At 35.7% G+C, this 288,358-nt stretch overlaps 13 protein-coding genes across 26 annotated transcripts in view; 4 read left to right on the top strand and 9 right to left on the bottom strand.

The window, feature by feature from the left end:
* The window catches only part of LOC123531471 (proteasome activator complex subunit 3-like), a 32,745-nt gene extending 5,869 nt beyond the window's left edge, over positions 1-26,876 (bottom strand). Inside the window, exons 1-10 of one of the 5 annotated variants that reach the window (XM_045312470.2) lie at positions 26,701-26,874; positions 16,505-16,543; positions 15,279-15,311; positions 14,104-14,166; positions 9,031-9,120; positions 6,270-6,309; positions 4,111-4,223; positions 3,082-3,150; positions 1,695-1,817; positions 950-1,036 (exon numbers count right to left, since the gene is read on the bottom strand). In XM_045312470.2, the coding sequence (XP_045168405.1) occupies positions 950-1,036; positions 1,695-1,817; positions 3,082-3,150; positions 4,111-4,223; positions 6,270-6,309; positions 9,031-9,120; positions 14,104-14,166; positions 15,279-15,311; positions 16,505-16,543; positions 26,701-26,754 (711 nt within the window). In that variant the 5' untranslated portion in view covers positions 26,755-26,874. Of the gene's footprint in view, positions 1-949; positions 1,037-1,694; positions 1,818-3,081; positions 3,151-4,110; positions 4,224-6,269; positions 6,310-9,030; positions 9,121-14,103; positions 14,167-15,278; positions 15,312-15,461; positions 15,534-16,504; positions 16,544-26,700 lie in introns of those variants that run through there. The other 4 variants (XM_045312472.2, XM_045312471.2, XM_053517815.1 and 1 more) reach the window with 4 other exon arrangements.
* A 5,449-nt stretch (positions 26,877-32,325) lies between these two features.
* LOC123532704 (unconventional myosin-Id-like) lies at positions 32,326-92,059 on the top strand. Its single transcript, XM_053518227.1, has 23 exons — positions 32,326-32,472; positions 46,703-46,911; positions 50,008-50,101; positions 54,958-55,123; positions 57,795-57,944; positions 59,348-59,467; positions 60,523-60,735; positions 61,508-61,653; positions 62,370-62,439; positions 63,481-63,636; positions 67,645-67,704; positions 68,760-68,905; positions 70,338-70,392; positions 71,350-71,427; positions 73,643-73,809; positions 74,582-74,786; positions 77,842-77,881; positions 78,772-78,843; positions 80,407-80,543; positions 80,954-81,052; positions 82,535-82,651; positions 83,001-83,149; positions 84,257-92,059. Exons 1-23 carry the CDS (start codon positions 32,372-32,374, stop codon positions 84,411-84,413), a joined length of 2,907 nt encoding a protein of 968 aa, XP_053374202.1. The 5' UTR covers positions 32,326-32,371; the 3' UTR covers positions 84,414-92,059.
* A 1,810-nt stretch (positions 92,060-93,869) lies between these two features.
* On the top strand, positions 93,870-114,518 carry LOC123531158 (chorion peroxidase-like). Its single transcript, XM_053517813.1, has 12 exons — positions 93,870-94,000; positions 97,502-97,650; positions 98,420-98,528; positions 99,021-99,235; positions 100,323-100,499; positions 101,184-101,229; positions 103,082-103,182; positions 104,514-104,617; positions 105,242-105,344; positions 106,351-106,586; positions 108,085-108,344; positions 114,415-114,518. Exons 2-12 carry the CDS (start codon positions 97,518-97,520, stop codon positions 114,500-114,502), a joined length of 1,572 nt encoding a protein of 523 aa, XP_053373788.1. The 5' UTR covers positions 93,870-94,000; positions 97,502-97,517; the 3' UTR covers positions 114,503-114,518.
* Positions 114,519-123,527: 9,009 nt separating this feature from the next.
* Positions 123,528-125,403, top strand: LOC128546675 (peroxidasin homolog pxn-2-like). The gene is made up of 4 exons (XM_053517814.1): positions 123,528-123,566; positions 124,268-124,446; positions 124,828-124,936; positions 125,267-125,403. The coding sequence occupies exons 2-4, from the start codon at positions 124,362-124,364 to the stop codon at positions 125,346-125,348; spliced, it is 276 nt and encodes a 91-aa protein (XP_053373789.1). The 5' UTR covers positions 123,528-123,566; positions 124,268-124,361; the 3' UTR covers positions 125,349-125,403.
* Positions 125,404-126,736: 1,333 nt separating this feature from the next.
* LOC123531157 (orexin receptor type 2-like) lies at positions 126,737-128,116 on the bottom strand. Its single transcript, XM_045311938.2, has one exon. The coding sequence runs from the start codon at positions 128,114-128,116 to the stop codon at positions 126,737-126,739; it is 1,380 nt and encodes a 459-aa protein (XP_045167873.2).
* A 2,414-nt stretch (positions 128,117-130,530) lies between these two features.
* On the bottom strand, positions 130,531-132,045 carry LOC123531600 (uncharacterized). Its single transcript, XM_053518226.1, has one exon. The coding sequence runs from the start codon at positions 132,043-132,045 to the stop codon at positions 130,531-130,533; it is 1,515 nt and encodes a 504-aa protein (XP_053374201.1).
* A 5,020-nt stretch (positions 132,046-137,065) lies between these two features.
* On the top strand, positions 137,066-173,483 carry LOC123532495 (peroxidase-like). Of its 2 annotated transcripts, XM_045313950.2 has the most exons (16): positions 137,066-137,230; positions 157,127-157,259; positions 157,790-157,844; positions 158,956-159,269; positions 160,569-160,745; positions 161,976-162,021; positions 162,492-162,592; positions 165,609-165,710; positions 166,457-166,561; positions 167,011-167,246; positions 168,132-168,394; positions 168,909-168,995; positions 170,258-170,398; positions 170,932-171,107; positions 171,325-171,430; positions 173,296-173,483. In XM_045313950.2, the coding sequence occupies exons 1-16, from the start codon at positions 137,204-137,206 to the stop codon at positions 173,357-173,359; spliced, it is 2,133 nt and encodes a 710-aa protein (XP_045169885.2). In that variant the 5' UTR covers positions 137,066-137,203; the 3' UTR covers positions 173,360-173,483. The 2 variants fall into 2 exon arrangements, with proteins under 2 accessions (XP_045169885.2, XP_045169886.2); XM_045313951.2 differs by lacking the exon at positions 170,258-170,398.
* A 5,380-nt stretch (positions 173,484-178,863) lies between these two features.
* LOC123530705 (uncharacterized) lies at positions 178,864-195,559 on the bottom strand. Of its 3 annotated transcripts, XM_045311458.2 has the most exons (8): positions 194,438-195,559; positions 191,199-191,235; positions 190,411-190,464; positions 188,019-188,255; positions 184,979-185,092; positions 182,982-183,988; positions 182,671-182,835; positions 178,864-182,451 (listed from the first exon to the last, which is right to left on the bottom strand). In XM_045311458.2, exons 1-8 carry the CDS (start codon positions 194,501-194,503, stop codon positions 181,723-181,725), a joined length of 2,409 nt encoding a protein of 802 aa, XP_045167393.2. In that variant the 5' UTR covers positions 194,504-195,559; the 3' UTR covers positions 178,864-181,722. The 3 variants fall into 3 exon arrangements, with proteins under 3 accessions (XP_045167393.2, XP_045167394.2, XP_045167395.2); XM_045311459.2 differs by lacking the exon at positions 190,411-190,464 and having other exon boundaries at positions 194,438-195,547; XM_045311460.2 differs by lacking the exons at positions 190,411-190,464; positions 191,199-191,235; positions 194,438-195,559 and adding an exon at positions 185,629-185,704 and having other exon boundaries at positions 182,982-183,984; positions 188,019-188,157.
* LOC123530706 (uncharacterized) lies at positions 195,106-205,510 on the bottom strand. The gene is made up of 8 exons (XM_053517812.1): positions 205,406-205,510; positions 203,399-203,435; positions 202,963-203,178; positions 201,791-202,081; positions 201,250-201,441; positions 199,633-200,618; positions 198,695-198,856; positions 195,106-197,081 (listed from the first exon to the last, which is right to left on the bottom strand). Exons 1-8 carry the CDS (start codon positions 205,469-205,471, stop codon positions 196,506-196,508), a joined length of 2,526 nt encoding a protein of 841 aa, XP_053373787.1. The 5' UTR covers positions 205,472-205,510; the 3' UTR covers positions 195,106-196,505.
* Positions 205,511-210,891: 5,381 nt separating this feature from the next.
* On the bottom strand, positions 210,892-230,869 carry LOC123531340 (uncharacterized). Of its 6 annotated transcripts, none has more exons than XM_045312194.2 (15): positions 230,831-230,869; positions 226,978-227,025; positions 221,831-221,951; positions 221,413-221,480; positions 220,935-221,025; positions 220,389-220,548; positions 219,903-220,093; positions 219,631-219,740; positions 218,463-218,583; positions 217,545-217,670; positions 216,091-216,939; positions 215,674-215,864; positions 213,019-213,207; positions 212,446-212,691; positions 210,892-212,091 (listed from the first exon to the last, which is right to left on the bottom strand). In XM_045312194.2, the coding sequence occupies exons 1-15, from the start codon at positions 230,864-230,866 to the stop codon at positions 211,795-211,797; spliced, it is 2,844 nt and encodes a 947-aa protein (XP_045168129.2). In that variant the 5' UTR covers positions 230,867-230,869; the 3' UTR covers positions 210,892-211,794. The 6 variants fall into 6 exon arrangements, with proteins under 6 accessions (XP_045168129.2, XP_045168132.2, XP_053373785.1 ...); XM_045312197.2 differs by having other exon boundaries at positions 220,935-221,072; positions 230,831-230,860; XM_053517810.1 differs by lacking the exon at positions 230,831-230,869 and adding an exon at positions 228,860-229,083.
* Positions 230,870-238,387: 7,518 nt separating this feature from the next.
* LOC128546674 (uncharacterized) lies at positions 238,388-246,890 on the bottom strand. Its single transcript, XM_053517808.1, has 6 exons — positions 246,826-246,890; positions 244,434-245,291; positions 243,755-243,939; positions 242,731-242,931; positions 241,838-242,080; positions 238,388-240,640 (listed from the first exon to the last, which is right to left on the bottom strand). Exons 1-6 carry the CDS (start codon positions 246,875-246,877, stop codon positions 240,359-240,361), a joined length of 1,821 nt encoding a protein of 606 aa, XP_053373783.1. The 5' UTR covers positions 246,878-246,890; the 3' UTR covers positions 238,388-240,358.
* A 337-nt stretch (positions 246,891-247,227) lies between these two features.
* Positions 247,228-254,939, bottom strand: LOC123531875 (uncharacterized). 2 transcript variants are annotated; one of them, XM_053517806.1, is made up of 8 exons: positions 254,810-254,939; positions 253,594-253,693; positions 253,220-253,311; positions 252,559-252,664; positions 251,451-251,613; positions 251,107-251,237; positions 248,151-248,260; positions 247,228-247,419 (listed from the first exon to the last, which is right to left on the bottom strand). In XM_053517806.1, the coding sequence occupies exons 1-8, from the start codon at positions 254,879-254,881 to the stop codon at positions 247,243-247,245; spliced, it is 951 nt and encodes a 316-aa protein (XP_053373781.1). In that variant the 5' UTR covers positions 254,882-254,939; the 3' UTR covers positions 247,228-247,242. The 2 variants fall into 2 exon arrangements, with proteins under 2 accessions (XP_053373781.1, XP_053373782.1); XM_053517807.1 differs by lacking the exon at positions 254,810-254,939 and adding an exon at positions 254,328-254,642.
* Positions 254,940-256,049: 1,110 nt separating this feature from the next.
* Positions 256,050-276,319, bottom strand: LOC123531472 (uncharacterized). The gene is made up of 16 exons (XM_053517805.1): positions 276,178-276,319; positions 275,845-275,905; positions 274,037-274,130; positions 272,776-272,873; positions 272,392-272,485; positions 270,587-270,746; positions 269,930-270,198; positions 266,753-266,859; positions 266,200-266,317; positions 265,433-265,570; positions 262,913-263,773; positions 262,354-262,541; positions 261,067-261,252; positions 260,460-260,696; positions 258,040-258,134; positions 256,050-256,938 (listed from the first exon to the last, which is right to left on the bottom strand). The coding sequence occupies exons 2-16, from the start codon at positions 275,902-275,904 to the stop codon at positions 256,296-256,298; spliced, it is 3,348 nt and encodes a 1,115-aa protein (XP_053373780.1). The 5' UTR covers position 275,905; positions 276,178-276,319; the 3' UTR covers positions 256,050-256,295.
* Between the last annotated feature and the right edge of the window lie 12,039 nt (positions 276,320-288,358).

Genomic DNA, 288,358 nt, shown 5'->3' with positions numbered 1-288,358 from the left:
AGTGACCCCTGGAACGGGGTCAATATTGACCCCAGGGGTCATGATTTGAACAAATTTTGTAAAGGTCCACTTGGCAATGCTACATGTCAAATATCTAAGCTCTAGGCCTTCTGGTTTATTTTTTTAAAAAAATTGAAGATTTTCCTATAAAAATCTATGTAAAATCAAGTGACCCCTGGGGCGGGGTCAATTTTGATCCAGGGGTCATGATTTGAATAATTTTAGTAGAGGTCTACTAGGCAATGCTACATGTCAAATATCTAAGCTCTAGGGCTTCTGGTTTTTGAGAAGAAGATTTTTTAAGATTTTCCTATGTAAAATCATATGACCCCTCGGGCGGGGTCAATTTTGACCCCGGGTCATGATTTGAACAAATTTGGTAGAGGTCCACTAGGCAATGCTTCACACCAAATATCTAAGCTCTAGGGCTTCTCAAGCCTTCTGGTTTTTGAGAAGAAGTTTTTCCTTTCGGTTGCCATGGCAACCAGAGTTCTGCATGGAATTCAATTCTTTGAATAATTTTTGTAGAGCTTCACCCAAGGAAAATTCCTGTGAAGTTTGGATGAAACTGGCTTAGCGGTTGATGAGGAGATGTCGTTTAAAGTAAAAGTTTAAGGACGGACAACGGACGGTGAGTGATCACTATAGCTCACCCTGAGCCTTTGGCTCATGTGAGCTAAAAAGTCCATCTTCCATTTAAGCTTTTATAATAGTGTACAAGAATGATTAGCACTGAAGAATTTACTCAGCAACTGCATAATTCCACACTAGAATGACTAACACTGAAGTTTCTACAAGTGTATCAGGAAATCTTCCCCGTATGGTAAATTTCCCAGAGGGGGTGGGCAGATTTCCTTGGAAATATCCCCCCATCCTGAAAATATTGCCCTGGGGGGATTTCCTTGTAAATCTGTAATTCTGCAAAAGAGAGTAAGAAAGTCTCACTTACATAGTGATTGCGTAATTCTGCACTTGTGAGTCTGAGGCTGAAATATTCCTTCTCATCCAACTCTCTCACAGATTGTCTGTAATCATCCTGTAATATAACAATACAAAACCTTTCTACTCTCTACCTCTCTATCTAAACATGAAACCAAACTAAATGAGCTGTGCAATGAGAAAACCAACATAGTGGGTTTGCAACCAGCATGGATCCAGACCAGCCTGCGCTACCGCGCAGTCTGGCCAGGTTCCATGCTGTTCGCTTTCAAAGCATATTGCAGTTAGAGAAACCGTTAGCGAACAGCATGGATCCTGACCAGACTGCGCGGATGTGCAGGCTGGTCTGGATCCATGCTGGTCGCAAACCCATTAAGTTGGTTTTCTCATGGCGCGGCTCAAATGATGGTTTTTCATTATGATGTAACTCTCTATATAATATTTAGATATAGGTAAGAAAAACTTAACCAAGATTTTAAGTTAAAAGGGGCCATAATTCAGCCAAAATCCTTGATAAAGTTATGTACATGGTGATGGTACACAAGTGTTGAAAGTTTCAAAGCTTTATCTCAAAAGCCTTTGTCAAAATGTGGACTGGTACGAAAAACTCAACCATGGTGTGATGTCAATGCCGATGCCGTGGTGAGTAGGATAGCTCTACTTACTGCCGTGTTGAGTAGGATAGCTCTACTTATATTTCGAATAGTCGAGCTAAAAATTATTACTGATGGGGGAAAAACTGAACTGGAACTTACTAAGTGTGGGTATTTTGCAACTTTTGAAACAAGTTTGCCGCGTGAGATAAAGTATCGTGAAATCTGGTCGAGGTATGTGGCTGCTTCACTCTCCACCTGTCGTGCTTCACCTAACGTCTCTTCCTACAATACAAAACTTACATGTAAGATGAAAAATATCAATTACTGAAGAGTAAAACATACCCTAATATTGAGGTAAACAGGACTAGCAACAGATCAAAATGACCTTGATTTTTTACCTAAGGCACGCCTAAAATGATATGGGTCATCCACTGACCACAGGCAATCATCCTATGAAGTTTGAAAACAGTAAATGAGCCATGCCATGAGAAAACCAACATAGTATCCATAGCATCCACGCAGTCTGGTCAGGATCCATGCTGTTCGCTTTCAAAGTCTATTGCTATTAGAGAAACTGTTAGCAAACAGCATGGATCCTGACCAGACTGCACGGATGCGCAGGCTGGTCTGGATCCATGCTGGTCACAAACCTACTATGTTGGTTTTCCGATGGCATGGCTCAAACCGAAGTGTTCTTAGTTATTGGCATAAAACTATTTTCAGTCTCTGAGGCCACTGTGATGTTTGATCTACAGGGGATTCTTTTCCTTCATAAACTAACTCCGAAAACAGTCATTCTCCTGCCCAAAATTATGGGTTTTTTTTTCTCAATTTTGACAAAAAAAAAAATCCCTTAAAAATACTTCTTTTTTCAAATTTCAGCCAATAATGCTAACCTAAACAGTAGAAACACAAGGCAGTATGTTAAATCCAGTCAATACTGAACCATTTTTTTTCTGAAGTGTAACATTTCTATAAAAAAATACCACTTCCATTATGGAGCAAATTTACCCCTTCAAAAGGTACTGACCCCTTTCATCTAAAACTGCCATTTCCCCCAACATTCTTAATTCCTAATTAACAGCACATTTCCCCCATTTCACTGGACAGGTACCATCCTCAAAATCTGAAAAAAATCCCCAGATATACTGAACCTTGAAAAGAATAAAGGTTACATTGCAAGAACTTCTGCAACAAAGGATATTTTCTCTAGATAGTTCCCGATTTTTGCAATATTTCTCTCCATTGAAAATACTGGCTGCAATTTTGAGTGTCAAAAGTCTAGATATCTAAATGACAGTTAAAAAAAAAACAGCAACAAACAATATGAAAGGTGTAAGGACACTTGTGAAAATCACCGACAGGTGTAAAGATTACATATGTAGCAACAATCAAAGTACAGATTTTTATCAGCAGCATTGAGAGAAATTTTTGTGTAATCTGTAGCAGATTTTGACAGAAATGACCCTCAAAATGGTGACCAGCCTGAGGGCAGATTACCTGTGCTATGCAAAAAGTATCTATAAATTTGCTATCCTGATCTTACCTGTATAGACACACCAAAATTGTTTCCATCTTCTATTTTTGGGATTAAAAATGATATCCACATCTTTATCTGAAATATCAAGAAACTAACTTCACTTAGCGATTAAGATGTAAGTACAGTTGAACTTCTGAATACCGGACCTTCAAAAAACCGGAAACTTCCGAAAATTGGTGGATTTTTCTTCTATTTTTATATAAACCGTAAAGTCTGACCACCAGAAGATATTTTCGAAAACTTTGACTTATTTCAATATAATTTTACTTCCAAAAACTGCAAGGCACAAGCAAGTAGATATCTGTTCGAATGCAAACCTGTGCCTCCTGGAAAATTTCATCTGTGATTCCATCGTTTAGCAATTAGTGGTGATTTTGACATGCATAATGATGTCAAAAATTGATATGTTTGTTGATAAGCAATAACAAGCCTTAGTACTACATAACAAACTTTAATCTGCGAGCATGCCGATATAGTTTTCACAGTTGACTACTAAAAGACGTAACTACTCATCACTATAATTTCATACATGTAGGTGTGTTGTTTTGATGTCAATTGATGATTATCTTTACTTGGTTGTTATTTGCTATTCATGAAAGAAACACTATTTTTGCAAGCGGCAAAATGTCGTCAGCGTTGAACTCTGAAGTTTTATATATATAAAACCAAACAACCCTAGAAAGTAATATTTAAACATGTTAAAATTGAATTAACTTACATCTTGATCTATGGTAAATTCCATACTAATACAACGATGAATAAATACACAATGGATGACGTGACATTTCTTCTGGATCAGCCCTCGTAAATACTATTTAGGTACACATGTAACAAATACACAGTTATCACCTATACATGTATAGAAACAATGACAGCTCTACCATCTATTCACTTTGACAGATTTCTAAAATTTGGCAACAGAATTTTTCAAACTGACAGTCAAAATATTTACGCTATAAAACGACAGTTTTAGCAAATATAGTTGCAAAGGTCTTTCAGGAACTCTATCCTTTCTCACAACAGTACTATACTTACAGTATTTGAATGATCTATAAGGTCCCGTATGTATGGTTTAAGCTGTTCAGAGATCTCACACAATTTTTTGTTTATAGGACATGGTCCATTTGGTAGTGCTAAAACTTCTGTTCCTACAAAATGAGATATCATCAGTTTTCACAACAAATACAGCTCTTATTTATATACTTCTAAAACTATCAAGCTAAACAGTAATGTAGGAGGAATCTAGATAATATTACCATGCTGAAAGTGAAATTCATTCAACTGATGGATTAAACTAAACAGTTCTTTTCTTAAAGTGGAATTATACGAATTTTTCAAGTAAAAATCCAGCTGAAATAGATGTCTGTGTAAAAAGGGTGGAGGAAATACAGCTTTTAACCCAATATACCAAACTCTTCCTGTTACCAGTACGAAAGAATTACTTTCCAAATTATGTCTTTTTTATTTTGACTGGAGCAGTCTTAAGAAAAGTCAAACTGCACGCAAGAGTTGCTTCCCTTCAACTTCAGAAATCTCTACCTATAGGTAAGGGAGATATTTGTGTAGAAGATTGAAGAAAAGAACTATTATTTTATTAGTCCAATTTCTTTATTTCTAAAGAATCAACTTCAAATACTTATGCAGCATTGTTGTTAATTTAACTTATTTAAATGCATAGCAACCGAGAATTGCTTTTATAAAACATTCACCAAAACACACTATGTGCAGTATGTGTGTGTGTTCGGGTTTAACGTCTTTCTCAACAATTTTTCAGTCATATGAACGACGGTGTCTACTTGTAGCAGTGAGCACAATGCTGGACTTTATAGTGCTGCCTCACTGGAATATCACACCGTAGACACATGACATGATACCCCACCCAGTCACATTATACTGACACCGGGCTGACCAGTCCTAGTACTATCCTCTAAATGCTGAGCGCCAAGCGAGGAAGCTACTAGTATAATTTTTTACGTCTTTGGTATGACGCGGCCAGGGATCGAACCCACGACCTCCCACACTCGAAGCGGACACTCTACCACTAGGCTACTGAGGCGGTGTTCTATGTGCAGTAAGATGTGCATAATGTCACTTTAAATGTGTAGTTTTTTGCATAATGGTGTAATTCTTTGCATAAATGTGGAGTTCTTTGTTTAAATGAGTAGTTTTTTGTTTAAATCTGTAGTTCATTGCATAAATATGTAGTTCTTTGTATTAATGTGTAGTTTTTTGTTTAAACGTGTAGTTCATTGCATAAATATGTATTTTTTTTTTTGCATACACGGGTAGTTCTTTTGCACAAATCAAGGGTTCAATGCAATAAGGACGTATTATATGTAGATACGCCCTTATTGCGTTGAACCCTCGAAATGTGTAGTTCTTTGCAGAAATGTATAGTTCTTAGCATATATGTATAATTCTTTGTATAGATGTGTAATTCAGACATTTTTTATTTATTAATTTAACTTCTTATATAATGTCTACATAGTGTTTTGTGTGGAGGCAAAATATTACAGAATTACTGTATGACCCTGCCACTCACCATTACTGTCAAGTTGCATGTGATTCAAAGTTGTTTATCTCAACCACAAAGTTAATGATACGCTGATATGGGTTTTATGGCACACCAACTCAGTACAAATTATACTGCACCAAACAAGACTGAAATTTTTTGTATCACATCTCATTTACATTGAAATGAAAATATGACGTACATGTATTAAATCGAAACTTTTATATCTGCTGGAATCACCAAGACACTCCAAAACCAAGTGTTCAAACCCTATTAATCGCCTCTTATGATTATGCAAGGGTAAGACAGCAATTCAAATTAAATTCATACGCAAGTTATCCCACATGAATCCCCATGGGATACAAAGTTAATGAGGACCCAAGCTGAAGCACTCAAAGAGAGCAAAGGTCTACTGATCTCGGGGTCGTGAGTTCGATCATCGGGCAGAGGTATGTTCTCTGTGACGATTTGATAGAAGACATTGTGTCTGAAATCATTCGTCCTCCACCTCTGATTCATGTGAGGAAGTTGGCAGTTACTAGCGGAGAACAGGTTTGTACTGGTACAGAATCCAGAAACACTGGTTAGGTTAACTGCCCACCATTACATAACTGAAATACTGTTGAAAGACGGCATAAAACCAAAAACAAACAAACAAAGACAAATCAATTTTTCAACCCACCTTGAACTGTGTGTTCATGTTTTCTTTTCTTTGTAGCTGGCTGAAATGAGAATAAAAGCAAAATGATTGAATCAACATATAATATCTTGTGATTTGTAAAGAAACAGATCTATGTCAGATCTGTACTTTCTTTACCCAGTTAATTTAAGGAAACAGAATTGTCATTATATTGAAAAAAAAATCTTGTAATAAAAACCATTATCTGATACTAACGAAGTTGGAAAAATATTATATACGACAATACGTCATATCAAAAACTTTTTCACATTAATTTACCATTGCGTACAGAATATTTTGTTGAAACACTTATAATTTTTGCATCAGAACTTTAAATAAAGTTTTGAATGTATACAAATACTTTTATTCATTTGCAGTAAATAAACTTGATAATCTACATAGACCAGGCTAAAAGGTAGACCAGCCTTTCTATGAAAATTGACATTAATTCATTGCACTGGACTGCTCGACACATAAAACATTCATGTTGTCATAATTTATTATTTTGTTGGGTTTAACGTTGCATCAAAATATGTACAGGTCGTATGGCCACTTCCTAGCTTTGATGGTGGAGGAAGACCCCAGTTGCCCCCCATTGCATTATTTCATCACAAGCGGGCACCTGTGTAGAACCAGTGATGTCATTAAACTTAATTGAAAGTTTTTTATTGATATATCTGATGATGGACCAGTCATTAATTAGCATAAGTCTACAAACATATACTAGCTTTTCTGCAGATTTCGAATTACAGACTGACCATTACTACACAGGATCAAGTATTAACTTCCGAAGTGAAAAATTCAAACTTTGACTTTAAAATACATCATTTACAGTACGTCTAAATTTAAGAAATAATATATCTCATTTAGTGATCTGTTGTTGAATAAAATCATTGTTTGGCGTTAAGATGCAAAAGAATCATATCATGAGGGCGCAGCCCAAGCGATATGATAATATGCATTTGAACAACAATGATTTTATGCAAGAGCAAATCACTATATGAGATATACCGGTATTATTTCGATTCTAACACGTTATCAAGGATTATTTTGTACATCTTTTACGTCATCCACCAAATATTTGCATGTTTTTAATTGGTTTCTTTTCCAGCACGCCGCTATGCCGTTTGACATAAGTGTGCATAATTAGTGTATAAACTAGAAAATGCTTTTGTAAAAAAGCGCATGTCTCCCCCAATGCAAAGTCCTATAGGCAAGAAGTCAATAGGGGTCAGGAGCGAAAGTCAAAGAGACACTGATGGTTGGCTGCAATAGGGATCATCTACTTGGCATGTCCAGTCATCCCGCTAAATTTCAACACTCTTGGCCTAGTGGTTCTCAAGTCACTGTTCAGGCTCCTGTGACCTTGACCTTTGATCAAGTGACCTCAAAATAAATAGGGGTCATCTACTCTCATGTCCAATCATCCTATTAAGTTTCAAGATAGTAGGTCAAGTGGTTCTCAAGTTATTTCCAAAAAAGGATTTTACATAAACAGGCCACTGTGACCTTGACCTTTCATAGACTGACCCCAAAATCAATAGGGGTCATCTACTCTGCATGTTCAATCATCCTATGAAGTTTCAACATTCTGGGTCAAGTGGTTCTCAAGTTATTGATCGGAACTGGTTATCAATGTTCAGGCCTCTGTGACCTTGACCTTTGATGGAGTGACCCCAAAAACAATAGGGGTCATTTACTCTGCATGAACAATCATCCTATGAAGTTTCAACATTCTGGGTCGAGAGGTTCTCAAATTATTGACTGGAAATGGTTTTCCATGTTCAGGCCCCTGTGGCCTTGACCTTTAACAGAGTGACCCTAAAATCGTTAGGGGTCATCTACTCTGCATGACCAATCATCCTATGAAGTTTCAACATTCTGGGTCAAGTGGTTCACAAGTTACTGACCGGAAATGGTTTTCAATGTTCAGGCCCCTGTGACCTTGACCTTTAATAGAGTGACCCCAAAATCAATAGGGGTCATCTACTTTGCATGTACAATCATCCTATCAAGTTTCAACATTCTGGGTCAAGTGGTTCTCTAGTTATTGATCGGAAATGGTTTTCCATGTCCAGGCCCCTGTGACCTTGACCTTTGATGGAGTGACCCCAAAATCAATAGGGGTCATCTACTCTTCATGATCAATCATCCTATTTAGTTTCAACATTCTGGGTCAAGTGGTTCTCTAGTTATTGATCGGAAATGGTTTTCAATGTTCAGGCCCCTGTGACCTTGACCTTTGACGAAGTGACCCCAAAATCAATAGGGGTCATCTACTCTTCATGACCAATCATCCTATGAAGTTTCAACATTCTGGGTCAAGTGGTTCTCTAGTTATTGATCGGAATTGTTTTTCAATGTTCAGGCCCCTGTGACCTTGACCTTTGACTGAGTGACCCCAAAATCAATAGGACTCATCTACTCTTCATGGCCAATCATCCTATGAAGTTTCAACATTCTGGGTCAAGTGGTTCTCTAGTTATTGATCGGAAATGGTTTTCAATGTTCAGGCCCCTGTGACCTTGACCTTTGACGAAGTGACCCCAAAAACAATAGAGGTCATCTACTCCAGCAGCCCTACAAACCTATGAAGTTTGAAGGTTCTAGGTCAAATGGTTCTCCAGTTATTGCTCGGAAATGAAGTGTGACGTACGGAAGGACGGACAGGGCAAAAACAATATGTCTCCTGGGGGAGACCTAATAAGAGATCATATATCCAATACAGTGAATAAAATCACTGTTTGGAGTTCTCATAACAAACCTCATCAGTTCCATTGTCTAGATGTACAGGGGCCGGTACAGGGATGTTCAAATCACTGTGAATCTCAGATAACTTTGACAGGCACAAACTCTGTAAACACAATAAAACAATATGGGATTCTTTTTTCTTTCTATAGCAGGGTCCCTTTCAAAGGAAGACACCTTCCTCTCATAATTTTCTTTTTGAAATCATCCTATAATATTACAACAGTATCATTATTAGGTAGGCGCCTTCCCCTCCTGAAATTTCTTTCAAATCATGCAGTTTTCCTATATTATACCATAATCATTTTTACAAAGGTGCCTTCCCCTCATGGAATTTCTTTCAAATCATGCGGTTTTCCTATAATATTATACCAGTATCATTCTTAGAAAGGTGCCTTCCCCTCATGAAATTTCTTTCAAATCATGCAGTTTTCCTATATTATACCATAATCATTCTTACAAAGGTGCCTTCCCCTCATGTAATTTCTTTCAAATCATGCAGTTTTCCTATAATATTATACCAGTATCATTCTTAGAGAGGTGCCTTCCTCTCATGAAATTTCTTTCAAATCATGCAGTTTTCCTATATTATACCATAATCATTCTTAGAAAGGTGCCTTCCCCTCCTGAAATTTCTTTCAAATCATGCAGTTTTCCTATAATATTATACCATAATCATTATCAGAAAGGCGCCTTCCCCTCATGAAATTTCTTTCAAATCATGCAGTTTTCCTATAATATTATACCATAATCATTATTAGAAAGGTGCCTTCCCCTCATGAAATTTCTTTCAAATCATGCAGTTTTCCTATAATATTATACCAGTATCATTCTTAGAAAGGTGCCTTCCCCTCATGAAATTTCTTTCAAATCATGCAGTTTTCCTATAAATATTATACGAGTATCATTCTTAGAAAGGTACCTTCCCCTCATGAAATTTCTTCAAATCATGCAGTTTTCCTATAATATTATACCAGTATCATTATTAGAAAGGTGCCTTCCCCTCATGAAATTTCTTTCAAATCATGCAGTTTTCCTATAATATTATACCAGTATCATTCTTAGAAAGGCGCCTTCCCCTCATGAAATTTCTTTCAAATCATGCAGTTTTCCTATAATATTATACCAGTATCATTCTTAGAAAGGCACCTTCCCCTCATGAAATTTCTTTCAAATCATGCAGTTATTCTGTAATTATAATATCATTACAGTATCATTCTTCATATATAATTATTACTTAGTCTAATATAGGTCTTAAAAAGATCACTATAAACTCAACATATGCTTGATAATGCCAAATATTTTCACACTGCACCTATTTAATATTAAGGTCATCAGATAATTTTGTAATAATTATCTTGACACATGTACTTTTCTCTAACACACAATTTGATTGATAATGTCAAAGTAGACTTCAAAATGTTAAATGGAAGAGAAACTCAAAAGCTATTTATATCAGGTTCCCTTATACCAACCTACAAGACAGCATTTCCCTTCACATGAAGTTTTACTACCCCACAATGGCCATAATATGAGCCGTGCCATGGGAAAACCAACATAGTGGCTTTGCGACCAGCATGGATCCAGACCAGCCTGCACATCCGCGCAGTCTGGTCAGGATCCATGCTGTTCGCTAATGGTTTCTCTAATAATAATAGTCTTTGAAAGCGAACAGCATGGATCCTGACCAGACTGCGCGGATGCGCAGGCTGGTCTGGATCCATGCTGGTCGTAAAGCCAATATATTGGTTTTCCCATGGCACGGCTCATATGTGTAAGAAATTGTTTGGTTTGGTTTTAACGCTCCTTTTTCAACACTATTTCAGTTATTTAATAGCAGACAGTTAAACCTAACCAGTGTTCTGGATTCTGTACCAGCACAATCCTGTTCTCCGCAAGTAACTTCCTCACATGAATCAGATGGGGAGGACGAATGATTTCAGACATAATGTCTTTTTTTTTTAAATCGTCACGGTGAATGTGTGCCTCACCCGAGGATCAAACTCATGATCCTATGATCCACAGATCTGCGCTCTCCCTATTGAGCTAAGAGGGTGGGCACCATATGTTTAAGAATATATATCTAAGAGTTATTGGTGTGAAGGTCAGTCTAAAATTATTTTCAGCATTTGTTATACACCTCTTTTGAACTTTGATTCTTTTTATGTAGATTAACACTTTTACTATAATTGAACTTCAAAGAGCAACAAATTAAAATTTTATAAAATTGTCTAGTATTCAAAACCTGGAAAGAAATAAAGAACAAGAGCTGTCTGATGACAGCGCGCTCGACTATTCGAAGAACTGATTGAAGAATGGGGTCAAAATATTTCCAAGGATATTCAGACAAAAGAAATAAATAGATTAGACAAACAATGTTCCTGTATTACTTTGATTTCGATAAGTCTTGCACTAAATGGCAATATATGAGCCAATTTCAAAGTCCAACAAGAGCACCGCCTTGCGGGTGCTGACACTCATCTGATTTTTTTTTTATAATAGAAATATTGTCCTACCCATGATTTTCTAAGTCTAAAAAGGGCCATCACTCTTGCAAAAAGCAGGATAGAGTTATGTTTCTTGATGTACAGTGTCCACTTATGATGGTGAAAAACTGTTGCAAGTTTTAAAGCAATAGCTTTGATAGTTTATGAGAAAAGTTGACTTAAACATAATATTCAACCAAGAAAATGATTTTTCTAAGTCTAAAAGGGGCAATAATTATTGCAAAAAGCAGGATGGAGTTATGTTGCTTGCTGTACAGGGTCAGCTTATGATGGTGAACAAGAGTTGCAAGTTTTAAAGCAATAGCTTTGATAGTTTAAGAGAAAAAGTTGACCTAAACATAAAACTTAACCAAGAAATCTGATATTTTCTAAGTCCAAAAGGGGCCATAAATCTTGCAAAAAGCAGGATGGAGTTATGTTTCTTGCTGTACAGGGTCAGCTTATGATGGTGAACAAGTGTTGCAAGTTTTAAAGGAATAGCTTTGATAGTTTAGGATAAAAGCTGACCTAAACATAAAACTTAACCAAGAAAACTGATTTTCTAAGTCCAAAAGGGGCAATAATTCTTGCAAAAAGCAAGATGGAGTTATGTTTCTTGATGTACAGGGTCTGCTTATGATGGTGAACAAGTATTCCAAGTTTCAAAGCAAAAGCTTTGATAGTTTAGGAGAAAAGTTGACCTAAACATAAAACTTAACCAAGAAATCTGATATTTTCTAAGTACAAAAGGGGCCATAAATCTTTCAAAAAGCAAGATGGAGTTATGCTTCTTGCTATACAGTGTCAGCTTATGATGGTGAACAAGTATTCCAAGTTTCAAAGCAATAGCTTTGATAGTTTAGGAGAAAAGCTGACCTAAACATAAAACTTAACCAGGCAACGCCGACGCAGACGCTGACGCCGACAACCGCTCAAGTGATGACAATAACTCATCATTTTTTTTCAAAAAATCAGATGAGCTAAAAAGGGCCATAATTCAGCCAAAACATTTATGTACTCCTGCCTACACATGGAAATTATAATGATAAACAAGTGTTCAAAGTTTAAAAGCCATATGTCAAATAGTTTTGACAAAGCATGGACTTGTATGAAAACAGAACCAATTTCAAAATCCAAAAAGGGCCATAATTCAGCCAAAATACATGACAGAGTTATGTTCTCTTTCCTACAGATAGAGACTATTATACTAAACAAGTGATAAAAGTTTAAAAGCCATATGTCAAACACTACAAAAAATATGAACTGGTACGAAAAACTTAACCAAGATTTCTAAGTCAAAAGGGGCCATAATTCAGCCAAAATCTTTAATGGAGTTATGTACTCTTGCCTATAACTGGACATGGTGATGGTAAACAGGTGTTGAAAGTTTCAAAGCTTTATCTCAAAAGACTTTGTCAAAATATAAACTGGTACGAAATATTAACCCAGATTTCTAAGTCAAAAGGGGCCATAATTCAGCCAAAAACCTTGATGGAGTTATGTGCTCTTGCCTATAACTGGACATGGTGATGGTAAACAAGTGTTGAAAGTTTCAAAGCTTTATCTCAAAAGACTTTGTCTAAATATGAACTGGTACGAAAAACTTAACCAAGATTTCTAAGTCGAAAGGGGCCATAATTCAGCCAGAATCCCTGATGGAGTTACGTACTCTTGCCTATAACTGGCCATGGTGATGGTAAACAAGTGTTGAAAGTTTCAAAGCTTTATCTTAAAAGACTTTGTCCAATATGAACTGGTACAAAAAACTTAACCATGATTTCTAAGTCAAAAGGGGCCATAATTCAGCCAAAATCCTTGATGGAGTTATGTGCTCTTGCCTATAACTGGCCATGATAATGGTAAACAAGTGTTGAAAGTTTCAAAGCTTTATCTCAAAAGACTTTGTCAAAATGTGGACTGGTACGAAAAACTTAACCAAGGTGTGACGCCGACGCCGTGGTGAGTAGGATAGCTCTACTTATTCTTCGAATAGTCGAGCTAAAAAATGATATAAAATGTGACATGATGGCATAAAAAGTGAGTCCGATTCAGCATGTTCCCCTTGTCATCAGTCAGGCCTATGAGGTTGATATAGGTTAGCCGGTAGTCTGGTGGTCTAGTGGTAACACGCTTGACTGTCAATCCAGAGGTCCGGGGTTCCAATCCAGGTCCAGGCACTGGAAATTTCTGAGATGCTCTTGAGTGTCTCCCACCTAACTAAGAGGAATGTACTGGTTCTACCCAGGAAAGACGGCTTTGCGTGTATCGGTGCTATACATCGGGCACGTTAAAGAACCAGACTGTATTCACAAAGAGCTAGGCTAAGTTAGCTTGACAGACCTGTATCTAAAAAGGATTTCTCTCTATCTGTTCTGGGGGCTTTATCTCACTCTGTCCCTCTGGTCAGATCGCTCTGTGTCTGTACTAATTGAGGATGAATTTCACGCCCCGTATGGCTGCATTTGCGTTATGTAAAGCACCTTTGAATGTGTTTATCATGGAAAGGGTGCTATATAAATCTGGTATAATAACAATAATAATATCATCAGCGGGAGATATATTCAACTAATCACAGCACTAATATAAACAAATATTCCACATACCTTGTGTATTTCTTCTAGCTCAATGATTTTCTGTGGAAATACTGTTTTAACTAAATGTTCTCCCTGAAATAGCATTAAAACACATAAGACTGAAAGCAGTTACTTGATATGTTATCAAATTATTTCAATCCAACTTATCACAAAGAGGATATTTTGTTTGTTTCAGTATAAGATTGAAATATCTTTCAGAAGTGAAAAGCAAATACAATATTTTCACAAGTGGCACAGCCACATGTGAAAATGAAAGATAAGATAAAATTTTGATCTTATATGTAAAACAAACAAATTTTCTTTTTAATTCATGTATTGACTATATTTACCCATTTTACATTTTCTTACCAGTGAGCAATATCCCTGAATTTCATTTCACTCTAATATTTCGATAATTCACTGAAAAACGTAATAAAATGGAATACCAATTTGATTTGTGTCAACATTTTGTTGTTATCAAGGCTTTTTCCCTATATAAATCTAGTTCTGGTAAAATTAAGCAGTCTCAAAGCAAAAAAGTATGATTTTTCCCCCAATTCTGAACTTCCTAAGTTTAGGAGTTTTGCTATAAATGTTCAACTTTACAATAGTTTTGCTACTTTATGTTTATTTTGGTTATGCGTAAACATGATACAGCTGAACAGCTATCAAATTGTCATCCAAAATGTTTTAAATATTTAAATACAAACAGCAACATCTTTATACACATTATTGTAACTTTCAATATTTCCGCTATTAAGACAATCTTTGGAACAGTTTCCAAATTTCACCAGTGTTGGTGGCATTCCCAAAATGATGAAAGGAAGGCCTGGTTATTCAGCCTAATAGCTTCATCACAAATTAATTAACTTTTACCCTAATAAATTTCTAAATTGGACTGGCCCATCATTTGATTTGGGCAGTACCACTTATTGTTCAAAGGGGTGTTTACTGAAAATTCACTGACTGAATAGCGAAAAGTGAAGGCAGATCATGGTCTGCACTGGTCGCAAAGGCAGAATCACTTGCCGACAGCAGGCTAAAGTTTAATTTTTCAAACAAAAGACCGAAACGGCTTGATTCATTAAAAAAAAAATCATTCTATTTAATACCCAATGTGCTGTCGCCTCATCTGCAGACTTCCATTGATTTTTTTTAATTAAACCAAATTGTCAGAAAATCTAGAATATAATTATAATACTCACCTCTGACTTGAATGTGTCTTTGAAGTCTTGAACCTGAAAAATCGTGAACACAAATTTTACCGAAATACGAATAAAATGACACTTAACTATAAACATCAAAGGAAAAACTGCTACAACAACAACAAAAAAGCAAAACATTCAAAGAAACCGTAAGATTGAATATATATATATATCCAAGTTCACCTTTTTGTTGCTGTAATTCTGAAAATGCCCAAAATGACGTTGACGATTCCAGTACATATTTATCCTTCAATTGTGTTATTACATGTATAATTTTATAACATGACAGATTGTACAGCCTATGATGTAACTGACTGCATTCTACTCATCATTCAATTACCATCAATTACATACAGACAGTAAAACAACTCATGCATGCAAAACACATCACAATTAACATAAAACAAAAACAATTAATGAACAATTCATGTCAAAAAAGTTATTGAAATTTGTTTACATTTCAGCTGCCAGGCTTTGACAATAATAATTCAGTGTTGAATTTTTATAGATAAACATGAGCTGTCCGCAGACAACAGAGCTTGCCTTCGAAGATGGAAAGTTAAAACAAGAGCATATTTCTTTGTTTTTGTTGGGTTGAGAGTCACACTCACATGATATAGGTCATACTGCGACTTTTCAAGCTTTTGATGATGGAGAGACCCTAGGTACACCTTTTTACATGGTTGAAGGCAAATGTGGCAAATGTGGCACCTGAGTAGAAGTAATGACCTTCCATAAGCCAGCTGGATGGTTTTGTCATATGATGAATTTTATGCCCTATTAAAGTGAGAGGGGAGGTGGGTAATCTGTGAGGCCAGGTGGGTGGTCTGGAGATTGATGGGGGGTGTAATGTGGGGTGTCGGGTGGGGAGTAATGTGGATTGTTGTACTTTAATAATAAAAGGTTTTTTGTGGGGTGCATTGTGTGTGTGTGTGTTTGTGAGAGAGGGGGTGGGGGGATAAGCATATGAGGTACAAATTTGACCTTTGAGCTCCTTTTATGACTTTGACCTACAGGCCTGGTTTATGTGCTCTGCACATGGCTTTACCACCTACCTACATGGCAAGTTAAAAGTCAATATATTAAATGTTTTTTGCGGTATACTCCGCACACAAAATAAGATAGACAGACACACGTCTGTTTTTCCAAAGCAGGTGAAGTGATAAGCATTAATAAATCTATAATTGTATATGAAACATAACACCAACAAATAAACTAAACTATACCACAATGTCATCATCTATATGTTCATCATGGGTCTTTCTCTACAAGAAATAAACATACATACTCATAAAAGTGGGGCAGTGTAATTTTACAGCAAAAATCAGAATGTACCATGATGAACATCCTTAAGACTTCATTATTCTTACCAAATTTTGGCAATGCAATTTTTTGTTAGATATCAATAAATTGTATCCCTGTAACATGTTAGTTAATAAAAATATTTCGCTCAGATCTGACAAATTAGAAACACTAGTAAGACTAAAATCCATATAACACAATGTAAATCCTTATCCATTAGTACATGACTGTATATTTTACACTAACTTATTTAGCTCGATTGTGATGAAAGTTTCAAGCTTACTAGAACCACTCTCAAATCTGCTTCCTTGAAAAAGAAGTACCGGTGTCATATGTGAAGATGTGGTTGTGACCCCAGTAGAGCTCAAACCCACAATCCCCCTGAGTTGAGCGGATGTCACATTTATCGCAAGACCACAGTATTAAATATATATAATATTTTTTTAGTAAGAAGGTTAGTTAATTCTGGCTACCATAATTTAACTGACACTTTTTTATTTTCTGATGGCTGCATCTATTTAGTTTTGGCTAAACCCCATTTGTTTACCTTACTGGTGTCCATTGCACAAAGTCTTGTGATAAACTGTTGATGTCAAGCAAAGTTCATAGCACATTGTAATTTTTCAATGTGAAGATTAACATCCTCCATTATATTATAAATTGAATTTAACTATAAATGTCAGCATTTTCAACAAAAGTTTGTGGTAGAAAGTATAGATTCAAAAAAAATTCTGTAACCGCACATTAAATTTTGCTCTATATGTCAACAGAGCCTTGTTACAAAATGTAGCATGACAACCGCAATGGTAGGCTAAATAATTCAGACAGCAATAACCATTCAAAACGTCTGTGTTTTAAGTGGTCTTCAAATTGTGTTCTTCGATCAATTTTATGTCAGCTTAGAAGGAAAATGGATTAAAAATATGAGTCCTTAGCATCTGAATTGATAAAATGATAGAGAAGGGCTCGACATGTCCAATTGTCCAAGACAAATAAAATCTGAGTCCAGACAAGTAATGTTTGAAAGGTGGTTGACCGATGGGACAAATTATTTCTAAAATGGTCATTATCAGTTTTCGTATCTATAGGACTAAATGAGCAAAATCAACTTCATTAAAAAACTAATTATTTGTGAAGCATACATTTTGTAAACAACCCAACTTCTGTCCTAGACACTGCAAACTGGCAAGCACAATTGCTTCTTGGCAATTATCTCCCTTTGCAACTGCAGTAATCAATTTTATGACATCAGATTGCATAAAGGGCTATAAAAAATAAACAGCTCCACAAGTTGAAAGGCATATAGAGCAAATCATGCCATCATCTCATGGGAACTGAACAAGATCTTGTTTTACCAGTGTATGAAACAGAAAGCAGAAAGATAACAATTTGTGTCATGAAAAACTTTCTATCAGATCGTTTGTTTATCATGTTTATAATGTTTTAAAATCGTGTTTTTTAATGTTGATAGTATTTTCCACACAGGGAAGAAATGAATTTATGATTGGAAGTCTGAGAAATCAACAGTAACTGTTGTCGTTTGAATATTGGACACGATTCGGCCGTAGCGCCACTGTAATACTTTAATAAGCGTCTTTTGAAGTCAGCAAATGCTTCAATAAGATATCATAAGTTAGCGCGGTGACACAAGTCTATGCGAGATTATCTCCTGTTGCGATTCTGTGTATTTTATACTTCTTTGGTTTACATCAGCAAGATGTCAGCAGGGCTTCCATTAGGATTCAATTTCATGGAGTCAGGACTGCCTAACATTAGGATTTTGGAGTCCCTCTTAAATTTTCTTGGAGTCCTACGTAGTATCACTTTGTAAAATGACCTTCAATATCATCATCATCATCATCATTACTATCATCATATCTAATTGGTTCAGAACAATGTGTAAAGTAACAGAATTTAGAGAAAAGAACCACTAGAATGATTAGAAAATATTTTATTTTACAAAAAAAAAAATATTTTATTGTTTCATTATACGTATAGCAACAGTCAGCATTTTTATTAAAATCAACAAACTTCCTGTTGTTCAGCTACATAATGAAAATCCAAGTACATTTTACTTGGAGTAGAATTATGTCAAATTATGTCATTCACCTGGCAATACCCAACCAGTTAACTTTCATCTCACATCAAAGAAAATCAATAAAGGAAAATTTTGCCCACGTTTAGCTGCCATGTTGTGTTTGTTTCAGGCTATTCATCAAAATGTGTCAGAGATATCAGGTCTTAATAGAAGACAAATTGAATGTTTTGTTGTTGTTGTTTTTTTTTTCTCTAAAAAATACTGTGAAAGTAGGATTTATCATTTACAAAAATTTACAAAAAGTAAGTAGCAAATTTATTACCAATCGGAAAAAAAAACGTTTTAATTTAAACTGGATGTGAAATGTCATTTGCTAGAGGAATATAGTTACTTGCTGAGGTTTTTTCAACTTTTTTTGTGCTGAAATTATTGATAAATTTTCCACAGTTAGTTACTTTGTCTTCCAACTTCGGAGCTTCTTTCATCAACTTAATCCGAGCCAAATGCATGTAATGTTTTATTGTCGGCAATTAGCGCATTCTAAACATGTCAACTGATCTGGATTTATAACGGCTTACATTTACAGACGGTCTCTATCAAACACGATGCTTTCACACTAGTCTCACACTTCAAACAATGCGGGCAGTTTTTTCGAGGCTGTCAATCAAGAGTTAAACCACTTTGATTAGTTACGGGGCGGAGCTAATCATGTCATTCGAGTGAAGTTACGTCATGGTGTATTGATTTTGTCGTCCTTCGAAAATATCGGAAGTCCTTTGTACGCCTCTGACATTGTGTATTGGCGTACGGATCATAATTTTTGGCGTATTTTACGCCGGGATGCCGCTTAATGGAAGCCCTGATGTCAGACTCATTTTGATATGGTTTTCAAGCTCTAGCACAATGCGAGAAAAATCAAGGGTAAAGCAAAAACGAAAGCAACGATTACTGCATATCTTACAGATGTGTTCAAAGAGGTTGAAGGACAATTTAATTGCTGGTCACGACAAGTATTTTCAAAGAGTACTTGTCCAACTAGACAGGTGAAAATAATAGAAGTTCATGATGAGCTCTGTGTGTTGGCAGACTTCTGATTAGATTCCAAGTTAGGTTTCAATACAAGGTTCATTTAAGCACAGCTATTTGTAATAGTATATTTTAGCATCTAACACTGAACAGATCAGAATATGGTCGGTCCACAGGGGTCCTGAACGAGTGGTTTGAGTTTAATGACTTATTTTTGAGTCCTAGTTATGTAAACACCCATACTAATATAACTACTCCCTAGACAAGGGTTTTAACCCCTCAGAGGCTATGTTTTCAACTACTTCCTTTATATGGCCAGGAAAAAAATATTATCAGCTATTTTCCCATTCAAACATTGCCTTTGACAGTTATTCAAATGAATCAACTTTTAAAATTACCTCAACACATTTTCATATATTTATGTTTTTCGACAATCCGACATTGAATCGAACAGTACACAAAGCGAATCCTAAGTCTGACAACATCGCATAACAATGAATCATGCTGTAAGCAGTCAGTAAAATCGACATTCTGGACCTTTCGCAGACAAAGCAACCATTCATTGCAATATGAATATTAACTAAAAACTACAAACTCACCGCCAAAGTTCTATTTGCACAGTGACAATATCGACCACAGAACAATAATGGAATACGCCTCCTCTGTATGGGATCCATATACACAGACTAACATCAACAAGGTCGAACAGGTGCAAAGAAGAGCAGCACGATATGTTACAGGGGATTATAGACGTACCAGCAGTGTTACAGCCATGCTTAAATGTTTATCCTGGCCAAGTCTCAAAGAACATCGCAAGACCAGTAAAATAATTATACTCTATAAAGTATCCCCACACAACCTATTTTCAACCACAACATGTTTTCGACCACCTAGGACTTTGTATGATAAAAATCTTTACAAGCCAAATTTATCAGTTGTGATTGTTTCACTGTTTACAGCAGAGACAGAACATGTTAGGAACCTATTCTCCTTCAGTTTTGGTACTTGGAAAATTATATAAATTCCATTTATGTAGCAGTACTATGTTTTCATGAGGTTTTTCTTATTACTAAAAAACCTGCATCTTTCCTTGTCTACTACCTATTCTTGCTTAAGCCAATATCTGTATTTATATATATTTTGCACTAAATGTTTATTGCTTAACACATGCTTACTGCCAGAATTGTGAAGCATACTATTATTAAATTATTTTGACAATGCAATCATGATGCCTGTCCTTGCAACAGTTTTCTTCATTTTCTAAGCAATTTGAAATATTAGGAGTGTCAAAAGCTTAGCAATAATACATTGTCATCTGTGACAGTTATCAATGTAGCAGATGTGACACCCTGGTTCTCTGGAATAATTGAGCACATGATATAGTTCTTTAGATAATGCACTAAATTTTGACTGCCATTTACTTTACCCTACCCCCTGTAATTTAGGTGCCAATTTAGGCAAGTGCACCTACAGTATTTTGATCTGTCATATTGCAGGGGTCGCACTGTCGGTCGCAAATGGCGCCAAATGCACCGATTTAAATTCTGGCGCTAGTCTGAATCAGTTGGCGAAAGTTTCTGGCGACAACAAAGCAAAGATCGGGCCGAGACATTTTTTTAATGACACCAAGGATCATCCTACCTAGTCGCTGTGAAGTTAATAATCGCCTGCGGGCGTATCCGAATCGCCGAGTTGTAATCTGTTTGTTTAATTAATTAAAGTTGTAAAACAAATGTCAATTATCGTTAAATCCCTGGTTAACTCCGCCTACTTGCCTGTCAAACTTCAACCAATCGTAGCGTTATTTATCAATATTGCAAGCCGCCAACATTTTAAAAGTTTTCAATCGGCGTGAAAAGCCGATAATTTTATCGAATGCAGACTAAAACCTTCTTCAGCATGATCTTAATGTATCAGTCTTACGTTATTTCTTGATTTTATTATAAATTGCATCCAAATTTATTTCAATCACGGCCAATTTCTATAAATAAATTGCCCGGGAACCAATTCCACGGACGTCTGAACTGCCGTAAAAATAATTTGTAAAAATATCGAGAAGTTCAGTTTTGTTTTAAAAAAATTAATAAATAAATCGAGTAAACTATAAATCTGAACAAGTTGATGCAAGAATCGGGCATTTTTAAAGCAAAAGAATCGAAACATGCACGAAAACTTCCACGGCGTTCGATCATAACACCTGATAAATTGATGAGCTTCGGACGCGGAAATTTCGGATAAAAATTTAAAGGGGACTTTTTTTATAGCGCAGTTTGTACTTTATTTAGAAATGATTAAAAGAACTTGTAAGACACTCATTTTACTAAAATGTTCTTTAAACTTTGCTTTTTATTCTATTCAGTCTTCGCCTTAATTTTTTTTCAGCACTTGTCCTTTCGGGCAAGTAAGTTAAGAAAACCACTTGCCCGAAAACATTTTTACTTGCCCGAAATAATTTTGTTTATAAATATGATGTATTTTGGTTTATGCTTAATTCAACATTCAGTTATTTAATGGTAGTCAACTAACCTACCCACACTATCCATGGGCAGGCTAAGCCAACGTAAGTGGATAACCATGTTGCAATATTCAAGTAACTAGCAGACAGAAATTATGGGAGAAAACTGTAGAAAAAAAGTAAGACCTATACCAGTATCTAGTTATATGCCAGGTGTGGGGTTCAAATTTGCACTACCCTTCTAAAACTTACTTTTTAGGGCCTTCAAAATATTGTGTAGTTGTTCAAAGTTAACTGCAATAATTGATCAGCCTGGTTTGGCACCCCCGCCCCCCCAAAAAAAAGGTGTTTCTGCTGGCATGGCCAAAAAAAGTAGGGTCGGTAGGTCAGTATTTTTGTTTTGTTTTTTTTATTTTGTTTTTGAAGCATTATTATCAAGTAAAATTTTAATGTAGCCTATTATCACAGCCCGGGGCGACGTGTCCAAAAAAAAATATGGACAAAATAAAAATCATCAACCCACCCGTGTTTAAAGCGAAAAAAAAACCTAACAATTATCGGTAATTATTCTGTTGATAAACAAGTAATTGGCCTTGTTTTCATCATCAATTAAAACCCCCTCAAGGAGCTAAAAGAAGTGTGTCGGTATCGGGCTTCTGAAGTGGAGATCAAAGCGGTATTGTTGCCCGAGATTGTCATGGCATTACGTCATGTTTTCGCGCCATGTGACACATCACTGTCTGATCGAACGGCCCCGGTTCTTTAAATTGCTGAGAAGAAATCAGTAAAAAAAGTATCTTCTTTAATTTTTTTAAAAGCGAATATACAATATCCCGTATAAACTGGTAAATGTGTCAAACGATAATAGTAGATATCCTACCTCTGTGACCTATTTGCCCTCAAGAAATTTACATTATTGTTTGAAAAGAATATCTGACATAGTGTCGAGTCAAAAAAGTACAAAGATTCATTTACTTATTAAACTTATTAAAAACCACAGCGACATCATACTGCTTTTAAACAATTTTTATTTACGTGCACGAGGTCACGTAACCTATTCTGCCGCACTTGCCAAAAATCGTTTTACTCGATGTATTTAAATTGCTGCCGCTTTTTCGTTATTTAAGATTTTTTAATTCTGTTTTTTGTACTTTCTTGTCAAAAGTCTGAAATTTATGACTATAGTATGTATTATTTATTTACTTTTAGAAATAAATAAATAATTAAGATCGCACTGTTTGAAATTTTACAAATAATTGTATGAAACTTCGATCGTTTTTATAGAATTTTGCCTACATTTCTGTCGATATCTTATTAAAATTGTTATAGAATTCAAACTGTATAACTTCTCAAGCGGTGTTGAAAATTTGAAGCGATTATATTAAAAAATGAATGCACTACACGCATTTTTGTGTACGTGTCGATAAACAAAAGTAACGGCGATACGATAGGTCGCACGTGCTCGTGGAATGGAAAATTACTGGCATGACGTTTTGATATCTTTACGATTCGCGGGTAAATTCCAGTCAATTCAGGTAATTTTAGGGATGTAATTTCAGACTTTTGTAAAGTTACTTTATATATTGCAAATGTGAAGTCATCAATTCATGCATAAATATACGAAAGCTAGTATTTAGGATGTTCATTTCAGATTCATGAAATTCTGTAATTATTGTGAAAATTAAGGGATTTAAATTTTGGAAAAGCACTTGTCCGTTCGGGCAACCACCTGAAAACTTTGGCTTGCCCAAAACAGGATCTACTTGTCCCGGACTTCGGGCAACCCAGTTACGACGAAGACTGCTATTTGTTTTGTTACTTTTGTATTTTTGAAATTGAACTGAAATAAATGAAGTTGAATTTTAGTATTTCGTTTTCATTCTTGTAGTTTATAATTCAGGTAAAATCTTTTGGCACCGGCACCAATGTTGGCTCCAGTGGCTCCTCTTTGGCCCCAACTTTTGCCAAATGGCGAGTGTCGGCAATAGATAAAAAATATCCAGAGCCACCCCTGTGTTGGTTTTGGTGTTTGTTGCCAGACTTGAATTTTGAGTGTTCTATGTTTGCCATGTTGTAATGAAAGTACAGTAAAAGTTTACAGGGTTTTTTTTCGGCCGTTTTATAGCCGTCATTCGGCTATATTCCCAATGCCAAAAAGTATGTATTTTTCCCAAAATGAGTGCAAAAATTCCCAATTTACATTCTGAAAAAAATTTCATCAAAATTGCACAAACATTGACCAAATTATGGACAATTTTGTAATGGCAGTATGTGTAAGAGGTTGTACAATGTGAAATAAGTGTACAAGAAAGTGCTTAAACACATCTTTACTATATCCTATTGGACTAAATATTTCCCAATTTGGAACATTTATGTGTCAAAATTCCCAATTTTAGAGGTATAGGCTATGTTCCCAAATTAGCTAGAAAAAACCCTGGTTTAGTGCTGTTTCATTTTGCTTGAAGGAAAATACCACCTGTGGTCGAATTTAGGTTGTAAATTTTCAGCACGACTTCCTACTGATGGCTTTCAAAATCATCATGCCAGGGATTCGATCGGTAAGAAACTTAAATGGTATGCTTTTATAGCACTTATGCTGATAGAAAGTGTTAGACAATAAACCAAAGATTTGGACTTGCATTTGTACAAAACTGCACAGAAAACTTGTTAAGCGGTTGAAAAATGGGTTGTGCCGGCCACTGCCGGGATAGTGTATCAACTTATTGCTATTCCATCAGTTCCATATTTAATTAGAACAAATATCAAGTCAACAAGAAGTCACAGCATGTGCTTCATCATCCCGCATTCAAGACTTCTACTTCACAAGGGCTCCTTCTTCCCAAGTGCAATATGGATATGGAACAGTCTTCCAGAGTCAGTAGTAGCAGCCAGTACCATCGAGGACTCTTATGTCTGGGCTGCTATTATCATCACTAAATTAATCTTAGAACAGTTTTTACTTTTAATTGTAAAAAGGCAACACATGCATGTACAGTCACAATTCCGAGAATACTCATCTTGAAGTTTGGAGTTCAACGGAAGAAGTGTAGCGATTACTGAATGCATAAAGGGAAGTAATTTCATTAATATGCAAATTTGTAAGGAAGTGTCTAGCCGTCCGGTAACCGGACGTCTAGCCTGCGTTCTAGTCGTCCGGTTACCGGACGACTAGCAAATCCTCAGGGGATTTTCTAGTCGTCCGGTAATTGATTTCTTATTGAATAGGTAATGATTTTATACAGTTTTAAATGTTATTTACTTAAAATACCAATATTTATCTGACTTTTCAGTCAATTAAACGCAAGAGATCGTGTTTGTTTACAAAGCCGTTGATATTCTATTTTTAGAAATGATTAAACATTGATCGCCGAACGTCCATATGCTATTTTTGTAAAAAGTGATGTTTTTCTAACGGCCTAAACTTTAATTATTAAAACACAAATCTCTATATATATTTTAACTACTGTTTTTCTTAAAGTTTTGAACATTTCAGTGCCGCTTTTGAAATTAGATGTCATTTAAAACAGTTGTTCATTAAAAAATATTTGAATACTAAAATATGAAATTGAAATTTCAAAACTGTTTTAATTTTGAAAATCCAGTGAAAAAGTTGTTAAAATTTAAAAATTCCGATCCCATAAAAGCCTCCAGATGAACAGACTTTGATAAGTGACGTCATGTCGATCTCACCATCATTGAGTTCGGCAAACTTCCATTTTATCGGCTGAATAATGCAGTGATTTATTGTAAATCTGTATAATATGTATTCACACAACATTTTGTTTGCAGATAAGTATCAATATCTTAAGTAAATAACATTAAAACTATATAAAATCATGTCTTATTCATTTGGAAATCAATTACCGGACGACTAGAAAATCCCCTGAGGATTTGCTAGCCGTCCGGTAACCGGACGACTAGAACGCAGGCTAGGCGTCCGGTTACCGGACGGCTAGACACTTCCAATTTGTAAACCTGTCAATTGTCATTGGAGTAAAATGACAGTATATATGCACATTAAATCACCTTTGGTGATGAGCTAGCATTTCACTGACGGGATTTGTGTGGCACTAAAACGTTACAAATGGTGGCAGCGGTGGGATGAAGTCAACTGCCGGACTGGAGTTGCCTTACCCAGGCATTTCCTAGGCCAAATCTCGGGACGAGATTTCTCGGAGGGGAAAGTAATGTAGCGATTACTGAATGCATAAAGGGAAGTAATTCCATTAATATGCAAATTTGTAAACCTGTCAATTGTGATTGGAGTAAAAAGACAGTATATATGCACATTAAATCACCTTTGGTGATGAGCTAGCTTTTCACTGACGGGATTTGTGTGGCACTAAAACGTTACAGAAGAAGAAAATGAACAGATGTCTTTGACCTGCTGAAGGTAAGTACAACTTAAAACAATATTTAAAATTCTATATAAACTGAAATCAAATACGTTTTTCAGGATTTGTAAAACGCAAATGCTTATATATTTTGAAATTTGAAGAAAAATTATAATATCACCACCCCACCCACACTTTGTTTGGGATGACTAGGAGAAATCTGCCAACTCGATTGCAATTTCTGTATTCAAATTACTTATTTAGTACCTTCTGTGACACGCCATCTTTGGCATGACCATGTTTTTTAGAATCTTTCGTCATTCTTGTCTCAAATGTATGAACTTGCGCCAATTTTTTCTTTAGGATTTTTCAACCGTGTGTCTTTTTTACTGCTGTTTACCGATGTTTTGTTTATTTTCTTGTTTAGCGCGTGGAACCAGTGAGGTTCTCCGCGTGCAAGAGTTCTAAACAAGGGAGATAACAATAAAATTTAGGTAAGACACTGCTATTGATTTTGTATTAGGCTAAAAACCACTAAATCTGGAAGTTCCTCATTTCACTTTTTAATTTATTTATAAATGATATTTTCTACTTTATAAACAACAGTACCCTGTATACATTATGCCGATGACAACACACCAAGTTATGATGAACTCCTTACAAATTTGCAAACAGAAAGTGATACTTTAATTGACTGGTTCAGATTTAACTGTATGCAGGCCAACCCGGATAAATTTCAGGCAATAGCTGTTGGTAAAAAAAAACACACACATGAAAAATTTCCTGTTTTTTAAATCGACAGTTCTATCTATCTATCTTTGTATACGGCTGGACTCCCCTCACGGGTATAATAGCTGGGTTGTGCATCACAACCAGATAAAAGTTGGTTTAAAAGCAGTGAAAGGAAGGCTTCAAAAATGAAAATAGTGAGAAAGAAGATAAAAGTGTGAAAGTGTTAGGTAAGATGGAATATTCACAAGTTAAAAGTGGTTAAAAACATCAAAGTTCCGCTATTGAATGCAAATGCGAAGATGTTGTGAAATTACTAGGTGTTGACATCGACTTAAGTTTAAATTTTGACACTTATATAAGAATATTTATAAAAAGGCTGCTCAATAAACAAATATCTTAAAACGAATAGGTAAAAACCTAAGTAAGCTTAGCAGATTAAAATATTTCTTGACTCTTTCACGCGTTTATACATAGAGGATATTACATGGGTGTCTTTTCATATTGAATTTATTAAACGAGTTGAATAACACAATAAAATGCGAGGCTCTGTCGAGCATTTTATCAATATTATTCAACGAGTTTAATAAATTCAATGTGGAAAATCACAAATGTAATATTCTTTTTTCATATGTAAGCTTTTCCAGTCGAAACATCAAAAGTTCTACTTTCTTTAACTATTATAAACAAGTCAATTTGGCCAACGTGTCTTATATTCATGACATTGTAAACGACGTCGACGTCAAATAATACATATTAACGAATCTGGATCAGTGGAAGAGACTAACAACATTTTATACCTTTGTGCTCTCAAATTTTAATTTTTGTCCATTGTCTTGGCATTTCTAAAAAATTGAAAAATTCCAAGAACGTGCTTTGAGATTTGCATATGATGATTATGATAGCTCGTATGAAAACCTACTACTTAAAGCCCCAACTTTTACTACCCTGGCAGTAAATTTTGTAGGAGGAGCCTATCAAATAACAATGCTACTCTAGGCTGTCTGTTAGCTAAAAATAGCTCACTTTAAATGATTCACAGGCAAATGTAAACAATGGTCAGTTGTAGAAGAAATTTGAACTAGTTTGCATGTTTTGATGGTTAAAAACTATTATTATCCATATTGTGCATCCATATCAGTATCAATCCTATGAAAAATTGAGTCAAGACTAGCATTCCTGATTTTTAATCTGTTTATGTAATTTTAACAATGAAACTCAAAATCAAACATTCATTTAACTAAAATTCTGTCATTGCTGGCTGGTCCATTAATTGAGATAACCTATCAATAAATCTAGGATGCAGAACAATACACACAAATTAGCAAGTGTTGCTGTGATATGGACTAATAAAAATGATAAGCTATTTGAAATAATATTTATCACTGTATGTCTGTAATTAGTAGTTCCCTATTTCTTTAAAACATTTTTTATGATATGACATATAAAAATATAACTGTAGAAATGATAAAGATATTCTATTTGGTTTAAAGGTCCATTACTAAGGGAAAGTGAGTTGGCAATTTTTTTCATAGCCAGTGCATAGACTTCTGCAAGACACTAAATAATGAAGATTGGCAGGTCAAAATTTACAGAAGGTCTTTGGAACTCAAAGAAATGTACGTGTATTATGTTGAAATTTCAATGAATCGACAGAATGACCCCCAGGTCTTTTTAACTTTCTTCATACTTCATAGAAAAATAATTGTACATATACTGCGATTTATTTCGAATTTCTACATACCAACTTTCATTTTCCAATAAAATGAAATAGTTTCTGTGCTTTTTAAAAGAAATTAAAATGTTCACTTTCCTTAGTATTGGACCTTTAAAAGTTCAAAATTACTTTCTGGAGAAGTTTTGCAATGCACTCTAGCTAGGTGTTAATTCCATTGATACATATGAAGCCTTCTGACGATCAGGTTTGTTGATAAAATTAACCACGTGGGAATTGTTTACATTCTCTGTTCCTCTAGGGTTCATGACCTCATTAGCTCCTCCCGGCAAATTCAAATTTTTGGCAGTTAGGTTTAAATAATTTTTTTGAAACTACTTCAACATTTTTTGTTTTAAAAAATAAAAACACCAATTGATAAAGAATATTTCAATGTGTATTTATGCAATTTTTCATAACTTTTTATTCAGTGGACTGGTTTATTAAAAATTTTGAAAAAGGGCTCTCTGATGTGAAACATGCATAGTTTATATAAAAACCTGCCCCGTCACCATCTTGTGGCTTTTATATGGCAGTTGGGGGTTTAAGGCCAAATTACTATCCTTACACTTAAGGAAAACTAGAATAATAGCCACAGAAACTTAAAAAAAAAATTGAATGAAATGGCCCCTACAGTGCTGTCAGATTTAGTGGTGAAAAAAGATTCCAAGTGATAACTTTAGATACTAGTTTTCTAATATTCTACATGTCCCTCAAGATAAGACAACAACATATGGTAAGAATTCATTCCGTTATATATGCAGCACCGGTTTTGTGGAAATCACTACCAGAAAGCTTCAAGACAGCTAACAGATTTTAACAAGTTCAAAAACCAACTTGGGTTCTGTGACGATAAATATGTAGCGTGTAAATAGCGGGCTCCGGTGTGTTCTGTTGGTGGGTCCCGCAGACCAGCTCATCCTAATGTGTTTTTTTTATTTGCTTTGTACGTTTTATTGATTGTATATACGTTCGGATATGACCCCCTGTTGTATTCTTAAGCATTCACAGTTTGGAGAATATCAGAATTTTTGTTTACTACTATATCTTTTATCCAATATCTAATATATGCCATCATTATGGTCGTAATTGATAGATTCAACCTTTTATATGGCCCCCACCCCCATCCCTTTGAGAAGGATGTGGAATATTTTTGTTCATTATCTGTCGGTCAGTGGACCATTTAGTTTTAGGTCAAAAAAAGTAAATCCTTGATCTCACAATGGTCAAACTTCATATGATAATTGCCTGAAGTCTGTATATAACCCTATTACTTTTAGGTCAAAGATCACAGTGAACTCGAGAATAAAAGTGGTTTCTGCATTATACGTAAAAGTCGCTGGTCAAACTTCAAAACTTCCAAAGGATCTTTTCACAGATTTTATTCATATGATTATAACCAGTGTCAGTGTGTGATATTCACATTGTTTTGGGTGTCAGTACATTAAAGGTGAAGGTCAGAGGGACCTCGAGACTGAAAACGTTTTTGCTCAATAAGAAAAGAAGGTTTTGACTTAAGATAAGTTTAACACTAGCTAATATAAGCTGTTTACCGACAAAACAAGACTCTCCTTTAACATACAAACAAACAGTCTATATCGGGTAAGAATGCAAATTAATAAACAAATCACGTTCGAATGTCACGGGGCATTGTAAATAAGAGTAATCCCCGCCAGGCGAATCTCTAACACACGCAATGGAAACAAAAGGCATGGCATGTAAAATAAAAAAAGCTCTTGTATAATTATATAAAAAGCAAAACTTAAGAACCAAAAACGCATGTACTCAATTCCTTTGTAGAAGACAGAGCATCAAGAATAATACGCTTAAGGAATAGACCAAAATACAGAAATCTAAACAGTTCAGTCCTTGTGGGATTTAAAAGCTGCTTATCACAGAGTCCTCCCCCTCTTCCGTCAGACACAATCAAAGAGAAAAGCGTAGCATCCAACTGTAAACTGGTTGGACACTAAACATGCGGTGTGTCTCAAAACATTTGGGTCATAACATCTTTTAATAAAACGTTTTATAATTTTACAAAATACATTTGGCAAGTTACCATGACCCAAAATCTGACGAATGTTGTAAACCACATCCTATAAAAGGGGTTTTGCGTTAGGGTAGGGGTAAGAGTGAGGTTGGGTGCGCACCATAAACCGGTTTAAGCTCCCCAGTGGTGTTTTTGCCACTGACCATTCCAAGGCGGTGCTCCACTGTGTTCCTTTGTTTGGTCGTTTTGTCCTGATGTGTTGGCTTTGTGTGTGTGTGTGTGTTCCTTTGTTTGTTCGTTTTGTCCTAATGTGTTGGCTGTGTGTGTGTGGTGCACGCGTCTGCGTGCTGTGGGTTTCGTTTTGAGGAGGCTGCATTTTTGGTGCGTGGCATTCCCTGTTTGATATTTGTCTTGGTTTTTTTTGAAATACCTTCTCGCAGAAGTGTCTTTTAATTACAACTGAGTTATAAAACCAAATCAGAATAACGGTAGTAAAAGTTAGCCACATTGACGCAATTTGTAATAACGGTAACCTTGCTGAAGAAGTTTATTTGTAATATATTGATTCAGTTCATTGAAATCAACATGACTACATGCTCTGGCAAACCGAATTAACTGAGAGATATAGACCCTATATGATGTAGCATATAGCATGAGGTACATCCCCATCCAAATGTGTGTGTGTGTGTGTGGGGGGGGGGGGGGGGGGGAATTTACAGTACTAAAATTAAAACCATCCTTCTAGTCATAATTTTCTGTATATATAATATCGTCATAAATAGGGAGATGTAAATCTCAGAATGAAACAGCAGTATCCGAATTGTTACTTTTATTAAACTGGAGCTCCCAGGGATAAATAGTATCCACCAATTAACAAAAGAACGTATTATCCATGTTAAAAATATCAACCAGATAGCGTGATGTATTATTAAATGCAATAATAATGTCTGCATGCATATCTGGAGAAAGGCTCAACATAAGTCTCTTTCATAACAATATAAAAACAAATCTGCGACACGGGGTGCACAGTTTGTTCCCATAGGAATACCAATTATTTCTCTGAAAACTGCATTCTCAAACCTGACATAAGTGTTGTTTAATCAAAAGGAAAGCTTTGTGGACAGAACGCGTGTGATTCTCACGGTACAAAACCTCTTAAAGGGAAAGGTAGCGTTGTTCTGAGGTTACTTTTATCTTGATATCTCTTCTTACATCATTTAAGGTAGTGAAATCGGCTAAGAAACTATAATGATCAGTCTACTTAGGAGGGCTTTTGCTGAACATATAAGTGAGCAATGTGTAAATGACGTCATAAACATACTAGAATGGCAGTTTTCATTGTCAGTTGTTTTCTCTTATGTATCAAACTGTCATATTCCCGAAAATCTGACGAAAAATGTTGATATGAATGTACCGGTACGGTACGGGGATTAGGCATTCATAGGTGGAAGTAATTGGGCACTTGCTTCCGGTTTAATGGTTGATTAGAAATGAACTAAATTGTGATGGCGGGTTCTGTGCACGAAGGCCCCGAATTCGGGGTAGGAGACTTTGTTCTCCTTCACGATGTTACACTTGATGCTTTTATGGATAATCTAAAATTACGGTACGTTTCATTTTGTGTCTTCTTCAGCTTTCCTTACTTTTAAGTTGTACTACCGGTCTTAGGGGTCGTCTCAAAATGTTTGTATTTAACCTGCCAATGAGTCAACAGGTGGGACTCGCATTTTTTTCCGTTTTACTCTATTTTCATGCACAGACATGGACGATTTGCCAACATAAACATTATTCAAAGCATTCATAAAACGAGAAGCAAAACAGAATATAAGGGATAGATCTGTCTGAAAAAGTTAAAGTCAAAAGTCTTAGTCCAATTAGCAGTGATTAGTTGGTCTCAGATGGGTTTGGCACAAATGGGTTTGGCACATGGATGGATTCTGTTCAGATGTGGGTTGATTGCGTTTAATGACCTTTTGTAGTATCATGAGCTAAATGAGGGCTTTTGTTTTATATAGAAGAGTGAAGAATAAGAAATAACTTCTTTAAGATTTATATATTATACTCAGGGACCACGCTGTCGTTCGCCAATCGAGCCATTTGGCGAATCTGCGATGAAAGTGGCAAAGAAAAATCGCGAGTGGCGAAAATGAAAAAATGTTCGTAATTTGGACCGCCATTTTGTTTCAGACGTTCTAAATCTTAACCTCCGAGAAATTATGTTAAAAACCGTTGACTGGTTCCGATAATTTTACCTTATAAAATTAACTTATTTCGGATAGTACTACCCAGTCTGCGTTTACTTTACATATAACAATGTGTAATAAACATCTTGACACGCGAGAAGATGCAATTTGCAATCAATTAGCAACCGATTATCGGGTTAATATAATCTTTTTGTTTTGTTGTCATTACGGCAGATTAAATGATTGATGCCTTTAATTTCCATGATGAAATAATTAATAAATAAATCGGCAAAATAATGAATGGTTTGATGAATTTTTTAACGATGTCGCCACCGTCAGACAGTATCTTAAGTCACAGGCACGGGTCCAGTGTATTTTTTGTTTAATATAAAAATCCTTTTTTTCACACAAATATACTTTTTATATGTTAGTCAAATGAAAAAAAAAAATGATGACAAAAAATCTGGTCACAATATCATACACGACACTGTGACCGGATTTTTGTCATCTTTTTTTTTTTTCATTTGACTAACATAGAAAGCATATTTGTGTGAAAAAAGGTTTTTTTTTTTATATTAATAAAAAAAATAAAATACACAGGACCCGAGTCTGTGATCTTAGTAAGTAATTAGTAAAGGTGTTAGCCAACTTTTTTGAATGTCTTTAAAAGTTAGGAATGGATTTGAAATGTAATCCTGTATCAGGGTAGATTTCTCGGAAGCACAGAGCACCAAAAACACAGCCCCCGGGCCATGCATTTACATAGTAGGCCCACAACAAAAAGAAGCTGTAATGGAAAAATATTTCAGAAAGGTTGCTTCAAACATCCAACAACATTTTAAAATACAAAACTTGCTTTAGAGGTATACCCACTTTCATTCAAAAGTCCCCCTATATAGCTAGAATATCACCATTTGCTTATGGTAAGTAACAAAAATTTTCAACGCGCCGCGGGAAGGGAAACCTCTCCAGCACCCTCCCTACCGTTCCCGAGAAAAAAGGTGGCTCCAACTTTTTTCAGCCCAGTGTGGGCCCTGATACTGTATATTATATGTCTAAATTTTGCAGATAGGTCAGATAGGTCTATAATCTATTTTAAAAGGACATCAGAAATGGGGAATTGAATAGAGCATAGAGTTCAATTGTTCCAAACTCCAAAAACATATTAAAAAAAAAACAGAAAGTCTCCAGTGTAGAATATCTTGGTGTTGACTTAACTACAGATCTAAACTGGAACTGTAGAAGACATACATCACTAGGACATCTTCAAGATCTAAACTTGAAGATATTCATCAATAGGACATATTCAAATGTGGCATCCTAAAACGTAATATCACAACCAACAAAAAAGGTCAAAACCTAAAGCATAATAACTCATGTCCATCTACACTACAGTCAGTCTTGTTACCATCAGCTTACCAAGCTACTTTCAAATACCATCAGATTCTGATTACAGATATGCCCACTTACTTAGTTTAAGGCAAGCACATTTCACCTCTGAGTATCAAAATTTTTTGTTCTTTCCTCACTCAGTTGTATTGTGGAAGAAACTGTCCATCCATATAGGCCATTCGTGATCTTGATGCTTGCAAGGCGGCTGTTTGGACTAGAAAGCAATGTTTTTATCTTTTGATGTTGTTTCTTGACTAATTTTGCCAACTATGCTAACATTCTTTTTAAATATCTTATTTTACACTCCAGATTCATCAGTCTTTAAGAATTCTTTTCTCATTTCAACTAAAATGTTGATGTGCACCCTATGTTTATAACAGATAGATTAAGTGTTCATTTGAATTTATTCCCCCTTGAACGTGTTAAACCTCTCTTTTTGCTAACTTTTGAAAATTATGCCACAAAGCTCAGAAAAAAACAACTAGGGTACATGCATACATGCCATAATTTTTCAGAACCTTTCCGGGATTCTGAGTTAAAATTTCCGGGATTTTTACCCTTTGTCTGGGACATACACCGTGACATTAGTATTCGTCTGTTTCATGCATAAATATCATAAAATTACATGCAGTTTCCGGAGATAAACATTGTTCCCTCGCTTAGGAATAATTTGCTGCAAATGTCGTCTAGCTTTCTAAGGGAGGTAAATAGGGTAATTCACGTCTATAATTCGGCACGTGAATTGGTTGCGTTCCCGAGGTGAACTGAATTAGGATTGCTACATAAGAAGAATTAACCTGGTCATCGTGATTTAGAATTCAGCTTATTTGGTATCATTTTTATGCTTAAACGTTTATCTAATCATTAATAAAATGGAATCCTCAAAGGAATAAGATAAATCTTGTAGATAAAATCGATATAAAATATTTCGGGTTGGGTCAATTTTCATGGATCGGTCGGCAAAGGCATTCAATAGTCAAAAGTTTAATTTAGAATATGTGTGACAATCAATCTACATTTTGAAAGATTACAACCTTTTAAAATAATTATCGTTTAATTGACCGTTATCAGTAGGGCTGTCATCGATAGAAACGATATCGATGTATCAACGATTTTTTTTTGTCGATCGATTATCGATTCCCATTTTCAAAAATCGATATTTTACAGGGAGAAAAAACTACCCAAATAAACACTCAGACACTAAAAAACAACTTAAGTTCACAAAGTTGTAAATTTGGATGAATGCAAAAAAGGAGTGAAGGCAAAATAAAAATGAAAGATGTTATAAATTTTTATTTATTTCTTTTATTTCATAAATACAAATACAACACAATCAAACAGAAATATGGAAAGTAGGCAATAAAACTTAAAATAGCATTTACAGGAAGGTATATAGTATTATATGAACAAATAGGTCGTTAATCTAACTTAATAATCAGTATATCGATGTATCGTCGATATTTGTCTTCTGATATATCGGTATCGTCGATACGCCTAAGATCCAATCAATGACAGCCCTAGTTATCAGCCATTTCTTCCAATCAAGGCTACATGTAGCTTCACCGCCTACGTGCTAAAAACAACGAGATTTTCGGCTATTGTTCCTAATATTAAATTATCATAAAACTGTTATTGATTGCATAATTTTGTCAATTCATAATCAGGGTCATCAAAATAGCCGACTGTACATTAATCTGGGTCATCAAAAGATCGCAGGGCGCGTTCAATATGAGTGTTGATTTGAGCTGGCTTAATCAACATGTGTCCTGCTCGAGGGCATGAAACTGATTATCGGATATTTAGGAATAAACAATGTGACACCGGGAACTGTTTATTGTGTTTTATTAAAGTGGCATTATGCGCATCTTACTGCACATAGTGTGTTTCTGGTGAATGTTTTAAAAAAGCAATTTTCGGTTGCTGTGCATTTAAATGTGTTAAATTAACGACAATGCCGCATAAGTATTTGAAGTTGATGCTTTAGAAATAAAGAAATCGGACTTATAGATAATAGTTCTTTTCTTCAATCTTCTACACAGTGATCTGCCTTACCTATAGGTAGAGATTTCTGAAGTCGAAGGGAAGCAACTCCTGCGTGCAATTTGACTTTTCGTAAAAAGACTGCCCCACTCAAAATAAGAAAAGTCATATTTGGAAACTTATTATTTCGTACTGGTAACAGGAAGAGTCTGGTATATTGGGTTAAAAGCTATAATTTTCTCCACCCGTTTTACACACACATCTATTTCAGCTGGATGTTTACTTGAAAAATGCGTATAATTCCACTTTAATGTAAAATTCAACAATTTATAGACCAAAAAACTAGTTTTTTGGGAGGTTATTTTTGTTTTCTGTATTTTTAATTTTCCGGGACATTTCAACACTGTCCGGGACACCGGGACGAGTATGTGATTTCCGGGACAATCCCGGACAATCCGGGACGTATGACATGTATGGTACATGTATGGGATTTTAGCTAGGTAGGATTGAGTTACCTTAAACTAACAACTTTTTTTTAAAAGCCTAAACTCTCACTTCCACTGTGGAAAATAAGAATAAAAAATTAAGAAAGATATCTACCCTGTAATTTTTGTGAATATTTTTTTTGTTGTTTCCCAGTGTTATTTCCCATGCTTTGTCAATCTGACTGAAGTACACATTCTTACTGGAGATGATGGCATGTTCACTATAATATAGATAGGGACTAAATTACATTATAATTGATAGCAGTATTTATTTTTAAACATGAAAAAATGATTTAATAAAAAGAATAACCATTAAAAAGCATTTTGACTTGCACATCATGTTATATTCTTAAGAACAGGTTAACATGGCCAGGTTCCAATTTTGTAAATTAATTGCCAGTTTAGGGACTACTTTCTTGTTTTAGGTTATATACCACAGCATGATATTGAGAAAATGTCATTAAATGGTCATAAATGAGCTGTAAACTGGAGAGTTTTTATTGGCATGTACAAGGTCATATCTTGTCTTTTATAGCCATGTAGGTGTATAACATGAATATCACATTTTATATTACATTTGCATAAGATAGTACAAAAATTGTTGACATATTTATATGTTTATTAAGGTGGGTCAATCACATTTAAGATTTTACACTTTGCGTACCATCTGTCAGGAATGAAAGGGTCTTTTACGTGGAGGGAGATACCTACATGTATCAGAAATTTTTTTAAATGACTTTTTTAAAGTTTTGTAATTAAGCATTTTTCAAGTAAAAATCCAGCTGAAATGTATGTCTGTGTAAAATGGATGGAGAAAATTATAGCTTTTAACCCAATATACCAAACTCTTCCTGTTACCAGTATGAAATAATAACTTTCCAAATATGACTTTTCTTATTTTGACTGGGGCAGTCTTAAGAAAAGTAAAACTGCATGCAGGAGTTGCTTCCCTTCAACTTCAGCAATCTCCACCTATAGGTAAGGGAGATAATTTCATAGAATATTGAAGAAAAGAACTATTATTTTATTAGTCAGATTTCTTTATTTCTAAAGAATCAACTTCAAATTCTTATGCGGAATTGTCGTTAATTTAACACATTTAAATGCACAGCAACCGAAATTTGCTTTTATAAAACATTCACCAAAAACACACTATGTACAATGTCACTTTAAATAGCTGGTTCAATATATGGTTTTGCATTTCCAGTTGATAGTTGTTGGGATATTTCAATAAACTGAACTAAAGGACTTGTTTAAAACCACATATATAGCAGCAGCATTCATAATTTTCCATTCTATCTTGGTTAGCAAAAGGGAGGTAATAAATTTTAACAAACTTTACTTTTAATGTATTTTAGAAAAACAAGTTTTTATATTACATGTAGCAGCAGCATTCATTTATTTCCATTCTTTCTTTGTAACATACCAAGATAGGCATAAGGGAGGTAATAATTATGTTATATACTTGGCAAAAGGGAGGTAATAAAATTTATAAACTTGCATTTTTAATGTATTTCAGCGAAACACGTTACTGTATTGTAAATACCTGTCTTTGAGAAGTCTAATACAATTGTTGTTAAATGGATGTTATTTATGCGCAAATTATATTTGTCAAATTTATGCTAAAAGCACCAATCAGGATAGAAAAATCTAAATTTTAAAATACCTCTAGTGAAAATATAACAAACATTAAGTACCCAATGAGATCAAATAAGCGCAAATGTTTGAATGATAAAGTTTCAAACAAATTTGTTACATGATCGAAATCTGAGTTGATTGACCACTATTCCATACAGTTGGTCTGCCTTGCGACAAGTGTAGATCATGATCAGCTAACATCATGCAGTCTATCAAATCTGCATGTTTGCCATTCAGTCAGATCTTTTTTGGAAGCACCCTTTTAAAGTTAATGGACGTCAATGAAAGTGGACAAGTTCATTATAGAAATTTAGCAGGGTAAGGGTTAATGGAGGATAATCAGGATGCCCATGTTTCGTATTATGAAATTTTTTATGTAAAATCTGTCTTATATCAGTTATTCTGTTAATTGAGCTGCAGAGAAATAGCTTTAATGAATATGTGGGTGTTGGAAAGTCCTACTTGTATTTAAACAGGGTTCAAATTTAGCAACATTTTCTACTAGCTAAAAGTAGCTAGTGCCCTTTTTGTAGGGCTGTCATTGATAGAAACGATATCGATATATCAACGATATTTTTTGGTCAATCGATTATCGATTCCCATTTTTAAAAATCGATATTTTACAGGAAAAAAAATCAGTCCAGATAAACACTCTAAAATAACTTTTCTGCCTGCAAAGATGTGGCCTAAGTAACAGAAGTTGTCTAAAAAGGTCATGTGTGAACTTGTACCGTAGCAGTCTTTATTAATTTTTATTTATTTCATAAATACAAATACAACACAATCAAACAGTAATATGAAAAGTAGGCAATAAAACAAAAGATAACATTAACTTATAACAAGAAGGTATATAGCATGCACATGAACAAGCAGGTTGTTAATCTAACTTTATAATCGATATATCGTCGATATTTGTCTTCCGATATATCAGTATTGTCGATATGCCTAAGACCCAATCAATGACAGCCCTACCTTTTTGTTCACTAGCTAAAATGAAAAGATACCGGCTAATGTTAAACAATAATATTTAATTACTTTCTTAATATTTTACTGGCCAAAACCTACTGATTAATCTCTGTAAGTAGCCAGTCTCACACAAAAAAAACCTATCAGCTTAAAATAGCTAGTGTCATTTTTATCCACTTGCTATCTTAAGTCAAAGCCTTCCATGTTAACTTGATGCAAGCTGCAATCATGCATTATATCAGAGTTTTGTTGAACAATGAAATATCATTTATAAACATAAATGATAACATTCCTTTCATGCAGATAATGTATACCTGCAGAACAAACTTTATTAAATCTTTGAAGACATTTGCTTGGTATATTATTGACTAGCTGAAATTAGCTGGTACAGCTATTCTAGCTTGTATGCTTGTCTAAACTTGAACCCTGTAAATTTTTTTCATAACATTTTTTTTGTGGTTAACTATTAGTGTAACAATTCCATTTACCGGTATGTATAAATAACTTAGTACAGTCACACATCCTTTTAAAGGTGGTCAATCACATTTAAACAACATTTAATGACATTTTTTACTTTTTGTATATTCTAGTAGAGAATTATATAAGGAACAAAAAGGCCGATTACATAGAGTTAGATGCCTATATGAAATGTATATTTTATTATTTTTATAAAATTTTGTAATTACTCCCCTTTAATACGAAAGTATATAAAAAGCTGGGTATTTCTTTTTATTTCGATACAATGTCTAGTTTTACATTTGCATTTGATAGACATATCAACTATTGAACAATCTGAACCAAAATGCAAGTTTAAAAGCTGTGTAGCTTCTGAATTCATTTATTTCCAATCTATCTTGGTTGCGCAACCAAGATAGGCAAAGGGAGGTAATAATAATTTTTCAAACTTGCGTTTCTAATGAATTCCATCTAAATACATAATTTTTAATGCAAATGTTTTACAAATATATTACAATATGTCTAATATTTATACATTTCCTTAGGCAAAGTATGTTTATCAAATTTATACTTATGATAAAATAACTCTATCTTGGTTGGGCAACCAGGATAGGAAAATGAAATTTTAAAAATACCTCCAGTGAAAATCTAATTTGTATTAAGTGTACAGTGAACATAAATGAGTGTAAATGATCAGATGCTAAAGTTTCCAACAAATCCGTTACATGGCCAAAATCTGATTATCCACCTTTAAGAACAAGAATAGCTTAGTTCCAATTCTTCATAAAATTTGAAAAATCTAGACAGACCGGACAAAAGTACCAAATTTTGCACAGAGGTAGTTTGGACCAATACAAGACTTTTGGCTGTAAGGGCCAAGGTCACAGCTGTTTGGAATTCTATTTTTAGAACATTACAAATGGCCGCCATTGAAACAAATAGCAATTTTAGTAAAAGTTAGTTTTTATCTTGTTCTTGGTACATATTTATGTGTAAACTAGTTCATACCTACTCTTAGAGTTAAGTGATACATTTGCAGGAAGTGATGTCAATTTTCACGTCCGTTTGTCTGTAAATCCGTCTGTCTGTACGTCAAAAATGCCGTTAATAAACAGTATCCTTGTGGTTATAACTATAAGATGAGCCCCGTAATGTGCAGCTTGACTTTAATTATGTATTGGTGCAGCTGAAAAAAAAAATGTTTGACCAACTTTTGGGTGAAGCATGTTATTATTTGTTCCGTCTGTCCGTCCGTCCGTCCGTCCGTCGCAAAATTCATATATCTCAGAACAGCTGTTTTGGCTAAATCTGAGGTTTTTTATAAAGATTTTTGACATTTTTTATTCTATGAATTGTTAAATGCCTATTGCTTTTTGTAATATATAAGTGACTGTTCCTGAAATACCCTGTTAAAAATGCAAAAAAATGTATAAAAACGATTTGTTTTAACTGCTTAAAGTGCCATAATGGCTTTGTTTATTATGTGACTGCCGCATGTGCTGTTATGAACATAAAATATAGTAATAACTTGTTAAATCCTATTTTTGATACTTTTTTATAACATATTTTTCAAAGGTATTAAAGTATAACTCACAAAGTATAAAGTATTACTGCGTCCATTCTTTTTTATTACCTCCCTTTTATGTAAAAAGAAAAAATACATGTGCAGTACTGAAAGAAGTGTTTTCCCAACCATGTAATTATGCATATTCTCTTTTGAGAGTTGCTGTATCGGGTTTTAACATTATGGAATTTTAACACAGTGCAGTTCACCTAAACAGACGTGACAAAATATCTTATTGAAAAGTACTTTTAATAGGCATGTTGAACAACTGTTAAAGATGGTTGAGGGGAACATTTTCTTAATCTCTATTCAAAATCATGTTTGATACATGTACCTATTTCTTAATGTCTTGTATAGAGAGCACCATTTGCCACATGTACCTATATTATCTAAAACAAATGTGTTCTCTTATGGCAAAGATTTTAATGGTCAGATTGCGTTATATTTTATCTATGTGTCAATGGGGCTGTTGCATTCTAGGGTTTATTTCAAGGTTAGAGAGTTAGATGTAAGGTCATTTCATAGCATTATTAACTGCAAATTGCTTTATTAATTAATGTAATGATAATAATTGTATAACAGCTTAATATGCATTTTACATGTGTGGAAAAAATGCTATGCTTATGAATGAATTATGCATATATCAATCATTCATTTAAGTATATCTGAAATAAATTAACTAATTGCCCGAACAATGCCATTTTAAGTCAGTGTGATGAAAACATACATGTACTAAATTAACATTGAAGATAAAGGGAAAATAGTGTCTCCAGTTTCTTTCACTGCTGGTGTAAATAGTGTATGCTGTTTTCAATCTATTAAGACATGTTGTCGTCGTTTAAGAAGGAATTGAGGTCATTTATCTAAGTGGGACATTTCTAAGTATTTTAAAGGCAATACATGTATGCTGCAATCAAGACTTTGACTGTTTCATTATGCTTTAAAATTTTGTTGCATAGTATTTCCATTTATTCATAAGGAAAATGTCATAAAGTTGCATATACTTCTGATGATATAATTTGTAGTGAAATAGCATAATCATTTCGGAGCTTTTAGTTATAAATGTCAGCATTCTATATCTATCTATTGGCTTTTAATCACTATACAGAAGAGAATATCTATATAAAAGAAGAGGCTTTTAAAATAAAAATGAATCATTATGTTCACAAAATTCATGTGCATACATCTATTCCATCTCTTGTCAGTATGAATAACTATAGCTTTTTAGTTTATACTAATTTATTTTTAAGCTCAATTGTAATGAAAGCTAGAAGCTTATCTGAACCACACTCGAATCCTTTTCCTGGAAAATGGAGTACTGGTGTCATTTGAGAAGGCTTGGTTTTGATCCAAGTCGGTATCAAAGTCTGGGTTGAGCGGCCGACACCTTATACTCTAGACAACCGCTTCTCTTACCTATAGTTTCTTGACGAGTTACTTATCCCAACAAAAATGTTGTAGTACCAGAACGCTCTGGCATGATATGTGACCGGGATAAACATGTAAAGTGTCACACCAGAAGACTTCGGTTTGATAATTTGAACAGGAAAAATGTCCTGTGTGGTCAAAGCTTTCAGCTGCAAGTAATGTTAAATTTGTTTGAGATAACTATTTGTTCATGCAAAAAACGATGTAAGGGTGCATATAAATCATGTAAACACCTCTAAATGATAAATTATAACAATAAACCAGTAAATAAAGACATAATCATCAAATAAACGTTTTAACTTTCCATTACAATAAAGCTTTTCAAGATATGACCATATTGATACTTAACTATATCAAAATAAAACTATTTGAATATAGAGATTTTATATAAATATATGTAATATGTGTTCTATTATGGAAATTACAAAGCTTATCACAAAGCTTATTTAGTCGTCATATGACCTAGAGTTGTGTTAATGCGATGCTAAAACTACCAAAAAACAAAAGAACAAAGCTTATTATTTGATACATGTATATCATGCAAAAGAACCGTAAATGAACATGAACCATGTCTCCCAATATAGCTTTATTTCAATAGAAGGATGAATGGAACTGGCATCTGCATGTCATCTGAGGCCCTAGCAGACATGAAATGCTGCCTTTATATCGTTTGATCTACAATGTACAACAGTAATATAAAACTGATGTTGCGTTCCACATGTGGTCTCATTATGATTACAAATACAGAGCGGGCACGATTTTGCGATAGACAGACAGACAGAAAGACAGACGAACGAAACAAAATGGAACAAATCTTCTACAAAAATTTAGTCGTTACACATATTTATCACCTCTAGATCAATCGAGATCAAGCAGCGCATCTAAGGGCTTATGGTGCATGCACGTAAAAGCGTATGATTTTAAAAAGAAGACATTTTTAACGTACGTATGGACGAATGTACGGACAGACTGTTATGTAGCATGACCTAACTTTATGCAAATATATCACTTGACCCAAACAGTAAGTATGAATCAGTTTACACATAAATATGTATCAAGAATAAGATAAAAATTAACTTTTACTAAAATAGCTATTTGTTTTAATGGCGGCCATTTTGAATGTTAAAAATAGAATTCCAAAGAGCTGTGACCTTGGCCCTTACAGCCAAAAGTCTTATGGTGTCCCAAGCTACTGTTGTGACCTTGGCCCTTACAGCCAAAAGTCTTATATTGTCCCAAGCTACCGTGGTCTCGGTATGACTAAAAATACAGAGCGGAAACGATTTTGCGACAGACAGACAGACAGACATACAGGCAGACGGACGAACGAAACAAAATAGAACACATTTTCTACAAAAAAATTAGTCTTTACACATATTTATCACCTCTAGATCAAACGAGATCAAGCAGCACATTACAAGGCTTATAATGTATATACGTAAAAGCTTATGGTTTTAAAAAAGAAGACATTTTTAACGTACGTACGGACGAATCTACGGACAGACTGTTATGTAGCATGACCTAACTTTATGCAAATATATCACTTGACCCAAACAGTAAGTATGAATTAGTTTACACATAAATATGTATCAAGAATAAGATAAAAATTAACTTTTACTAAAATAGCTATTTGTTTTAATGGCGGCCATTTTGAATGTTAAAAATAGAATTCCAAAGAGCTGCGACCTTGGCCCTTACAGCCAAAAGTCTTATATTGTCCCAAGCTACCGTGGTCTCGGTATGACTAAAAATACAGAGCGGAAACGATTTTGCGACAGACAGACATACAGGCAGACGGACGAACGAAACAAAATAGAACACATTTTCTACAAAAAAATTAGTCTACACATATTTATCACCTCTAGATCAAACGAGATCAAGCAGCACATTACAAGGCTTATAATGTATATACGTAAAAGCTTATGGTTTTAAAAAAGAAGACATTTTTAACGTACGTACGGACGAATCTACGGACAGACTGTTATGTAGCATGACCTAACTTTATGCAAATATATCACTTGACCCAAACAGTAAGTATGAATTAGTTTACACATAAATATGTATCAAGAATAAGATAAAAATTAACTTTTACTAAAATAGCTATTTGTTTTAATGGCGGCCATTTTGAATGTTAAAAATAGAATTCCAAAGAGCTGCGACCTTGGCCCTTACAGCCAAAAGTCTTATGGTGTCCCAAGCTACTGTTGTGACCTTGGCCCTTACAGCCAAAAGTCTTATATTGTCCCAAGCTACCGTGGTCTCAGTATGACTAAAAATACAGAGTGGAAACGATTTTGCGACAGACAGACAGACAGACATACAGGCAGACGGACGAACGAAACAAAATAGAACACATTTTCTACAAAAAATTAGTCTTTACACATATTTATCACGTCTAGATCAATCGAGATCAAGCAGCACATTACAAGGCTTATAATGTATATACGTAAAAGCTTATGGTTTTAAAAAAGAAGACATTTTTAACATACGTACGGACGAATGTACGGACAGACTGTTATGTGGCATGACCTTAATTTATGCAAACGTATCACTTGACCCAAACAGTAAGTATGAATCAGTTTACACATAAATATGTATCAAGAATAAGATAAAAACTCACTTTTACTAAAATAGCTATTTGTTTTAATGGCGGCCATTTTGAATGTTCTAAAAATAGAATTCCAAAGAGCTGTGACCTTGGCCCTTACAGCCAAAAGTCTTATATTGTCCCAAGCTATGGTTTTACAAAATTTGGTACTTTTGTCCAGCATGTCTAGATCTTTCGAAATTGGCACTCTACTAGAACTGTATTTTTGAAGTAACAACATAAATAGAACTATTTATAATTTTACTATTGATATTTTAGTTTGCATAATTTAAATGTACATTTGTGACTTAACTAGATATTTTCATTTATAGTCGCCACTCAGCAGTGTTCCCACTGGCATTTGAAATTGGGGATGAAAACTGAGTTTTTCTTGCACTATATATAACAGCTGTCTCCAAAACAGGGGGTGCAATTTAGTACCATTCGGGTGGTGTGTGGGGGGGGGGGGTGAAAAATCCCCATTTTGGGGTTTCTGGGAAGCTCAAATTCCAGAAGCTTCTCTGGGTCATTATAATTATCATATGACCTTAATTGTTTTGGGCATCTGTAGGTCAAAGTCGCAGTGACATTTAGACTGAAAATAGTTTCCAGTCAGTAAGGACGTTTTTGACCTATAGTTGTCAAACTTATGACCGCAGTCGTTTTTAGGTATCGGTAGGTGTGTGTGTGTGTGTGTTTGCATTTATTTACCCATGCCACAATATGCGCGAGCATAATCATTAGATCAAATAGCAAGGTTACAGCATACAGAATTGCATACCATGTTGCTGACAAGCCATCATTAGGCATATTAATCTTCGTGGGGGACTAATTTTCGTGGTTGAGTCAATCCACGAAATTTAATCCAAACAAACTCCCATTCATTTTATGTTCAAAAGTTGAAATCCACGAATTCATATTCCCATAAAATTGCCATTTTGACCAAACCCACGTAATTTCATGCCCACGAAATTAAATGATTTTACAGTAGCTGTTTTACACAAGCTTTTGTTTAGGTATTGCACTTTAGTTTAAAGTAAACGGGAGGTTTTTCAACTCAAGTTCATCTGAAGTGGGTCAAAAAAGAAGAACTTCCAATGTTAGCAATTTTCAATATGAAGAGACACTCATGTAAGATCTTTATGTTATGTTTTCAGATATGAGAAGAACAGAATTTACACATATATCGGGGAGGTGGTTGTCTCTGTCAACCCGTACAAGACTATGGACATTTACAACACCAGTTATGTGGAGCAGTATAGGGGACGGGAGATATATGAGCGGCCACCACACATTTTTGCACTCGCTGACAGTGCGTACAAGACAATGAAGAGAAAAGCACGAGATACGTGCATTGTTATATCAGGTAAGCTGTGGTTAGTTTTTAATGTGGAAAGAAATGAGAGTGACCATAAAAGGGGAACAGGCATTTGCTCTTTGTCTGAGTAGTTCTTTAAAATTCCAGTATGGTTATACAGATGATGTCCGGTTTTTAATTTTCCCCTACTAGGTACCCACTTTAGATTCAAACCCTGCCTGTGTGGACCCAGTTTGAAGAAGTCATCCAGCTTCTACCCAAGTGTTAGCGTGTTCCTGAAATAATGCTCTGAGGGACAATTTTGGTCTTTCTGAACCAGTTAAAGCTAGAAAGTTGCCATTATGGTCTACATTGTTTTCCATGTAACTTAAAACCCTTAGTACTTACATTTTTTCCTCCCACGGAAATAGATTTTACTCGATCATAGATTCATGCAGCAACCAGACCCGTGATTAATCTGCTGTAGGAACTAGTAATATAATATTTTAACTTGACCTGATTTATTTTGCTACAAACATTGAAGACTGAAACTGTCTGTGTGTTATTCTGCAACAGAATCACTGTTGATCCTCACCCTGCCAAATTTCTATAATGACCTTGTCCATCTTTCAATTTGGACAGAACCATTAACTGTTTAAAGGGGTGCATACCTGAAAGAAAAAAGAAATGACTGAATGGTGAACAGTGCAGCTCATGATCAGACTGCACAGATGTGCAGGCTGATCAAGATCTACACTGGTCTCAAAGGCAAAATCAGTTGTGTCCAGCATGATAAGGGTTAGTATGTCACCATTAATACTGGTATGTCATAATCATCATAATGTCGAACATGGTAGGAATGGATGCTGGAAAAGAGAACCACACAAAACAGGCAGATATTTTGTGGATGTCGCCAAGGATTTAGATATTAATCCTTGCTATTGTGTTAAAATTGAAATAAGATAATGTCAACCAGTAATAATTATGTTGTTGAATTAAGTCATAATTGTTGTTTAGATGCATACTATAACAATATCACTTGGGCTGTGCCCTCGTGAAATAATGCCTGCACATAGTTATGAACACATAGGAATGTCTTTATTCAACAGCAAATTACTGTTTAAGATATATTATGTCTTAAACAAAATTGGTACAGAAAAAGCTATTTCTTATTTCATAAAATTTCATGTTGTGAACTGTTCAAGTGCACGAAGAAAGTGATTAATATAATGAGAAATTTTCTGCATCAGCTCACATTCTGAGGATCAAACAGACAATCTGTTACATTGGAATGCTAAACTGTTTTGATTGACATTTTGTTACTTTATTTATTCTATTTTCCCCCTTGGAATGGACAGTAAACATTTTTATGTCCCCGGCATCTACTGATGCAGGAGGCATATAGTGATTGTCCTGTCCGTCCGTTCGTCCGTCCGTACGAGGTTAACCAAATGGGACCGTTTCGTCTAGCATCAATACCCCTTACTAGAATGACTTGATACTAATGCAGATGTAACCTGTGACCATTCCTCATCTTCAGACATCTCCTGACCTCAGTTTGACCTTGAACTTGACCTTGTTTTGGACTTAGGTTGCTTTGTATCGACAAGGATGCCACCGGGGGCATCAAGCGTTTATTGAACGCAGCTTCTTGTTTTCAGCTGTACCGTATTTGTTCTGTTAAGCAACCTATGCAGTATTGTAATTAATTATTACAAAAGGGAGGTAAAAAGAAATATTCTGCAGGATTGTCTAACCTGCTGCCCAGGTCAGAGATTATAGAACTTGCATTTGAAGACCAGTCTCAGAATACCAGCACCTGATTGGTTAGTTCTGAGCACAAATTGTAAATTGACCAATGGCAAGGCTGAATTCCGAGACTGGTCTCTTAACTCAGCTTTTAGCTCATCTGATTTTTTGAAAAAAAATGATGAGTTATTGTCATCACTTGAGCGGTTGTCGGCGTCTGCGTCTGCGTCGGCGTTGCCTGGTTAAGTTTTATGTTTAGGTCAGCTTTTCTCCTAAACTATTAAAGCTATTGCTTTGAAACTTGGAATACTTGTTCACCATCATAAGCTGACCCTGTATAGCAAGAAACATAACTCCATCTTGCTTTTTGCAAGATTTATGGCCCCTTTTGTACTTAGAAAATATCAGATTTCTTGGTTAAGTTTTATGTTTAGGTCAACTTTTCTCCTAAACTATCAAAGCTTTTGCTTTGAAACTTGGAATACTTGTTCACCATCATAAGCAGACCCTGTACATCAAGAAACATAACTCCATCTTGCTTTTTGCAAGAATTATTGCCCCTTTTGGACTTAGAAAATCAGTTTTCTTGGTTAAGTTTTATGTTTAGGTCAGCTTTTATCCTAAACTATCAAAGCTATTCCTTTAAAACTTGCAACACTTGTTCACCATCATAAGCTGACCCTGTACAGCAAGAAACATAACTCCATCCTGCTTTTTGCAAGATTTATGGCCCCTTTTGGACTTAGAAAATATCAGATTTCTTGGTTAAGTTTTATGTTTAGGTCAACTTTTTCTCTTAAACTATCAAAGCTATTGCTTTAAAACTTGCAACTCTTGTTCACCATCATAAGCTGACCCTGTACAGCAAGCAACATAACTCCATCCTGCTTTTTGCAATAATTATTGACCCTTTTGGACTTAGAAAAATCATTTTCTTGGTTGAATATTATGTTTAAGTCAACTTTTCTCATAAACTATCAAAGCTATTGCTTTAAAACTTGCAACAGTTTTTCACCATCATTAGTGGACACTGTACATCAAGAAACATAACTCTATCCTGCTTTTTGCAAGAGTGATGGCCCTTTTTAGACTTAGAAAATCATGGGTAGGACAATATTTCTATTATACAAAAAAAATCAGATGAGCGTCAGCACCCGCAAGGCGGTGCTCTTGTTCAACCTTAGAGCCAGCTCCCAACATATGAGCTTCATGTACCTTTAAACTCATAATTATATAGAATTTGTAAATTTTTAATTTCAAGGATTAAGCTTTATTAGGTGTTACAATAGGATTTAACTAATAAAGTGCTATATGTAATGATTTGTTTAATATTTTTATGATAATGTGTATAATGTACACATTAAACTAACCATGTATATTACATAAGTAGCAAATATTACATGTTATATATTTCAGGTGAGAGTGGATCAGGGAAGACAGAGGCTTCTAAGATCATTATGAGATATATAGCAGCAGTGACCAATGTTGGTGGCAGGAAGGAGGTTGAAAGGTAATATAGTACATTACAGACAAACCCCACACTTCCTGAACCATCGTACAAGCCCTATTGATTGAATAATGTACACTACAGACAAACCCCACATTTCTTAAACCATCATAGACACCCTACTGATTGAATAAGGCACACTAAATAAAAAATTCAGACTTAAAAATACAAATTGATTGTATTAAAGGGAACTGCTTATATAGGAGATTTTCTTTGCCTTTAAGCAATTCTAAAGTCCCTGTTTGAACCATAATTCATTTTATATTATATTCATTAGTAAAGTAAAAAATAAATACTGTTCCAAAATATTATTCACTCATGTGGGTAATATAGGGTCATCACAAAATACCAGTGGTTAGTATAGTAAGATGATAAAGATTTAGGTGTTGTCTTTTTCTACCGTCAAGACAAATATTTACTTTCAAACTGAAACTTTCTGTTTTCACAATATAAGATAAAAAGTAGCTAATAAAAAAGCATTGTTTGGTCCATGAATTTACATTGTACATGGTTTGGCTGAAAAGCAAACTTTTACCCATTAAGTTCTGGAAGTAAACCGGGGAAAAAAAAAACACATTTTACATGAAATGTTGTGTTGCCAAGTTGTCAGTTGAGTGATAAGCCAGGCTTCTTTACTTCCTGAACTCCGGGGTGATGTCGGCATTCCATCAGACAATGGTGTTGTTTATTATTAATGTATTTTTGGCATGTTAAATGTTATACACCATTTTACATAAAATTAATGTGTCCTGGTGAATTAAGTACACTGATTGATTGATACAGGTAACCTGGTTAAGGTATTTAGAAATCATTATCATTTGGTTTGAAGCAATCATATGTCTTGATTGATGCGCTTTTTTTTCCAAGCTGTAGGTCACAAGATAATAATTTTGTAATGGTTTAATTTTATTTTGAATCTGGTTTAGATAAATATAAACTGATACCAAACTGTCTGTGAGTGACAGATATGAACCGCATTGTCTCTTTAAATATAATTAGGCTCAGTTACAAGAACAACTACAACTATTGATAAAAGTACTGCTCAGCATACCCATTTTGTTGTTTACCAGCGTTATTAAACATTACATACAGGGGCCTTCGTGGCAGAGTGACTTTAAATCACTTGCCCCTCATTTATGTGGGTTCGAGCCTCACTCAGGGCGTCGAAATATTTATGAGAGGAAGCCATCCAGCTGGCTTACGGAAGGTCGGTGGTTCTACCCAGGTGCCCGCCTGTGATGACCTATGATTGTGTTGGTGCGACGTAAAACCAACAAAATAAATAAATAAACATATTGTTAAATCATTCAATTCTGTGTGCACAAAATTTCGTAGTTTTGGTCAAGACGCCTGTGAAATGGGGATATGAATCTTAAATTTCGAAAAATAAATTTTGCCGGAAATTTGCTTGTTTGTTAGTATTAAATTTGCTTAACGAAAACCTGAAATCGACAAAAATAAGCCCCCACCCCGCCTCTCAAAAATAAAATATTTTACAGTATTTGGATAAAACATTGAAAATAAACCCTTTTTAATATACATTGAACAGAAAAATAAAAAAAAAGCACAGTATTTGGATAAAACTTATTTCATATACAATGAACAGAAAAATAAAAATAAGCCTGCCGTCTGAAATTTTGATATGGTAGTTTTATGGTAGAGTAGTTAGGTCAAAGGTGTTTCTTACTGGAGAAAGATATATTTTGCTTGTATCGTATTTCTGAAATGATCGGGTTACCACGTTTTAATGTGATTTCACCAAGGTATGTTAAAAGGACAATGGCAAAATTGACTGATAAAAGAAATGAAACCAGTTTTGAAAGCCAAACAGTTGAAGTCTTGAAAAAAAAGTTATAATACAGGGTTAGCAAGAGGAAAATGCACATTTATGGCTTGCACAAATATATATCATTTATATGATAAAGCGTGGCTGCCCTAGTGTTCATTTCTGCCATTTTACTTGGCACACGCTACCTCTGAATCAACTATTTCATTGATCTCAATGTCTTAATTGCTTTTTTTAATATGTTTAACTGATTACTTTCTGTTGAAATAGAAATATTGTGAAGTCATTTAATTTCGTGTGCATGAAATTTCGTGGTTAAGTCAAAACGACTAATTTGTGGGGTTATGAATTTAGAGATTTTAAATGTTTTGAAAGTTATATGAATGGGAAAATAATTTGTTCATTGTGATTAAATTAACCAGGAAATCCACAAAAATTAACCCTGACCCTGCTAAATTTCTACAATGAACTTGTTCATATTTCAGTTTGGACAGTACCATTAACTGTTAAAAGGGGTGCTTACCAAAAAGATACTGACTGAATGGGGAACAATGCAGATCATGATCAGACTGCATGGATGTGCAAGTTGATCATGATCTACACTGGTCGCAAAGGCAGAATCAGATGAGGGTTCCCTAATCTCCCATGAGAATTAATGATTTTACAGTATTCAGTATTGACCCTCTGCATGAAACAAAGGTTATAAAATAAGTTGAAGAATCAGGGGCACAGACAGAACCTTAGTAAACCAAATAGTTCTATTTAATCTTTACCCTGCTAAATTTCTAAAATGGATTGGTCCATCATTCAATTTGGGCAGTACTACATACTATTCAAAGGGTTGTTCACTGAATATTTACTGACTGAATAGCGAACCAGTGCAGACCATGATCAGCCTGCACTACGGATGTGCAGGCTGATCTTGGCAAAATCACTTGTCGTCAGCAGGTTAAAGGTTAAATTGGTGTTATGTTAACTATTTATGTAATGAACCCATTAGATTTAACCATTTGAAACATGTAATGGGATATTAAATATGTAATATCCTTTAAACGTAATTTAATGGATGAAAGCCCGTGTCATGACTGTAGTGTAGGTAGATGTCGTGATAACATCTTTATATCATTAAGTCACAAGACTTAGTGGTTGTAGTTCTGAAATATAAATTTTCCTATCCATTACCATTTTAGTCCTTGCTATGTAGGTTTTATCCTTATTTCTCATTTTTTTATCCTTGTTGTAAGCTATTTAGAAGTTTCTTTTGCCTTTCAATCCATTGGTAGAGTAACTAAATACCATGTATGTTTCATGCTGCCATGAATGCATTGATGGAGTTATATATACTCTCCTAATTATCTTAATTACATGTACTGACATATATATAAATAGGCTGGTTCCTTTGAAATGAAATTCTGTGGTTTCAGTTTTGCAAGTAGGGCATCCTGTAACATTTCTGCCACTATTAGCATATTACTAATGAATGGTCTGTGATATATAAATAAATTTTTCTTAAGATATCAATGAAATCAAATGGAAGATTGCTGAATTTTGGCCAAATTTAAACTCTGATTCCAGTAGCAATCAGGCAATCTTAAAATGAGCAGCTGACCTATGCAGATTTTATTTTTACTTCAATTTTCCTGTAATCATGATGAAAATATGATCAGATCATTCCGGTGATAATTTTTCCTTATGGGTGCGGTTACATTATTTTTCTGCCTTGGGACATCAATATTGCCTATGTTTGTCACCTATTTGTTAATATTCAGGATTTTAACTTATCTGATAATTTTAAGCTGTTATTTTATCATGTTTATTTTGTACTTCCTTTATCGCATTTCTGTCAATCTTCCATTGCATATTAATCTTTTCTGTTCATTTTTTTTTTATTTCAAAGATAATAAAAACTGTACAGAATATCTTCAGCTGTAATCTTGTATTTATATCAGTCGACATGTAGGCGGGTTTTGTTTATTTTGGACATATTTACTGTACAAGTGTATAGTACATTCTTACTTTACAGGAAACCTTGATAAGATCTGGCTGTCAAGTTGTCAGTAATCATGTTAGGTGAAATTTACTATTTTGAGAAGATCCCCAATTTTTTTTTTTTTTTTTGATATTCAGTTTAAATATTTGTTTAATTTACAGCCAAGTGCTGATAATACTGGAATGCATTCACTGCTTTTATCTTGTCAGGTCTGAAGTTTATAAACCAGAGGCTTCATAACATTTATCTCTTCTTATGCAGGATAAAATCTTAATAACAACTCAGAAATTTTCTGTCTCTGTTTATCCCCACTGAGCAGGAGCAGGTGGAGATGTATTCTGCCTGTCTGTTCACCTGTCTGTCAGTCAAACATTTTGTTGAGATGAATTTAATGAGACTTGTTATATTGATTGATGACTATTTGTTGAAGAAATGATTGTTTGAAACACAATTTCAGCTCAAGTTATCACTTACTTATCTCCCGTCCATTATGCTACTCAGCAGCTAAGAGAAATTTCTGTCTGTTAAAACTAATTCTATTGTAATATGCAACCGCCATTACCAAATTTAATGTTTTACCGTTATGATTGGCTAGTGGGGTTGGGAGTGGGGTTCTTTTTGGAGGTACCATTCGGTTTGCTTTAAAAGACCTGGTGCTTGAATTTTCCTGGAAGAATTACCCAGCAACCTTCCTCAAAGCACAAGCAAAATTAAGTACACGTAATAAACTCATCAATATCTGCCATTTAACTTTTACCCTACTAAATTTCTAAAATAGACTGGTCTATCATTCAGTTTGGGCAGTACCATTTATTATTCGAAGGGGTGTTCGCGGAAAATTTACTGACTGAATAGCAAACAGTGCAGACCATGATCAGCCTGCATGGATGTGCAGGCTAATCTTGGTCTGCACAGATTGCAAAGGCAGAATCACTTGCCGGCAACAGGCTAAAGGTTAAGATGCTAAAAATAATTAAGATGCTAAAAATAATATTTGCATGTACATTTGTATTTGATAAAAACAAACCGAAGCTTCGTCTCATTGCAAATAACAGTTGAATGCATATTGTTTTCTTTTTCCAGGGTAAAAGATGTGTTGATCAAGTCAAACGTAATCCTGGAAGCATTTGGAAATGCTAAGACCAACAGAAATGATAACTCTAGTAGATTTGGTAAATATATGGACATCAACTTTGACTTCAAAGGAGACCCCATTGGAGGTCACATCAACAACTACCTGCTGGAAAAGGTGAATTACTGTACACATGCAAAACTATTATTTGTATATCCTCTAATAAACACACTGCCTATATTTTTATGTATTATGTAATGGGGCTGGTTGTCTGTCAGAAATTCTATTTCTGCTCTGACCTATGGTGATTAAACTTGATGTGAACATTGCTCATGGACATAGGATGACCACTATTGATTTTGAAGTCAGTGGGTAAAAGTGACTGTTAGTTACAAAGCAGTCACTGAGTATAATTGTCAGTATGTTGTGAAAAACTTCCTCTTAAATCAGTATGAAATTATAACCATTTAACTAGTCCATAAACTTGGTTAATTTGTTAAAATTTTTGCGTTATTTAGGCACAGTGACTTGCTAATGAACAAAATCAAATTTGTTTTGTAGCTGCAGAATGCCAGAATTATACTTTCATATCACTTAATGGAAGAGACATTATAAATTTAACTTTGTGACCTAAGCTAGTAGATGTCTCTGTTTTCTGGGTCTGCCCACTTAGTAGGGAGAGCGCAGGAGTTCGATCCCGAGGAGGCATAAGTTCTCTGTGACGATTTGATAGAAGACATTGTGTCTGAAATCATTCGTCCCCGCCTCAGATTCATGTGGGCAAGTTGGCAGTTTCTTGCGGAGAACAGGTTTGTACTGGTACAGAATCCAGGAACACTGGTTAGATTAACTGCCCTCCATTACGTAACTGAAATACTGTTGAAAGATGGCATTAAACCAAAACAAACAAATTTCTCTGTTTTCTGGCATTTCAGTTAGGGGTTTTAAGGTAATACTTGCAGCATATTTGCAACATTGATTTTGATACCATGACAACATTGATTCAGCACAATCAATAATGTCTGTAATAATGAATCTGAAATATAATGAACTGGGAATGTTAAAACAATATCCAATTTATAATTAACCTTGGTTGATTGATTTTTATGACCCTGGTACACAGACAAGTCATATTGTGCAGAAGAGAATAGACATTAGCTATAGCTAATCTAGTCAATGTTAGTTGTCGTAGAAGAAAAGAAAAGCTTGTTTGATAATGTCCAGTTCTAAATATCAAATTAAAGAATCCTTTTATTTTTGTGAGTACAATTTGGTTTGCCACTGTGAATTGAAAAACAGGACACAGTATGTCATTGTCTTTAATGTGACATTCAATGTGGCATTGTTTTTAATGTGACAGTCAATAAGGCATTGTCTTGAATGTGACATTCAATGTGGCATTGTCTTTAATGTGACTTTCAATAAGGCATTGTCTTTAATATGACATTCAGTGTGGCATTGTCTTTAATGTGACTTTCAATAAGGCATTGTCCTGAATGTGACATTCAATGTGGCATTGTCTTTAATGTGACAGTCAATAAGGCATTGTCCTGAATGTGACATTCAGTGTGGCATTGTCTTTAATGTAGCTTTCAATAAGGCATTGTCTTTAATGTGACATTCAATGTGACATTGTATAATGTGGCTTTCAATAAGGCATTGTCTTTAATGTGACATTCAATGTGGCATTGTCTTCAATCTGACTTTAAATAAGGCATTGTCTTTAATGTGATATTCAGGGAGGCATTGTCTTTAATTTGACATAATGTAACCAATTTATTGCAAAATATATACAGAGCTTGACTTTCTTCTTTGTTTAACAGGCATTCAAATCAAGTCATGTTAGACTGAAGATTTTTCACGGAATATTTTTTTTTTTTTTTATTTTGGAAATAGCTGTGTCATGATGAGAAGCTTGCCATTATAGAAAATGTTTCTAAAAAAAATCCAGATATTCAGTGGAGTGTAAAATGCATGTAAGCGGTATAGATGCATATTAGCTTCCTTATTCTGCCCATATTTCTTCAGTTAAAATATACATGCATATTAACATCAATATTCGGTTCATATTTCGTCAATTAAAACATGCATTAAGCTGTCGAACATTGTGTGGTAAAAGCCTGTCCTGTACATAGGAATATCCCTATACAGACTGTATGTCTTGTCAGAATGCGTGTTTGTTGCTATAGCACAAAAGTAACAGCTGTAGATGATTCATCAGGGGAAGCAATGATTGTCACGGAAAATAGACAGGACATTTAATCATATATATTGATTCAACTGTGTCAATATCATGTCTGATTACCAAGTTTGTTTTCTGTTTAGAATGTATTGTCAATCTGGCCTGTATTTTTCAGTCTTGTATAGTAGATCAAAACATATTGTTAGACTCGCCTGTATTTTCAGGTCTCATGTAGAAAATTAATATATGAGCCGTGCCATGAGAAAACCAACATAGTGGGTTTGCGACCAGCATGGATCCAGACCAGCCTGCACATCCGCGCAGTCTGGTCAGGATCCATGCTGTTCGCTTTCAAAGCCTATTGCAGTTAGAGAAACTGTTAGCGAACAGCAAGGATCCTGACCAGACTGCGCGGATGCGCAGGCTGGTCTGGATCCATGCTGGTCGAAAACCCACTATGTTGGTTTTCCCATGGCACGGCTCATATATTGTTAGGTTTTGTCTGGGTTTTTGAGTCTCTTGAAGTACTTCATAACATAAAATAGTTAGTCTTGCCTTGATTTTTCAGTCTTTTGTAGTTTATCAAAACATATTGTTAGACTTGTCTGTATTTTCCAGTCTCTTAAAGTACATCAAAACATTGTTAGTTTCGCCTCTATTTTTCAGTCTCGTGTTGTACATCAGCAGAAAGGGGAAAGAAACTTTCACTCATTTTATCAGCTGCTGAGTGGGGCGACCGACCAGAAACTTGCCGAGATGAAACTAACAAGAGATCCACACAAATACTTCTATATCAGACAGGGAGGAGAACCAAAGGTAGTGTATCTAGTTCACATCTCATACAAGCCAATATGTCGGGTCTCTCTTATTACCAGCTGAGATATCAAGACTCTCTTATACCAGCTGAGGTGTCGAGACTCTCTACAAGCCAATATGTCAAGTCTCTCTTATACAAGCTGAGATGTCGAGACTCTCTTATACAAGCCAAGATGTCGAGACACTCTTATACAAGCCAGTATGTTAAGTCTCTCTTATACAAGGTGAGATGTCGAGACTGTCTTATACAAGCCAGTATGTCGAGTCTCTTATACAAGCTGAGATGTCGAGTCTCTCTTATACAAGCTGATATGTCGAGTCTCTCTTATACAAGCTGAGATGTCGAGACTCTCTTATACAAGCTGAGATGTCGAGACACTCTTATACAAGCCAGTATGTTAAGTCTGTCTTATACAAGGTGAGATGTCGAGTCTCTCTTATACAAGCTGAGATGTCGAGACTCTCTTATACAAGCTGAGATGTCGAGACACTCTTATACAAGCCAGTATGTTAAGTCTCTCTTATACAAGGTGAGATGTCGAGTCTCTCTTATACAAGCTGAGATGTTGAGACACTCTTATACAAGCCAGTATGTCGAGTCTCTCTTATACAAGCTGAGTAGTTGAGTCTCTCTTATACAAGCTGAGATGTCAAGTCTCTCTTATACAAGCCAATATGTCAAGTCTCTCGTATACAAGCTGAGATGTCGAGACACTCTTATACAAGCCAGTATGTTAAGTCTCTCTTATACAAGGTGAGATGTCGAGTCTCTCTTATACAAGCTGAGATGTCGAGACTCTCTTATTCAAGCCAAGATGTTGAGACTCTCTTATACAAACCAATATGTCGATTTTCTCTTATACAAGCCAATATGTCGAGTCTCTAATACAAGCTGAGATGTCGAGACACTCTTATACAAGCCAATATGTCGAGTCTCCCTTATACAAGCTGAGATGTCGAGACTCTCTTATACAAGCCGAGATGTCGAGGCTCTCTTATACAAGCCAGTATGTCGAGCCTCTTGTATAAAAGCCAATATGGTGAGCCCCTCTTATACAAGTCAAGATGTCAATCTATGTAGCTTAATAATTTGATCCTATGACATCTCCTGGCATGAAGAGTTTGATCCACAAACATGTCAACTGTTCTCCACCTAAGCACCTTTATGCTACTTTGTCCTCAACCTCATGTGTTTCATGTGGTGAAGTTGTTGGTTAGTTGTAGAGAATTAGATACAAATACTATGTTACCACATAGATTTAAATCATTGTTAGCGTAAATGTATATTAAACTAAACAAAAAAAAATTAATAATAAAAATCCTATAATGTGATAGGCAGATATTTTGTTAGTTACCTCACATTCTGGATGAAAATTTATTGTGTATATATGATTTTTTTTCAGTGTCCAACAATAAACGACCAATCTGATTACAGAAATGTAATGAATGCCATGAAGACACTGGGATTTGCATTTAAACATGCAGAGACGCTGTGGAAGGTTGTTTCTGCGGTTATATTGCTGGTAGGTCTTGTATATAACCAATACAAGATATTGGGAAATCATTTATATTTATAGGAGACTGATTTTCATGGTTGAGTCAGTCGTCGAAATTTAATCCCAGAAAATTTCTAGAAGTCCTATTCATATTATGTTCTTTTGTTGAATTAAAAAGATTCGTGGTGGCCTCCGTGGCCAAGTGGTTAAGGTCGCTGACTTCAAATCACTTGCCCCTCATCGATGTGGGTGCGAACCTCACTCAGGGCGTTGAATTATTCGTGTGAGGAAGCCATCCAGCTTGCTTACGGAAGGTCAGTGGTTCTACCCAGGTGCCCGCTCGTGATGAAATAATGCACTGAGTGGCACCTTGGCATCAAAGCTAGAAAGTCGCCATATGACCTACAATTGTGTCGTTAAACTCCCCCCACCCCACAAAAAAAATATCATATCCATAGCAAATAACAAGCCAAAAGCGTGACATTGTGACTGTACCTACAAAAATAAATGATTTTGCAGTGTTGCAGTTAAATGATCTTAAATCTATATATGTCACAGTGTGAGAGAAATACACAGACAGACTTAAGACTTAACCATGATTCTATAAAAGACTCTGATGCTGTTATGATACGTTTTACTAACAATAAAAACATATTACCTGATTGTTCTTTAACTGATCAATTTGGGGCCTAAATTTGGCACCAATGCAAATGGCAAATAGTATGTTTTTTCTCAATTTCAAAGCTAAAATTGCCAAAGTTGAAAAAAATATTTTCCCAATTATAAAGGCCCAGTATTCCAAATCAATGGAAAAAAAACACTGTTGTCTGTTAAACGCTTTGACATACTTTTTACATTATCAGAAAATTTTACCAGATCTGCTTTATGAAGCAAAAAACCTACTGTACCTTTTAGTATATGAATAATACTTCTCTGATTTTAATGTCAGTTTACAACACTAGTCATGATAGAATAAAATTGTATAGAATTTAGTAGATTGAAAATTACTTCATTATCTGTATATACTTTTAGAAAGTAAGATTTATATATCCATAAACAGAGTAAACTTTGTGATTTTTCAGGGAAATTTAGAGTACCATGCCCAGGATGATGTACATGATTTATCAGAGGTTTCTGACAAGAAGTTGTTGTCAGATATTGGTGGCCTGTTGTCTGTGACAACAGAAAATATAGAGAAAGCCTTGACACATAGGGTGATAGCTGCAGGAGGAAACGTGGTTGACAAAGGACTCACTGTATCAGAGGCTTATTATGCCAGGGACGCATTTGCAAAGGTGAAGTTTCTTTACCATAAACTGGGGGGCCTCTGTGGCCGGGTGATCAAGGTCACTGACTTCTTATCACTTGACCCTCACTGATGTGGTTTGAGTTACTTTCCTGCCAGTATAATGTTTATAAAGAAAGATATCATAATGGCGAAATTCTACTTGGCCAAATGGGCTCTAGGACAAGCAGACAATTGATTTTGCTACCCCTGCTCTCATAATTTCTTGAAATCCTTAGTTAAAAGGCACATATATATGTCACATGACAGGCAGCCGACTTAGTGTAATAAAAGGGGTATCTGTAGCAGAATTGTTAATGCTGCCAACTTTGAAGCATTTGCACCTCACCAGTGTTTGCTTGCTTGGAATGTAGAATTCTTAATGCGAGGAAGCTATCCAGCTGCTTTATAGAAGGTCTGTGGTTCTACACTGACCAGTGCCAGCCATGCCTGCAACAGTTCCAGGAGGGGCACCTGGGGTCCTCCTCCACCATCATAAGCAAGACCGGATAGTGTCGGTGTGACAGTGTTTTAAAATGATGTACAATGGTGTGTTAGTATTCCAAAAATTCATTTAGTACATTTATGCACACAATTTGCAACATGTGGATAGAAGAAGTCTTAAGAAATAGTTGTGAATGAAATGCTTAGCAATTTTTTACAAAAACCCACCTTTAAATCCCCTTATTTTGCCTGTCTTCAAAGATTTCTTAGTTGATATTTGAAAAAAAAACTTGTGGAGGGGTTATAAAGTATTTCAAAGAGTGTATATATTATTTCAGGCAATTTACGATCGAATGTTTACCTGGATTGTAACGAGAATCAATGAAGCGATAGATCCACATGGAACTGGTGTGGGTTTTGTCGGGAAGAACACTGTGATTGGTGTGTTAGATATCTACGGGTTTGAAATATTTGACAACAACAGGTATGTTAAGAGTACAGTCAAACTTTGTTCACTCGAACTCAGATAATTCAAACACCACTGTTCTCTTGAATTCATCAACAGGTCCCGGTCCCTATATTGAGCAATTTGTTTGATGGTTCGAACTACTGATAACTTGCACAAATTTTGGTGGTTCCTTCGAGTTGGAGGGAACAAAGTTTAACTGTATATAATTATGGTGCTGGAGTTGTTCCATTTGCATCAGAAATAGAATTTGTCTGTGGTTTACATGATCTCTTACCTTATTCATAAATACTGGAAATATTTATTGAGTGTTGCTAAATATAAATTTAGAGATCTTTGGCGCATATTTATCAGTATTTTAAGTCTGAATCTTGGAGTTAAGAATGGCAAATATTCAATTTGCCTTAAAGTTGTTTTTAGCAAACTTGTACTGCTGAAATTTGGCAGTGCTCTCTTTAGCTGTAGCTGCAGAAAGTACATTTATGCAATCTATGGCTTGTCTGCAATCTGTATAGAATTCCATGTTTTTCATTTAAAGCTTACAGGAGTGTTGCAAAATCAAAAGCTTATGTAAAATGCCAATGAATTATCAGAAGTCACAGTGTTAGAGATAAAGTTAGACAGTTTGTTATTAAAGTAAGTTTAGCATGTTATTAAAGTAAGTTTAGCAACAGGTTTGTTTTGATTTAAAAAATGTTCTCTGTATCTTTTGATTTTCAATATTTCCTTTACAGTTTTGAACAGTTTTGTATCAACTACTGCAATGAGAAACTACAGCAGCTGTTTATAGAGCTTGTGTTGAAGGTAGGTCAAGTTTTCACAAAGTATTGGCAAAAATACTGGTTACAAAGAGTACCCTAAATTGTATTTTGATTGCCTCCCTTTAACTATTAAGACTTTGCTTGATACAACATGTGAATATTAGTACTTTTATTAAGAGTGAAGTTGACAATTATCTCCCTTGAATATCTTCAGGAGACTGCAACCCATTATTGATTATTTTTATGTTTATTTCATAGAATAAAGAGATTCTGAAATTTTAATTTACTAAAAAGAACCCATTGTTACAGTATCTAAATGTTGAACCTGGTTAATCTTGTTCACAGCAATTTTATCATGTAAAAATAAGGATAGAATGGCAGCATGTTGAACACTTTAACAGGGTAATCTATGGTCTTTATAAAACTCATCTTGTTGCAGCAAGGAAAAATTGGATTAAATAGCATTTTTTAGGTCATTATTTAAAACTTTTCTTGATTTAGCAAGATGAAGAAGTGTTTGGAATGGCAATAAGATTTTGTTCTTTAACAAAATTTGTGATTTTTTTTTGCAAAAATATCTTGTTGCAGCAGGAACAAAGAGTATATAAAGAAGAGTACAGATGTCAGCATGTAGATTGCTTTAAACAGAACAATCTGTGATTTTTTGCAAAAATATCTTGTTGCAGCAAGTACAAGGAGTATAATTATAATGAAGAGTATAGAATGTCAGCATGTAGATTTCTTTAAACAGAAAAATCTGTGATTTTTTGCAAAAATATCTTGTTGCAGCAAGTACAAGGAGTATATAACGAAGAGTATAGAATGTCAACATGTAGATTTCTTTAAACAGAACAATCAGTGATTTTTTGCAAAAATATCTTGTTGCAGCAAGTACAAGGAGTATATAACGAAGAACATAGAATGTCAGCATGTAGTTTTCTTTAAACAGAACAATCTGTGATTTTTTGCAATGTATCATGTTGCAGCAAGTACAAGGAGTGTATAGTGAAGAGTATAGAATGTCAACATGTAGATTTCTTTAACAGAACAATCTGTGATTTTTTGCAAAAATATCTTGTTACAGCAAGAACAAGAAGAGTATATGAGGGAGGGTATAGAATGGCAGCATGTAGATTACTTCAACAACAAGGTTATCTGTGATCTGGTAGAACAACCACATAAAGGAATTCTGGCTATTCTTGATGAGGCTTGTCTCAGTGTTGGCAAAGTCACTGATGAGGTATGTAAACTCATCTGGTTGAATTTTTGTTTCAGTTAATGGATTTAATGTCAAATGATATAAGAGGGACATGGTTTTATGCTGTATACATGTCCTAGTTTTTTAGCTCACCTGTCACAAAGTGACAGGGTGAGCTTTTGTGATCGCGCGGTGTCTGTCGTCCGTCGTCCGTGCGTGCGTGTGTCCGTCCGTCCGTCCGTAAACTTTTGCTTGTGACCACTCTAGAGGTCACATTTTTCATGGACTTTATAAAGTTGGTCAGAATGTTCATCTTGATGATATCTAGGTCAAGTTCGAAACTGGGTCACGTGCCCCTCAAAAACCTAGGTCATAGTCTAAAAATAGAAAAACCTTGTGACCTCTCTAGAGGCCATATATTCAAAAGATCTTCATGAAAATTGGTCGGAATGTTCACCTTGATGATATCTAGGTCAAGTTCGAAACAGGGTCATGTGCGGTCAAAAACTAGGTCAGTAGGTCTAAAAATAGAAAAAAAACCCTTTTGACCTCTCTAGAGGCCATATTTTCATGGGATCTGTATGAAAGTTGGTCTGAAAGTTCATCTTGATGATATCTAGGTCAAGATTTCCCAAACTGGTCACATGCGGTCAAAAACTAGGGCAGTAGGTCTAAAATAGAAAAACTTGTGACCTCTCTAGGCCATAAATTTCATGAGATCTTCATGAAAATTGGTCAGAATGTTTACCTTGATGATATCTAGGTCAAGTTCGAAAGTGGGTTTAAAGTGCGGGCAAAAACTAGGTCAGTAGTAATAATAGAAAAAACCTTGTGACCTCTCTAGAGGCCATATTTTTCATGGGATCTGTAAAGAAAATTGGTCCGAATGTTCACTTGATGATATCTAGGTCAAGTTCAAAAGTGGGTCACGTGCCATCAAAAACTAGGTGAGTAGGTCAAATAATAGAAAAACCTTGTGACCTCTCTAAAGGCCATATTTTTCATGGGATCTGTATGAAAGTTGGTCTAAATGTTCATCTTGATGATATCTAGGTCAAGTTCGAAACAGGGTCATGTGCGGTCAAAAACTAGGTCAATAGGTCTAAAAATAGAAAAACCTTGTGACTTCTCTAAAGGCCATATTTTTCATGGGATCTGTATGAAAGTTGGTCTAAGTGTTCACCTTGATGATATCTAGGTCAAGTTCGAAACAGGGTCATGTGCGGTCAAAAACTAGGTCAGTAGGTCTAAAAATAGAAAAACCTTGTGACCTCTCTAAAGGCCATATTTTTCATGGGATCTGTATGAAAGTTGGTCTGAATGTTCACCTTGATGATATCTAGGTCAAGTTTGAAACTGGGTCACATGCCTTCAAAAACTAGGTCAGTAGGGCAAATAATAAAAAAAACTTGTGACCTCTCTAGAGGCCATACTTTTCATGGGATCTGTATGAAAGTTGGTCTGAATGTTCATCTTGATGATATCTAGGTCAAGTTTGAAACTGGATCAACTGCAGTCAAAAACTAGGTCAGTAGGTCTAAAATTATTAAAATCCTTGTGACCTCTCTAGAGGCCATATTTTTCATGAGATCTTCATGAAAATTAGTGAGAATGTTCACCTTGATGATATCTAGGTAAAGTTCAAAACAGGGTCACGTACCTTCGAAAACTAGGTCAATAGGTCAAATAATAGAAAAACCTTGTGACCTCTCTAGAGACCATATTTTTCAATGGATCTTCATGAAAATTGGTCAGAATTTTTATCTTGATAATATCTAGGTCAAGTTCAAAACTGGGTCACATGAGCTCAAAAACTAGGTCACTATGTCAAATAATAGAAAAATTGACATCATGCTCAAAACTGGGTCATGTGGGAAGAGGTGAGCGATTCAGGACCATCATGGTCCTCTTGTTTATAAATTTTAATAGCAGTGAGTTACAGGAAACTCAGTTTGGACTGTGTTATGTAGATGTAATGTAACGTAATTATTATCTACATAGGTTATATATTGGGGTTATATATTGGGCCTCTGTGGCTGGTGGGTTAAGGTCACTGACGGGGCCTCCGTGGCCGAGTGGTTAGAGTCGTTGACTTCAAACCATTTGCCCCTCATCGATGTGGGTTCGAAACCTCATTTGGGGCGTAGAATTCTTCACGTGAGGTAGCCATCCAGCTGGCTTACGGAAGGTCGGTGGTTCTACCCAGGTGCCCGCTCGTGATGAAATAGTGCACGGAGGGGCACCTGGGGTCTTCCTCCACCATTAAAGCTGGAAAGTCGCCATATGACCTAAAATTGTGTCGGTGCGACGTTAAACCCAACAAAATAAAATAAATAAATAAGGTCACTGACGTCTCACTTCTCAAGACTCCCCGCAGCGATTACTTCCCCTTATGGTACATTAAATCACTGCACTCACACAGTGGTTAACAGAACAGTTTTTGTGTCCCCCCCCCCCCCCCCCCCCCCCCCCCATGAGTGGTGGGGGCATATAGATTTGCTCTTGTCCATGTGTCTGTACGTCCGTCTGAAGTTCGCGACGCGCCCAGCTCAAAAAGTATTTGATATAAATTGATGAAACCTTGCATGAGTCTTTATCATGATGTGAACTTGCACACCTTCTATTTTTCGCCTAGCTCCGCCCCCTATTTTTAGAGTTACGGCCCCTGAAATGGTCAAAAATGCACATTTTCACCTTGTGACACACCTAGCTCAAAAATTATTTGATATAGATTCATGAAACCTTGCATGAGTCTTAATCATGATATGAACTTGCACACCTCCTATTTTTCATCTGGGTCCGCCCCCTATATCCAGAGTTATGGCCCCTGAAATAGTCAAAAATGCACATTTTCACCTTGTGATGCGCCTAACTCAAAAAATATTACATATAAATTGATTAAACGTTGCATGAATCTTTATCATGATATGAACTTGCGCACCTCCTATTTTTTATCTGACTCTGCCCGCAATTTTCAGAGTTATGGCCCCTGAAATAGACAAAAATGCACATTTTCACCTTGTGACGCACTTAGCTCAAAAAGTATATGATATAAATGGATGAAAACTTACATGAGTCTTTATCATGATATGAACTTGCACACCTCTTATTTATTTGCTGGCTCCTCCCCCTATTTTTAAAGTTATTGCCCCTGAAATAGTAAAAAAATGCACATTTTCACCTAGTTATGTGCCTAACTCAAAAAGTATTTAATGTAAATTCATGAAACCTTGCATAAGTCTTTATCATAATGAGACCTTGCACACTTGGCATTCTTCTTGAGAATCTTAGCGTTTATTACAGAGTTATGACCCTTGAAATAGCCAAAATAGTGGATTTTTTGTTTGTGATGCTCATAGCTCAAAAAGTATATGGTATAGAATAATGAATCCTTTTCATAATTTTTTTTTTTTGAGGCTATACCCCATTAAGACTGCAAACATTTGAATTATTTCCCCTTATTTGTGACAAATGTACCAGTGGAGGGCACACCCTGTGTCCTACAGACACATTCTGGTTTTTATCAAAATTGCATTATTCGCATCTAGATGGTAACATTCGCGCACATAATTGTTCAGATAACAAATTGAAGTGATTTTAGTCAAATAGATCAGATAAATAAATAATTTGCTGGTAGGAGAACTCCGCCATTTTGCAGTGTCATGTGACTTTTTCATTGTCATATGAATGCAGCGGTAATAATGAACGCAAGGAAAGGTAACCGCTGTGAGGAGCTTGCTCACTTCTGTGGGTTCAAAATGTCGCTTGTGGTGTAGAATTCTTCCATGTGTGGAATCAATCCAGCAGGCTTACTGAAGTCAGTGGTTCTACCCTGGTTGCCTGTCTTTCCTGTGTGAAATAATGACTGGAGGGTCATCTGTGGTCCTTAAAAGCTGGAAAATCACCATATGGCATATACATGTGTAGGTGTGATGTTAAAACTACTTTCGCTGCTGTTCCTTATTGTGTTGAAACATATGTACAAAATAAAAATACTTACGTACACTTATTGCTTTGTAATAAAATGGAGATTGGAAAAATGTTTTTCAGATGTTCCTGACTGCAATGAGTCAGAAATTGAGTAAAAATGACCGGTTTACATGTAGAGCAGTAAGTATAATTGATTACACATTGCATTTAGCATAGATTTGTAACACATCAATTGGCATCGATTGATTACATGTCACATTTAGCATGGATTTATAACACATCACATTTAGCATAAATTGGTAACGCATCACATTTAGCATAGATTTATAACACATCACATTTAACATAGAGTGATAAGAAATCACATTTGGCATAGATTGATTACACATCACATTTAGCATATATTTATAAAACGTCACATTTGGTATAAATTGATAACACATCACATTTAGCATAGATTGATTACACATCACATTTAGCATAGATTGATAACACATCTCATTTAGCATATCAAGTTGATTATACATCACATTTAGCATAGATCTGTTACTCATCACTTTTTGCATAGATCTGTTACACATCACATTTAGGGTATGTTGATTGTACATTTAGCAAATCTTCGATATAAATATTCAAGTTTATCCTGAAGATTTGAAATAAAAATTGACTGAAGTATGCAGTTCTACCATATTAAAGTGTAATTTGCCGTAATGCTTAGTACCAGGTACATGAATTAATGTATTGCTGTTATTTCTGGAAGCACTCTTGTAAATGATACAATTGTTCTATGTTTGGTTTTCCACAGTAGATCTATCAGTGACAACTTCAGAACTGTTCTTAACCCTAACCCAGCTAAATTTCTATAATGAACTTGTCCATCTTCTAATTTGGACGTTACCATCATGACCATTAACTGTTAAAAGGGGTGCTTACCAAACCGATACTGGCTGAATAGCTAACAGTGCAGATCATGATCAGACTGCATGGATGTGCAGGCTGATCATGATTTACACTGGTCGCAAAGGCAGAATCAATCGTGTCCAGCATGGTAAGGGTTAATGTTGTTGATATTAAGGAGCAAAAATGTTAACTGTTCATGAAATAGCCATTTTATTACTCAATTAATTTTTGAAAAATGCTTAATAACTTGAAATCTGAAATTATATTTCCTGTCTCAAGTTCTGTTTTGTTTTACATTGCTTAAAAAAATTGAAGGGTTTCAATTTGATTTACAGTTGAACCCATCGGACAAGACACTGGAACACAAGATAGAGTTCAGGGTAAAGCACTATGCTGGGGATGTGACATACTCTGTTGTTGGCTTCATTGACAAAAACAGGGACACCTTGTTCCAGGATTTCAAGCGCCTTCTTTACAACAGGTAGGTTCTAAACCACAGATCTTTGTATCTGACTGTGTAAATATTATGTCACTGAAATAAGTGTTTCAGCTTACAACTTTTTGATGTTTGCCTTTCTGTTAGAAAGTTTGAAGGATATCTCTGTTTCAATCCAGCACCTGCCCTCACTTGTAGCAATGTTTTATCTCAGTCCATTAAGGTAAAACTTCATACAAATTGTGGCCAGTTTTTATGACCATAGCATTACATTGCATCAACTCAGCACAAAACTTTTGTAGCTGCTTATAAATATAGGAGCAGATTCAACAGTTTTGCAGCCAGGTTGCTTAGCTTAGTATGGAGGGCTGATCTATGGATTGTAGGATTATGAGTTGGATTCCTGGGCGAGGCATATGTTCTTAAAAATTGGATAAAAAACATTATGCCTGAAATAATTCATCCTCCACCTCTGATTCATGTGGGGAAGTTGGCAGTTACTTGCGGAGAACAGGTTAGTACTGGTACAGAATCCAGGAACACTTGTTACTTTAATTGCGCGCTGTTACATAACTGAAATACTGTTGAAAATTGGAGCAAAACCCAAAACAAACAAATCAGCAGTTTCACAGGAAGGTGACGATTTGTCCACTCTTCAAGTACCTTATTTTGCTTACTGTTAAAGTCTTGAAATAATCTAAATAAATGGAAAGAACATGTCAGCATGTATGACCCTAGCAATGCAAAATGTCAGAGAAACAACATTGTAAGCTGGTAAACACATAGAGTAATAACAGGTCAGAATGTTTACATAATGGAGTAACAATATGTCAGCATGTCTAAATGAATACAAACAACTTGTTAACATGTGTTTTCATGGTAAAATGATAAAGAAACATGCAGCATAAGTCTTTATTGACTACCTGGTTGAGATTTTAATCATTCTGGATAGTAAAATCATTTTTAAAAGAATTCAGTTCCTTTTGACATTGTAAATATATTAAGATATCTATGTTTTGGTTCCAAGATTAAAGATTTTTTGTTCCTTGATTATTAATTGTGACCATTTAAAACAGTAACTGAATTTACTCTCCCCCTACACTCATCCACCACTGTACATTACTGTCGGACATGAACCTAGTTTAAAGATACTTTTAATAGTACTTTTATTAGTTACCTTTAAGTTAGTGCCCTAAAATTAACCCTTATCATGCTAGACACGACTGATTCTGTCTTTGCGACCAGTGTAGATCAAGATCAACTTGCGCATATTTATGCAGTCTGATCAAGATCTGCACTGTTCGCCATTTAGTATCTTTTTGCTAAGCACCCCTTTTAACAGTTAATGGTACTGTCCAAATTGAAAAATGGACAAGTTCATTATAGAAATTTAGCAGGGTAAGGGTTACTACACTCTTAAACACTTTTCTGATTAGCCTCAAGTTTTATATGACCACAATTTATGTACATGTTTCAGTGAGGACGAGTTGATCAAAATGATGTGGCCTGAGGGAAAGTTGTCGATCACTGAGGTATACTTCATGTCATGTCATATTTGTTTAGTTTCAACTACTTAAAAATTTCTTTGGCTAATGTAACTTGCTCGATATGATTTATTGCAATATTTATATTTAATTTTATAGCTAAATACAGCTGATTTCTATGTTGATCATTAATTGATATAATGTACAGCTTAAAATATTGAGTTGATTCAGTCTGAGTGAAATATGTTAGTAGTGTGGTGTATAGTTATGATTCAAATGCCTGCCCCTTTGAAAAAATGCTAAAAATGTATTCTGGCCCCGAGGTATTAACAACTAATAATGTACAAAGAATAGTTTCAGAATTTAGGAATCTTTTAAATGCAGGAAAAAAAACCCAAAAAAACACTCCTGTGAATTTGAACAGATACTATGCCTTCATCAGTTTTTGCAGTGGACTAAATTTTGTGATTTTGACAGCAGGGCCTCCTCTGCCATTTGTCAATGTAGCCAAATGCTACAAATTCAAAGAATTTTATTAAAATGTGGCCAAATTTCAACAATTCAGCTTAAATTTGGCAATTGGCTACAACTTTCTGAGGTCCAGGGGAGGCACTGAGACATTCCACAAAATTAAATCTCAAAGGACATGTCATACTGTGAAATCATTAATATTCGTGGGGGACTAATTTTCGTGGAATTCGTGGTTGAGTCAATCCACGAAATTTAATCCCAACGAATAAGTAAAATTCCCATTCATTTTATGTTCAAAAGTTGAAATCCACGAATTCTTATCCCCACAAAATTGCCGTTTTGACCAAAACCACGAAATTTCATGCCCATGAAATTAAATGATTTTACAGTATTCCTCCTACTAATATTAGCAGAAAATAGAGGCTCTGTTCAAGACTGGTCAGTTACTGCTAAGTAGATGCAATTGGTCAAACACAAAACAAACTATCTTGATATTGTCATAGTATATAATAATTATTTTTTATATCTCTGCAGACAACCAGAAGACCAATAACTGCAGGTAGCAACTTCAAGAACTCGATAATTGCCCTGGTAGAAAGACTAGCTTCTAAGGTAAGCTCAACATTTATGCCACTATCTGTCTCAGTTATTAAATTTCCATGTTGTGATTCAGTTTAAAATATCACTTAAAGGCACTGACCTCCAGATTTTGGCTAAAAAATGATCTTTCTTTCAAATTGAAGTTTGGTCATATTATGAACATTAGAATAATAGTTTTTAATTTTAAACTATTTTAAAACTGCCAAATCAAGAAAAAAAGACTGTGTCGGGAATCGAATCCTGACCGCCTCGGCAATAAAGAGTTTTCTGCTGCTGTTATCAATAATGCTATTATAGAGGATTTAGTGTTCAATGCACGTTAAATATAGAAAATTATTTGTAATTGAGGTTATTTAAATCGCATAAAGAGTTGTAGATCATGATCAGCCTGCACATCTCTGCAGTCTGATCAAGATCTGCACTGTTCAGCATTTAGTATCTTTTTGGTAAGCACCACTTTTAACAATTAATGGTATTGTCCAAATTGAAAGATGGACAAGTTCAATATAAAAACTTAACAGGGAAAGGGTTAAGCCTGTGTCTCATTATAATGTTTGTTTTGTATACTAGGATGGACGACAGGTAGACACTCTATTCTGTTGATACTCGATTCAAATGTTACCTTCTCAGTTTTTCATTGCACTATGTAACTCTGTTTCTGCCAGTTCGACTTCAATCTCGTTGATATTTACATGTTAAACTTGTTCTGTTAGTTTTGGTCAATAATTATATAGATATATGAACATGCTGAATATGTATTAAGGCAGTTGGAAATTAGTTTGTTTATGTCTAGTTTTATATGCTCATGTTCAAAAATGTTAACAAAAAAGTATGCTATATTAAGATTTTACTGTATTAAAAAAAAATTTGGAATCTTTACATTAGAATGACTTTAAATCCGAAATTTGCATCAAAACACTAGTGAGTCGGGCTTTAACTTCCATGAAATTTGGTTTCTTTCTGATTAAAAGTCATTGCAAATTCTGCAACAAGTCTCCACTATGCTTGATTGATTAAATCTCTTCAGAACCATATACCTAAATCGTGTTCTGACTGGTACTATGGAATGGTTGCATGAAAACTGACTTTGAAGTTAATGTCATTGTTCTTAAATTATTATAATCATTCTAAAATATACCTCCTACTTAAGTATATAGTAATGACTTCTTTAATATTTTAAATTTCTGTGACAAAGCAACTGTTGTATATCAGTTATTGTGACAAATGAGCCGCGCCATGAGAAAACCAACATAGTGGGTGTGCGACCAGCATGGATCCAGACCAGCCTGCGCATCCGCGCAGTCTGGTCAGGATCCATGCTGTTCGCTAACAGTTTCTTCAATTCCAATAGGCTTTAAAAGCGGACGGCATGGAGCCTGACCAGACTGCGCGGATGCGCAGGCTGGTCTGGATCCATGCTGGTCGCAAACCCACTATGTTGATTTTCTCATGGCACGGCTCAAATATAAAATTCTGCAAGATAAATGATCGAAATGTGGATACATTTTCATCGCAGTCTTCACTTAGATTTCGATGTAAAAAGTGTTTTAGTTACTTTGTTATCAGATGGGTTTAGTAGTTTTTGAATAACATATTGGTGGACAGTATGCCAATGTGTATGTTTTATTAAAAAAGTGAAGTAAAAATAAACAGTTCGTATTCTGTTTCATTGACATTCAGTGATCAGCACAATTTTATCAAGAGTATATTTATGTATGAGCAATGTTATACCTGTAAAGTAAAAAAAAAGAAGGGGCCTCCGTGGCCGAGTGGTTAAGGTTGCTGACTTCAAATAACTTGCCCCTTATTGATGTGGGTTTGAGCCTTACTCGGGGCATTGAATTCTTCATGTGAGGAAGCCATCCAGTTTGCTTACGGAAGGATGGTGGTTCTACCCAGGTGCCTGCTCATGATGAAATAATGCATGGACGGGCACCTGGGGTCCTCTGCCATAAAAGCTCGAAAGTTGCCTTATGACCTATAATTGTGTCGGTGCAATGTTTAACCCAACAAAATAAATAATAAAAGAAAGAAAAAGAGATTGTCATACCAATCCTGTCAGAAGTTATAATTTTATGTTTAAAGATGTCTGATATATACATGTTTAGTATTGAGTAATGTTATTATACTGATTTACATTCAAACTTCTTTCGCTCCAAATCAATGGGACAGGCAAAATTTGTTTACATAATACAAGGATTTTTGACTGTATATATTTTCTTCACAGGAACCACATTATGTCCGATGTATCAAACCGAATGAGATAAAATCGCCTAGTAAGTTTGATGACACCAGATGTCGCCACCAGGTCATGTACCTCGGTCTCTTGGAAAATGTTCGTGTACGCAGAGCTGGCTTTGCTTTCCGATCACATTACGAGAGATTCTTGACAAGGTAAATGTCAGATTTAAGTTAAGAATACAAAATTGTTTCTATCAAGCAGTTCAGTTTCACACAAGTTACTGCATATTTTGAATTATTTTTGACCTTTTATAGATAATGAGAATTTAAAGTCGGGTAGAACTCTAGGGCCTAATAAGCTGTCAGTTTGTCTTTATGACATTGAATCTAGGGTAAAAGATTCAGAGAACAGCCAAACTTGTATTAGGGAGCTGATCAAGGGAGCAGCAGTTGGTTGCTTTAATAAAACAAGTTGAATTACATCAGAAAGTCAAATTTGGGATATTAACTTACTGGCTATTTAAGACAAGTGGTTGCTTACTACAGGTGTCTGTTAAGGCAGGTTCAGTTGTATTATTAAGGTTTGCTTATACAGTAAAACGCCAGTCGCTCGAATTGGCAAGGTGATACTCAAAATATTCCAGTTATTCGGGGTTTAAAGTGATGTAAAGATAAAAAAATTAAGAAAAACATAAAAAAAAAACATGAATTACTCTAGTTATCTCAGGTGCTCAAGTGTCATCATCATTCCAGTGAGGGATGTTACACTATAGCATAGTCAATATAGTATTGCGGTTCATAAATGTATGTTGATATCTGGTTTAGCTGTTTTCAAACTGCATTGATTTTAAAAAAAAATTGATTAATTCCATTATCAAAGTGTCTCGTTTAAATGTTTTAGTGAAGTCTGTTCTGGTGTTACAAGATTTTTTTTAATTTGATTAATTTATGAATTTTAGTTCAGACTGTATCACTTAATATTCAGGTACAAGATGATCACCAAGGACACCTGGCCTGTCTTCCACGGTACTGACTACGATGGAACTAAAATTATCATACAGGCTATGGGATTTGCTAATGACGTGAAGTACGGAAAGTCAAAGATTTTCATACGGTCGCCCCAGACATTATTTGCCCTGGAGGAGGAGCGTGACAAGTACATTCCACATATTGTACTCTTCATTCAGAAGGTAATATTGGTTTCGCACCGTGACTATGCATATTGTTATAAAGATGTTGTATCTTGCTTTGTAAGGCAGTGTACAATGAAATTCAATAGAACACCTACTAAGTGGAGCTGAAGTAATGTACTTTCTATATCCATAAGTGAAAAAAAAACATGATACAATCCAACTAATCCATACAGTCAGATCTGATCAAATCACTATTTATTGTTGGTAATCATTAAACATTATAGACAGAAGTAGGTATACTGCAAAATCTGTAATATTCGCTAGAGACTAATTTTCATGTATTTCGTGCTTGTGTTAATCCATGAAATTACATCCCAACAAACACATACAACCCCCATTTGTTTTATATTCAGAAGCTAAATTCCACAAATTGATATAGCCGTGAAATAGTCATCTTGGGCAAAACTACAAAAATAATATCCCCTTGAAATTAAAAGATTTTTGTCGAGCCTGCTTGTGGAAGGGAAGACATAGTCATACAAATGGCTGTTCGGTGCATGTGCGTCCGTGTGTGTGTGTGTCCGTCCAGATTTGTTTGTCCGGACCATAACTTTGGCATGCATGGGGCAATCTTGTTTATATTTGGCATGAATGTTAACCTCAGTGAGCCGGAGTGTCATGCACAAACCCCGGGTTCCTATCTCAAAGGTCAAAGGTCATGTCAGATCTTGTCCAGCCCATAACTTTGACATGCATTGAGGAATCTTGTTTATATTTGGCATGAATGTTAACCTCAGTGAGACAGAGTGTCTTGTGCAAACCCCAGGTTCCTATCTCAAAGGTTAAGGTCACTGTTGGAGGTCAAAGTTCATGTCAGATCTTGTCCGACCCATAACTGACATGCATTGACGAATCTTGTTATCCTCCGACGAAAGTCGGAGGGATATAGTTTTGGCGTTGTCCGTCTTTCCGTCCGTCCTTCCGTCTTTCCGTCCGTCCGGAGCCATATCTAGGAAATGGTTGGGAATATTTATTTAAAACTTCATATACATGTTCACCACTATGAGTTCTTGCGGCCCGTCAAGTTTCAGTCAGATTGCCCAAGTAACATTAGAGTTATGGCCCTTAGAAGTTTCTAGTGTTAACTATATAGGGTGCTATAAATATGGCAATTTCTGCATCATAACTTTTGATATATTTGACCTAGAACTATGAAACTTAAACAGAATTTAGATCACCATAATGTGGTTGTGTACACACAATTTCATTCGGATTTATATGTAAATTAAGAGTTATTGCCCTTTAATTGTATAAAAATCCACTATTTGTACATAACAAACTTACCATTTGGTAGAATTTCATTAAATTTCTTTCATTCTTTTCTATGAACATTTATTGTAAACATGTGAAGTTGTGTACCCACACCTGGTCACCCCCTTACCTTGATCACACACCTCCCCCCCATCCCCCTCCCCCCTCCCCCCCAAAAAAAATTAAAAAGTAAAAAAAAATCATTCCTTATTTTAGATTTTTTTCAAACAAACTTCATATACATGTTCATCACTGTGAGGTTATGGGGCCCATCAAGTTTCAGACATATTGCCCAAGTAACACCAGAGTTATGGCCCTTAGAAGTTTCTAGTGTTAACTATGTAGGGTACTATAGATCTATAGATGTGGCAATTTCTGCATCATAACTTTTGATATATTTGACCTAGAACTTTGAAACTTTAACAGAATTTAGAGCACTATAATGTGGTTGTGCACAGACAATTTTGTACGGATTTCTTTTGTAACTTCAGAGTTATTGCCCTTTTATCGTCTAAAAATCCACATATTTGTACATAACAAACTTACCATTTGGCAGAATTTCATTAAATTTCTTTCATTCTTTTCTGTGAACATTTATTATAAACATGTGAAGTTGCGAACCCACACCTGGTCACCCACTTGCCTTGGTCACACCCCCTCCCCCTCCCCACCCCCCCTTCCCCCCCCCCCCCCCCCCCCCCCCCCCCCAAAAAAAAATTTTTTTCATTTCTTATTTTAGATTTTTTTCAAACCTTTCAAGTTGAACCATTCCCCCACCCCACTTCTCCACCCAGTCATGCCCACAACTGATCATGCATCCTCTGCCGCCCCCCCACCCCCCCACCCAACTTCACCTTTTTTTTTTTTTTTTTTTTTTTTTTTTTTCATTTTGATTTTCAATCAATGATTATAATCAACATGTGAAATTTTGTTCTCCCCGTTCCTCTGCACCCCACCCCCTAAACTAAATATATCTATATAGATATATATATTTCCATTCCCTTTTTTTTTTTTTTTTTTTTTTTAAATGTTCAGACCTTCAGCATTACATGTTATGTTATGACTGCACAAACCTTGCCCTCAGCCATGTTCAAGATATCTTACCTGTATTCTCTCAAGGACATCTGCTCTTTTAAGTTCAAATGTACATGTTAAACAGCAACACCTGGTGCCAAACCACTCAAAGACAACATTTCGTTCCAGTTAAACTTCAAGCTCACATTTCAATTAACTGCATTTAATTTTAAAAGCTAAGCTTATTACAGTAAGCATATCCCATTCAAAATAAATTCTTTAGTCAGGATCAAAGTATCATACATTTATTATGTACTCTTTAATTAAACATTTGTTTTCTGTTAAATTGATTTTGACTAATGAAATTATTTGCTTCTTATTAACATCCTTAACTTTTTGCCGGATATATCTTTTTGCCATTCCTCAATACAAACCCTTTCGGCGGGGGATACCAATTCATCGAATTTGCTTGTTTATATTTGGCATGGATGTTTAACTCAATGAGACGGACTCTATCTCAAAGGTCAAGGTCACAGTTAGGGGTCAGAGGGCGAGCTTGACATGTTGCCCGTTGGCTTCTAGTTTTACAGTACCTTTTTTTTTTTTTTGACATGCATGATTATATGCACATCTCTAGGTAGGGTTAATTTTAGGGGAGCCTAGTTCACCAATTTAAAGATATGGGGTATGTCGATTCCCTAAGATCAATGGTTTTGCGGATTTTACTTTACTGTTAACTTCTATTCCAGTGTTTCCCTGGTCGGTTAACAAAAGTTTTTCTATTAAGATGTGGCGTGGGGCAATGCAAGAAGGAAGGAAAAGCGAGCGTGCGATCTTTTCATCATGTAAGATTCCGACCTACAAACTTCGCGAAATTCACAGATCAAGATCTCTTCAAGTGGGTTTCATGGAGGTTTTATAATGTTTGGAATGTTTCTGCAAAACAGTGGTTAGATGTCATCATTTTTAAAAATCTGTAATAGGCTTTTTCTGTTAAAAGAAGTGGGGTATAGCCTTTTGGGGCAGAGGGGGAAAGTGCGATGTTTTAGACCTTTTCCCTCTGTCCTGGGGGGGGATAACTTCCCACTGCTTGCAGAGGGGCCAAGTCTGCTTGAGTGCCCGTAGATAATGTTGGGAGACACACTGGGTTTTTGTTCGTCCACCTTAAAAAGTGAATAGGTCCCTTATCCCAATTTATTTTAAGTGACAACACAACGGGTAGTGGATGAAAAAACCAATTAAATTAAAAACGTTTTCGACAATTTTTTGGGGATTTCTCCCAAATTTAATTTAAAAGGATTAATCATTTTTTTTTTTTTTTTTTATTTTTGAATTTTTTTTTCCCAAAGAAAAGGGCCCTCTGTAGGTTCGGGGGGAAAATTTTTGTCTGCTTGTTTAGTACTGTGGTAAGACGGGAAAAATTTTTGCTGTTAGAATAGATTACAAGCGTTTTTCCTTAGATGGTATAGACACCATCATATGAGCCGCGCCATGAAAAACCAACATAGTGTTTTGGGGGACCACTGGATCCGACTGTTCGTTTTAAAAGCCTATTGCAATTAGAGAAACCAAGCGAACAGCATGATCCGACCAACGCGCAATGCGAGGCGGGCCCGGGATCCATGTGGTCGCCAACGCCTAGTTTTTTCTCAGGCGGCCAAATTTTTTTTGTTTTTTTAGTTTCATTTATACACAACCTGAGATTTCATTGTTTCAGAAATGGAAAAAGATGAGGGATTAGGGGAAGAGCTTAAATGGCCGCCGCCGCCTAAAGTTCTAACAGAAGGGGGTAGCTAATTGAAGAATCCCAAATAGGTAATAAAAGGAAGGAGTAAACTCTTTTTAAAAAAACTGGGTTATAAGGTTGGCAGAGGAAGCATTTCAAAACCCCCCTTTTAACCTTTTTTTAAAAAAAGTTTGTGCATGTGAAATAGGCGGGTTCCAGCAAAGAGGGTTTTTATAGCGAAATTTCAGATTTTAAAAACACAACAAATAAAATTTTTACACTTTTGATATGTTTAATATATGACCTGCCGGGGAAAACCCCAACACGTGGGTTTCGACCAGCGGGATCCAACCAGCCTGCGCATCCGCGCATCGGGTCGGGCTCCGCTGTTCGCTTTTAAAGCCTATTGGAGTTGAGAAACGTTAGCGGCAGCAGGGATCCGACCAGCTGCGCGGATGCTAGGCGGGTCTGGACCAGCGGTCGCACACCCACTATTTTTGGTTTTTTCCCATGGCACGGTCATATGCTGTTGATGTTGTCGGAAGTTATTTTTTTCCCCATACCATAAACATTTTATGTTTTAGATGTAAAAACAGACTGTTTTTGATAGACATATGACCCTCCCATGAGAAACCAAACATAGGGGTTTGCGACCGCAGGATCCATGCTGTTCGCTAACAGTTTCTCCCAAACCAATGACTTAAAAGCAACAGCATGGAGCCGACCAGACTGCGCGGATGCCAGGCTGGGCTGGATCCATGCTGGTCGCAAACCCACTTGTTGGTTTTTTCCGCACCCCATATATTTTTACATTTTAATGATAAAAATGATAAAATGTCAGGGCATTAAAAATCACAGGCAAATTATTTTTTTGGTTGTAAATCCATAAAATTAAATCTCTACAACATTATTCCCATTTTTTAATCGAATTTGAAATCCCAAATACATACCCTAAAAAACCATTTTTTGGCCAAAAAGCACAACATTTCACGCCCTTAAAAAACCCTTACCCCCCAAAAATTTTTTAATGGACTGGCCCTCATACAATTTTGGGGAGCATCATTATTATTTAAAGGGATTTCACGAAAAATTTATGGACTGAATAGGGAAAAGTGCAGACGGATTGGGGGGGTGTCTTGGTCCACTGGTCGCAAAAGCAATCATTGCCACCAGCAGGCAAGGATTAACTGATTAAAAAGTGCAAGTGCAAGAAGGGGGGGAAAAACGATGTGAAAGGTTTAAAATTTTAAAAGTTTTACTTTTTAGTTCTTCAAATTTAAGCTGAGTTCAGTATTTTTAGTGTTTAAACCCTTTTCTGCTGGACACAATGATTCTGCTTTGCGACCCGTAAGGGCATAACAGCCTGCACATCCATGCAGTCTGATCATAAACTGCCTGTTACCATTTGTCGTACTTTTTGGGATGCAACCCCTTTTAACAGTTAAGGTACTGTCCCCAAACGAAAAATGGACAGGTTCATTTAGAAATTTAGCAGGGGAAGGGTTAATAGTAATATTTTTGAAAAAAAATTAACTACAGGATTAAGCAATGTGTGCATTATGGAAAATGTCTGACCATCAGAAAAAAAAAGTAAATAATGTCTTTTTTTCGTATGTGTACTTTCAGGTGGGGGGCAAACTATATTGCGTAACTTCCCAGAAAGTGGCCAGGACGCGTTGAAATGCTCGGGAAAACGACATTCTCAAAGGCCAGAGGCCAGAGGGGAAAAAACGGAAATGGGGAAAGGGAAATTTCCTTGCCAGGTAATGTGGCATAAGTTTCCATCTGAATTCTTAAAGAAATTGTGTTTTATGTTATTTTTTTGCTAGGAAAATAGCTTTTAGTAAAAAACTTTTGGAGGAAGAAAGCAACTTTTAAAACAATTTGAAAAAAAAAGCTAAAATATACTGGGTTTAAAATTTTTAAAAACTGATTGTGTCAAATAGTTTATTCATTTAAAACAAAGATTTTTTAAAACAAGAAAAACATGGGTTTTGAAAAATGGTGAAATTTTAAAGTTATTTTTTATTGTAACATATTTGTGATGAACTGGGTCTTAAAAACAAAAGCATCAATCGAAAACAACAAAATTTTTAAAAAATCAATTAAGTTTTATGCAAAATTTTTAAAAATGTACAATTTTTTAGAGTGAAAACATTTCTGTCTATTTCAGACAAAAACAATCCCCTTTGACTGTAATTTTGTCACAAAAATGAACACGTTGAATCACACGATGGATTCTCGAAGGGCATTTTCTCCATACTGTAAAAAGGTAGGGCTGAGAGTAATTTTGGCTAAAAGTAGTCTCTCTGCCCTCTGAAAAACACATTAGACGTTGCCCGCCGGGTTAGCTCAATAGGGGGATGCAGATCTCAATTGCGGGGTCTGATTCGATCCTTGGCCAGGCATATGTTCTCCATGACATTTTATAAAAAAACATCGGTCTGACTTTGACCTCACCTCTGATTTATGTGGGAATTTTGGGATTACTTTTGGGAACAGGGTTTTTACTGGACAAACCGGGAACACGGTTAGGTTAACGTCGGCCCTTACATAACGAAAATACTGCTGAAAAAACGGCGTTAAACCCAAGAAAAAAACACATTTAATCTTTAAGTTTTTCTAGCATTAATACTAGAATTTTTGTTTGGTTTTCTTCCAGTAAGGGTGTATTCTCAGTATTCCCGGGGGTTCTTACCATCTGACATCCTTAATAGTTTCATTTCTCTGTCTGATCCTACGGGGGCCTCCGTGGGCCCAGTGGTTAAGGGCGCTGACTTTGATTTACTTGCCCCCCACTGGGTTTTGGGGTTTAAACCTCCCTGGGGCACGATTTCTCATTCAGGGGGCCATCCAGCGGGGTTTTGGAAGGTTGGTGGTTCTACCCAGGTACCCACCCATGATGAAATAGTGCACAGGGGCACCTGGGGTCTTCCTCCACCATCAAAGCTGGAAAGTCGCTATATGGCCTATAATTGTGTTGGTGCGATGTTGACCCAACAAAACCAAAAACAGTCTGATCCTACACACTACAACTAGGATTTCCATAGTTCACATGTTCTTGGTTGTACAGTAATGAGTCATGAAGACAGATAAACACAGTTGGAAGTCAGTATCTCGATTTTCCAAGGTATGGGGCATTTTACTTCGAGATAACCAAAATTTGACTTATTAATAAAAGGATATTTTGTGCATGTGTTATCTGGACAGGACTTGAAAATGTCTTTGAGATAGCTGGTACTGTGAAATCATTAATATTCGTGGGGGCCTAATTTTCGTGGATTTCATAGTTGAGTCAGTCCACGAAATTTAATCCCAACAAACATGTAAAATTTCCATCCATTTCATGTTCAAAAGTTGAAATCCACAAATTCATATCCCCAGGAAATTGCTGTTTTGACCAAAACCACGAAATTTCATGCCCACGAAATTTAATGATTTTACAGTATTTTGAGATAAGCGATTTTGAGATATCGACTTGCAACTGTATGTTTGTGAACAAATTTATTACAATATTTGGATTCCCAGATTATTAAAAATTGTTCTGGTAATTTCTTTATAGATCATACACTTAGATGGTATTTCATGGGACACCCATGTTCAGTAGAAACATTTCTAGTTTCTTGTTTCAGATATGTGTAGTTTGTAAAATCTGGCAGTTTATTAGGAATAATAAGTGACAGGAATGGTATTTAGCATTACATAATATCACATCACTTCTCGTGCCCTACTTACAATATAATGTTATTTTTAGGTAAACAAACACAACCAGTGTGCAGACAGGGCTGTTGTGTTGACGGACAAGGGGATCTATAAACTCGACCCGAAGAAAAAGTATAAGCCGATGAGAGCAATTATACCATTCCAAGAGGTAAGTCTGTCTGAAGACTCTTACATTTGGTTAAATTTAGGGCAAGTGTGAAGTTGAATAGCCAAAAACTGAACCATATCTTATGACTCCAGTGCTGATTTTTCAGAAAGCGGACTTGTGAGTGGTTCAAATAAGCTTGAAGGTTTCATCACAATTGAGTTAGAATAAATTAGAATAATCTATAAAACTAAAATTTCACACTTCAGCATAGGTGAGAAAATTTATAATAACAGCAATGGTTTTAATATACGGTACCATATTATTTGGATATGTTTGTGACAGACTGACATATTGTACTTAAATCATAACACCTATTATCTCTTACTGTTGAATTTTGAACTATTTACAGTTGTCGGGATTAACGATTAGTCCAGATGCGGACCAGTTAATTGTGTTTCACCTGACTGATGGCAATGACCTTGTTGTGTGTTTACATACACCTAGTAAAGAGGAGAGAGTGGGTGAAGTTGTAGGAATATTGGCAAGACAGTGGCAGAGGTAATGTGTAGTTTATTGGCAAGACAGTGGCAGAGGTAATGTGTAGTTTATTGGCAGTTGTAGGAATATTGGCAAGACAGTGACAGAGGTAATGTGTAGTTTATTGGCAGTTGTAGGAATATTGGCAAGACAGTGACAGAGGTAATGTGTAGTTTATTGGCAGTTGTAGGAATATTGGCAAGACAGTGGCAGAGGTAATGTGTAGTTTATTGGCAGTTGAATGTCTTTGTTTCTGTAATGTGTCACACTATAGCCTGCCACCTTACAGTCTTTACTAAGGTTTTTGGCAGCACGAGGATCCAACTTTGGAGCTGGACCTGTAAGCGTCAGATAACAGGTCTAAGATCCATCTTAAAACCCATGGATCTGTAATCTGACGCTTTCAGGCCCAGGTCCAGATTTTCATGCAGGCAAAAAACAATCTTAGTAACAACTGACAGTTTGTTTGTTCACCATCTTTGATCTGTGACTGTTAAGTGTTAGTTTATTGTGTAGCTGTTGTAAGTGATCCTGGGAGAGTGATGGGTGACTGACAGTTACATACAAAAATAGCATTTTACTCAATAAACAGATTTTACAGTCTAAATCCACATGTACACAGTGCCATAAACAATTCTTTGGTCATATCTTACAGTATCTTTTCCTTTGAAGCAATTTATGTAACATATACACTATGGGTCAGGTGTAGTCTTAATTAAACAAAACCTGTTTACTATTTTAATCATATGTAACTTTTATCCGGAGATCTGGAGATAAAGTTGAAATATCGTTTGTGAATGTACCCACAAAACTATCATTACCAATGAAAAATCTATCAGTTAAAGAAATATTTTAAAGTTTCCTATAAAATTACAAATCAGTATATCAGTATACATCTGAAGGCATTATTAAATTAAGTCATGATGATCAATATCTTAGCTTCACTTGCATCATATTGTTACAAATAACATAGCGATAACAGCAGAGTAATCCAAATGAAAGGACCTATTTTACTTTAATAGAGTATGAAAGGGAGATAACTGACCAAAGTCTCCCCTTATAATTATAATTACATAATTAGCATAACAATAGAAAAAAGAAATATGTAGATTGTTTTGTACATTTCAGAAATCACAGACAACTACAGGTAACAGTCAGTAAACAGCCCAAGTGTAACCTAGGCAACAAGTCACGGCAGCTTGTTATCAAGTCAACTGCTGCAAACGGAGGACCAGTTTTTAAGAAAGATGGTCCAGCACTTGCTCTCATGTGGCCAGCTGCATAGGCCTTTTATAGAACAAATTATACCAGAATCTAATTTGAAAATAGAAAAACTGATGGCTGGTCCCTAGCAGTTATGTGGCTATTTCCATAGAATAAGCCAGTGCTCATTAAATAGGAAATGTAAAAATGAGAAAATGGATTCTTTTAGTTTAAACTGGCTTTGGAATAACTAACAGCTTAATTCCTAGTTTTCATGTTACAAACACATTCCTGTTAACATGAAGCGGAGAAAAAAAACAGGTGACCAATATTGGTTAAAAGGATGGTCCCCAGGTTTGGCCAATGTCACTACAGCGAGATGTGAAAAAATACAGGGAACAAATGTTGGTTAAGAGGATGGTTTCCTGATTGGCAAACACACACATATAGCCTACCACATCAGGATGGTCTCGTGGTCAATATTTTAGTCATTGTTAGGCTAGTAAGATACAGTTTTAATAACGAGTAAAATGTTTGTTGAAAATACCTTGTATTTTGTTACATAAATGTCTTCATTATATATGTATAAGCAGTAAAGATTTATAAATATGTTGTAAATAAAACTGGACTAGCTACTGATAATGACTAGTTCAAACAATTGCCTTGAAAAAAGGGGGTGTGTGTGGTGGGGAGGGGGGCAAATATTCCATTATTTTATTACTTATTACAGTGTAATACTTGTATGAGACTGATTGTGAACTGCCTTTTCTTCATAGCTTAAAGTCGCATAAGGGGTTCTTAAACTAGCGTGTATAATCTTTAAACCACTGTGATCTTTTAACAGATTTTTACAGTTGCATGTTGAAAATACAGGAATGAGGCAGTTTTGACTGCAAGATGAAACAGATATAAGTTAAGAAACATATCATAACATAATGCATGCCTTAATGATATTGTATGCAAGCTATGTTTATATTGTATCTATTTTATATATGTCTTTGTATACACGGTTAAGTAGAAATTAATGTATGACTTTTATTTATGCAGTTACCAGGGCCAGATCTAGGATTTTAAATAAAAGGGGCACACAGTTTCAAAGGGGGTTGTGGGGGTGGGATGTTTTTGGTATGTGTAGTCTGGAATATATTTGACATAATTTGAGCATGGATATATGACATAATGGCATCTTAAAATTTGTAAATTTTGACAAAGTTAATAGCTTTTTAATTACTGCAATTAAAAATACTATTGATATAAAAGTTTTGGGCATAAAGAGAGCTGAAAGTTTTCTCTGAAATGATTGAATACTCTTCGGCTATGGAAAATGTATGCTTGCCGGATTTAAAGAGATAAGGAGCTCTGCCTGCACCCACTTTTGGATTTGTCCTTGGTTACAGTAGTTGGAAGAACACCACTCTGTATGTCAGCATGTTCCCTACTGTATAACTGATTATTTTTGGGAGTGAAAATTTTGGTGGTTCAAGGGTAAACTCATTTTTGCAAATTTAATTTTTGCATTTGTGTTTCTTTCTTCTTGAATCAAATTATATATTAACTACAACAATGTAAATAAAAGCAATAAAATTTGAGTTAGTAAGAAAAACAAAATGTCATTACGCTCAGCTTGCTGTACCAAATAAATTTCTGATTGAATAAAATTTAATATGTGTACGTGAGAAAAGGCATTAAATCTGATGAACTGTTGGTAACCACACTACTTGTGTATAATTATGTACATGTACTATTTTGAACACTGATTTTGAATGCTTTCGAAATTTGGTACAAGTAGTTGTTACAAGTTTTCATGTGGTCATGGATATCCTGACTGCATAAGGAAATTGATCTCTTTGTTTTCACAAGTACAGTTTGGAAATTAAGAAAAGAACCACTTCAATGCATTTCATAAACATGCAGTTATTCATGAAATCCTCAGTTGCTACAGGATATATGTCAAGTTCATCAACTTTAAAAAAAATTATGTGCTACATAGCTTATATTTGTAAATTAAATTTAATTTACATTAAATTTAGTTGCCTTACATAAAATCATGTTGACATATATATTATACAATGTATGTAAGATATCCGCACTATGTATGCCATTAAAAACGCAAGTTCATAGCATAAGCAAGTTCCAGTTTCTATGACCTTTTTCTGGGGTTGTTTTTATTTGTATAAAAACAGACCTTATTTCATCTCCATCATATGTATAATTGGATAAATGGTGGGTTGTTAGACAGTAGTATGTAAGGATTTGCTTTTGAAGTTTATAATCCATCTAGCATCCATAATTTCTGTGTAGCACGAAATTTTGGTTCCTGTTTGTGTTAAATATATTTGTATGCCGTATTTTAATGTGTATTTATGGGGGATGTGGGGGACCTATACACAGTACATGTATATAACCAGTGTTCCATGTTTTCTTGCCCATCATAATGTGATTGTACCAAGGTTGCTTGTATCAACCCTTATCATGCTGGACACAATTGATTCTGCCTTTGCGCGGATGCGCAGGCTGGTCTGGATCCATGCTGGTCGCAAACCCACTATGTTGGTTTTCTCATGGCACGGCTCATATTGTGAAATCATTTAAGCTTGTGGGCGTGGAATTGCGTGGCTTTGGTCAAAGTTAGTTTCTTTGGATAAAGATTTTAGGATTTCAGCCTTCGAACATAAAATGAATGGGCATTTTAGTTTTTCTTTTGGATTTAATTTTGTGGATTGGATCAACCATGAAATCTGCAAAAATTAATCTGCCCAAGAATATGACTATTTCACAGTATGTGTGTAATTGTGTTATAATAGAGATACAAAGCAATCAGGTCCAAACATAGCTGTATAAATGTACTAGGGAGATGTTGTGATAGAGCTGGTAGATCTGAAATAAATCTTAGCATAATCACTTCTTTGTGTTATCTTGGAGCTACATCATGTCAAAATGTACCTTGTTAAAATATATTTGTAATTTATGAAAATTTATTTTTTCATTTCCTTTCCTTTAAATTACCCTACCAATTCAGCTTTGACATAAATGCTACATCTTAACTGAAATGATAAAAGTATGTGCAATATATATGTGTTGCAGGCAATATGTCTTATCATGTTAATATTGTACAATTGCTTTGTTTCTGTTAAAACGTCACATTTTGAACAAGATCATTTTTTTTGACGTTTGCTTATGCCTTTCTGTAGGAAAGCGAACAGCATGGATCCTGACCAGATTGCGCGGATGCGCAGGCTGGTCTGGATCAATGCTGGTCACAAATGCACTATGTTGGTTTTCTGATGACGTGGCTCAGATGTTTGTTTTGTATCAAAAATCAGTACTTGTGAGAAATAGGTAGTTTACAAACCTGTACTATTAATTATTAATAACATACCGGATTGAAATGGAGAAATGTTTGACGACACGTCTTATTAATTAACATGTATGAATTTTTATAGGGAAGGGCTAATGGCCATTTTACCGTTTTTGTGGATGTAATATATATTTTACTGCCTGTCACAAACCTTTGACTTATAGAACTTAATTTGCCCCAGTTAATTAGAGTGTGTGAAATTTAACAGGTAATTAAAATTTGCTTCAGGTTTGGTTTAAGTATGTTTAGATTTTTTTTTAGTCCTGCCTACTCTGGGTTTCTTGCTTCTGCATGAAATCTTTAAACTTCAGTTTTATTGGTTGATATCACCTGAAATCATTTTCAGTTTGGGATATAGATTTTTTTTAGTCTTGCATGCTTTGTTGACAAATAAAACATGGTTTTGAGTTCAGATGCATACTAATCTTATCACAAAGGCCTGAATGATGAATTACAAAGCATCTGAACGAAAAAACATGTTTTATTTGCCAACAAAGCATGCAGAACTAAAATCTATTTTCATTCTAACAGGTTCAAATTACACCAGGAAGGGATACTTATCTGGACTCCTTTTTTAGGCGGAATAGCCAAAAGTAGGTCATTTTGCAAACATGTTTTAATCGATAAGGCAATACATGGTAAAATTCCTTATTTGTTTATATATTAAAAGTGTTAAGAGTGCTGATTAAATCACTCCTTTTACAGAGACGAACATCATTCAGTTATACAATATATATGATAGTTTATAAAAATACTATACATGTATATTTTATATCTTGGTTAGATAGCACAGTTCTTGTCACATATCAAAGGCAAGCGTTATCCTTATTTCTTCTTAGTTGTACTGCTAACAATGTACACTGATCAAAAATGTTGTGTACAAAAATTACTAAATAAAATTGCAATCTTTCTGTAATTTCTTGGTACACTTTTAGAGGTTGAAACGGAGAACTTCTGTAACTTGTTCTTTAAGCTCAGTGATTTATGACAATTTTCCGTTCAGCCATTGTATTTGTATTTCATGTTCCCAAATAATCAAGTGATAAATTTACAATGCTTCTACTATATCCTCGTGCCTTTGTACATGTATGCTTGTTTATATACTGCTCACTGTTATTTAAGACTATATACATGACATTGTGTATACATATCCAGCTTTCTGTATTTTTGTGTTCAGGACATGCCTTGTATCACTGTGTACATGTACGTGACATGCCTTGTATCACTGTGTACATATACGTGACATGCCTTGTATCACTGTGTACATGTACATGACATGCCTTGTATCACTGTATACATGTACATATCTTACACTTGTTTTTCGTGTTTTTAGTCATTGTTATGAATTTTTTAGTACTTTATAATTATATAATTAGGTGTACATTTTTGGAACTAGATCCTTAGTGAGTTCTTTATGCTGAATACTTTATCGTATAGTAATTGCACATATTTTCACTTTATTTTTGTATCACTAATGGCAAGGGGAAGTAGAATGCTAGCAGCAATATGGATATAGATTGTCATTTCATAGCTACAGGGAACACTTGTTTTTAATGGCAATAGGAAGTAGAATGTTAGCTGCAAATTTGGTTAAGATTGTTATTTTTGGCTACAGGGAACACTTGTTTTTATGCCCCCGAAGGGAGGCATATTAGTTTTCAACTGTCTGTCAGTTAGTTCGTTAGTCACAATGTTAATTTTTTGCATGAAGGCACTTTACTCGCGAACCACTGCACCCAGGACCTTCAAACTTCACGTGCTGATAGTACTTATTGAGTATATCACCCTTACTGACTTTGGGGTCACCAGGTCAAAGGTAACGGTCACAGGGGCCAACGTTAACTTTTTGCATGAAGGCACTTTACTCACGAACCACTGCACCCAGGACCTTCAAACTTCACTGCTGATAGTACTTATTGAGTACATCACTCCTACTGACTTTGGGGTCCCCAGGTCAAAGGTCAAGGTCACAGGGGCCAACGTTAACTTTTTGCATGAAGGCACTTTACTCGCAAACCACTGCACCCAGGACCTTCAAACTTCACATGCTGATAGTACTTATTGAGTACACCACTCCTATTGACTTTGGGATCACCAGGTCAAAGGTCAAGGTCACAGGGGCTAACGTTAACTTTTTGCATGAAGACACTGTTCTCGCGAACCACTGCACCCAGGACCTTCAAACTTCACATGCTGATAGTACTTATTGAGTACACCACCCCTACTGACTTTGGGGTCACCAGGTCAAAGGTCACGGTCACAGGGGCCAACATTAACTTTTTGCATGAAGGCACTTTACTCGCGAACCATTGCACCCAGGACCTTCAGACTTCACAGGCTGATAGTACTTATTGAGTACACCACTCCTAATGACTTTGGGGTCACCAGGTCAAAGGTCAAGGTCACAGGGCAAGCGTTAACTTTTTGCATGAAGGCACTTTACTCGCGAACCACTGCACCCAGGACCTTCAAACTTCACATGCTGATAGTACTTATTGAGTACACCACCCCTACTGACTTTGGGGTCACCAGGTCAAAGGTCAAGGTCACAGGGGCCAACGTTAACTTTTTGCATGAAGGCACTTGACTCACGAATCACTGCACCCAGGACCTTCAAACTTTACATGCTGATAATACTTTATGAGTACACCAACCCTACTGACTTTGGGGTCACCAGGTCAAAGGTCAAGGTGCTGTGAGGGCATTTGTCACCATTAGTGACAACTCTTGTTTTTAATGGCATTAGGAAGTAGAATGTTAGTAGCAAATTGAGTTGAGGTTGTCATTTCATGGCTACAGGGAACACTTTTTTTCATGGCAATAGCAAGTAGAAGGTTAGCAGCAAATTAGGTTAAGATTGTTATTTCATGGCTACAGGGAACACTTACCTTCTTAATGGCAAGGAAAAGTAGAATGCTAGCAGCAAATTGGGTATAGATTGTTATTTCATGGCCACAGGAAACACTTTTGTGATGCAGATCATGTATTCTTGCCAGGTAAAGGATGTAGATTTTAGTTTAAATAGGCTTGCTTGTATTGCTTGCTAATGGACCACTATCAAACTTAAACACTGCACATTTTACTTTAAAGATACTGATGTGTTATGCTCTTCCCTAAAACTTTAGATAGAGAGTTTACATATCCATAGACTCCATATTTACATTTAATTGAGTTTTCTGATTAGTTCCTTTTAACAGAATATTCCTATCTGAAAGCTTGGTTTTGTTACCATAGGAACACATAAACATTGTCAATGGGCATAGTTCCAGGTAGGCACTGAATGCCTAGGCCTGCACATAATTTTCAGATATATACATGTAGTACTTTTAAAACAATTTTTGTTTAGTCCTAGATATGGCTTAAAACGCTCCTGCACGAATTCTAGACAAAAAAATCCTGTGGTCCGTACCCTTGGACCTTCCTAAAATGTCAAGCCTGCAGATATATTCTGTTCTAGATACATTTTTTTCTCAAAAGCATGCAGTCATTAGATGAATCAAAATATCAGTGATAGCTAGTTATTAATGAGCTTTTGCTAGGTTTAACTTTGGCTTTTTTTGACAATCACATTTTCTTTTTGCAATACAAGTTTTTTTTTCAAACTGTAATGCTTTACGTTTATATTTGTGTTCGAAAATATGTTTATATCAGAGTTTAGGACCATACATTTATATAAATGTTAAGAACTATACATTAATAACAGTGTTTTAAACTACCGGTATATGTTTATATAAGTGGTTAGGATCATACGTTTTTATTGATGTTTAGGAACATTAGTGTTCAGAACTATACATTTATATGTGTTTAAGAATTTTCAACTGGAATTTATTACAGATCTTTTTTTCACTTTGGGTTCAGTATTTATAATTCTTAACTGTGTTGTTGGAATGTTGTTTTAATTTTCAGATATATGGTGTTGAGAACATAAGAAAGATCAAATGTTTAGGGTCTGATTGCACCCTTGCCATATTTTGAAAAGTTACTTTGTTTTATATCTATAAGTGTCTTAAGATAAATGGTCTTCCGCTTCTATTTCTACAAACTGAAGTCCAGTGATCTTGGAAGATTGTTTAAACACTTTCTACGTTACATAGACAAGCAGTGAAATGAAATTCAAAAAGTTCTTTTATATGACAGCTTCACCATAGGGGAAATAAAATGCTTTTAGGATTTCTTTTTTGCAATTTTGAATATACTTGGCTGAGTTAGGAAATTTTAATGCAAATTTTGTGTGTAATTCTTCTGATATATCGAAGTATACATCTATGGCTAGGTTCCATTTTATACATATACAATATACTTAGCTTTGTTATTTAAGGAATTGTTAAATATATGATGTATTTTATTTGTAAAATAAAAGTTAAAACGCAGTTTTATTGTACTTGTTTGTTTTTAATGCTGCGTTTGTTTCACTTATTTTACCCATTAAGCAGCATTCGCTCATTGTAAGTCGTCTGGAATACATCACCAAAAAGTTAAAAAATCCAAAACAAATAAAAAACGCGGACAGGGATTTGAATTACACCAAACTTGATCTGCAGTATCCTGGCAAGGACATCTCTTAACCTATTTCAAATGGTTTTGTTAGACCCTTTTTGGGGCTGCTAGAGCTAAAAACAGACAAAAACCTTAAACTACTTCTGCTCAAGAACTACTCGATATATCTTCACAAAACTTGGTCTGTAGCATTCTTGTAAAATCCTCTCTCAGACTGTTTTCAAATGATTTTACTTGGCCCCTGTTATGGGCCGCCTGAGTTAAAAATAGAAAAAAAAACTTGTAAACAAGCTTTCATTAACCATTTAATGGACCTCCACCAAACTTGTTCTTTAGCGTACTTGTAAAGATACAAAAGATCCTTTTTTGTCCCCTTTTAGGAGACACAAGAGCTAAAAATAGAAATATCTTAAAGCGTCTTTTTCTCATGAGCTGCTGGGTGGATCGTCGCCAAACTTGGCTTGTAACATCCTTGTACGGACTTCTCCCGTTTTTTTCCCAAATGATTTTTGTGTTTCTTGATAATGTCTCTTGGTATCCTGTCACAGCTAACCCACATCGAAAATAACCTCACGTTTAGAATGTGCTCTTGTAAAACTTCGCGATTGTTGGGTCGGGGTTCTCAGTTAACGGACAACTATGGTGTACCATTTAGGTCGAAAATCTGCGTTGCGTTCGTGCTATTTTCTGCCCGTGTTCGTCCAATAACTAGTGCACTTTTTGTCAGACCTGAACCAAACCTATACAAAGTGTACATCTCTAGGCTTACTTCCAATAACTAGCCAGTTCGGACCAGTATTTTAATTGTCGAAAAGTACAATTGTAAAATCGCGATTGACCACCTAAAGTAAAACACTTGTGTCTTAAACAGGTTACATGTAATACATCCATCCTTTCAATATCAAGTATTGTTTGCAAAGAAGTAGTTCCCTTCCTGTGAAATTGCCTTTAACATACTGCACTTAATAGGAGAATTACTTCCCTTTTATTTAGGGATATTTTTTATATTTAGATAAATTTGCATCTGTGCCTTTTTTACGCCATGGCAGGCTTGGACACTCTTGTTCAGTCATCATCTATATACATAAATGGTTGAAACAGGATTAGTCCCAATTCACTTTGACACAAGATTCTGTTCTTGTCTCCGAATCCATGGCGTTTGTTTCCTCTTTAAAACCACAGATATTATGCCACAAATCGTTTGATAGAGAGCGGTCTTACCGGCTACTTTGTCATTACGACAAAGGCACTGAAATTCTCAGATATTATGACAAAGCCGTGTGTAGCACCTACACATTTAAAGCGGTTATGGCTGACGCAGAGTTTTGGTGCCAACTTTCATACTATACGTTGACCTCGTTTTTTGGTGGGAGTTTAATCGGCGCGGACAGAAACTTGAGTGTGCACAGAAACGTGTAGCGGAACTGGCTCAATCAAAGAATTTCGTAAAAAGAGAAATGAAATGAAGAAAAAATACGTGTACAATGTTTATGGAAGCTTAAGTTTCGGACTATTTTTACGGCGTCAGTCCTCGTTTCTAACGTATCAGCACTATTTTTTTCCCGCAAAACTTAGCAACGTAATTCATTATAATTTTAGCTTAAATCAATACACAAAATTAAAATTAGAATTAGTTACATAAAATATAAGTTATCGATAGCGGCATGTATATATTGCCATAGGGTGACAACTTGGCTAGAAATTGTGTTATAAACTGGTGTTTTCCGCAATACCGTTTCGGTGATTATATGAAGTCCTGCCGACAGGGTATGGATATAAGAATTTCATTCAGGATTGAGGATTATTAGATAAAGGTTACGTGTTTTATTCTAAATATTTTTGAAACGCCCTTTTGTACTATTCTTTTTTTCTGCGCCGGAATGCTTTCTGTAAGTTAATAATGGGGAAATGCCGATGTGTTGGGTTATACTGTCACCAGTTTCTGTCTCTAGGAAAACTATGACGGACATATTTACAAAATCAGGCCAATAATGTGGCGATTTATGAAGCACGAGAAAGTCAGAACGTGGAAGTTACTAGTTTTTATCATTTGAATTGGTGGCTGTTATTGATCCCCTGTAACATTGTTCTTGTATAGGCCTAACTATATTAAAGGCTGTCTGGTCTCTTCGTATAATGGCGAGCGGACAGGTTACTGCCGTGAATGCTATTTTTTCAACTTTGGCCGGCCACATAGGTCTAAATTAAGTCTCGTTTTTGTTATCCCCCGCCGATGAAATCGGGAGGAGGGTATTGAAATGGCGTTGTCCGTCCGTCACGTCCGTGCGTGCGTGCGTGCGTGCGTGTGTCCGTCCGCAGCCATTTCTCAGTAACTAGCAGGTAGAATTTCATGAAACTTGAAATAAACATGAACCAACATACTGCGATGATGCCCGTCAAGTTTTTTTTTGGATTGGTCGATTTCCCTTAGAGTTATTGCCCTTGATTTAATGAAAAATGCCCAAAAATGTCCGTCCGCAGCCATTTCTCAGTAACTAGCAGGTGGAATTTCATGAAACTTGAAATAAATATGAACCAACATACTGCAGTGATGCCCATCAAGTTTTGTTTTGGATTGGTCAATTTCCCTTAGAGTTATTGCCCTTTATTTACTGAAAAATCCACGTCTGCAGCCATTTCTCAGTAACAAGCTTGTAGAATTTCATGAAACTTAAAATAAATATGAATCAACATACTTTGATGATGTATGTCATTTTTTTTTTCAATTGGTCAATTTTCCTAAGAGTTATTGCCCTTAAATTATTTGAAAATCTACAGATTTGTACATAACAAACCAACCAATTGGTAGAATTTCATAAAACTTCTTTCATTCTTTTCCGTGAACATTTATTATAAACATGTGAAGTTGTGTACCCACACCTGGTCACCACCTTGCTTTCGTCACACCCCCCCCCCCGACCAACCTCCCCCCCCCCCCCCCCCAAAAAAAAAAAAATTCTTTCCTTTTTATTATTTTTTTCAGACTTTCATGAATATTTATCAACATACAAAGTTGTACTGTTCCCCCACCTCACTCCTCCTACCATTCATTTGCTTGTTTAATTTCATTCTGTGTGTATTTTTTAAATTTGTTAGAAAACAAAAACGATAGAGAAGGTTGTATTTGGTGAAGCAAAACTCAATTTTCGTGTGAGTAGTAATACCAGGTCACAGCATGTGATTTTTATTTGATTTTGCAGTAAGCAAAAGTGACAGAGAAAGTCTCTCTTAGAAGTTGCAAGTCCTTTTCTTTTTCTCTCCATTTTATGTCAGTTTTAGGAGAATTCTTCAAAATGAGGTAAAGATTGTGCGAGCAATGTGTGACAGCTGTATGAATATTGACCATTTTATACAGAATATATAGGGAATAATATTTAGATGCATTAGACCTAAATAAAATACGATGAAAGAATCTGATTAATCAATTTGTATATGACTGACCGCGTCATCAGTCACAGAATTTGATTTGGATGAATTAGACTAATGTAATTTTAAACAAAATATCTTGATCGAGTGATAGTATTTTTTTGGTTGGGTTAACGTCACACAATTATACCTGAGTTGGAACATCGACCCTCTGTAAGCCAGCCGAATGGCTTCCTCACATGAAGTATTCAACGTGTGGAGCAAAGCTCCAATCCAAATTGGTAAGGGGCAAATAATTTGAAGTCAGCAACCTTAACCACTTGGCCATTGATTCCCCTTAACTGCCCGCCCCACTCCCCCGCCCCCCTCCCTCCGAGTTTTAGTACATCAAACGATAATGTTAATAATATTTATACATTCGGTTTGAATCATTTAAAGAAGATGAATTTTCGACCTGACCCGCCGACATTATCTGCCATACGTTATTAGCACTTAACATGATAACCAAAGAGGATGTGGTAACATGTGTTATTTCAGCGGTGTGTTCAGTTTAGTGTGTCCCTTTGCACTGTACACCTGATGAAATAAAAAATAACTAAATGTCAATAAGTTCACACTACCCAAGGCAACTCATCTCAATATATATATTTTTTAAATATAGAAATAATTTCAACGAATCTGTTCAAGATGCGGTTTATATAACGACCATGTTCTTCCTGTATTTTTGGTGTTGTATTGCGCATATGCGTGTTTATAATTAGTTGTACTGTAATTATCCTTGTGGTTGAGTTATTTCTAAAATTATATAAAGTTACATGTTGAAGTTGTAAAAATATATTCCAGAAAAGTTCCAAGTCTAAAAAGTTCCAAGTCTAAAAAGTGGAAAAAACGAATTTTGCTTTTTTTTTTAAATCCAATTTAAAAACAAACAAAAACTATCCTTTTCAGTTTTAAATAACGGGTATAGAAGTCATAATATAATTATGTTAAATGACTTTTAAAGTTTCATAAGGTTTTCAGTTTAATGGTAAAAGAGCTATAGCAGCTATTCGAATAGAGAATGCTAATAATTACATGGTTAAAAAAGTAATGCTGTCAGTTTTACACATGAAGTTATACATATACACACATAAAGGGGGGTAAAAATAAACAATGGATTCAATAACATTTTCTACTCAAATTCAGATTCAAATTTTTGGAAAGCACGTGCCTGAGAAAACTATAATACAAAATCAGATTTAACAAGAAATAGACACGTTTTACGTTTACAACAACAACAAAAAATGTGGCAATATTTTTTTTCTTTGTTACCTCCCTTTATGGCTGGCAATGACTATATACGCTCATGTGCAACACTAAAACTAATGCTTTTCTATCTATGTAAATATGCCTTTCTTTTATTTAGACAGTTGCTTAATCGGAATTTTACATAAAATTAAAACGTTAATGATTATGGGACTTTAAACATATATTTGTTTTGTTTTGATACATACACGAGATTTACCTCGTTAAAGGGGACCTTGTTGAAGACTAGGTTGAAGTTTAGGCAAAGTAAATTTCAATAGTATCAATTTGATTCATGGCTTTATTTATTTATAGACTAAATAAAGAGACATTCTAACACTTTTAAGATTTTATTTCATATAAACAAAGAAGGATTTTACCGTGTATTGTCTTGTTGATTAGAACATGTTTCGCAAAATGACCTACTTTTGGCTATTGGGAAGTAATGCGTCCATTTACGCTTAAAAAGGATTCCAGATTAGTGTTCCTTCTTGGTGTTATTCGAACATGTTAGAATGGAAATAGATTTTAGTTTTGTGTGCTTTGTTGGCAAATAAAACACGTGAACTTAAAACCGTGTTATATTTGCAAACAAAGCACGCAAAACTAAAATCTGTTTATTAAATTTAATAACTAACTGTAAAGTCTCGTATATTTTCAAGCAGGTTGTAGCAGTGGACGATGGGAAGATGTTATTACCTTATATATCTTCTCACAACTGGAGTGCTGCTTCTGTCCCTGGACCTCGTCACGTGCCAGTCTGACAGTTGCTTTAGCGTTGCCAAATTAAGGGTACTGGAAATGTTTTATAACGGTAAGTGCCTAACATAGTACTTTGCCAAAGTCAGTTTAGAAAGAAACAATATTCTGAATATTACTGGACTTAAAGTACATTATAACTAATTCAGAAGTCGAAATAAAATAAAGATATTGGATTTAATTTACCAAATGGAATGATTTAAAATTTACTGGTCGATTTATCATGTAGACGAAAACGGAAAGCAATATCTGATTACTCTGAATTGCTAGCTAGAGGAATGTACAAATCGTCTGCTTTCAAAAAATATATTTTCTTATTTACCTGCTGACATTTTTTAACCTTTACCCTGCTAAATTTCTATAATGAACTTGTCCATCTTTCAATATGGACAGTACCATTACAGTTAAAGGGGGTGCTTACCAAAATGATACTGACTGAATGGCGAACAGTGCAGATCAAGATCAGACTGCACGGATGTGCAGGCTGTTTTTAGTCTGCACTGGTCGCAAAGGCAGAATCACTTACCGCCAGCAGGCTAAGGGTTAAACCATAAAAACACAAAGTTACAGCGGTAACACATACATGTATTTGAAATGTTTCCTTTATCTTACATCGGATCCCTGGCCTTTTCAGATTCAGAAATGTAGACTAAAATCTGCGCTTTTTTCTTACTTTTTGGTCCTAAAAGCATGAACTAAAACCTTTACTGATCAGAAGAGAGGTACTTTCCGTTTAACTGAATAATACTTCACCTGTTGACTAAATTTCTGACTTGAAAAAATTATTAATTCGGGTCTACAAATGTGCATATATATATTTTTAGGTGATATCTCCGTGCCGTATACATGTGATGATATGCAGTTTATACAACATGGCATAGGATGCAAGAAGAAATGTTATTCAGTCACAGAAACTTTGAGGAATATGTTTGGGTAAGCCTTCTTTATTTCAGAGGTAACTGAAAAAAGTCAACAAGCAGAATGCAATCTGTGTATACTGCGTAAAAAATGGGAGTATTAATGTAGTTTTAGCCATTATCTATCTACTTTCTGTAGGCCCAAGTTAATTTCATGCAAAAATACCAGCTTAATACCAAATTGGTGCGGTGCAATTACTTCTCGGCGTAAAATCGTTGCAAATACATTCTATACCAAAGTCTGACTAGCCTATGTCTCGCTATTTTCAATCAAAACTAAAGATATATCCAAGCACTAATTTTGTAATAATAATAATTAACATGATGATGATGATGATCATGATCATGATGATAATAATAATAATAATAATTATCATTATTCAACGAGGTCAATATATTAAATGTTAACTGTAAGATATGCGGACTCAAAACTTGTTCACCAGCCACTAAATGTGCCCTGTAAAATATTAAACTGATTGAAAAGGGATTTTCGCAAATTCCCTTTCAGATGTAATCCTTCGTTCGTTTTCCCGCAATGCCCTCTCAGACCTGCAGCACAACTGGCACCGGTAGTAGACTCCGAATGTGAAACAGAGACGCCATCTTGTACTTCCGGTTATGAATACCGCACAATAGACGGCTCTTGTAATAATTTGTGGAATCCATTGTGGGGCAAATCAGACAGGGTTCAGAACAGACTCGTGCGAAATGCATACGATGATGGTAAGATACCAAATTACTTCAATAACAAACTCTGTGTTTAACAAACATAATATAAGGGTTCCACGACTGCATGCCCATGCTTTTATTATAGAACGCAAGTATTGTACAAAGATATGCATCAGTTAAACGTGCATGCCTTTAAAGATGAAAATGAACATGAACATTTTTCACTGGTCCTACGATTGATGAACAGCGACTGGAAACATATATGGTTACGTAGCGTATAGTAAAAAAACCGAAAAGGACAAACAAAGCACGATGAAATTGAAGTTTACCGTTTTTTAAATGTGCAAGAATAAAGTATACAATCAATGACGTCAGTGGCATTATGCGCATCTTACTGCACATAGTGTGTTTTTGGTGAATGTTTTATAAAAGCAGTTTTCAGTTGCTGTGCATTTAAATGTGTTAAATTAATGATAATGCCACATAAGTATTTGAAGTTGATGCTTTAGAAAGAAAAAAATCAGACTAATAAAATAATAGTTCTTTTCTTCAATCTTCTACGCAATTATCTCCCTTACCTTTAGGTAGAAATTTCTGAAGTTGAAGGGAAGCAACTCCTGCATGCAGTTTGACTTTTCTTAAAAAAAGACTGCCCCAGTCAAAATAAGAAAAGTCATATTTGGAAAGTTATTATTTCGTACGGGTAACAGGAAGAGTTTGGTATATTGGGTTAAAAGCCATGATTTCCTCCACCCTTTTTACACACACATCTATTTCAGCTGGATTTTTTCTTTAAAAATGCACATAATTCCACTTTAATATTTTTCAGAAGCATTATAAACGTCACAAAAAATACACCAAGGTAATGATAGCCGATGATTTCAATGAATTCTGGTTTATGCAGCATTTATAGTGAATTAGGCCGACAATTATCAAATACAGTTGTGACTCCATATCACAAACTCGCTTATCTCTAAATTCCGGCTATCTCGAAGATATTTTCAAGTCCCGTTCATTGCTGATAACAGGTGCACAAAATAGCATTTAAAGTCAACCTTCTGTTATCTCGATGTACAACTCTGATGCCATGGAATTCGAAATACCGATTGTCAACTATATTTCTAAACTTAAACTGTAACAGGTTTTGACAGTCCACGCACTATGGGATGCAGCGGTCAACTACCAAGTGCACGTGAAGTGAGCAACATTATACACAGCGCTGGTGAAGATATGAAGTTCGATCCTCGGTTAAGTTACATGATGATGCAGATGGGGCAGATGCTGGCTCATGACATGGTGCTGACTGGATTAGTTAAAAGTAATTATACATTCTACACACTCAACTCTTATGAACATTTTCTTAGTTTATTCTAGAGTTTTTATTCAAGCTGGGTGATGGAAAAAAAACTGAATTAGTTTTTTTCTTATGTCTATTTCCTTTGAGAAAACATTGTCTTGTGGCGGGCCTGCAGATTCAAAACCGCAAACTCCGATATGAGCGACCAACACTTTAATTAAAAAAGAAGACAAAATTAAAATTAATGTCTTTAATGATGTTTTGATATTCGTTTAATGAAGTCTTAGATCTAATGATAAAACCGGGTTGAAAAGATAATTTTACAGGAAAAACGTATATACACTAAGTGAACCAGTCGTCATCAAACCTCCTTTAGCAAGTGACTGTATGCATTGGCGGATAATCTTGCGTTTACCACAGTAAACTTGATAACCCATTTTATAAAGTTATGAATTTAGTTTTTATTATACAGTTACACCGGCATTGATGGTCACCTGTATTAGACAGCCACTTGCCTTAAACATCCAGTTAGCTAACTTTCAATCTAATTTCAACATGTCTTAAGCAATTACAGTAGTTTGTCTTCCTTGGTTGGCTGCTTCATAAAGATTTGACCACATTTTGGCTCTCTCAAGGGGGGTCTTTATAGAGAGGTTTGACGATATATGTATTCAAACTGTGATGCTATGTCCATATCATTTCTAGGATCAGATGGTGAAGCTTTACAATGTTGCAAAGAGGACATGGAAAAGTAAGTATATTCACTACAGTTGTGCCTCTTATATTGTCTGTTTAAATATATCTAAAACAGTTGACCTGGATGCAAATCTGATACCGAAACCGTTGTTGCAGGTGTTCCACAGGGCTCTGCATTAAGTCCTATATTGTTTTTGATTTGTGAAGATAAAACAATATAAATATAACTTATTATGTTAAAATTAATGCCCCTTTTTCAACTTAGAAATTTTGATTGACACTTATTTACAGTCAATATTATAAATGCATAGATACTTTAACACTTTGATGTTAAACGGAAATCGTTGATAAAATGAGAGAGAGAGAGGGACTGATTCCATTTCACATACACTTTTCTTTCTGTCTCATTTTTAGCTCGACTATACGAAGTATAAGGAGAGCTATCCTACTCGCCCCGTCCTACTCGCCCCGGCGTCGGCGTCGGCGTCTTTCCGCGTCCCCACCTTGGTTAAAGTTTTGGTGCACTTTCTCTTTTTTCAACATATCTCTGTAGTTACTTGATGGATTTGATTCAAACTTGAAATACTTATTCCTCATCATCATCCAAATCATCTGACATAAGGGCCATAACTCTGGCACCAGTATTTCATGAATTATCCCCCCTTTTCACTTAAATTTTCAGGTTAAAGTTTTGATGCACTTTCACTCTATCTCTGTTATTACTGAATGGATTTGATTCAAACTTAAAATAGTTGTCCAACATCATCACCCACATCATATGACACAAGGTGCATAACTCTGGCACCATTTTTTTCATGAATTATCCCCCTTTTTACTTAGAATTTCAGGTTAAAGTTTTGGTGCACTTTCACTCTACCTCTGTTATTACTAAATGGATTTGATTCAAACTTAAAATAGTTGTTCAGCATCATCACCCACATCATATGACACAAGATGCATAACTTTGGCACCATTTTTTCATGAACTATTCCCCCTTTTTACTTAGAATTTCAGGTTAAAGTTTTGGTGCACTTTCACTCTACCTCTGTTATTACTGAATGGATCTGATTCAAACTTAAAATAGTTGTTCAGCATCATCACCCACATCATATGACACAAGATGCATAACTCTGGCACAATTTTTCATGAATTATTCCCCTTTTTACTTAGAATTTCAGGTTACAGTTTTATGCACTTTCACTCTATCTCTGTTATTACTGAATGGATCTGATTCAAACTTAAACAATTGTTCAGCATCATCACCCTTATCATATCATACAAGGTGCATAACTGTGGGACCATTTTTTCATGAATTATTTCCCCTTTTTACTTAGAATTTTAGGTTAAAGTTTTGATGCACTTTCACTCTGTCTCTGTTATTACTGAATGGATTTGATTCAAACTTAAAATAGTTGTTCAACATCATCACCCACACCATATGATGCAAGGGGCATAACTCTGGCACCAATTTTTTTATTAATTATTCCCCCTTTTTACTTAGAATTTTAGGTTAAAGTTTTGATGCACTTTCACTCTGTCTCTGTTATTACTGAATGGATTTGATTCAAACTTAAAATAGTTGTTCAACATCATCACCCACACTATATGACACAAGGTGCACAACTCTGGCACCAATATTTAATGAATTATGCCCCTTTTTGCTTAGGATATACTTATATAGTGTTTTGATACATTTTATCTTTACCTCTCTTATTACTTTAAGTTGATATTTTTGACATAGACTCAGGCTATTGTGCAATATCTTCATCCACAATTGGAGTCATTAAACACTCCAGTGACAGCTCTAGTTTCCTCAGATGTGCCCAGTTTCACTATCCAGCATCGAAATAGTCGAGCACGCTGTCTCCTGTGACAGCTCTTGTTTATATACCACTCAACTCTTACAGTCCTGCATGCTTTCCTATAGAAGTACCACAGGACGATCCGTATTTTCCACCCGGGGGATGTATGAATTTTGGCAGGTCGAAGGCAAGACTAGATTGCAAAGGTACGTTGGTGATTACAATATTTTGGAAAATTTAAGTTATACATAGCATATAAAGAAATTGATTGGTGTATAATGAAGAGTTGTCCCATCATCAGTTATGATGTCAGTGGTGTCCAGTGCGTGGTATAAGTCTGAAATACGGCGAGTAAGTACAGTCAAACCTGTCTATAAGACCACCCTTAGGAGAGCCAAAATGTGGTCTTTATTGGGAGGTGGTCTTTATTAACAGGTTAAAATACACTGTAAATGTTAAAATGGGAAACAAAACATGTGGTCTTTAGAGCCAGGTGGTCTCTGTTCAGAGGTGGTCTTTAACACAGGTTTGACTGTACAATACTGTTAACTTCCTCACCGGCTCTGATCAAGGTTATGCGGGACACTCGTACTTTTGGCTTCCTCCTCTACCGACTCTTTTTATAACGCCCGAAAGTAAAAACAAATAGCTATAGAAATTTGCTAAACTTACATGGATATAGGGGTTATTCACCAGTTTATGCATATTGCTTAACGACATTATCATTAACATTTCTGGTTAGAAGATACTACATGCCCCCACTTCTATTTTTCTATGTAAAAGCAACAATATAATAAATTATAACAAGTTTTGTATCAGCACGTCCAGTCTTTCACTTCTTGTATGTCTACCCTTGTCTTGAAGATCTGTCTTAAGGTAATCCAAAAAAAAAAAAAAAAAAAAAAAAAATAATAAATAAATTAACCATCAACAACTAAAACAAAAAAGTTGGGTTGGCCATAATGCAAAACATGGTCACGTGACTGAGACACGTGATGAAAACAATAATATAGTAGGTAGACACCAGGTAATACCTACTTCCACTTTCATTTTTCCCAGCAGCTTCTACATAAAATTAGAAGCATATACCCTAGCTCAAAATCATCAGCAGACATTCCTCTTTACAATTAAGCATAATGCTTGTATCTGGCATGGAAACGGCCTTTACCAGGCGGGAAAATGACACTATATATTGATATGGACTATATTCGACCACGGTGGCATGTCCGGCGAATTACCACCTTCGTAGCCTATAATTTTAGCTTCCATTCAAACTCCCAAAAAGACATGACATTATCATTTGCATTTCTAACTTCATTTCAACTTCTAAATGACATGAGACTACAATTTACATTTCTAGCTTCAGTTCTAAATGCCATCTTTAAAGTTTAACGACATTATCTAAATAACATTCTTAATGAGACATGACATTCATAATGTGACAGGAAATTCTTAATGTGACAGGAAATTCTGCTTTGTCATATTCCTGAATAAGTCTATGAAAAAATAAACGACCGTGAAACATTTTGCATTTCAGGTATACGTCAACAAGTGAACAGCCACACCTCATACATAGATTTGTCAATGGTATATGGAGCAACGGACAAAGAAGCACTATTTCTTAGAACACTTCAAGGAGGTAAATCGAACCACCAGTCTCGGGCCTCTCACAATCTGCACTTTCTGTACCCGTATTCGTCAACGTTTTAAGTCTGAAACTTAAAGTGTGAAATATTAAAATAACTTTTTGCCTTATATTTGTATATCTTGTATGGGTTTTGGTTTAATTTGGCACGCATGTGGCATATACAATATCAAAAAGCTATGCAAAGTTTCAGCAATATAGATGAATTTACACGCGGCCTGTTCCTTAGTAACGGAAGTAAAATTTCGCGCATGCGCACTCTATGTAGGGCAGAAAGACATGACCGCACAATGTAAAATAAGTTATATATACGCCATTTCAATCCATTTGGTCAATATAAGTCTGTATTATAAAATGGTGGCACAGGAAGTTTAAAAACTGACTTAAAATGTTGCAGAATATTGACACAGACATGATGGACATCAGTACGTTACAGCACAGCAGCAGTTAAGCTGTGATAGTTCGACTGAGAACGTAAAAATTAAAATTAAGGTGTTTCAATTATAATAAAAGAAAGATAGGAATTTCTGGTCTTTTAAAATCTTAGAATGAAGTTATAATTAATAAATTAGCTAACAAGGTAATTTTGTTAACTATTGTTCAAGTCATTTTTATAGGACTTATTGAAGGCCATCGATAAAAAACTTCCAGCAGATGAGACTGACGAATTGTGTGAACTTTCAAGACCCCAGCACATACCTAATTATTACTGTCTTCTCGCAGGTGAGATTACTGTCTTCGTCGGTTATCCGATTACTAATGCAAGCGATTGTGTAAGATTTCATGGCATCAACACCTCATGTAAACTTCCAAGGCATTAGCATCTACCCAATTACTAATTGACAGGGTGTTGTAAGATTTCAAGCCGTCGGCATCTCCCCGATTACTAATTCACAGGATCAAGTAAGATTTCAAGGCATAAGCATCTCCCCGAGGACTAATTCACAGGGTCATGTAAGATTTCAAGGCATAAGCATCTCCCTGAGGACTAATTTACAGGGTTATGTAAAATTTCAATGCATTAGCATCTCCCTGAGGACTAATTCACAGGGTCGTGTAAGATTTCAATGCATTAGCATCTCCCTGAGGACTAATTCACAGGGTCGTGTAAGATTTCAATGCCTCAGCACCTACCCAATTACTAATTCACAGGGTTTTGTAAGATTTCAAGGCATCAACACCTACCCGATTACTAATTCACAGGGTCTCATAATATTTTAAGGTTTCAGCACCTTACCGGCTGGCAAACGCTATATAAGATTTTGCGACTGATTTCTTGTGCATGTTTTATATAAGATTTCAAGACAATTACTAGTACTTAAGTATAGCTCATTTAATACTTCATTGCTGATTACAAATGCATGCGCTCATGCAGGATTTCATGGCACCAACACCTACCCGATTATTAATGTACGCGCTCGTAAAAGATTTCACAGCTGATGACTAGTGCACGCTCTTGTATAACATTTCATGGCATCAGCACCTACCAATTATTAATGCAAGCGCTCATGTACAATTCCAGTCTGAGTGTTTATGCATGTGCTCTTGCAAGTTCTAATAACCTCTAGTACTAACCGATTACTAGAGCACACGCTCACGTTAGATCTTAGGTCCTTTACGCCTACCTACATTTGGGTAAAACGAAGGTAAAACATTTTCTGAAAACGCCTTTGCCATTGTTTTATTAGTCTTCTCCAATGTATTCTGATGATTTGTTATTTACTAAAAGGTGACGAACGAGCGAATGAACAGCCTGGACTGGCTTCGATTCACACAATATTGATGCGCGAGCACAATCGCCTGGCGGAGCAATTGTCACATGTGAATCCTCATTGGGGAGACGAACGTCTATACCAGGAAGCAAGAAAAATTAACATCGCTCAATGGCAGAATATAGTATACTCTGAGTATTTGCCATTAGTCCTTGGTCCTTATATAATGCGAAAGTACAACTTAGAAGTAAAGGTGAGTATTATCAGTTGTCATTAAGTCGTACCTATTTCAGTTATCATTTAGGTAAACACCCATGATGAAACACCTTCACTGGAATTCGTTTTAGCTCTACTATTCAGTGAAATGTTTCAAATGATAGAGCTTTTGTACTCACCCTTTCGTCGGAGTCGGCGTCCGCGGCGCGAAAGATAAAAGTTTTGCATGTACAAATGTATACAGGTTTCTCAGAAACTACGTGGCCAAATGCATCCAACCTTCATACATGTCTTCTTCATCGTAAGATGACCTCCCAGGACAAGTTACATAAGTCAAAATCATGTCCCTTTATAACTTAAAATTGCAGTTTAAAGATTTGCGTGTAAGCAGGTTTCTCAGAAACTACAAACCCAAATGCCTTCTAACTTCACACACATGTCTTTGGCATCGCGAAAAACTATGCACATTTTTAACTTAGAATTTTGTATGTACGCATATTTCTCAGAAACTACTAGGCCAAATGCCTTCAACATTCATACATATCTTTGGCATCATTAGTTGGCCTCATGGAAAGAGTTACATAACTTTAGCTTTAATTTTTTTGTCAAAATTTTGACACTTTTTAACCTAGGAATGTTGCGTAAGGTTTTGCACGTAAGCATGCATATTTCACAGCAAGTACTTGACTACATGCTTTAAGATTCTCCACAGATCTAAGGCATCATGGGGTGACCTCACTTTGACAGCTTCACAGCTCTGGCTTACATTTTATCAAAAGTATGCATTTTTTTCAACTTAGAAAATTTTGTTAAAGCTTTAGTATGAAAGCTAGTACTAGGCGGAAGGGCTTCAAATAGTCAGGCGCGCTGTCATCAGACAGCTCTTGATAATCATTATAAGCAAATTAAGGCTAGTATCTGAGGTCTAGTGGTTAAGACTGTGTAAATAGCCTAAACTATTATTTGTTCTTTTTATCGGTTCATGTTGTTTTGTTTCCTTACAACTTTTATTATAAGAATAACATTTGATCAACAATTATGTTTCGTACATCTGGTTGTAATTGTGTACAGTGATGTTTTCTGTTTTATTAATACACAAACTTGCCTCAAACAAAACGTTATGTGCGCAAAGCGTTATGTGAATAATGTACAAACTTTTATTTAATATTCATTTCAACTGAATCAGAAACCTATATTTAACAAAACGTTCGGTACGTAATGTTGATGGCGAAATCTAAAGCAGGTTTCATATTTTTTAGGAAAGAAAAGAAAAGTTTCGATTTTGTTTTTATCGATATTTAAGTCATCTGCACAGTCATTTCATAAAACAAATCACCAATAAGGAACTTATTGATGCATTTTCGTATTTGAATACAATGTGCGCTGCATCTAGCTAGTAGAAAATAGCATCGGTCTTCATGATTAGAAACAGATGTGCTAGTCATGAATCCATTGAGACTGTGTTCACGTTCCATACAATTCATTAAAAATATTAAAATGTTTGCTAAAACTGAGCTAGATTATATCCATTACAGCGGGTTGGATACAAAGACACATATAACCCTCGAACTGATGCGACAATCACAAACAGCTTTGCAGTAGCAGGGTTTCGGTATGGACATTCGTTGGTCCATAGATTCATTTCAATGATGGACTTCGACATGAACGAAATGATCTCACCAGAGCCATTAGACCACATGTTTTTCGAGCCTAAATTATACCATTCTAACGGCGACTATGGGCCAGACTACATACTATTGTGGACAAGTACAACAAAATGTCCTTTTAGTGACAGGTGGGTATATTACTACGTATACGAAGGGAATAGCAATGTTGCTCTTATGTTAATTCCATCTGCAAGGATTTCTTAAAGTGACATTATGCGCATCTTACTGCACATAGTGTGTTTAGATGAATGCTTTATAAAAGCAATTATCGGTTGCTGTGCATTTAAATTAACGACAATGCCGCATAAGTATTTGAAGTTGATTCTTTAGAAGTAAAGAAATCGGACTAATAAAATAATAGTTCTTTTCTACAACCCTCTACGCAATTATCTCCCTTACCTATAGGAAGAGATTTCTGAAGTCGAAGGGAAGCAACTCCTGCATGCAGTTTGACTTTCTTAAAATGACTGCCCTAGTCAAAACAAGAAAAGTCATATTTGGAAAGTTATTATTTCGTATTGGTAACAGGAAGAGTTTGGTATAAAGGGTTAAAAGCTATAACTTCCTCCACCCTTTTTACACAGACATCTATTCCAGCTGGATTTTTAATTGAAAAAATGCGTATAATTCCACTTTAAATTTTTACAAAGCCTGAAAGAACTGTCAAAAATTGGCTTAAAAATGGGAAAATTATAAGCATTTAAATATTTGATAAAATGGCGACAAAACAAAATGGCAGATTTACTAATTTTCTAGATACATATTTCGACTGTATTTATTTATTTCTATAGAATAAGTTCTCTTCTTTTTTCCAGCTTTAATGAAAGAAATTACCATATTTTTACATCTTACACCCAAGAAACATATAAAATTAACTTATCAGGCATTCCTTGCCCTATAACGTCTCAAAGTCAATATATGATATAACATTTTGTTTTACATCCCATATGACTCTAGCATTTTCACTGGTTTAAAGTTGGTCACGTGGTGTACCCCCTATTTTTCCGTGGAGGGTCAGTAGATGTTCATGTCGTCCTAGGCTAAAAATCAGTGATCGATAAAACAAATCAATTATTGGGTATGAAAGTGACCCTCCACTGAAATATATGGGATCAATATGATGCATACCCTACCCCTCTCCCACATTTATCATACTGACCCTACATATTTTCACGGAGGGTCACTAACAAACGCAGAATTACAAACTGACCTTCATCTGTTTCTCCTACATTTATCATACTGACCCAACATATTTTCACGGAGAGTCACTAACAAACCCAGTAATACAAACTGACCTTCATCTGTTTCTCCTACATTTATCATACTGACCCCACATATTTTCACGGAGGGTCCACATATTTTCACGGAGGGTCATTAACAAACCCAGTAATACAAACTGACCTTCATCTGTTTCTCCTACATTTATCATACTGACCCCACATACTTTCACGGAGGGTCACTAACAAACCCAGTAATACAAACTGACCTTCATCTGTTTCTCCTACATTTATCATACTGACCCCACATACTTTCACGGGGGGTCACTAACAGACCCATTAATACAAACTGACCTTCATCTGTTTCTCCTACATTTATCATACTGACCCCACATATTTTCACGGAGGGTCACTTACAGACCCAGTAATACAAACTGACCTTCATCTATTTCTCCTACATTTATCATACTGACCCCACATATTATTTTCTCGGAGGGTCATTAATAAACCCACAAATACAAACTGACCTTCATCTGTTTCTCTTACATTTATCATACTGGTCCCACATATTTTCACGGAGGATCACTAACAAACCCAGAAATACAAACTGACCTTCATCTGTTTCTCCTACATTTATCATACTGACCCCAAATATTATCACGGAGGGTCGCTAACAAACCCAGAAATACAAATTGACCTTCATCTGTTTCTCCTACATTTGTCATACTGACCCCGCATATTTTCACGGAGGGTCACTAACAAACCCAGTAATACAAACTGACCTTCATCTGTTTCTCCTACATTTGTCATACTGACCCCGCTTATTTTCACGGAGGGTCACTAACAAACCCAGTAATACAAACTGACCTTCATCTGTTTCTCCTTCATTTATCATACTGACCCCACATATTTTCACAGTGGTCACTAACAATCCCAGAAATACAAACTGACCTTCATCTGTTTCTCCTACACTTATCATACTGACCCCACATATTTTCACGGAGGTCACTAACAAACCCAGAAATTCAAACTGATCTTCATCTGTTTCTCCTACACTTATCATACTGACCCCACATATTTTCACGGAGGGTCACTAACACACCCAGAAATACAAACTGACCTTCTTCTGTTTCTCCTACATTTTTCATACTGACCCCACATATTTTCACGAAGGGTCACTAACAATCCCCAAAAATACACACTGACCTTCATCTGTTTCTCCTACACTTATCATACTGACCCCACATGTTTTCAGGGAGGGTCACTAACAAACCCAGAAATACAAACTGACTTTCATCTGTTTCTCCTACATTTATCATACTGACCCCACATATTTTCACGGAGGGTCACTAACAAACCCAGAAATACAAACTGACCTTCATCTGTTTCTCCTACATTTATCATACTGACCCGACATATTTTCACGGAGGGTACTGACCCCTAATATTTTCGAGGAGGGTCACTTACAAACCCAGAAATACAAACTGACTTTCATCTGTTTCTCCTACATTTATCATACTGACCCCACATATTTTCATGGAGGGTCACTAACACACCCAGAAATACAAACTTACTTTCATCTGTTTCTCTTACATTTATCAAACTGACCCCACATATTTTCACGGAGGGTCACTAACACACCCAGAAATACAAACTGACCTTCATCTGTTTCTCCTACATTTATCATACTGACCCCACATATTTTCACGGAGGGTCACTAACAGACCCAGAAATACAAACTGACCTTCATCTGTTTCTTTTATATCTATCATACTGACCCCACATATTTTCACGGAGGGTCACTAACAGACCCAGTAATACAAACTGACCTTCATCTGTTTCTCCTACATTTATCATACTGACCCTACATATTATTTTCACGGAGGGTCACCAACAGACCCAGATATACAAACTGACCTTCATCTGTTTCTTCTACATTTATCATACTGACCCCACATATTTTTTTCTCGGAGGGTCACTAACAAACCCAGAAATACAAACTGACCTTCATCTGTTTCTCTTATATTTGTCATACTGGCCCCACATATTTTCACGGAGGGTCACTAACAAACCCAGAAATACAAACTGACCTTCATCTGTTTCTCCTATATTTGTCATACTGACCCCAAATATTATCACGGAGGGTCACTAACAAACCCAGAAATACAAACTGACCTTCATCTGTTTCTCCTACACTTATCATACTGACCCACATATTTTCACGGAGGGTCACTAACAAACCCAGAAATACAAACTGACCTTCATCTGTTTCTCCTACACTTATCATACGGACCCCACATATTTTCACGGAGGGTCACTAACAAACCCAGAAATACAAACTGACTTTCATCTGTTTCTCCTACACTGATCATACTGACCCCACATATTTTCTCGGAGGGTCACTAACACACCCAGAAATACAAACTGACCTTCATCTGTTTCTCCTACATTTATCATACTGACCCCACATATTTTCACGGAGGGTACTGACCCCACATATTTTCACGGAGGGTCACTAACACACCCAGAAATACAAACTGAACTTCATCTGTTTCTCTTACATTTATCATACTGACCCACATATTTTCACGGAGGGTCACTAACACACACAGAAATACAAACTGACCTTCATCTGTTACTCTTACATTTATCAAACTGACCCCACATATTTTCACGGAGGGTCACTAACACACCCAGAAATACAAACTGACCTTCATCTGTTTCTCTTACATTTATCATACTGACCCCACATATTTTCACGAAGGGTCACTAACAGATCCAGTAATACAAACTGACCTTCATCTGTTTCTCTTACATTTATCATACTGGCCCCACATATTTTCACGGAGGGTCACTAACAAACCGAGAAATACAAACTGGTCTTCATCTGTTTCTCCTACATTTGTCATACTGGCCCCACATATTATCACGGAGGGTCACTAACAAACCCAGAAATACAAACTGACCGTCATCTGTTTCTCCTACATTTATCATACTGACCCCGCATATTTTCACGGAGGGTCACTTACAATCCCAGTAATACAAACGGACCTTCATCTGTTTCTCCTACACTTATCATACTGACCCCACATATTTTCACGGAGGTCACTAACAAACCCAGAAATTCAAACTGACCTTCATCTGTTTCTCCTACACTTATCATACTGAACCCAGATAATTTCACGGAGGGTCACTAACACACCCAGAAATACAAACTGACCTTCATCTGTTTCTCCTACATTTATCATACTGACTCCACATATTGTCACGAAGGGTCACTAACAAACCCAGTAATACAAACTGACTTTCATCTGTTTCTCCTACATTTGTCATACTGAACCCACATACTTTCACGGAGGGTCACTAACAGACCCAGTAATACAAACTGACCTTCATCTGTTTCTCCTACATTTGTCATACTGACCCCACATATTTTCACAGTGGTCACTAACAATCACAGAAATACAAACTGACCTTCATCTGTTTCTCCTACATTTATCATACTGACCCTACATATTATTTTCACGGAGGGTCACCAACAGACCCAGATATACAAACTGACCTTCATCTGTTTCTCCTACATTTATCATACTGACCCCACATATTATTTTCTCGGAGGGTCACTAACAAACCCAGAAATACAAACTGACCTTCATCTGTTTCTCTTACATTTATCATACTGGCCCCACATATTTTCACGGAGGGTCACTAACAAACCGAGAAATACAAACTGGTCTTCATCTGTTTCTCCTACATTTGTCATACTGGCCCCACATATTATCACGGAGGGTCACTAACAAACCCAGAAATACAAACTGACCGTCATCTGTTTCTCCTACATTTATCATACTGACCCCGCATATTTTCACGGAGGGTCACTTACAATCGCAGTAATACAAACGGACCTTCATCTGTACTCCTACACTTATCATACTGACCCCACATATTTTCACGGAGGTCACTACACAAACCCAGAAATTCAAATGACCTCATCTGTTTCTCTACACTTATCATACTGAACCCAGATAATTTCACGGAGGTCACTAACACACCCAGAAATACAAACTGACCTTCATCTGTTTCTCCTACATTTATCATACGAATCCACATATTGTCACGAAGGGTCACTAACAAACCCAGTAATACAAACTGACTTTCATCTGTTTACTCACATTGTCATACTGAAACCAACATACTTTCACGGAGGGTCACTAACAGACCAGTTAAAACAAACTGACCTTCATCTGTTTCTCCTACATTTGTCATACTGACCCCACATATTTTCACAGTGGTCACTAACAATCACAGAAATACAAACTGACCTTCATCTGTTTCTCCTACATTTATCATACTGACCCCACATATTTTCTCGGAGGGTCACTAACAAACCCAGAAATACAAACTGACTTTCATCTGTTTCTCTTACATTTATCATACTGACCCCACATATTTTCACGGAGGGTCACTAACAAACCCAGTAAAACTGACCTTCATCTGTTTCTCCTACATTTATCATATCACCTTTCAGTAATGATATTTCTGTCAACAGGTAAATGGTATGTACAAAAGATGCGTTAATATATTTTTCTTTGTTTGCCTGAAGAAACGCGTTGCAAACCGGAGTTGTCTTCTTCTTTTTAACCATATTAATATATTTGCAAAATATGTAACATAACTAAAGACTGAAATTAAGTCTTTAAAATGCTAAATTTTATTGCAGGAAACGGTACCTGGCGGGATTACCTGAGATAGTCCTCCGCCATCAAAAGCTGGAAAAGACGCTATATGAAATAAATCGTGTCTAAGCCTCTGCCCAGTCACCCCACATCCCATCCTACTACACACGCACACACAAAGACAAGTGACATCAACTTTTCCATATTAAGAAAAATAAATAAAAAACACAGATCACCCAATACGACATGAACGAAAATGATGCAGGCTCGGTTTGATATGTCAAGTTCTACTTGTATAATTTCAGACATTTAGAGCCAAGTATTCAGCGACTTCTTTTCCGGGATAAAAACAATGACTCTCTGGATTTAGCGGCAGTGAACATTCAAAGGTAAGAGTACACTAAAACACAGACTGTTCAAACAACCATGTGAGGTTCTTGAATTCGGACATTGATTTGGGCCGTTTTATACTTGTTCATAACGTACATTTGGTTGTGTAACCATCCTCTACGCACTTTATTTTATATGGTTAAGGATTTTTCTCTAATATATTCACAATGTTCAGGGAAGTTGTGGCTCCGGCATACTACCTAAGAAACTTGGGTCTCTAGTAATTCTTATCATTTCGTACCTATATCAACAAGAGGTCGAGCAAAATGCAATCTATTTTATAGAGACCGAGTGTAATGGTTATATATTGTATCAAGATCGAGTATAGGTGCTATATATTGTATAGAGACCGGGTGTAAGGGTTATATATTGCATCAAGATCGAGTATAAGTGTTATATATTGTACAGAGGCCGAGTGTAAGGGTTATATATTGTATCAGAATCGAGTAGAAGTGTTATATATTGTACAGAGGCTGAGTGTAAGGGTTATATATTGCATCAAGGCCGAGTATAAGTGTTAAACATTGTACAGAGGCCGAGTGTAAGGGATATATATTGCATCAAGATCTAGTAAAAGTGTAACATATTGTATAGAGTCCGAGTGTAACGGCCGAGTGTTAGGGTTATATATTGTATCAAAATCGAGTATAAGTGTTATATATTGTACTGAGGTCGAATGTAAGGGATATATATTGTATTAAAATCGAGTATAAGTGTTATATATTGTACAGAGGCCGAGTGTGAGAGTTATATATTGTATCAAGGTCGAGTATAAGTGTTATATATGTATTGTCAAGAGGTCGAGTGTAAGGGTTATATATTGGATCAAAATCGAGTATAAGTGTTGTATATTGTACTGAGGTCGAATGTAAGGGATATATATTGTAATAAAATCGAGTATAAGTGTTATATATTGTACAGAGGCCGAGTGTGAGAGTTATATATTGTATCAAGGTCGAGTATAAGTGTTATATATGTATTGTCAAGAGGTCGAGTGTAAGGGTTATATATTGGATCAAAATCGAGTATAAGTGTTATATATTGTACTAAGGTCGAATGTAAGGGATATATATTGTATTAAAATCGAGTATAAGTGTTATATATTGTACAGAGGCCGAGTGTGAGGGTTATATATTGTATCAAGGTCGAGTATAAGTGTTATATATGTATTGTCAAGAGGCCGAGGGTAAGGGTTATATATTACATCAAGATCGAGTATAAGTGTTATATATTGTACAGAGGCCGAGTGTAAGGGTTATATATTGTATCAAAATCGAGTATAAGTGTTATATATTGTATAGAGACCGAGTGTAACGGTTATATATTGCATCAAGGTCGAGTATAAGTGTTATACATTGTACAGAGGTCGAGTGTAAGAGAACATATATTGCATCAAGATCGAGTATAAGTGTTACACATCGCATAGAGACGGAGTGTAACGGCCGAGTGTTAGGGTTATATATTGTATCAAAATCGATCGGGTATAAGTGTTATATATTGTACTGAGGTCGAGTGTAAGGGTTATATATTATATCAAAATCGAGTATAAGTGTTATATATTGTACAGAGGCCGAGTGTAAGGGTTATATATTGTATCAAAATCGAGTATAAGTGTTATATATTGTCAGAGGCCGAATGTAAGGGTAATATATTATATCAAAATCGAGTATAAGTGTTACATATTGTACAGAGGCCGAGTGTAAGGGTTATATATTGTATCAAAATCGAGTATAAGTGTTATATATTGTCAGAGGCCGAATGTAAGGGTAATATATTATATCAAGATCGAGTATAAGTGTTATATATTGTACAGAGGCCGAGTGTAGGGGTTATATATTGTAAAAAGAACGAGTATAAGTGTTATATATTGTACAGAGGCCGAGTGTAAGGATAATATATTGTATAAAATCTACTAATATAATTATCATATAGTACAGAGGTCGCATATAAGTGTTATATATTGTACAGAGGCTGGGTGTAAGGGAAATATATTGCATCAAGATCGAGTATAAGTGTTATATATTGTACAGAGGCCGAGTGTAAGGGTTATATATTGTAAAAAGATCGCGTATAAGTGTTATATATTGGACAGAGGCCGAGTGTATGGGTAATATATTGTATAAAGATTGAGTATAAATGTTATATATTGTACAGAGGCCGAGTGTAAGGCTAATATATTGTATAAAGATCGAGTATAAGTGTTATATATTGTACAGAGGCCGAGTGTAAGTGTTATATATTGTATAAAATCTTGTATAATTATCATATTGTACAGAGGTCGAGTATAAGTGTTATATATTGTACAGAGGCCGGGTGTTAGGGATATATATTGCATCAAGATCGAGTATAAGTGTTAGATATTGTACAGAGGCCGATTGTAAGGGTAATATATTGTATAAAGATCGAGTATAAGTGTTATATATTGTACAGAGGCCGCGTGTAAGGGTTATATACTGTATAAAGATCGGGTATAAGTGTTACACATTGCATAGAGACGGAGTGTAACGGCCGAGTGTTAGGGTATAAGTGTTATATATTGTACAGAGGCCGAGTGTAAGTGTTATATACTGTATAAAGATCGAGTATAAGTGTTATATATTGTACAGAGGCCGAGTGTAAGGGTTATATACTGTATAAAGATCGGGTATAAGTGTTACACATTGCATAGAGACGGAGTGTAACAGCCGAGTGTTAGGGTATAGGTGTTATATATTGTACAAAGATCGAGTGTTAGTGTTATATATTGTACAGAGGCCGATTGTAAGGGTTATATACTGTATAAAGATCGATTATAAGTGTTATATTTTGTACAGAGGCCGAGTGTAAATGTTATATACTGTATAAAGATCGAGTGTAAGTGTTATATATTGGACAGAGGCCGAGTGTAAGGGTTATATACTGTATAAAGATCGAGTAAAAGTGTTATATATTGTACAGAGGCCGAGTGTAAGGGTTATAATTATATTGTATAAAGATCGAGTATAAGTTTTATATATTGTACAGTGGCCGAGTGTAAGGGCTATATACTGCATAAAGATCGAATATAAGTGTTTTATAATGTACAAAGGCCGAGTGTATGGGTTATACACTAAAGATCGAGTATAAGTGTTATATAATGTACAGAAGCCGAGTGTAAGGGTTATATTCTGTATTAAGATCGAGTATAAGTGTTATATATTGTACAGAGGCCGAGTGTAAGGGTTATATACTGAATAGAGATCGGGTATAAGTGTTATATATTGTACAGAGGCCGAGTGTAAGGGTTATATACTGTATAGAGATCGGGTATAAGTGTTATATATTGTACAGAGGCCGAGTGTAAGTGTTACATACTGTACAAAGATCGAGTATAAGTGTTATATATTGTACAGAGGCCGAGTGTAAGGGTTATATACTGTATAAAGATCGAGTATAAGTGTTATATATTGTAGAGAGGCCGAGTGTAAATGTTATATATTGTATAAAGATCGAGTATAAGTGTGATATATTGTAAAGAGGCCGAGTGTAAGGGTTATATACTGTATAAAGATCGAGTATAAGTGTTATATATTGTACAGAGGCCGAGTGTAAGGGTTATACTTTTATTGTATAAAGATCGAGTATAAGTGTGATATATTGTAAAGAGGCCGAGTGTAAGGGTTATATACTGTATAAAGATCGAGTATAAGTGTTATATATTGTACAGAGGCCGAGTGTAAGGGTTATATATTGTATCAAAATCGAGTATAAGTGTTATATATTGTCAGAGGCCGAATGTAAGGGTAATATATTATATCAAAATCGAGTATAAGTGTTACATATTGTACAGAGGCCGAGTGTAAGGGTTATATATTGTATCAAAATCGAGTATAAGTGTTATATATTGTCAGAGGCCGAATGTAAGGGTATATATTATAAGATCGAGTATAAGTGTTATATTGTTACAGAGGCCGAGTGTAGGGGTTATATATTGTAAAAAGAACGAGTATAAGTGTTATATATGTACAGAGGCCGAGTGTAAGGATTTATATATGTATAAAATCTACTTATATATTTATCATATAGTACAGAGGTCGCATATTAAGTGTTATATATGTACAGAGGCTGGGTGTAAGGGAAATATATTGCATCAAGATCGAGTTAAAGTGTTATATATTGTACAGAGGCCGAGTGTAAGGTTAATATTGTAAAAGTCGCGTTAAGTAGGTTATATATTGGACAGAGGCCGAGTGTATGGGTATATATTGTATAAAGATTGAGTATAAATGTTAATATTGTACAGAGGCCGAGTGTAAGGCTAATATATTGTATAAAGATAGTTATAAGTGTTATATATTGTACAGAGGCCGAGTGTTAAGTGTTATATATTGTATAAAACATCTTGTTATAATATCATATTGTACATGAGGTCGAGTATAAGTGTTATATATTGTACAGAGGCCGGTGTTAGGGTATATATTGCATCAAAGATCGAGTATAAGTGTTAGATATTGTACAGAGGCCGATTGTAAGGGTATATATGTATAAAGATCGAGTATAAGTGTTATATATTGTACAGAGGCCGCGTGTAAGGGTTATATACTGTATAAAGATCGGGTATAAGTGTTACACATTGCATAGAGCGGAGTGTGTAACGGCCGTTAGTGTTAGGGTATAAGTGTTATATATTGTACAGAGGCCGAGTGTAAGTGTTATATACTGTATAAAGATCGAGTATAAGTGTTATATATTGTACAGAGGCCGAGTGTAAGGGTTATATACTGTATAAAGATCGGGTATAAGTGTTACACATTGCATAGAGACGGAGTGTAACGCCGGTGTTAGGGTATAGTGTTATATTGTACAAGATCGAGTGTTAGTGTTATATATTGTACAGAGGCCGATTGTAAGGGTTATATACTGTATAAAGATCGATTATAAGTGTTATATTTTGTACAGAGGCCGAGTGTAAATGTTATATACTGTATAAAGATCGAGTGTAAGTGTTATATATGGACAGAGCCGAGTGTAAGGGTTTATATACTGTATAAAGATCGAGTAAAAGTGTTATATATTGTACAGAGGCCGAGTGTAAGGGTTTAATTATATTGTATAAAGATCGAGTATAAGTTTTATATATTGTACAGTGGCCGAGTGTAAGGGCTATATACTGCATAAAGATCGATATAAGTGTTTTATAATGTACAAGGCCGAGTGTATGGGTTATACATAAAGATCGAGTATAAGTGTTATATAATGTACAGAAGCCGAGTGTAAGGGTTATATTCTGTATTAAGATCGAGTATAAGTGTTATATATTGTACAGAGGCCGAGTGTAAGGGTTATATACTGAATAGAGATCGGGTATAAGTGTTATATATTGTACAGAGGCCGAGTGTAAGGGTTATATACTGTATAGAGATCGGAGTTAAGTGTTATATATTGTACAGAGGCCGAGTGTAAGTGGTTAATACTGTACAAAGATCGAGTATAAGTGTTATATATTGTACAGAGGCCGAGTGTAAGGGTTATATACTGTATAAAGATCGAGTATAAGTGTTATATATTGTAGAGAGGCCGAGTGTAAATGTTATATATTGTATAAAGATCGAGTATAAGTGTGATATATTGTAAAGAGGCCGAGTGTAAGGGTTATATACTGTATAAAGATCGAGTATAAGTGTTATATATTGTACAGAGGCCGAGTGTAAGGGTTATACTTTTATTGTATAAAGATCGAGTATAAGTGTTATATAGTGTACAGAGGCCGAGTGTAAGGGTTATACTTTTATTGTATAAAGATCGAGTATAAGTGTTATATATTGTACAGAGTTCGAGTGTAAGTGTTATATACTGTATAAAGATAGAGTTTAAGTGTTATATAGTGTACAGAGGCCGAGTGTAAGGGTTATATACTGTATAAAGATCGAGTTTAAGTGTTATATAGTGTACAGAGGCCGAGTGTAAGGGTTATATACTGTATAAAGATCGAGTATAAGTGTTATATATTGTACAGAGGCCGAGTATAAAGGTTATATACTGTATAAAGATCGAGTATAAGTGTTATATATTGTACAGAGGCCGAGTGTAAGGGTAATATATTGTATAAAGATCGAGTATAAGTGTTATATAGTGTACAGAGACCGAGTGTAAGATTTATATACTGTATAAAGATCGAGTATAAGTGTTATATAGTGTACAGAGCCCGAGTGTAAGGGTTATATACTGTATAAAGATCGAGGATAAGTTTTATATATTGTACAGAGGCCTAGTGTAAGGGTTATATACTGTATAAATATCGAGTATAAGTGTTATATATTGTACAGAGGCATAGTGTAAAGGTTATATATTGTATAAAGATCGAGTATAAGTGTTAAATATTGTACAGAGGCCGAGTGTAAAGGTTATTGTTATATAGTGTACAGAGGCCGAGTGTAAGTGTTATATACTGTATAAAGATCGAGTATAAGTGTTAGATAGTGTACAGAGACCGAGTGTAAGTGTTATATACTGTATAAAGATCGAGTTTAAGTGTTATATATTGTACAGAGGCCGAGTGTAAGGGTAATATATTGTATAAAGATCGAGTATAAGTGTTATATAGTGTACAGAGACCGAGTGTAAGATTTATATACTGTATAAAGATCGAGTATAAGTGTTATATAGTGTACAGAGACCGAGTGTAAGTGTTATATACTGTATAAAGATCGAGTTTAAGTGTTATATATTGTACAGAGGCCGAGTGTAAGGGTTATATACTGTATAAAGATCGAGTATAAGTGTTATATATTGTACAGAGGCCGAGTGTAAGGGTTATACTTTTATTGTATAAAGATCGAGTATAAGTGTTATATAGTGTACAGAGGCCGAGTGTAAGGGTTATACTTTTATTGTATAAAGATCGAGTATAAGTGTTATATATTGTACAGAGTTCGAGTGTAAGTGTTATATACTGTATAAAGATAGAGTTTAAGTGTTATATAGTGTACAGAGGCCGAGTGTAAGGGTTATATACTGTATAAAGATCGAGTTTAAGTGTTATATAGTGTACAGAGGCCGAGTGTAAGGGTTATATACTGTATAAAGATCGAGTATAAGTGTTATATATTGTACAGAGGCCGAGTATAAGGTTATATACTGTAATAAAGATCGAGTATAATGTTATTATTGTACAGGGCCGAGTGTAAGGTAATATTTTATAAAGATCGAGTATAAGTGTTATATGTCAGAGACGAGTGTAAAGTTTATATACTGTATAAAGATCGAGTATTGTGTTTATAGTGTACAGGGCGCGAGTGTAAGGTTATATATGTATAAAGATCGAGTATAAGTGTTATATATTGTACAGAGGCCGAGTGTAAGGGTTATATATATGTATTAAAATCGAGTATAAGTGTTATATATTGTACAGAGCCGAGTGTAAGAGTTATATATTGTATACAAGTCGAGTAAAGTGTTATATATTGTCAGAGGCCGAGTGTAAGGGTTATATTTATGTATAAATCGAGTATAAGTGTTATATATTGTACTGAGTTCGATGTAAGTGTATATACTGTAAAAAAGTGAGTATAAGTGTTATATATGTACAGAGGCCGAGTGTAGGTTATATATGTAAAGTGGTTTAGATTGTACGAGGCGGTTAAGTGATTATATATGGTATATGTATAGATGTCGACGGTAGGTTATATATGATCAAAATCGAGTATAAGTGTTATATATTGTACTAAGGCGATGTAAGAGTAAATATTGTATTAAAATCGAGTATAAGTGTTATATATGTACAAGAGACCGAGTGTAAGTTTATATACTTGTATCAAGGATCGAGTATAAGTGTTATATATGTCAGAGCCGAGGTAAGGGTTATATATTATAAAGATCGAGTATAAGTTTTATATATTGTACAGAGGCCTGAGTGTAAGGGTTATATATGTATAAAATCGAGTATAAGTGTTATATATTGTACAGAGAGCAAGTGTAAGGTTCTATATTGATAAAGATCGAGTATAAGTGTTATACTATTGTACAGAGGCAGTGTAGAACAGTTATATATTGTATAAGATCGAGTATAAGTGTTACATATTACGCAGTAGGTATTGTTATAGTGTACAGAGCCGAGTGTAAGTGTTATATATGTATAAATGATCGAGTATAAGTGTTATATTGTACTAGAGCGAGTGTAAGTGTTATATATTATATAAGATCGAGTTATAAGTGTTATTATTGTACAGAGGCCGAGTGTAAAGGTATATATTGTATAAAGATCGAGTATAAGTGTTATATAGTGTCAGAGCCGAGTGGTAGATATATTTATAAAATCGAGTATAAGTGTTAATATTTACAGAGCCGAGTGTAAGTGTTATATATGTATAAAGATCGAGTTAAGTGTTATATATTGTACAGAGGCCGAGTGTAAGGGTTTATATTTATAAAGATCGAGTATAAGTGTTATATATTGTACAGAGGCCGAGTGTAGGGTTATATACTGTATAAAGATCGAGTATAAGTGTTATATATTGTACAGAGGCCAGTGTAAGGTATAATATATTGTATAAAATCTACTAATATATATTTAACAGTGTAGGTTACGAAGCGCAAATTCTACATGTTAATATTTGTACAGCTGGTAAGTGAAAGGAAAAATAATATTTACAATACATACACAAGTCATATCATGTACAAGATGTTGAAAAATAGTACAAACGTTGCGTTCTGATGTAATGAGATATATTGTATAAAGATCGGTATAGTGTTATATATTGTACAGAGACCGAGTGCAAGGGTTTTATATTATATAAATATCAAATATAAAAAATTACATATTGTACAAAGGCCGAGTATAAAAGCTATATATTGTATACATTTATAGGCAAAGTAGTAAAATGTTATATATTGTTCAGAGGCCGAGTGTAAGGGTTATATACTTGTATAATAGATATATTGTTAGAGTTGATATTCTTTTTTTATCAGCAGAGGCCGAGAACCAGGTATATCCAGGTACAACGAGTTTCTCGGTGTTGTGGACTAAGTGAATTGGTCATTCGAGTATCGGTACTAGCTGGTCTTGTGATCATGAACCAGGTGTGGCTGATCGCTTTAGCCAGGTCTACTCGTATGTATGACAGAAATTAGATGCTTATTAGTGTTCATTAAAGCCAAAAACGTTGTCATTTCACTCTTAGTTTGTGTAAAAAATAGTAGTTATATCACTAGTAATGTAAAAGACTTGGTTCGTGATTTTATCAACAGTTGGACATTAATAGGCATGTGCCAAAGCGAAGTATTAGAGTATAAGAGTTATTTCATTATACGATAAGCGTCCTTACGAAGTATCCGTTATATAATGAAATTAAAGTAACGATTTTATAAGCCTTTAGTAAATTACGTCACAACGAACCGTTAGTTACTACACAAGGAAACAATCGTTTTATGATGAGGTATTATGACGTGTAAAGTTCACATGCTGTGCATTAGAACGAGTTAACACCAGTTTAGGTATGATGGGTTATATATGTATCAAGATTACGTCACGTGTTAGTTTATTAAAAGCAATTAACCAGTGTTTATGATGAGGTTATTATGATCTCGGATAAAGTTCACGTGTCTATGTATTAGAAGCAGTTAACCACTGTTTATTATGTGGTTATTAAGATCTCTATTCATGTCCATGTGTCTGTATTAGAATCAATTAGCCACTGTATATGATGAGGTTATTATGATCTCCACCAACGTTCACGTGCCTGTGTGTTTGGCCCTGCATGACATGAGTTTTCTATCCGTCATCTTTATAAAAACGATTTGTTTTATATTTAGATGCCCGGAAGATATTGACTTATATAGTGGTTACCTAAGTGAACGTCGGTCCCCAGGGAGTATTCTGGGGCCCACGGGACAGTGTCTTGTGGGGATGCAGTTTAAGAGGCTTCGTGATGGGGACAGATACTTCTTCGAGAGAAGAGATTATCGCTATCCTTGGATCGGATTATCAAAAGGTGCTATTAATACATGTTTATATTTTTCTTTAGAAATAAGAAAATAAATTGGCGTTTAACCTTTTTAGTGTGTAACCAGCTGTTCTATAGATCTACGATGATAATTTGACAGTTAGGTACAGAACATAGAAACATAAATTTAAAACAATAAATGTAGGCTGGATTAGATCTGCCTTATTTAAAGTAAACTATGCATTTTGGAGGACTGGAAACAGTTGGTTATTCAGTTACAGTTTTGTATCTAATAATTTTATTTTACCATTTGCTTTTTCTGTTATTGTCTTTTTACATGTATACGATGCAAACTTTAAAATGTCTGATTACAAATAACAACTGTATTTAAGAAAATAAACGAATATATTTTTTATAAATTATCATCAGCTCAACTTAGGGAAGTCAAAAGAGTAAGGATGTCTGACATATTCTGTTTGAACACTTCAATTGAAAGATTACAGAGAAATGTATTCTTGCAGCCCGACACTGGAACAAGGTACTTATAACACCAGGGTAGCACCGGGAGGTTTTCAAAAGTTATTCTGATATTTAAAGATATATTACACTCAAATTCTTTAGAATCTAACACAAACATACATCATATTGCATTTGATCGCAGTTCAAACAAGTTGGGAAAACCATTAAAACATCTTAGTCAGAAACAATGTAGGTGTTTAAATATGCATAAAACGTAAGCCTTATAATTAAAACAATATTTTCTATCATTTTTACTCGTTATTCAAGGAAGATAGTTTTAGGTTGTCTTGCGCACATCGATATTTTTCAGTCGTGCATTCATTTATCTCAAAATCTGTTTTAATTTCAGATTTTCAAGAAACAGTTTGGAGTACTGTAATACCAGATTCGGTGTCAATTTAAACTTTTGGAGGGATCGATTTCATAGCTGATGTGTATTATGTTTCAAAACATTAACTCTAATAAATTCTGGTATTGCCAAAATTGCGCTAGTGTTGCTTTTGTTCCTATGCACATTTTTTTAAATTGTCGTGCTTGCCTCTCAGATATTAAGGTTGCGAAGTGTTCAGTTATTTAAACAAGAGGGTCATGATGACCCTGGATCGCTCACCTGGGTTACATGAGCTACATGTTTCAAATGTCAAACTGATGCTAAAATATTAAGAAAATAGGTCAGTAGGTCTTATAAACTATATCTTACTAGTACAAGAAACGTCATTATGATGTATGATAAGCTTATCCCAGACACTGAGAACATGCTTTGAATTGCCATTGTCATTAAATAAATGTTATCAACATTTTAGTTAGTTTGCATAGTTGATTGATGTTTATTCGTGTTAAAACAAACATATACAAGTTAAATATACATACACAATACATAAGTTAATCAACATCAGTCAGACTATTATAGCATCGAACAAAATCAGTTCATTGTTATACATATGAGCCGTGCCATGAGAAAACCAACATAGTGGCTTTGCGACCAGCATGGATCCAGACCAGCCTGCGCATCCGCGCAGTCTGGTCAGGATCCATGCTGTTCGCTTTCATAGCCTATAGCAATTAGAGAAACTGTTAAGAGAACAGCATGGATCCTGACCAGACTGCGCGGATGCGCAGGCTGGTCTGGATCCATGCTGGTCGCAAAGCCACTATGTTGGTTTTCTCATGGCACGGCTCATATACAGTTGAAACCCGATATCTCGAGCTCGCTTATCTTAAAATTCCGGATATCTCGAAGACTTTTCAAGTCCCGTCCCGAAAACAAATGCACAAGATATCATTTTAAATCGGATTTCTGTTATCTCGAACTAAAACGCTCGACCTTTTGGAATTTAAGATACCGAGTTTCAAAGTTTGTATCAGGGAATGCTGTTTAAAATATTGAAACTAAGTAGCATAATTACAAATCTATTCAATACAGATTAACACATTTGCAGTAAAAGTAACTGACATTTTTATTTAAAAACTGCAGCTTCGAAAATCTAGCAGGGATGTTATCTAAAACCAGTACACTTCGGTGAACCTGATTCCAGAGTTCGTTGCAGACAGATGACTCCGATATATTTTTTTTAAAGAATCTTATTATTGCTAGAGTTTCTGTCTTTGCAGAAATCAAATTGTATGAAATAAAATCGTAAATAGAGTTTCCCGTTTTAAAAATACTGCTCCTAGCATTCACTCGGTAAAAGATATATGGATCTTAATTGGGGAAAAACATAGATTTTTTATCTCCAGTATATTCCATGTAACAACAGCGTAATAAACTCAGAATGATGATGGCCTGGAGAATAGCATTTGTCTTTCTCAAATTTTTTATTCAACATTTCATTCTCTGCAACACCTGTCTGAAATGGGGATCAAGCAGTCCGTAAACAACTGGATTGATCACGTGATTGATAAAGTAAAAACGAAAGAACAGGAAATAGACTGCTCTTTCAGTATGACTCAAGGTTTCCAAAACTCCGGTTGGCATCGCGATAAATGACAGAAGAGTCAGGTACAGTACAGTAGTGACCGTAAAGATCACAGTTAAAACAAGCATGATCAAAGTTTTTCGTCGTAATCTCCTGGTTCTGGTACAAGTTTTCTTAGATTTTCTTGACCTTGATTGTCCTCGTTTAGTAGCTATACTAAACACTCGTTGCCGTTTACCAGAATCTTCTTCATCCGTTGTTAACCCCCTGTCTTCATCAGTGGTAAGCCCATCGTCTGAATATCCCACTGTGGAAAAGTTTTTCAAGGCAAAAGAAGAGGAAGGATTCTTTTCCTTACGGGTTTCAGACAAATCTGTGTCAGATGTAGTTTTTGTTGGTTCGGGTGAAACTGATTTAACTTCTGCTAGTGATTGTTCTGTACGTTTTCGGCTTTGATGTTTTTGTTGATCACTTGCTGCACTTGAGGAGTAGCCTGTATCACTGTATACCGGCTTCTCTTTAATTCCAACGGCAATGGAAGAGGAAGCATCAGCGAATGATGAGCTTGCTTGCTGAACAGCAGACGACACGGGTTCCGTCGTTTTAGTTCTCATAAGAGTTCTTGCAACAAACATGTATACGACAAACATAGCAATCAAGCATATTGATAGTATTGTTTCCATGGTCACTGAGTACTGCAGAGGACGTTTAGTATTTTGATATTCGTCATCGGTCTCACAGACCGTCGTGGTAATGTTAACTCCTTTATAAACCGTTTCATGAAAACTAATACCCCATAAAAATGGAACTGGCAAAGCCATTATGAAAGCGACAATGTATATTATTAAGCAGATAATTTTAGCACTATTTGGCTTTATCTGCCAACCAAAAGGTTGACAAACCTTTCTATAGCGGTCTGTTGCAATTGTTAACAGGCTCAAAGCCTCCGCGACTACCGTAAACATGTTAAAGAATGACTTAACTTTACAAATTTCCTCCACAGGATATACATACCAGTATAGATGCGTTACCATTTCGCCCGGCATTGTGGTCAACGTGCTTGTTATGTCGATAAAAGCCAAACATAGCACAAAATATCTAAAGTTACACACATGGTAACGAAATAGAAATACGTATATCACCAGAACATTTCCGAAAAAACCTAGAACCACCTCTATTCCAACAAAAACGGTAACAGGTAAAACTGCGTCTGTAAATTCATCATTAAGTTGTTCCACTAATGGCTTTTCACGGTTTCCAATACTGGCATGTACTTCATCCATTTTATAGTTTTATCAGACAGCAACTATTCAGATTTAGATTTTTACCCAGTTAATAATAACACAGAATTGCAACGTTTTCCTTGTCAGAAGCATTTAATTTAGAATACAAACGAAACGCACGAGATAGGAAGAAAAAGTCTCTCTCCAGCCTTTGTTGATAACCACTTGAATAACGGAGGAGTCTATATGAAATTGATCTATTAATTGTCATTCAGGGCGAGTTTAAAGCACAATCCCGTAAATTATATCTCATATAAACGATGACGGTGGCTTTATGCATCAGCCACCCACTTGTTTTCCCGTAGTTAGTGACAAAGTGCACTCAGATGATCGAACCTGATATGGACATGCGGAAATTGGAAGATAGCAATATAGACATTTATCTTTAATAAATATTTATATCTATGTTGTTCATTACTGATTGTATATAGATTGTAAAAGTAAAAGTGGACATTAAAACTTCCCCTTGTACTTATAACAATTTGCCTGATAATAAAAACAAGGTTAGCTTTTTGTAAAAGTTAGTCCGGTGCCCGTTTATTATGCTAGTGTTCAACTTTACCGAGGCTGAAAGTACATATATTAGTATACCATCTTGCAGATGCGCAAAAAGGAGATAACTTTTATTAAAAAAGAGTTTCTTCGGGTTAATATATTGCAATAGCCGGTTCTCATCTTGCTAATGCAAAACACCTCCATGGGATTTAAAAGCTTGGTCGTTTTCGTTGTTTTTGAACGAAAATCATGTAATAATAGCTACTAGTATCTATCTATATCATGCAGTTGTGTAGTCCAGAGACCTTAGCGGTTACACTTATATTTATTAGAAGAAAGAAAAACGAACAACACCAAATCATTGAAAAAAGTTTTGTTTTACATGAAAATTGAACAGTATATAAATCATGTATATAACTCTACAAAACAATTGGCAGTTTCTTGATATAATAAATTCTAGAAAAGGACTGCATAAAAGGGCCACACTTTCGGACAGTTCAACGCCTTAAAACATACTTTTTTAAATGAACTGTCTGATGCATTTGCAATAATTTCCCACAGCTGGGTGGAACGTGGTTGTGAGCATTTCTCATTTTTAAAGGGAGAAAATTTTTGAGAATATTTTCAGTTTCAAGTCGTACGTACGGGACAGTATGGTGAACCATGTAATAGACAGGTAGATTGGTAAAGATAGTGTTTGTTCACCAATTATATTTTAATGATATACTCCTTAACCTGAACGAACATTTTGGTTTAAAGACTTAGTTGGGATGGTATCTTGTCAGATACGCCTTAGTTTTTTGTTTGTCTTACATTCAGCTGTGTGCTGTTATTAAGTTACTTCCCAGATATTTTCGAAATAAACTGCTCGGTAAAAGCGAGAATTACTGCGTCTTATTATTTAACAGTTTTAAAAACAGTGAAGCAATATATTGTTTAATCATATTTATATGATAAGATATGCCATTATGGAAAAGACATTTCAGTTTAGACCCTTAGTATTTTGTTGCACAAAGTTCGTAAACACACCCAAAAGTCAACGATGACAGGTGATTATATACATAAGAATAGACAATCTGGTATAATTAAAAAATATTAGCACACATTGTGTTTTGTATTTACAATATGGCTCACAAGAACAATGGTGTAAACATTGGTGTAAACATTAATACCAGTTTTAAGGTAGATATTGAAAACATACATGTTTAACCTGAAATATTATACACATATTTGTACTAAACAAATAATATATAAATGATTCTTTTGTAATGTATATTACTTGTCGTTATTGAGTACTCACATCTAGAAACAAAGTGTACACTTTATTTCGAAATATTAATGTGGAATTATGCGCATTTTTCATGTAAAATATCCAGTTGAAATAGATGCTTATGTATAAAGGGTGGAGGAAAATATAGCTTTTAACCCAATATACCAAACTCTTACTGTTACCAGTACGAAATAATAACTTTCCAAATATGACTTTTCTAATTCAACTGAGGCAGTATTTTAAGAAAAGTCAAACTGCACGCTGGAGTTGCTCCCTTCAACTTCAGAAATCTCTACCTAGGTAAGGGAGATTACTGCGAAGAAGATTGAAGTAAATGGCTATTATTTTATTAGTCCGATTTCCTTATTTCTAAAGCATCAACTTCAAATACTTATGCAGCATTATCGTTAATTTAACACATTTAAATGCACAGCAACCGAAAAATGCTTTTATAAAACATTCACCAAACACACTTTGTGTAGTAAGATGCGCATAATGCCACTTTAATGACGGTATTTAATGATAAAATACAGCTGCAGTATCTCATTTGCTTCCTTACTATTCTGGCAAATAATACTGATAGTTTGAAGAAGCTTGTCGTTTCCGTTAACAGGAAATAATACCTACAAAATTTAATGCCTTTTCATTTTTATCTCCTTTTCTGCAACCCTTTCCGAAAATGCGGATCAAGTAGCCCGTACACAGTTGGATTTATCACATGGTTAATGAAATATAGGCGAAATGCTAGAAAGTACACTGCTTTCTTTGTATGACTCATTTTATGTATAACGTCATCTGATCTCGCAATAAAGGAAAGCAGGGTTAGGTACAGCACCGTTGTTATCATAAACGTTAGAGTTAAAACGAACATAATCAAAGTCTTTCGTCGGACCTTTGTCCTCATGTGTCTTGAAGCCCTTTTAGACCGGGATTTAGGTGGTTTCTTTGTTGTCTTGTATGATTTCGCATCATCAACATCTGATGTTACTCCTCTGCTGTCGTCAGTAGGAGTGTCGAAGTCGGTAGGGACCGTTTGGAGTTTGATTTGTCGAGCCGTTACAGACGCATGCTTAGGTGTATGATGTAGGTTTGGTTTGAAAGTGGTAACTTGATGTCCTTTTAAAGATTGTTGTAGGCTTGGTTTAGAATTTGTGACGTGATGTCCTTCTGAAGATTGTTGTTCGCTTGGTTTGAAATTGCTAACTTGATATCTTTCTAAAGATTGTTGCTCTCTTAGTTCAGGAGTGGTGACCAGATGTCCTTCTAACAACTGTTGTTCGCTTGGTTTGTGAGTGATAACTGGATTTCCTTCAATAAAAGGATGTTGTTCACTTTGGCGGTTAAGCTTCCTACGACTGTTCTCTATACTGGAAATGTATGCAATTTCACTGTGATCTTGTAATGCCTTCATTTCATGAGCATTTGTTGAAAACGAAGAGCTTGTCACCATGACATCAAATTTAGCGGACCAGCGTTTTCTACGTCTTTTCTTCAGTAATATCCTCCTTGCGAGCTGCACATACAGAACAAACATTACAATCAAGCAGATTATCAAGATGGACTCCATTGTAATCGAGTACTGGAGAGGTCGTTTCGTTAGCTTGTATTTACCATCTTTCTCACATATAGTAGTTGTGATGTTTACGCCTCTATAAACCTCCTGGTGAAAACTAATACCCCAAAGAAATGGAACTGGCATCGCGAGTATAAGTGAGACGATGTAGATCAACAAAATGACAATCAGTGCCCCTTTCGGTTTGATCTGCCAACCAAATGGTTGACAAACCTTTCTGTATCGATCTATTGCAATTGTTAACAGACATAATGCCTCCGCCGAAACTGTAAACATGTTAAAGAACGATTTCACTTTGCACACTTCCGCCACAGGATATACATACCAGTATAGATGCGTTACCATCTCACCCGGCATTGTGGTCAGCGTACTTATTATGTCGATAAACGCCAAACATAACACAAAATATCTAAAGTTACACACAGGGTAATGGAATAGAAACACATAAAGCACCGAAAGATTTCCAAAAAAGCCCAAAACCACTTCAATTCCAACAAATATAGTCACTGGCAACACCTTCTTTTTAAATTCATCATTTAGCTGTTCCACTAATGCCTTTTCATTACCGATATTTTCTTGTACTGGATCCATCTCGAAGTAAGTTTTAACTGTAAATATTCCTGGTATGTGATGTTTACGTGAAAATGCAAAGCTCAACACTGACGAATAGATCTAAAGACATATCAAATGTGTATTTAAAAAAGATTTGCGTAACGATCGATCGTGAAACAACGTTTACGGTAAGTTTTTTGTTCTGAAATATGTCTTTAAATAACTTTATTTTTGATTTAACTTGGCTCACTTGACTTATTTTTGGACAGGAAGGCTAGCCACTTGTATTGTCTATTATCAATCTCGTAATCAAATAAACGATCTCATATACTACGTACATACATACTTAAGTTCCTAACAGGTTAGGTGGTTGAACTGTCTATCAATTTATTATACTTCCTGTGATATCAAGTACCAATTATCTTATTTTAGTCTTAACCTTTTGTCATTTAATACTTAACTAATTTCAAAACTGCATGTATAACTCTTTCAAACTCTCAAAAGTATCGCATTGTTAGAGGAAAAAATCCCTTTCGGGAAATCAAAGTTCGTATTTTAGATGTACAAAATGAAAAAAATAGAAGGAAGGGGAAGTAATTCTGTATTATTTAGCACAGAGCTATGGATATAAGGGCATGTTATAAATCTTTGTGCTGAGTTTTGTCCAAATGCCTTAAAATCTATATCATATATTTTCTAAAAAAAAAAAAAAATCAAGAATGATTTCAAGGCAGTGATATTTTTAGACCGTTTTTGGTGCCGAAATTCGGCCCAATTCTCCTGTCCAAAAAGTATGTTATTTTCTCCTATTTCTGAAAACGAATCCCCTCAAAAAAAGGGGATATGAACTTATTGTAGCCAGAGGTATTCTTTCTGTCTGAAATGAAAGCTAATTGAATTAATTGTTTCATTTAATTAGAAAATGTTGCAATGTGACGTCAGCAAAAAAGGCAAATTTTCCGTTGAATTCCTACATGGCAGACCAGTTAGAAATTGTCAAACTCTAGTATGAATGAGAAAATACTTTATTTTAAGGATTTCGTGGTTATATAGACGATATCAATATTTATCCTGACAAATATTAATAGTCTCTCTGTACTTATTTTAAGGAAAAATAGCCGTTTTGCTATTTCATAGAAACGAATAATATCATTTCATAGTGATTTGTAAATGTTAAATCAAGCACGAGTGTAGACATAATACTAGAGATCAATCAATGACACAAATAATAATCATTCCCTGCATTAAGCTGTATGGCACCAGTTAATAGGAAGAATGAAGTAACTGTATGGTTAAAAACATAGTGATAAGTCATTTCCTTGTAATTTCAAATTTCATGGTAAATGTTGAGGAGTTTTATTCTTGTTTTTATATATGATGTATGATATGGTAGAAATATCATTATATCTAAATTTTAGCTTAAATAGTGGATCCGAATTTATTATATTAGACATTTTCCGATATCATACAATAATCATGTATTTGACAACATTTTTGCATTGAGTTAAGTTCTTCTCGCAATAATTCAGGTATAATTGAGGATTAAATATTGATGAGTGACTTGATAGGTAGGACTATCTGCAAGAAGGGATACATGGAAATTAAACAAAAAGTTTAATAAAATCTTGAACAACAGGCTTCAAAATGGTCAAATCAAGACTTGTGTATTATATTCCGTCTTAAATGTTATATTTAAACAACCAAAGTTATTTTCTCAATTGCTTTCCATACTTTAACTTTCTAGGTACTATCTCTAACAAGTGTCGAAGCATAACTCCTAATTAATCTTGACGTTTTTAGATGTTATTTTGTGCTCACACTTTCTTTGAATTTCACATTAAATTAATTTGAAAAATCCAAATACTTACTGTGAAAATAATTCAATTTCATGGATTTCATGGTTTAAGCCAAAAAAAAAAAGCTATTTCACGGGAATATTAATTTTAGGAAATAAACTTTAGGAGATTACATGACTAGGATTCGACTATTTCGTTGGATTTATTTTCCTGGTTTGACCCATCGACAAAATTGATATTCCACCATGATTATGAATGGGTTTACAGTAAATCAATATTTGTGCCGCACCATGAGAAAACCAACATAGTGCATTTGCGACCAGCATGGGTCTTGATCAGCCTGCGCATCCACCCAGTCTGGTCAGGATCCATACTGTTCGCTTACGGTTTCACTAATTGCAATAGGTTTTGAAAGAGAACAGCATGGATCCTGACCAGACTGCGCGGTCGCAAATGCACTATGTTGGTTTTCTCATGGTGAAGCTCATTTAAGTAAATCAGTATTTACTGTAGCTATATCGATATCCCCAGAACAGCTGGTACGCCTAGAAAATAAAGTATATTGTACTTATAAAGTACAAGACTTCAATGAACAATCAGTTTGCAAATAGTCTTATTTATTATCAATTATAACTTAAATATCAGAGAAATAAAATAAAAGGATATTAGAGATAACTTTAATATCATGTTGAATATAAGAATCGGTCTATATTCAAAGTACGTTTACTGGGCTAACAAGTGAAAAATAAAATAGAGAAAAGTGGAAACTTCACAGGTCTCTTAACACGACAAAAACGAAAATGTTGCAGGCTCGGTTTGATTGAGCCTGTACATGGATGGTAGTGGAAATGCATGCTACCGTCCACGCCCTCTAGCCCCGGGTTGAGTAGAACTCAACATTTACACATGCTAAAAGTACAAAAAACAATTTAGAGACATCCGCAGATGTAATACTTAACTGCAAAAAATCAGTGTATGTCATGTAATAAAGCACTTATTGAATGGCTTGCCTGCCGACGGTCAAAACGATTAGCCCGAGGTCCGAACAACTGCATCCGTATTCTTCATAATTGGTCAAAATGACATTAAAACTGAGAAAAGTGGAAATCGTTATTTGTTGGTGGTCTGTATCAATAACTTTTTATAAATTAGATTTTACTGTTACAAACTTCTGGGGGGTCTTGAATATATATTGGGAGTAAAGACATTGATAATAACAAATCATTGATTATACGCCAAACATCATTGAACATGGCTGTGAAAACAAATTATTACCTACCACAGAGTCTGATGTTCACACTAGCACGTATGCCTTGCTTGAGGTCACACACGCCTAAATAATATTCCCTATATATTCTATATAAAAATGACATTTTTCAAAGAGTTTACAAATTTCCCATTTCAGAGAACAAATCCTTACCTCACTTTAAAGAGTTATGATACAACTGACATCAAATGAAGAGAAAAGTAGGGGTCATGTATCTTCTAAGATAGATTTCCTTTGTCACATTTGCTTACTGTAATGTATAGCCTGTTGTCTATCGACAGGAGGAAAGGAAATGCATTGTTTAGTCCGTCGTCCTTGAAAAAAGGAGAGAAAAGTATTTTAAAGCATGCCTTAAAAGTTTAAACAGTTTTAGTCTCAGTGGCTAAAGAGAGATACATTATACAGCCCGTCGTGTAAGAGAGTGGAGAAAGGAACATTGCAAAACCTGTCCTGTTGGTGAGTGAAGAAAGGAACATTGTACAGCCCGTCGTGTAAGAGAGTGGAGAAAGGAACATTGCAAAACCTGTCCTGTTGGTGAGTGAAGAAAGGAACATTGTACAGCCAGTCGTGTAAGAGAGTGGAGAAAGGAACATTGCACAACCTGTCCTGTTGGTGAGTGAAGAAAAGAACATTGTACAGCCCGTCGTGTAAGAGGGTGGAGAAAGGAACATTGCACAACCTGTCCTGTCGGTGAGTGAAGAAAAGAACATTGTACAGCCCGTCGTGTAAGAGAGTGGAGAAAGGAACATTGCACAACCTGTCCTGTCGGTGAGTGAAGAAAAGAACATTATACAGCCCGTCGTGTAAGAATGTGGAGAAAGGAACATTGCACAACTTGAAGAACATTGTACAGCCAGCCCGTCGTGTAAGAGAGTGGAGAAAGGAACATTGCACAGCCTGTCCTACCGGTGAGTGAAGAAAAGAACATTGTACAGCCCGTCGTGTAAGAGAGTGGAGAAAGGAACATTACACAAACTGTCCTGTCGGTTAGTGAAGAAAAGAACATTGTACAGCCCGTCGTGTAAGAGAGTGGAGAAAGGAACATTGCACAACCTGTCCTGTCGTTGAGTGAAGAAAAGAACATTGTACAGCAGGTCGTGTAAGCGAGTGGAGAAAGGAACATTGCAAAACCTGTCCTGTTGGTGAGTGAAGAAAGGAACAGTGTACAGCCCGTCGTGTAAGAGAGTGGAGAAAGGAACATTGCACAACCTGTCCTGTTGGTGAGTGAAGAAAGGAACAGTGTACAGCCCGTCGTGTAAGAGAGTGGAGAAAGGAACATTGCACAACCTGTCCTGTTGGTGAGTGAAGAAAAGAAAATTGTACAGCCGTCTAGGGAAGTGTACAGAAGGCATAATATAGCTATGGGAGTGAAAAGAAGGATATTGTATAGTCTGATGTCTAGAGGAGGGAAGGAAGATACATAATATAGCCTCCCGTCCAGGGAAGTGAAACATCCAGCCGCCTAGGGGACTGTAGAGAAGGCATAATATACCCGGTCGGCTAGGGGAGTGAAATGAAGGACATTTTACAACCTGACGTCTAGGGGAGTGAAGGAAGATACACTCTATAGCCTGCCATCCAGGGGAGTGAAGAGAGGGGCATTATTAGTCTGTTCTCTAAGGGTGCAACGCGAGGGGCTTTGTATAGTCTTTCGTCTAATGGACTGAGGATTCTGTCGTCTTGGGATGTGAAACGATGTACATTGTGCCATGTGTTAATAAAGTGTGTGGTGTGTGAAGAGTGGAATATAATGAGTTATTATACTCTTCACAAACTTACAAACTCACAAACTGAAATCATCTATAGTAAAACATGCTTAAAGCAGCCAGTCAAGGTAATGAATACAAAATGGCATTTGAAGACATATTGTTGCCTTATACAGGTACATTTGCCCTGAAACTGTAGTACTGGGAGATAGCAAATGTTGCTGCTAAAGACGAGATGATTCTGAACAGAAGGGAACGCTTACACAGGGTTGACTGTATATGAGAAGACATAGAAAATATACATTTTTAACCCTTACTGAAATCTAGGAACACCATAGAAAGAAAAATTAATGTAAAAATATTGATTGGGAATCAGATCAGATAATAAGTTAGAAGACAGCTTGGCTTTGTCTTCAAATCAACCTTGGATGTTAAGGTTTACGGACATATCTCAGGTAAGATATTTATATATTATTTTTTAACTTTTGTAAGTTATCGAAAATATTATATTAATTTTTTTTTTTTGAGGCCCCTTGTAGGTAACCCCGTTTATTATCTCCGTAACCGGTATAATAGGGGTCGGAGAACCATCCACCTATTAACCTTACAATATTCAATACATTCAAATATTTAGATATATAATAAACGTTACTACATGCATACACAGTACCATACATAATACCATATTTACAAACAGTTGATGATATTCACTAATTGTATCTTTTCTGGCACATAAAAACAATTTTGTGATGAATGTATGATGCTTTTGATGTAAAAAAAGGAAATAAATTATAAAAACAGTTGATGATATTTCTAATTTAAGATAATAAACGGACCTCAAGAAAGACAATGGAAGAAAAAAACTGACAGAAATACAAGCGAAAAAAAAAAACTGGAAAAAAAACTGGAAAAAAGTGCTGCCCTTTTCCTACTATCACTGGATTTTAAATCTAACTTAATGTCAATAATGGATATTATAATTTCTTTCTCTTAATCAGGGTAATGGTTAGTAATCATATATCAAGTTTTTGTAACAAAATTGACCAGTTTTCCTCAAAGTTATGAAGATCGTTGTTTATCTTGGCGATATACTTCATTGTTATGAATTTTTGTTTCAAGTATTAAACAAACGATGGAGTATTTAGAAGTTGTATACAATTTTCTTTAAATTTTGATTTAAAGATGTAATACTTAAGCAATAAAGAAATAAAGCTTCCTTTAGAGTTATCGTTAACAAATGAGAAAAAAAATTGTTTTTCTTGTATATTCAAATCTATTTCACACTCACTTCTCATCCACTGTTTGATGCTTACTATAAAATTATAAATAATTGGACATGAAAAAAAGATATGTTCTATTGTTTCCCGCTCGATTTTGCAGTAAGAGCATAAATTATTATCTATTTTATGTATGAGATGTAAAAATGAGTTTGTAGTAAGAATATGATGATTTATCTTAAATTGAAAATCTTTTAACTTTATTTCTTTTATTGTCTTTAAGTTTTTGCAATAATCTTTAAATTCGTCATCTGAAATCCCCATTGATTGTACCCATTTGTTTGGTACCACGACACTCTTTGTATTTGTAATTGTATCGTAAAAAATACTACTACCTTTTTTATCTTTTATTACATTTTTTAAATACGGATTCAAAAACATGTTTGTCTTATATTTAATAACCTCATTTGCGTTTTGCCTTATTATATTTTTCCATTCAATTGGTATGTTTGAAAGAACACGGTGCAAATCTATAAAAGTTCCTCTTACCGAGTAAATGGTTTTAAGATCTTCTAAGTTATAAAAATTCCCATTATTGTCGAGTAAATCTATAATATATATGATGTTTTTCCGGTACCAGTTTTCTGAATATTCTGTTTTTATTCTGAAACGGTGGTTATACCATAAAGGCGAGTATAAAATATCTTCTAAATCATTGATTTCGCAACATTCAACAAATCTACACCAACCAATTTTTGCTTTTTTTTAAAAACAAATGTAGTTAAAAGAAACAATTCATAGACTCGATACTATAGTGCGTTTAGTTATCTAAATGCATTATATTTAATTAACATCAACTTAGACAAAAAATCATGAATAACTAAGCCATAACAGACTGCGAAAGAAATACCAGACTTTTTATATTTACAAAATTTAGTTCGCAACCAATCTACTATAAATTTTTGGAGATATGAGGACAATTAAATTCGCGTAGAAAAAAAGATATATTTACGACTTATCTCATATACTGATTAGCTAAATGGATTGCAGTGTGGAATTTTATATATTTATTCGTTGCAAATACCAAAGTTATTCATAAACATACTGTAGAAAACGCCCACAAAAACATTTATACTACGGCCCTACGGGTAATTTTATTGTCACAACACGGACCGAGAGTCAGAGAATTGCCGGACACAGCAGTCCAAAACAGCTAATCCAAACAATACCAGTAAATTAATACACAATTTTTAAGTTTAATTACAAAAAAGAGAAATTATTAACATTGAAATGAATGAAGATATGACAAAGTAGAAATTTTATTGAAGAAACAATGTCTTAGTGTTTGATAAAAAAAAAACACTAGACTTAGGTGATTTGATCAAAATGTTTTTTTTATCTGTGTAAAATTCTTGTTCAGGAATTTATTTTTTTTCGAAATTTTGCTTTCTTGAAATTTTATAAAATTTTACCAGGAAAATACTGCATCAAAAAAATAAAAAAATATATCCTGAAACGATTATTACAAAACATAAAAAACGACAATGTCGTTAATTTAATCGAAAACTTATTCTCAACGAAATACCGTCGTAATGGAGACAAAAAGATCCTGTATTTATTATACATGTTAATAAAATGTGAAAATACAAAAACAAATGTTGCATACTATGGTAATTATGTCTGTTCAAATTGTTACGTTTTATATGTCTTAAGGGGACAAATCAAGAAAATAAAAAGATGTCCGCGTTGGGAATCGAACCCGTCCGTATTCACATAAACTCAAAGAAATTTGATGCTGTTCAACAGATATTAAGTATGTTTACTCGGAAATGTGATTCTAGTGTTGTGCGTTTTTATACGTGTCATTTTGATAAAAAAAATGTACTTTTACACGTGTAAAATTCTTGTCCAAGAAAATTGTTCGAAATTTTACTTTCTTGAAATTTTATAAAATTTTACCAGGGGAATACTGCATTAAAAATACAACTGCTTTAATGCTGTCAATAACATCCTGAAACTTTGATTACAAGACATAAAAGAACGACAATCTCCTTAATCTAATCGAAAATATATTCTTAAAAAATATCGTCGCAACGACGACATTTTTGAAATAAAATGAGCCGCGCCATGAGAAAAACCAACATAGTGCTTTTGCGACCAGCATGGATCTAGACCAGTCTGTGCATTCGCGCAGTCTGGTCAGGATCTATGTTGTTCGCTAACGGTTTCTCTAATTGCAATAGGCTTTGAAAGCGAACAACATGGATCTTGACCAGACTGCGCGGATGCGCAGGGCGGTCTGGATCAATCCTCTTCGCAAATGCACTATGTTGGTTTTCTCATGGCGCGGCTCAAATGTGACACCATTGCTAATATAGTATTGGTGGAGATGCTTTATTTCGTATCATATCAATACGTCAAAAGTTAAAGTCAAAACTGATATTAAATTCAGGCGTCAAAAATTCCCGAAACCGTGTTTGACAATAAATTTAAAATCAATCAATCAAATTAAAATATTTCCTACTATAACATTTTTTCCCATCTGTCCTGTTTCGTCCTGCCTTCGAAGTGTTCTAATTTTTTAAAAATCATCGGGTAAATACGTTTACGGTTCCATGAATTTTTGCAACATTCGTATGAGTGTTTGTAAAGCAAGCCTTAATATTTTATTTTGTTGGGTTTAACGTCGCACCGACACAATTATAGGTCATATGGCGACTTTCCAGCTTTTGATGGTGGAGGAAGACCCAAGGTGCCCCTTCGTGCATTATTTCATTACGAGCGGGCACCTGGGTGCCTTATTATGACACTTGCATCCGCGCAGTCTGGTCAGGATCCATACTGTTCGCTTCCAAACCCTTTTGCAATTAGAGAAACTGTTGGCGAACAGTCTGGATCCATGCTGGTCGCAAATGCACTATGTTGGTTTTCTCATGGTGCGGCTCATATATTATCATTTTGCAATAAAATGTTGTTAACACTGAACTAATGACACCTCTTGGCGTTTAAGACGTAAAAATGCAACAGCCAGGCCTTATGTAAATTAGTCTACACGTGTATTGATTATACAGCATCAGTGAAAATACAAAACCAAATGTTGACAACTACAATGATTATGTCTGTTCAAATTAACACGATTTAGTTGTCTTATGGGGACATTAAGTAGTTCTAGAAAATTCGGATATAAAAGCAGTCCGTAAAAGTATGTCATTAATGCATTTAATAATGTCATTAAAGGCACTGACCTCTAGATTTCGGCTAAATGATCTTTCTTTAAAACTGAAATTTGGTCATATTATGAACATTAGGATATGGTTTTTTGTTTGTTGCTAAAATATCTTAAAAATGCCAAATCAAGAAAATAAAAGATGCCCACGTAGGGAATCAAACCCGGACCACCGCAGCAATAAAAACTTTAACGCCGTCCACTGAAGACTATGTATTTAGCGCATTAAATATATATATCTATAATTAAAGTGGCATTATGCGCATCTTACTACACTTAGTGTGTTTTTGGTGAATGTTTTATAGCAATTTTCGGTTGCTGTTCATTTAAATGAGTTAAATTAACGATAATGGCGCATAAGTATTTGAAGTTGATGCTTTATAAATAAAGAAATAGGACTAATAAAATAATAGTTATTTTCTTCAATCTTCTACCCAGTGATCTCCCTTACATATAGTGAAAATTTTCTGAAGTTGAAGGGAAGCAACTCCTGCGTGCCTTTTGACTTTTCTTAAAAAGACTGCCCCAGTCAAAAAAAGAAAAGTCATATTTGGAAAGTTATTATTTCGTACTGGTAACAGAAAGAGTTTGGTATATTGGGTTAAAAGCTATAATTTCCTCCGCCCTTTTTAGACACATATTTATTTCAGCTGGATTTTTACTTGAAAAATGCGCATAATTCCACTTTAAAGCAGTTTACCTCGAGTAAGGCCTTACTAACGATTTTCGATTTTCAGTGTAAAAATTGGTAGTAGTATGTCTTACGATTTATAAGCAGTATTTCATATTCATGCTCTAGCTTAGGTAAATGCTGTGTGCGCATGCTCTAGCTTGTCTAGATTCAAGATGAGACCCACCTTCTTTGAATAAGGTGCGTCATCATTTGTTGGCATGATTAAATCTCCCTTGGCACTGATTCCTGAAAGTCTGCAAGTCCACCTGAAAGTGTAGCAGAACGTTCTGAATGCTTTGAAAGTACACAGGAGTTACTGGGACGATGTTATCTTCCTTAGCACCGATTCCTGAACGTCTGCGAGTCCTCCTGAAAATTCCACAGACCAAGCAAAATAATTTGGACTGATTAAAGAACCTGTTGCATGATGTAATCCCTTGACACCGATTCCTGAAACTCTGCGACTCCTCCTGAAAGTGTCGCAGACAGTTCCATTTGTTTTGAAAGGGCACATGAATAACAAGGACGATGTTTTCTCCCTTGGCACTGATTCCTAAAAGTATGTGAATCCTAAAAGAGTCACAGACCAAGAAAAATGATTTAGAATGAAAAAAGAACATTAGGCATGATGTAATCTCCCTTGGCACCGATTCCTGAAAGTCTGCGAGTTCTCCTTAAAATGTCGCAGACTGTTCTGAATATTTTAAAATGACACAGGGATTAATGGGACAACGGTGTTTTCTCCCTTGGCACTGATTCCTAAAAGTATGTGAATCCTAAAAGTGCCGCAGACCAAGAAAAATGATTTAGAATGAGTAAAGAACATTAGGCATGATGTAATCTCCCTTGGCACCGATTCCTGAAAGTCTGCGAGTCCTCCTGAAGATGTCGCAGGGTATTCTGATTATTTTAAAATGACACAGGGAATAATATGCCGATGTTTTCTCACTTGGCACTGATTCCTGAAAGTATGCGAGTCCTCCTAAAAATGTCGTAGACCAAGACAAATGATTTATATTGAGTAAAATACATTAGGCCTGATGTAATCTCTCTAGACACCGATTCCTGCAAGTCTACGAGTCCTACTGAAAGTGTAGCAGACATTTTTGAATGTTTTGAAAGGACACAGGGATTACTGGGACGCTGTTGTCTCCCTTGGCACAGATTCCTGAAAGGCTGCGAGTCATCATTAAAGTATCGCAGACCAAGAGAAATGATTTAGAATGAGTAAAGAACCTATTGCATGATGTAATCTCTCTTGACACCGATTCCTGAAAGTCTACGAGTCCTCCTGAAAGTGTCGCAGACATTTCTGAATGTTTTGAAAGGACACAGGGATTACTGGGACGCTGTTGTCTCCCTTGGCACAGATTCCTGAAAGTCTGCGAGTCATCATTAAAGTATCGCAGACCAAGAAAAATGATTTAGAATGATTACAGAACCTATTGCATGATATTATCCCTTGACACCGATTCCTGAAACTTTGCGACTCCTCCTGAAAGTGTCGCAGACAGTTCCATATGTTTTGAAAGGGCACATGAATAACAAGGACGATGTTTTCTCCCTTGGCACTGATTCCTAAAAGTATGCGAATCCTAAAAGAGTCACAGACCAAGAAAAATGATTTAGAATGAGTAAAGAACATTAGGCATGATGTAATCTCCCTTGGCACCGATTCCTGAAAGTCTCCGAGTCCTCCTGAAAATGTCGCAGACTATTCTGAATATTTTAAAATGACACAGGGAATAATAGGACGATGTTTTCTCACTTGGCACTGATTCCTGAAAGTCTGCGAGTCCTCCTAAAATGTCGTAGACCAAGACAAATGATTTAGAATGAGTAAAATACATTAGGCCTGATGTAATCTCTCTTGACAACGATTCCGGCAAGTCTACGAGTCCTACTGAAAGTGTCGCAGACATTTCTGAATGTTTTGAAAGGACACAGGGATTATTGGGACGCTGTTGTCTCCCTTGGCACAGATTCCTGAAAGTCTGCGACTCATCATTAAAGTATCGCAGACCAAGAAAAATGATTTAGAATGAGTAAAGAACCTATTGCATGATGTAATCCCTTGACACCGATTCCTGAAACTTTGCGACTCCTCCTGAAAGTGTCGCAGACAGTTCCATATGTTTTGAAAGGGCACATGAATAACAAGGACGTTGTTTTCTCCCTTGGCACTGATTCCTAAAAGTATGCGAATCCTAAAAGAGTCGCAGACCAAGAAAAATGATTTAGAATGAAAAAAGAACATTAGGCATGATGTAATCTCCCTTGGCACCGATTCCTGAAAGTCTGCGAGTCCTCCTGAAAATGTCGCAGACTGTTCTGAATATTCTAAAATGACACAGGGATTAATGGGACGACGGTGTTTTCTCCCTTGGCACTGATTCCTAAAAGTATGTGAATCCTAAAAGTGCTGCAGACCAAGAAAAATGATTTAGAATGAGTAAAGAACATTAGGCATGATGTAATCTCCCTTGGCACCGATTCCTGAAAGTCTGCGAGTCCTCCTGAAAATGTCGCAGACTGTTCTGAATATTTTAAAATGACACAGGGATTAATGGGACGACGGTGTTTTCTCCCTTGGCACTGATTCCTAAAAGTATGTGAATCCATAAAGTGCCGCAGACCAAGAAAAATGATTTAGAATGAGTAAAGAACATTTGGCATGATGTTATATCCCTTGGCACCGATTTCTAAAAGTCTGCGAGTCCTCCTGAAAATGTCGCAGACTATTCTGAATATTTTAAAATGACACAGAGAATAATAGGACGATGTTTTCTCACTTGGCACTGATTCCTGAAAGTATGCGAGTCCTCCTAAAAAGGTCGTAGACCAAGACAATTGATTTAGAATGAGTAAAATACATTAGGCCTGATGTAATCTCTCTTGACACCGATTCCTGCAAGTCTACGAGTCCTCCTGAAAGTGTCGCAGACATTTCTGAATGTTTTGAAAGGACACAGGGATTTTTGGGACGCGGTTGTCTCCCTTGGCACAGATTCCTGAAAGTCTGCGAGTCATCATTAAAGTATCGCAGACCAAGAAAAATGATTTAGAATGAGTAAAGAACATTAGGCATGATGTAATCTCCCATGGCACCAATTCCTGAAATTTTGCGAGTCCTCCTGAAAGTGTCGCAGACAGATCTGGATGTTTGAAAAGGACACATGGATTACTGGGACGGTGTGTATTCTCTTGGCACCGATTCCTGAAAGTCTGCGAATCCACCCGAAAGTACCACAGATCAAGAAAAATGATTTAGAATGAGTAACAAACCTTTGGGATGATGTAATTTCTCTTTCTACCAATTCCTAAAAGTCTGCGAGTCCTCCTGAAAATGTCGCAGACAATTCTGAATATCTTAAAATGACAATGGGAGTAAGGGGACGGTGTTTTCTCCCTTTGCACTGATTCCTGAAAGTCTGCGAATCCTCCTAAATGTGACGCAGACCAAAACAAATGATTTAGAATGCGTAAAGTACATTAGGCATGATGTAATCTCCCTTGACACAGATTCCTGCAAACTACGAGTTCTCCTGAAAGTGTCGCAGACATTTCTGAATGTTTTGAAAGGACACAGGGATTACTGGGACATTGTTGTCTCCCTTTGCACAGATTCTTGAAAGTCTGCGAGTCATCATTAAAATGTCGCAGACCACGAAAAATTATTTAGAACGGTTAATAAAATCCTTTGGCATGATGTAATCTCTCTTGCTACTGATTCTTGAAAGTCTGCGAGTCTTCCTGCAAGTGTCGCAGACAGAGCTGAATGTTTTGAAAGGAAATAGGGAGTACTGGGACAGAGTTTCCTCCCTTAGCACCGATTCCTGAAAATATGCGAGTCCTCCTGAAAGTGTCGCAGACCAAGAAAAATGATTCAGAATGAGAATACAACCTTCGGCATGATGTAATCTCCCTTGGCACCAACTACTGAAAGTCTGCCAGTCATCATTAAAGTGTCGCAGACCAAGAAAAATGATTTAGAATGAGTAAAGAATATTAGGCATGATGTAATCTCCCTTGGCACCAATTCCTGATAGTCTGCGAGTCCTCCTGAAAGTGTCGCAGACAGATCTGAATGTTTGGAAAGGACACATGGATTACTGGGACGGTGTGTACTCTCTTGGCACCGATTCCTGAAAGTCTGCGAATCCACCCGAAAGTACCACAGACCAAGGAAAATGATTTAGAATGAGTAAAGAATCTTTGGCATGATGTAATCTCCCTTGGCACTGATTCCTGAAAGTCTGCCAGTACCCTTGAAAGTGTTCTAAATGTTTTGAAAGGACCTGAATGTGTCGCAGTCCAAGAAAAATGATTCAGAATGAGTCACAGACTAAGAAAAATGGTTTAGAATGATGAAAGAACCTTTTGCATGATATAATCTCCATTGGCACCGATTCCTGAAAGTCTGCGAGTCCTCCTGAAAGAGTCACGGACAGTTCTTTATGATGTAAAAGCACACAGGGATTAATGAGACGGTGTTTTCTCCCTAGGGACCGATTCCTGAAGTTTGCGAGTCGACCTGAAAGTGTCGTAAAAATAAACAAAGAACATTAGGACAATGTTTTCTCCATTGGCACCGGTTTCTGAAAGTATGCCAGTCCTCCTGAAAGTGTCACAGACCAAGAAAAATGATTAAGAATGATGAAAGAGTCTTTGCCATGATGTTATCTCCCTTGGCACCGATTCCTAAAAGTCTGTGAGTCCTCCTGAAAGTGTCGCAGACAGTTCTCAATGTCTTGAAAGGACACAGGGATTAATGGGACGGTGTTTTCTCTATTAGCACGGATTCCTCCAAGTCTGCTAGTCCTCCTGAATGTGTCACAGTCCAAGAAAAAAAATAGAATCAGTAAAGAACCTTTTGCATGATGTATTTTCTCTTTGCACCAATGCCTAACAGTTTGTGAGCCCTCCTGCAAGTGTCGTAGACAGATCTGAATATTAAGAAAGGCATTTTTTGAGACGGTGTTTGAAAAATGATTAAGAATGAGTAAAGAACATTAGGCATGATATAATCCCACTTGGCAACAATTACTGTAAGTGTGCGAGTCCTTCTGAAAGTGTCGCAGACAGTTCTGAATGCTTTGAAAGGACAAATGGATTAATGAGTTGGTGTTTTCTCCCTTGGCACCGATTCCTGAATGTCTGCAAGATGTCATTTAGGTCTCGCAGATCGGAAATAATGATTTAGAATGATTAAAGAATATTTGGCATGATGCAATCTCTCTTGGTACCGATTTCTGAAAGTCTGCGAGTCTTCCTGCAAGTGTCGCAGATAGATCTGAATGTTTTGAAAGTACACAGGGATTACTGGCGTGGTGTTTTCTTCTGTAGCTCCCATTCCTGAAAGTATGCGAGTACTCCCGAAAGTATTGCAGACCAAGCAAAATGATTAAAAACCTTCGACATGATGTAAACCCCCTAAGCACCAAGTACTGCAAGTCAGTGAATCCTCCTGTACGTGTCGCAGACTATTCTGAATGTTTTGGAAGGACATACGAATTACTGTGGCGGTGTTTTCTCCCTCGGCACCGATTCCTGAAAGTCTGCGACTCCTCTTGAATCTGTTACAGACAAAGAAAGATAATTTAGAATGATTAAAAACAATTTGGAATGATGTAATCAACATTGGCATCGATTCCTGAAAGTCTGCGAGCGCTCATGAAAGTGTCGCAGATCAAGAAAACAATATTTAGAATAAGTAAATAACCATCGGCATGCTGTAATCCCACTTGGCACCAATTTCTGAAAATCTGCAGGTGCTCCTGAAAGTGTCGCAGACAATTCTGAATGTTTTAAAAGGACACAGGGATTAATAAGGCAGTGTTTCGTCCCTCGGCTCCGATTCCTGAAAATCTGCGAGTCCTCCTGAATGTGTCACAGACCAAGAAAAATAGTTTAGAATTAGTAAAGAACCTTTGACATGACGTAATCTCTATTTATCTCAATTCATGAAAGTCTGCGAGCCCTCCTGCACGTGTCGTAGACAGATCAAAATGTTTTAGAAGGACACGGAATTTTGGGACGGTGTTTCCTTCCTTAGCACCGATTCCTGAAAGTCTGCGAGTCCTCTCGAAAGTGCCGCATACCAAAAAATTCATTTCGAATGAGTAAAGAACCTTTGGCATGATGTCATCTCCTTTGGCACCGATTCCTGAAAGTCTGCGAGTCCTCCTGAAAGTGTCCAGACCGAGCAAAATGATTAAGAATTATCAAAGAACCGTATACATGTATTAATGGGGTGGTGGGTTCCTCCGTGGCACCGATTCTTGATAGTCTATGAGTCCTCATTAAAGCGTCGCAGACCGAGAAAAATGATTAAGAATGATTAAAGAACCGTTGGCATGATGTAATATCTCTTGGTACCAATTTCTTAAAGTTTGCCAGTTTTCCTGCAAGTATCGCAGACAAATCTGAATGTTTTGAAAGGACACAGTGATTTACTGGGATGGTGTTTTCTCACTTAGCACCGTTTCATGACAGTACGCGAGTCCTCCCAAAAGTGTCGCAGACAACGAAAAATGTTTAAGAGTGAGTAAATAACCTTCGGCATGATGTAATCCCCCTTGGCACCAGTAACAGAAAGTCATCAAATCCTCCTGCAAGTGTCGCGGATAATTTTGAATATTTCAAAAGGACACAGGGATGAATGGGGTGGTGTTTTCTCCCTCGACACGGATTCCTGAAAGGAAACATGGATAAATGGGACGGTGTTTTCGCCCTCAGCACCGATTCCTGAAAGTCTTCCAGGCCCTCCTGAATTTGTTACAGACCACGAAAAATAATTTAGAATGATAAGAGAACCTTTGGCATGATGTAATCTCTCTTGGTACCTATTTTTGTAAGTTCTGCAGTGTCCTCCTGTCGAATGTTTTGAAAGGACACTAGGATTACTCTGTCTCCCTTGGTACCGAAGTCTGCGTGTTCTTCTGAATGTTCTGCAGACAGTTCTGAATGTTTTGAAAAGACACATGGATTACTGGGACGGTGTTATCTCCCTTGGCATCGTTTTCTGAAAGTTTGCTAGTGTTCCTGAAAGTGCCGCAGACCAAGACAAATGATTGAGAATGATTAATTAACATTTGGTATTATGTAATCTCCTTTTGCACCGATTCTGGAAAGTCTGCGAGTCCTTCTGAACTTTGTCGCAGATCTAAATGTTTTGAAAGCACACAGGGATTAATGGGACCGTGTTTTCTGCCTTGGCACCAATTCCCGAAAGTCTGCGAGTCCTCCTAAAAGTGTTGCAGGCAGTTCTGAATGGTTTGAAAGGACACAGAAATTACTGGGACGGTGTTATCTCCCTTGGCACCGATTTCTGAAAGTTTGCGAGTGTTTCTGAAAGTGCCGCAGACCAAGTAAAATGATTTGGAATGATTACAAAACATTTGGTATTATGTAATCTCCCTTGGCACCAAGTCTAAAAAGTTTGCGAGCCCTTCAGAACGTGTCACAGACAGATCTAAATGTTTTGAAAGGACACAGGGGTTAATGGGACTGTGTTTTCTCCCGTGGCACCGATTTCCGAAAGTCTGCGTGTCCTCCTGGAAATGTCGCAAGCAGTTCTGAATGTATGTTTGAAAGGACACAGGGATTACTGGGATGATGTTATCTCCCTTAGCACCGATTCCTGAATGTCTGCGAGTCCTCCTGATAGTGTCACAGACCAGAAAAAATTATTCAGAATGAGTAAATAACTTTCGGCATTATGTATTCTCCTTGGCGCCTATTCCGCAAAGTCTGCGTGTCATCCTGCACGTGTCGCAGACAGTTCTGAATGTTTTGAAAGGACATAAGGATTAATGGGGTGGTATTTTCTGTCTGGGCACCGATTCTTGAAAGGCTGAGAGTCCTCCTGAATGCATCACAGACCAAGAAAAAATGATTTAGAATGAGTAATTAACCTCTGGCATGATGTAATCTCCATTGGCCCCGATTCCTGAAAGTCTGCGAAACCTCCTGAAAGTGCCAAAGACAGTTCTTACTATTTGAAAGGACACATGGATTAATGGGACGGTGTTCCTCCCTTGGAACCAATTCCTGAAAGTCTACGAGTCCTGACAGTGTCGCACAAACAAACAAGGAACATAAGGACGATGTTTTCTCCCTTGGCACCTGTTCCTGAAAGTCTGTCAAACCACCTAAAAGTATCACAGACCAAGAAAATGATTTATGGTCCGTGGGCCAAGGCCAAAAAATTTGAAAGTCGTAACCCAGAAATTAGGCAAAGGTTGAGCTATACCATGATGTTATACTATCATTCAGGAAACTTTTAAGGGTGGATGTCGGTCTGAGCGACATGTCAGTAAAATTTAATGACGATTTTAAAAACGTTGGTGTCTAATAAATACGATTTAGCATTGCATAGGGATATCGCCGATTTGGATGGTAAAAGAGACATTTATGCGACATTTCTTATAACAAATCTTATCTTTTAATGTCTGAAATAATCAATAATTTACTTTTGTTGTCAAAGAATGCTACGATATGTATTATATACTGAATAAAATGTAAAAAGTAGGGTTGATGTACCCCACCCACCACATTAGTACATATATTTATGCGGGAAATCTTTAGAACTTTTAATCCTTTATAAAGGAACAGAATCCTAATGTTTACAGTAATGAAAACGAAATGAATGAATAATTAACTAAAATTTCAGACACCTTTACACTTTAATATCAGTTGGCTAAACCTATGGTTTATGTTTTATTTCTGGGCGAATTGCATACTGACAGACCTATTCTTTGCTAGTGCAGTAAAAATGATGAAAGTATTGCAAAAACTAAACCGACCGCAAACGTTTTATGGAAGTTCCCTATGGAGAACATCAAAATGGAAGCAGATCCAGCAATATAAGTCTTTATTCAAGATGACAGCTATTTCAAATTAATCCAAAATTATTATACATATGAGTTAATGCAACAAAAAATTTTATATTTTGATGACTTTAGTTCTCTTCTAGCTTAGGTCTTCTTAGTAGTCATTTTGTACGTAGTTATTAAATCACCCAAAATTTATGTTTGTTAAACTACCAACAAATTAGGTATTTAGTTACGCAGACTATACAAATTTAGACGGCCACCACTTTCCAAATTTCCAAATAACTGCTTTAAATTTGATCACACATGCACATATGAAAGAGGCGTAGCTCTTTAAAAGTCAAAACTATAACACGAATCACTTGATATTGATTGAAACATGTTACAGAGGATTTTACCGCTCACAAAATGACCACCTGAAATCGGCTACATGTACAAATATTGATGAGCTACTACTGTTTAGATATTCAGTATTATAAAACAAACCAAATAAGTTTCCAAGGATTGAAGTTTGGTTATCCAGATCAATCTAATAAAGATACTGTCCTGTCATTTTCAAACTGGTCGCCAAAAGTAAGTTTGCAAACATACATATGGATAAGATTTAAGTAATCATTGCTGTAATAGAAGTTAAAATAATTTCAATTGAAAACTACGTTACCAATATGAACTACTTCTATTGTTTTAATCAAGATGGCGCCATTTTCAAAATGCGTACCATAAAAGACATAACAGTAATATGATTTAAATACTGCTTTTATTTCTTTTAAATCTAAACATGTTACTCTCAATTTTCATTCAAAGGATTTTGAATGTAGTTAAAATGTAATATTAATTTGTATCAGAATGGCTGCCTGATAGATGTTACATATACAGTGTATCCTAGTGGAATAATGAGAAATGGAGAATGGAACATATCATGAAATTGTCACTTTCTTCTGAGGTAGTGAAAAAGATCAGTTAAAATATAATATTAATTTGTATCAGAATGGCTGCCTGATAGATGTTACATATACAGTGTATCCTAGAAATGAGCATATACAGTTCTAAACCTATCAAGCAATTTAAGATGCATATATATTGATGTACATTTAGGTTGTGCTTGAAAGTTTTATCTGTTTTGTTTGAAATAGAAATAGTCAGATATATCATACATCATTCAACAAAATCCTTTCAATGCGTATTCCTCTGAAATAGTGCCAAACTGTTATGAATATATCTGTAGTCATGCATTTGCTTGACATAATGAACAGGTAGTACAGAGCTTCGCAGCTATAAATTGAGCAAGTCCTGGAATCAAAAAGTCGTGTATCGTATCTGTTTTTTTTTATTTGGTTGTATGAGCAATAATCATTGGTATTGTTGTAATTAATATTTAAAGTAACGTATGTTTCAATCCCTTTTAGGATGTAGCTTAATGATTTTACTACGGAATAAAGCACTTAACTAAAAAGAGTTTTTACAGATATGTCATGAAGACATCAAATTACCACTGGCGTTTTCCAAGCAAATAGTACAGACTCTGTAAGTATGTACATATGCATTTATACCAGTATACATATGCACTGATACTGATACCGAAAAGTGACTTCCACGCAACCTCTCAAATCAAAATTTAGAGTATATTTCTGTCAAATGGTGTACATAGGTGTTATAATGTGTCCTCTTGTGTAGTTCTGAAACATACGTTACCGAAATTAGATTAAGGTAGTTACTAGACTTAATGGTTGAAACACAGTTACATACCAAGGTAATCTAAATGTAACAGTTGAAATACACCAATTTTTGAACGAACTAGTTTCTTTGTATTTGTTAATAGTTTTGAAAATAGAATATTGAATTTTAGTAAGAACGCAGAACTGACAATAATGATACCACAATCAGGATATGAACAAGGAAGTCTTATCTATGTTTCCGTTAAGGGAATGTAATATGAATTCGTAGTTCAGTAATTCGTCCCACATTTTAAGTGATATTTGAAAATCATCATGGTCAGAAACAGAACTATTTTAAAAAGCATGTTTTACAAAAAGTGTCATTTGTCTCACTACATGTACCCATGTTGTACTGTATATGTATGATGCTCCATAAGTTCAAAATGTGCCGTGTTTATTTACTTCAGGAATTATATCAGCAACTTTGAACACATAATGCATATAAACCGATAATTTCAGTGATGAATACAATCTTACCTTCCGTGAATATCAAAACAACGCATTAAAATATAAAATCCTCTGTCTTGAAACCGCCTAAGTCCATCGAAACCCCAAAACTATAATAGCTTTAATGTTACTTAATGTAGCTTTAATATTACTTAATGTTCTGTGTAATCTTGGTAACGTATGTTTCATAATATATTATTCATTTCATCTTTGTAATGCTGTAAAAAACTGACTGAGTTGGTGCTTTGCGATGCCAGTAAGCATGATTTATGTATTAGCCTAGAATAATTATATACGAAATATAAAATTGAATAGGTGACCTTTAAAACCTAGGTAGGAGAGGTGGTCTAGTGGATAAGGTGCCGGCCGCTCAATCCAGTGGTTCTGGTTTCGAGCCTCACTAGGATCACGACCATGACCTCTCATATGGCACCAGTATTGGTTTCTCCAGGAAGCGGACTCAAAGAGTGGTTTCAAAAGGCTTGAAGCTTTCATTACAATCGAGCTATAACAAATAAGTATAACTAAAACCTAGGTAACGTACATTTGATTCTTAGATACCCTCAACGTTCTGTATTTATTTTGAATGAAAGACAAAAATATTCAGACTGCGTACAAACTGTAACCAAGTCTATTGTTAATTATCAATATGCTATCTTTTGAAGCAGAATCCATAAAATGCTATTAAATCTATGCTATCTTTACAGTGATGCTGAAAGAGGCACCGTTATTTTACTGTAGTTTGTCGACATCCTATAACTGAGAATAGTTACAGGGTTAAGTCCAACAAAATTATAACGGTCATGTGTGCATAGTTTATTTTAATTAAAAGCATACAAATGCAATTGCTGGAGTATTTTCAATGTTGCTAATTCTTCAAGGTGGAAAATTTGAGTGGCGGCTGTTACGTATGTTACATTTAAAGTATCTTTATCAAATAAAGGTTAAAATTATACATGTAAGCTTACTTTGACATCTAAAATAGAAGAAAATTATTGGTACCCAAAACCTTTCTGAATGTAACACAAATAGGCTTGATTTATTGAGAAACAGCATGTGATTTATATGTATTACATTTGCATGCACGTTGTCTATAACCTAAAGTGATTGCAATATTTCATATTTTCTCATGAAAATATATAAAATTGTGAATCTTAACACAATTATTTGATGATGTCTTATTAAAAAATATAGTAATTTTGATAATTTTATGAGTTATTTAAAAACTGCAAAAATGTAGCTCTGGTGGGTGGGGTATTTTGACCCCTAAATTTTGGTAGAAATCGTCAAAATTTGGAAAACTTTGTTACAGTGAAGCTTTAATTGATTTAGAACAGTTACATAGGCAAAACTCTAATATCTGAAAGTCAGTATTGAAACAATCTGTTAAGAATTCGTGTGTAGCCAACAATACTTTCAAAGAGAGAGAATTCCGCATTTTTCATATACAAGGTTTACTAAAATGTGTATAATTTTTATTTGACATACGGTAGAAAGCGACATCCGGTCTTAAACAATCCCGGAATGAATATATTAATGGCTGAAGTAGATGAACCTTTGCCTAATTTCTGGGTTACGAAATCGAAAAACTAGAGGACTTTCAGAAACTGGCCCACAGACCATTTCTGGTGTGGAATAAATAGTAAGGTAATGAAACATAGAAAAAAGGTCATCAAAATATCAAAGCACATTTTTGAGATATTGCATCTGAAATTCTAAAGTAACGTCTACATATAATACTTATTGAGGCCTTTACTGTGGACCATATGCTGTATTGTTTTTCTACTGGTAAAGTACAGCATAAATGTGTTCTTTGAATATCAGTAAAAAAAAGGATATTTTAAGATCTCTAGCACTTACTGGTAGCCTACTTGTAGAATTGTCCCATCTTTGTCATAACGCGTCTAAATTTTGAGGTACGGGATGGGGTTACCCTCATCTTATGTGGGTCAAGCCCTCACCCCCCCCCCCCCCCCCCCCCCGGAAAAATGAAATGTAGGTATGAAATGGTGGCCTCTGATGCTATTTTGGGTCTAAATTTTGAGAAAAGATTATTCCTTTGCCAAAATAATTTGGAGTAACTTTGATGAGTATAGGTCACTTCTCAGGCAACTGGATAGTGGAAGGGGAAGGGGTGGGGTGAGGGTGGAGGAGTACTGCTCCCCCCCCCACTCCCCTGCATCCGGGCCTGGGTTCATCTTTATCTTTGGTGTACATGAGAATTTCATCGTGGAAAATATCTCCAGGTTAAAGGTTACGAAAATGACAAAGCATTGCTTGAGAAATGAAGCGATTCAGAAAATTTAGGGTTATTATAACAGTACCTTGATCTGCAATGCTGTTGGCTTGAGCGAATTTTGCCTGACCAGGATCTAACGAGGACACTGTGGAAACAGATAAGATGAAAATATGAAATAAAATTTAAGAAAAAAATAGTAATCTCCAAAAGTTGACTTGTGCAGTGGAAAGAGTAGCATAAATGGTCCAGTTCTTCAAGGCTACCGCACTGTCACCAGAACAGAAAGAAAATGCCTCTTCACATGTGATACCCTACCCCTAGGTATTTTATAAGAACCATGGTCATGAACGGGAAAGTGCACTAACCCATTTCAATCGTACATTTCTCACCTAAAATGCGCAGTTCGGTGAATGGGAACCCAGCATATTGAACAAGCGGTAATTTATCTTACATCGTGTACCAGTCACTTTGACTCAACATTTCATATTGCAGAGATACTCCACATATTTTATGCTTTCGTAAACGTTACAGAAAAACTTGCCTGAACTTCCCCAATGAACATCCCGTCTAGAGGTCACAGCATTGTGCACATATTAGGCGAAATGTAAACAAACAAAGACAGAATGCAAAATATTCACAGTTCTACAATAAAACTCAAAATGATGAATGAAATTCGTCTTATATATGATTTTGAATTTAAAGTTATACATTTGTATACATCTGTACTGTTTACTTAATTAATATTGCACATTTATACAGCATATACAAATATCAGCGTACACGTGTAGTTAAACAACGACTGACATACATTTTCACATCAGCCAATCAGAATGGTTTTGTAATCTAGACCGGAACTTCACTAGGGAAGTTCAACGAAGTGTTTTTGTGTAACGTTGAAAAACTTTGAACTACGCGTTGTTTCTCTCAAATGTGAAATATGGAAAAAATGTGACCGGTACACAATAAAAGATAAATTACCGCCTGTTCAATACACTGGCACCAGAACAGAAAGAAAATGCAGCTGTACATGTTATACCCTACCCATAGGTATACTATAAGAACCATGGTCATGAACGGGAAAATGCACTAACCCATTTCAAGCATACATTTCTCACATAAAACCCACAGTTCGATGAATGGGTACCAAGCATATTGAACAAGCGATAATTTATCATCCATCGTGCATCAGTCACATTGTCTCAATATTTCATATTGCAGAGATACTACACATATTTTATGCTTTTGTCAACGTTACAGAAAAAAACTTGCGTGAACTTCCCTAATGAACATCCGGTCTAGTTTGTTTATTTTATTCACATTGCACGTTTATGCTACATATTCACATTTTAGCGAACACGTGTAGTTAAACGACGACTGACCTACATGTACATTTTCACATCAACCAATCAGAATAGTTTTGTAATCTAGACCGGAACTTAACCAGGAAAGTTCATCAAAGTTTTTCCTGTAACGTTGATGAAACTATAAACTACAGATTGTTTCTCTATAATAAGAAATACTGAAGAAATATGACCGGTACACAATGGAAGACAAATTACCATTTTTTCAATATCCATAATACACATTTACCGAACTGCACGTTTTAGGTGAGAGATGCTCGATTGAAATGGGTTAGTGCATTTTCCCGTTCATGACCATGGTTCTTATAGTATACCTATGGGTAGGTTATAACATGTTCAGCTGCATTTTCTTTCTGTTCTGGTGCCAATGGTTCAATATCAATACTACACATTTACCGAACTGCGCGTTTTAGGTATGAAATGCGAAATTGAAATGGGTAAGTATATTTTCCCGTTCATGACCAGGGGTAGGGTATAACATGTACAGAGGCATTTTCTTTCTGTTCTGGTGCCAGTGGGCTACCGAATTAAATTTTCACCCGATTGCAAATAATGTATTACATTCACAGTAACTACTAAAGCTATATATATATTGTAAAACACATAAACTCATTAGACATTTCTGATGCTGTTGAACAGATATTAAGCATGTTTACTCCAAACACTTTCACCACTTGTGCTGTGATTCTGGTTCTGTGCGCATGTGCAGTAAAATGCAATGGCGAAGATTGTGAGAAGTTGATCCGTGATGCATTGACAACCTTCTATAAAGGTATATTTCATTACTAAGTTTTAAAAATCTTATGGCCACGAAAAGTTTATTAATGATTGAATCAATAAGCAAAATTACTATAAAAATGACAAGATAATCTATTACATAGATACAAAATTTAAATCATAACCATGCTGTTTGTTACTTTGACGTACCCACAGGTGTTTGAAGCTCTATCAACGAAATATATGTGCAGGTTAGATCTCTTGAAGATATCGTAGATCTCTGAAAGAGATCCTGTACTATATCATAGTATATTAGGTGGGTGGGATATGGTAATGCATATATTTTTTGATAGAGCTTCAAGCGCCTGTGGATGTACCGACGCCATAAACACGAAGCATCATATAGCTAAAGTGAGTCTGAAAATGATTTTCAAAACCAGTTGACTCCATTTACAATCACAATATTATATCTGAGCAATAATAACCTTTTTGTACAATAAGCAAGTTTTGCTTTTTGTCATAATTATAAAAAAAGATCCTGACATTTTTATTGATGTTAAAATGCGTACGTTTTAATTTTTTCAGGGGGAGTGGGCATGGGAGATAAATGTGAACACCTGAAAATGACACTTGGACACGAGTAGGTCTATTTATAGAGAACAAGGTTTTGAGAAACTGTTTAAGTATACAAATATATTCTTATCTCTGAAACGTAGGTGTTTTAAATTGCTTACCTCCTCTTGTAAGTTCTTGATATCCAAACAAAATAGACTGAGCCTAGCGGTCTGTTTATGTGAACATATACAATGTGTACAATGATTGCTTATACAATAGGACAGAAAGTCTGATAGACTTGGAAAAGTAAAGCCTCCTGTTAGAAGTTATATGTAGAAAGAAAATCAGTACACCTGAGCCTGCTTTAACAGCCACATGTATTAAGAATTCACTAGCCTTAAACTTCTAGTAAGCTAACAACACAGACTGCTATTTTTGTTTTTATTTCAACCTGTCTTACGCAACCACATGTCTTAAACAGCCACCTGTCTTCAGCCGCCACCTGACTTACACAGCCAACTGCCTTCAGCAGCCCTCTTTCTATAGTAGCCAAATGCCTTAGGCTGCCACCTGTCTTAAGCTGCCACCTGTCTTAAACAGCCACTTGTCTTAAGTTGCCACCTCTGTTAAACAGCCACCTGCTCTCTTGGCTGGATGCTTAATGCCGGTTGGACTGTATTTGTTATGCAGTTCCCTGTCTGCTACTGAAAGTCTGTCCATTGCAGAGTAGAAGTTTGCAACAAAGAACATGTCTAAAGTATTTCTGGGATCATTCTACTCTTATATACTCGTATAACGCACGACTAACGGTTCGCCCAATTCTATCCATTCTCGCATACCAGAGGTCCACCATAGATCCCTGGCTGAACGTTCATCTCGTTATTTTGACGAACCTGTGATAGACAAGAATGCCATTTATCATACTGACCCTAAATATGTCCATAGACATAGTAATTAATAGCACACCTACTGATGATGGTTACAGATAGATTTATGTTCATGAAAGATTTGGTGTTTTTACCTGTTTACCTATTGATCATCACGCGTAAAATCTATCAATAATTCCATTAGATATGTTACTTTTTAATTGGACAAACTTATCTTGTTTTAGGGTTAGGATTAAAACAGATTAGTGGTGACTAACAAATGTTTGTGCACGGTATAATTTCGCCAGTGTAACCCTGTTTTTTTTGCAGTAGCAAATGCCTCGAGAAAGTTTGTAGTGATACAAATTCTGCAACAAGGAGAAGAAGCAGTTCTTTGCATGACGAGAGCAAAGGAACTATGGCAAATGGCGGAAGAGAACTGAAACCAGGTCGATCTATTAAAAAAGTAAGGCTGCATGAACGGCAGAAAAGAAGTTTAGAAAATGAGTGCGTGTACACTATTAACTGGCCGATTAATGACATATATCGCACCCTAGATGGTAGTTGCAACAATCTCTACAACTGGGAATGGGGAATGGCCGACCGGATACAATCAGGATATCTGTACGCTGAATACGACAACGGTATAGGAAACAAAACTTCTTTTGCCGATAAAATTTATTTTCTGTGCCTCGAGGGTTAATTTCGGTGTTCTATTTGGGATGTTTTATTCCTGAACCACATACCTCGAAAGTCGAAATTTCGAAACGATGATGAAAGTCGAAACCACGAAAGTGAAAGACTAAACAACGATGACGGAAATCGAAACTACGATGTTGAAAGTTGAAACTGCGACGAGGATAGTCGATAGTCGAAAGCACAATGATGAAAACAATTAAGACTTTCAAGATCGTAGTTTCGAGTTTCGCCATCATGATTTCTATCTAATCATTGTAGTTTAGTGATTTTGACTTTCAAGACATGGGGTTCAGAAATAAAATGTCGAACGTCCAAACGAAACACCGTACTTAATACCCAGGCCGTAAAACTCCTGTAATCCAGCATGAGAATACCAAAGTAGATATGAGCCGCGCCACGTGAAAACCAACATAGTGGCTTTGTGACCAGCATGGATCCAGACCAGCCTGCGCATCCACGCAGTCTGGCCAGGATCCATGCTGTTCGCTTTCAAAGCCTATTTCAATTAGAGAAACCGTTAGCGAACAGCATGGATCCTGACCAGACTGCGCGGATGTGCAGGCTGGTCTGGATCCATGCTGGTCACAAAGCCACTATGTTGACTTTCCCATGGCAAGACTCATATAATGATCACAGGCTTTGATTTTTTTATTGGGTTTAACGTCAGACTGACACAGTTATAGGTCATTTTGCAACTTCTAGCTTCTGATGGTAGAGGAAGACCCCAGATGCCCCTCCGTGCCTTATTTTATCACGAGCAGGCACCTGAGTAGAATCATCAACCTTTGTAAGCCACCTGAATGGTCTCCTCACATGAAGAATTCAATGACCAAAGCGGGGCTCGAACTCGCATTAGTAAAAGTTCAACGGTCAAAACCACTTGGCCGCGGAGGTCCCATATGCTTTAATTTGACAAATAAACCTTTGCATTATTTCAAACAAACCTATAAAAGATCCATAGGAGCAGATAGGTGATAGACGATATGGTTTGACAGAGTATGTGTTTGTCAGGTAAGAAAATGTGCAATATTCCTTGAGCCCCTAAAACCGGCATCAACTGAATTATTGTAAAATTATATCGAACTAAAGCTATGATCCCTGTAGGCAAAAACATAACGTCACCGAAGTCAACTATTAATTCTGGTATTTATAAGGATTTTGTTTGTGGTCATGGGGAGGAAAGTCACTGGAACTTAGTTTGTAACAAAGAAATTTTAGTTTTAAACAAAGTGGTCATGTTGCAGATGGAGCACCAAGAACAACTGGTACAAATGGTGGCACTTTACCAAATGCGCGAAAAATCAGTCAGATTATGCACGAGGCCGCAGCGACACCGGAAGTGGATGCAGCGAGATCCCTTTTCTGCATGCAGTTTGGGCAATTTGCCGCACATGACATGGTTCTTACAGAACATGCTACAAGTAGGTGGTTTTTATCATGACTTGGTTAATTATAAATATATATATTTTGACTACAAGTCAGACAGCTTTGAAACTTTATATGATGTCTTGGAACCATTTTATCAGGGTGTGAAATGTTTTTGGGGTAAACGGGTCAAAGGTCAAGTTCACATAGCTAAACCCATATTGCATTTTTTTTTTTATTTTACTTTCAGTTCAGTTTCTTTTATGGTGCGTCTGTCTTAGCATCCTGATACCACACTCGCTCCCACCCCCATCCCACACACATAATTTCCCTCACATACCCCCAATCCGACCCGTACTTATTTTTTTCTTTCGGTCCAGTTCCTTTACATTGTATCTTGGTATCCTAATTCATATTCCATTCTGCATCTCAACTAACCCTAACACATACCCCATTCTACGCCCCGTATATTTTATCTATATATATATATACATGACTCTCCCAAACACACATCCAAACTCTCTACCCTGTGAAATTTTCTTTTAACTTCCAGTCCATTAGTTTTTAATATTATATCTAGGTATCCCTTATCCCCTTCCCACATATACCCCAATCCCCAATCCTCCGACACCCCATCCTTGTATTTTTAACTTTTAGTTCATTTACTTGTTTATATGTATCATTGTCCGAACAAACGGGGCTTATTCTAACAGAACAGACCCCAAAGATGTGTTTAATAACTTTATGTGTAACCCAATTTTTAAGATAAAAGATCAAATTAACCAATGACCCTATATATTGATGTATATATATATATGTATGTTGGTGTTATTAGCTAATCTAAGACATTTTCTCATTTGAGCCGTGCCATGAGAAAACCAACATAGTGGGTTTGCGACCAGCATGGACCCAGACCAGACTGCGCATCCTAACAGGTTCTCTAATTGCAATAGGCTTTGAAAGCGAACAGAATGGATGCGCAGGCTGGTCTGGATCCATGCTAGTCGCAAACCCACTATGTCGGTTTTCTCATTGCACGGCTCATTTCATTTCTGTATACCATTTTTAAATTTACGGCATTAAACTGACCAATTGAGACATTTTAGCTTAAGTAATCGTTTATCTCGTCACGTGGTCATTTCGAACCGTGACACATGGCATTATCATGATTGTACGCTTAATGTGATCGTTACATTTCAATTCTGTTGTCCCGACTCTAATTAACTTTGTTTTTTCAATCGATTCTGTAATCACTATCTTTCTTGTCTTTCTGTAATTGATTACAGAACCGGACGGCTCGTCATTGAAATGTTGTGGTGAGGATGCGGGAAAGTAAGCAATTAATTTTCTACAATTTATTTTTCTAACACATTCTACTTTAGCAAGCAAAACACCCAGTTGGTAGTCATATAATGTATCTTTACTGGGTTTTCGGTCTGAGCGTTTTCGTTTAACAATTCGTAAAAAATAAACACATTTACCACTGAAAATGTGTCCACTGGTATGTCAATCGCCGTTTCTAACTGCAACTAGCATTTTATCGCCTAATAACAGCAAATGATAAAATAAGTCCACCCCACCTCAAATAATGTTACGATTCCTTCTTTTTCGACATTTTCCGCCTGCTAATGAATAGCATACAAGCAACCAGTCGGCGAATACCGAATTCGCATTCGAGGTAACTTGCAATCCTAGGGAAAATGTCAAATGGCATTAAATTTCCATTACCATAAATAGCAGTGAGCATGCCTTTATGATATTGCCAGGAGTTTATGCCGTACGATTTTTATATTTATTTACAGTGCAGAATGTTTCACAATTATCGTACCAGCAGACGACAATCATTTCAAGACTGGCGAGTGTTTTGATTTCGCAAGGTCGAAAGCGAGGCTGGGCTGTAACGGTATGTATGGCAACGCTTTCAACACCGTTTATCGTTCTTTTTAGAAATGCATAATAGATAGAAGTTTTGTTATCACGTGTCCATTTTCTTCTTGTTGTCTTTGGCAAACATAGAAGTACACAACAGAATAAACATATTTATTCAATGAAACACATATGACATATAAGTATATATAGCATTCGGATGAGCATACTTTTAAACATAACAGAGTATATAGATACGTATACAGGTGTACAAAATGAGTATCCAGTACAAATGTATACAGCACCATATAGAGTATCCATCACGCCACAGAGTTTGCTGTAAATGATATTAAGATACACATACTGTAAGGATGTATATATTATGCAGCACATATACACTATAGAGTTTACAGTAAAATAGATATGTGTACACAAAATAGTTTACAGTAAAATAGACATGTGCACACACATGAGCATACAATAGAATAGACATGTGTACACAAGAGTATACTGTAAAATAAGCATGTGTACACACAAGAACATACAAAAGAATAGACATGTGTACACAAGAGTATACAGTAAAATAAGCATGTGTACACACAAGAACATACAAAAGAATAGACATGTGTACACAAGAGTATACTGTAAAATAGGCATGTGCACACACATGAGCATACAGTACAATAGACATATGTACACAAGAGTAAACAGTAGAATAGACATGTGTACACAAGAGTATACAGTAGAATAGACATGTGCACAAACATGATCATACATTACAATAGACATATGTACACAAGAGTAAACAGTAGAACAGACATGTGTACACAAGAGTATACAGTAAAATAGGCATGTGCACAAACATGAGCAAACATTACAATAAACATATGTTCACAAAAGTAAACAGTAGAACAGACATGTGTACACAAGAGTATACAGTAAAATAAGCATGTGTACACACAAGAACATACAAAAGAATAGAAGACATGTGTACACAAGAGTATACAGTAAAATAAGCATGTGTACACACAAGAACATACAAAAGAATAGACATGTGTACACAAGAGTATACAGTGAAATAAGCATGTGTACACACAAGAACACACAAAAGAATAGACATGCGTACACAAGAGTATACTGTAAAATAGGCATGTGCACACACATGAGCATACAGTAAAATAGACATATGTACACAAGAGTAAACAGTAGAATAGACATGTGTACACAAAAGAGTATACAGTAGAATAGACACGTGTACACAAGAGTATACAGTAAAATAAGCATGTGTACACACAAGAACATACAATAGAATAGACATGTGTACACAAGAGTATACTGTAAAATAGGCATGTGCACACACATGAGCATACAGTACAATAGACATATGTACACAGAAGTATACAGTAGAATAGACATGTGTACACAAAAGAGCATACAGCAGAAAAGACATGTATACACAAGAGTATACAGTAGAATACACATGTCTACACACAGAAGTACAAAAGAAAATATACATAAGAATAGACTAATATAAACAATAAGTAAAATAGACATTTATACATAACAGAGCATATAGTAGAATCAACGTTTGTAGATAATAGTGTATAAAGTAGAAAACATATATATGTACACAATAGGGATATTAATGAACTATACATAATGCAGTGTATTAGACCTTTGTACATAATAGATCATACAGACGTTTGTAAATAAAAGAGTATGCAGTAGAACAGACATGTGTACATATAGTGGACGCGACTTGACCCCGATGGTTGACCTTTGTATTATAATACATAATGAGGCACAACCTATTATTGAAAAGGAGTGTACGTAAAACACGAGCTGCACGAAAAGAAGGAAATATAAATTTATGTAAATATAAATTAGTGCATTTGAAAGTTTTAACAGATCAAATGTAAGTATATATACTTTGATACTGCAATGTATACACACTTATTCAATATAAATATACATGGCTACCCTAAGCACCCTTGATTACTATAATGAAATAATCGATATGAATAATCAGCCTAAGGTCAACCATCGCGGTCAAGTTGCGTCTACTTTTTTATAATAGAGTATACAGAAGAATAGAGATGTGTACACAATACAGTATACAGAAAAATAGGGATATGTACAAAATAGAGTATACAGTAGAATAGGTATGTATAAACAATAGAATAGACAGAAGAATAGATATGAGTACACAATAGAGTATACAATAGAATAGGGATGTGTACACAATCGATTATACAGTACTCCTCATAAAATAAACAGATGTCTTTGTAAACACAGACGGTTCCAAACTGTAGGGGATCCATGCTAAAAATAAATACATATCGCATATATCCATAGCTTTGACCATCCTATAAACCGGGCCAGTCTGTTTTATAAGTACAAAAACAACTGTTGACACATTTAAACGAGGAGTAGAATAGGGATGTTAACGGTAGGGTAGACTTGTGTAAATATTACAGTATACAGAATATACATGATTAAGTATAAAGTAAAATAGAATGTGTTCAAAATAGGAGATACAGAAGAATAGACACGTGCAAATAGTTGCGCATGCAGTGCAAATACATGTATACACAACAGAGTATGCAGACGAAAAGACATAGAAGACATACAATTTGCACATAATAGATTATATTACAGTAGACTTGGCATGTGTACATAATTAGATTGCAATAGAATAGTCTTATGCACCCAGTGGAATATGACTTTGCGGTGTAATAGACTAGGGTACACAATGGAGTATGCACTAGAATTTACTTTTGTACACAATGCGGTAAAGACTATTAGTTATGCAGCATAATTGACTATAACAAACACTTTCATTTTTGTAGTGCATCTAGCAAACTCCAAAGTGGTTTGTGTCGCTGTTTATAATTTTGTCTTGTAACGGATGTAAGCTACAACAAAAAAAAAAAAAAAAAAAAAAAAAAAAAAAACAAAAAAAAAAACAAAAAAAAAAAAAAAAAAAACAAAAAAAAAACGAAAAAAACGGAAGTAAATATCACACACGAACCTGCTCTTATCATCTTTTGAAGGTGTTAGAGAACAAGTCAATTCGCAGTCAGCATATTTTGACCTTTCCATGGTGTATGGTGTAACAAAAGAAGAGTCGGACAGCTTGCGAACATTGACTGACGGTGAGAATAATATTTCAGCTATGATAATTATAATATGTCAGTTATGATATAATATGTCAGCTATGATACCAAGAATACTCTCTGTCGTAAAACCGTAGATTTGTGCTTCTGCAGACTTAAAACTCAGAAAAACGCAGGCATTTGTGCCGTACGTACTGTTTGACAGTTGAATATACATGCATCGTCATTTTTCACATATGTTTACAGAATGTTTTTGCATAAGAAAAGTTTAAAGACTGCTTCTGTATAATTATGTAGACTTTCGTCACGTAAATGATATGTAAAAGTTTGTTTTATTTCTTTACGTTGAAATAGAATCGAAAAAAATGTATAACGCTACCAATCAAAGAAACGTCAGTCGCTTATTGGAGATTTTCATTTGTTAAGGGTGACGATGCCAAAAACTCCAAAATGTTTGCTGAGTATTTTGGCATAATACAAATGAGCCGCGCCATTAGAAAACCAACATAGTGGGTTTGCGACCAGTATGGATCCAGACCAGCCTGCGCATCCGCGCAGTCTGGTCAGGATCCATGCTGTTCACTAACGGGTTTTCTAATTGCAATAGGCTTTGAAAGTGAACAGCATGGATCCTGACCAGACTGCGCGGATGCGCAGGCTGGTCTGGATTCATGCTGGTTGCAAATGTACTATGTTGGTTTTCTCATGTCGCGGCTCAAATGTTGTTAAAATAATGATGATATGGATATATCACCTTTATAGATCTTATTTTCTGATTATTCAAGGATTAATGAAAACAGTTCTGGGCAAGTTGCCGAAGGACGAAGACGACAAATTGTGTAAACTTTCAATGCCCTCTGATGCTGAAAACTATTACTGCACAATAGCAGGTAAATACTACTTTCAATACCAGGTAAATACTAACACTGCCTGCCAACAGGAGGCAAGTCTCACTGCCAGTAGAAGGTAAGTACTTACAGTAGCAGTAAATGCTCACTTCAAAAAGCAGTTTAAAACTTGCCTCCAATACTAGGTAGTAGGTAGGTAAGAAGTGACGTACTATAGCAGGTAAACACTCATTTCCAATAGTAGGCACACACTCATGTCAAGTCGTAGGTAAGTACACGATTCTAATAGAGATACAAACCCACTAATAATAGAAGGTAACTATCCACTTCCAATAACAAAAAGACACTCACTTGAAATTACAAATGAAAGTAGAATGTAGCAAGCAACAATGAATGCTCTGTTACACAGCATACCACATACGCAATGTTGTCTGTGAGTTTATTGGTTGTGACCATATAGATCTATTCTGAGTTGTTCTCACTTGATACAGGTGATGCCCGCGTAAACGAACAACCTGGTTTAACTTCCTTGCACACGATCTGGACTAGGGAACACAACCGCATAGCAAAAATTCTGAAAGTGAAACATCCATCGTGGACCGATGAAGAACTATTCCAAGAGTCGAGGAAGATTAATATTGCCCAGTGGCAGCATGTTGTTTACAATGAGTATTTACCCGTGACCGTTGGACTGACAGCTCTGCAGAACTACGGAATCGATGTTGCGGTTTGTTTCTGATGAAATAAGAGTTATTATTACGGTTGATTGTTTCAGGGATGTTGCATTTGACTTAGGCCTAATCCTTTTGCTTTGTTGGATTTAACGTTGCACCGACACATTTATAAATCCTATGGCGACTCTGCAGCTTTGACGGCAGAAGAAGACCCAAGGTGCCCCTCCGTGCATTATTTCATCATTGGCGGGCACCTGAGTAGAACTATTGAACTTCCGTAAGCCAGCTGGATGGCTTTCTAACATGAGGAATTCAACGCCTCGATTGAGGCTCGAACCCATCGGTGAGGGACAAGTGATTCGAAGTCAACGACCTGAACCACACGGCTCCTAGGCCTGATCCAACCAACCAGAACAAGTCTAGTCCAGCCGAATATTCTTGTAACAACGATAATTTTATTGCATTCGCCAACCTAATTTTGTGCTCTTCTTAACTAAAAACTAAAAATAACTATAATCTTCGGTGAAAAAGAGACCGATTAATCTCAGCATATTAATGCAAGTTGTCTGCATATATACTGGTGTACGATGAATATTAGTTGGTCGATATCTAAAGGAAACAAAATGGTAAATGTTTAATCAATTTATTGTACATGGAGTGACAGCCGCAACATTCTTACACAATTAGAGCTATTAACCATTAGCCTGCTAAATTTCTAAATTGGACTGGTCCATCATTCAATTTGGGCAGTACCACTTATTATTCTTGTGAGTGTTCAGCTGGATACGAAACAACCGTCAATATTTAAAATTGTTTCTGTACCTAAAACAGTATTTTTTCCTGACAGGAATACAAATTTTGGTACCTGTAAAATATTTTTTATAAATTTTTATGTTTATATGAAAACTTTACTAAAGACAGCTATGCTTATATTATAGCCCGCTGGTTATTTCAAAGATACATATGATTATACTGTGGATGCGACAATCAGAAATGAGTTTGCCGCAGCAATTTTCCGATTTGGACATAGCCTGATCTCGGATTTTATCGCCTTGGCTCAGGTGGATGACGAGGCAATCATTCAACAAGAAAAACTGGAACAGAATTTCGACGAACCTCTTTTGTACCACAGCAATTCACACAAAGGAACTGATAACATATTAAAATGGACATCAGACACTCCATGCTTACAAGCTGATAGGTTTGAAATAAATAGATAAAATTTTGTTTTTTAACTTAACTCTTATCAAGGTTTTTGACACTTAGATGAATTATCCATCCGGCTTAATGATGATACATCAAAGTACATTGAAAACACTGATACATAACTTTTATCTAGTTTGTTACATACAATTATTCACCTAATACTTATGTTTTAGATATATACAGGGAAATAGTGCAGTAGCGCTGGCATCATTTCTGTTTATTATCACGTGTACAGTAAACGCGGTTTCAAGATATGAACTGCATGAATGTAAAAAGGTTGACAGATACGCTGCAGTTATAGAAGTTGCAAAAACAGCCAGATGCTGCCTTGTTGATGACAATCTTTCTCTGTATGTCGTATAACTTCAAAACATAAGATATTTGTATATATACTAGAACAGACCAACTCTTATATTACATAACGTTAACACATTACTAGATAAAAATTTAGATTTATTTAACCAAAAGCGGAAGAACTTCTTACAAAAAGTAATATGTTATTTTTGCAGAAAACTTCAACCTTCCGTTCAGAAAATGCTCTTTTTTGACGCCGCCATCAATAAATCTAGGGACTTAGCAGCTCTGAATATACAAAGGTAAGTATTTCTAAAGTTGTTTTCTGACACAACCATATTTGGGAAAACTTATGGATAAGGTAAGTGAGACAAAGCAATCGATCGGGTAATAGATGTAATGATGTAAAGTTTTCTTAATTGCAATCAGTTTCGATACATTTTACTTCATCAGTAGATTTAGATTTTTACTACAAAGGGAGAAATAACAAACCCCGATTTTCATTATTTGATATTGTTGAGTTTATCATAAATCAAGCTATTTTCAGAATTAGAAATTGTGATACGGTATTTTTTATCAGTCTCATTAAATATCAACTGAACTAGACATCGTGATACGGTATTCTTTATCAGTCTCATTAATATATATTTTGAACTATACATCGTGATACGGCATTCTTTATCAGTCTCATTAAATATCAAGTGAACTAGACATCGTGATACGGTATTCTTTATCAGTCTCATTAAATATCAGCTGAACTAGACATCGTGATACGGTATTCTTTATCAGTCTCATTAAATATCAGCTGAACTAGACATCGTGATACGGTATTCTTTATCAGTCTCATTAAATATCAACTGAACTAGACATCGTGATACGGTATTCTTTATCAGTCTCATTAATATATATTGAACTAGACATCGTGATACGGCATTCTTTATCAGTCTCATTAAATATCAACTGAACTAGACATCGTGATACGGTATTCTTTATCAGTCTCATTAAATATCAAGTGAACTAGACATCGTGATACGGTATTCTTTATCAGTCTCATTAATATATATTGAACTAGACATCGTGATACGGCATTCTTTATCAGTCTCATTAAATATCAGCTGAACTAGACATCGTGATACGGTATTCTTTATCAGTCTCATTAAATATCAAGTGAACTAGACATCATGATACGGTATTCTTTATCAGTCTCATTAAATATCAACTGAACTAGACATCGTGATACGGTATTCTTTATCAGTCTCATTAAATATCAGCTGAACTAGACATCGTGATACGGTATTCTTTATCAGTCTCATTAAATATCAGCTGAACTAGACATCGTGATACGGTCTTCTTTATCAGTCTTATTAAATATCAACTGAACTAGAAATAGTGATACGGTATTCTTTATCAGTCTCATTAAATATCAGCCTTATTAAATATCAACTCATTTATTTGTCACTGATTTAGGAGTTGATATTTTTAGACGTTGCTGACTGTATTACTAATTTGACATTGTGATGTCCATTTTACGGCGTACTTTTTTTAATACAAACATTTTTAACAGGGCACGTGACCATGGTATACCTTCTTACAATGAATTTCGCTTCTATTGCGGGTTTCAAACAGCGTCCCATTTCGGAACTGGATCTGGCGGGTTTGTGGACCATGAGGCATCAGTTGCAGCTTTATTAGCTCAAGCGTACACGTACGGTTAACTAGTGTTGTAATTTCATTTGCTAGCAAGAACAAATTGGTGTTTGGTGTAAGCCTGCTGAAAGATCTAAAAGCGACACAGAAGCTACTATTGCATATACTTTAAGCAAAGTATAGTCTTATTATTGAGGAGAGACGCACATAAAATGAAAAGAATATCGACTTCATCGGTCTAATTAAAACCAAATCAAACGAAGAAAAGAGTAACAATTCAACTCGTAACAAATTAATGCAAAATCACTGTCCAATCTACACAATTTCAGATCGTAATACCATTTGAGCCGCGCCATGAGAGAACCAACATAGTGGCTTTGCGACCAGCATGGATCCGCGCAGTCTGATCAGGATCCATGCTGTTCGCTAGCGGTTTCTCTAATTGCAATAGGCTTTGAAATCGAACAGCATGGATCCTGGCCAGACTGCGCGGATGTCTCTATGTTGGTTTTCTCATGGCGCGGCTCATTACATAGTATGTACACATGGATCGTGGGTATTTTGAATTAAAACTTTTTTTCCTTGTTAAAGCCACCCGGACGATGTTGACCTCTTCACTGGACAAATGAGTGAGATACGTCTTAGTGGTAGTCAGTTGGGACCAACTGGTCAGTGTCTGTTCATGGAACAATTCAAACGACTCCGTGACGGTGACAGGTTCTTTTATGAACGATACACCAGCAACCCATCACTTACTTTCACACTCAGTAAGCAAGATAGAATAATAGACTCTCTCAATTTGTCATGAACATCTAGTTTTTTTTTGTATCAAAATATCATAATAAATCGTAATACATCTATGAAAAACTCAGCATTTCAAAATTTCTGAAGTCTTTTCATTTTCATATTTATTTACAGAAATTCTATTCATGGCAACACATTGGAATTATTTGCATGTTATTTGGTTGAATTTCTTTTCTACAGATCAGCTCAGTGAGATAAAGCAAGTTCGAATGTCGACATTGTTTTGTTTGAATACGGCATACAAGCCCGGGAAAAGAGTGCAAGAGAATATGTTCCTTCTACAAGGGCAAGTATACCAACATTTCTTCTCAATAAATGATCAGAAATGCTCACTTTGTTATATACATTCATAGAGGATACAGTACAACGTGCCAGGCGAAACCACCTAAAGGAAGAACACAATATGAGCCGCGCCACGAGAAAACCAACATAGTGTGTTTGCGACCAGCATGGTTCCAGACCAGCCTGCGCATACGCGCAGTCTGGTCAGGCTCCATGCTGTTCGCTAATGGTTTCTCTAGATGCAATAGGCTTTGAAAGCGAACAGCATGGATCCTGACAAGACTGCACGGATTCGCAGGCTGGTCTGGATCCATGCTGTTCGCAAACGTACTATATTAGTTTTCTCATGGCGCGCCTCATATAAGTTCCAGTGTTCCCAGAAACCCCTATATGGGGGTTTGCACCCTCAGAATAGTACTTTGAATCCCCAGTTTTGGAGAAATCTGTTGTATATCTCTTAGTGAGGGGTTGCAAAAGTGCAAGAAAAACTCAGTTTTCGCCCAGACTTTAAATGCCAGTGGGAACACTAATAACGTCATTTGTTCTTTGACAACCCAAAAGGGTGATCTTAAAACAATGATCTCTGGTCTCTTAATGCAAGTGGTGTCTTTATAGACGTAGTCTCTCCAACCAAGATTGACAGTACTTGTTTTGTTTTTGTTTGTTTTATCAAGAATTAGGTGAAGTGGACAAAGCAATTCCGTCGGATGACCAGTATAATATCTTTAAGGTTATATGATGCCAACATTTGAAATTTGAATAAAGAAGATCAGTAACTATTATCATCTCACGTAAACACGAAATAATCGTGTTTGTGTTAAAAGTACACACTAAATAAAGGTGTAGCTAAAATGGTTTGAATGTGCACTACCACTACAAACTGGACAATATTCAGTTTTCAATAGAAAGAATGCAACTTTGTACCTTTGAATAGGATTATCTAAATTTTAAGTAAATATCTAATGGTAAAATGATTAGGGTAGTATATCTTTAATGAATCATATGTGTTTCAGGATAGGGAAGAATTATGTTGACTGCAGCCCAGTACAGATAATGCTCGTTGGTATGATAATACGTTACACATTTGTTTTACAGGGCTTGGAACGACTGACTGCAGCAACGAGTACAGTGGGACTAAAGAGAATAGATATGATGAAATTCTTAAAAAATATATTTTACAGGGCAAGGAACGATTTTGTTGATAGCAGCACCGTACAGGGAACAGATCTGATGGCATTCTGAATATTATTTATTTTTAGAACGGAATGATAATGTGAATGTAGCATCGCCAAGGGAATAGACATGATGACATTCTAAATATGTTGATTGCAGCGCCGTACAGGGAATACATCTGACGCAATACTGGTAGCAATATATGACTGAACAAGAACCCTTTCGAGAACAACAATTTTAATTAAATAATTAAATATGTATTTTATAGGGCAGGGGACGATTTTGTTGATTGCAGCACCGTACAGGGAACAGATCTGAAGACATTTTTAAATATGTATTTTACAGGGTAGAGGACGTTTTTGATGATTGCAGCACCGTACAGGGAACAGATCTGAAGATAATCTTAAATAGGTATTTTACAGGGCACTGCAGCATCGTAGATAAAATGTTAAATATCATATCTTATAGGGCAGGGAATGATTATGTTGATTGCAGCACTATACTGGGAACATATATGGTCGCATTAAAAATATTATATTTTACAGGGCAGGGAACGATTTTGTTGATTGCAGCACCGCAAAGGAAACCGATCTGATGACATTCTGAATATTATGTATTTTAGAACGGAATGATCATGTGGATGTAGCATCGCACAGGGATTAGACATGATGACATTCTAAATATTATGTTTTACAGGACAGGGAACGATTATGTTGATTGCAGCACCGTACAGGGAATAGATCTGATGCAATACTGGTAGCAATATATGACTGAATAGGAACCCTTTCGAGAACAACAAAAAATTTAATTTATCACAGAAATATCTAAAATAAAAGAGTACACATTTATGTTTAAAATAGCTTTAAAATAAATCGTCAGCAATATTTATCTTTGCTTTTTTTCTTTTGACTTTGGACTCCCTCCATTCTCCACTGATTTGCACTGGGTATGGCGCCGTTTTTCAATAGTTCCTCGGTTATGTAACGGTGGGTAGTTTATCTTGTCGGAGTTTCTGGATTCCTCACCAATTCCTGTTTTTCTCAAGTGACAAATAAATCGAGTGGTCGCGGACAAATGATTTCAAACGCAGAGTCTTTTATCGCACTGTCAAACTAATCTGAACAAGTGAATGAAGTATTGCCATGCAATACAAAGTCCCCTACTGGAAGGCACCTAAAACTTTCTCTACTGCAGTATAACATAATGAACTGATATCTGTCAATAATGTATAAACAATATTGTACTATATATACAATATGTTATAACAAAACACTTGGATTAAAATTTGTAGATATAAAAACAAGTTGTTTTCATATGGCATTTTTAGCCGATTATCAAAAAAGGTATCATATAAGTTTTTATAGTAAAAACAAAGGGAAATTAATCCTAAAAAAATTCTATATAATATAAGTCCACGCAAAACTCTTTACTAGGTAGAGATAGGTCAAAATACACCTAAAAATTGGATGTAACATGCATGTTGTACCACAGAAAATTGGTCTCCATTTTGCCCTATGGCCTGTAATAAATAAGTTATAATAAAAGCTAAATATAGTAAAACAAATGGACATAATTCTAAAAACAAGGGTGCCTCATGGTGGTGAACATTTGTGTCAAGTTACATCAAAACCCCTCCATGCATGAAGAAGAAATGCTCCGGACAAAGTCATTCTTGAATTTGACATTTGACCTCTAAGTGTAACATTGACCTTGGGACCTGGTTCTTGTGCAGAACAATCCACCTCATGGTAGTGAACATTTACACGGTGAATGATCAATCCTACATTGTTGGTACAAAACTTGCGGTGCCTTCACTTTTTGGTATAAGCAACGAACTTTTCCGTACAAAAAATGTAAACACGCTATGGAGCAGGAGGCGAGTACATGGAAAAATACGACTTTAGAGACGTAAGTTGATTTTACTGATGATATCACGGAACATAAGTAACTTCTAAGCTTCCATCTGCATGAAAACAAAATGAAAAGCTTCAGCTGTTTTCGCCAAATAATCGTTACAGATTGAGTACTGCTGTACAAATGCAGAAAATGTAAATCGTTTATTACATTTTTTTAAAGATTCATGACGTTTTGAACAAATTTATTTTACAAATACCTTCAGTTTTTTATCCGTAGAAACAGTAAAAGAAAAGAAACCATTTTTTGAATCAATTTCTACTCTTAAAAACATGATTTCATCAAAATATAAAGCACCTATATTCTACGCATAACACTAAACTGAGGCACCTCCGTTAATTTCCAAAACTTTAATGTAATATACCTAGCAACTATATTTTTTTTTCAGTGCGAAGGCTCGGAAGCGACGTTCATCGCTACTTTGGCTCCATAAGCCAAAACGAAGATCATTGACAGACCGTGTAGATGTGGTAACTCCAAAAAACGCAGCTACGCACTCTCTTGCTGCTCATCACACTATTTACAGAGTTACTGTATGAAACAAATATATAGTCCGTGCATTTAGAATACTAGTAAATGATTTCTTTTAAGGATACTTTGTGTTGAAGTAACTGATTGTGCTGAAGGAACCAGTGTTCTTAAACCTTTTGAAAAATATCGTTTCAAAGTTACGTAAAAAATCTTGACATTAACCTGTTGCTGAGGAGAATGTGAGTGTAAGGAAGGACAACCCTGCGTGGCGATTGCGCGATAAACGTTGACGACAATTTAATTTAAATGTCACGTAACAGGATTAATTGTAAATAGGATGTTTCTGACGAGGCAGTCATTGCTTTACCGTAATACGTACCACATACGCTTGTGTTCAAGCGAGAGAGTTTCGGACGGGAAATGTATCTTGTATTATCATACACTATATGAACCCAGTATACATAACAAACAGACTGTGTCACCAAAGGACGAGTTTGAAAAATAGCCTTTTTTGCTATATGAGAAGTTTACATTTATATAAAGGCAGTGGCTAGGATTACGATACCGATTCTATGAATACCGAAATCTAGATATAACTACGAGGACAGGCTAGGATTACGGAAGTATTTATGAGACATGAAATGTATACGTAAATATATACATTATGTTGTTATAAACTTACTTACTTTACTTAGAATAGCGAGTTACAGGTCTGCCGTTCATTTCGTATTATCTGGCCGCCATTTTGGATTAAACTAATTGCATAAAGAAAATATCGTTGCCATTCTCGAATGATTAAAGTTCAAAAGATGGTAAATAAACGCCAGTTTTTATTTTCGTCATTGCCTTTTTATCATTAAGGACATTTTAATTCACTTTAAGCATGTTTTAACGTAAATTTCATGCTCATAAACACTCCCATACTCTTAGCCTATCCTCATAAGTTTATCTAGAGATATGAAACTTCCGTACTCCTAGATTACGGTACCGTAAACCTAGCCACTGCCTTATATAAAACAACTGTTTAATAGCTTGTATGAAGATCGGGGAGAACATTTTTAGCCCAAAAAAAAGGATTAAGTTAATCAATGTGATCATGAAAATTTGTATAATATATGTTAATACAGCTGAAAATACAACATTGTTTTATTTATTTGTTTATTCTCGATTGCAAATCAAGATAAATAAATTGACAAAGAGACACACACGCACACACGCACGCACGCACGCACACACACACACACACACACAGAGGAGATCTCGTTGCTACATCTACATTTACTAAGATACACCCAAGGAACACACGTACAAAGTTTGCGTCTCGTTAGCCTAGCGTCCGCCATCGTAGCGGGAGGTCGAAGTTCAAATTCCGTCAGGCCACCCGGCCTGCAAGGATAGGATTCGGGAGGTAATGCGCACAGAGAAAAAGGTGTCTCATAGTCCAAAATTTACAGGCCCTTTCAATAGGTTGACACTATAACAAACAGAGCCTTATACAAAGATTAAAAACCGGCACGCGCATGTTTTGACAATTCATTTGAGGGCTATATGCCGAAGGATAATGGAAGATTTTTTTTCAGCCAGAAACAGACACCCCTCACAAATACCTCCCAAAATTAATGTTTCCTAAGCTCTGGGACAAAATATTTGTGACATAATATAGGTGCCTTTATACAAAAAATATAGTTGACTTACTAAAAACTAAATATTGCAAGATATTTGCATCTGCGAGAAGTTCTTTCCGCTATTTTTATGTGTAAACAGTATTCTGATATTAAACACCATATAATTAAACATCCGAACAATACCAAATTACCAGGATTCGTATTTTAAATGCATTTTCAACACACATGTCACCTTCTTCTACTATGACATGAAACTGAAAACACATTTTATTTTATACATCGGATATAAAATTTGGCAAAGTACTGTGTCGATTACATTTTTACATCTTCGATTTGTTCCGTAAAATCATCCAAGTTATGAAATAAAGACGAATGTAAGAATAAAGGGATGATAAATAAGGTCACTACACTTCCGACTTACATTGTTTATCCAAGACTAATAGGAAAAGTTAGGTGCTTGTACGCACCAGTGAGTTGAAGAGGTGATTTTTGTACCAACAATATAGGATTGATCATACACCGTGATTTATGCCAAGTTACATCAAAATCCCTCCATGCATGAAGAAGAAATGTTCCAGACAAAGTCATTCTTGTATCTGACCTTTGGCCTCTATTTGTGACCTTGACCGTAGACCTAGGGACCATGTTCTTGCGCATGACACACCGTCTCATGGTGGTGAACATTTGTGCCAAGTAATATTCAAATCCCTTTAAGGATTGTTGAGTTACAGACTGGACAGGAAAAAAGCCCTTTTGGCCTTTGACTTCGAAGTGTGACCGTGACCTTGCAGCTAAGGGCTCGGGTTTAGCGCATGACACATTGTCTCATCCAGGGGAATACTTTTGCCAAGTAATATTAAACTCCTGTTTTGCATGACAAAGTTATACACCGGACAGGAGTCCCATTGACATTTGATCACCAAGTGTGGCCTTGACCTTTAAGCTAGGGTTCTGGGTGCTACGCATAGCACATCGACTCATCATTGGGAACATTTATGCCAAGTAATATTAAAATCCCTTGATGGATGACAGAGTTCTGGACCGCACAGGAAAAAAAGCCCTGTTGACATCTGACCTCAAATTGTGACCTTGACCTTTGAGCCAGGGGTCCGGGATTTCCGCATGACAAGTTGTCTCATCATGGGGAACATTTGTGCCAAGTGATATTAAAATCCCTCAATGAATGACAGAGTTATGGACCGGACACGAAACAGAACCTGTTCATGCCATGTTAACATTTGACTGCCAAGTGATACCTTGACCTTTGAACTATGGGTCTGAAAGTTGTGCATGACACATCGTCTTATTAAGAGGTATATTTGTGCCAAGTAATATTAAAATCCCTTCATGGATGGCAGAGTTATGGACCGGACAGGAAAAAAGCCCTGTTGGCCTTTGACCTCCAATTGTGACCTTGACCTTTAAGCTAGGGGTCCGGGTTTTGCGCCTGACACGTCGTCTCATCATGGGAAACATTTGTGCTAAGTAATACTAAAATCCTTTCATGTATGACAGAATTATGGAACGGACACGACATTGCGGACGGACGGACGGAATGACGGACGGAAAAGCGCATTCCTATAGTCCCCGAAACTGGTTTTCAACCAGTAGGGAACTAATAAAATAATCTCCAATTAAGGCTTTGCATTGGATCTGAAGACAGGCTATTAAGACTCAACATTTTGAAAGGGAAGGCAGAAGTGAAAAAAAATCTGTATTTAACCTGGAATTCTAGTTTTCGATATGGAATTATCACGTACGGTTTATAATTCTAATAAGAAAGCTTAGGATTAGTTGTTTTTCTTTTTTACCCATTCAAAATTGAAAAGCGTTTGTAAGGGGTACCGGAGGTAAACTGCTTTATAGTAAAACGCCAATAAGTACGTGTTCCTCTGTGATGTATTGGTCAAGAAGGCAGGAAAATATTTATTACCGCGGAGGCCCTGGTTCGATTCCCGACTCGGGCGTGAATTTTTACTTGATTTTGATCACACACCTTTTTATAGTTATTTTATAAACAAAATCTCATAATCTTTTGTTCGTAATATAATGAAACATTTTTCTAAAGAAAAATATTTTAGCCAAAATCTGAGTCCAGTCCCTTTTAGCCAAACGCTTGTTGAAACGAGTCGTCTGATTGGTCCATAACAGGAGCTGTCTGCTGACAGCGCGCTCGACTATTCGAAGAACTGATAGAAGTATGGGCTCAAAATATTACCAGAGATTTTCAGAAAAATGAATACAACTAGATAAGACAAGCAATGAACCTGTGTTTGCGGATTTAGATAAGTCTTGCACTATATGTTCAGAAACAATTTGGAATGATATGCGAAACTTTACTAATTTCTATGTCAAACAAGAGCTATCAAAATTAGTGACAAATGCCCCCGAAGAGTGTCCAAGAATGCTACAGTTGTCTGCGCAAAATATGCAAGAAAAGTTTAGGTATGAATCAATTTGTGACATTGACCTTGACTTGAGAGACAAGAGTCATAAGCGCGACACACCTAATGGGGGTCAGGGACGCACAGACGCATCCACACACAGTTCGATTTTAATATATTTACCTTCGGGGGCATAAAAAGGGACATAAATGAGCTAAAATCCTTGTCCTGGTTATGTAGCAAAATGATGGTAAACGAGTGGTCAAGGTTTCAAAGCCACATGAAAAACAGCTTAGACAAAATATGGACTGGTATGAAAAATGTAACTGATTTCCAAGTCCAAAAAGGGTCAAAATTCAGCCAAAATAGTTGTCTGAGTTTTGTACTCTTGCCTACAAATGGAGATCATGGCGATAAATATTTGTTCAAAGTTTCAAAAGATAAAAGGTTAGGGTAGATAACCCGGAAGCACAGCGCACCCAAAACACATCCATAGAGCCATGCATCGCAAAGTAGTCCCAAAACAAAAGAAGCTGTAACGGAAAAATATTGTAGAACGGTTGTTTCAAATATCCAACAAGTACATTATTAATATATGTTAAATACAGATAATAGGGGTTGGGTGGTACGGGGTAGATAACAGAGTCGGATGTTGGGGGAAGCTAGAGCAAGGATGAATATTAAACAGAGAAAGCACGTTCCCTAAACGTAGTATTCCAACAACGTCGCAGATACCTACGTACAAAAGAGAAACAAATATACACATACAACTAACATACACAGATAAACAAACAGACAAGCAAGAAAAACATTACTTTTGGGTACCGCCCATCACACACAGACACAGACACACGGACACACACACACACGCACACACACACACACACACACAAGCAGGAACAAACAACAATCGGGCACCGACTAAGGACGGCCGGCGGACAAACTTATGGTAGACACTCGGGGCACCGCCCATGACAAACACACATTTAATTTACGCGCACAAAGAAGCACGAAAACTGAACCAATTTCCATGCAAAAAAGGCAAAAATTTTAACCAAAATACTTGAGTTATATACTTTTGCATACAGATGGAAATCATGACGATAAGCAAGTGCTCAACGTTTCAAAGCCACATGTCAAAAAGTTTACACAAAACCTGTACTGTTACGAAAACTGAAAAAAAAAAATTGCTATTTATGTATTATCCTGATGAAGCATTTCGGCGAAACGTCGGTGTATTAAAATTGATATATTTTGTCGTGTTTGGTGGTATTTGTCTTTTATATTCTACGAACTCTGAACCGATTTCCAAGTTCAAATAGGGCTATAATTCAGATGAAATACTTGACTGAGTTATGTACTCTTGCCTACAGGTATGGACTAATACAATAAACAAGTCTTCAAAGTCTCCAATCCACATGTAAACATCTTTTATACAAAACATAGACTTGTACGAGATCTGAACCAAGTTCCTAGTTCCAAAAGAGCCATGATTCTGCCGAAATCCTTGGCAGAGCTATGTACTCTTTTCTACAGGTAGAGACTGTAACAGTAAATAAGTATTCTTAGTTTCAAATAGCTTCTACGAAAAATCTTAACCAGTTTCCATGTCCAAAATGGGTCATAATTCAACAAAAATACTTGACATAGTTTTCCCTTGCCTACAAGTAGTGACTGTTATAACCAAATTATCTAAGTTTGAATTATATTTCTTCGATGGTATACAAAATATTACCATTTCATAAACACTTTAACCAACGCCGACGCCGACGCCTGTGTGAGTAGTATAGCTCTCATAGTCTAGCTAAAAATAGATTGGTGGAAATAAGAATAGCAATATTGGAAATCCGGTTATACAGAAAGAAGATCAGATCTAACTTCTTGGAAAATTGAGAACTTTAGTCAGATTGACTGTCAAACGCTCGTGGAGCGAACTCAAAACCGAACTCTCCATTTATATCTGTACACTCTTTTTTTCTTTGTTTGCAAAATCCTACAAATTATGACAAGTTGTTTCTAGTGCATGATAATATCATTCATATCATACGTCATTTAGACTCCTTTTAAATATTCGAAATGTCTAACAACTGATCGACTATCTTAATAAAGTATTTTAACCAATTTTCACACCAAAAAGTTTTAAATACTTACTAAGTAACTAAGGCTACCCAAATTCCCGAAAAGTCCTTTTAAGATTTTTTTTTAAACTGTAGTTAAACTATTTGTATCAATATATAAACATGTCACAACTGATTGGTTTTGACGGTTTTTGCTGAATGAATGCATCCAGCAATTCATAAATAAGTTTTTGATGCTTATGCCAAATCTTCGGCTATTACGGCTCTCACAATTGAAATATATACGAGCCGCGCCATGACAAAACCAACATAATGGCTTTGTGAACAGCATGGATCCAGACCAGCATGCGCACCCGCGCAGTCTGGTCAGAATCAATACTGTTTGCTTTCAAAGCCTATTGCAATTAGAGAAACCGTTAGCGAAGAGCATAGATCCTGACCAGACTGCGCGGACATGCAAGCTGGTCTGGATCCATGCTGGTCGCAAAGCCACTATCTATGCGTAATGTTTATACTATGTATTTAATAATGACTTTGTCTAACGTTCATGCTGAATGTTTATATGTCTCTGTTCTCCAAAAACACTATGTTTACTGTTAATGCTATGTCTGATGCTTATATTCAGTATTTAGTATTAAGTACGTGTAATCTTTAAACTGAATCTTCAGCTGTCTCTGCTCTCACGACTTGTTCAGCAGGATTAAAACGAGGCTCTTGATTCAATGTATTTACATCAGAGACTGTTATCTGACTTTGCTCGGCGTCTTTGTCAGCACTGTTTCGTTCATTATTGACCTGTTGTGCCTGATGTTCCTGAACTCGGAGGTTTAAATTCGATGGTTGATGGTGCTTAGTTTGTTTTGGACGGGCCCCTTGCTGGCTGAAATTTTGCAATTCTCTTTGGCGAGTCGTTATGGCATTAGCCTGTATTTCCGGTGAAAACGGTGCTGGAGAATTTGAGTGAAGAATACCAGCTCTCTCCATTTCATCCTGTCGGTTTTCAGTGGTATTACTATCAGTTTCAGCAATGCCAGTAGCAATATTAAAAGCACTTGGCGATTCTTGAATGGGAACTCCAAGCGGACGTAAATTGCCTGCAACAGATTGAATAATTCCTCTTTCAGGAGGCTGGTTATCTATTGTCTTTTTGGTAGACGAAATGTCAACGACGTGGCTTAAAGCAAAGTTATTTGGTGGAGGCTGCCTCGTGTCCACACCCGGATTTGGATGAACCATGTTTATTGAAATGAAGCAGTTGAAAACCAGTTCTTTAGGTATCTGTATCGATCCATGATTACAAACAAAATACCACTCTTTTGAGTATGGCTGTCCATTCGAACTACGTCTTGGACAGTCGACTATGTTGTGAAGCTGGACGTACTGCAATGAACATTTATGAAATATTATACAGGTAAAGGGAAAACACTGAAGTCCGCAAAATAAGTTCGATTAAAATCATGCTACGAAGTAATGGAACATGTTTGTTTGCTTTCACAGTATCAACTGATACCGTAATCACTTCCCTGTGAAATTCTTTACATATATTACTATTCATATGGTGAAAGGAATGTTTTGTTGTCAGGTAAATAAATCACTTACTTCGGTATCATCTGTCTCTCCATAGAAGGGCCGCTGTTGCCAGATATTTTCTGATTCTTGCCAAAGCTTGAGTCGTATGCTCAAGTCGTCCTCCAGTTGTACGTTCATAGGCAGGCATATTTTCTTTTGTTTTGGGACGATTTGCCTTTCATTGGCATCTACAAACTGAAACACATAATAAATGTTGAACTTTGTGCCACTGTTTTGATTTCAAAGATTCCGTACTAGAACTCTTGATTTATGAATTGTATAATAATTCAATTACTTATAATTGGTGAGACATTGGTACCAAGATTTAGAACAGTTTCTACCTGATGTATCCCGTATGCGTAGTCTGTCAGCTGGTTGACTCGGGCAAGAATGTAAAGTGACACACGAACATTTATAGACCCACCATCACAAGGGACAGTTACCACATATGCATGAGCAGTAAGACTCAAACAGTCATGTGTTTCATTGCAAACACTACACATCAGTGTACAGAAACGTTTAAGATAGATGCGGATTTTTCCAGGTGATATAATTTCATAATATGCGTCGACATTTTTAATGTCATTCAGCGTATTCCTGTTCGGTATTTGTACCCTCTCGTTTACTCTTCCATCCTCTGGTTTGCATTCAAATCTCCAAACCTTAAGTACGGAATTGCAGCTGCAGCTATAATACTCCATGTCGACACATGCGAATTGCTTAAGCCTTCTGTTCCTTGGGAAATAGTATTCAATTGTAGGAGAAACAATTTCTTCGCCTTCATCCATATATGACTGGAATGTTGCATAAATTTGTTTCAGGTTACGATATGTGGATGCATAGCACTCAATAGCACCGTCTGAAACATCTTCTTTAGATAGTGTCAGTTTTACCACAGAGTTGGGCAACACCAAACTCATGTTATTCTTATCAAAGACATGTTTACGGTCAAAGTTTCCGCCCATTACATTGCTAACATTGATGTCTTTTTCCTCTTCTGTTTGAGTACGTTTGCTTGAAGTTTCCATTTCTATTACTGTCAAATCTGTCTTAAGTGAATCAGTGAGTATCACGTTGTGTGGACCAGTTTCGTCTTGTGTCAGTAGATGGTGATCACTTTTATCTGCATTTTCGAACCCATCTGTTTCTAAGTCATTTGAAATGGTGCCGCTTGCAAATGATGTTTCAAAATGGCTCTTCGTACGTGTTTCGTTGTTTCTTTCCATTTTGTTATAAGATGAAATTTTAGACGGAATATAAACGTAGCCTGGTGAAGGATTTCGTTTCCTTTGGGGTAAAAGTAATACAGCGATGAAGGTCACCAATACAGTCACTAGGGCCACACTACCTATATAAAATAACATGAGGAATTAAATAATACATTAAACATTTTTGTAAAGATTTTAATCCAAACATGCTGTCATCAAAAGTCATCAATGGTCAGTGATTGTAAATGCAAGGGACCCTCATTTCGCCTGTTGATATGAAAACATTATCACTGGCAAATAAGGTCAAAATTTCGCCCTGCTCTGTCATTAGACTAATAACCTAAGTTTTGTGAATCTGACCTGTGAACTGATGAGTAAGAAATAGGTTATAACTTTTAATACGTTTTTTTAAAGTTAAATTAAACATATTCTGTAAGAAGATCATTTTGGACCAAACATATTGATAGCAGACTCGGCGTGTCTGAGTCTACTCATGACAGGGAATGAAATGTGCAACATTCCTAACATTCGTAGAGCCCAGCCTTAGCCAAATTCTTATATATGTATTCAATTGTATGGAATTATGTACAGGCATACATAATATATTCAGAGACCGTATATTGATTCAGAGCAACCGGCAAAACACCATAAAAGTCAGCGGAGGCCAATTTGTAATTCTTATAATACATCAACATGACTGAAAGCAATATGAAATGATTGCAAAGTCTTATTGTTTTATTTTGCTGATATTTTTGCACAAAACAATAGCAATACATTGCAATATGGTGACAATTTTCGTTGGAGTTTGGGAAATTAAATACGAAAGGAAACACGTTACTGTCGCTATAAGAAAAGTATACTTGAAATAAACAAATAAAATTTATTTTATTTCCAGCGAGAATATCTGTGCGCATGCGCAAAACATTATTTTGGAATTTTGCAGAATGTAATGGTTGACATATTTTAATTCGTAAAATGATAATTATTTTGTTAGCTGGACTGCATACTCACGAAAGTTTTATTTTCACTTCCTAACAAATAGTTGTTGAAAATCGGAATACTTTGCAATATTGTTAAGTGTATTTAAATGCAGTTCGTTGTACTTATTTTTTAAGAACTGATATACTTACAGGTTATCACAAGATAGGTAATGTATTCCGAGCTCTCTTTGAATGCTGTGTTGTGAAAAGGAACCTTGGTTGCTGCATGTATTTTTTCTGTCGATGCTTGTAAATCTATACGCCCTGAAAATATAAACTTTGAATTATATTCGGCAAAAGAAAAGCTCCTATTGTTATCAATTACGGACATGTGGGATTTATTTATAAGTTGATACTCTTCTTGGATTTTTGTTGTTGAATTCTGTTAAATACGGGTTTAAAGGTCACAACCAGTTAAATAGTTTTCCCTATAGTCTATATAAAACTAACATTTTTTAAAGAGCTACCAAACATAGCTAGACCCATTTTAGAGAACAAATCCTTACCTTATTTTAAAGAGTTATGATAAAACTGATATAAAATGAAGAGGAAAGTAGGGGTCATATATCTTCTAAAAGAGATTTCTCTAGTCATATTTGCTTACTGTAAACTGACATCATAATCACACTGCTGTGACCTGGAAGTACTACTCATACTACAATTGAGATTCACCAAATACAACCTGCTCTCCCATTTTCCCTACCAAAATGTCAAATACATCTACAATGAAATTTAAACAGAAACTAGCTTTAATTTAGACGTCTGTTGCCATGTCAAGAGAAAAATTAGTGTTCAAATACCTGGCAGCCATTACGCGACTAGACCAGATGGCTCCCACGCTGGTTCCTTTAGTTTAGTTAGGCCTAAATGATCTTTCTGTAATTGCACATTAAATATATTTTCATTTATTATTTGAATACAACATTTGATCACTTAACCCCTCGTGTGTAACATTAATGTTAGATTATCAAAGAAAAGAAATCTTAACATGGCTTATACAGGAAAACATAGATAGGTCATTTTATCTTATTTCAAAAGAATAAACAAAATAAAATTACACAGACTACCCATCTTACATTAGATGCTACCAGAACAACTTGAGAAAAGAATACCTCGTCGGAAAATGTAACATGTAGAGATATATACCAGACATGTACGGATATATACCAGACATATGGGCATATATACCAGACATATGGGCATATATACTGTACATGTGGACATATATACTGTACACGTGGGCATATATACAAGACATGTGGGCATATATACTGTACATGTGGGCATATATACTGTACATGTGGGCATATATACTAGACATATGGGCATATATACTAGACATGTGGACATATATACTGTACATATGGCATATATACAAGACATGTGGGCATATATACTAGACATATGGGCATATATACTGTACATGTGGGCATATATACTGTACATGTGGGCATATATACCAGACATATGGGCATATATACTAGACATGTGGACATATATACTGTACATGTGGGCATATATACAAGACATGTGGGCATATATACTAGACATATGGGCATATATACTGTACATGTGGGCATATATACTGTACATGTGGGCATATATACCAGACATATGGGCATATATACTAGACATGTGGACATATATACTGTACATGTGGGCATATATAGATAAGACATGTGGGCATATATACTAGACATATGAGCATATATACTCAATCTGACTAAAGTACTTGATCTTCTAAACGAAGATCTGAGAACGACCCATTCACATTCGTCTTCTGTTTATTTTGGATTTCTAGTTTGCTATTTTTATTTTATCCAGTCAGACGACATGTTCGAATGTCAAAGAGTAAGAAAAATGTGCAGTTATTCTAGGGCTCGAACCCAGGACCCCTCGCTTACAAAGCAAGTGGCCTACCGATTGAGCTAACCGGCTATCTGATACATTATGACATAAGAATTGTAAATATCAAAAGTCAAGGCTACAGGTAGATTTGCAAGATGTTGTAAGTTAGGCTCTGATTGGCTAGCGAAAGGGTCGTCAGAACGAGGCAATGAATAGGTCGTTCTCAGATCCTATGCGTAGCGTAATAGGATATGTACTTTAGTCAGATTGATATATACTAGACATGTGGGCATATATACCAGACATGTGGGCATTTATACTAGACATGTGGGCATATATACAACAAGTGCAGAGAATAAGAATAATTGACGCTTATCTTGAAAAGAAGTCTTAACTGATTTAAGCGAGTAGGCAACACGTTTTGAAAAGAAATGTAAAAAGCATTCTTAAGTATTGCCAAGCAATTCAAAGACATAGACATGGACAACCATTTAATCTCATTGAACTCTTTGACATTGACCTTTGAGGTAGAGCGTTACTATGATGAAAGTTACTGAATGTTCACATATGCTTAAATATGTCTCTAAACTGGAAATGAAATATACTTTAAATACTCGACATTTAAATGTTATCTTGACCTTTGATCTAGGGTCTTAGTCTTGCACGCAACGCGCCGTCTTTGCAAAATATTTGAATATCAATCCATCTGGTCGTAAAGAAGACATGAAGTATTAGAGTTAAGAGACAGTGAGTGACCACTGAACTTGGGATCTGAGTCTTAAATGTGACACATTTTCTTTGAGAAAAAAAAAATGAGCAAAAAGTTAGACAAGACAAGAAGAATCACCATTTGAGTTTGACCTTGAATTGTCAATTAAGGGACTAGGTCGCGCATACGCCAAGTCGTCTTGGACTGCTAAATATTTGTGCAGCATGTCAAAGTTCTCGACCGCATAGAATGGAATTGAATGACGGATACAGCAAAAATACTTCAACCCTTACCCTGCTGAATTTCTAAAATGGACTGGTCCATCATTCAATTTGAGCAATACCATTTATTACTTGAAGGGGTGTTCACTGAAAATTTACTGACTGAATAGCGAACAGTGCAGATCATTATCAGCATGCACGGTTGTGCAGGCTGATCTTGGTCTGCACTGGTCGCAAAGGCAGAATCATTTGCCGCCAGCAGGCTAAAGGTTAAATAACCAAGAACTGGTTTTCAGCTAGTAGAGGACTAATAAGACAAAACCTGACAAGATTTAAACACACTTTTTGATGGATAAACACGTTTGTATTTCTTATTCATTGATGTAAATCTTATGAGTAAAAACGTCCTTACTGTTAACGACGAAGTTGTGGCAGAATTCAGTTTCTATATTGTACAACACTGTCTTACAACAAGACGCTTTCTTCAGAGAATTCACTGATATGTTCCTTGTATCACAGCAGCTTACTTCTGTCGTGATGGTACAGCACGGCTTCTTTCCGAGAAGTTTCGACTTGATAGCACTACCTTCACAACAATATTTCTTGGTATAATCGAACTCAGTATGTTTAAATCCAACAACGCAGTGGTCTGTGAAAATAAAAATAAATTTAGTTTTTAAGACATTGCAGAAGAGCGGTCAGGGACTATTATAAGCGCTCGTTACTCCAAACGTCTTCATATTTGCTTTTGATATTCCCTCTGGTGCATTAAAGGTTGTCAGTCAAACTTGAGTAACATTTTATGACATTTTTCAGTTTTAATATATTATTTTAGAGATTTATTTGACCGATTTAATAGAATTACATCCCTATTGGAAATATGTATTTTATTACTGTTGATGAAATTTAGTAATCGCCTCCTTTTAATACAAATATATCCAAAAAGTGGATTACTTAATTTGATTGGAATATAATTTCTACTTTTACATTTGCGTTTGATAAATACTGCGATATTTCAACTACATAAAACAAAATGCAGGTTTTAAAAAAATATGTAGCATTGGAATTCATCTATTATCAATCTATCTTCGTTGCGCAACCAAGATAGACAAAGGGAGGTAATAATAATTTTATAAACTCTCATTTCTAATAAATTTTGGCAAAATATGTACTTGTCAATGTAAATTTTTGACAACTTTAATAAAATAGTGATTATATTCATAGTTTTCCATGGACAAAATATGTTATTTAATTTATAACTATGCTAAAATAATGAATTATTAATAAATTGAAATACACTTCCAGTGAAACTCTAATGTGTAGTAAGAACTTGGAAAGGTCAAAAGTAAGTGTAATTGATCAGCTAGTTAAGTTTTGAAAAAAAACATTACTTGACCAAAATCTGATTAACCACCTTTAAGCTAATCCTCTCATGTCCAACATTATATACCTAAACCTAGCAGTATTTTTTGCGAGAAAAAAACAATAACAATAGATAGTAGGTAATGGTAGATTTCTCGGAAGCACAGAGCACCAAAAACACAGCCCCAGTGTCACGCATTTGCAAAGTAGGCCCACAACAAAAAGAAGCCGTAATTGAAAAATATTACAGACGGGTTTCTTAAAAAACCTAACAAGTACATATAAATTTATGCCAAATATAGACAGAGGCAGAGGGAGGAAGTTGAAGAGGAAAGTAGAGCAAGTTACACTACAACATAAACCACAATAGCGCAGACATTCATGTACCAAAAATAAACAAACAACCACACCCAACTTACTAACATAGAAAAACAGACAGGTGAGTTAGGAGGGGGAGAAAACGCTTACAACAAACAAAAGATAATAGGTAATGGTAGATTTCTCGGAAGCATAGAGCACCAAAAACACAGCCCCAGAGCCACGCATTTGCATAGTAGGCCATCAACAAAAAGAAGCTGTAATGGAAAAAATATTTCAGACGGGTTGCTTCAAACATCCAACAAGTACATATTAATTCATGCTAAATATTGATGGAGGGGAAGGAAATGGTAAAGGGCGAAATGGGGTTGGGGGGAGGAACCCGAAGGAGAAAGTTGAAAAAGGACGAATATACAAGGGAATGCCATGTACTTTAAAAACAGTCGCACTACAACGTAAACCACAATAGCGCAGACACTCATGTACCAAAGATAAACATACAACTACGATCAACTGAAAACGAACAAGAAATACATAAGAAAACAGTAGGGCACCGTTATAGACTCACAAGCATACAAATGCACCGACACAAGTAGGAAAAAACAATCAAGTACCGTCTTAGGATTCGGCTGCCAAAACAAAGGGGAGCCACGAAAACTTACTAAAAGTAAAGGGGGAGGAGATGCAAAAAGTAGCGTAAATGCAAGGGAAAGGAGCGGGCAAGAGTGGGAGTGAAGCAGAGGAAAAACGCTTACAACAAACAAGAAAACATACGCAACAGACAATACAAGACAGACAAAACAACCAGTTGAAAATAGGGGCACCGCCTTGGAACGGTCAGTAACCTATATAAAGGAAACTGTGGGTTTAAACGCGTTTAGGGCATGCCAACCTCACACTTACCCTATTTTCAACAAGTTAAACACCACAATGTAAATAAAATCCCCGCTGAGAAAGGCTCTAAAATTAATGCAAAAATAATAGATAAGACAAACACCAAAATATTGAGGACATGATTTTTTGGGACATGTTCTAAGTGCGAAAGAGAAGACAGTGTGACAAACCCTAGCATATGAACTAGTTTCATGATCCTTAATATCTGCTTTAAGTGTTCAAAATAATACCTGTACGATTCCATTCAAGGGAAGAAATTTCAGACGGGTGTGATGGGACATTTTCTGAAATAATTTTTCAAAAGAAAAGTCTGAGTAATGAGACTTGGTGCGTTATCAGTCATGATATGGTCCCAAAGCAAAGATTACTGTTCATATAATGAAATTATCAATATAACATGTTGCAATACAGGTTTAATCTTTTCAAATCAATCTGGCACTCTTCTTCAGCAGCGAGCAATATTGAAAAGAAGATGGAGATGCAGTTTTTCCTTAATATTTGAGAAAAAATGTTATACAATGACATAATGGCTGTCAGAGTGATGGAAATATACTTTTTTAATCTACCAAGAGCCAGACTTGTTTCAGTTATTTTGGGAGTCAGATTTTTTTGTCAATATGTTGAAGCCAGGAAATATTTTTCAAGCAAAATCAAGGTCAGATCTTTTTTTAAAAAAAATAATGTCAGCCTCCCCCTCCCACCCACACACACCCACACACACACACACACACACACCGCAACCCCTCGTCCCGGAATATCAAATGGCAAATGGCCGTCCCCTTACATCCTTACTTGTTGGGCTGAAATCAACACTTTAAAACAAACTAATTAATTTATGTTATGTAAGAAACACTTACTGAATGACTTACCGACCAGTGTTCAAAACAATGTGCCCTTAGTTTAATAGTTTTTACTTTTGACCGGCAAGTTATTAAATAGGTGTGTAATATACATTAAGTCGTCTTTAAGTCGGAATTTCACCCATCAAAATAAAACAAAAATATTTAGGTGTACGTACCATTTGTATCCGACGCGTTTCTTTGTAGCACCACTATCTGAAATGTTACAAAAGATGAAATGATTTTCGTCTTTACCTCGTCATATCTATAACCCGGTGTACTACACGCCGAGAGCTACTTCCGACTGATTGCCCTATATACTATAATATAGATCAATTGTTTCATCGTTTCGAGGTGCAAAGACACAGTTCCTGTAACATCCCACACAGTAAACGAACTATCATCTGTAAACCATTTTGAAAACTACAAGTGAAATATGAGGACTAGAATCTATACATACTCTTGATGACCGGCCTCTGGTCAAAAATAGTTTTTAACGATGCCAGACTCACAAGGAATAAGTAACAGGATGTCATTGATTATTGAAACTTTCTATCCCGGAATTCTCGTTTCGTTACCTTGATAACTTAACTCGTTATCTAGTTATGTTTTCGCGAAATCTTAACAAGTAAGCCACTTAATTATCTATGATAAGTAGATAAGTGGTGGCATTTTTGGGATGTAAGAATACAATTCATGTTATGTAAATTATATTGCTTGGAAATATTTCACGAAAATATATCTGATAACTAGATAACCAGATAAACATCATAGATATTAAGTGGATATCTAGATAATTAACACGAAAGTAAGTTAAATAACGTGTGGCAGTAATAAGCCACCATAGAAAATGTAACTTATAAATAGCTTGATAGATAAATTTACACCTTTAATTGGATCCTAAAATAGATCGGAAAACCTGGATATTAAGTGGAATTCCATGCGTATTAAACGTCAATGATATGACTCATGTATGTACACTACGGTAGCAGTTGTAACGTCATGTATAGAATAGAAGTGATTAATGAAGTAAAGAAACTTTTTTCTCATATAATACTTCTACATATATACGTAATTTTCATAGTTTTGAATATTGAAAGTAATGATCTATTCATTGTTTGATTATCCCTTTTTTATCACTCTGTCCGTATAAGGTCGTGTGTAATTATATTAAAATTACTGCCTTTGTAACTATTTTTATATATTATAATTATGCATATTCATTAATTGGATATATTCTGTATCTGTACTAATATAAAACTAGTAGCCATACGGAAATTTGACGGACATTTTGAGTACATTATCGGTTACATCGCTGAGGATGTTGCTCAGTTGAGGGTATTTGAGCCGCGCCATGAGAAAACCAACATAGTGGCTTTGCGACCAGCATATGGATCCAGACCAGTCTGCGCATCCGCGCATTCTGGTCAGGATCCATCCGCGCAGGCTGGTCTGGATCCATGCGGTTCACTTTCAAAGCCTATTGGAATTAGAGAAACCATTAGCGAACAGCATGTATCCTGACCAGACTGCGCGGATGCGCATGCTGGTCTGGATCCATGCTGGACGCAAAGCCACTATGTTGGTTTTCTCATTGCACGGCTCATTTGTATTGCACTAAGAACTTTACGTATATACTGGTACAACTGCATTTAGAGAATTCGTATATTAAATAACAGGTGCAGTATCTCAACTCGTAATTATACAGCTAAACTCCGTCCGCTTGAACTTGACAATCAAACTCATTGTCAGATCCCGACAAAATTCCTATATAATGTATACTGTTTTACGGCTCGAATTTCAAATAACTTGCACACAATTTACCGGTTCCGTAGAATTCGAGTGGACGGAGTACTCAGTTTTATTGCAACTCCGGTATTACACACAACATCAAACACGCAACTAAACAGCAGGTTAAACATCATCTGGATATATGTTACAGGTGTATATTCTATTTACTAGTTTTTAGATATATTATGCTAATTTTTCAATTTGATATTCAGTCATTAAACTCATCACATCTAAATTGGCAAATAATATATATACTAACAGTTAAAAGCTGCAATACTCTGTAATCGCATAGAAATATATACACCTGTAACTGGGATCCAAAAATAGACGGACTGGAAAACATGCTTATGCGCTATGATAGACTAGCCACTAGACTGAAAATAACTATATTTCTATATTTTCCCGTTTTTGACATATTCAATTTCATAGAGACAAAAGCCAGTCTATTTTAGAGATGATGTTGAAATTATATATGTTATTGGACATAGGATATAGACTGGCTCAGTTCACTACATTCAATCATAAAAATGTAAAAAGATATATCATAGTCTAGGAGCTAGTCTAGCGCTATGACTCACATTTTGATCAATCGAAAGACAGCAATATGTTGAAATTATACTAAAAGTGTTCAAAATATGGCTACAATTTCGTTATTTTTACATAGGTTTAGTGAATCCTTTGTTTCTATTACCTTCCTATATGGCTCTGTGTGAGAGTGAAAGTAGCGTTTTCAGGAATTTTAATAATACTGACCCCGTTGAAATTAGACCCCATGGGTCCTTTTTCAACGTTGAGAATTGACCCCGTCAACATTTTAACTAACATTAAGTTTTGATCAAAAGGTCCTTTTTCAACGTTGAGAACTGACCCGTCAACATTTCAACATTAAATTTTGATCAAAAGGTCCTCTTTCAACGTTGAAAATTGACCCTGCCAACATTTCAAAGTTGAAATTTGATCAATGGGGTCAATTTTCAACGGGGTCAATATTTAATGTTACACCGGCCTTTTTCAGGTGATGGTATTTGTACTTAGAATTTTATGTAGGGGGACCCCCTGAAGGAAGTTGCTTGCTCTATACATGTTTCATTAGCAGGATAATACTATAATTTTTGGACTTTCAACTATTACATTTTATTCAGTTTTTATTGTAAATCATGTATTTACACAAAACATTATAAAATATACCAACCGCTAACATTTAACGGTCATTCAACAACCTTGGTATATCACAGAAGTGTCTTCAATGCGATTTTTTTTTCAATAAAATATCTAATCATCCAAAACTGTACATTAAACTAAGGAATTATCTGCAAATACGTCTAAATTGGCTAACTACATACACTAATTGTATATAAAGTTGTTATGACAATATAAGTTCCAGAAGTTTTTATGCATAATTAAAGGGGTAGAAAAAGCTCAATCCTGCATCTGGAGTCATATGTTTACACTGATATTCATTCTATGTGTAGAAAACTTGCCCAGATTGTATCTTTAATATTAAACACATTTATCTAAATTCAACAAAAGTATTTAAAAAAATCTAAATTTACGTTGAAAGATATTTATTTTAAACAAAATAGTCTGCCTGGTTTTGGTATTACAAAGAATGGTAAGAAAATATTACCTTATTTGTTAAACAAAAAGGTGTCCGAATAAAAACCAAAATCACAATGTAAGACAAGGTATACATTATATGAAATGACAAACCTTTCTAAATATTGCTATCATAACTCAGAGATCTATAAATAAATTTATTGGAAAACCATATATTACGTAATACAAAATAGTATCTCATGTAAGGAGCGGTACCGATAGCGGGATATCTGAAATTTTATAGTTGGCTTTAGTCTGGCTACCGACAAGATAATCTATTTTTTTTTAAATAATTCTTTTATATATTCTGACTTCATCAGTCTTGGCTCTGAGAAGGAAAGGGAGATAATTATACAAAATTTGAATAGCCTCATGAGTTATCTCCTATGAACAAAACATACGGTCTGAACACAGACAAGCCATCCCTCTGAGCATTACCTGTATCTGGATTTTACTGTTAAGAAAATGAAGACATTCCAAAATCAAAATAAAAAAAAAAAATGACACAATATCGGTCAGACTTACTTGCTGCAATAAATCAAAAATTAATGTTCATGCAGAAACTTCAAATGAGTTGAATACAACGTAAGAGACTTTAAATCTTCGGAAAAGTGTTTCGAACAGGTGCAATGGGATATCTACCTAGACACTAAATTACAGAAACAAAACACAAAATATAATGTCAAAAAAGATAAACGGGGTATTTTACTGCTTTAATGTCAACATCAATTAATTATCAGAGATTCAATCAAAACAATTACCCTACTTACATACACCAGAAAACTTCATTCGGTACAATTCATGTATAATATTATCAAATCATTACAATGTGAAGTAAGGTGAAATGTATTGCAACAAAACTTAAAAATGTGCAAAATACATACAATATAACAAAAAGCATTAAAAAGTAACAATATAACAAAAAGCATTAAAAAGCAACCTAAGTATAAGTAATTACTTCTGATTCAAATAAATTTCAAATTTCATGAATCATACATAAACAATGTAAATACATATACAAAATGTATACAAATATATGAAACTGATCTTGGCATAAGTTACCAAGTAAGCTAATTGCTTACCTCCCCTCGAGCGAAGTTCAATTTTATCATGTAATAGTTAAGTACTATCGCTGTTCACCTAAACCTTTTAATGTGTGTGTGTGTGTTGTTGGGGGTGGGGGTAGGGGGGATTCAAGACCTAATTCTGAGTTTGGTAAGAGAGACCGTATAATTTATATGGCATATTTTTTTAGGGTCGTGGGCGACATTATATAGCTACTTAAGCAAAACAAATCACTTGCCCCTCATCGATGTGGGTTAAAAAAAACAAAAACAAATATCAAGCCTCACTTGGGGCGTTGAATTTTTCATGTAAGGAAGCCATCCAGCTGGCTTACGGAAGGTCGGTGGTTCTACCCAGGTGCCCGCTCGTAATGAAATAATGCACTGAGGGCACCTGGGGTCTTCCTCCTCCATTAAAGCTGGAAAGTCGCCATATGACATATCATGTGTCGGTGCGACGTTAAATCCAAAAAAAAAACTTAAGCAAAACATGTTACAAGAGGGCAGAACACACGATCATATAATCAGTGATCAAAAATTGCATCTATAGACAATAAAATGATTTGAATAAATTCATATGTGTGTAGCTAGATCCTTAAAGGAAAAGTTCTTACTACTTCTTAGGGGCGACGAAAGAAATTGACATGCCTGCGGACAAACAGATGTTCCAGTAGCTCAGTATTGACATGCGAAACAATCTACTTGCATTGTAGAGAGTCTTGCATGACAGCTAAAAGTATATACAGTAGTTGGTCCTATTATAAGTTTTGATGAAAGTTTGAACACTCTATTTCTTACCCATTTAAAATCTCATTTACCATCAGTAAGCTAACTGACGTAAAAATTAGTATTAAACGTAAACCTGTCATAATGCTAATGTTGGATTAAAGTGAACCGTTTACATTATCTCCAGTGAAGTGTAAAAGGCAATGAATGGCAAAATTCGCTTTGAAGTTCATGAACACAGTGTAATTTGTGTATCTTAATAAACGAAAACCAAACAGTACGCAGTTAATGGGGCTATCTATATCACATTTAGGACTCAAATTCTCCTCTGACACCTCCCGTTTCATCACATTCCGCGACATCTGATTCACTATAAACTCTAGGTAATGCACCTCGGCACCTGCTGTCGTGGCAGTTATTGCTGCTGCAGTTTATATCTCGGCCATGAAAGTGAACATTGTTTTGTCGTTCTGTATCAATACTATTAACTCCTTGAATATTTCTGGCTGTACCTTGCCTGTTCGTAGTTCGAGGTCGCGCTCCGAGAGCTTCGTAGTTGATTGCGCTTCTGGGTTCACTAACTTGATGCTGAAAAAGATTTCTTCGATGCTCGATATCATTACTTCTTTCAGTGGTCTCAGATCTTCGTGCCCGTTTCTTCACGGTAGAAAAGTCTACCTCTTCATTAATAATATATCTGTTAGAAGGTATGTCCATATTCACACCAGGATATTGTGGTAGTACAGAAACTTTTATTACACACTGAAACGTGAATTTACTCACTTCAATACTGTATGGCAAACTCACATAATGCCAGTCTATACAAAACGGCTGTCCATTTGACTTGATTTTATGACACTGTGTGATGCTATGAACTGCTACCTCCTGCAAGAGAAATTAATCAAAACATGTTTAATGACATTGAAAGTAGGACATAAAGTTTGATCTTGTTTCTTTGGCTTAACGTCAAACGACAAAATTATACTCTTTATTTCGAATTTTCGGACACTTGTCCTTTTTCAGAAAGATCCCTGAAAGAACGCACAGAAGAACATCTTAGAGATGTCCGTCAACAAGCAGATAAACCAATTATGAGGCATTTCGAGGGTCATACAGCAGAAGATGTAAAGGTTGCAGTACTTCAAAAGGTGTTTAACGAAGGACGCATTTACAGACAGATGGTAGAAGAGGAATGGATAAAGAGGCTAGGCACGAAGACACCCCAGGGATGTAACGTAAAACTTAATATTTAAAATGCATTCAGTAAAGTCGTTAATAGTCATCAGTAGTGACCCTTGGATTCTTTAACTTAACTTGTGTAATTCTAAAAACTATGGAGGGTCCTTTCACTCAAATGACAATGCATGCATTTCTAGTGTTTTCAAACTGACTGCGTATAGACATCCTGTATATTTTAACTTTTAGGGGTTTAAAATGAATTGGACAGTTATCTTGCTGTTTTTATTTATTATATATATATATATATATATATTTTTTATTATTATTATTTATTTATTTATTATTATTATTATTTTGTATATCTTGCTGCACTTAGTATTGTGTTTTGCTCTCTGGTTATGTATGATGTTGACACCTTGCCCTTTTTGCGGGAAACGACGTCACGTCTTACACAGGATATGACGTGACGTTGTCTTAGTGACAGGACGTCAACATTATTCATTTCCTGTGATATAAATGTTACATGGATATTACTTAGTCAGAAAAATATTTCCATATTCTTGAAAAAGGACAAGTGTCCGAAAATTCGAAATAAAGAGTAAAATTTCAACACAGATTTGTACTATACTTCCCTTCGGAAGATTTACAGACATATTGACAAAATTATAGGCCATATGGTGTCTTTCCGGCCTTTTATGGTGGAGGAACACCCCAGGTACCCTTCTATTTGGCATTTTAGCAGTCACGAACGTGCATTTGAGTGGAACAATCGACATATCGTAAGTCAGGATGGTTTACTCAGCGAAAGAATTCTTACATCTAAGCGAGGTTTCGAACCTAAAGATGTTAGGGGCAAGTCAGAAACCTTTACCATTCGGCTACAGAGGCCATATATAATAGTTATTACTTGATAGATATATGTCAAGTCCGTATATTCATTTAGGTTGCTGTATGTCTGAAGTTTGTACTTGTCCATAAGATAAGTGCAGTGGAATTTGGTTTGTTACACAACTACATGGTAAACTATTGTTATAAAATGTGAGGAACTTTAAGTTACACCAAAAGTTAAGTTTCCAAGCCTATGTATTATGATTGGATAAGATCCTAGATGCCCATCCTTGCTTGTATCTAGTAGAATAAAATAACCAACCTTCCACAATTTCCTAACATTAAAGAAATAAGAAACTACGAACAAGTTTAAAGAATTATTCTACATTGTACTACATCAAGAGAAGCTGCATTTAAACGTTACTAAACAGCATATACATTAACTTAAGATCTCGAACCTAGACAAAACAAGATTAAGAATAATTTCAGACCTTGTAATTCATATCCTCCTCATCTCCCAGTAGCGGCTTCCATGTGCTACTTGACTCACTTAGTAGCAACATGTGGACTGCAAGAGAGTCTTCTAGAGACGCGTGAGTAGGAAGATTTATGTTTCGATATAGCTTAAGACTACATTCATCTTCGTTTATAATCTGAAAATAACAAAAACAAATAGTACAGAAATTGCTATATTACCTAAAATATATTTGATCTTATCGTAACCAAATGTTCAAAAACAACGTGATGTATCTTCCTCATGTATGCACTACTGTTTTATCCTCATTTTCGTAAAACAACGTCTGTTTCAAGCTTTGGTTAAAATAATAATATCAGAAACAGAATTAGTTATGAGAACCATTTTCCGTCTTCAAATTGTATTTCTTTTTAAATTACCGAAGTGAAAATGTGTCATCGTTTATATTTTGGACATCAGTTGTATTAAATTTCAAATCTGTCTCCAAGTATGCACTATTTTTGTAAAACAAAAACTTCAAAAAAAAAAAAAAAAATCAGAAATTTTCAATGACAATAATGGTATTATGGACATTGATTGTATTTATAAACGTTCCGCTAAACAATTAAAATAATTTGAGACATGTGTAAAATCTACTACTTATGCACATCCGTGTAGAATGATGTATAACTTATATTGTTTGTTTTTTAAAACATTGAAACACCGTTTCATAATAGGTGACGAAAAAGTAAGTAATTTTTTAAAACCACTTTTACTAGCAATGTATAATGTCGCATATTGCTAAATTTGAAACAAAAGCTTCTATCGATAGAAACTTAGAGTGACCGGTGATGTAATAGATTTAATCGGCTTCTTAATACTGGTTTCACAAAAAAATGGGACAATTTAAGACATAGTTTATCTGCTATTAAACACTTGATGTGATTTCAAATGTATACATGCATATGCTGGTACCTTGAGATAATCCTCCAGCTGTCTCACTCCGTCGAGGATGTAAACTGTTACACGTACTTGTTTAGACACTTCAGTGTGTGGTTCCGTTTTGGTATAAATGCGCGCCGCCAGGTTGAATCCATAATGACGTGAATTACAAACTGTACACACTAACCAGCTAAAACTTTTCACATATATACGTATTTTGCCATCCACCATTTCATAGTATGCATCCAATGTATCGTCGGTAATATCGACATATTTCTTCACTGGGATTTCTTCTCGGTGAGGCGATTTTCCCTTCCCTTGATCGGACTTAATTTTCCACACATGGAAGTCTTTACCGCTTCGACCTATTGGCATGACAACGCAAGCAAACTGCTTAAGTCGTTTAACTGCAGGGAAGCAATACTCGACAGCAGGGGAGACAATTTGTTCTTCATTAGACATCACTTTATCCAACTTTAAATAGTTTTCCCATAGGTTACGAAATGTTGACGCATAACATTGAAGTGAATTGCCTTCAATATCTGCGTCTGCCAGCGTGAGTATAACAGCCGAGTCAGGCATTTGCAAACTACGGTTACTGATTGTAAATGTATGTGAAAAACAAAATTCTCTGCCCATACTGTTTTTAATGTTAATTTCTTTTGTAGTATCTGTTTGTGTTTGAGTAGTGACCAGGTCAGTGAAATGCATGTTTCGCATTTCTATCATAGTTGTATTAGCCGTTGCGCATGCAACAGTTTGTTTGCCATTTGTACGCACGTCCGGGTGCTGACCTATTTCAGGGGGAAACCTTTGATTTATTTCATCCCTCAGAAGTGATCGGTTTGTAAATACCACACCTGTTCCAGTGGTCAAAGCACCATATGTGCAATCACTATGCGTGTTTATTTTCTTTGAAAAACATTCCCTTTCCAAGCTTTTTGATGAACATTTGGATCGTTTTATCAACACCACAAAAACGATCAGCATCGTAACTGTTACAACTGCTACACATATATCTGAAAACAAACATGCTGATGTATTATCTCATACTAATTTATACCTACATCTATATTGACTTGTAAAGACTATAATCTATCGATCTCTTGCACTTGCGGTGATATAGTGAGGATCACGAACGGCAACTCTGCTCGGAGATTGATAATCTATAAGAACTATAAGGACTCCATCATCCCAAAGGACAAGAAAGTATAACAACATAGTCCAAGTACTGACAGACCTTTAACGGACGTCACACGGAACTTACAGACTGCTCTTGTTATAGTCAATAAAACCTATACGAAGGTCATTTTGAGCATAGAATACAATAAAACAAAATAATCTGGCAAATAACTCTCATGGTATGGAAAGAAATATTAAATAAGTGAGCAGAATGTATTCCGTCTCCCGCCGCTACTTTAAAAATTAGACTGGATATGTGGATACACAAGTCTAGCAGTAAACATAAACAAACATACTTTGGATGAGAAAAAAAAGACGTTGCAGATTTTAAAATTTCACGTACTTTGTACAATTGAACTTTTAATAAGATAGACTGTAAACTGTCTGGTAACCATATATCTTATATATTATATATTATATATACACTAAGCACTAAATCCAACATTCAAAACATTTCAAATAACCTACACACAATGGTGTTAGAGGAAACTTTGGTATAAACCTTGTTGTGATCTATTTGATGGAGTTGTGGACGTCCCTTGTAGTTAGCATCCAGTGGTGTTATCGATTCTTTATGATTAAACTTTGAATTTGTCGCCAAATAGGAAAATTCAGTCGTCATTGTTTGAAAGGGTCTGGAAGTCGCAGACGCGGATGAAGCTATTGTGGCAAATAGATAAAGAATGTGAATTAAACAGTATTAAACAACACTGTATGTAATGTTTGGGCTTAATGAGTAAATATATGTTGGTATCGAACCATCAGTCAGATCTACTTCAATCAAAGTGATGAAAGCAGGTCTGACATTTTCATATAACGTTAAGTTTTACACAACTATATTTGATGTTTATGTTAATATTATGTGTTATATTTTGATAAGATGAACGGAAACAGGTCAACAATTGCTATATATATCTTATCATTCACTGTCAAATAAAGCCTGTTTCATCCCTATACATTTTCATTTAGTGTCACACTATTTAAAAACATATTATATTTAAAAGCTTACCCGACACCAAAGGAATTGTAATTAAGTGATCAGTGTTGGTGGCAGGAGCTTTTTCATCACATACCTCTGTGTTTTCGTCTATGAGGTTACCATAACAGCAACGAGCTTTTTTAAGAGTCGACAAATCTATTTCACTCGCATTACAGCAGGTGATTTTTGTACCATTTGTATCTAATTTGTTACAGCAAACTTTGTGGTCTCGATAATGTTTCTTCCAAATATGATTTTCGCAACAGAACTGAAAAGCTGGATCATAAGTCTTATCCTTTTTTCGTCCGACATCGCAATGTTCTGAAAAGAGATCGTCTAGTACCGTTGCAATGTAATTTGAATAGATGTTAATTTATATAATTAAAAGTTTATATCATTTATCTAATCCTGCAATACCAAATTTTTACAGATTAAAAATTAAAAAAAATAAATAAATAAAACCAAAACAAAAATCTGCGGTGTAAACGTGTTACGATGAAAAACGTAGCACTTTATTAAGAAAGAAAACAACAGCAGACAAAATGGTTATTTGAGGTTATATGTAATTAAGTTAAAATCTATTTTTGAATTCATAAAATTTAAATATCATGAAGTCCTTTCGTGTGTCATCTGATCTATTTTCCTCTTTCAACAAGTGACTTTTGTATAATAATCTGCTTTTCCAATAAATAATGTATTTCAAACGGACATAAACTACAGTTATATCGCTTCCAAAATTTGCCATATGTAGGCTATTTTGTGCTACTTTCCATTGGATTTAGTTTTTTTTAAACCATTTGGTTACAAATATGACTCTTTTCCACATATTAAATGCCGTCAGAAAGAAAGTAGGTAACTATTTATTCATTTTTTTGTTTGTTTGTTTGTTTGTTGGATTTAACGTCGCACCGACACATGATAGGTCATATGGCGACTTTCCAGCTTTAATGGTGGAGGAAGACCCCAGGTGCCCCTTCGTGCATTATGTCATCACGAGCGGGCACCTGGGTAGAACCATCGACCTTCCGTAAGCCAGCTGGATGGCTTCCTCACATGAAGAATTCAACGCTTCGAGTGAGGCTCGAACCCACATCGATGAGGGGCAAGTGATTTATACATTGTTCCAATAAAATTGTAACAATCACTTCCATAAACAGGTGTAACATGACAAAAACACATAGCTGAAATTGTAGATGCCTTACCTACGGATGACTTTTGTCTTAACATGTTGAACTTTTCTATAGCATTTTCCATCTTCTTCTTCAACCGTTCACATGCTTTTGAACCGGAATTTAACATATCCTTACAAAACTTTGCAAATGTTTCGTTCCATCTCCTCATACAATGATCATAAGCATGTCTTGAGTCTACTGAAGCATGTTTAGCATTACAAAACCGCAGTGGAAGCTCCATACGCTCTGCAAATCGAGAGTTCATGCAATGTTTTATTTTCTTTTAAGTTTTGTCATACGTTTTAGTGCATAATTCACAGACTGCTGTGTAATTAGGTTTTCAAATCTGATTATATGTCAGAGTGTTAGTTTCAGTAAATCCATCATGGAAACTTTTAACATGTATCGTGCATTACTTGCTTAGGTAAGATGGCACATGGAAAATGATAAAAAACACTATACTCACCTGACAGGCTGAATACTTCAGTTCCCGTTTCATTAGCCTGAAAATATATTACATAAATGCAAATTACTCCACCCATTTTAAGCATAATGATAGGTAGAGAGATAATTATTTAAAACTTCGCAACATGAATGGCTAACTAAGAGAAACACTTACGAGAACTGTCCTGCAAAGATTAAAGTTACCAAATTTATATGAAAACAAGAGATAACAGAGTGATCTTGGTGCCCACCATTGGGCCATTTTTGAATGTTCCAAATTTCAAGATTAGCTCAAGGTCAAAATTCATTTCGGTACACAAAACTGTGCATGTGGTCCATGCATGTCGTCCAAATTTGAAAGCTGTAGCTTGAAAAATGTGAAATTAGGTCACTAGATCAATTTCAAGGTCAAAGTTCATTTCGGTACACAAAACTATGCAAGTGCTTTAAATTTGAAGGCTGTAGCTTGAGAAATGTGAAAGTATGTACTAGGTAAAAATCAAGGTCAAATTTCAATTCAGAACACAAACCTACACATGTGGTCCAAATTTGAAGCCTGTAGCTTGAGAAATGTGAAAGTAGGTCACTAGGTCAATCTCAAGGTCAAAGTTCATTTCGGTACACAAAACTATGCATGTGGTCCAAATTTGAAGGCTGTAGCTTGAGAAATGTGAAAGTAGGTCACTAGGTCAATCTCAAGGTCAACGTTCATTTCGGAACACAAAACTATGCATGTGGTCCAAATTTTAAGCCTGTACCTTGAAAAATGTGAAAGTAGGTCACTAGGTCAATGTCAAGGTTAAAGTTCATTTCGGTACACAAACCTATTCATGTGGTCCAAATTTGAAGACTAGCTACAGAAATGTGAAAGTAAATCACTAGGTCAAGATCAAGGTCAACTCATGTCAAGGTTTATCTAGCCACTCAAAACTATACATAAGGTCCAAACCTGAAGTTTGTAGGTTATGGACAAGAAGATTTTTAAAGTGTTTCCCTATATAAGTCTATATAAACCATATGACCCCCGGGGCGTGGCCATATTTGACCCTAGGGTGTTAATTTAAATAATCTTGGTAGAGAACTACTAGATGATGCTACATATCAAAGCCATAGGCTTTGTGGTTTTGGACAAGAAGATTTTCAAAGTTTTTCCCTATATAAGTCTATGTAAACAATGTGACCCCAAGGGCGGGGCTATATTTGACCCTAGGGGAATAATTTGAACAATCTTAGTAGAGGACCACTAGATGATGTCACATACAAAGTATCAAATCCCTAGGGCTGTAGTTTTGGACAAGATGATTTTCAAAGTTTTTCCCTATATTAGTCTATATAAACCATGTGACCCCGGGGGCGGCGGGGCCATATTTGACCCTAGGGAAAAAATTTGAGCAGGCTTTGTAGAGGACTACTAGATGATGCTATATACAAAATATAAAAGCCCTAAGCCCTGTGGTTTTGGACAAGAAGACTTTCAGAGTATTTCCCTATATAAATCTATGTAAATTATAAAAATAAACAAAGGGCAATAATTCACTCAAAAATTATTGAACCAGTCTGATTTTCAGGGGGACACAACTAGAGTATCAATACATCGTTCTGACAAAGTTTGGTCAAAATCCCCCAGTAGTTTCTGAGGAGATGCGATAACGAGAAATTGTTAACGGAAGGACGGAAGGACGGAGGGAAGGATGATGGTGGGCTAATAAAGACAGAGTATAACAAAACGGGATTATTCTGACATCTAAGTTGTCCAGGTTAAGATAAAACATTTTAAAAGATGAATAACTCACACCAGGGCATGCTAGACAGGATAATGAAAATAACAAAAAATATGCATATGTTTGACAATTTTTTTTTACGTGATTTCACTTCAATGTCAGATATTACATTCACAATAGTACATGAAAGTGTGTATGTGCGAGTTGCTTTAACTGATAGGATCTTTATTCCACAGACACAAAGGAATACTAGACAAAGCGAACTGTTATATAATAACTGGGATATAACACTCAATAATAACTCTTACCTGTTGAGTAGTAACGGTCATATATGTAATTACAACAAAATAAAAGAATGCATTCCAAATCCCCATCTTCTACTAGAACCGCGTTTTAGTGCGGTTACGAATATTATATTTAAATCGAAACCGAAACTGGAAAACCAATTGACTTATCGGGAAACCAAAATGAAAACGACGAGGTGATAATAAAAGCTATTTTGGCAGTATGCCTTAAAATGCATGTTTTATATTTCTTTATTCAAAAGCAAATCACATGCACACGATAAACAGAAATGATATCATAAAGCTTAATAATTTAATAATGAAATATTTAACGCACTGTAAAACAATTAGATTATTTCATTCGGCGAAAAATACCAACTATTTACAGATGAGTTGAACTGAATAAAATAAGATACTGGAAAATGATAACTAATTTGTATCATAATGCCAAAAAGATGAATTATCACATGCATCCATGTGTTATATACAATGTATTAATTTGTGGGTTCAAATACAGGTAAGTCGATTTTTACGTAAGTTTGTCGAGTTAAAACCCTACTATCAGTAAACCGCCAAGTTAATTACATTGGCAGTATTTGAAGGCGGGTGGCCATTATACATATGGCATACTGCTTTTACCTGCATTTTATTGTTGTAAAGTTGTAATATTATGCAAGTACATCATACATTACAAATCAATCTGCAAGTGATATTCAAGTAAGATAAGCATTATCATAACTTTTGTTTACCACATACTTACTAATAAACTTTGATAATGTGGCAGCTGACCTAAATCCAGTCGACACTGAATAATTTCCAATACAGGTAAATCCAATATTTGCTTTACAATAGATCTATGACGGATTATCTTTGAACATCCCTGGACATATTGGACTCAACTGCCACTTTATCAAAGTTTATTAGTAGTATCTTATTGCATGGGGGTTTTCATGAAGTTTGAATGTGTATGTTGACGTAGAGATCTTGATAAACAAAAATAATCTCAACTCTAGCAAGTTTCATACCTAGTGTCATGTAATATGCATCACTATCTGTGTTTGAATTAGCGGCTCATTATTTGTCCTAGCAACATCGTTATGTCCATCGTCTGACTGGAATATTTTCATATTTTCACATAGAGTGTTTTTGGTGAGTGTTTTATAAAAGCAATATTCGGTTGCTGTGCATTTAAATGTGTTACATTAACGATAATGCCGCATAAGTATTTGAAGTTGATACTTTAGAAATAAAGAAATCGTACTAATAAAATAATAGTTCTTTTATTCAATCTTCTACGAGATCTCCCTTACCTATAGGTATATTTCTGAAGTGGAAGGGAAGCAACTCCTGCATGCAGTTTGACTTTTCTTAAAAAGACTGCCCCAGAAAAATGAAGTGGAGAGGCTGCTCATGCATTGTATAAGTGTGCAACAACAAAACCACTAAATCCTTGACAATGCACTAATTCCACTTTAAACGTGCTTCAGATGGTAGCATACTTACAAACCGAAATCGGGATACTAATATATTGTTAAAGGTCAACTACGTACTGTACATATGGTGCAGGCTAAATATAAACAGGGAAAGAATTACTATCTGACAAAACATACGTGAAGTAACCACCAGCCTAACTTATGTAGTAAATTTTGTCTTGACCACAGCTTATAACTGATATAGGTGGGCCGGCGGTCTGGTGGTAACACGCTTGACTGTCAATCCAGAGATCCGGAGTTCGAATCCCGGCCCAGGCACAGGAAATTTCTGAGATGCTCTTGAGTGTCTCCCACCTAACTAAGAGGCCTGTACTGGTTCTTCCCAGGAAAGACGGTTTCGCGTGTATCGGTGCTATACACCGGGCACGACGTTAAAGAACCAGACTGTCTATTTGTGAAGAGTTAGGCTAAGTTAGCCGGACAAGTCTATATCTAAAAAGGATTTCTCTCTATCTGTTCTGGGGACTTTATCTCACTCTGTCCTTCTGGTCAGATCGCTGTGTGTCTGTACTAGTACAGGATGAATTTATATAGCACCCTGTGTTGCTGCGTTTGCTATATCACGGCTACTAAACGCTAGCGCCACCACCAAATTGTGGTGATAAGGAAAAGAGCTATCGACATTTCCGTGGTGCAGCTATTGCCCGTTTCTAATTGTAAACAAGTGAGTAAGATTTATATTTTATCTTATATTTTTATTGATAGAACTTTTTTCGAAAATCGAAGAATGTAGTTCCGTGTAACAACACTTTAACTGCAGGTTGGGTGTAATTTCTTTAAAATATTATGCAAATTATGGTGCCAGGAGCTTTTCTCCCGAATCTGACAGTGACACATTTTCATATCGGCCAGTATTCGAGCACCATTCCGATGAATAGACACACTGTAAGAACATACTTGCGCATGCAAATGGTGTAGAAAAGAATGACACGTATTCCCACACACCACAGAATTACGAAAAACACAGTAAAAAGAAAAAACACCATTATTTTGGAAAGTGGTGGCGCTATCATTCTAGTGGTGGGGCTATACGGTAGTGGTGGCGCTGTTGTGGCTAATATATTCAATTTTAATGTATGAAAATCCCACAGCGGAGCTTTATATGGTTGTTGAAATCGAGGACTTGAATTAATTGTAAAATTTCTGTCTGTTACAATGTAAATACGTGGATCTTTCAATTTACGTGAGCGGTCTAGCGGTGCCACTTGAGATTATCATTTACCTTTACAATGTGATACATTTTGTGAAAAGATGCTTTGGAAGCATGGACTGAAACCGACAAACATGACAGCAGACTCGGTTTGGTCGTGCATGAATTGAAATGAGATATATGTAACATCCCTAACGTCTTCTAACAGTAAAATTAAAAGATTACAGTGTCTATAAAATCATTTTATATTTGAGAGAGAATTTTGGTGAGGACTATTTTTCTAATTCACACGTTAAAACTGATTTATCCTGGACACAAATCTTTGTTTGAAATAAATGTATTGCTACTATTTTTCTTGACTAAATTAAAAGTACACTTACGTTTGTATTTAAGTAGAATATTTAAAGGTTAGAAATAATTCTACATTAACATTTTAAACAAAGGAAAATGTTTACTTTGACTACAAAAGTCTCTAGGGTATGTGAGTATTTTTCACTCTTTTTTTTCTTGTGTGAGCACAATGCCCAACTTTATAGTGCTGCCTCACTGGAATATCACGCCGTAGACACGTAACATTATCCCTCCACCCAGTCACATTATACTGACACCGGGCTTACCAGTCCTAGCACTATCCTCTTAATGCTGAGCGCCAACCGAGGAAGCTACTAGTACCATTTTTTTACGTCTTTGGTATGACGCGGCTGGGGTTCGAACCCACGACTTCCCGCACTCGAAGCGGACGTTCTACCACTAGGCTACCGAGGCTTTTTTTTTACAGAGAATGTTTCATCAGGGTAAATAAACTATGATCGTGTTTTTCTTTCTTTAATAACATAATTCCTTGCAGGAAAATTACCAATTAGAGAATATTGGTGTTTGTTTTGTTCCGGATGCGGCAGCAGTTCGTATTATTGAATGCCGTAACAGCGCCACCACTACTGTATAGCGCCATCACTAGAGTTATAGCGCCACCACTTTTAAAAATCCTGGTATATTTCTTCTAACCCGAGATTCTATTATTCAAGGTGTGTGCGTATATAATTATTTATCATTTCTACACCATTTGCATGTGCAGATATGTTCTTACAGTGTGTCTATTCATCAGAATGGTGCTCGAATACTGGCCGATATAAAAATGTGTCACTGTCAGATTCGGGAAAAAAGCTCCTGGCACCATAATTTGCATAATATTTTAAAAAATTACAGCCAACCTGTAGTTAAAGTGTTGTTACACGGAACTGCATTTTCCGATTTTCGAAAAAAGTTCTATCAATAAAAATATAAAATAAAATATAAATCTTATTCGCTTGTTTACAAGTAGAAACGGGCGATAGCTGCACCACGGAAATGTCGATAGCTCTTTTCCTTATCACCACAATTTGGTGGTGGCGCTAGCGTTTAGTAGCCGTGTATATGCAAAGCGCCTTTGAACGTGTTTATCATGAAAAGGGCGCTATATACATCTGGTATAACAATAATAATAATAATAATAATAATACCTCTTTCTAAACATAGGCTAAAACATGTTTTGTTAATTTTTATATGCCGGGTTTATTTCGAAAACTGTTCTTACATACTGTGAAATCATTTAATTTCGTGGGCATGAAATTTCGTGGTTTTAGTCTAAACGGTAATTTCGTGGGGATATGAATTCGTGGATTTCAACTTTTGAACACAAAATGAATGGGAATATTACTTGTTCGTTGGGATTAAATTTCGTGGATTGACTGAACCACGAAATCCACGAAAATTAGTCCCCCACGAATATTAATGATTTCACAGTATATCGAGCGAGTCTACGGGGACATGCTCTACAAATCTTATGGGAAGAATTATTATTTACATGTGTTGATCACTATTGAGCTCTGCAGTCTAGAGGAACTATTTAAACAAGCTGACGGGATATTACAGTTTGCGATAAGCTTGGTCAGCAGTTTCACAGCAGATGTTTAAGATCAAATTTTGAAGCCGAGCCATCTGCATATCTTAATGACTCACACTGAATCTTTAAAGCTTTAAAGTCTCGAATATCTGTGGTATAGCTATCCATATATCAAAATAATTTTTTGGACAAAATAACTTGGGATCCCATACGCTGAATTGGGTCTAATATTAGATCCACATTAGAGAACGCGAAGGACAATAGCGGGTATATGGTAGTAAAAATCCATAGTCTTTCCTAAATAAATTTATAAAACACTTCTCATTAACGGTGTTTTCATGCCTGAAATTCTTATAAAACTGTAAAAGTATTTGTCATTAAATGATTGGGAGCCCAGATAAACCGTCTTTTTCTGTTTACTAGTCTACTCGTCATTTATGTTTTAGACACCATGAATGGATTGCTTTAAATGTTTCTCACTACGGGCTAATGCTACATGCCACATCACGTAACATCCTTATTTTATATCATTTCACAATGTTCTGATATCCGTTATCCACAAGATTGTCTGACTCCATGTAAAATGACTCAATTATACCCCTTAACTTCGCTGACGGAAAGTAATGGAGACATCTTCCAGTGGGCCGGTCGGTAATGGGGGCATTTGCAAATAATTTGTGAAGCGAACTACTTCCACAGTTTCCAATGAAACATCATATACCATCTAGGTTTGTGTAATGCATTTTGTCTGGTATGGACAAAGGTGGAGGGTGGGATGGGGTGGGGAGGTGCATTCAGTTCCCTTTTCACTAATGTTTGTAGATAACATTCAAATGTGTAAATGTGGCTGATTATTTCCGAGACGGATTACGTGCGGCCATTCAGGCACCCCCACCCCTCGCTCAAGTTTAAGGAGCATGGTCAAACAAAAAGTAACACTCGGGTTGATTGTGTCTTTTCATAAAAAGTTATTAAATGTGTGACAGCCCTTGATACACGTTTTATTTGCATAATCATTTATTCTAACCAGCATATCATAGCATCATATCTGTTTAAAGTCTAAAATCAAAGGAAACAAACGAAACGCTGTTGCTCAGAACTTTATACAGTGGATAACTTATCCAGTTATAACCTTGATCTTCGTCTTTTTCGTCATATTTTGATAAAACAACACAAACATGAAGTCGTCCCCTTAATGCAAAAAGGTACCATGAGCATATGAATAAAGAAGGCACTTGGTACCTTTTTGCATTATGGGGGAGAAGTATAACTGTAGAAAATATTAAGAAATGTCTTTACAGGCTAGCGGACTGTTCACGACAAAGGAAATTTATAGGAAATTATTTATGCCAACATCCGTGTTGTGTACATACTTTCGATCTACATAAAAAGACGGAGTTTCCTGCTATTCAAGCAATGAAACAGCTGTATGTATCTGTCAAAACCACTATCACAAACTACTTCAGCCAATGTTACCAACTGAAAGAAATATTATGTTGACATATGTCTGCCAACCACATTGCAGATATATGCCGTTGTTTATCTCCGTGTATTCAAGACCAAATATATGCAGTGGTTTTTATCAGTTTTTTTTTAAATGACACCTGTTCAGTTATTTTCCGGTAAGTGGAAATGTTTCATGTTATATGCATAAATACACTATGGACAATAGCTTGCATCCACTATCTCCATGATCAGGCTCAATCGAATCGAGTCTCATCTATTTCGTGTTGGGCAACCTGTGGTTTTGCACTTTTAATTATCTATTTCACTAGCTTTAGGCTAAATCATTAATGCAAAATTATTTTATTTTTCGTCTGGAAGTAAAATTCATCTGAAATTATTTCAATTTTGCTTGTAACTGCATCAGCTTAACAGAGTCTTGATTCTAATCATTTATATCATTTATATTAGGTGACGCAGGAGGAAGCGCCATGTGATGATGTATTGTTTCAGGAGGTGCAGATAACTCGGGAATTGGACGTTCAGCTGATAAACGTGTCAAGTCTGCTTCACTGTATGACGTCACTGGTAGATGACTGAGCTCACGGCGAACTGGTCTGTTACCCATAGATGTCATGTGAGTATTTTCTCTGGGACGGCTAGGGTCCTGCGACAGACCAGTACTGCATGTTTCCGTTTCCTGTACTGAATACGCTGGAGCCGCCGCCCTGAGGTAGTCTTCCTGCAAACATAAATTATCGAGTGGTAAGAGCGAAACAGTTTTAAGTGCTCAGTATACAACTATGTGTGAATATTGCCATTTTGTTTGATATGTGTTGAAGTCTACAGTCACTCAGATATTTTACAGCAGCTAGTTATTTCTGGAATACCTACCGCACGATGTTACTCGCTTTACAAGCCTCTACGCGTCTTTGCAAATTTTATACTTGCAACAAAATAGAAAAGACAGACATTATTCTTATAATGATCTTAAATAACATATCATTTAACATAAAGATATTGTTTAAGAAGTTTTGTATTACAGATAAGTGTTTCAATGAATAAACTTCTAGCTATGTCTTTAAATTGTATTTACCTTAACAGGCAAACGATCTTTACTTCTGAGCCAAAGTTCCTCAATAAAGATGCTATTTTCTTTTTTAAGTTCATATCCCCGTTTGCAAATGTTCAGATCTATTGTGCACTGAAATACTTCACTTGGAACTGTATCTCTAGTAGCTGTTGTCAAGTTCCATTCAGTATAGTATGGAATCTCAAGTTCGTGGGGATTAAAGTTAGGGCATTCCTTGCATTTCTGTGCAATACGCTCTAGCTCGATTTCCTGAAAATTGAAAGTCCTTAATGTTATTTGTAATTGTCTACATTCTACAGTTGTAACAATTTTTTCAGTAATGAGTGTTTCGTCGCTAAAGAAGAAGACAGGTTGGATTTGTTATTTATACGCGTGGAGGCAGAGGCCTAAGGGTTTCAGTTTCCGGGTCTTATGGTTCGAACTTACAGCCTTCGTGTCATCAATAGTTCCAGTGGATCCAAATTATTTTAAAATATTGCATAGTACCTTAATCTTCCTGTTGAAGCAAGAACTTGTTCACATTTCATCAAATGATTAAGATATATAATTTCCTGTGGATTATTATGGTGTGTTTACCTTTCTTGCTTCGTGTAGTGGCCTTTTCTTGCTTGGGTGAAGCCGGTGTATCCATCCGTCTTCTTCATTCTCCAGTGTTATGCAAGCCTCTACAAAATCTTTATCATCGAGATCACAGTTTGGCATTAATAACGGAACATCTTTTTTTAACGGTTGACGTTCTTGACTTTCTTCATTTTCTACCATTCTCTAAAATCATTTCCATACATGTTGGAAATAGTATCGGTGTAATTACATGAATTTAATGTTTACAATACACTTAAGCTTTAGCTGTGTATAAATTCACCTTAATAATTGTATATATAATTATGTGCATATGCTATACATCTAATGTGACAACTATATATGCAAGTAATAATTCTTCTTATGAAATTAAAAAAATGAGTATAATACAGGAAGTATTCCACAAGTAAATACGATCAGTCAGAAAACAAATTTTGACAGTATTATGTTGAAAGTATGTCCCGTTTCATGCGCGTGTCTGGCCTTTCATTTATATTAATGACTCAGTGCTATGAGTAGTTGTACCAAAAAAAGTCATAAAATACTACAAACCACTGTTTATATTATTACTTTCTTATTAATTTTTAACATTTTATTCTGGTTTTTGATCAATAAATTTCGTTTGTAAATGAAGCGCGGGAATGCAGCGTGTGTAAACATGACGTCATGACGTTCTAAAGGCATACTAAATGAAAGAGTTCCGATTTAAAGGATCTCCCGTTTTGGTATGGTTTGGTTTAAAACAGAGGCTGTTAAAACATGGAGGTTTAATTAAAAGTAGCTTGATCTGGAATGTCGGCTCTCCATTTTACAAAACCGATTGACACTCATTATTATTGCATAAATACAATGCCTACAGCAAGTGAAAGCATAAGTTATATAATATGGAGCAGAGAAAGTACATAATAATTTTCAGGAGAGACAATAAACCAAAGAGCTATAAAAAAATAAAAATGTATTTTATACTTCTTTGAATAAACTAATAAATTAATAAACGACAATTTTTCACAATGTTGTCACAAAACATCTATCCTATAATATTTTCACTCATAGGCGAACTTTTAACACGTGTTCTATATATCTATACTTTAATATCGAACAATTAACCTGTATTCAGGAAAAAATACTGTTAATCAAATACAAGTAAATACTCAATCACTGTCCCATTATCTTATGTATCTAACAACATTTTGTTGAAAATGAAACAATATATTTATTGTGTATTTAAGTCTCGTTCATTAAACATGTTACAATTTTTAAAATGCTCTTACGCAGTCACCGAGAAGATTATTATCTGTGTAATAAAAAGACCTGATCGTCCCTAATCCCCTAATAAAAAGGTGTTGATAAGCAATAAACTTGCAAAAAGCTGTTAATTGGTAATAAACAACTATCAAAAAGCGCTTTAATATGGCTGTTTCAGAGGCTCCGAAAACAATTTACTCAAATGTTGCATTATATAAATTCTTTATAACATATTTATGGTTAAAACTTAAACTTGTACCAGGGTTGAAACAAAGAACTATAAAGTACACTCTTTGGTTAAAATAAAAGAATAGTTGAGTTGAGTTGAGTTGGTTAAAACTTAAACTAATGGGTATAAGTATAATTAAACGAATCTTTAAAATACGAGACAGTGGTTTAGAAAGAAATATATATATGTGCAACGTGCATCATGTCTTATATTTTTTTTAATTTATTAACATGATACGTCAGCATCTTTCTCTGTAACATTTATTTTGCGGTAAGCTTGTAATTCCCAAAAACTATGGTTCGCCTAACTGAAATTATTCCCGCACTATTATTATCACTGATAATACTATGTTGTAACAATAATATTTTCTGAATCATCGACAGCTGAACTTCGGGCGGGTTCGTGCGTTTCCGCACGCGTCCGGAAATACCACGGACACGGCAAATAAAGAAATAATACAAAAATCACCAACTTTTAAACGTCTAGGGAAGCAAGAAAGACATTAAAATAATTTCAAAATAAAAACATAAATAAAAAGTTTATTGTCTGTAGAATACTTCAATAGGATAATAAATATTCTCAATATATTAATAAAGTGGCTACAGGGAAAAGAATAAGATACGTATCACAGGTTTTTGCTTATTTTATTCAGTAACTATATGCCGTAAACAGAGACTGATAGTGATGTTTTTTAATCGCCAAGGGATGCATTAATTCTTCATTTTAGATAAATATTTTTTATATCTTTGTAAAGAGAAAAGAATGACGAACACTTCAATAGGATAATAAATATTGTGTGTTTATTCTAATTAAAACAATATTTGTTCAAACTTTTTTTCCTTCTTTGTTTCTGGAAAATATCAACCAGATAAAAATCGATATCGCACTGCCAGGTGATTTCAAGGGGGATAATTTTACCGATAAGACGACAAATTTTACATAATTGTTGATCATGGGGGGTTTGCGTGTCTCGGGATATCCATGTCTGGTAAAATCCACTCGAGTCGAAAACAACATCCCAGATGAAGTGAGTATTAAAATAATTCTATCGTAGATGGGAAGTCTGTGTCGGCTTTGTGCGATTACTGTTGAGTGACGCAAAATAAGATTAAAAATCTATTTCAAATCTCCTTACATTTTGTAAACATATCATTTCAGAATGCAACAATTACATATACCTTTTGATAATCTGTAAACTTGAATATTTCGTCTGCAATATAGGTAGATATACCAACTTCACACTTTCTGTTTATTCGTTTGTATGATCCAAAGATAAAAGATTTCAAGTTGAGGTCGATCTGGCGTTTGTGTCTACATCCAGTGCAGTAAAACCCAGAAAATGATTTTGTGTATACGATGACAGAGGATCCTTAAAATCAGAATATTCACAATAATTGTATAGATGCACTAAATATTTACAAATATTAGGTATAAAATTTGAGCAGATCTTTCTAAATTATGTGTGAAAGAGAAATATATTGCACTCTCTCGATTTGCACAGTAAATGAACTTGAAACGTTCCCTTTAAGTTATACACATATGAAAGATATGGCACTTGATATGAAAATCAAATCTGTATTTATTGTATTCTATACCTTCAACTGTGTAGAAGCTGTCCAGATCTTCATTTTGCTTGAGTTTTTCTGCAATTTCTACTGATGTTGCCACCGTGTTCAGGCCTTCATCCGATTTGAATTTCTTCACAGTCAAATCAGAAGCACTTCCTACAAATGGCAAGACAACACGTGCATGTTCTGGTAGAACGCTATATCCTGTTATAGCAAACTCAACGACTGGTGAGGCAAGTACTTCATTGTCTGATAAGCCCAGCTTTTTCCTTAAATCTGCGAGACTACTGAAGCTTGAACAATTCACTTCAACCTTACCACTTTTCAAGACACTTCTAGGGAGCGACAGGATTACGTCTGAACTGGGAATCGCAAGGTTTGAACTAGATTCATCGATAAAAATTGTATGCTCAAACGGGTGTCCGAATATTGTCCTTCTGTTTGTAATATGGACAGGTCCAGTTTGTGTGTAACTTTCTGCAAAGTAAGTAGTTAGAAGGTTCGTATCCACGGTCAGATTTTTCTTTTCAATAATATTTAACAACTTTGGGACAGCCATTTCTCCCGAAATAAAACTTAGTCCATCTGAACAAACGCTTTCATTGTCAAGGTTTGTTTCATTTGTGTAACATTCATTAACTGATTTGTTGTTCAGACAATCATTCCCTTCAATAAGGTTTTGACTTTCGCTCATATCTGATTCAGCTGTGTCTGGTGCGAAGTCTAAAGCTGAATCTGGTTGGATAAGGATGGTCTTATTATCCAGATCCGATGCTTCCCTTTTACTTTTACAGAAAGCCAAAATGGCTTTATACCTACAACTGCAATACGTTCCCACTCCAACAGATACGAATACAACACACGCTATGACCCCACCTGAAAAAAAACTACATGTCTCATTTCAGACTGCAGAGAAACATAAAACAAAGCCAATAAAAGTAAACCACAAAACCAAAATATTGAGAATGAAAAACCACATTCTCAATATAATATAGTGTAAAAATGTCGAATAACTTTAACTTAAAGGTATACTAGACCCACATTCCATATTAAAAAACAAATGTTAAAGATAGATTATGTAAAACAGAATGAACAAGTTTATTTGTATTAACAGGACTATGCATTAGGTTAAAAATAGTACACGTTGGATATAGCTGAACACAGTATAAATGTGTACTACAACTAAAACAGTAGAAGTTTCTTTAAACAATCGCTGTTACTTCATATCATTAAATTATGAATGTAGCACTATATACACAATTTATTTATATATTTAGTAAAGTTAAATATATTTGATGAGTATTTTCTGCACTTGAGTAAATAGCTTAATATAAAATAGTTTAGTTTAAGATAGCCATCGAATATCTTTAGGTACAAAATGCATTTTTTCACTATTGATACAAACGAATACCAATAGTTACCATTATTCTTACCCGGGATGGAAATTTTAAATTAGAGGATAAACAAATAAGTTAAAATACCTATAGCTGACATGTGGCTATTTTCTTTCTTTGCCTGTGGAGACAACTCTGTATTCCTCTGGCCAGTAACTGTAATGTTGCTTCCATTAGAAGTTAGAAAGTCCTGAGATGTTGATGACGAGTTGTCTGGAGAGTAACGATAGAGAGGTAAAATCGTTGCCGAATCAACTGAAAGTCGCCTTAAAAGAAAGGTCTTTCTAGTATTCTGTTTTCATAATTCAAAAGATTTTAGGGACAACGGGATCCGTCAATACTTGGATGGAATGAAAATGCAAAAAAGCACTACAATAAAATATCACTTAAGCACACTTGAAAGAACTAATTACTAAATTCTGAAAGAGGAACCAACCATAAGTATATCATAATTGAATCAATAATATATTAATAAGGGTATGTGGCGTATCCCTCTACTTGTGCCGCCATTATATCCTCACCAAGCGAACCGGCGAGAAGTCCATTCAAAAACGGAGGACTGTCAAATTGTACAGTATAAATGGCTTTCGGAAGGAATAGAAGGCATTCCGAGAGCTTCGTCAATCCGGCTTGTGTACTACCAAACATAACAAATTCTTCCATTCCACAGAAAACAAAATCTATTTTCTATATATACACATCTGCTATGTTGTCAGACCAGTTTATGTTGCTTTCTCTATCTTGAAAGAAATGTGATACAAAAACCTACATTTTTTTTCTTGTTTTCTGTTTGGAATTAAATTATATACATAAGAAATAAATGTGACTGCATTCTACTGACATAAATTTACTGATATAATAACATTCTAGTTATACGGATATAACTACACAAGTGCTCAATACTGTTTAATATAATAAATTTGTGCCTCAATATAACGTTCGAATCTTGTTTCACATACTCTGTACAAATTCACAAAACAATCAACAGAACAGGCATACACTTACCTAGAATAATGTCAGGTTTTGGTTTTGGCGTAATTTTCTTTTCGACGCATATATCCGTATTATTGTTCATTAATCTGCGATGGCAGCATTCGCTATTGTTTCCATGAAGTCTCGGTATAATCTGAAATAATTTAAACACCATCAATATTATCTGTATAATATGAATAAAATGAAAGAATTTAAACACTATTTTCTCTAACTATTCTCTGAATTGCAACACCAGTGTCTATTTATATTTTGATTTCGTTTTACGGACACTTGGCTTGGTGGGGAATGTCTTTGAGATTTGGTACACAATTTACTGGTGTAATCAACCCAGTGGTGTTTTCGCTACTGACCGTTCCGAGACAGTTCTCTTATTTGTTTGTTTTGTCTTCTTTGTTTACATCTTTTACATTGTCTACAATTTCATGATGATGCATACCATGCTATAGAGTATCAGTTCTTCTTGGAACATGGCTCTCTATAAGATCTATAGTTCATATTTCTGCCTGTTTTTCTGTGTTATATTGTCACTTATCTACTGAATTACTACATGTAGTACTTTCTCCAACACTTTAATTCCTACTTATATGTCAGTAATATGGCAATTGTAATGTATAACATAAGTTTGAAATTTCAATTGTTGCATGTTTTAAAAATGAATATGTTTCTATTAAAATTTTATCTGTGCTATGTGTACTTTCGTTTGTAATTAGAATAATATTGTTAAATGATTTATTTAGATCAATGCAGCTGTTGAGAGTTCTGATGGGAATGTAATGCATTAGACTATTTTCCGAAAACACACGCATTTGTCGTTTTGTAAATCACCAAAGGTTTTGAATGATACAACATTGGATAGTTCGAGTTAGGAATGCCCATGTACGTGCTTAATGCTCTTTTACATCGACTTTATACAATGTATATAGAATTTCCAGAAATGTAAGAATTACAATAGCTTGAAATTTTTCGAAGTTTTGTTTTAAGGATTAGTCATTTCTAACGTTTGAAACTTTCCTAATATCAAATTTTGTTTAATCACCTTTTGCAGCGATGTAATTACCATCTGTATATTAAAAAAGTAGTGCAATGATAAGCCCTTATTTTCTCAAACACCTGTTAAAATTTCATAAATACGAGCCGACCAATTAGAAGTTTTGCGAAATGAACAATGTATATACGCAACCTTTCCATGACAGCAAAGCTCCACTGACTCGTCAAAAAGCGCATAAAGTACCGTACTCTTTTTACAAGCGTGGCAATCTTCATGGTAGCTAGTGTCGTTACAGCAATAACCTAGAAAACCGAAGATGACATTTCAGGTAAACTTAACAATGGGTACTTTAACGTTACTCTATACAATTCAAACGGATATGTGTATTACATTTATATATACATGTATAAAGATATTCAGCAGAAACAGATCTAAACTTACTTATTAACCGTTACTATCAGTACCTTTCTTGTTTCCCAATCCAAAAGCTTGTTGTGTATTGCCACGACAACACACGTGGGTTTTGTTATTTAATGTTTTATTCCCACAACATTCCATATTTTGGAGTCTTTGAATCAACGGCAATGAACCATTGCAGCATAGACTTATATTTGTGTCATACAATTGTGGTCCACAACAAGCTGCTGTATCGGTTCTGAAAAATATTAAGACAATCGAAAGTCAGATACCATATACATGTACATGTATGCTGGCAACAAATGTTGAAAGATTCTGCTTTATTTTCCATTTTACTATAAATGACAGATTTCTGAAAGATAAAATGGACATTATAATAATAAATGGATTTCAAAAGTATTCATTTCGTATTTAAACATATGGTATAAGTAGGAATTACTTGGGTCTCCTTTTGACCTAAATTTTAAGAATGTAATGCAGAGTAAGACTAAGACAAACAATTGACAGAAGGACATATCATAAGGTGTACTTACTTCACATGTAAGGTATTATTACAGCAAACATATTTCCGATTGTCAAACAGTGTGCCGCTGCAACACTCCTCGTACGTCGTCCTGTTCGCAACACCATTACAACATATCTGAACCCGTGGGTCTATATGCACTATTGACCCATTGGTGTGCCAACATAATGCTTCAAAATACAGTATTTAAGTATACATAACAACCTTTCATTTTTTAGGAAAAGTTGAATAATTTGTCGAAACAGAAAAGAAAACAATACTGTTGAAAATCAGTAGACTGGATCCCATACTATTTGTGTTATCAAATTTAACAGAACCGTACTTTAGTATAATTATCTAAATATGACAGTGATGTTACATGCTGGTGGAATAATTTCACGAGCAACTGTGGAAACACTTTTTCTCGGGTCTGTATAGCGCCAAATAAAATGTTGACGTGACTTGCGCATGTTTTGTTTAATATTAGAATAAGATTTTATTAAATGTCAAGGTTTTCAAAACGAAAACGCAACAGATTAAACAAACAATTGAAAAATCATATGAAAAGAATTCATACGCAAGTCTTTCAGCCATTCAGCAATTTTCTCCTTAATTGACGACGTGTCTTTCATGAGCTTTTTCTGTAGAAAGCGCAGGCATTTTTCTTCCTGATACGACGACAATGTAAAAAATAATAAATGCTAAAGCAGGTACACTGAAATAATACAAATCAAACTTCTGTCTAAATAAAAACAGTAACATATGTTATCAACAAGGCTTATATACCTTGACAAATATATCAGCAATCTTTACAAAATTTAGGAAAATGACTCGGTTGTTACATAGTTAACAATAAGAGTGTACCGATGTATTAAAGTAAGCAGCTACGTGTATAAATGAATCTAAAGTCACCAGAATGTAAAAGATCATTCGGAAAAAAAAACGAAGAAAAAATTGCGGACGGACTCATGAACATCGTCAAATATATATGCCTCCTATTGTCAAGTGGATGGTGATAAAGTTATGATTTTATTCTCTGACAATGATCGTTTTACCTCGTAGGAATTTTTGTTGCACTTTTTCCTATCAGCCTCATCCTTCTCTGATGGCTGTGTTGTAGTATCTGTGAATTATATCAAAGATATTTCATAACTTAGATGTCTCTTAACAGTTTGATACTGGTTATATTTAACAATATACTTACACGATGTTACAGCTGTGTTACTAGTTTTAATAAACATGACATGTGTCCTTAAAATAAGTTAAAAAGCATTCCCAAGTGTATAAAAAAATTTCTTCACGCGCAAATTTTTACATATATATTTTATGTATAGTACTAAGTGAAAGACACGCCTAGCAGAATGTTTCTCTTAAACCATTTTCCTTTAGAATTATTTTGTAGGAGTTGAATGACTCAAGTGTATGATAATTTTCATATAAATGCAGTTCTTAAATGCACTTAATCATACTTACCAGATAAGGCATTGTCTTCTTTAAAATTGCTTCCATCGTTGATGGCGACCGTACTATTTTTTGTATCGTACTCGCTTGTAGCGTTCATATCATCAAATGGAGAATCACTTCCATACTGATGCTGTAAAATATATTTCTCATTGTAGGTAATATAATTTCGATTATTATAAAATCTAAATGTAAAACTGGCAAACTAAAGTAGTAATAACAAGAGGATCCTAATACCTATCCCAGAAAACCTAGAACCTAATGAATTTGGCCTAGATGTCACTAAAACAAACAATCTGACCATGTTTTATGTAAACAATTTGATCAAGTCTCATGGGGATCAGGTACGAACTTTTTCCCCTTGAGAGTAAACAAGGTGTATCTATGATTTGACCTTGCTGCACAGTTCTTGATCTAAAATAATCCAGCTTCAGATTTGACCTAGAACACGTTTTGTTTAACAATCAATTCAAGATATGGCTTCTAGAGTATTAACAATGGTTTTTCTTTTCTTGTTGTTGAATCTAATGACCTAGGTTTTTTACAACATATCACTCAATTCAGACATGACTTAGATTTCATAAAGATCAAAATTCTGACAAAGCCACCTTTATGAATTTCATGCAGCAATTAAATGTGGTGTCTGGAGTGAAAGCTTTTCGTTCATTTGACACGGCGACCTAGTTTTAGACCTCAGATTAAGCAGATGTGAACGTGAGTTAGAGTTCATAGAGACGAAAACGTTTCTGACACTGATTTAGAATGATCAAGAAGAATATGAGGCCTTTAGAGTGTTAACAAGGCTTTACTATGATTTGAACTAGTTTAAGACCTCGGGTAACTAGGGTCAAATCTGACCTAGATTTTATTAAACCAAACATTCTGACAGCGAGTAATATAGTCAAACTTAAAATGTGGCATCCAGAGTGTAAGCACGGTTTTTCTTAACCTAATATAATAACCTAGTTTTTAATTTCTCCGGTAATCCAGTTTTAAAATGAATGAAAATCAAACAGAAAATGTGAGTGTAAGCAACGTTAAGAACCTAGTGTTTGATCCCATGAAACCCAGTTTTAAGACAATTAAGCTTACGTCAGGTTAAATATGTGGCCTCTAAAGTATTAACAAAGGTTTTCTATGCTTTGACCTATTGACCTAGTTTTTGACCTAAGATGACTGAGCGCTAAGGTGAGCAGCTAAAATAGACCAGTAAGCATTGTCTTATCTGTAGCAGATTTAGACGTACTACCAAGGGTTATAAAAAGCGATTTGTAGAAAGCTTCCACAGAGCATAAGAAAATATACTAAACGTAATTCAAAAACCATGTTTACTGGTCAGAGAATTAATCAGTAAATTTCAGTCCGATCTATTTTTGAAAAATGACAATGTAATGGCCATTATTAATCAGTCAGTCAGTACCGACTGCGTACGCCTGTAGCAGTTATTATAGCTTGATAAGAGTCTGCATGAAGCGACGCCGAACTGTACAGTCGACTATGCGTTCCAATGTTTGAACCGAACAAAAATCTCTCCCAAATCGTGCGCAGACAGGAAATCCTGTCGTAAGTGTGCCAGACAGATTTTAGTGTAGACAAACGTGGCTGACTATGATGCGGACTTCAAGAGGGCGTGGACGGTAGCATGCATTTCCACTACCGTCCATGAACAGGCTCAGTCAAACGATCCTCCAGCAATTCATTTTTGTCGTGTTAAACGACCTGTGAAGTTCGAAAAGTTTTCGTACACCGATACCGGTACGTCGCATGAACCATAAATCCAATAGCAAAACTTCTCTACAAATGATTGTATTAAATTTAGAAGGGAATACCCGTGTTCAAGCTTACACGCTATTTTTTCGCTTTAAACAGGTTAAGTTTCAATTATACGAGATATTTTATTATTGTTTGATGATTTTCGTACATGAGAATAACGGCAAGACTTATTTTTAGATTTTATGGGGAAAAAACTTGTGTTTTAATGACGTGAAGTATAAAGTTAATTTCAAATATTTAAGGAATTTAGAACATTATGCCCATGATGGAAATACTTGGTTCAATATGGTAAACATGCATGTAAAACGTAAAAGTTAAACAAGTACATGTATTCAGGTTTTATCTTTATAACATCATATGTCTTGCCAAAGTAAAATAAGGAAGGGTATCGAAATCCTCTTAAAATACTGTCAGATAAGTAAGATTGGGAAATAATATACTGGGAAACCATGTCAGTTATTTTTGAGCTGCCGTCACTTGCACTCATTGGGCATTGAGGGAGCCGTCCAGATAGTTCATGGGTGGTCGGAGCTTCTACTCAAGTGCCCGATCTTGATGAAATGATGCACGGAGGGGCAAGAAAGTCGCCGTATGACCTACAATTGTGTCGATGTGACGTAAAAATTATTTTGGCAATAAAAAGAGCGCACCTATATGCGCAGCGGCTTAAAAGAAATCTGGAATACCAATGTATATTTATCACGACACGGCTTTGTGACAGAAAAAAATCAGTCTATATCAACACTGTGTTGTAAGCTGTACGGTCGTAACTGTTTAGAGAAAGAATAAAAGTGGCAGGAGAAGTTGTGGCATTTTATCACTGATAATTTATGTTTTCATCAACACTTTGCAACTTTAAAATGAAAATGGGATTGGAATCATCACTAGAATTTCAGTCTTGTTTCGCTTTCAAGAAACGATCCTGAAGGTTTTACACCATTGGATGAACAAATTAAGCAACAATCATATATACCATTTGTCATGCGATAATTCAAAATATCTGGCAAATACCTTTAGTCTATTTTTTTATCATCAAATAGAGAATCACTTCCATACTGATGCTGTAAAATATATTTCTCATTGTACGTAATTTATAATGTCGATTATTATAAAATCTAGAAGTAAAACTGGCAAACTAAAGTGGTAATAACAAGAGGGTCCTAATACTTATCCAAGAAAACCTAGAAGCTAATGATTTTGGCCTAAATTTCAATGAAACAAACAATTTGACCGTGTTTTATGTAAACAGTTTGATCAAGTGTCATGGGGATCAGGTAGTAAATTTTACCTCTTAAGTGTAAGCAAGGTGTAGCTATGATTTGACCTTGCTACATAGTTCTTGATCTAAACTAATCCAGTTTCAGATTTGACCTAAACATTTTGACAAGTTGACGGTTTTTTTGACAATCAAGTTCAAGATATGGCTTCTAGAGTTAACAATGGTTTTTCTTTTTTCTGTTGTTGAATCTAATGACCTTGTTTTTTAAAACATATCACTCAATTCAAACATGACTTAGATTTTATAAAGATCAACATTCTGACAAAGCTACCTGTAGCAATTAAAGGTGGTGTCTGGGGTGAAAAGGAGGCTTTACGTTCATTTGACACAGCGACCTAGTTTTAGACCTCAGGTTAAGCAGTTGTGAACGTGATTTAGAGTTCATGGAGACGAACACGTTTCTGACAATGATATAGAATGATCAAGAAGACAATGAGGCCTTTAGATTTTCGTACATGAGAATAACGGCAAGACTTGTTTTTAGAGTTTGTGGGAAATAAAACACACTTTTAATGACGTATAAAGAATATAAAATGAAGTTCAAGTATGTAAGGAATTTACAACAGTATGTCCATGATGGACATGCATGTGAACGTAACAGCTAAACAAATACATGTATTCATGTCGTATGACCTGCCTAATAGAATCATCTAAAATACTTGAGTCAGATTGGGAAATAATGTATTGGGAAACCATGTCAGTTATTTTTGAGCGATAATATAAATAAAAGTTATTTTTGGCAATAAAAAGAGCGCACCTGTATGTGCAAATCTGGAATACCAATGTATATTTATCACCACATGGCTTTGTAACAGAAAAAAAAATCAGTCTATATCAACACTGTGTTGTAAGCTGTACGGTCGTAACTGTTTAGAGAAAGAATAAAAGTGGCAGGAGAAGTTGTGGCATTTAATCACTGATATCTCATGTTTGTTTTCTTCAACACTTTTCATTACCGGGTTCAGTCGGAGCGCACGAGACCTTTCTGTTCAAGATAATCACTATTCCGATAGGTATGAAAGCTAAATGCTCGTTCACTCGCATGTCTTCAGTTAGCATTATTATTAATAAAGGAGTGAACAGAGCACAGCAGTCACGTTTAATGCCTTTTAATATATCACGCAAAAATAAACTTAAAAAGAGCCGAAAGAATATAAGGATCTTACATGCCTGCCTGTGTAAGACGGGGTTTTCCCTACCCGAGGGACAGTGTGGAATGGAAAACCGAGCGTTAGCGAGGTTTTTATTCATGCTGTCCCGAGGGTAGGGAAAACAGCTGTCTTACACAGGCAGACATGTTAGATCATTTTTCTTGCCTATCATGTTCAAAATAGATCGTGGAGACAAATAGGTTTGGGTATTTCCTGACATTATTTATAAAGTTTGTGACGTCACAATGGTACCAGTACTATGTGACGTCACCTTAGTGCACGCTATTTTAGACAAGGTTTTTCCCTAGGGAAAGACAGGAATATCTATCCCCGGCGCGTGCTCGGACAAATGTATACTTTCCCCGCTAGGTAGGCAAGAACAAGTTCATCTACGGCATTATTTATTATTTTAAAATTTGTTGATCCTGTTGTTTCCTTAGCCATACAATATCCATAGAGGAATCCAAATCCAGGTATTGAAAGAATAACATCAGCACTAATAAAATGTTCTAGAAATTGCATTTCATTATAATCTAATCTTAAAGTATCTACAAGCAAGCCCCTTAGAAGTTTGAATGCAAACATACAAAATAGTAGTTTACCAAATCCGACTGAGATGTCTCACATCGCGCCCCACGTCCCTAGTAGTTGCTTAAGCTGAGCTCTACTATTTGATAACATGGAAAAGACGCCATGATCATTTTAAACGAATGGACGTATTATCAGGGTTTAAAGATATATTAAATGATTGAAATCATCACTAGAATTTCAGTCTTGTTTCGCTTTCAAGAAACGATCTTGAAGGTTTTACACCTTTACATGAACAAATTAAGCAACAATCATATATACCATTTGACATGCGATAATTCAGTATATCTGGCAAATACCTTTAGTCTATTTTAATTTTATTAACAAAAGAATAACTTTCCAATTTTCGATCTGAAAACAAAACTTACCTTATTTGTGGCGATGAAGCATGGACTTATCAACAACAGACATACATTCTGGAAATGAAATAGAATATATATTGTAAGAATTCTGTAATGGGTGAATGACATTATCTATGTATAACAATCCATCAACATTATATTAAAACGGAAATACTTCTTACGATCTCTACTCCTCTGATTTCTATAAATCTTTGAGTTTTAACGACTTTAATATATCATACTCTTAGGTTGGGAAACCATACAGTGTACTGAATTTTATCACCATTTGCTGTTTTTATTTAAAGAACAAGGATGACAGATAGATAAAAAGATATGGTATGACTGTTTTCATTGGTGTTGTACAGAAGTTATACAATGAGACGAAACATTACCTGAATGTTTATCTTTGATTTAAAAATAGAAACAACCGTTTATTAAACATTTTATCATACAAACAATTATGTATTTACTGCCGATTTTCAATTTGTATCACTTACAATAAGTACTCGCATCTCCGGTTTCTTATCTGACTTAAAAACATTGGCCGTATACTGATTTAAATATTCTAAGATGTAGCGGTGAGGGTAAATTACAATCAAGAAAGGCATATTTCACAGTTCATAAGCAACTTATGCTTGCAAATTATACCAGATTTCGTTCCAAATAGACATAATGTTGCAAGGCTGCATCTTTTGGTGTTTGCAGATGAAACACTGACTAAATATACATCAACAAATAGCATACATGTACTTGTGTAGCTTTTTATATTTTTACAGTCGATTACTACAAAAATAAGTAAATAAATAAAGTTTCTTTTCAAACATTTTAAGAAAATCATAATAAATCTTCGAATATATATACTTATAATAAATAGATGGAACAGCCAAAAAGACCCAACAACCTTTTGATAAAAATCCAGTGAAAAATCGCATAGTCATGTTGATTCAATCTTAATTGTTTACCGCGAGAGAAAAAAAGTTTTAGCTATGATAATTTAAGCGTCAGATCACACGTGCAATCTCGCTGAAAGTGTCGTCCTTGATATCATTTAACCCATTAATGTTGTTAATACGTAAATAAAAGTTATTTTCGTTCTATACAAAATGTAAAGCGAATGTAAATATGTATTTGATTCTTTCAAAATCTAAATCATTCCATGATAAGAACTTTTAACTCAGGGATACTACAATTTATACCACAGGAACTACCGGAGGACAGCAAGCTCAACTACTACATTTATAGGTTAAATGTATGAATACAATGACTGAAACGTACGGAATCATGATGGAACACTCTCCTCTTATGCTATATGTGAAACCTGCCTACAAACAAAATCTTTCCAAACAATTTGAAAAAGATGAACACGTTTCATGGGATCTGTGTTTTGCATGCCAGGTTTGTCAATTAAATACAAAGACTTACATAAGCCGGTGCTAGGGGTATGAGGGGAGTATTTCTTAACCTCTCACGAGCAGACTTAATCAAACCGAGACCATCATTTTGTTTGGTTGCATTCTTTGATTTTGAAGCAGCTTTTTAAAGACTGTATTAGTATAACAGCAATGCTTAAATAGAAAAAGTAGAAACTTCACAGGTCGTCTTACAAGACCATGAAGAATGAAAATTTTGCTGGATCGGCCTGTTCATGGACGGTAGCAGAAATGCATGGTAACGTCCATGCCCTCGTAACGTCCATGCCCTCTAGCCCCGGGTTGAGCAAAATTACCAAGAAAGAATTTAGAGACAGTCCCAGGTTTAAGTAATGGCCTAGCCCGAAACAAGAAAACAATGAAATAATAGGCAGAAGTAAACAAACTAGATTGTTTAGGCAGGGGATCATAGGTTATGGAGCATGCAAATCTTAGAAACTTAAATGCGACTTTCCTTGAATATAGCAAGTATCTAGTACCTTAGATGTGAAGTCGTTGATCCCATCTCACTTGTAAATACACTTTATGTGGTTACTTTCATCAGATTTCCTTAAAAACGCCCTACTTTCGATTTCGTTAATGCACGGGATCCCTCTCAATCTGCGCAATTTTGCCTCACAGGATCCCTCTTGACTCTCTGCACCCGGCACAGGAACTCTCTTTGACAAAATTTTCTATCGGCACCGGTACCCTCAACTTCAATGTTAGAATTTTGAGATGGTATTCTTATTGAAAACAACATCTTTTTGTAAGGGAAATAAACCATGGTGTTTTTACTTCCCTTAACATGCTTTTAAATTGAAAATGAAATAAGCAATTTCAAATAACATGCATATTTAAATTTCCTTATCATTTTCATTCATATTATAAACTAGAATTTGTATAATTTGATTTGATACAAAGAGGGGCTATTCATGCGTAGCTAGTCTGAAAAGGGAGCATTTCAGCGACAAATCTGTACCATAATAAAACCCCGTTTGCCCGGGCACACAAGTCTGTATTATTACATACTTATTTCAATGATCTACGCATTCTCAGATGAGTTACAATGGTACCGGAAACATCAATATTTTTCCATCCACTGACGCCGAACTTTATATCGGGTGCGTGACGTAATTTAATGTGTGTCGTGGCATTAATTCTTTTATCAATCTTATTCAGGCCAAAGAACTATTTTATAGCTCTTTGTTCGGGCTATTGAACAAATTTGCAGTAGTTACATTACATTGTATGCATGTGTAATAAAAAGGTTATTATCCTTGCATCGGTAAATATACACTCGTTCTTTAGCGGAAGAATATTGCGCTCCTAAAGTCTCGCAATTTATTTCCGCTGCAGAACTCGTGCATATTTCCCGATACAAAGCTAATAACCGGTAATTATTGTGCTGCTTTTAAATACGAATACCATCTCATAATTCTAACACTGAAGTTAACTTGAAAGGGTACCGTGCCGATAGAAAATCAAGAGAAAGTCAAGATCATGTGAGGCAAAATTGCGCCGACTGAGGGGGATCCCGTGCATTAACGAAATCGAAAGTAGGGCGTTTTTAAGGAAATCTGATGAAAATAACCACATAAAGTGTATTTACAAGTAAGATACTAGATACTTGCTATATTCAAGGAAAGTCGCATTTAAGTTTCATAATCATCGTGCGATGTTCATCCGAGCCAGTACCCCCGTCTACATTCCATCTTCGTTTGGACTTGTGTGAACAAATGTAACGGTAAAAAAGCAATGGTTTATAGCTATGTCTTCTCGTAGTTCATATGTTTTTATGCAAAAACGTGTTCAGGACGAAAATTTCGATTTTCCGAGCTCCCTGACGTTGGAGTTCATTGTTTAGCAAAAAGAAGGTCCTGTGCGCGAACAGAGAGGGATCCGTTTTCTCATTTACCACAGAGAGAGGTCCGATATGCATATACACCGTGAATAAGATCTCTTAACAGAGTTTTCTTTTTGCTACAGCACATAGAGAAAAAATCCCTCTCAGAAATATCACATTTAACAGTATCTAAAACTTGCTTACATAACTTTGTGAGAAATCAATACCCGTGCATTGTAAGCGACAGTGTGTGAAGTTTCAGTCCATTCCCACTAGTAGTTGATTAGATCAGATCTTAGAGTATAGTCAAGCTAACAATCAGATAGAGCTCTCAAATACTAGACAAATAATCAGGTACACGTATTTTACTTAATAAGTCTGTATATATATATATATATATATATACATAATATATCTTATAAGTGATAGAGCTGAAGGCATGTGTCAGGAAAACGTTTTTAGACTTATATTTCCTTGCCCTTAACTTGAATTAAATTCTTCAATACCGTCTTTAGTATCAATTTATTTAAAGTAAACGCTTACTGCCTTATTCTCATTTATCAAGTTATACTGGTAATAATTAAACAAATAAATAGTAAAAAAAAAGATATTAATAATCACATACCTGCAAGAGCATTTTATCAACGTAACTGTTATTCATCAAGACGGGAAAGTACCGAAAAAAATCAATATATAAAGTGTGTGTACTACAAGATATAAATAGCACCCTGGGAAACCCGAATAATCATATTATCGGATATATATTTCCTTCTCACTCCGGGAGAACTACGTTCCAACGCAAGTCATTTCTCAACGATATCATGTGACATATCTCAACGACTTCTGGCTACGGTATCGCTCAATATGACACGGCTTATATTATTTTCATGTGTATCAATTACTTTTATTATATTTACTTATGTCTTGACTTGAGATTTATTCAGATTCTAAAAGTAACCGTATAAATTTATTAAAACATTTAAATTTTAAAAGCAGTTGTCTGTTATTTAGAAAATAGAAGCATTTTACTATTTTCCAGAATAAAACAAATATACAACACTTTTTCAACAGCAATACTTACTGACAGTCAATGATCGATTAAAGGCAATGCCAGTTTTAATCTTAGAAATATATCTCTGCAACGGCTTTATCATAAACGAACAATATTTATTAAATATCATGTCCCTCACTCTAACCGATGATGATACTAACTCTATACGCGACAAAGGCAAGCGTTACTGACACTCATCGAAGTATTGCTGCTTAACACATTACTTATATTCGAGTAAAATATACAATGTCTGTGACTGAAAATCAGATTTTGTTCAAAGTATGTACTAGTATTTTTATCCGTTTCTTTTACTATCATTTGACGGTTTCTCCAAGATATCTTACTAGCAATATATATGAGGTGGCGCGGAGTTGACTTATACTATTGCATGCGCACACCTTAATTATTATTAAGTGTGTAAAAAGATTCTTTTGAAGCACAGGGCGCAACTAAGAAACCTGAAATAAGCATGTAATCGTAGGTTATTAGATTTGTATCTAGGTATATGCACGCGTTCTGCAGCGGAAATATAGAAATATTGCGCGACTTCAATCAAACCGAGTCTGCAATTTTCACTGTTTGCCTTGTTCTCGGTGCTTCCGAGGGATCTACTTTCCAGAGTTTTATTTATGAAGAATGAATGCTTATTTATCGATGCAAATCTAAAAATCTTTTTATAATTACTACATGTGTATAATTCATTATATCAATGAAAAAATTGTTCTTTAGCCCAAGTGGAACTGAAAATGTCCTAGTTAAAGAACTTAAAAATGTGACGGCATCCATGAAACTGACGTCACAATTGACGACACGCACTCGAAATGAAACGGAAACGTCAATATTTATAAGTTATTGACATTGTTTTTGGATATAATGCACTTGTTCTGCAGCAGAAATATTGCGCGACTTTAGGAGCGCAAGATTGTCCGCGAAAGAACGAGTGCATATATCCACATACAAAGCTGATAACGTTTTTATTACATACCTATTATCAAGTAATTGCTTTATGTCTAAATTTTCTTTCTGCTACGAAAAACAGGAAAAAGTACGAGAAGAATTTCTCCAAAAATCTAATAAACAAATCAAGCTGACGCGCATTCATATTTTCCGCAAGTTGAACCGTCAAATAGATGCCGCAACGTGCGCGTGGACGTCATGGACATCACGCGATTATTTCCACTTAAACGTTTAGAAAACATTTCTCTCTGATATGAAAGCGTTGTCCGCAATATGTACAGTTTCATAAATGGGAGAGCGGTGCATTTAAGTGATAATGGCCCTGCCAAGGTGATAATAGCCTGAGGGCTATTATTTTCTTTTAGGGCCATTTTCACTCAAAGACACCTTTATCCCATCTATTTACCTGTTTATTACACGTGTACTCAAATCTTGTAAGAAAAATTTAAAGTGTATTATTCATTTGTTCAAGCATTTAATGGAGTTTTTCAGTTTCTATACTATTTGGATAAGAGGCTATATGTTGTATAAAATCAAATGCCTTGATAGTTGTACTTTCTGACATAAAGCATAATTTAGGGTTGAAAAAAATCATTTCATGAAGAATTACTTCGAAGTTAATATACGACTGGGTTGTGCTTTCTTGCCATTGTTATAATCGCCCGAAGGCTTTATTCCGAGGACCATTATGAAACTTGGCGTGCCATTGCGGCTAGAAGGCTTATTGACTTTTGACTTATTGGCCAGCCGTTTATTGACTTTTTTATCATATACGTTCACTTCATATTTATCTTGGTATTTTCATTTTATATATTTTCCAAACACGTAAAAGAATTATTTGTATTGCTTTTTATCAACAATGCCATCAATATTTGACAATCGATCTGATTCAGCGCTCTTTCAATCGCCATAATAATGTTGCTTCATGACGTCAACATCAGAACGCGCTGACGTTCTGGTTACCTGGGGCCGTTATGGTTATGGCGCAAGAGGCGCACTGCGCCATTATGGATACATAAACAGAATCCGTAATGACCGTTTTAAATGGCTTTTTGTTACTATTTATAGTAACGTATACAATCAGGAAAAATATTGCACGATCACAGTCCATTGAAACTCAATCGAAATGATTGTAGATATGTAATAAGGAAAACTATTTCTTGTACAACGGACTGGCGTTTCCGTCGACTTTACCCATGCCTGCAAAACCCATCTGGCATCCCCATGCGATGGCTCTCGTTCTGGTTATGATAACTTGCGCTGCTTTGATATTATATGGTATTGTATATGTGAACTTAGACAATATCAGGTACTTTGAGACCTACTCTTCGTCCTATTTATATGTAGTGTAGTATTTTGTCGGTCTGAAATACGTTATTTTACGGAAAGGACATACCGTTACGCTTTAAACGATAAAACTAAAGTGGAACTTTGTTATTGTGCTTCACTTGAATGTAATGACGTCACTTCGGCTTACGGACGTTCATTTCCCGCGCTGTGGGTGCATGCTCTGCCATAAGAATGAGTACTGCAAATGAAGTACATTGTATTTCTAATTGCTTTTAAATTTCTGTTGTAATTTGTGAAATACGGTATGCAACAAAAATGATCTGTCAGAATGAAACGCTTATTTTTATACGATGTGCAAGAAAAAAATCAGTTATGTGTTAGTTTATACATAATTTATTTTAGGTCGATTGTGAAGGAAGTTCTACAAATTATATTAATCACTCTCGACACCTTATTCCTGATGGAATCCATCGCCACGAGGGTATGAGAGAAGAGGCCAGTTTTCCCTTTTAATGCTGAGCGCCAAGCAAGGGAGCTTCTGGTACCATTTTTCACGTCTTTGGTATGACGCGGCCGGGGATCGAACCCACGGCCTCCCGTTAACGAACGTGTTAACGAACTCGACAGAAATATCCGTCCTGAGGGCACTTGCGCCTTGTATTGTTACGAGTTATGACGTCTCAGGTTCCTAATACATTTGCACGACGTAATAATAATTATTATATGCGGACAAAATGAGCAATACGCCTGCGCATGGTGCCGAAAACATTTGTTACGAAATAGCTAATTTATGTGGAAAGTTCTTGAAGTAATGCTTTACGATCCTGATTATCTATACAGAATTGATTACCGGCGTACACATGTGCGTACTATCTAATAAGTGTGAATGTATAAGCTATTTTGTAACATTAATGAAGCGTTCTACATCTCTCCGAGATAATTGAGCCGTGCCATGAGAAAATCAACATAGTGGGTTTGCAACCAGCATGGATCCAGACCAGACTGCGCATCCGCAGTCTGGTCAGGATCCATGCTGTTCGCTTTCAAAGCCTATTACAATTAGGGAAACCGTTAGTGAACAGCATGGATCCTGACCAGACTGCGCGGATGCGCAGGCTGGTCTGGATCTATGCTGGTCGCAAATGCACTATGTTTGTTTTCTCATGGCGCGGCTCAATTAAAGATTTTAAGGTTCGTGGTGACGGAATGCGCAAGATGCCCCTCCGAACATTATTTCATATACGGACGGGCATCTTGGTAGAGCAAACGACCTTTTGCAAGCGTACTGGATGGATTTCTTACATGAAAATCCCACATCCAAAGCTAAAGTTCAAGCTCATAGATGAAAAGGCAAAATAAAGGAAAAGGGCGTTTCAGTAAAACGACAAAGTAAAGGAGATTCGAGTCACTGCTTATGTTTGAAAAAGAAAAGTAAAAGGGTGATGCAATATGCTGCATAAGTTTGGATTATCTTAGTAAATGCGCAAGTTTCGAGAACTTAATAAGGAAATTGGGAGATGAAAACAACGCAAAATACTAGCAATGAAATTTTCATGAAATGCGCGTGTTTAAAAAGGACGAGAAAGAAAGACATGCTGTAAAGTTTAGAATAATATAATTGTTATTTTCTTCCAATTATTAAAACCTTACAGGTTCTCTATCCGCTTTTAACGTAAAATGTAAACATTACATTGCATAACATGTATACACTTTTTCAAAACTGACTGTAAGAGTAATGGTTCAGCTGAGCACCACTTTTGTGTAGGAGCCATCGACAATGCTTACAAGATTCCATGGAATTTGATATAAATGAAAGATACTTATTTCTATTGAAGAGCATTAACCTTACATTTTAATTTTCATGCTGAAATTGTACATGATTTTATTAATCCATTTTAAAAGAATTTTACTCCACCCTGCGTAATACTATAATGTGTATTATTATAACGACAAATACATTTGTCATACTGATTAAATTGTTGTATCTTGCCCAGACGTCATCCAGTCATTTATGAAAATGTCAAAGAAATGTTCTCGACGTAAAGATAAGATGTACATAAGAATTTTCTACAAGTTCAAATGGTAATTATGATACTGAGACTTTGCAACACTGTATGTGAGACGTTGTCACATAATCTCTGTTATCGTTGCGGCCTTGCAACATTTATGTAGCTTACATATGTGTATTTGTAACTAGTTCATTGTATCTTGCAAAATGCTGCAAATAGCTAATATATCTTCCACACATCAAACTCATCTTTTCAGTTATGAAACGTAGAATATATACGCTTAATTACACATAATATATGAATCAACAAGGTCATTCGAAGCGACACCGTAGCTTCATCGTTGAGGTATGTCACATGATATCGATGAGACTTGACTTACGTTGGAACGTAGTTCTCCTGGAGTGAGAATGATGAAATGTTATCCGTTTTGACTACGTTTCAGATGATCGTCCTGATCGTCTAAGTGATCAGAGGGGGACTTTCAGTTAGTAAATAGTTATTTTCTTTGAACACTTCTACTGAACTACATGATGTTATATCAACAACTTTAACGGATTGGTTTGCACGGCTACGTGTACCTGATGGAGTCAACACAATTTGATCGCAAGCGTTCCCTAGAAATTCAAAATTGTTAAAAAGATGTATTGACCCTAAGGGCCAATGGCGCGTGGTACCTTAATTGTAATAAGAAATTTGTATCAGCAGAATGCATCACATGTGGCTGGATAAAAGGCATCGTTTATAGTAAAATACCAAAATACTCCGACTATAGAAGGGATGATTTTTAGCCGTAAAATGGTAACAAGACTTTCCTTGTTCAACGACTTTGTTTATGTGTTTTCGTTATTATGTAGTAGTAGTGTTTGCACTTATGTCTGTTACGTTTCCTGGACTGACTGTAGACCAGTACTTTAATCTAAGTAACAGGTTATGTAGGTTTTTGTCCAATTCGATTTCATCGTGATCCGAACTTGTGAGCTGCTGGTCAGGAGTCTGAAGTTGTACAAATGTGTCACTGCGGCTACCTTGTATTAGTATACCACGTTACTTTCTTCCATACAATTTCAAAAATGATTCAGATTAACGTTATATTAGACTCTCTGGGTTTCATTTTACTCGATGAAAGAATAGAAAAAGAGGGACATGAAGGCCTTGTATCGCTCACCAGACCTACTGACCTAAATATCATCAAGATTAACATTCTGACCAAGTTTCATTCAGTTAGATATGGTCATAAATGTGGCCTCTAAAGTGTTAACCAGCTATTCCTTTGATTTGACCCCGTGACCTACTTTTCTAACCAACATGACCCAGAATCAAACTTGACCTAAAGATTATGAAGTTTGACATTCTGACTAAGTTTCATGAAGGTACAGTCATAAATGTGGCCTCTAGAGTGTTAACAATCTTTTCCTTTGCTGTAACCTAGTGACCTTGTTTTTGACCCCACTTGACCCAGATTTAAACTTGACCTGGAGATCATCAAGATTAAAATCCTGACTAAGTTTCATTAAGATATGGTCATAAATGTGGCCTCTAAAGTGTTAACTAGCTTTTTCTTTGATTTGACCCGGTGAGATAGTTTTTGACTCGACATGACCCAGATTCGAACTTGACCTAAAGATCACCAAGTTTAACATTCTGACTAAGTTTCATGAAGATATAGTCTTAAATGCAGCCTCTACAGTGTTAACACTCTTTTCCTTTGATTTGACCTAGTGACATAGTTTTTGACCCCAGACTTGTCCAAGACTTGATAGAGGGTAACACTTTGTCCAAGTTTCATGAAGATTGCGCCCAAATTGTGACCTCTAGAGTGTTAACAAGCTTTTTCTTTTATTTGACCTGGTGACCTAGTTTTTGACCCCAGATGACCGAATATCAAGCTCGTTTAAGATTTTATTATGGGTAACATTCTGACCAGTTTGATTAAGATTAAACCAAAATTGTGACCTCTAGAATGTTAACACACTTTTCATTTGATTTGACCTGGTGACCTAGTTTTTGACCCTATATGACCAAATATCAAAATCATCCAAGATTTTATTGAGGGTAACATTCTCACTAAGTGTCATTAAGATTGGGCCAAAATTGTTACCTCTAGAGTGCTAACAAACTTTCCCTTTGATCTGATCTGTTTGACCCCACATGACCCAATATCAAACTCATCCAAGATTTTTTGAGGGTAACATTCTGACCAAGTTTCATTAAGATTGGGCCAAAATTGTGACCTCTAGAGTGTTAACAATCAAATTGTTGATGACGGACACAGGGCGTTTGTAAGCACTTCGTGCTCAGGTGAGCTAGAAAGTGGGAACTCTACAGGTAACCCAACACGACAAAATGAAAATGTTGCACGTTCGGTTTGACTGAACCTTTTAGCAGCTATCCACGCCTCTAGCCTTGGGTTGAGCAAAACTCACATTTACACAGTCATGTTATAAGAACCAAAAAATAAGACTTAACATATGAGTTTTCCAAAGACGGATATGTTTAGCTTGTTTTATGTCGAATGTGATAAAAGATTCAAGCTTATTGGAACCACTATCGAGTCCGCTTCCTGGAAAAACAAGTACTGGTGTCATATGAGAAGTCATGGTCGTGTCCCCAGTGGGGTTCGAACCCATGGCCGTACCTTATCCATTAGAGCACTCCTCCCTTTTAATATGGATATATTTTGCTCTAACAAGTGAAAATAATAGTCATTGTGCAAAATAAGTATGCGCCTTTCCTACATAATTATTCTAAAAACATTTGGGCGAAGTGTTTGAAAAAAGTATTGAGAATGTCAGACACATACCTTTTGCTGAGCAAACCACAAGTTGCACCGTCTCTGAATAAAATCCACCGAGTATAAGAAAATTAAAAACAAACATGTTACTGGAATCATCTTTATATAATTATACATAAATCCATGTATAAATTATATTTTATAGACAGCCAGGTCTTGACACCGTTTAGCGTGGCATTGGGCTGATAAAAAATACTATAGAATATATGTGTATTTCACTGGAAAGTTGTCAATGTATGCATAACATGTCATGTTGTAATAGAACATCCGCTATTCCAACATGCGCATTTAGATTTATTTTATAACAGATACCTTTTTTTTAAAAAAAAAAATCAGTCTGTGAGAAAGAGAAAACAAAGCAATTCATTATGGTTATGTTTTTACCTTTACCATCTGGACATGGTTAACAAGATGGAAAAAAATAATGAAATGATAAATATTATACACATGATACTTTTGATAGCTATTTTATATATATTAAAACATTATTCAAAATATAAATCAAAGGAAGCTTGAAAGAAAATACACTGAATTTGTTTCAATCAAAAAGGAAATTAATTCTGTTTATAAGAAAATTTCTTAAAATATCTTCATTTTTATATCATGTTTAAAGAAGTACTTTTTAAACTGTACATTTTTTCTATCGAAGCAACTGTCTCATTCATGCATTATCTACATTTATTATATACCAATATAAATTCTGTAAAAATTCGGCTTGTATTTCACAATTAAATATGAACAGACAGACAAAATTCCGTATTGTACTTTTTAAATTCCGTATTGTACCTTCCGTATTGTAATGCTGCCAGACTATTTTCATACATATGCATGACCTGCCACATTTCTATTAATAGCGCACATAAAAACTTCACTAAGTTCCATTTAATATCGATAAACATTGAAGCTTTCGTTCAAGAACAAAACAAGAATCAAAATGGTAAAGGTATATAATAAAAGGGTCATTTATAACAGTAGCTAGATCCGGGACTTTGTATTCGGCTCTCGTGGATTTTGCAAGGTCGGATCACACTCGGCGCGTGCGCCCCTCGTGAGATCCGATCTGGCAAAATCCACTCGAGCCGAATACTGCACTCAGGATCAAGTTACTGTCATAATAACCATATTTTATTACTTGGTAATAACAAGACTGAACGTCTAATATGTTCACAATTCATTGTTGTGTAACGGAATCTTTTACAACGTTATTGCTTACATTATCTTTCTAATACTTGTGCTCTCTGTAAAGCACTGTGTTATCAATGTCATTATCATGACACACGCCTGGTAAACAACAGAGCTACTACATGTACCTCTTTCAGAGGTATACGGAAAATCGCTCTGTCGCAACTTACGATCTAGTACATGTCGCGATAAAAGAACGTCAACACAGCTGAGTGTCATCGTATTTTCTGTATTTTTACAATCATTGTATCGAATATCGAAAATCGGAGAATGGTAGGCGATGTAAATTTGATTTAACTTTACAGAAAACTTAAAGTTTGCTAATTTATTTTTGATTTGTGGTCGTGGCGATGTTTACCAGTAAGCTGATTTAGCAGTGAACTGTGCCGTTACGTCAAGAAACATTGCATTGTTACATGTTTGCATTTTAACTGATATCAAGAAGCAAACCGAGTAGGCATGAGATAGCTGTAATGTATACAACGTATTTGGAAATAAATTTGGAACCGAAAATGCATTTGGTAAACATGCCACGATTACAAATCAAGAGTAATTTAGCGAACTTTAAGTTCTAAGTAAAATTTAACCAAATCTTCTTTGCCAACCGTTCCTCGATTTTTTTATAGTTGATACATTGCTTGTAAAAATACAGAAAACACCAACATTGTGTTGACGTTCTTTTATCGCGACATGTACAAGCTCGTGAATTGCGACAGAGCGATTTACCGTATACCTCTGAAAGAGGTAGCTATATTGTTTACAAGGCATGTGACACAAAGCAAATCAGATTAGTAATGCTTTTTCACATTATTTCTTTTGGTTTGGTTTAACGTCGCACCGACACAATTATAGGTCATATGTTCCCGACCTATGTTAATCATCTGGCTCGGGTGAATCAATGTTCGGGATAGCCGGAAAACCTGTGGTTCCATATGCTTGTGACAATTCTGGACTCGGTGGAATGTGCCTGCGTCCATTTCCTACACTACTATTCCTCATTAAATCTTGTTCACTCTCCGCTCGCACAAGCGTGTGTGATTGAGGGCTGGACAATTGTATATCACCTTCAGTACCCACGTTCCTTGAAGATTTCCTACTTAGTCTAGCTGCACACGCCCCTGTTAAAGAACTTGTTTCTTGTACTGGAAACGAATCCTATAATTAAAAAAATCACACATTATCTTAAAATTTAATCGGAAAATCTAAATATGTTATAAACATACATTTGTACTCTTCTTGGAGATTCAAAATTGAATAAGGACTGTCATTGAATGTGATAAGTACCCCAATAATACGCTTTGTCAGAGAAAATAATAAAATCTGTAAAAAGATCCTTTGGAAGCAAAGAATGCGATCAAGAAGAATAATAGCAGACTCGGATTGATTGAGTCTGTTCATTAGAGGTAATGTAATGTACAACACCTCTCACGACGCTCCCTAGCACCGGCCTAAGCGGAACTCTATTACACATATGTTGAATGGACTCCATGATCCGAAAGGACCAGAAAATATAACAACACTGAATCCAAGTACGGGGAGACTTTTTACAGCCGCCACACAACACTTAAAAACTGCTGTTTTGATAGTTAATAAAATCTGTAAATAGATCCCTTGGAAGCAAAGAATGTATCCAAGAAGAACAATAGTAGACTCGGTTTGACTGAGTCTGTTCATGAGAGGTAATGAAATGTGCAACACCTCTCACGTCCCCTAGCACCGGCTTAAGCGGGTAATAAATTTGCCCAAGTCCAACTTGCTTTTTCCCCGCAACACTTGAACTGTTTCTTTTTAGATAAAACAGTCAGCAGATGTCTTGGTGAGATCATGTGTATGACGTTTCATTTGATTCTATTTAAAACCGTGAAAGTACTTTGCGCCACAAGCTGCAATATTGTGGCCTAGGGGCGCGTAACTCTGCAAAGTTAAATTGAAACTTAAACATGAAAACACGCAATTTCTGCATTTCATGGTAACAAGTAGTAGGGCTGTAAACTATGCAATGTTTGGAACCACCCGAAAAACTCATTCATACGCTTCTTAGAATCCCTTTTAAAATGTATAGTTTGCTCAATAAATATTTTGCAATGGTCACCTTTTAGTCATAACCACTACATGATCATAAGATACCTCCGGTGTATAATGATCAATATAATATACTAGTATATTAGGTAGGGACAAATATACCAGTATCTGTTCGTATTCATCCCAAATAAACACTAATGTGGTATAGAAGTTACCAACACCATGATAACTCTTTTCAAAATTTAAAAATGTTTTATTGTGGACCTTCTTTCTTTTGATATTTCTTGCGGGTAGTAATGAAGATATTTAGGAGTACTACAAAAGACAAACCTTTATACGAGATCGATCAGTTTCACGGAGCTCTAGTTCATCAATGGTGATGCAGTTTGGTTCAAAGATTTCTGTGTCTTTTTTACATACAGTTAGATCTATATAACATTGAAATTTATCACTAGGTACAGTGTTTTCATTATTGCTGAGATACCAATTCTTTTGGACTGACCGGGTATTTCTGCGAGTATGGATCTGTAGGCACCGTTGACAGTTCTGTGCAATTGTTGCCAGTTTTATTTTCTACAAAGCAAAAGAAAACAAAATTATACTAAAATTAAACTACAACTGCATAAAATATTTGAAATCAAAAACTATTCAGAAACATAAGCATTAATATATTTAGAGATGTTAATGTTTTTACTGTCTCGCCAACAACTTCGAATTACAGATAAGAGTTATGCTTCATGGCGCTGAATCACAGTTTTTGGTAGCTAGCCATAGGCAATATCCAATCATAAGCGATGCTTTAATAGTTTTATATCTTTAATGTTCATTTGTTCATTTAATGCTTAAATAATGTATTTTGTCTTCAACTGGCAATGCATCGAGTGTCTGATCGTCATTTGAGCCGCGCCATAGGAAAACCAACATAGTGGCTTTGCGACCAGCATGGATCCAGACCAGCCGGCGCATCCGCGCAGTCTGGTCAGGATCCATGCTGTTCGCTAATGGTTTCTCTAATTGCAATAGGCTTTGAAAGCGAACAGTATGGATCCTGACCAGACTGCGCGGATGCGCAGGCTGGTCTTGATCCATGCTGATCGCAAAGCCACTATGTTGGTTTTCCCATGGCGCGGCTAATTTGTCTATTGGCAATAACATTTATCTTATTCCGTCCTATCTGGCTTCTTTTGTGTTAAAATTGTTAAAAAATCATAATAATTACATACTTGTTTTGGCGGGTAGACAGGTGTTCCTCTTTCTGGGTGAATAACATGCTTCCATTTCCTTTTATCTTCATCAGTTTTTAGGAACAAACATGCTTCTATGTAATCGTTTCCAACTAAATCGCAGTCGTCTGGCATTCCAAGCGGAATTTCGCTACGCAGACATTTTCGTCCTTGACGATTTTCTTCATTTTCGAACATTTCCTAAATTTCATAAGTAAAAGACGGATTAACAATTTAGCACAAACCAAAGTAATGTGCATAACAAAAACTATATAAAAATATCTAATTATCGCTTGTGTCGTCATTCGTTCCAGAGGTTAAAAGCGTGTCTGATTTTAACCAAACTTTTCTTTCAAATATTGTTTCTATTTTGGATTTAATTTATTATAATCTTTGATTCCTCTTTGCTCAACAAAATACTTCAATAAAAAAATCCAAATATAACGATTTGTCAGCAGCATTTTACTTTAAATAGTCAAGCTTTGATTGGTGTGCGCGTGCGTGCGTGCGTGCGCGCGTGTGTGTTCCCACAAGTTAAAATTTAGAACTTGACTACTGTATCAGCTGTGTCCTTATTCCGGGCACTGACCTAACAACTGACGAATTCCGAAATTCTTGCAAAGAAACTGAACTGTTTTGCCTAGCTCTTTGAGTTTTGTTACATCACGGCAGACTCTATGTATTCTGCAACTATTACTTACTTTCTTCATCTACCTTTAATGAACCATGAAATTGTCAGTCTCAAATATTATTCGAATAAGACATTTCACGAATGTCGACACGGCTGCATTCTTTTACGACTGTTTTCCTGTTGGACTTTTGTCCTTTTGTGACGATTAGCAAAGAAGTTTTATGTCACTAATTTCTTAAAATGGTATATTTTCAACTATAATTATTTTCCACATCTGATTCAAAAATGATTATACACACGATACTGGAACACCTACCACAGAAACATGAATAAGAAATTTCCTATTTTACCACTTAAAAACCTCTTAAAATCATTGCCATTAAGCGATTTTACCTTTCTATAATCCTCAATCTTCAAAAGTACATCTGCAATGTAGGCCGTGATAAAAACTTCATACATATTATTCAGACATTTGTATGAACCAAATATGAAAGCTATCAACTCCAGGTCCCGTGTATGCCCGCACATCGTACAGTAAAACCCTGAGAAAGACTTGGTATATATCAAAACCGCAGATCCTGCAAGTAAAAAGGATAAGGATACCAATACTTTATAACAAGAAAATATATCTGTATAGTTAGGTTTTTCAAGAAATAAAGTCCATCCAGATAATCGCCATGAGTTAGTTGTGTATCATTTCACAGTATGTTGTTATGACCAGGTGTTTGTTTGTTTTTGGTTTAACGCCGTTTACTCAACGGTATTTCAGTTATGTAACGGCGGACAGTTAAGTGTTCCTGGATTCTGTACCAGTACAAACCTGTTCTCCGCAAGAAACTTCCAACTTCCCCTCATGAATCAGAGGTGGGGGACTAATGATTTCAGACGCATTGTCTTTTATCAAATCGTCACGAAGAACATACGCCCCGCTCGGTGATCGAACTCACTACCCCCCGATACGCGCACTCCCTACTGAGCTTAGCGGGCGCGCTGACAAAAAACTCAAATATTTATATAAGAAAAGTCACAAACAATTATACAGCTTTTCAAAAATACATTTAAAATACATTACTATCAACGATATAGTACGTATCCAGATCTTCATTTTGTTTGTCTTTTCTCGGGATTTCGTGTGACTTTGCAACAGTTTCAAGGCCTTCATCAGACTCAAACTTCTTGACCTTCAGATTGGTTGACTTTCCTACGAACGGTAATCTGACAAAAGCATATCCATCTAGCTTCCTACTACCATTGATAGCATACTCTACTACTGGTGATGCTATGATTTCATCATCGGACAGACCCAACTTTTCTCTTGTAGCTTCAATACTTCTGAATGTCGAGGCACTGACTTCAACTTGGCCAGCTTTTGTCATGCCTAAGGGTAATGTCATTGCCGCGTCCGAATAATGCATTTGCAGGGTACGGTTTGTTTCATCTAGCATGAATGTGCCATCAAATGGTGTTCCAAATATTGTTTTCTTACATTCTAAATTGTTCGTAATTGTTTGGGTATGAGATTCATGGACAAGTTCCAGTGTTAGGTTTTCGTTCGTAATGAGACTGCATTTGCTAAAATCTCTCAGGTCTGTTGCATTTGAAGACGCAAAACTTGAAACAACGCTGTCAGGACATGTTGAAATATTTGTAAGTTTCGCATACCTTTTTCCAGCAGAGGTGAACTGAATGTTTGCAGAATTGAATTTAACAAAAGTGAAACTTTCAGCTTTTTGGGTATCTTCAATTGCTTGGGTATGGTGATTGACTGGTGATTCTAGAGCTCTTGTGTAATTAGCAAGTGTAATTTTAGGTACGTGATAATCTGCCGATTTCTTCAGAACCAAATATGCAATTCTGCGACGTCTACATTTAAAGTAACTTATGGCAACACCACATATGCTGAAGAAACCTGCACTGCCAGCAACTGACCCTGAAATGAAATATACAATTCAAAATTACTTATATCATGTATTTGTTTAAAACGGACGGTGTCAACTTTTCTGAAAATATATAAAATAAACTAGTCGTTTGAGGATTCAATTTTCGTTTAAGAAAACAGTGCCCACTCAAAGTAAATAAAGATATGCAGCGCAAGTTGTATAAAAAGTGAAGATGTCAATGCAAAAACTTCATTATGGCAAGACAAACTTAAAAGAGGACCGTGGCTCCCCTTGCATGGACTTCCGACTTGGAATATGTCATGACCCGCTTAGCTCAGTAGGGAAAGCGTTGGTCTACAGATCACGAGGTTCCGAGTTCGATCCCCGGTCGGGGCGTATGTTCTCCGTGACGATTTGATTAAAGACATTGTGTCTGAAATCATTCGTCCTCGACCTCTGATAATTCACGCGGGGAAGTTGGCAGTTACTTGCGGAGAACAGGTCTGTACTGGTACAGAACCCAGGACCACTGGTTAGGTTAACTGCCCGCCGTTACATGACTTAAATACTGTTGAAAAACGGCGTTACACCGAAAACAAACAAACAAAGGACCCTAGCAAGAATAAGGAAGTCAAGCGGAACCGTTTGCCTACTTTTTGAGGATGCTTTTGACCAGGTTTGTCGAATATCCTTTTATTGGTCAGTGCAGACAATCAGAACCACTTGAAAAAAACATGATAATGACTCATTCAAGGATGTTACAGACAAACTTTCTTGAGGATCCATGAAGACAACAAGGCGTTATTTACTATTTTAGCTGATGCTGACCCTGCAAGTTTGGTGAAGACAAAGGGATTAGTGGGAAGTGATTGAAAGATGTTTCTATTTTTAGCTTAGACAGTCCCTTAAAAAAGGAAGAAGCGGTTAAATTTGCACAGAATTTAGAGAAATCCGTACAAGGGTTCGGTGATGATGTATTAAGTGGTTCTTGAAAACGGTTCTTTTCCATATCATTTGTTCTTGGTGTCCCTACAAACGACCAATTGACAATTTGAAGCACCTTGAGGGAGGACCATTAAAGAATGCTACATGCGACGCATGGTGTTAAATTATCATCCATTCATAAATTAAAAAGTAAAAATCTGGAAAACAAAATGACCTGAAATGTTTTATCTCTGAATGTGACCTTAACAGTTGAGCTATTGGTCAGGGTTTTATGCACGACACATCGTCTTCGTACAGGGAATACATGTGCAAAGTTGAAAGATGGATGATGGTTTGACCGAACACAAAAATACGCCGTTGACCTTTGAGTTTTTAACAGTGAACTTGACCACTGAGGTAGGGATCTAACTGAAGTGCGGCACACAGTTTCTTTATGGGAAGCTCTTTGCGCCAAATAGTATCAAATCAATTATGGATGGCAGCGTTATGGAACGGACTGCAATGGGTGACGGACTGACACATAAACGAGGAGCGAACATACAATCCCCGTAATTCGTTTTCAATCAGTAAGGTACTAATTAGTTTTTACTACACGAAATAAAGGTGTAAGAATACTTCCAATTAGTATCGTGCACCTACCGAATATTGTGTAACTTATTCTGTTATCAGATTCATTGTTCCAGGGTGACATGGCATTTCTTTCTTGATCTGTAATTGTAACCTTTATTGATAAATAAAGTTAAAATACCTATTTTACAAAGATTGTATTAAACATTGTCATTGTTTAACACTAGTTCATTAATTATGAATGAAGTGCAATGGTAAAATGTAAAAAACTAAAAATAGTTGGGCACCGTCTCGGAACGATACGTGCCTAAGGCACCGTCTTGGAACGATAAGTGCCTAAACATCAGTGGTTGTTCAAACGGTTAATTGTAAAAAGTACCACACTCTCACTCTAAGACCCTATCATGCCCTGATGTTAAAGATGTAAATGTAATCAACGTTGTCTCTCAAGCCTTTATTGTATAGGCAAATGGTTCCCTTGAATCGTCATCAAAGCTCTTTATCAACATAGCAGTGGACAGTTTTTTTTATAATCCTGAACATTCTTAACATAAAATACGTACAACTTATATAATTTATATTGATACACAACATGTAATAAAGCGTACCTTCAGTCACAGTTTCGTTCAAATTACCGTTGCTGCACACACGGCTTCTCTTTTTCCCCTGATAATTCAAAAATAACTGCTCTGTTTTAAATCCTTTTAAATCATTTTAAGGTTAAAGCTTATTACAATAGTCAAGAATACTCCTTCTGTAATATATACTGTACCACAAACTCAGATTCTTAATCAATTAAACTTACACAATGTACTGGTCTATGATTCAATTTGGGCAGCACCATTTATTATTCAAAGGGGTGTTCACTGAAAATTTGTGTGTGTGTGTGTGTGTTCGGGTTTAACGTCTTTTTCAACAATTTTCACTGAAAACTTACTGACTGGAAAGAGAACGGTGCAGACAATGATCAGCCGACAAAAATATCTTGTCGCTAGCAGGCTTAAGGTTAAAGAATACTTTTCGAATTCGAGGTTTGTTTTCAAACGTCTCACGTATGACTTGCATTAAACAATATGTGTTTAGTGCAGGAATGATTTGTTAAGTATACCCATACCTTAACACTGTGTGTGTCAAACGAAAATTATAAAATACGTTTTAAGTGTGCACGCTTTTGTTGAGACATATATATTTTATCGTAAGAATATCTTCACTTATTTCGATTTAAGTTACACAAAGTGTACTTTCGTTTTGTGCTCCATGTACATAAAGCCTAACTAGTGATTCAAAGTTCTGAACTGTCTGGAGTTACATGTATCATAATACACAATGACAGAACATTTTTCCAAACAAAGCATGTATAATAGATAAAACAGAGTACCATAAAACAAACAAATTACCATTCCCCTACAACATAGATCAGTTGAGGCATCAAGAGTTATCTCCGCTAGTGTGTCATTTACACAAGACATACATGATCCATCAATGCTCATTGCGTTGCAGCATTTACCTGTAAATATATAAATGCAATTTATAAAATAAGAATGATACTGGCGTATTTTCCCGTTTGTTGTAAGTAGTGGATAAAGCCAGACTTGAAACTTTCAAATAGCAGTAGCGTTTCGAAGATGTCACGGAGGTGTAGCACAACAGATCCTTTGATGGTCAAGTTGTTATGGAGAACATGTATATTCTGCAAAGAGTTTAAGCAGTTTTACGGTGATGACGTGTTGCTGTTTTTTTTTTTCGATTGACGATTGAAGCGGTATCATGGAGAACATGTATTTTGCATGACGGTTAAAGCGATATCATGGAGAACATATATTTTGAAAGACGGCTGAAGCGATGTCATAGAGAACATGTATTTGGAAAGACGGTTGAATCGGTATCATAGAGAACATGCATTTTGAAAGACGGTTGAATCGGTATCATAGAGAACATGCATTTTGAAAGACGGTTGAATCGGTATCATAGAGAACATGCATTTTGAAAGACGGTTGAACCGGTATCATAGAGAACATGCATTTTGAAAGACGGTTGAACCGGTATCATAGAGAACATGCATTTTGAAAGACGGTTGAAGCGGTATCATAGAGAACATGCATTTTGAAAGACGGCTGAATCGATATCATGAGAACATGCATTTTGAAAGACGGTTGAATCGGTATCATAGAGAACATGTATTTAGAAAGAAGGCTGAATCGGTATCATAAAGAACATGCATTATGAAAGACGGCTGAATCGGTATCATAGAGAACATGCATTTAGAAAGACGGCTGAATCGGTATCATAGAGAACATGCATTTTGAAAGACGGCTGAATCGGTATCATAGAGAACATGCATTTTGAAAGACGGTTGAACCGGTATCATAGAGAACATGCATTTTGAAAGACGGTTGAACCGGTATCATAGAGAACATGCATTTTGAAAGACGGTTGAACCGGTATCATAGAGAACATGCATTTTGAAAGACGGTTGAATCGGTATCATAGAGAACATGCATTTTGAAAGAAGGTTGAATCGGTATCATAGAGAACATGCATTTTGAAAGAAGGCTGAATCGGTATCATAGAGAACATGCATTTTGAAAGACGGTTGAACCGGTATCATAGAGAACATGCATTTTGAAAGACGGTTGAATCGGTATCATAGAGAACATGTATTCTGAAAGACGGTTGAAACGGTGCAATGGAGACCATGATTGCACAACATTTGAAGTGGTTTCATGAAGAATATGTATACAGTTCAATCGTTAATCATTAAACGAGCTAAATGAACGATATTTGAACAAGAGGGCCATGAAGGCCCTGTATCGCTCACCTGACCTATGACCTAAAGATCATCAATATCAACATTCTGACCAAGTTTCATTAAGATATGGCATAAATGAGGCCTCTAAAGTGTTAACTAGCTTTTCCTTTGATTTGACCCGGTGACCTAGTTTTTGACCTGACATGACCCAGATTCGAACTTGACCTAAAGAACATCAAGTTTAACATTCTAACCAAGTTTCATGAAGATACAGTCATAAATTTGGCCTCTAGAATGTTAACAAGCTTTTCCCTTGAATTGATCTAGTGACCTAGTTTTTGACCCCACCTGACCCAGATTTGAACTTGACCTATAGATCATCAAGATTAACATTCTGACCAAGAATCAATCAGATACGGTCATAAATGTGGCCTCTAGAGTGTTAACTAGCTTTTCTTTGATTTGACCCGGTGACCTGATTTTTTTAACCAACATGACCCAGATTCAAACTTGACCTAAAGATCCTCAAGTTTAACATTCTGGCTCAGTTTCATTAAGATACAATCATAAATGTAGCTTCTAGAGTGTTAATAAGCTTTTCCTTTGATTTGACCTAGTGACCTAGTTTTTGACCCCACCTGACCCTGATTTGAACTTGATCTAAAGATCATCAAGATTAACATTTACACCCAGTTTCATTAAGATATGGTCATAAATGTGGCCTCTACAGTGTAAACAAGCTTTTCCTTTAATTTGACCCGGTGACCTAGTTTTTAATTCTACATGACCCAAATTCAAACTGGAACTTAAGATCATCAAGATGAACATTTAGATTAAGTTTCATTAAGATATGATCATAAATGTGGCCTCTACAGTGTTAACAAGCATTTCTTTTGATTTGACCCGGTGACCTAGTTTTTGACCCCAGATAACCCAATATCAAACTCGTCCAAGACTTTATTGGGGATAACATTCTGACCAAGATTCATTAGGATCGGGCCAAAATTGTGACCTCTAGACTGTTAACAAGATTTTCCTTTGAATTGACCCGTGACCTAGTTTTTGACCCCAGATGACCCAATATCAAACTCGTCCCAGATTTTATTGAGGGTAACATTCTGACCAAGATTCATTAAGATCGAGCCAAAATTGTGACATCTAGAGTGTTAACAAGCTTTTTCTTTGATTTGACCTGGTGACCTAGCTTTTGACCCCAGATAACCCAATATCGAACTCATCCAAGATTTTATTAAGGGTAACATTCTGACCAAGTTTCATTAAGATTGGGCAAAAAATGTGACCTCTAGAGTGTTAACAGTCAAATTGTTGACGACGGACGGACGACGGACTGACGACGGACGGACGGACGACGGACACAGGGCGATCACAAAAGCTCACCTTTGAGCACTTCGTGCTCAGGCGAGCTAAAAACAGAACAAATAACATTGATGGAAGAAATGGCAAGACGAAAAGTAAGTCTTCGGGAAGATACTTTAGAAGCATAAGATTCATGTAAGCAAGTCGATTTTCATTGAGTCTGCTCATAATATTAATTCCTTTTATAGAAGTGTTTGCTTTCTGCGATTAATATCATTCTTACTTACCTGGTAATGTCAATTCCGTATTTTCATGGCAACAAGTTTGTTTTTCTGAAATGTTGTGTAACATTCCACCACAACATCCTTTTGTGCGTTTGTCATACTCGAATGTTCCACAACAACCATTGCTTTCATTTCTGGAATCAAAGTGCACTTTAATAAAGATAAGATATAATCCACTAAATTTTCTTTTTTTCAATCAAAATATAAATTCACACTAATTCAACAGTACGGTCACAACATCTGCCTTATCTCATCACACGGAAGTGACTCGGTAATTATGTGTTATCTTTAACTTAGACGGATCGTGATTAAAGTTTAAAGCTTATCTATAAAATTAGAGTCCTCACCTTTCATACTTAACGTCGTTGCAACATAGAAAAGCTGTGTTGTCGATCACTTCTCCGTGACAGCAGCTTTTATTGTGCTTGTCTCTATTACTGATAACACCATTGCAGCAAATCTGGGATTCCGGGTTGTAATGTTCTACTTTCAAACCATCTAGACAAATAGCTTGGAAACAAAGGTAATTTAGCGATTACTTTGAATCTCAAAACATTGGTGTTACAACAAAATAACGTAAAATGTAATGAACATTTGCACGTACGTTTAAACATCCAAACATACCAACAGTTCAATAATCTCTTTTTGAGCCCGGGATCGATTTTGATACTATGGTATTGTAAGTTTACAAAAATCTGATTTAACATTTTTAATAAGTGGGAGTTCTGTTACGTAGTTGTATAATGCATATTGTACAATACATTATAGCTCTTCAATTTTATCTGGGTCAATGTACAATTTAACTGTACATATATATGTTTCAATTCTCTCGTACAAATGGATGCCGACAAGAATATCTAATCTATACGTTTTCAATTGTACCTTTACGTTCGTGCAAATATCTTTTGTCAGACATATAGATCTGTCCTATTTCTTGTTGAGTAGCTTGAACATCTCGTTATATTGTGCGAAATGTTAGCCAATAATCATTCATCTTACAGTAATAATTAACATGAATATTTGATTTATCCTTTAGCACTTGTATATTTATATCTTTGCAAAACCAACATTTTGGCAAACTTCACTACAATTTCTAAATGACATAGAAACATCTGGTAGTTCAGGAACCAAGAAGGAATAAATGGCACAAAATTGTAATAATTCTGAGATATTCATGCACATAAAGATCAGTTAAAAATTGTCCAATACGCTATCCAATCGGATTTTTATCCAATCGGATTTTAAAAATATGGTTCCATATTTTTTCGAACTGGAATTTTTCCCGGGCAAACATGATGAAATTTTAGAAGTTGTGTAAAAAGCCTGAATAATGTTAATATGGTTTGTTAGAACGACATTTTGAAAACGGGGTCTCCTGATGGAAAAATATTTTCTACTATTACAGGTTCAACTTCATTGTCATATTCAGCAGTTACAATTCATTCTATGACTTACGCAATGTGAGCTCTGTGAGTACACGAGAAACCCGGTCCAAACCCCATATGTCTTTTGGCAGTTGAGTTTGTATCAGTCTTTGAATATAATGGATACAGAGATCTACCTGCAAGCAAACAAATGTAGAAAATAACACAGTTCTAAGCACAACGTGCGTGGCTTTAACTGTTGCATATTCTTTCCTGCCTTTTCTCACTTCCCCCAACACCTCTAATTCTTTACTCCTTAACCATTTTTTCTTACTTTGCATCTAATTAAGATGCGCTTGTTGCTGGATTTTTTATTCAAGCAAACCGTCTACTTATATTGCCACTACAATTCTTTTTGTTGTACGCCTATTTTGTGCTGCATGGTTGGGGTGTTCTGTGCTTCTGGGAAACTTACCCTTACCTATTGATTGTTACAGCTGTAAAATCCTGTGTGTTCGTGTACGTTTTTAAATGTGCGATTACAAAAATCTGGAAAGTAGATCCCTCGAAAGCATCGAGAACAAGGCAAACAGTGAAAATTGCAGACTCGGTTTGATTGAGTCTGTTCATGAGCAGTAATGGAAAATGCAACACTGCCCACGCCCCCTAGCACCGGCTTAAGCAGTATTCAATCACACAACACTAATACAAAACTGTTACTTTTTGTCTTGATAACTAATGTAAACATTTACATTTAATGTTCCGTTGGCTGATACACAAGCCCTTTTGGTGTCCATTTCCAACGCTTTGTTGTCAGACGCACCATCGACCACTGTTTTGTTTTCTAGATTTAAAAAATATAATTATGTAAGTTCTTTTTCTTTCTTCAAATAGCGCAGTTCTTAAAAAGCCTGAGATACATTTACATTTAAACTACTCATAATTATCTTTTCTATCTTTTATGGTCATATAACCAAACAAAGTATATTACATTCGAGAAGTTCCGTCTGAAAAGTATCAACTATCCCTTCGGTCCATTTGAATATTTCGTAGAATGATTTCGGTTTGTAAGGATTGTGGTGTAATAATGAAAGCAAAAAATAAAAGAAAGTGCGCAAGCATTTACCTCGGAGTACTCGGTCGGTATTGCTGACACTTGTAGCTGTCTTTGATTTGTTAACGAACTGGTCTAATTCACTCATTCTGTGTCCTCTGGTGTGTTCAATCTACAAAAAAGGATCGGTCGTACTCGAATTGTAGATACAAAGTCTATTTAGGAACAAGGTATTCTCTGTATCAAGTTGGTTCAAACATATTTACAAAACGACCAATCGGCTAAATGGACTTTGCGTTCTTCTTATACATGCAATCACAACACCCATATACAATTTTACAAGGTCAATCTCCGTCATGTAATATGTAAATCTTCTTCAAAAGACAAATAGACAGAGGATATTATTTTATTTTGAGTGAATTTGAATTTTATCTCACTGATAAAACACAGTATTTCTTCCGTTAGCATAAAAAAAGATGTCTATCACATATTCGTATATCCTTGTTTACTATACCTTCCACAGACAAATATTCAGGCAACGTTGAAAGGTGTCTCAGTAAACAAAATAAGATGGTTAACATCCAAATTTCTGCTTTGGACTTTGTTTAGAATTCGATCTATGTAAAAGAGTTGTCAACAAGGGACCTTTAAGGTAATATGCGTACTCAACAGACATATATCTTAATGTTTCTTTGCAGAATATGTTTGGAAACCTAACTTTCACATTAGACAAAATACTTCAGGTCCAAAGCAGTAGCAGAAAGCAATCATCAACATAAATTTTGAAATTCAGATGTAACATTAACCTAGTGGACCAGGAAAATACGCGATTTCGGAATTTTTCGAGTTTTCGCGCCCCTTGCACGTGTTCCTGGTGGCCTATTTAAATCCTTGCACCTCATGTCTATGTTTTTGGGGATGCTTCTTTATAATACATTCTTGGTCGGTCCTTGTCCGCTCCCGCTTTGCCTTAAAATAAACCCAGGTAATTGCGAAGGAGGTGTGTAATATCCATAATTAGCACGACTTAAAATAAAGACAGGTTATTGCGGTTAAGGGAAACCAGTATTTGTATTAAAAATGCACCGGTCGTACACAATACCATGGTAACATATTTGTTTCCAAATGGTTTTGAATGAATTTGTTTAAACAGCCATTCCCATCGTTCTATATCTATATGTGGCCCTGATATATATGCAATTAGGGATTGATCGCTCGCAAATGCCTATAAATTACATACAATTTCAACAGATTATTCAACTAGATTTATTGTAATGAAAATACTAACCTTAAAGTTAAGTATTGAACAAATACAAGTGCGAACCAATGCCATTTTGAAGAAGTATATCCATACACGCATAGCAACAAATTAATTTAAAAGATATTGAAATAACAAGGATAGTTCTCAGCTCAACAATACTTACGGTTGTATGTGTGTCTAGTTTTGGATAAACCAATGTCGTAATAATTAAAAATAAGAAACGGTTACTATAAATGGTCTGGGAATTCCAAACGTAAATATACTTTTACAGGTGTAGAGGGGGGGGGGGATGGAAGGGGTGCAAGGTGCCGCCCTCTTCAGTGTGTAAACATAGAATTCGTCCAAAGTTCTTCATCTTTAAAGAAAGCAGGTATTGAAACATTGTATACATGTACGTACATAGACACTTGTGTATTTTGACATTATCACCCCTTTGATGCGCATTTATCCCGACTTAGGTTAAGCTTTAGTTTTTAGTTTTTGATTGCTTACAATGTTTTCCTTTTTTTAAAAAAGTCTCAGTTCTGTAAATAGACAACATTAATTCGATTTTTCAAGTTTTATTGAACGATGGTCTACTTCTTTAGCATCGCCAGATCTAAAATTGAATTAATATCCGGATTTTAGTACATAACGCTACACTAAGACTTTTTTTTTAATAACATAGGGCAAACCCAATCTGGTCAAGACATAGTATTAAACTAATATATAAGTTCACTGAGCTTAAAATGTGTTACTATAGATTGTGCCCCATTAACCGTTTGAAACTCCCTATTGTTTTTATACTGACCATTCGGAGGCCCTACCGTGTTCTGTATGTTGCAAGAGTTTACGTGTATACATAAATCATGTACACATCCATACAAACACGTACTGCTATAGGGTTGCAATTGGAGGGAGATGCGTTCTTGGGATGTGGCTCTGCCTGATGCATTTTCACCCTTTTTTGTTTATGACTAAACCTCATTTTGACCCGCCCGCTTAGCTCAGTAGGGAGAGCGCTGATCTGAGGATCGCGGGGTCGCGAGTTCGATCCTCGGGCGGGCCATATGTCCTTCGTGACGATTTGATAAAAGGCATTGTGTCTGAAATCATTCCTCCTCCGCCTCTGATCCATGTGAGGAAGTTGGCAGTTACTTGTGGAGAATAGGTTTGTACTGGTACAGAATCCAGGAACACTGGTTAGGTTAACTGCCCGCCGTTACATAACGGAAATACTGTTTATAAACGGCGTTTAACCCAACACAAAACAAAACAAACAAAACTATTTTGCATAAGCTGTACAAATCACTCCTTCTATATTTCCTGAAAGTTTTTATCATCCATGTTCTTCATTCTATTCATTTTTACAATACGAATTAAAATGAATAAGAATCATAGTTTAATTGTCTTTGTCAATATCATTATATGCTAATAATGCTAAATAGATTTCATATGATAAAATGAAATAATAAAAACGGTACGCCTTTTTTGCTGTGGAACTGATAAAAATTGTTTATAACACACGTTTGTTTCAGTCAGTGCACTTCTTTATGTGGCATGTCTTCAAATCCGTGTCGTCCATTGATGCATGTTCCTGTACAGGCAAGCTCTGAGATTCCGGCTTGGATTTACTATCCCGTGCACGTGTGCTGAGTTCACCCCTGACCTCGGGCAACGGTGCTGCTCTTGTCAGGGTAATATCGCTCATACTCTTTGAAAAACTCGTCACCCGAAGCGTTCGGCTTAATTCTGGTCGTACAACTCCACCAGACATTAACGTTTTATCAGATGTATTTGTAGTGAGATTAGGAGATTCGTTTTCTTTAAGAGTTTTGTTCGGTCTACTTGGCGCCACATTCTCATTTTCTTCGTGGCGCACCGGCCCTTCAGATTCAAATCTATTTGCATTACTTTCAGGCAATGTTGTTGCGTTCTGGTTAACAAGTGTTGCTTCTCTGTCAACATGGTGACGGTCATCGCATACTGGCTGTACATCAGTGGATACCAGATTTAGTGGCAGGTACCCAGAATGTTGCAGAAAATCTAACTCTTCAAACATGTGTTTCTCTTTCAGTACACATGCCACTGCTTCTAGGAGATATTTTGGAGTAAGCTTTTCTTGAAGTTTGAAAAATACTTCCTCTACAGTCGATCCAGTGCAGCTGTACTTTAATCTGAAAAACAAATTAAATAACTAGTGCTATAAGTTGAAATTGTGTTAAATTTCAGAACAATTATTATGACAGGAAGTAATAAAGTTTCATATAGCGTTAGTATTAGGGGATGGAAGGGTAATTGACAAAACAATAAAATAAAAGCACAAAGAAATGTATGTTCATGAAGAATCGATGTAGAAGAAGTGAAATTCAAAGAACATCTTAGTGGTTTACTTCCTTATAGCTCTTTCAACATTACTTAACGAAGTAATTGTTTTCCAAAGAAAGTTTCAAACTTGATTCCTTTTAACATTTGTAAGTTATACATGTAGTTGTGTCAAAATTCAGAACAATTATGACAGGAAGTAAGAAAAAGTTTCATATGGCCGGAAGAATAATTCACATAACAATCAAGAAAACAAAGAAATATATGTTCGTGAAGTATTCGATTTAGAATTAGCGAAACCCAAAGAATATCCCAGTGGTTTATTTCCTTATAGATCTTTTAACATATCTAACAAAGTAATTGTTTTCCAATGAAACTTTCCTTGTCCAGCTGATCTTTTTAACTTCTGTCAAGTATAGAATACTTATCTTATCTTTAAGTATTATTATTACAAAAATAATCTTTCATGATATGTAAATCATTTATTTGTTGTTTTGTTTTTGTCTGATTTAACGTCACACCTACAAAAATTATAGGTCATATGGCGACTTTCCAGCTTTTCGTGGAGATGTAGGACCCCAGGTGCCACCCCCTCCCCCGAGCAATAATTTTGGCACAGTTAGGTACATTGGGTCGAACCTCTGACCTTTCGCAAGCCAGCTATGCGTCTTCCTCTGTCCCTAACATGAAAGAATTTTACAACACAGCGCTGAGGACAAGCGATTCAAACTAAGCGACCTTATCCGCTCGGCCAAGAAGAACCCCCTAATATATTTTTAGATATTACTTCACATTTCATAAGATTGTTACAGAATGTCACAGGCAAGATCAAACTGACTGTGGACATAGTATTGCTCTCATATACAGTTTACGACTATCTGTCTATATTTGAGCAAATGCTAAACGGTATAAATTATATTCTATTTGTATATGGTGAAACAGCATGTACATACTGTAAGGATCCTAAGATCGCATTCCTTTTCTCTGGAGATAGTCCTCCGGACAGATACTCTTTCAGTCCTTGGACATTTCTCGCATTGAAGCTTTCCTGGATATATAAAAGATACAGCAATGTAATTATTGCAGCAACAAATGTTTTACAGATGGATGACTACGACTAAATGAAACAAGTTGAAAACAATAGACTTCACCACTTGGTAGTGTTTACATGGAAAAATGAATACTCGGCTTCAAATCTTCATGTCTAAATAACAGTTTGGTAAGATATGCAAGATAGCAGACTCTTGGCGCAGATGCTGTCAGGAAATAACATGATTATACGGTAAAGTGGAGTACCATGATTATATGGTAAAGTGGAGTACCATGATTATATGGTAAAGTGGAGTACCATGATTATATGGTGCAGTGGAGTACCATGATTATATGGTAAAGTGGAGTACCATGATTATATGGTAAAGTGGAGTACCATGATTATATGGTACAGTGGAGTACCATGATTATATGGTAAAGTGGAGTACCATGATTATATGGTACAGTGGAGTACCATGATTATATGGTAAAGTGGAATACATGGTAAAGTGAGTACCATGATTATATGGTAAAGTGGGTACCATGATTATATGTACAGTGGAGTACCATGATAATGGTAAATGGAGTACCATGATTATATGGTACAGTGGAGTACCATGATTATATGGTAAAGTGAATACATGGTAAGTGAGTACCATGATTATATGGTAAAGTGGTGTACCATGATTATATGGTAAAGTGGAGTACCATGATTATATGGTAAGGTAAAGTGGTGTACCATGATTATATGGTAAAGTGGAGTACCATGATTATATGGTAAAGTGGAGTACCATGAGGTCTATATTAAGCAACATTAGCAACCCCAAAAGTATCTGCCTAGTTGCGTTTTAGCTTCCAACAGATCTCATAGATTTTACGGTCTAAACATCTGATTACTGACAAAAATGGGCTATGCCATAAAGACACAGTTGCATAAAATAAAGAACATATTGAAACAAGAGCTCGTAGACACAAAATGCCCCCCTTGATGCATTCATTAATTGCACAAGGAACAGAAATTATTTGGTCACTGTACACAAAAGTTCTAATGTTCTGGGTCAATGTGACCTTGACCTTTGCCCTATTGACGTCCAAATCAATAGAGGTCATCTCCTGGTCATGATTAACCTCCCTATCAACTTTCACGATCCTAGGCCCAAGCAGGGGCCTCCGTGGCCGAGTGGTTAAGGTCGCTGACTTCAAATCACTTGCCCCTCATCGATGTGGGTTCGAGCCTCACTCGAGGCGTTGAATTCTTCATGTGAGGAAGCCATCCAGCTGGCTTACGGAAGGTCGGTGGTTCTACTCAGGTGCCCGCTCGTGATGAAATCATGCACGGAGGGGCACCTGGGGTCTTCCACCACCATCAAAGCTGGAAAGTCGCCATATGACCTCTCATGTGTCGGTGCGACGTTAAATCCAAAAAAATAGGCCCAAGCATTCTCAAGTTATTATCTGAAAATGGTTTAACTGTTCATGACTAACCTCCCTATCAATTTTCATGATCCTAGGCCCAAGTGTTCTTGAGTTATCGTCTGGAAACCGTTTAACTGTTCCGGGTCACTGTGACCTTGACCTTTGACCTACTGACCTCTAAATCAATAGGGGTCATCTGCTGATCATGATCAACCTCCCTATCAACTTTCACGATCCTAGGCCAAAGCATTCTCAAGTTTTTGTCAAGAAACGTTTTAAATGTTCCGGGTCATTGTGACCTTGACCTTTAAACTACAGACCTCAAATCTATAAGGGTCATCTGTGGTCATGATAAACCTCCCTATCACCTTTCGTGATCCTAGGCCCAAGCGTTCTTGAGTTAACATCCTGAAATCATTTAAATGTTCCGGGTCACTGTGACCTTGACCTTTTACCTACTGACCTCAAAATCTATAGGGGTCATCTGCTGCTCATAACTTATGTCCCTATCAACTTTCATGATCCTAGGCCGAAGCATTCTTGAGTTCGTTTATCTATTCCGGGTCACTGTGACCTTGACCTTTGATCTACTGATCTCAAAATCAATAGGGGTTATCTGCTGGTTATGACCAACTTCCTTATAAACTTTCATGATCCTGGGCCCAAGCGTTCTTGAATTATCATCCGGAAACGGATTGGTCTACATACCGACAGACCGACCGACATCTGCAAAACAATATAACCCTCATTCTTCGAAGGAGGGCGTAAAATAGTGACGATTACGAGAAATTATTTTAGCGCCAATGCGGCCATTATATAGCGCAGTGTTCGAAGATGACTATGAAATGACAGACAGGCAACAATTACAATTGGTGGTGATTGCATAATGATTAACATAACAGTGGGACATAGAACTTCTTGATCATACCTCAATCGGGTACCTGTCTTCCTGTCTTAGCTGTAACTCGTCAATAACGATACGGTTTGGTGTCGTTCCATCCCTGGTTTGGACATCAATATCAACAATGCATTGGAAAGTGTAATTGGGAATTACACCTTCAGCGTTTGTCATAAACCATTCTATGGCGTGTGGTATATCATGCTCGGGTAAGTGGCAAGAATTACAATTTTTACATTTTTCTGCGATGTGGTAAAGCTCGACCGTCTGAAATATTGTAGAAAACAAACATTTACTGGAGATGAATTAACTAGATAGCAGATTACTTCAAAATTAAATAGCAGCTGTTTTATGACATATGAAACTTCTTTATAATTTTGTCCCGGTGTCTCATCCATATTTTAATATTCTTATGTAAGAAATAATTATTTTCAAAGTGCAATCTAGCAGATTTTCAGGACAAATTTAAAATATAGACACTAAGTTGAAGACGAAATAGCTAAATAACGGGGTAAAGTTGTGATAAAAAGTAATTTTACCGAAAGAACTACATTAAAACTACTTTATATTGTAGAGCTATTAGGAATCAGTAACGGTTAAATAGAACAATTATATCGAACAATGAAAATACAAGTACCTGGTTTTCGTCATAAATCGGGTTCGTATCTCCTGGATACAATTTGTGTATCCACTGTGTGCAATGACTTTCCGTAGGTGTTATAGAAAATTGTATGACGTCATCTTCTTTAAGTACTACAGGTAACTTTAGCAGCATTTCTTTCTTCAGCACCCTTCCCTCAGCGCTTTCATTTGTAAACATTCTCTAATAAAATATACAAAACATGTCCAAACATGAGATAATATGAAGTTTCAAAAGCGTTTTGGTCACAAATAAGTAGACAACATGTTTATGCCAATCAGTTGCATTCAAGATACGTACCAATATTTCCAGTTGCAAAAGAGTATGCCCTATTTTTAAGTTTGTAGTGTTTCCTTTGAAATTCAGATATTATACATACAATCAAAGCAAAAGTCAAGCGCTCGTCCTGTGAATAATATTCCTTCTCTAAATAATCACCACGAAAAAATGTAAATACCCCTGTATTATGTTCTCCTCGTTTAAATGGGTCAACCGTGTTGTTGTACTTATAAATTAAACTGGCCCGTTTATAGGTTGGTCAGGGCTACGGACATACGATATGTATTGTATTTTGTCATTATTTTGAGCATGGATCCCCTTCAGTTTGGAACCGTCCATGTTTACAAACACGTTTGTTTATTTCATGATTAGTAAAAACTTTAATGTGTGAATTCTCAATGTAAATACATCTTTATAATGTAGATAACACGATGTAAAAACCACACCATAATGCAAGCATCTCAATGTAAATACCTCAGTATATATACAATGTAAATATCTATGTAAATTCCTCGAAGTAAATACTTTTCTAACACAAATACCTCAATGCAAATATCTGTCTAAAATGTAAATAACTCGATGTGAATACATTAGTATAAATACCTCACTATAATGTAAATAAGCTTATGTAAATACTTCTGTGTAAAAAGCTCTCTACATTAACATTCCTCAAAGTGAATAATGTAAATACCTCAATGCAAATATCTCTCTATAAGATAAATACAATGCAAATATCTCTCTATAATGTAAATATCTCAATGCAAATATCTCTCTATAAGATAAATACAATGCAAATATCTCTCTTTAATGTAAATATCTCAATGCAAATATCTCTCTATAAGATAAATACAATGCAAATATCTCTCTATCATGTAAATATCTCTCTATACTGTAAATACTTCAATAAAAACATCTTATTATACTGTAAATACCTCAATGAAAACATCTCATTACACTGTAAATACCTCAATGCAAGTATCTCTCTTTAATGTAAATACACAATACCTCTCTATAATCTGCAAACTTCATCAGCTCATCTGCAATGTAGATCATAACACGCACTTCATGTCGCAGAGGATTTGTGAAGCGCTTGTACGAACCAAACAAGAAACTTCTCAGTCGCAATGGCCGGTGTCTGCAGGTTGTGCAATAAAACCCAGAAAAGGATTTCGTGTATACATACACAAAGGAATCTACAAATAGATATTTGCGAAATATTCAATTAGGACTGGACATTCATCTTTAAAATATAATTCAAAGCATGAAAACGACATATATAGAATATAAACTGCCCAAAGTAATTAGGCATCAACAAAACATTACATCACTTAGAAAAGAGAAATGAAAATGCATTTCATTAATTTCTCTCGTCTTTTGAAAGTGAAAGGCTAATATGGTAAAGAGTAGCAATACTGGATCAATGAATGTATGCAAGATTTTACAGAAAACAACTCGGATGAGCTGGCGTCGGAAACAATATTGTTACCAGGAAGCCAAATTTATAACTTTTTCAAAGTGAGACAAGTCTGTTTGAGAATCTTTGCGAGAAATTGTAACTCGGTACCTTTAAGAATGTAAAATACGTCGACATCCTCATTCATCTTCCCTTGTCGTGGTACATCTATCGACTTAACGACCGTATTCAGTCCTTCATCCGACTGAAACTTCCGAACTTTCAGATCAGCCGGTGAGCCAATGAATGGAATTATGACAACGGCGTAATCTGGAAGAAGTCCATACCCCGTCAGTGCGTATTCTGCTACAGGGGAGGCAATTCTCTCATCATCGTTTAGTCCCAGCTTCCTCCGTAACGGCGATAGTGTATCAAAACTTGTGCAGTTCACTTCCACTTGGTTATGTCTCAGTATACTTTGAGGTAAAGTCATTTTAACATCAGAGTTGGGCATTTGAGCCGTCGCATTTGACATTCCGAGAAGAAAATTATGCTCAAATGGTTTTCCAAAAATCGTTCTGCGATTGGACTCTTTTTCTGGAGATGTCTGCGTGAACGTGTCCTTAAAATGATTACTCAGCACATTTTCGTTGGGGATTTTATTAGACTTAGCAATGTTCGAAATGATATCTTTTTCAAGAAGTGTTCGTGTTTCATTTGGAAGATCATCATCAACTGATATTTGAACTGTGGGACTACTATTTTCAGCGGAAAATCTGTTAATCGTGTCAACTGCGGGTCTACTATTTTCAGGGATAAATATGTTTGTCATGTCATTATTTATTCTGATGCTCCGAGTATATGGCATATTCCGATCAGTATCAAGTACTGATGCTTCAGGTTGGTTATTGTCTCGTTGTACCGGTGCATACTCTGCTCTATTATTTAACTTCGGTTTGCCAGAACAACGTTTTTTCTTGTAACACATACAAATAAATCCTAGGACAGCTACGATGCTCACACCAACTGACGCTGAAATAAATATAAACAATAATATCCTATTTGACATAAATAAAACACGATTAAAGTTTCGTAACTACAATCGGCAATTTCCGTGCGATTACGTAAACTCCGTCTGTGATTTCGGCATCCTTCGGCTATAACAGAAAATTAATTTTCAAAAACAACCGAAGAATGCCGAAATTGCATACACAGAATACGTAAACGAACGGGAATTGCCGAATGTCATTACGGGTCAACTATCGCATATGAAGGCATACAGACACTAAACTGAAAAATGGTAGAAAAAAATGGTATCGCATAATGGCGGATTCAAATAGTCCTCAGTTTGTTTGTTTTTTTTTTTGCTCTGTGGACTATTTTCCTTATTTTCTTTGCATTTTTTGCTAAAATCACATGACAGATCTATGCTTGACATGTAGGTAGCATTTTCATAATGAAATAATAACATGACAGAATATGTCATGGAAACTTAGATCATACACGACCACTACAATTTAGGGTCTCATTTTTAAGCTGATTTTGCAGTTTGACTGAAATATTTTTCTTGCATCAAACATGACCCCAACTTTTCTTTTTATTTTTATTCAGCACTGACAATATTCTTCAAGAAATGTAAGGTACAGACATTTAAAATGGGCCCAGATGTGTGCTGCGGCCATTGGAAATATGTCTATTTTATATAGGATAAAGAAGAACAGCTATTTAGTGTGTTGTAACCTATGAATAAATTCCACGACATACATAAATTAACAAGTAACATTTACAAAGTGCTAATTTAATTAATACTTAGTAATCATACAAAATATAAGAAAGTAAAATACAAATTTTACCTTGACATGAATTAAGCTATATACTAAGACATAGTTTTTACTAAACCAAGAGCCATATTTACGGTCTATCCGACAGAAATTCCAAACAAAACCCAAGCTGCACAACTACACATGCTGTATAATATTCCTACATGGTTTCAGTACTCTTGGTCAAATATTTTGAACGTAAATGCAACACAAAATTTTAAGCACTTTATATGTGTGTTTTTCACTAAGTCAAGGATAAGGAAAATTGTTTTTTTCATTACTTATTAAGTAATCAAGATATTTTGATAATTCAAAAGGTTTCAAGATCTTTCGGATGACGTTTAACCCTTATCATGCTGGACACGACACTGTTCGCCATTCAGTCAGTATCTTTTTGGTAAGCACCCTTTTTAACAGTTAATGGCACTGTCCAAATTTAAAGATGGACAAGTTCATTATAGAAATTTAGCTGGATAAGGGTTAAAGAGAAATCAAGAAAACACCTTGTTACGGAAAAGGTTGATCAAGCTGTAGTGTACATAGACCATATATTAAAATAACAAGGACACAAGGATAAATATCCAACAGGGAAAGTCACGTTCCAAAAACGCAACCTCCCCAACAGCCAGCAACCCAATTCGCGGACGTGCACAAGACTAACGTACACACACACTCGCATACAAAGCAAACACAAGAGGACAAAACGAACAAAAAAAGGAACGCAGCGGAACTCCAATTTGGAACGGTCAGTGGCAAAAACACCACTGGGGAGCTTAAACTGGTTTATGCTGCACCTTATCTCACTCTTTTCCCCAACCATGTTCCAAAGACACAGGACAGTGCAAATAAAAGGCATCCTGTTACAACATACCTGGAGGGATTATAGTTACGACGATTTGGCTGTTAGATTTTTGATTATTGTCAATATCACTTTCAACCATGGTTGATAAATCATCATTATTGTCGTCATTACCATCCGCTTTTGTCTCTTCAGAAACATTAAGCAGAGCTGTAATATAAACGTGAATATAACATCATATAAATAGTGAAAAGACTCAGAATATGCAAGCATACTGTTTCAGTAAAGGAGCCTCGGTTTCACCTTATCAATGTATAAGTACTCAAGCTGGAACTACTTCTTTTGCAATTTTTATAAGCGTAAATTGAATGTTTAACATCTAAGGAACTTTATATACGGAAATCCTACATGATGTTATTTTGTCCAAATATAAAATAAAGTAGTTTGTTTACCAGTATTTGATAACGAGTGTGAGGAAACATTTTATTCAGATAACTCTGTCTAATAGGTGAGAAATACACAATAATACTGTTATAAGTATAAATCATAGAATCTAGACTACTAGCGTCAAGTATCCCCTACTTCCATATTACCACTATGTGTCACACAATATCTTCTAGTAAGTGGTGACTGAAATTTATGTCGCCAAAATGTACACTTACTAACCGGCAAGCCATTCATTGTCTTATCACATATCATCAGAAATAAACTTACGTACTTTTTTCTTTTCTTTTTTTAAATTTTAGCCAAGAAAATTGAAATATAGAACGGTCAATATCACGAGCTATTTGCCAGCAATTTATCTGAGTCGTGATATAATTATTGAAAAAATGTCTAACCTGTTTGTGTCGTAATAGATTTATTTGTTATCTCTTTGTTCAGGCAGTCGTGTTTTTCGTTATCCATAACTCGCCGTCCACAACAGCCGGTGTTATTTCCATATTTCTTAGATCTGACCTGAAACGCAATAACTACTAGTATATACATGGCTGATAATGTGACGGGCTGTTCAATGTGAGGGTGTTTTGAACTTCGAACTATCAGACTTAAGTTTGATTGGTAAAGAGTAAGTTCGGCCGACTTGGTCGCAGAAACTAACAATGTTGGAAGAACTTGGTCATTTGTTTTAACTATTTTGAGACAGTTGTTTTTGTACTGTATACAATTCGTAATAACACAAACACTCTCTGTCTCGACATTTTTTAAGTTTAAAAGAGAGATTTGCTACAACGAATAAAAAATAACATTGATAATAAGTAAGTGATAGTCCCCGTCTTGACAGACTGAAAACAGACAGACTTTCAAAATCAAATTTATGCAGATTCTTTTACAAATATATATTTCGTGTTTTTAAATCAGGATCGTTTGTGCTTTTGTGACGTAGAGCCTTACCCGTCCATCGCAACATATTCCTAAGGATTCGTTGAAAACAGGGAGAACAGTATCATTCACACACTTGTAACAGTCCATATGAAAGCTCGTATCTTTGCAACATTCACCTGAAACAAAGTAATGTAACTCGAGGGTAAGGAGGAATAAAGCATTGTTACAACACTCCAAAATAACACATTCTAATAAGCTTGTCTCTGTTAAAACACTCTTACGCTAGAATGGCGCCACGTTAACTCGGGTGGTAATACGTCGTACAAATAATTTCACTCGGGCTGCGCCATCGTGCATTTATTACGCCCAACGTATAACCGCCCATCGTGCATAAATAGTGTTAAAGCACTCTTTTGCTGTAAATTATTCATTAAATAACGTCAGTCGAGGGTAAGGAGGGTGAATAAAGTATTGTTACAACATTCCAGTACAACACACTAACGCTACTCAAGGGTAAGGAAGAATAAGTAGTGTTATAACATTCCAATATAACACAATAACGTCACTCAATGGTAAGGAAGAATAAAGCATTGTTACAACATTCCATTACAACAAAATAACGTCACTCAAGGGTAAGGAAGAATAAAGCATTGTTACAACATTCCATTACAACAAAATAACGTCACTCAAGGGTAAGGAAGAATAAAGCATTGTTACAACATTCCAATACAACACAATAACGTCACTCAAGGGTAAGGAAGAATAAAGCATTGTTACAACATTCCAATACAACACAATAACGTCACTCAAGGGTAAGGAAGAATAAAGCATTGTTACAACATTCCAATACAACACAATAACGTTACTCTAGGGTAAGGAAGAATAAAGCATTGTTACAACATTCCCATAAAATAAAATAACGTCACTCGAGGGTAAGGAAGAATAAAGTATTGTTACAACATTCCAGTATAACACAATAACGTTACCCATGGGTAAGGAAGAATAAAACATTGTTACAACATTCCAATACAGCACAATAACGTTACTCCAGGGTAAGGAAGAATAAAGCATTGTTACAACATTCCCATAAAATAAAATAACGTCACTCGAGGGTAAGGAAGAATAAAGTATTGTTACAACATTCCAGTATAACACAATAACGTTACCCATGGGTAAGGAAGAATAAAACATTGTTACAACATTCCAATATTACTCCAGGGTAAGGAAGAATAAAGCATTGTTACAACATTCCCATAAAATAAAATAACGTCACTGAAGGGTAAGGAAGAATAAAGCATTGTTTCAACATTCCAATACAATAAAATAACGTCACTTGAGGGTAAGGAGGATGAATAAAGCATTGTTACAACATTCCAATACAACACAATAACGTTATTCAAGGGTAAAGAGGAAGAATAAAGCATTGTTACAACATTCCAATACAACACAATAACGTTATTCAAGGGTAAGGAGGAAGAATAAAGCATTGTTACAACATTCCAATACAACACAATAACGTCACCCGAGGGTAAGGAGGAAGAATAAAGCATTGTTACAACATTCCAATACAACACAATAACGTCACCCGAGGGTAAGGAGGAAGAATAAAGCATTGTTACAACATTCCCATACAACACAATAACGTCACCCGAAGGTAGGGAGGAGGAATAAAGCATTGTTACAACATTCCCATACAACACAATAACGTCACTCGAGGGTAAGGAGGCAGAATAAAGCATTGTTACAACATTCCCATACAACACAATAACGTCACTCGAGGGTAAGGAGGAAGAATAAAGCATTGTTACAACATTCCCATACAACACAATAACGTCACTCGAGGGTAAGGAGGAAGAATAAAGCATTGTTACAACATTCCAATACAACACAATAACGTCACCGAGGGTAAGGAGGAAGAATAAAGCATTATTACAAACATAATCCCATACAACAAATAACGTCACTCGAGGGTAAGGAGGAAAATAAAGCATTGTTACAACATTCCCATACAACAAAATAACGTCACTCGAGGGTAAGGAGGAAGAATAAAGCATTGTTACAACATTACCATACAACATAATAACGTCACTCGAGGGTAAGGAGGAAGAAAAAAGCATTGTTACAACATTCCCATACAACAAAATAACGTTATTCAAGGGTAAGGAGGCAGAATAAAGCATTGTTACAACATTCCAATACAACACAATAACGTCACCCGAGGGTAAGGAGGAAGAATAAAGCATTGTTACAACATTCCAATACAACACAATAACGTCACCCGAGGGTAAGGAGGAAGAATAAAGCATTGTTACAACATTCCCATACAACACAATAACGTCACTCGAGGGTAAAAAGGAGGAATAAAGCATTGTTACAACATTCCAATACAACACAACAAAGTTACTGGGGGGTAAGGAGGAGGAATAAAGTATTGTTACAACATTCCAATACAACACAATAACGTTACTCGAGGGTATGGAGGCGGAATAAAGTATTGTTACAACATTCCAATACAACACAATGCATTACTTAGGGTGAGTAGGACTAAACATTTCTAAAATATCTATAAAACAATAATGTTAAGTCAGAAGTAGAAGACTAAACTATTCTAAATATCTCTGAATACAAAAAGTTACTTGACGGGAACATCAGACTGTTTCTTCAAAATTTCACATACATAAATATTTGACGTAAACAACTATAGATATCAACGTAGGAATCCATGGTCCAGAGGTAAAATATCTTGCTCCTGAACACTGGTAGCTCCAGCCTTGCCAGTGTGAACTTATTTCATACCAGGAACTAAAATATCTGCAAAACATTTCTAATGATTACACATGCTGGACTTTCTAGTGTCTGAAATGTATCCCATAAAGACCTTCTTCTGCAACTGGGAGGCTGAAAATCATTGCATAGTTATCGCTATGTTCTGAAAGTTAAAACAATAGCTTTTGTTGCGAGTTCTGTAGCGGACATACAGCGCGACATTAGGAGCGCAATATCATTCCGCGAAGGAACGCAGTGAACTACACAAAGCAGAAGTACTAATGCGATGCTGCTACGTTCGCTGTTCCAACATCCGCTAATACTGGACGATTTTGGTCGTTTTAGAAATTTATAAATGAAATAAGTGTACTAAACCTGTTCCATTAAAAATAACTGATTAAGATACCACAAAACACCGCAAATAAAATCAGTTTGGCTATTTTCCATTTGTGGATGAAATATAACACACAGTAAGTTTACCTTTGCGGTTTTTCTTTCCGTATGCGGTTTGAATATTATTCTCACAACAGGTGTGTGTCAATGTGTTGTAGACGCTCTTTCCGCAACAAGCATCTCCCTCACTCCGATTGAATTTGTACCTGTCATAACAGCAGATTTCCGTCTCTGCGTTATATACATTACTTCCGCAGCATGACGAGCCGTCCAACTTTGAATGCAGGTGTCCGTTACAACAGGTATGTGTCCTTTCATCGTAGGTAAAGGTGCCGCAACATTTAGAGAATTCCGTTCTGGAAATAAATCTTATTTTCTAATTCCTTAAAGCATCTCGGCATTTTGCTATTCCGTCCGTTTATTTCAATTTTACTACAGTATGTTTATGTCAGATTTTTCAAAATTTCAATGTCTTTTAATAATAATTATAATACACAATGATCAATTTACTAATTTTCAACTGTGTAACTATACTGGTCAGTAATTTAGCCGTACATGTATTTTTACTTCAATAGTGAATAGCTCAGAACTAGGACAGGAAAGAACTTTATGAGCTATAGTTAAATTCAGAAGAAACTCTACTAATACCTCTACCCAGTTTTGGGTTTGTGTTTACTAGCAATATTTTAATTGTGTTAAGAAACAGAGAATACAATGTAGATAATTCTCCGTCTGTGAGCATACCTATTTTGTACTTGTTCATTACAGCAGAATTGTTGTGTATTATCGATTATCTCCCCTTTACAACACTCCTCATGCCCGGATGTTTTGTTAAATAACCCATCGCAACATATCTGAGTTTTCGTATCAAAATGCACAACTTTGAAGCCATCAAGACAATAGCCTGAAAATTATAAAAGACTTGTGATCGAATGTTTAATAAAATATTAAGGATCATATATGACAATTTCAGGATATAGTTTTAGCAAGCCTTCAACAGGTTACAACGAACAGGGCATAACAGATGGCCATCCCAGCACGTGTGTAACTATACCAGCTTGTAGATTATTTGACAAGTCTATAATTAGCGTGCAATGAGCCTCTTGTTTCGGACTGACTGGTCCAACATTTTATTTCTCAGGACACGTAAGTTTCATGGCACCTTTATTAACGCAAACGCTCGATGGCGTGTTCTCCAGGCAACCGAGATTATTTTATTGAAATGTGTGTGATTTAAATTATATAAAAATGATGGTTTTATTGAAATGCCAATAAAGATGTATCAACAATCGTTCTGTAATGCAGTATAACACACTTCATCGCTCCCACTTGAATAAAGTTAATGTGGATAGAATTATATGGCACATTTATGTATTTCATAATAAGCTATGGTACTATAGCCTACACAATATTCCTTATATATTCTATATCAAACTGACATTTTTCAAAGAGTTGCCAAACATAGTTAGACGCATTTCAGAACACAAATCCTTACCTCATTTTAAAGAGTTATGATACAAATGATTTAAAATGAAGAGAAAAGTAAGCGTTCTGTATATTCTAAGAGTAGAGTGATTTCTCTAGTCAAATTTGTTTACTGTAAATTCAAATCAAAATCAGTCAAACTGCTGTGACCTGCCAGTACTACTCATGTTAAATTGACTTTCATTTCACAAAGCACAACCTTCTCTCCCATATTTCTTCTACCAAACTATCCAAAATACGCCCCAATGAAATCTAAACAAAAAACAACTTTAATTTAGACCTCTGTACCCATGCCAAGTGCCATCACGCGACCAGACAAATGCGCACCCCCCCCCCCCCACCCCCAGGTTATATGGTGACTTTCCAGCTCTGATGGGGAGGAAGACCCCAGGTGCCCCTCCGTGCATTATTTCATCACGAGCGAACCATCGACCTTCCGTAAGCAAGCTGGATGGCTTCCTCACATGAAGTTAACGCCCCGAGTGAGACTCGAACCCACATTGGTGAGGGTAAAGTGATTTGAAGTAAGCGACCTTAATCAGATTAGTTTCGATGCCGCTTTATATAAACACCCGAATTGTACTACACACTCGTACTGGTTCAACATGTGCATTTATACTTAAATCTCTGTTTTCATGTCTCACAAATCAGTAGTGACATTTTAGTCTTTTTTAACTGATTGGGACCAGAGAAGCTACATTTTCTCCCTCTGAAAGTTAATTGGATCTCGAGGATACACTGAATATACAGACATAATCTACATTAAGGGATATAATTGAGCCGCACCATGAGAAAACCAACATAGTGGGTTTGCGACCAGCATGGATCCAGACCAGCCTGCGCATTCGCGCAGTCTGGTCAGGATCCATGCTGTTCACTTTCAAAGCCTATAGCAATTAGAGAAACCGTTAGCGAACAGCATGGATCCTGACCAGACTTCGCGGATGCGCAGACTCGTCTGGATCCATGCTGGTCGCAAACCCACTATGTCGGTTTTCCCACGGCGCGGCTCAATTAAATTCAGAACAGTTAACTTTCCCGCTAGGATGCAAGTTCGTACATACGGAAATCTATACGGATGACTTTGTTCCGAAAGGACTTCATTGTGCCAGCATGCGCCTGTACTAGGTCAGTGAGTAAGTGGTCGCATTCTTCAGTCTGAAAAATCATATACAGTATTACTTTACATTGGTTTTACATTTTAATGTAAAGAATATCATCGCGTTTACATGTTTTCATAATCAATTTAAAGTGATCGACTTTACCTGTGCAAATCTTGACATTTGTTTAAAGCAAGCCTGTTTCCGGGATGAAAGGATCAGACTGGATATTCGCCGATTTAAATTTTAAAATATCCAATATAATATTTTTTCCATTATTACTTATATTTATCAACATGAAAATATGCTTTATTAAAATCTAAAAAGGAACAATAAAAGATGAAATACATTCGAATTTCTGCAGCGCTTCAGGTATCGTCTCTCTAAGGCTTGGGCAGTCTTCCTTGACGTGTGACGCGTCATCTGCTTTTCTTCTGTACGGTTTTCTAAAACAACATTTTTTTTTATCATTATACAAGACAATTAGTGTATGGTTCGTATATACTTCATTTACAACATATTATCTAGTCGAATATTTGCGAGAATTGTATAGACACTCGTAGCTACTCTTTTGTGAATGTAGCGTGAAAAGGTTTAAGAGACAAATTATAACTGGTTATTGTTGTAGCGAAGGACACGGTTTTTATATCAATTGTATGATAGCTGGTATTTCCTAGATAAACTTCCTGTCGAGTTTCAGTTTAGACTCTAGATAGTCAAGTATTTGAACATGCATCAACTTGTTAACTAATATGTTAAAATAGCCTATTACCGAGTTAAACAATTACGTAAAGGTCATAATTATAAAGAACTTCTTTGGATATTTAACAATATCTTTTCAAGTGTATATCAAGACATTTTCCTTGAGTACACACAAGTTTCCGCCAAATCGTTTCTTTTGATCAACCCTTGTCATGCTGGACACGATTGATTCTGCATTTGCGACCAGAGTAGATCTTGATCAACCTGCACATCCGTGCAGTTTGATCATGATATGCAATGTCATTCAATCAGTATCTTTTTTGGTATGGACCCCTTTTAACGGTCAATGGTACTGTGCAAACTGAAAGGCCCATTATGGAAATTTAGTAGGGTAAGGGTTAAACGCTGTTATCATATGTTTAAGAAACAATTTTTAGGAAGCCAACTTGAGAGTGGTTCAGATGAGTGTATAGCTTTTACAATGAAAAAAAAAACTTGTGTTAGCTGAAGAAAAATATTCTTTAAGTTTATTGTAAATTCTTGTACATACTTACATCACAGTCAAATCCGAAATGGAAAAGACAGATACAGTTGCTTTGAACACGCCGCATTTTTTCCTAATACGATTTCACGCTTCATATTGTCATGCAACACTTTTCAACAAATTGTGCCTAAATTATTTACTTGTTTTCCACTACAAAGACTACAGCATTTTAATCTTTAGCCTGCTGGTGGCAAGTGATTCATGCCCTTTGCGGCCGTGCAGGCTTATCCTGGTCTGCACTGTCCGCTATTCAGTCAGTAAATTGTCAGTGAACACCCCATTGAATAAGAAGTGGCATTGTCCAAACTGAATGATGGACCAGTCCATTTTAGAAATTTAGGAGGGTAAAGAGTAAGTAATTACCATGATTTGTTATTTCTTTCATGTCGACTTTAGGACTGAGGTGCTGGATTCTGCTACTGCCGCCTAGCACTGATACGGTTTCCGGCATAATTTGCTGGAAAAAAATATTGAAAGACTGACAATTAAAACTACACGCGTAAAAGTTATATTATTTACAGCACACGTGTACTTAATAAAGTTAACGTATCAAAATGTGCCAATTACACCACGAAACAATTGCATGCTTCAATTGTAGATTCAATTACTCAGTTCCGTTTAATTAAAGTTCGTTTTTATCATACATATGTATATGCGTATATGATACATTTTCTTCTTCCTATCTGATTAATACGTCTACATGGCTTCTGTGACTTCAAATCACTTGCCCCTAGCCGATGTGGGCTCGAGCCTCACTCGGGGGCCGAGTCGGGGCGTTGAATTCCTCATGTGAGGAAGCCATCTATATAGCTGGCTTACAGAAGCTCGGTGGTTCTACCCATGTGCCCGCTCGTGATGAAACAGTGCGCGTATGGAGGGGCACCTGGAGTCTTCCTCCACCATCAAAGCTAAAAAGTCGCCATGTGACCTAAAATTTTGTCGGTGCGACGTGAAACCAGACAAAACAAACAACAACGAATAATACGTCTACACTCGCTGTGGTACATTTATTCACTATTTTATGATAAATATGATGATATATCTTTTATTGGGGGCCTCCGTGGCCGAGTGGTTAAAGTCGCTGACTTCAAATCACTTGCCCCTCATCGATGTGGGTTCGAGCCTCACTCGGGGCGTTGAATTCTTCATGTGAGGAAGCCATCCAGCTGGCTTACGGAAGGTCGGTGGTTCTACCCGGGTGCCCGCTTGTGATGAAATAATGCACGGAGGGGCACCTGCGGTCTTCCTCCACCATTAAAGCTGGAAAGTCGCCATATGACCTATCATGTGTCGGTGCGACGTTAAATCAATCAACAACATATATATATACATCTTTTATTCATTTTGTGATATTCTTAATGTATCTCATGCTATCATTATAAATTATGTACTTAGTGATATCTTAAATATGGAATATTTAAGTATATCATTAGTTATTAAGATTTTAAAGTATTCTTAAAAGTACTTTCTACTATAAAAATGACTTATTTGTTAAAGATGTTGTAAAATAGAAAACGAAATCACAAAGTTTCCAAATTCGTTGTACGATTTATTTTTGATCTATTGATATGTTGGTATTCGTAATTCATATTTATGTCAAACAATACGTATAGTATAACATAACTATCGTTTTAAAGATACTCAAAAGTGTGACTAGCCGACGTGATTTGACCGTTATTTCATTTACATACAAATTTGAACCACAACTTTCGATTTTAATGCTTCTTTGAAATACGCGGAATTTGCCGATGATAGATAGTAAAAATGTCATTAATATCATGGGCAAATTCTGAATATTTAAAAAAACAACAACATATAAATCGAAAGTTGTGGGTTATTTTTCAAATTGGAGAAATATCAGCTCGTAAAAACGGCGGCTAGATGTCTAGCCGCTTGGTACCTACATAGCCAATTTCGCCACATATGATTCTCATATGAAACGATTACCATATGAAATTCATATGCTAGTCATTCCATATGAAACTGATATAATTTTCATATGAGAATCATAAACCGATATCATATGCTTATCATATGCGGCTCTTTTTTTATGATTAGCATATGAAAGATCTCATATGAAAATCATATGATTATCATATCGGTTTCATATGTGGCGACATTGGCTGTGTGACATCCATATACTACTTATATTGTATTTTATCTAAACTTACATTTATCGTTCCGCTCCTGGATGTTCCTAGCGTAACCACAAAAATAAGCACCTTAAGCATTCTGAAACAAAAACAAAATGTAGAAAAGTAAACGTTAGTTAGTTGATACATTGGTATGCGTATGCTAAGTGCCGGTCTATTCTAAAATTATCGTACACATAATATGTATAAAGTAGGTGTTTTCCTAAGCTCCACCCTATCCCTGTTGCAGAAACAAAGTGATTATTCTAACTTATAAAGTACACGTACTACGATGTAGTTATAGAGCTACTTTCGATTTAATAATAACATGTAACCATATGAACAATAAAAGTAATGAGAAAATTATGTTACCTTTGTTTTCCTCTGTCCTCTCATATGCTGAATACGTCGATTAATTATTCGCCACCCTTTGTAAATTAAAAATGAGCTCAGAAAAAAAATAGAATAAATTCCCGACAGGAATGCATGGGGAATTTCCATATCTATTTTTAACATTCTATTTTTAAACCAAACTAAGCGGAAGTTGTAGCCCAGTTATGTTTTGGGCTTATAATATGAAACTTCTACCCAAGTTATCAGAGACTGCACCTAAATGATAAAATCAATGTCAGATTTAGGGAAGTATTGATGTCAGGATGTGTTGTTTATACATCAAAATTCTTATCCAAACTACGCGAATTTACGTATTCTAAAAGATCTATATATTAGATACGAAACTTTTTACATGTATATCACCACTTTAATAATACTGATTTGTAATGTTTGACATTCTCCCATTTCAAAAAAGAATTTAAAAATGCGACTATGTCTGGACTGCCATTAATTCGTTTATAATAGCTATTCTTCCTGGATGCGGGATTGTTCTTTACTAACGAAAGAGCTTTTAATAATTGCGATTTTTAAGGTAAAATCTCGCATTCACTAGTTTTCGTGCTATTGAATATTAAATTTCAATAGTGCATTTATCGCATAAAGATAAATAAGTTTAGTTTTGATCAGAGAGACGTACGTTTCAAAACATATATAAATAACGCTAAATAATAATATCAATGTGTGGTAAATAAGAATCACTACTCGTGTCGGTCTATTTTATTATTTAAGTAGTTATTACTTCCCTCTAAAGACACACATTACACAACAGTCGGTAGGTATATAATATGAAATTAGGTGCTACCTAAAAGGCAGAGCTCCCTGAAAAATCACAGTGCCCCTTTGAAATTGAAGGAGTGGTGTTGGAATTGTCTGGAACTAAGGATTCGTTTAGGAAGTTTATGTTCTATTAGATCTATTAAAATTATAAGATCCGAAAATATGATTTTTCTAAATGCATGTTTTAGACTGCATCAAATTTAATTCTTGACATGTGAAATATTAGTAAGATATTCTGTATATAATTAAATGAAAGTTTGATATAGATTAAAATCTGCACCAAGATAAAGAATGTAAATGTTTGGCAATAAGGACTTAATGTAAAAAGTTAATGTTTCAATTCCAAATTTAGTAGAAATTACAATTTATGTACTCCTGGAAATGACTATTGTAATTCTTTTAAATGTCATTATTGTCAAATTTTGGTTCTTTCTGAAAGGAAGAATGATTGTGTCTTACTTTCAGTCAAAAATACTGCTATAATAGACGCCTGGTATGGGAAAATTACAATCATTTACATGACTGTACAAAGCTTGTTTTAAACCCAAAGACTAGCAATTTTTAAAAGTTAATGATCAGAATTTTACCTGAGAAAAACAGAGTATGCCGAAATTCTTGAAAAACCCTGTTTATTTACTAAACTTCTAAGTTAACATTTCTATGGCTTTTTATGGTTAATCTTTTGGCACTATAAAACAGGGATGGTAGTAAGAACCTTTTTGATGTTTATTGATAATTGATCGCCGATAGTTTTTGTTTTTTAGGTAAGCTCTGGTCAGTGTTAATGCTGCCCACATAAGTGGGACTTAACATTTGTTTGAATAAAATTGAAACTAAACTTGTTTTTAACGCTAATGGATGAAATATATGCGAACGGGGAGAAGATCATTATTTGCTTTTCACAGTTCAATGCCTGTTATTTTGATTCTAAAGCTGTTTTTGTTTTTAAAGTTATGTCTACTGACTACTGCACAGGCACTACACTGGAGCCTGACATCAAAACTAAACACTTGTTAAATTTCTCATGAATGACTTTAGTTATACAATATTTTCAAAACTGATAATAATAGAAAAAAACTGAAATAAAAAAAGGAATTGAAAAAAAAAAAAATCTGGTCCAGGTGAGATTCGAACTCACGACCTCTGGTTTTCAACGTGAACTCGCTAACCACTACACCAATTGATTTATGACGTCATAATGACAAACATAAGTATATATGATAAAGTTTGGTCATGGCAACGTGAGGAAAGTCGTTTCAAAATGAAAATATTGTATTTTATTTCTTTTTTCTTCGTACAAAATGTATTTAGCTCTAATTTTTTATTATCAAACGCGCATTTACATTTTTTATTCAATATTCAAAGCAGTAAGTGAGACGCTTTTATCAACCGTAAACAGTAAGCGTCTACTGACGTCTTTACTGATTAATTACTATGTGCATAGAGCACATGAAAAAATCCGAACAACACCGATTCCAAAAAAGTACCACGAATTTTCAACTCGATAGTATACACAGTTAGATCTCTCTATTCTTTTTCTTGTTCATACGTGTAACCGTAATGCGACGCTGTCGGCGCCGCTTCGCGGCGCCGGTAGCTCTGCTATAAATATTTTACACTTCAATTATCGGTCTGGCTTTGTCGGTTGGTTACTTCGTTCTCCATGTAGTGGAGCAGCTTAGTGAGAAAATCTAAGGAAATACTTCACTTGATGATACAAGTATGAAATTTACACTAAATGTTCATCATATGTCCCAGATTCAAAAATGATCGAGGGCCATCTAAAAATCATCCATTTTCAAGATGGCCTCCAAATTTCAAAATGGCTGCCAGAATTGAGGCATTTTTCATATAATCAGGATCTGTAAAGTTCTAAAATATCATATTTGTTGGGATGTAACATGTTTTTCCCTATCAGTTCGTTCCCATAGGCTGATAGTTTTATTTTTAATATTGCCTTTTCCAAATATCGACCCATTTAAGTAGGTCGCCATCTTAAAAATGACCGCGAGACTTTTAGATAACGTTCTTATCACGGCCAAGTTTGAGTCTTCTATTTTCAGTGCTATAACCATCGACTATTGATTAGATCCTGGTCCCAGATAAACCTGAAAGCATTTTATTATGATATTGGCTGAAATAAGCTAATATGGTTTATATGGACGTCTCTTCTTTTCAATCTCTTCTCTGTTCTATCCTTCATTTCTTGCTTTGTTTCACTGAGAAACAGTCTCAAAATCATGGCAATACTGAACCACTGCTTATCAGCTGAAACAAAATCTTTAATTAAATGATATGTGTAATGATTCTATAGAATGAACTACAAACACTACAAGGGCACACTGATATAGTTCATAATGTCATGTTACTCAGCATGGGGTTCAGTGACAACTTCAACACGTATATGTATCAAAAAGACCAAAATAAATCGTATCCCATACAGCAAAATGTTAAAATATATATTGAAGGCGGTAAAAGGATAGTCCCTTGGCCTTCAAATTATAATAGTACATACTTTGTATTAACAGATACCAAATTTGAATATATCATTGTAAGTTTACGTATCTGTGCTTTTGTTTATGTTCTATTTCAAACTCTTGATAATGTCGAAAAGAAAACCTCCTAAACTATGGAATAGCTTTCTTAGATGCGTTGAAAATAAAACTAAGCTATTAAGTTTTCGTGCGGATAAAACAAGACGCATCACTAATGGTGATGAATACCCCCATACATCAGCTTATTGTCAGAGGAACAGGGTTATTGAAAATATGATACATTGCTTTGTATATTGTACAGGGAGAAAATGTACAAAGACGCACAAAAAATGGTGTGCAAAACTGTGTAAGATCTCTAAACTTCACTGCTGTACCTTAAAAAGAAGAAAGTAGGTCAAGATCAAGGTCACTGAAATACAAGTGGTTCGAATTTTATGGCAATAACTTAAAAAAAAGAAATTAAGTCAGTAGGTCAAGGTCATGGACAAGGGACCATGTAATCTGCTTTTTAATATTGTCTTTTGGCAGTTTCTGTGATATCAAGCTCCATAACCACAAATCAAATCAAGCCTGCAGTATTTTCGTTTATGTCGTGTTTGGAAACCTGTGGGTTTCCACTTTTTTATTTTATTATATCACCAAGGGTCATCAACTAGTTATACTTAACATATAAAGTATGGTAAAAAATCCAATGTAACTCTGTACGTATTTGAAACAAATAAAGGGCAACAACTTAGTCAAAATCATTTAAATGGAACGTGTTTTGCACATGCATAACTACACTTGGTACCATTGATAATAGTAATAACAAGGTGTGATAAAAGTCTGGCATACAATGATTGATAAGTAGCGCGGACATTTTTTTCTATATACATATAATTATAGAAAAAAATAATAAAGGGCTATAACTATGTAAAAAATAATTCAAATGGAACATGCTTTGCACATGTACAACTTGACTTGGTACGAACGATAACTGCAAGGTTTGATAAGCGCGGACAGAAGTTTTCCATATACATATAAAAGAAGAAAATTAAAGGACCATAACTAAGTGAAAAAATCATCCAAATGGTACCCGCTTCGCACATGGGCAACTTGGCTTTGTACTGATAATAATTACAAGGCTTGATTGAAAACTGGCAAATAATTGCTGAGAAATAGCACAGACAAATTCCGTATACAGAAGGACGAACCGGAATCCAGAATAGCCCCTAGATATCTCGGGGTATAATGATAACTGTGCAAACCAATAAAATGATCATAGCAACAAAAGGTGCCGATATTGTTTGCAATTTATATAGAAACAGAAATGCGCTTGCTCCATGTAATCACGAAGAAGCCGATAATTGTGTATTTGTTCATGCAAAGCATGCCTCATTGACAGGAAACCGAACAATTACAATTATTAGTTAGTTCTTGCTATGGCAGTGTACTGATGTTTTGTGGCTTGCTTACTTGGTCCTCACTCAGAGGCATTGCCATTGTTTCTTGCTTTTACCGGTTGCGACACTGTTTCTGCATTTGTCGACTAGGGCAAGAAATCTGCATGGCAGGAATAGAATGTTGTGAAACAGCTATAGTTCAAAGTATTTCATAGTCTCAGTGTTCCCAAATACACAATAACTGAGTAGGAAATGGATACATTGGAAAATTGTTTAGTTATATTGTATGCTCGATCAAGCACGACATGCAAGATGGATGAAGTTCGACTTGATATATTTGCCCGGAAACAAAGAGCGTATAATGCGATTCCACCAATAAAAGGTGCTCTGAAACAATTCACCAAGCGAGCAATTTTTCAGGCAGGCCATGTCTGGGGTAAAGCAGCTGTTACCATGCAGCAACTGCCGCCTCCATCAAACTTGGGATGGCTGAAGCAGAACAATGTGTGGATCCCTTATCGGATGGAATTGTCGGTTATATCAGAATGCTTCCAGCTCCTTCAAAGGTGTGGCTGCAAAAGGATTTCCTGTACTGGCAATTGCAAGTGCCACCGCTTAGGTCTGTTATGCACAATAATTTAATGTTGCAACTGTTAAGAAAATGACTAAATGCAGTATATGCATATTATTTTGTTTCGGTTAGAACACGATTTCCGATGTGCATAGTTTCATGGGTATAGTAAATCAACAGAAATAGTTTCTTAAGGTTTGCCTTATAAGAAAACGTTGCTCTTGACTGTGCAAGTGCTCACAGTGTCCTATTTCTTTATCGCCTCGTGGTTTTTATAACACGCATTTTCTAACGATCTTAATTTATTGCATTGAATGTTTTTACCATTGTTCAAAAACAAAACTGCAAGTTATAAAAACTTAAGTGTTGTGATGTCTACAGCCATGAGCTCAGTCATACAAAATTGATTACAAATTAAAAGAATATGAATACTACAGATTGATATTTTGTTCTAAACTGAAACGAAAGTGTATAAATAAAACCAACACGGGTGGTAAACGCGCAATCCAATTCCCGCTGGGAATACGCTAATATTGGGTTGCGCGACTTCCGGTGCTGGTGTTGCGCATCAATATATACAAAATCGAGGTAGGTGGGTTTTTCTTTTTGTAAATAATGACACATTTACGCGTGTTTTCGAAAAAAAGCAAAATGCTATTCTGCACAAAAATGAATAAAGATCATATATGTGAAATATCGACTTATTAATTTAAGAATCAGCTCTGTTATCACGAAAACTCTGCTGGCTAGAACTGACAAAAAAGCATGAAATCATGAAAAATGCAAATTTTCTAACTCTTGTGCCATATTTCTGGAAATGTAACGTTTCTAATGATCAAACATGTGTAAAACAGTCATGAATATTACATACACTTGAATGAAATGTTGCTTTTGCGAAAAAGATTGGCAAAAAATAATCGGGAATGGGGATGCGCCCCGGGAATGGAGTTGCGCGTATACATTATATACATTATGATGTATACGAGCAACTCCATTCCCGGTGTGCAACCCCATTCCCGATGATTTTTTGTCAATAATGCCCCCATAAGCAGGATTTAAAGCAAATAATTTTGATATTCGTTACTTTATAACATTTGAGTTATCATAAAAAGCGTCAGATGTCCTCAGATTAGGCATATGAGGTAAGAAACTTCCATTTTTGTTAATTTCATATTTTTTACAAGCTTCGTGTCGCCTGAGTTTTTGTGATATTAGAGCTGAATCGTAAATTACAAACCAGATATTTTACACATATGATGTATTATCATATTTGTGTCGAATAGCATTTTGCTTTTTTCGAGAAATTTTATTCTTGTCTCATACTAAGCAAAATCATAACTTCATATACCTCAGTTTCGTCTTTTTTACGCGCAACACCAGCACCGGACGTTGCGCAACCCATTTTAAGCGTATTCCCAGCGGGAATTGGATTGCGCGTTTACCACCCGTGACCAAGGAGCTGCGTTCAATAAACGCTTGATGCCCCCAGTTGCATCTTTGTCGGTAGATTTTGCACCTAAGTCCAAAACGAGGTCAAGGTCAAACTGAGGCCAGGTGATGTTTGAAGATGAGGAATGGTCACAGTTTACATCTGTATTTGTATCAATTCATTCTTGTAAGGGGTATTGATGCTAGACGAAACGGTCCCATTTGGTTAACCAAGAGATGGCCCATATAAAGCAACCTAAGTCCAAAACGAGGTCAAGGTCAAGGTCAAATTGAAGTCAGGTGATGTCTGAAGATGAAGAATGGTCACAGGTTACATCTTTATTAGTATCAAATCATTCTAGTAAGGGGTATTGATGCAAGACGAAACGGTCCCATCTGGTTAACCTCGTGTGGACGAACGGACGGACGAACGAACGGACAGATGGACGGAAAGGACAATCACTATATGCCTCCGGCATCAGTAGATGCTGGGGGCATAAAAATGCTATAGTTTTAATGTATTACATGCTTGCCTCAAATAAAGTACTGAAAAGTAAACACAAACTGGCGGCCATTTTGTTTTTGCGGCGGCCATCTTGAAAACGACATTATTTCAAGTGGCCCTTGATCTTATGTTAAAGCGCATGCCAGGTGGTTACTGTCCTGTAAATTTGATGCTTGTATCATCAACTGAAGTATTTTTGCAATATCCTGCTCCACTAATGGTTCTCACGATCTTTTGGTTGAAACAAACTGAATAATGTGTGTGTGTGTGGGTTCGAAACCCATGAGCCACCGACGCCATCCAGAAACACTTTTTCTCTCTTTCTAATGCATGTGGATCGTGTAACAATAATAATAATAATGCTAAAACAATATCTCTTAAAAAGAATATTTTATATGCGCTAGAAGGAACCTTTTGGTAAGCTAAATCTTGTATTAGACTATGATGACATTTAATAGTTCTGTTTATCACCAACTTCTCGTCATTCTCGCTAGAACGTTCTAGTTGAGGCACGAGATTCATTCTCGCTAGAACGTTCTAGCTGAGGCACGAGATTCGCCTTCCGGGTGACATGCGCACGCCCAAGTGTTAACCTAAACATTTAGATAGTCTTCTACTACATTAGTTAGTGTTTGAAACACATACGGGGTAACATTATTTATTGAACGCCCCTCGTAGTTCAATACCAACGAAAGGATGTTAAATAATGTTTAAGGTATAATCTCGCATTCACTTGTTTTCGTGCTATTGAATATTGAATTTCAATAGTACATTTATCACATATAGATAAATAAGTTTAGTTTTGCCCAGTGAGACGTTTCAAAATACATATAAATGTGTGGTAAATAAGAATCACTACTCGTGTCGGTCTATTTTATGATTTTTGTAGTCATTACTTCCCTCTAATGTCATACATTGCACAACAGCCTGTACTATGTATATATAAATATTTTACACTTCAATTATCGATCTGGCTTTGTCGGCTGGTTACTTCGTTCTCACGACCTTTTGGTTATAATAAAATAATAATGTGTATGTGTGGGTTCGAAACCCATGAACCACCGACGCCATCCAGAAATACTTTTTCTCTCTTTTTAATACATCTTTCATTTGTTTAAAATAATATTTCTCTTATTCTGACCAATCTTTCTTGGTTTGTGTGAGAAAAAAGGGACACAATTGAGCCTCAGGAGTTAACTCCTGTGAACAAAACACAGGGTCTGAATACAGACTAAATACATGTACTGTGTGCATCGTGTAACGATTTATGTAACGTATTATAAACACGGCACAAAACAGAGTTTCGCCTTCCGGTTTAATGGCATACGCAGAAGGTCCTACATATCCGCCTTAGAGTTAGAGCTTGATAACAAAGGAAAATATTAAATAAAATAAAAAGAATAAGATCTTGACACAGTAGGGTATTAAGCAACATTTACCTCAATTAATGGAAGCTGTATATTATATGTACAGATTAACCACGCATCGCAACTGAAAGCGAAACGACGAAAAATTATCTGACGTGTCTCGTGTTGTCGCGCTATAGAACGACAACACGACAGAATGCTACTTTGTTGTGTACTCGTTTTGTCACGTGTCCCCATGACAGTACGACAGAACGACAACACGACAACACGACAAAAATGCTATTTTGTTGTGTTCTCGTATGGTTTCGTGGCGTCCCGCCCGCACAAGGACACGGCCAAATGTCACAACACGACAAGAAACATTCACGGTCGCTACCATACTTTTTAGCTCGACTATTCGAAGAATATGTAGAGCTATAGTACTCACCTGGCGTCGGCGTTGGTTAAAGTTTTTATAATGTCAAATATCTTGAACATTATCAAAGATATTCAACTGAGACTTTAAATACTTGCATAAAGTGACAGTGTGCACCTGTTTGACAGGGGACATTACTCTGTCAGCAATATTTTCAGAGTTATGCCCCTTTTTAACTTAAAAATTTTGGTTAAAGTGTTTGATAAAATCAAATATCTTGAACCCTATCAAAGATATTCAACTGAGACTTGAATACTTGCATATAGTGATAGTGTGCACATGTATGACAAGGGACATTACTCTGTCAACAATATTTTCAGAGTTATGCCCCTTTTTAACTTAGAAATTTGATTAAAATTATTCATAATGACAAATATCTCTGCAATGCATTGATACATTGAATTCAAACTTCACACGTCTTTAGGGTCAGTAAATATAGTCACAGGTCCAGGTCATAGAAGTCTAACTTGTATTTCAACAAAATTATGTGCCTTTTTATACTCATAAAATTCATGCGTTAATAAAGAGTACAGGTTTCTGCCTTTGTAAGTACTTAGGGGCTATTAAGTGATGAAACTTCACACATGTTTTGGGGTCATTGCATACGGTCACTGGACCAAGTCCAATAACTCTGAATTGTATTTTAACAGAATTATACCACTTTGTCTACTTAGTTCATATTGAGGTTTTGCATGCAGCTTAAAATACTAGTAAAGTACTAGGACTATTGGATTGAGACTACAAAGCTATGTTAAGGATCAGTGTATAAGGTCGTATATCTTGGACTTGTATTTTAACAGAACTCTTTTGTACTTAATGTGTAAATACTGCATACAAATTTCTGCCATTGTACGTACTTGTAAATTTTGATCCTTACTGTGACACAGTTGTAACAGTACTATTATAAAATCCATTTTATTGACAAGCCTTTGAGTAGTCGAGCGCGCTGTCATCAGACAGCTTTTGTTTCTTATCCTCTTGCTATCGTGTCCTCGTGCTGTCGTGTTGTCGTTCTAGCGGGGGTGCAAACACGACATGGCAGAAATGAGCAACCTTGGTGCGTATAATATGTTACAGATTAAGGACTATAAAGCCACATTTCTTCATGGGAAAACATGACAAAGATTAAAGAATGAAGCACCCGCGCACATCTCTGCAAGGGTGAATATGTTTCACCGATGAGGGAAACTTCTTTTTTATGAATCTATAGTAAGTGTTGTTCTTTAACAACATAATTCGAAACAGGTCAGGACTTTATAAGATTCTTTCACTGGTTGTAGGTGCAGATGGGAAAATTCCCGTCTCGATGGTAACTGTTTAGGCGGTTACGAGGCTCCTGCCGAGTTACCGCGTGAACAGTTACCCGAGAGCCGGATATTCCCATCTGCACCTACAGCCAGTGATAGAATCTTTTTCTTGCATACCATATTCAACAAATAAGAGTAAAAAATAAATTCAAACAAATGATTTTCTTATAACACTTTTTCCTTATGGTAGCATATTAACAAAGCGAACTTTACGTCCGTAAATAGGAAGTACGTCATGACGTTACAGAGACGAAAACAACGTAATAGTTCCGGTTTTGTTTTATCATCTGCAATGAAACGTTATGTTATTTTCGTAAAATAACGCTTTTTGAATAGAGAAATATGTTATAAAAAACAAAGAGGAACTATCAAGGTATTTGATTTTTATCCGTTTTACGTTAAAACATTATTATTACTACACACATCTTCTGTACATATGTAGTTCGTTATACGTGATTTACAGCACGAGAGTCATCTTACACCCCGGGGTGTAGGTGTAAGATGGAGTTTTCCAGCACCGGTGAAATCACTAGAAATCCCCGTCTGGTATGCAAGAAATATGTTTTCCGCAGGGCCAAGAACGTCATGAATACAAGAATAAAAGACGCTGTAATGTAGGGTAGGTACCTTCCTGGCTGAACAGCTGAACTCTACTAGCCCTGGTACCCAACGTGTAATGGTCGTGCAAAATGAGCAGGACAAAAACAGGTCTAAATTATTGCCACGACCAAGGCTTGGTTCGGAAGCAACTATACAAGTAGCGGGACAGCTATCCTATCTGATTTGTGATGCACTGCGAGAAGAGTCATACTCCTTTGAATACTCGAAAGTTTTTTGCACATACTGAAAGTGAATGTGTGCGTACAGTTCAAAATAAAACCTGGTGAAGACAGAACAGTCACGTGATTAATGTTTACGACAAGGTTAGAGACCACCAACTGTTTTCCCATAAACTTCCATTATAACATCATGGCGTCAATGGCCTTTCATAAATCGAAAAATAATACTTAATTTGAGTAATTTTCGTGCGAATGAGATGACTCCCTGTTTACATCGTTGGCAATGCGGGAGAAATTCGTTTGATAAAACTTTTTTCAATGCAAATAAAATGTAGCAAATGTTGTCAAAATGTTTAAGAATATACTGTAAATACAGCCAAAAAAATCAATTTTGAAAATAATAAACACTTCTTGCGTTTGTATACGTTACGGACAAACGTTACCTTATTTCTAGGTATACGATCACATTATTCCCAGTAAGTTTCCCTGTACTTTTGTTTATTTGGTGGTCTCTGACCACAATAGAAAGGTCTTGGATCCTATTCACTATGGATACTGTCAATACGGCCGGATACCAGAGCCGAGCAGTGTATTTTTTCCTTCATTTGAAAAAAATTTTAGAATTACACTTTAGGATTTAAGACCACTATTTCGGGTAGCCGGAGTAACGCGCATTCTGTTGTTAAAATAACAATATGCGAGTAAGGAAAAAATAAATAGCAGATAAAGTCCATGTTTTACTATTTGAAACATTGCATTGCAGTCGTAAATAAAACATTAAATATCCATATGAGCCGTGCCACGGGAAAACCAACATAGTGGGTATGCGACCAGCATGGATCCAGACCAGCCTGCGCATGCGCATCTGGTCAGGATCCATGCTGTTCGCTAATAATTTCTCTAATTCCAATAGGCTTTAAAAGCGAACAGCATGGAGCCTGACCAGACTGCGCGGATGCGCAGGCTGGTCTGGATCCATGCTGGTCGCAAAGCCACTATGTTGGTTTTCTCATGGCACGGCTCATATATAGAATAACAAAATGTTAACCATCTAAGTTTGTATACATTGTATTTGGATATTATAAACATTCCCGTTTATGTACATGTACATTGTACATAAAATATGTACGAGTA

Source organism: Mercenaria mercenaria, chromosome 11 (assembly GCF_021730395.1).
Source record: "Mercenaria mercenaria strain notata chromosome 11, MADL_Memer_1, whole genome shotgun sequence".
Classification (NCBI taxonomy): domain Eukaryota; kingdom Metazoa; phylum Mollusca; class Bivalvia; order Venerida; family Veneridae; genus Mercenaria; species Mercenaria mercenaria.
The sequence above is the reverse complement of the archived record's forward strand: the minus strand, read 5'-3'. Positions and strand labels throughout refer to the sequence as shown.

Excerpts from the sequence above, each read along its gene's own strand:
- LOC123532704 (XM_053518227.1), top strand. The coding sequence starts at position 32,372 with ATGGCGGGTTCTGTGCACGAAGGCCCCGAATTCGGGGTAGGAGACTTT. Across the intron at positions 74,787-77,841 it reads TTGTACTCTTCATTCAGAAG|ATGTGGCGTGGGGCAATGCA; the intron begins GTAATATTGGTT and ends TTTTCTATTAAG. Across the intron at positions 78,844-80,406 it reads TAAAGTTCTAACAGAAGGGG|GTGGGGGGCAAACTATATTG; the intron begins GTAGCTAATTGA and ends GTGTACTTTCAG.
- LOC123531158 (XM_053517813.1), top strand. The coding sequence starts at position 97,518 with ATGGGAAGATGTTATTACCTTATATATCTTCTCACAACTGGAGTGCTG. Across the intron at positions 101,230-103,081 it reads TGCAAAGAGGACATGGAAAA|TCCTGCATGCTTTCCTATAG; the intron begins GTAAGTATATTC and ends CAACTCTTACAG. Across the intron at positions 108,345-114,414 it reads AAATGTCCTTTTAGTGACAG|ACATTTAGAGCCAAGTATTC; the intron begins GTGGGTATATTA and ends GTATAATTTCAG.
- LOC128546675 (XM_053517814.1), top strand. The coding sequence starts at position 124,362 with ATGCAGTTTAAGAGGCTTCGTGATGGGGACAGATACTTCTTCGAGAGA. Across the intron at positions 124,447-124,827 it reads TTGGATCGGATTATCAAAAG|CTCAACTTAGGGAAGTCAAA; the intron begins GTGCTATTAATA and ends AATTATCATCAG. Across the intron at positions 124,937-125,266 it reads CAGCCCGACACTGGAACAAG|ATTTTCAAGAAACAGTTTGG; the intron begins GTACTTATAACA and ends TTTTAATTTCAG.
- LOC123531157 (XM_045311938.2), bottom strand. The coding sequence starts at position 128,116 with ATGGATGAAGTACATGCCAGTATTGGAAACCGTGAAAAGCCATTAGTG.
- LOC123531600 (XM_053518226.1), bottom strand. The coding sequence starts at position 132,045 with ATGGATCCAGTACAAGAAAATATCGGTAATGAAAAGGCATTAGTGGAA.
- LOC123532495 (XM_045313950.2), top strand. The coding sequence starts at position 137,204 with ATGTTAAGGTTTACGGACATATCTCAG. Across the intron at positions 137,231-157,126 it reads GGTTTACGGACATATCTCAG|ATATTAAGCATGTTTACTCC; the intron begins GTAAGATATTTA and ends GCTGTTGAACAG. Across the intron at positions 160,746-161,975 it reads TCTTACAGAACATGCTACAA|AACCGGACGGCTCGTCATTG; the intron begins GTAGGTGGTTTT and ends AATTGATTACAG.
- LOC123530705 (XM_045311458.2), bottom strand. The coding sequence starts at position 194,503 with ATGTATACCTTGTCTTACATTGTGATTTTGGTTTTTATTCGGACACCT. Across the intron at positions 188,256-190,410 it reads CCTTGAATGGAATCGTACAG|ACCACTGCGTTGTTGGATTT; the intron begins GTATTATTTTGA and ends TTATTTTCACAG. Across the intron at positions 185,093-188,018 it reads CCACAACTTCGTCGTTAACA|GGCGTATAGATTTACAAGCA; the intron begins GTAAGGACGTTT and ends TTATATTTTCAG.
- LOC123530706 (XM_053517812.1), bottom strand. The coding sequence starts at position 205,471 with ATGGGGATTTGGAATGCATTCTTTTATTTTGTTGTAATTACATATATG. Across the intron at positions 203,436-205,405 it reads TGACCGTTACTACTCAACAG|GCTAATGAAACGGGAACTGA; the intron begins GTAAGAGTTATT and ends ATATATTTTCAG. Across the intron at positions 200,619-201,249 it reads TTCCTCTAACACCATTGTGT|ATATATGTGTAGCAGTTGTA; the intron begins GTAGGTTATTTG and ends GTTTGTTTTCAG.
- LOC123531340 (XM_045312193.2), bottom strand. The coding sequence starts at position 227,079 with ATGTCATTCACCCATTACAGAATTCTTACAATATATATTCTATTTCAT. Across the intron at positions 220,094-220,388 it reads AATAATACCTTACATGTGAA|AACCGATACAGCAGCTTGTT; the intron begins GTAAGTACACCT and ends AATATTTTTCAG. Across the intron at positions 218,584-219,630 it reads AGCTTTGCTGTCATGGAAAG|ATTATACCGAGACTTCATGG; the intron begins GTTGCGTATATA and ends AAATTATTTCAG.
- LOC128546674 (XM_053517808.1), bottom strand. The coding sequence starts at position 246,877 with ATGTCACCCTGGAACAATGAATCTGATAACAGAATAAGTTACACAATA. Across the intron at positions 243,940-244,433 it reads TACGTACTATATCGTTGATA|GATCTGCGGTTTTGATATAT; the intron begins GTAATGTATTTT and ends TTTTACTTGCAG. Across the intron at positions 242,081-242,730 it reads CTGTCTACCCGCCAAAACAA|AAAATAAAACTGGCAACAAT; the intron begins GTATGTAATTAT and ends TTTGCTTTGTAG.
- LOC123531875 (XM_053517806.1), bottom strand. The coding sequence starts at position 254,881 with ATGCGTGTATGGATATACTTCTTCAAAATGGCATTGGTTCGCACTTGT. Across the intron at positions 253,694-254,809 it reads GTTCAATACTTAACTTTAAG|ATTGAACACACCAGAGGACA; the intron begins GTTAGTATTTTC and ends CCTTTTTTGTAG. Across the intron at positions 247,420-248,150 it reads ATCTATGTTGTAGGGGAATG|GGGAAAAAGAGAAGCCGTGT; the intron begins GTAATTTGTTTG and ends TTGAATTATCAG.
- LOC123531472 (XM_053517805.1), bottom strand. The coding sequence starts at position 275,904 with ATGCTTAAGGTGCTTATTTTTGTGGTTACGCTAGGAACATCCAGGAGC. Across the intron at positions 263,774-265,432 it reads CGTAACTATAATCCCTCCAG|CGTCAGTTGGTGTGAGCATC; the intron begins GTATGTTGTAAC and ends TATTTATTTCAG. Across the intron at positions 261,253-262,353 it reads AGTTTGCAGATTATAGAGAG|AGAATGTTTACAAATGAAAG; the intron begins GTATTGTGTATT and ends ATATTTTATTAG.